Consider the following 288,358-nt stretch of genomic DNA (forward strand, 5'->3'; position numbering starts at 1 on the left):
TTCACTTGTCACTATTTTTTTTTTTTGGTTGATAATTGAGTTCATAATTTTGTATTCTCCTTCCCCAGAAACCTAATTCTGATCCACAGAAATCAGCTACAGTTTGGAAACACCTACAATTTGCAAACTGATATAAGCCAGCAGTCATCTTTGCTGAGAGGCCACCTTTCCCACATATCACTGTTTATTTAACTTGTATTTTCAGATGTTTTGGAAATGTATCTATTGGCTTATTATGCATGTTTCTGTGTATGCTTAACCTCTGCACCTTTCTTTCCTTTCCTTCAAGTATTAGTCTGCTAAGGCTGCTATAAGAAAATACCATAGGGGCGCCTGGGTGGCTCAGTCAGTTGAGCATCTGACTTTGGCTCAGGTCATGGTTCCAAAGTTGGAGCCCTGCACTGGGCTCTGTGCTGACAGCTCAGAGCCTGGAGCCTGCTTTGGATTCTGTGACTCCCCCTCTCTCTGTGTGTCTCTCCCCTCATCTCTCTCTCAAAAATAAACATTAAAAAAAATATTTATTTATTTTGAAAGGGACAGAGTGTGGGCAGGGGAAGAGCAGAGATAGAGGGAGACAGAGAATCCCAAGCAGGCTCTGTGAAGTCTGGGCATAGAGCCCCGACACAGGGCTCCAACTCATAAAACCCTGAGATCATGACCTGAGCCGAAATCAAGAGGTGGAAGCTTAAGCAACTGAGCCACTGAGGCACCCCGAATGCATTTGAAAAGCTAAGCTCTTATAAGGTTTCAAGCTGCATCACGTGAAAAATAGGATTTGGAATGCTTTTCAATAAAAGCTGTAGACACATTCTAAGAACAAATACAACTCAATTTTTCTTTATTGATCTAACTTAATGGCATTATTAACACTTCTACGCTTTAGGAAACACCTGGTCCAGTGCCTGGCATATAGTTTTTGAATAAAAAAAATGGGTGCATGTTTTGGTTCCCTTGAATAACAGGCAAGAAAGGACTATGACCATAACCGTTTCTCTACTTTCCCTGGACCGATGACTGTTTATCGAAACAGCAGTTTCCTTGGGTTCCTCAAATACTACAGAAGTAGGCCCTGTATTATAAATGAGTGCGAGCTTGAAACAAGTATAAACCGTTACCATTAATGGCGTCCTATCATAAAGCTGCCAGAAACACTGTCTGGAAGCTGCCGCCAGATTCTTGCTTTAAAGCTTTGTAACTAATTACTGACCAAAACAACAATTTTCCTTAAAAAGAGAACTCCCAAAAGAGAGTTTCATTTAACACCAAATCTCATTTAAATGACCTCTCCAAGGTCTAATAAAAATAGCAGAGAAAATGGCAATTTACATACATTAAGGTAAATGTTGCGGCCTGCAAAAATTGTCAATATGCTACTTGTTACCATTTCAAAAGCATTCATTCCCCATATCTCTTATCTGGATGATGCAGCTTCGAAAGGAATTTCAGGCTGCTGGTTCTAGAAACAAGATGTGGCAGAAAGAGACCCACAGGCTTCAACGTAATGAGACCAATGGACTTTTTCCTTCTTAAGAAAGTTGACTGACATTTTCAAGGAAAGAGAAGTGAATTCTTTTCTAACTTCTTAAAGAAAACGAACACTAGTCTAGCATTGAATGTTTACATTTAGGCTTGACACGTTAGGAAACTTGAGTTTAACGGGCAAAAACTTAGGAAACATTCCTCAGACAGCACTTAAGGGTTCAGTAAATATTTATTTCTTTAGCATCTAAGTTGAGCTAAATACAAATTGTACATAATAGTACAGGCAAATGATGCAGTGCATAGCGGCAAATCCATAGGATAGTCAAAGGGACACACTGTCCATGGTCTTTGCACCTTACCACTAGATGATAATAAGTCTCATGGCTTATAATCAGTGAAAGAAATAAGAAAGCACATGCTGTTATGGGCCCAGGCAAATAAAAGGAAGCCATATAGGCCAGAACACCCCAATACAGTACTCTAGCTATAAGCCACTTAAACACAAACAGAACACATTCAATTATAATGAGAGCCAAAATATTAACGCTACCTTTCCGAGAAAAAATAAACATACCAGCTTAAATAACACACTCCAATCAAAACAGTGTTCGTGGAAAATCTATTATTTATACCTGATTCAAATGCAACAGGTGTTGGCCTGAAAAATGAGCACTGCTTTCGAAAAAGCAACTTGATGTGATGATATTCTGCTGTAAGAGCAAGAACATGGACTCCTTATTGTCATCATAACTGCAAGCACTTTCTCCCGGGATCTCAAGTTTCCACACGAGGCTAAGCAGTTCTGTTAATGTCCCTGTCAGGCTAAAGACAACTCACTTTTAAGGTCAACAGCTGTTGTGTTTGTTTCATGCTTAACACCAACAGGCAGAACTATGTATCATAGTTTACAAATTGTACAAATGCTCATAATCGCTAGGAAGATTTACAAAGCCCTACACCCTATTGCAAATATTAAACACTCAATAAAAACATCCTAACTGTTCAGCTAATTTGGGGAAACACAAAAACTCCAAAATATATACAGAATTGCCGCTTACTAAACAGGCAAAGACTTTCTACTCCCTTTTATGTAGATTTCTTACTCGCGTTTATTTCTAGTTTAATCCCTGTTTCTCCAAGTTAATAGCTTTGCATTGAAATTTTCAGTGATAAACACATAGGAAAAAAATTAGCAATGTAGAATGTTAGACATGGAAGAGACCTCACAGATCACGAAGTGAACCCTCTTGGAGTTGTAATCCTACTTGCTAACAAATCTTCATCTCTGTATAGCTGACATAGAACTGAACGAGGAGGTGTGCATGGCTTGACCTCAAGGCTCATCCTATACACCGGGCCTCTCTGCTTACAGAGAATGTCCTAGCATTGGTCTGAAAAAGCAGGAGACCGATCCTGCATGGAGGTGCCTCTTTGAACCTAGGATGGGCAGTTACGATTCTTTCTCAGCTTAATGTTTGTTCCTAGAGGGCATGATTTCTCTTCACCAGGTCTCTGGGGAAAATACGGTGAGTCAGGGCCAACTCTTAATTCCCCCAAGTCTTGTAGGTAGCTAAATACATGCCCTTCCTGAGTTCAAGAAAAAGAGGATAAAGCTGATCAACACATTAGTGATTTTCTAAGCCTGGACATTTCTCAAAGGAGACCCTGAATTTGAATTCTGACGCCAGACCAAATAAAAGACTGGGAAGGCGTTCTGTGGTAGGTTTCAGATTCTCAAGGACAGCCACATAGGTTGTTGGTTTGTCTTTTGAGATGGCAATACAGCTTTATCTTAAAGTACATCGTGATGTGTTCCTGTGGTGCAATGCATCTGCACACGTTTGGGGGAAGAAATGGGGAGACAGAGTAAGAAAAGGGAAAAAAGTATATATGTATGGAAATTTAGTGCACTTACTCAATTGTGGACTTGAGTCGTCAACATTCTCTTATAAAGATGCTCTTAAATTAGCATTTTAAAAAGCTCCCTCTCCTTAATGGTCATCTCATATTCCTTGAACAGCTTCAAGGTATATTTAATTCTTAAGACTTATTATCAAAGTTATTTTCCTCAGTCTTATCTCTTCAGTTACGAAACATTTTAGCTCATAAAGGACATTACTGTTATCCTTGTTAACAACTGCTTATATGCGCTATTGGGATTAAAATGTCAACTAAGTAGGTGCTATATGCCTTACTTAAAAAAAAAACAAAAACAAAAACAAAAACAAAAACAAAAACAAAAACAAAAACACCTGAAGAGAAAATCCTGCTTTCCTTTTTCCTGTATTAATGGAAGAATATTTTCAATAAATCGTGCTTTACTGACTTATCTGTTCCCTTCAAGTATTTCAGACATAAACTTTGCTATGGACCCCTGTGATCTGTGGTTACGGTTCTACTTCTCCACACTGGGTGGGATTTTATTGAAATACACGCTGTTTTCAGTTAATACTGGTGGGCGGCAATGACCTCCGGTGGATTCTTGAGGAAACAGCAACTGGGTTTTTCAGAGGACGTTCTTTTTCAAAATATTTCTATCCTTCAGAGCTTTTGGAGCTTCATGGCTTAACAAACGAACTTCTTAGACTTTCTTAAAACACTTTTGTATTTGTTAATTTTCAAATGAAAGTATAAGCTATTCCAAGTTCTCCACACCTTAACTTTCTTAATTATATACTCTGTAAGCTAGCTTTGAAAGTTGAAATGAATATCTAAGTATTTAAATAAACATTCGTAATTGTTTTCACGTGTAATTCACTTATTTTTAATTTTTATTTAAATGAAAAATCTCAACAAAACTTCCTATATTAGAAAGGTAATCACTACATTAAAAGGGGAAGGACGGACTTGAAGAAATAAGCATTCTCAAAAACTTTGGATACTATTTATAAAAGTAAACGTGCTCTGGATATCTCGGTAGTTAAGTGACCCCGTGAAACAATTTTGTTATTTGTTAACATAAAATAGCGAGGAAAATTAGATATCTGAGCACAAATTGCTTTAATATTTTAAAGACAATAAACATGTTTCTGGAGTGTCCTTTATATTTGAGGGAAGATTATTTAGAAGGCGTAAAATTTAAGTTTCAATAGAGCTTCAGGGCTACAATATCTTCATTTTTGGCCTGTGAGGTAATAAATTATTCATAAACACATTATTTCCATCTTAAAGTATGACATAAGCAGTGAGACATTTTTAAGTTTTTTTTTTTCTTCTGAAAATGGACAGGATGTATTAACAGAAACTGCTTTCAAATCTTTACTAGACAATCTGTAAAAAGAGAAAAAAGAGAATATACTTTTTCTACCACAAGAGGGTAGCAAAAACTTTTTCAGTTAGATTTCTAACTGTAACTTCATCTGTTTTTGGCATATTTTGCTATCTTTCTGAGAAGTTATCTTAATGTCATTCTTTCTGCACTGGAGTGAAATTCAAAGGATGTGTTTTCATCATGAAATGTAACTGTAGAGAATGTGGCTTATTGAATGTTTTATGAAGGGCATGAGCCTCAAGGTGACCATAATTTTTCTTTCATGGTTTACAATAATTTCAACACACCTGGCTTCATAAAACTCATGGTTTAGATACTAATACAAGTTTTGTTTTGTTTTTTTTTCCCACTAATACAATTCTTAAAAAGTACAGACAGTTCACGTGAGAATGATAAAGTATTTGGTATTCTTTACCTTTTACATCGTGGTGGAAAGGTAGAATTCAGAAAGATTAAAATATATATTTAATTTTCACATGATTATTAACATCTCTAATTTTTCAATATTCCAATAACCATAAGTCTTCCAAGAGAAAATAATAATTGCCATGGAAAAGCAGCCAGGTACTCAAAACTACAGACAAGGTCACTTTTTGATAAATATTGTTTAGAAAAGTTAGTTAACTTTATGTGATTTTTAACCAGTCAAATGAGTACGTATAATAATTTATCATAATACCTTCACAGTCATTTCTGTATTACAGAAATCTGTTAAGCGATAAGAAGCTGGATGGTTTCTCATTTTGTTTGTTTTCGGTTCCAAACATAAATTCTTCAGAAGCCAGGAGGCGGTGTCACGCCGTCAGGAGTCCAGCGTGTGCCTGGGCAGGCGATAGTGCTCAGCTTTGGGACGAAGCTTCTTCTCCTGTGGGTTGGCGTACTTCCACTTGGAAGGTGACATTTTAAGCTTTTTCCTCTTCTTATCTGTGCACCAGACCTTTTCACAGTATTCTTCCACTCTCTGGAAGTTGCTATAACCAATCAGCTGTAAGAATTCCTTGTACCATGGTTTTGCCCCCTGTGGGATGATACTCTGGGCAGGACAAGGCATCTTGGGAGGCCCGTCCTCTTCCAAGTCTTTGTGAAACATCTCCTCTACTCTCTCCTCTTCTACTACCTCCAGGGTAATTTTGCGGACGGTATGGACAAAACCATGCTCTACTGTCTGGCAAAAATAGGTCCCAGCATCCATTTTTCGTACCCTAAGGAAGAGTAAGCCAAGGTCCATCTTGACCACTCTGTCATCTGTCTTCACCTGCAAGAACAAGAAAATAAATGGCAGTGGAGTATTATCTAGGAGAGAACACCAGCCTATAACCCTTTTACTATCATCAGATTTTTAATTTTTGTTATTACATGATGAAATCCTGAGAGTCATACATACATATGAGAGAGAGCAAGAGAGTGAGAGTGACTGAGAGAGGGGGAATGATTAATTAAATCAGGTGTGTGTGTTGAACTTACTTGAGATCACTTCATATAATGATTTTGACGTCATTTCACATCAATATTATTAAGAGGTGAGTGAAAGAGCTTTCTCCCTAATGATTTCAATTAATCATTAGAAAAAAATATCTACTTCAGTACAGCACTCAAAGTTAGACTAAAATGAAGATCTATCAAATTTATTTTTTTTCTTAGTAGACAGCACAAGTGCCATTTCTCCCATCAGTAGATCAAGGGTTCTTCCCTGATCATAAAGACCTGGGTCTTCCCCAGATCATAAAGACCAACATTTCCATAAGGATCTCTCTTAAGAGAGGTGAGAAACCTTCACTCTCTTTCTTTACCAAAAAAAAAAAAAAAAGAAAAAAAATCATCCATTAAATGAGCATGCTTATATTTCTACAAGGCTTTCTACTTAACAGAGACTTAAAATCAAGCCAGAAACATCCATATTCTTCTCGGAAGAATTTCACACTCTAATAATTTTAAGTTTGCATATAACTTCAGGACTCAAATACCTTATGTTTGTGAAATAATAGGTTATGCACATTATTTCTATAAATTATTACAATTCAAGGTAAGAAGAGCCCAATAAAGCTTTTGATAAACAGCTCATATCTTATTACCGATAGTTGTACTAGTGAGTATATGATTTCACATTAGACAAATCTAAATTGAAATTTTGGCACTAACTGTGTGATCTGGGGCATTTATGTATATTCTCTTAGTTTTCTTTGTAAAAGTGCAGATAATCCAAATGTCACTTGAATGTTGTGACATTTCCATAAAATAATGTATAAGTGAGAACACTTTGTACAGGGCTATCAACACCGACCTCTACCTTTCCTGTATACATTCTTCTAGCTAAAAACAAACTGGTTTTTGTTTTCAGATGACCCCAGATCATGCCATGATGGTATAAAGGTGACTCACACCTTACTGGCTGACTTTTCCCTTGAGAATACAAAACAAAAGCGATATTCTCCTTTGCCAGTATAAAAGGGGCATACGGACAACCAGAACCACTTTGGCAGCAAAGACCATTAAGACAAGCACACTTTTGCCCCAAGTGGCAGGTATTGGCAAGACCTGCTGGGCTCACCTTTCCTGAACCTTAATCAGTTCCGGCACGTCCAGAGTTGCAATGTAATTACTCATGTGGACTCATTTATATAATCTGTGAATAATGTGACAAAATGGCATTAGCAGTGTAGTAAGAGATGCATCTCAAATAGGAATGTTAAAGACAAATTATGAGACACTCAGAGGGTTTTTTTTTTTTCTTCAGCCACGTAGGTAAATACATTACTCAGGAGCTTTAGAGTGACACAGTTGGCTGAAGGGGCTCCATATATCCTTGATATAGGCTTCATTTAACTTGATAGGACTATGTCCAAGTAGGCAAAATGTTAGCTCCACTAACTCAGGAAGTTCTCCCGTGAGGGATCAGGAAGAGCTGTCATGCCATAAAACACACTACATACGTCACTACATAAAACAGTTGCTTACTTGGTGACAGGTTTTGCTGAGAAAGTATCCTTGGCAACTGCCACAGCCAATACCTCTCAAATGACTTGGAGTCACTGCTCACATTTACCCCTACTTAATCCATAAGTTCACCACCATGCCTTGGATGCTTCTGACTCTGAAACACAACCTCCATTGTTTTTAAACTTATGGCTGCATTTGGCATAGAGGGACCCGCCTTCTTAAACTTTTTTCTGTGTGGTACCTGCCATTTTACTATCTTGGCTCTCCTCTTGGTTCTTTCTTGGTCTCTTGGTGTAGATTTCTCATTCTCTCTAAGGCACAATCCTCTACCCTTCCCTGATCTCATGTTTTATTTGCATTCATTTGGTTAAGTCTTCTGTTTCCTCATTTCAACCAGCTTCCCTAAAACAGATCTCACACACAGATTATCCACTGTTTTGTATTTCCTGTTAATTACAAAACACTGACCGAAACTTACACCATCCTTCATTATTTACAATCCAGTGTCTCTCCACACAAACTGCACCTCCCCATTTACTAACTTCCCTATTCCTGACAATTACATTATTCTTCTTCTAGTTCCTCTGTCCTCATGTGTTGTCATACTTCTTACTCATTATTATGTGTTCATAGCCAACACATCACAAATTCCTATCAACATCTCTTCTGTGGTGATGGTGGGAAACATTCATTCCATTTCACCATTTTCCCACGTTAGACTTTCCCATGTTAGGCTCTTCTATTTTGTGACTGATTCTTTGACTTTATCTCACGGTAGATTCCTCCCAAATCTTCCTGCTTTCTGTGTCTGCTGCTATGCCCAGCTTGATTCTGTTTCGGGACCTATGCTGTTGTACCTGACTGTAGGGACTTCCCCACTGCTGGTTCCTTATTGGAAAAGACTGAATGAAAATGTCATCTCTTCAAACAGGCCTCCCTCACAGCACTGTAAGAGTGTACTCCTTCCCTTATTACCACCATGTCATCTGTTAACCTTTCTACAAGTGGGCATGCAAAATTACCTGCAAAAAAGAACAAGTCCTTCAAGTAAGTTTCTTTTGACTAATACCTTTCCCCTTTATTTCAACAAATGTGTATTATTTTACTCTGTTTCAAATTTCACTTCCTTTTATCATGCTCCTTATTCAGATTCTATTGCTTGCCCAAGCAAGTGAAAATTGTTCAGTTAACCAGATCTTGCTTTTTCTTTTTTTAGAGAGAGAGAGAGAGAGCAAGCAAAAGAAAGAGAAAGCAGGGCAGAGGTCCACAGGGAGAGAGAATCTTAAACAGGCTCCATGCTTAGCGTGGAACCTGACACAGGGCTCGATCCCATGACCCTGGGATCATGACATGAGCCGAAATCATGCGTTGGACACTCAACTGACTGAGCCACCAGGTGCTCCCAAATCCTGCCTTTCTAAATCCGTATTCCAAAACAGCTTACTGCAGTGTTTCTCATAGGTTTGGTGGAATAGGTACATTTCTGGTGATCAATCAGTTTTATACAAAGACTTCGACTATTGTGTTTAGTTTTCATGATAATGTAAATTAATAAACTGTATTTGGGATCGTGGGGAAGATCAACTTCGTTGTTAGTATTGGTGTTTATCATAGATTCTGAACTATTTTCAAAGCTTTAACAGTTTCCAGCTGCTGAGAACAAAGATGAATGTAGTATGTTAATGATACGTTCCAGCCAGATGAAAACCAAACAACATCCCGATGTAGTAACGTACATAAAAAGTTTTGAAGTCACTTGTATCAAGTGTTAGGGGGATTGAGTCATCACGCAGCAAAAGTGCTCCAGGCAGATGTTTTATACACTCATGGACACACACACATATATGGTTGTCTGTGTCCCATGTTATGTTCATGGAGATGCCTTATTTCAGTGAAAAAAAAAAAAACCAACACATTAGATAAAGATTAAAAACTGCAAGTATTTATCTTATTCGTAAATTTATTTTGTTTCTACATTTGAATACAAGTTACAAGCAAAAATATGCACTTGTTTTATTCTTGTGCATATTTAATAAACATTTTAATATAAATTGTGCCAGCAGCACAGGACGTTTTACATTCAACGGCACAAGGTGGGCACAACCTGTAGATACACCAGAGTCAAATCTTCCTCTTTGTAACTCCTGTACTCATTTCCTTGTAGTGCCCCTTTATCGCTTCCATGTCTTATTCTAGTCTTACCCTTGCTTTCTGATAGCGAACTCCCTTATACTGTCTACCAATCCACTTTTTAAAATTTCTTTCCAAGTTTACATTTTCATTTCTTAATGAATATTTTCTTTTCAGCCAGATAGGTCTCATTTCTTTTTGTAATTCACTAAGCATTCACATTTGTAGCACACAAGCTGGTATTTGCTCCTCTTCAAATAATTTTGTGATGCAAGTTTTTTCCTTTAACCATATGACAAGTTTCATAAGAACAAAAGTCTATCTCTCAATTATTCTAAATAGTCCATAATGAGTAGTGTGCTCAGAATACAGAGAAATGACAACATACTGATTAGTCCAGAGTGTGCAAGAATGCAAGACAATGGGATATCCCAGTAACGATATATCCAGAAGTTATTCACCAGTGGATTTACTCCAGAAGTAAATCCAATAAGGATTTAGACAGGAAGGAAGCAAAGATGATTTGAGGAGCAGCTAGTAACTATTGAAAGGGCTATGCTTTGGAGATATAAATAGGAAAACCACTTGTAGGACACTGTTTTCACCTGAAACGAATCTGCATACCAACACCCTCACTGAATACGATCCTTTATCTTCTCCCTACTCTATATCCTGTGCGAATGCAAATATGAAAACAGGAAAGTCATCTATCCTAGTTTCTGGCATATACCAACCAGTTTATGAAAGTGTTCTAAAATAAAACAAAAAGCAGAAGTGAAGATAAATACAAATCCTTGACCACTGGATTAGGAGTGCTTATTTTTTCAAGCATGTATTTCTTTCAAAATCAGAAACCCAACTTGAGAAACACCGCACTGTGTATATATAAAGTCCACACTGGTTCAAAGATGTGGAGGCATGACAATTACAATGGGAGCTGTCCTACATCATTTATTTGCACATTGGAGATAGTTCCTGTCTCAGAAGAGGTCTCCCCTCTTGGTTATGGTGTTAGAAATTGAGAAATAAAAGACATTTCAATTCTGAAATCTGGACGGCTGTATGCTATATGGACGTTAAATCGCCTTGAAAGTTAAATGTATCTTCCATAGCCTATGGATACCCAAAAATAAAAAAATGACTTAGAAATTTGTATTTGAAGTCCTTCCATGATTTAATCTTTCCACTTGAGTCCACATGGGCACCTTCGACAGCAAATCTTGATTACACAATTGTTTTCATCAGCTGTGCTTTCTCTATGTCTGAAGACCTGATTTCCTTGTTCAAGAAGATGATATATAATACATCCCTTTATCAAATATTCCTATAGGCAATCTACAAAAATAAAGCATTTCTTACTCAAAGTGGTTTTAATATTCTGAGTTATAAAGATTGATTCAGTATGTTTCGTAATGTCTAACAAAAAAAAAAAAAGGTAATTGAACAAAGAACTCTGCACATCTGGTAGCTGGTCAGGAAGAAGGAGTGATTTCCATGTGTATCAACCATATGGTTCTACACTTTTCATAGGAAAAGAACAGACACAGGCCTTGAATTGGTTTCTTTCGGAATATATTTAACAATGAAATTAGTTTTAGTCAAGAAATAAAGGCCAACAATTTATATAATTGTTTGCTTATCCAGCCTACCTTCAATACAAAAAAAATATTGGTTGACTTACAAAAAATATGTCATAATACAGCATAAAAATTAAGCAAAACTTCTTTTATAAAAGCACTTTCTAAATCTGCTTTATGATAGAGAGTATTACCCAACAGAAACAGAGTGAATTACTTGATGGCACATTTAGGGAAACCTATCACACTATATAAAGAAATAAAGTTGTAGGTATATACTTCAGATTAAAGACGCAAATGTGGAAAACCTATTTCTTTTAAGTTTATTCATTTATTTATTTAAAGAGAGAGCCTGAGTGAGAGAGAGAGAGAGAGAGAGAGAACGCATGCATACGTGTGAGTGGGGAAGGGGCAGAGAGAGGAGGCGAGAGAATCCCCATCAGGCTCCGTGCGGTCATGAACCATGAGATCATGACCTGAGCCAAAATCAAGAACCAGACTCTTAACCACCCAGGTGCCTCAATTAAAACGTATTTCTAGTACAAAAAGATGCTGAGAGGTCATAAATATGAACTCAAAACCATACTGTAAAAACAATGTTACACTGAAAAACATCAACTATATCAGAGAAAAGCTTGAACATTTATATTCAAGAACTAATTAATGTACAGAAGATTCAAAGGACTCTAACGAGAAAAATAGGGAAAAAATATATAAACAGGCAAATCAGAGAAAAAACAACCCAAATGTTTAATAAGTATGCAAGTTAATGTTCAATCTTACTAGTAATTTTAGAAATACGAATTTAAATAACACAGCCCCTTATCCCAATAAGAGAGGCACAAATTAGAAAATACCAAAATTGGTGAGAGTGTGGGAAAATGAGAATCCACATAAACTGCTTTGATGGTACAGATGATGCCAAACTTCCGGAAAGCAAGCTGACAAAACTGTAGAAATGAAGGCTGTCAGAAGGCAAGAATGCAGAGATTTGCACTCACATCTGTAGGAGGTTATGTGAAGAGATGATCCTTAAAGATGTCGTAGTGGGAATTAATTGGTCCACTCTTAGGGGTGTTGATCAACTAAGAGCAATGAATGAATGCTATGGGATATGGGATATTGAGTTGCAGTCAGAAACAATGAAATAAAGACACACACGGCAACAGTGATAAATTATAAAAACACAGTGTTGAGTTATAAAGAGAAACAGAGTAAGATCTCTAACTCAATAGCTTTATTTTTACAGTTCACGAATACTCAAAATGCTATATTCTTGTTCAATATAGTACAAATGATGTAGTATTGGACTTAATCCAATCATTACAATGCATGCATATGGCAAACCAAAGATGAAAGTGGAGAAGGGTGGTCCAGGAAAAATTAAGTCAAACAAGAAAGGAGATCTGTGTGAACCCATTACGACAATGTGCTATGAACTAAATAATATGACTATAGTGATTATCTTGGTTTGGCAACCAATAAACCAGGTCTATAAGATCTGTTCAAGCTATGGTATACTGTTCAAGCTATAGAAATCATATGATTTCAGAAATAATGCTAAAAAAATAAACAGCAGTGTAAGGGTAATGTTTTATTAAAAATTTCCAAAGATAAGAATAATCAGGACAATCAAGATGAAGGGAAAATAGGAGAGGATCAAAGAAAGATAATGTTTGGACACATAAATGCTTATCATAAGGCACTAAACAACTACCATATTTGGAGTAGAAAGTCAACACTAAATTACCTAGTGACCAAAGCAAAGGGGAGAGTATGATAAATTCTAAGACCCGAATGTCTCTAAAGTATATTTTTGAAGTTATTCTTTATCATAGGGAATATAGTCAATGATATTGTAATAGCCTTGTATAGGGACAGATGGCAGCAAGCATAGCACAGCATATACAGAAGTTGAATCACTATGCTGTACATCTGAAGATAATGCGACATTGTGTGTCAACTATACTCAAATAAAAAAATTATTATTAAAAAATAAAGGTACTCCTTACGTCAAGTACACCTTTCTCTGGCAATGAGGTCTGAGAAAAAAATCTCTTCTGTGTTTTCATAAAATGAGATATAGGTGTCCAAACAGCAGCACGACAGTAAACACAGTAAACGCAAGTACAGTTCAGTATAAGCTATTCTTTGGGACTAACACGATGTGGTACGGATACAAAGTTCTATGCTCTTGTATCTTCATGCAGATGTACCCTTTTTATTATCTAGAAGACTATGTGAACTATAACTTCCACTGGAACAAAAGAAATTAAAAAGAGAATTCCTATGTTTGCTCTTTTTTGAAGGTCTACCATGTGCTTGACACCGGCCTTGCTGCATTACCATGTTAGTGTAATCAGAAGCCTCGAGTCAGAGTAATCTTAGTGGGATAAAACATAGATCTGCATTTGATTCCAAAGATATGGGAATTTTAATTTTCAAAGATGTTAAGTATTCTCTTGGAAAATTAACCAGAGAGGGTTCTATCTAAACCACTAGATCAACTTCCATCCTTAAGACCACAAACTTGCTCTATGTTTTCCTTTTACAGGAACTGTGTCTTTACCACTGTGAAGGAAAAAATGAAACTAATGGGCTCTACTAATTATTTCAGAACTAAAATATGGAGCAAATGACATTATAAAAATATGCTTGTCAAGGCTGAAAATGTAAATTATGAATATCTACTTGTAAAGAATTGTTAGTTTAGAAAAGATGAACCGAGTTTTTTTTAAAGACTGAAATGGAAACACCAAAATGGCTAAGCAGATGTTTCAAATGAAGCAGAGTTCATGCACTTTATGTTATGACAACAAGAAAAACAAATAATATTCATGTAGAACAAACCTCATGCTTTCAGTACATGTATATAAAGACAAAATCGTAAACTTATGGCTGTCATTGATCCCCTAGGCTTCCTGTCATGGGTTACCATTGGGAAGGTCAAGAAAATATGGGTCATCTAGCAAACAAGATAGAATAAGTATGAAATTTCACATCATATCTCTCTCAGTTTTGATGACATAATAAATGTGCAACATCAAGAGATGTAACTTGTATACTCCATTTTTCTTTGTTCTGTTTTTACAAGAGAAGCTGTCTCCACAATGCGCTGAATCATCAATAAAATTATGTTTTACTTAAAGCTGTACAAATTCTGTGTGGATGCAGTGAACTCTGGAAGGGACTGCTGGCGGATAAGGTAACCATGCCTCTTAGATTTCTCAGCAGTAATTAGATGACTCTGATGAATTTATCCTACTCAGTAGGTGGTCTGAAAGCAGAGTTCAAAGTGACAACTTGTGCCATCCAGTTAACAAACAGAATTGAGAGAGTGGGGTGAAACTGAAGTCTTGGGGTTTTGATGTCAACTTACATTCTCTCTTGGATTTTTTATAATAAACATGAACATGCGCATTTGTGCATTATTTAAGCAGTCTGCACAATACATATAATCAGCTATTTTAAAGTGAGAGATTTTATTTTTAAGACACACAAGCACACACACAAAATATTTTCCCTTAAATAAAGAATCTACAATGGAAAGATCAATGAGGATTAAGGGGAAAATGAAACTTCCATGCTTACCAAAGAATAGATTGTGATGCTGATATTATGGGCCAGCAACTTTCTTGCCTGCCTTTTACCACTTTGGAGAATATTTTATATGTTTTGGGATTGCCCCCCCACCCCAGTTTCTTCACTTGGAATTTACGTACATTTATTCAGTTTCTTCGTGGAACTCTACCTTGTTTACAGTGTCTTTGGGATACACATTGGTTTTATCAGTAAAGGTCTAGTGAACAAAGTCTGAAACACACTCCAAGAAACTATTCATATGGTTTGGTTTTAACGAAAACTCATTCCAATGACATTATAGTGCTCAGCACAAAATGGTGGCTTAGTTATTCGTGAAAATATTTTTTTCTCCAAAATACAGAGATATTTTTCAGAATAATACTTATTTAATAAAGCTTCACTCTACCTCAAATCAGAGGCCAAAAAACTTCCTGTAAAGAGCTATACAGTAAAGGTTTTTGGGCTTTGTAGGTCATATGGTCTCTGTTATAAGTACTCAACTTTGTGGTTATAGGATGGAAACATCCATAGATTCTAGGTAAACACATGGGTGTGGCAGTTTTCAAATAAAATTTTATTTACAGAAGAGGTGGGAGACCAGATTTGGTCTCCAGACTGTAGTCTGCCAAACTTCTGCTTTAAATCGTCGTCAGGTTCAAAGACATACTCTATCTTCAGGTTAAAATCATATACTCCAAACTTACAACATTCAAAGTGAGTAACGTATTAAGGTAAAAAGTTATTTACTTATGTTACGAGTAGCTTGAACAAACTAAGGTTTTCTTTGTCATGATTACTGAGAAGTACACATACTGAATAAACATTTAAAACTAAGCAATAAATACATAAGTAAATTTTCCCTCATTTACTTAGTTTTAAAATGTAGTGTTTGTGCATTCTAGAGAAAGAGAAATGTACAGGGAAATACTTCAATTGTCCAACCAGTGTCGTAACAAGTATGAATTCCTTTCCTTTGGAATATTACTCATGATGAAATTTTTGCAATCATTTTGGGAGCTTATAAATTCAAGTATATGGAACTGAGAATCCATAAACTAGCATGTATTATTTCCAGTGCTTTAGTTATGTTTATAACAGTTTTGTCCTCTGAAATTACAAAAATATAATTTATATATCCTTATACATATAAAGAAGATTTGAACTGATATTCCAAACTTAAATAATTATGGAATGAATTTGGAACAACTAAACTTGGATTTTGTGGACAAAATTATCTTCCTTATCCACATACATAAAATCTTTATTTTCTTTTCTCCCCCTTCAGAAAATGAGTGGTTTTTCTCTTCCTTCTTGAAACTCACTCAACTTTTGTCTATATTGTCTCCCACAAGCTCTTTATCTTGCTTCATCAATTAGCTGCACATTTTCTTCTTTATGGCTTCTTCCCTTCAACCTATAAACATGACTAAGTCACATTTTTTCTTAAGTCAAAAACACCTGGAAGTTCTCTCTACTCTTGTCTCTCTCTGTTGACCTCTTTCTCACTGAAACCTTTAGGTAAAATACACGGCACTAGCTGTTTCTAATTCCCCACAGCCTCATTCATCAGCTAACCTATTGTTAGATGGCTCCTAGCTTAACCATTCCACTGAGCACATTCTCACTGGACACTAGGTACTTATGTTCTGAAAATTTCAAAGTTTTCACTTCGTCTTATAGAATTTGTCTTCTAATTTTTCCTGGGATGTGGGTTTTCGCTTTGCTTCTAGGCTTTGCTCAAAATCACTTCTTATTTAGTCATTCTCCAAGGTAACCTACACAGTTGGAGTTACCATGACATTGTGACTAAGGGTCTAGAATTGAAAATAGAGTATCTGGTCTGAAACTCAAACTCATTTCACAGGCTATGTAATACTGTGAAAGTAACTCAATCTCTTTGTGCTTCAGTTTCTTTATCTATTAATTGGGGACAACAATACCAGGTATTTCATAAGACTCTTGCAAGGATTAAAAGTATTAAAATATGTAAAATTCACAGAACAGTGCCAGGAACACCATAAGTGATATTGAAGAATGACTGCTGCTATATTATTCTTACTTTTATTACCTCCATGAATTTAATTACTACCTCTTTGCTGATGTCTCTCACATATCTCTTACCATTCCAAATCTTTCCTTTGAATTCTATATTCCTAAACATACATACACCACAGGAAAGCTCTACCTAAATGCTTTACTGAAGACCTCGGTTCAACATGGCCAAAAATGAATTCAACATCTTCTAAACTTTCTATTCCTCCCTGTGTTCTTTAAATCATTGTTATTGCACCATCTACTACCAAAACATCCAAAGAACATGTCAATCATTATGACTGCTTCTCTTGTATCTCACAAATTAAATAAATGCACAGTGTGTTCTCTCATAAAAATGAAAACCTTTTTTTTTTTTTTTTTTCCATTCCTACTACCATTGTTCAGTTCTGGTCAAAAGTCTTCCATGTGTCTACTGAAATACCTTCTTAAACAGTCTTCGTGACACCCACTTATCCTCAGAGCTTACAAACAAGATTCAAGAGTAATGTGTCTAAAAGGTTGTCTAAGGTGTTCTCATTGCCTTATAAATAAAGTGAAATGGTTCCTTGATCTGTGTACTCATTTGTGTATCCTCATTTCCAGCCACAGATCTACACATACCACATTGTTTCTCATCCCCATCACATATGCTCATCCTATTCTCTCTGGTAGTTAACTTCTACTCATCCATTAAGACCTAGCTCACATGTCACCTCTGCCTTGAATATTTTCCTGATTGTCTATCATGCAACCTCCATAGCCAACCTGTTGGTTGACAGTTTTTCTTTTCTCGTAGTTTCTTTTTTTTTAATGCTTATTTTATGATTTTGAGAGCGAGCGAGCGAGCAAGCAGGGGAGGAGCAGAGAGCAAAAGGGAGACACAGACTCTGAAACAGGCTCCAGGCTCTGGGCTATCAGCACAGAGCCCGATGTGGGTCTTGAAGTCACAAACTGTGAGATCATGACCTGAGCCAAAGTCAGACACTTAACCGACAGCCACCCAGGTACCCCATCTTTTCTCATCTTCCAACATAACTTTTATTATATTTATTATATATACAATATATTCAACAATATAATTATCAGTTTACATTCTTGTATTCACTTTAAGACTATAGGCTTCTAAAGGGCTAAGGCCTTTATTCATTACCAATTAAGGTATCCTCTGTGTATTTTTTATTTAAAATTGTTTTTCAGTGGTTTATTTTATTAATTTTTTTAACATCTATTTATTTTTGAGAGCCAGAGAGAGACAAAGCATGACTGGGGAGGAGCAGAGAGAGAGGGAGACACAGAATCTGAAGCAGGCTCCAGGCTCTGAGCTGTCAGCACAGAGCCTGATGTGGGCTCGAACCCACAAACTGTGAGATCACGACCTGAGCTGAAGTTGGACACTCAACCGACTAAGCCACCCAGGCACCCTTTCTCTGAGTATTTATTGAGCTCAAAACACTAATTGCAGACACTTTAAACAGAGAGGAGACCAGAAAGTTGAAAAAGTATTCATTCCACCTGAGAAGTTACATAGCCTTCAGGATTCTGAATAATAACAGAGGGCATGTGAAAATCCCATTGCTATTATGTGTATGAGGCAGCCACATGTACATTATTTGACCTTGAATATAAAGGCACACTGAGAATTAATGCTGCATCACATAATATGAAAGCTTATGACCCTAACACCTCAATGATTACCAGCTTCTGTCTTTCTCCCTACCTCCACATACTATATTCTTAATACAATAACTAAGACAATCATTTTAAAACCAAATTTTGATCATGTCATGGCTCCACTGAAAATGACCCAATGGCTATCTATTTAATTCAGAGCAAACACCACAGCCTTTAATAAGAGCCTAAAAGCCCTGCATGAGTGGGCCCTTTACCTTACTTTTTGACTCATAGTGTCTTATTCTCCCTACTGCTCATTTCTCTCTGGCGACACTGCCCTTCAGTCTGGTGTTCCTTGAATATATCAGGTGCACCACATCTCAAGGGCCTTTACACTTACTGTTCCTACTGTCTAGAAAGTTCTTCTCCAACACTGCCATATGGCCTACTACCTCAGTTCTTTCAAGTCCTTTTTCAAATGTCACTTAGTGAACTTCTTAGTAAGACTTTCTATGAACACCCTTTTAAAGTTGCAACCTCCCCCTGCAGGCAATCTCTCTTGTATTTGTCTTCTTATCATCATCTGATACATTAAATATGGTTCTTATTTAGTTGTATTACTATTATTTTCATGATTCTCATTATCTTCCTCTGTTCTTCAGAATACCCATTCTATGAAAACAAGACATATTGGGTGCTCTTTAGATAAATTGCAAAATAATTAATGAGGCATTATTTTAGTCAAAAACCTAAGAAAATGAAGTGGAATGCTCTAGGTTTTCTATCTACATTGCTCAAATGATTGAGGACTCTTATTTTGATATAGTCCTTCTTCTACCAACAGGCATAGAGTAGAAGCCTTGAAGGGCAATTGACGATGAAAATACACTGATGCATATATTGTATAATAAGGATTCTCAGTATCCTTAATATATATATATATATATAACATATATTATAAAAATATATTTATATTTAATATATTTTTATATTTATATATTTTGTTATATATTTTTATAAAATAAAACTTTTATAAATTTTTATATATTTATATTATATATTTTATATTTTATGAATACATTTTATATATTTTATATTTACATTTTATATTTATATTTAACAAGTTATATTTATAATATATATTATAAAAATATATATTTACATATATATGTATATATACATATCAAGCAGTATCAAGCAGTATAAGGGTCGTTTTTCAGGTGTCATATTCTAGAATCTCTGCTATATAAGGTTTTCCATGCGCTCCATGTCCCAGGGCATCTGAAACTGTATTTAGCATTCCAATTTCAGAAGGTTGTGTGGTTTAGTAGAAAGAACATAGACAGCTGGATTTGAGATGACTTTACTAGCAGTCAGTAACCAGGAAAGGTATTAAACATTCTGTGTTTCAATTATGTCACATGTAAATCATGTCAAATAAAACGGTACAATCTATAAAATGCACATAGCAAATCGCTCGGTACTTAGACAATGCTTAAATGTGAAGCATCTCAGCTATGGAGTCAGGAATATCTGAGTCCAAACCTTGGGTCTGTCACAGATTTTGTTTATGGCCTATACCTCTCTCACATTCCACATTTTTAATATCAGGTTGATTACTTCTAATGTTCATTTGTGAGATATAAAAACAAAAGGTAAGTCACCTACCCACTATTGCAGCTCCTGTGGTCAGTAGATGCACACAGAATGGACTTACCTATAAAGCCTCTTCTATTAAATCTTTTCCCTCAGGATATTATAGTAACGGATGCACATCTTAACTAACTAGGTAATTGAGTCTAGGGAAAATACTTCCTTATGAAGTACCTACACAACAGGCTTTCAATAAACATTTATGGAATTCATAAAATGTACAGAGATTGTGTTTCTTGCGTGGAATTTAAGAAAGCAGGAGACCATAAAGTGCATCTTTGAGAAAACAGCAGTAATCCAGTCTGGAACTAGGTAATTGGATTTCTAGATGCTTTCTAGAAATTCAGCTATGTAGCATTTCAAAAACTTCATTTGAGCAAGATTTTTATCTACCTCAATATGTGGTTTCCAGATAACTTGAGAGGGCTGAGTCTGAATTTGCAGACAGAAGTTCCAGACTCAAAAATTTTGGTTCCAGGAAAGGAATACACACACACACACACACACACACACACACACACACACACACAGTTTTTTACAATCCAAATTTTTTACAAAGCTTATGGTCTGACTGCAAAGCAATGACTTATGGATTGTAGTGTCTGTGATGGATCTTGATGGCTACTGTCAGGTGTAGTCTAAAAGCACTTCCATATGAGGAAAGAAATGGAGTGGATAAACTTAAATATATTATACAATGGTCAAGATTTGATAATAAAATAAGTATCTGTCCATAGTAACTACCATCTATACATAAATGGTCTTTAAAAAAATTCTAAAAGCTTCAAAAATAGACTCTAAAATTTAGGACTTTTAAAAAACCCTCAGAGGACACACAAAGTTATTCTGCTTTGTGTATTAAGCATACACATCCATCTTTTTAAGAAAGTAGCAATTTTGTGCTTTGTTCTAGATTGTGAATAAATCAATATATATTGCTATGTATACAGAAACCAAGTATTATATTATTATTACATCTAATGGAGAGTAAATTCAAAATTTCAAATATCACTAAATACATCAGTCATGGAAATTTGAAAAACAGGGACTAAAATCTGGGGAAAGGAGAAGCAGATTATATTAACAATATGAGAAAGAAGCTTATAATTGAACATTGATGGGTGCAGCATGTCAAAATGATTTGGAAAGGATTTCCAAATGAGGCAGATTATGGTGAGTTCCAAATTAGAAACAGAACATACTAAGGGAAGAAAACCACTGATGAAAGAATTACTTCTCTGTCTTCTGAAGCCATTCAACCAGAGGAGCTATAGAATATTCCCAGGTCCTCTCCTGCCAAGTGAGTTATGATGGAATTTAAAAATCAAGTTCACATCAGATTTGTGGAATGGAAAATATTTTAGTACCAAATCAACAATGTATTTTAGAGCAATAGGCTATAACATTTTTGGACAGATGTTTATTCTCATGACGTCATGAAAATTTAGGGGAATTTTCCTGTCTCTGAATGCCTTACTATATTATCTCTAAAAGCCTTTGTTGAGTGCCTTCCTCTGTAGTAACTATCCCAGGAAACTGGGATTTATAAATTTAATCATCTTCCAGAATGTATTATATAATTTTGGACCAAAAACATGTAATACTTTTAGTTTCACAGTAGACTAGAAAAAAAAAAGGTATCAAAAGTCAATGTGCTGTACATTTGGAATCTACAGTTGATGACTTCATTGATTCACTTTCTATCTACTATGCACGTATTAACTTCTCCCTGGGTCCAAAGACAGGTGTCTAACATTTATTTCCCTAATTCAATTTGCAACCTTCTTTTCACTATGGAACATTTTGCTAGAATTCACCAATATCTATTTCCTTTTAACCAAATTTCATTCTATTTTCATAATTCCACTTTTGTGAAAATTGAGTTCAAAGCCCACATTAGCATCAACAATGCTTTATCTGCCTTCACTAATTGCTTCATGCCGTTGACTGTGCCAACATACAAGCAGATTTCTAGACTTGCATAAAAAGATTAGCCAGTAACTGCCTCTACAGTATTCCTTATGTGTAATTTATTTTTTTTTTAATTTTTTTTTCAACGTTTATTTATTTATGGGACAGAGAGAGACAGAGCATGAACGGGGGAGGGGCAGAGAGAGAGGGAGACACAGAATCGGAAACAGGCTCCAGGCTCTGAGCCATCAGCCCAGAGCCTGACGCAGGGCTCGAACTCACAGACCGCGAGATCGTGACCTGGCTGAAGTCGGACGCTTAACCGACTGCGCCACCCAGGCGCCCCTACTTATGTGTAATTTAAATGCTAGGGTGCTGAGGTGGCTCAGTGGTTGGGCATCTGACTCTTGATTTCGGGTCAAGATCTCATGGTTCATGAGTTCGAGCCTCATATCAGGCTCTGTGCTGACAGTGAGGGGCCTGCTTGGAATTCTCTCTCTTCCTCTCTCTCTGCCCCTCCCCCATTCATGAGCATGCATGTTCTCTCAAAATAAACAAACTTAAAAAAAAAAAACAGATTTTAAATGCTTCCTATTCTTACATCTATAAAAGCAGCCCAACTGATTCCTCTCTCATTTAGATCATAATAAAAATATAATCTCTATCAGTCAATCCACCTAAAAGGACAAACAGATGCCTTTCTTTTATTTCCAGTGGGCAATAATGGGACCCCTATGTTGAATTTTCATATGTGATTCAACTGCTTTATCAAACAAATGTTGCTGGTGTTGTTTTAATTCTATTATCCATATGTCTAAGATATACATGTTAACGGTGTTTGAATTTGTTATTTTTCTAGAACATTACCTTGGGTGATACAATTTAAGACTATCATTTTGACATGATACTAAAACCATGAAATTATGAGTACCTCCTGAATAAAAATCCAATTTTCAGAATCCAAGTTTATTTTATACACACACACACACACACACATATACACACATATATACATATATGTAATTTATTTACATGTGTAGGCACTTTATATTTGATATATATACATATGTATATATATTTACATGCCTATTTATATACATTTGAAAATTTTAAATATACCTATAGGTTTTTATAGCATTTATAAATTGTATATACATAGAAATCAATGTGTGTATTTAAAAATTTTTATATGTATATAAATCACACACAATAAACAAATCCACTCTTTAAATAACACATGTATAGCATAATAGACTAATTCATTTTTAAATACCAATAAATCATCATCTATTTACTATCACACACCATATGCAAGACAGCATGGTGTGAATATGCAGCTATGAATTACCTCCTCTTTTCTTGTGTCACGTCCTTTCTGCACAAACCAGATAACTTTGGCTTGCAACGATCGTGGGGTACATTCCAGCAAAGTACTGTTGTTCTCTATGCCATAGGCCAGTCGCTCTTCAGTCTTATCCAAAGCGTCCCCTACAATATACATGTTAATATTAACCTTAAGACTTAAATTTTACCAGTAATATGTTTAAAAGATTATTTATATCTCTGCAGCAAAGTATCTTTCATTACTGCTAATTTCTATGCACAGTCACTTAAAGTAGTTATTTAGAGACAATGGCATACCAAAATCTAGGCTTTAAAAAGGTAGTGCAGGCTATGGAGAGGACCAGAAGGAAGTAACTGGGAGTGTGGGTCCAAAGGACAGGCAGTCAGTCAGAAAGTACGTTAGTGTTAAATGCATGGAGAATCAGTGACAATATCCACTGATAAAGCAGGCAAGAGAAGGGGAGCACCAAACATTCATGTAAGACACAGGATAAACAAAATTCATGGTAACAAACAAAAATAGAAGGCAGAAATCGAGGTGATACAGCATTACATAAACAGAAGCTTGAGTGAGATTTTGTCAAGGGATTGCACTTTATCTAGATATTGGGTTCCTGCATTAAGAAAACAGTACAAAACTGAACTACAGACTTCATGACCCACAGCTTCTTGATTATAATCTGTATCTTGGCCCAGAGAGGCTCTCACTGGACTTGAACTCTAATGTGCATATGGGCAAGTACACTTAACTGCAGTGGGGAATAAAACCAAGTGGACGTATTCACTGGTGTTTTAACCAGTATCAAATTTATTAACCACAACCTGGGATTTTTTCCCTTATGCCTGAGTCCTCCTCACTTTCAAACTGACCCCTAAGTCTTCCTAGATGGAGATCCTACCTTCCTCCAGCCAATGTTCTCAGAGGCTTACATTCTGAACCAAACCCTCAGTCAGTCTTGGGTCTAGCGAACTGAGGCTGTGTAACCTCTGCACTGTGCATAAGCACTGCTGGTCTCCCAGTCATGATTCTTCATCTCTCTGTCACCTCCTGGTAAAACTGGTGATGCAAATCACAGCCTGTTCCAACCACCAACACGGTGTGAGGAGTCAAGAGCGTAGTTTTCTGTGTTGTCTGACTTCCTTACATTTGCTGGAGTTGCAATTTCCTCTCATCCTTTACTCATCAGACCACCTATTACCTTCCCTCAGAAACTCACATTTGCACCATCAGCCTGAGCTCTAGGCTTCCTTACTCTAGTGGAAGAGTTAAAGCTTTTCATTTTGTTTTATCCCAAAGCTTAGTGGTGACTTGATATAAGTTGGATCACTCTTGAAAAGATTATTGTAGGTTATGTAACATGGTAAAGATATTCCCAGGGTTGAGATGGAGACAGAGGTCCTACAAATCACTGTGGCAGAATCTTTTCTAAGATTCCCCTGTTGTGAGGTCCAACAGCAAGGTTTCGTGGTGGCATACAGAACTTACTTTCCTAAGTAATTAAAAATTCTATGTCCACATATAGTTAAAAATTTTGTTTTAAAATTCCACTATGTGGAAGAAAAAAGGAATACTTGCAGTAACACTGTTCTAGTACATATCAATCACAAAGAAAGTAAAGACCCTTTTAAAGAGTTTCCAGTGTCTCTTCACTGTATACCCTGAGTAACCCATAGCAATTGATTTTCTATGGATTACCGACAAACTGCTGTCCAAAGCATTGCTGAGCTGCGTTGCCATGCCGAACATCTTGTCTGCGGAACCGCCTGGAAGAAAGTAAATGTGCTGAGGAGATGTTCAGATTTCAGTTTTTCAGACTTTAAAATACAGCCAACCACATAAAAGATTCAAGTAGTATTCTGCTACTGAAAAAAATTGATCAGTCATACAAAACAAGGGTAAAATTCAAGTTTCATAGTTTCCCATATTTTCATTGAATGTTATTCAATGGATAAGATCTACATTCAACTTCTCTTTAAGTGTCCATGTAAGTTTGAATTCTGGATCCTGAAACAATTATTATTTTTTTAAAGTTCGTTTCTTTTTTCAGAAAGAGAGAGCAGGGGAGAGGCAGAGAGAGAGAGAGAGAGAGAGGGAAAGAGAGAATCCCAAGCAGGCTCCATTGCTGTCAGCACAGAACCTGATGCAGGGTTCAAACTCATGAACCATGAGATCATGACCTGAGCTGGAAACAAGAGTCAGATGCTTAACCAATTGAGCCACCCAGGAACCCCCTCCAACAATAATTAAAGAAAGCTCTCTTTATGTTTTGTTAAAAATCTAGTGCAACAAGAATTCTTCTGTTTCAAATGGGTGTTTTGGGTGGTAGGGAAGGTATGCCAAAAAGACAATGGGATTTGAGGCAGACTATTTGAACAAAAAATCATAAAACTCCTTCATATAATGGAAATGCATACAAAAAAGGTAAGGGTATTTGAACCCAAATATTTTGTTCTATTCTCATCATAATCACATAGCAAAAATATACTTAATAAAAAGAGATACATTAATAATATATTCAACTTACTCTTTTATTTAGATATTATGTGTAGAGATTATTTGCCTCTATTCAATGTGATTGTGTGTTATACATATTTAATAGGCTGTCTTTCAAAACTGCCTATTAGATTTAGGATCACTTCTGGTGTATTGTCATATTTTATAGATTGCTTATAAATATAATAAAAAAATAACAACATTCTTTATCCCTGGAGAAAAAGTTTATAATACAGATCTTGTTTTAAATTTGCAAGCACCTTTCTGAGGGATTAAACAATAGAAATTATTATTAGTACTGAAATTCTAAACTCAAAATTCTCAGTATATTAATTTAGATTAGAGATAAAAATAGAAGTATTACATAAAGGCAGAAAATACCACTTGCTTTTCTAAATCATGGCATTTCTTCAAGATTGAGGGAAAAACAGAAGGCAAAGCAGAAGTTTTACCACAGAGGGAGATGGTGAGGCTTCCAAAGTGACAATGAGACGCTTTAACCATATGCAATGATGAAATTTGAAAAAGGAACCAGATTCAAATCCCAATGCCATCACTCACGTGTTGTTTGATCTTATGCATATCTTGTCTGTTTCTTGGTTCTTTCTGTCCCCTTTGTAAAATGAAATTTATCTAAATGACATCTAAAATCTAGTCCAGTCTCATTTTTTTTTTTTTTTCATTCTAGGCTCTCCTCACTGCTCCAAATGATGATAATGCAACATCATTTCAAGAGATGGAGTGCTTTCTCACATATAAGTTCAAATCTTAGTTAACTTAAATAATAATAATACTTAAAAAAAAAACTGGTTTAGGGGCATCTGAGTAGGTCAGTTGGTTAAGCGTCCAACTTTTGATTTTGGCTCAGGTCATGATTTCACAGTTTGTGGGATCTAGGTTCGAGCCCTGTTGGGCTCTGCGCTAACAATGGGAAGCCTGCTTGGGATTCTTTCTCCCTCCTCCTTCTGCTCCTCCCCTATGAGCACGTGCATGTGCTCTTTTAGAAAACAAAACAGAAAGACAATGGCTTAAGTATTTCCTTATATTATAAGCTAAAGCAGATGAATATTTCCAATCAATTTTTAGAATTATGACCTGTGTGCAAAAGCATGCTGTTTCAAAATCGAGATTGTAGATTAGAAGAATTTATCTTAAAAACATGGTATTTTATAAAGATTAAAACTGCTGTATGAATCATTCTATTGATTTAAATTGAAAAAACAACTTGACAAAAAAGGAGCTAAAATTAAAAGTTTTACGCTTCTTTATCGTGTTACACTAGCATGTACACAGCTATGTATAACTGAGAGCAGATCTGGGTAAGAATTATACCACTGTTGTTGATCTCTCACTCCATTAAGTATTGTTTTGGTCCTGGGAATGTAAAGTCTACTGAGCATTAAAGAATAATGGAGCAGGGGTAAATCTGTGAAATGGGAAATAGTTTCTACTTTGAAAAAATGTTGTATCAGGTTTATTACACAAATGATGTGAGAGTGAGGGGAGATGGAATCAGATAGTTCTAGATAAGAGATGTGGATAAGAAGAATGCAAAAGTTTTGTTTAAATTCACTGAAAAAGAATGCATTTTAAAAAAAGGTATCACATCCCCCAACAAGGTTTCAGTTCATTTTATGCTATCTGAATATAACTGTCTTTTATTTCAGGGTTTTAAAAAGACTATAAGTGTTCAGGACTTTTAGAAAGGTTAATCAAAGTGGTCTTTTATTCTCAAAGTCACATATTTTTCTTACATCTCTTGCCACTTAGAAACCTTTTAAGTGAACACCGGAAATAGACAAAATGCGAGAGCAAGGGGAAGTAAAAGATTTAGCTCTATAACTTATAGTGTATTTTGGAAGACTATTTTAAACAAGCGGTTTGGATTGTGAATTAATGTTTTTTCTCTGTTGACTCATTTTCACTCTGTGAACAGAAAAGTATTTATTTTAATGACTAGTTTTCGATTTCTGCTGCTCGTCAGGTCTGAAGCAAAAACGACCTGCTATAAAAGCAAACTATTTTCCCTTAGTGTGCTGGAGCCTATCCAAAATGTTCTCCTCCAGGGGTGGATGATGGTTCAAAAGAATCTGACACCATGGAAAGATCTCCATTACATGTCACTGAACTGAACTAATTCATTTATGAGCAAAGCTCCTGACTCAAACATTGTGCTCCTTCCTAAGATTTTGCCCCTTCATTTAACTTGTACTAAATAACTTTTTGTTCACCCTTTATAAATATATCATCAAGCTTGTGGATATCCACTCTAATAAGATGCACCATGTATCAAGAAATATTTAGCTTTGGAAACTGCTCAGTTAGAATTCATCACCCCTACTGCATGTTATTACAATAACAAAATACAATACTTGTAATTCATAAGTATTTGATTCAAGTCTTGCAAACATTGTTATTGTTGCTAATAACAATAAAATAATTAATTGTATTATTTTTGGTGAAATGACCTTTCCACCCTTCAAACCAGCTACTTTACTCCTAACCTATGGAAATACATGGTTTTCCCTGACCATTCTATGCCTTTTATATAAATTCCCTTTAACTAGACTTATATTTCTAACTACAAGACTGAGCTCAAAGGTTGAGTTATTTTGAAAATCAAATACTATATAATGGATATTGCACTTAGTTCAGTACCTTACACATGGTAAGTGCTCAGTAGTGACCTGCTATCACTCTTATTTCCAATTCCATTCTCCACTTTAGGTTCTGATTCTGCAGCCAAGGAGTACTGACCTCTTCTTCATACTCCTCGCACATAGTACAGTAGTTAGCATAATGGGTGAATAAATCATTGAACAGTATTTTTACATAGTAACATGGCTATATTCCTTAACAAGAGTTTTGTTTTTTTTAATTTTTTTTTCAACGTTTTTTATTTATTTTTGGGACAGAGAGAGACAGAGCATGAACGGGGGAGGGGCAGAGAGAGAGGGAGACACAGAATCGGAAACAGGCTCCAGGTTCCGAGCCATCAGCCCAGAGCCCGACGCGGAGCTCGAACTCACGGACCGCGAGATCGTGACCTGGCTGATGTCGGACGCTTAACCGACTGCGCCACCCAGGCGCCCCAAGAGTTTTTAAATATTAATAAGCATTTGTACAAGATCCAATAATTTGCTCACTGTTTTTTTTTTTTTTTTTTAACTTTTACCTATTTTTGAGAGACAGAGAGAGAGCATGAATGAGGGAGGAACAGAGACAGGGGAGACACAGAATCTGAAACGGGCTCCAGGCTCTGAGGTGTCAGCACAGAGCCTGACATGGGGCTCGAACCCACAACCATGAGATCATGACCTGAGCTGAAGTCAGACGCTTAACCAACTAAGCCACCCAGGTGCTCCTTGCTCAGTTCTTTAAAATGGTTGGTAAGTTTAGTTTACAAATGTCCCCTCAAAGTTTCTTTTCACTATCTGTTTATTACATACTTTCATTAAGTATATAATGATTTCATTAAGTATATAATATATAACATTGGAGTGAATGTTAATGTAACCAATGTCAAGTTAATAAAACTTCTGAATTAGGGCTACATTTATTAAAAATGAGATTCTACTATATATGTGAACTTATAAAAATAACAACTATATTAAGGTGAGTTAGATTTTTAAAAAGGTTTGAAGTAACCCACAGTGGAAGAATCAAAATTACTGAAATTAATAAAAATTAATTTTCTGTAAGGAAACTATACACAGTCCTATGTTTTTGCTTTATATTGTCTTCTGTCACTTGACTAGGAGAAAAAAAATTGCTTATTCTATAATAAATAAAAATATCTTCCTTTATGTTGTCCCCCAAAGAATGAACAATTTCATACGGCTCAAGTGAGGGAAGATCTCCAACCTTCAAAATACTTTCTGGACTTCAAGATTTCCTGTTCAAAGTATACCGGGATTTACCTTCTCTTACAAGTGGCAATGACCTCGCTGAATTGTAGACATTAGAGTTTGGAAGTCTTTAAGTACCTTTCATTTGTGTTGACTTAAATCACACATTTCATTAATTATACAGGTCATGCATTTGCCTGGGAGTTAAAATATTCACTTTCAAAATGAAATAAATGAAGACCAGCTGGTTGAGAGGACATGGGGCGAATGCAGGATGTATTGTAGAATTTATTTATTTATTTTTCTTTTAAGTCTTTGAATCCCTCATGTGTGGTGCCTTGCCATTTCCACATTTTAAGTTTATCCAAACTGGTTTCATGTCTTGCAGGAAAACCGTCAGGAGGGAGAAGAGTCGATTCAAACATGAGTAAAGAAGAAGGACTCAGCAGCATGCTCCACTCCAATCTCCACACAGTAATGGACAGGAGTTATTTTCAGGGAAAATTCAACTTTCAAAGCTTGTATTATGAACAAAACATTACTATGACGGATTTTTTAAACAAAAATAACATGGGTATTTTCATGGAACGTGTGCAGAAAGAAAAATATTTTAAGAAATATTATGGGTTTTCTAAACAAGGTAAATATCCCCTCGAGGACTCTCTCACCTTTTTGCATGAGTGCCCGTTGGGTAATACCGGGAACAGGATATGCCATCCCAGGCACAGTATGGGTCTCGAGCCAGGCAGCAATCAGCACAAGCACTTCCATACATGTCGCACTGATGGAATCTCACTTGGGCCACGGCAGAAGCAGATCCGATATACAGCTGTTGCTAGAGACATCAAAGAACAGAGAGGCCGCTAGTAGAAACGGACAGAACTCTCAGTGATCTTCACCTCTGTGAATATTCATTTAAATTACTGCAGTTACTGAGGATGGATAATGGAACACCGATACTTCCATTTTTTCTAAGATGGGAAATACTCCTATAGACCTGGAAGCTCGAGCAACAAAACTGCTTAACCGAGCTTGACAAAATCTTAGGAAGCTGACTCTTCTTTTGTTATCTAAATAGAAAGACTCATCAATTAACGCTGTAGGCCTTTTTAAAAGACCTGGGGGAACGTCCAATAACAGACTGGATAAGTAAATGCTCTTTTGTTGTTGCATCTTTTTTTAAAAAATTTTTCTTAATGTTTTTTTAAATTTATTTTTGAGAGAGAGACAGAGAGAGAGAGAGAGAGAGAGAGAGAGAGAGAGAGAGAGAGAATGAGTGTGGGAGGGGCAGAGAGAGACAGTGCGACACAGAATCTGAACCAGGCTCCAGTCTCTGAGCTGTCAGCAGAGAGCCAGATGTGGGGCTTGAACTCACAAACTGCGAGATCATGACCTGAGCCGAAGGCAGATGCTCAACCGACTGAGCCACCAGGCACCCCTGTTGTTTCATATTTTAAACTGAGATGTAATTAACAAATAACATTATATTAGTTTCAGTGTATACATAATGATTCCATATTTGCATATTGGGAAATGATGAACATAATAAGTCTGGTTAACACTCTTCAACACACAGGGAGAGTTGTTCTTGTGTGGTGAAAACTTTTCAAATAAGTATTAGGGTATTATTTAGTATAATCACCATGGCATTCATTACATCCCCAGGTCTTCCTTTGTAACTGGAAGTTTGTACCTTAGGATCACCTGCACATTTTGCCCACTTCCCATCCCCTGCCTCTGGGAGCTGCCAAACTGTCCTATTCATGAATTCATTTTCTGTTGTTGCTTTGTGTGTTTTAATTCCACATATCAGTAGGTTTGTATGGTTTTTGTATTTCTTCGACTTATTTCACTTAGCATAATGCCCTCAAGGTCCATTCACATTGTCACAAATGGAAGGATTTCCTTCTTTTTTGTGGCTGAATAATGTTCCAATATTCCACATATATACATCATTTTCTCTATCCATTCATCCATTGATGGCACTTAAGGTAGTTTCCATGTCTTGGCCATGGTAAATAATACTGCAATAAACATGGGTGCAGATGGCTTCCAGAGTGGGTACTTTGTTTCCTTTGGATAAATACCCAGAAATGACACTGCTTAATCATATGCTGGTTCTATTTTTAATAAATTGAGGAAACTCTGCACTGTTTTTCATATTGGCTGTAGCAATCTACACTCCAACCAATAGCGCACATTAACACTAAACATTTAAAAGAGTAACGAAGATACATACAGAGAGAATGATATGGAATCAACTGTAAGATCTGTTGTGAAGTAAATACAAGTAGCAGAGCAATGAACGTTGCATGTTCTTGTTCGCCTAAACATAAATGGTTATTTATAAATAAATTTGAGGGAATATATGTACCAACTACTTCTGGAAAAAGTTTCACCAGTAACTGGTTCTAGTAAAGCGGAGAGGCGTTTGTGTTTCACTGCACATTCTTTTGTGTTACCATCATTACCATTATTTTTGCCCTTAAAAATGTTAACAAAAAAATTACAGAATAACATCCTATCATGTCTACTCTCATGTACTTTCCTCCAATAAGGGAAAATAAAGAAACCTATTACATGTAAACCACTATGTATTTTTACTAGAATACAACTGTAACTTGTTTATGTATAAACACATGTACTTATGCTCTTCATTCTTGCCTTTACTCACACATAGAACACAAACACATACACACAACTTACTCTCTTTGAAGAAATCTCCATAGAAATAATAGGAACTGGATCCTGCAAGACATTTTTTAAAGTTGTTATTAAAGAAACATAGGAATATACCTTAATATGGTTGCAATCATCTGAACTCCTATTAGGTATGTGAGTGGTTCTATGCTAGTCCATAGCTTTCATTTTAGCAAATCAATAGGAAAACATAATTACATTAAAATATAGCTTTCTTAAAAAAAATCTTTTTAATGGAGTAGAACAGATATGTAAGATGAAAAAAGTAGTGGCTAATCTAAGTAGCTTACCATTTGTTTCTGAAATGTAATTTTTGTATTTGGGTTTGAATATTACTCTTGTTTGGGAAACCCAAATATCTCTAAATAAAATAATAAAGGCACAGCATTCTTTCTTACAATTTGAACCAGTAGAAGTGAAACAGTTATGTCTTTCAATTGGTGTTATTATTAGGAAACCATGTGATCTTTAATTGTTTTAATCCAAGTCTAATCAGAATACTTTTCTGTTGGGAGTTATTGTGGTCAAACACTACGAACCCAGGATGCTCTGAGAAAGATGAATAACTTCATTGCCTTAGAAGTGCACCAGAGGAAAGAAAATCTATCACAATGTTTTGAGAGCCTGTGTGTTATTTTAGGGTTGGTGATTAAAACTAGAGGGTCTCTAATGAGTACCACAACTCAGAAGGATTCTGCAAGCAGACAAGCAAGAGGCAGGTGAGATCTACACGATGGATGATTATCCTTCAAAGAATTATTTTTTGAAAGAGAAAATTTGATCCCGTGTCAATATTTTTTTCAATATTTTAAACTATAGAACACTTTATTCATGCATAATGCACTTATTTATTCATTCAAGTGATAATGTTTTTTTAGTGTTGATATAAACAAGATACTGTGGGGGAAGGCTCCTAATATAGTAGCTGTGGTCACTATTGTGAAATGAAATCTTACACAGAAATCCAATATGCAAGATAGACAAAAACATAGGTGCTCTGGTTGAGATAGGAACATGGTCAGCTTTGGGTGCAGCTATGGGGAATCTAATCTCCAGACAGCTAAGGTAAAATGAACTGTTTTTTATCAATAAAAATATTTTCATACATATTCATTACATACACATACAGTCAATCTTAATAATTTACAGACTGTTTTTTTTTTTTGCAAATTTTCTGAATTGCTTAAATTTATTTGTAATCCCTTCATTAATACTTATGGTGTCCTGTGGTCATTCATGGACATGTGCAGGCACACAGAAGCAATACATTTTAGTTGCCTTATAAGTATAAGGTCAATCATTGCAACACTCTGCCTTCTTGTTTCAGCTTTTGTATTTTAAACAAGTGTCCTTTCGATGGTCTATTTCGTGCTTTGTGTTGGCAATTTTGATGTTTAAAACAGCCTTTAAGCAAAGTGTTGAAGCACTGTATAGTGTTTCTAAGCTTCAAAAGGCTGTGATGTGCATTGTGGGAAAATACACGTGTTAAACAAGATTTGTTCAGGCATGAGTTATAGTGCTGTGGAACAAAGTTCAATGTTAGTTAATAAACTATATGTGAAATAAGGTGTCTTTAAATAAAAACACAAAAAGAACAATGCTGTATATTGATCAGTTGACAAAACTGTTGTGACTAGAGGCCCACAGGAAAGTAACCTTCTATTTCCCATAGGAGCATCAGTCAGTATTCACTAATTTAGTGTTCATGGTGATTCTAAAGACCATAACTGCCTTAAATATTGAGACTTGAGTCTGTGTGTGTGTGTGTGTGTGTGTGTGTGTATGCATGCATACAATTGCTTTTGTCATGTCTAATCCTTCCATTATCATTTTGCAGTTTTCTCTTTTTTAGTAAATTCTTTGTGTAATTGCTATGTTATAATAAAAGGCGATATGCTTATCATATCCCAACGTGCACAATATGAAACCTACTGCTTTGTCTGTGTTGACAGTACATTTGTAAAATGAGACTCTGCGATAATGATTCTGGAATTCGTATGTGGTACATATTATTTCTTTAAGTCACAGTTCATGCTAGCTAGGTTAATATTAGCATTTTCATTTGAATAGTCTACAATAATCAAACAGATGCATCAGGATTTTAAACCATTTCTCACTTCAGATTCACTCTGAATTCACAACATACCTGTTAGAAGAAAAAAAAAAGTGAGCCAGCATCTTTAATATTTGCAACTCATTGGCAATTGTTAATACATAAATGTTGGCTATTTCATTTCATTTTATTTTTTTACTAAAAATACCTTGAATATCTGAAGTTCTTCTAGAATTACTTCTTCCATTGATTCTGTTTCTTGGTTATAAATCGTGATTACTTTCAGTACAATTCCATTATCTGTAAGAAAGCAAAAGAAGAGATAAACCAGAAGCTTATCACAATCTGGTTTTCAAACAATTAAAAACCATGCAGCACCTATGAATTTGAATAAGATTTGAGATCTAGATGTATGAAAATTTTACTCATTGTTAGTTAAAACAATATGACCACTCATACATTCATATTTTAAAATGGCAAAAAAATAAAAATAAAAAGGGCAAAAAATAACTGTATGTCTGGCTAAGAAATAAGACCAAATAATATGTAATTATTTTTCAAATAATGTGATTCAGAAACTCAATTAAAGACTGAGAAATCAAAATATATTAATATATATACAATTATATCTGATACTATTATTACATATATATACACTTTTAATAAGAAAAATGTCAGTATATACTACTGAGAGAACAGCATAAGTCCTCCCGTACTAATCATTTAACTTCTGTAATTATCAATAATTTTATAAATTTAAATTCATAATTTAAAATTTCACCTAATTTTTATTACACTTGATATTCTGAGCTTCTTTCCAATAAAAATTTTAATAAGACACTAATTTGCTTGTAAGAATAATGTGGTGTAGTGCTAAAAATAGCTCAGGAAAAATAAGCACTTTGAAGGTGCTGGTCTAAGGGGCGCCTGGGTGGCGCAGTCGGTTAAGTGTTCGACTTCAGCCAGGTCACGATCTCGCGGTCCGGGAGTTCGAGCCCCGCGTCGGGCTCTGGGCTGATGGCTCGGAGCCTGGAGCCTGTTTCCGAGTCTGTGTCTCCCTCTCTCTCTGCCCCTCCCCCGTTCATGCTCTGTCTCTCTCTGTCCCAAAAATAAATAAAAACGTTGGAAAAAAAAAATTTAAAAAAAAGAAGGTGCTGGTCTAAGAATTTCTATGGTATGTAAGCAGTTTGTTTAAAAATTACCAAATCATGAGGGTGGGTTAATAAAATTTGATTAAAATGAGTAAAAATTACCTATATAATACATGAAAAGGAATCCAAACTATAATTTTTAAGCCAAGAATACATAGCACCTTAAAATTATTATATCAAGCAAAACACAAAGATGAAACTCAAATTATTAATTTGCAACTAGTGACTTGCAATAAAGACCCTTCCTATATACAGTATTTTATACACACCCACACAATATTAAAGCACAGGGAAAAATCATTATCATTTGTGAGATTTTCCAATGTACTCACCACACATTCATCAAATATCTTCTTTTGTGTTGAAAAGCTGTGGCTCAATATGATGGTATCTTTGAGTTAAAAATCATTTACATGATAGCATAAATATTTATCTGATATTTCTGGAATTCTCTCAAATAGCTTTGGTCAATCTAACAAGAAAGTATTTCTAAAAACAGTCTTGGACTGATATACTGTTTATGACCGGTACTTTTCCAGGTCATAAATATGTTAAAAATAACATACCTTTTCCCATGGTTAATTTTTATCAAATATTTTTCTTACTTATGACTCTTGAAAAGAAAAAGCTCTATTAATGTCACTATGAGTGAATTCATGGCCAAGTAATTTGAAGTCTGTTAAAGAAACATGACACTTTGTTAATCTTGAATCTGCAGTGCAGAGAATATCATGAACATTAACCTCCTAAAATAAGGATAAAATACAGCCTACACCAGAGATCAATTTCTGCAAATCAGATGAAGGTTTCCTTACTGAAATCTTTGCTTTTTAAAAAAGTGTGAGTGGAGAAGCCCAAGCACCAATATTAGTATCATATTCTGGTTCCTGATCTAAGTATATGCAATGTCTCTGTAGAATTATGTCTGTGATTGAAGTTACGTATGGTAGGATGCTTACTCTTCTAAATACCAACTGCTATAGCAATGATTATAATGTATATAAAAAAATGAAACGATAATTTAAAAGATTTTTTAAATGTCTATAGATTTTTAAAGTACTTGACAGAATTTTTATCTATTATCCAGATGCCAAAAGGTCCAAAGATTTCAAATTCTCTTCCACAAGCTATATGTATGGAATTGAAGTTATATATTTATTTGAAAATGTCCCTTTTCAGCATATTTCTTTGTTTTATTAATGCAGGATATTATAGCTTTGCTCTAAAAGTTTGCCTCCATTATGGGTAACAAATGGCCCATTTTGTACAAATGGATGATTCTGATGGGGCCTGATAAGCAGTGTTGTGATTATAGACTCAGTCGAAGTTACTGTCCCAAGCTGTTTAACAAATCTTGAGACCTTACTTAACAGCCAAAGGCGGGAAGGGATCTGGGGACTGAGTGCAGAACCATCCTTGCTATGGCAGCCTACTTCCTTTAGGAGAAGCTGTCTGGAACCAATGCTGTTTATGAAAATCAATTAATCCTAATCCATTTATTCAAGGATATTGACTGTGTATCAGGAATTATGGGCTGTAACCGCCTCAAATCCTCTCTTCCACTGCACAGAAAAAGCAGTGTGCAGGGGCACTCGGGTGGCTCAGTTGGTTAAGTGTCCGACCTCGGCTGAGGTCATGATCTTGTGGTTTGTGAGTCTGAGCCCCATGTTGGGCTCTGTGCTGACAGCTCAGAGCCTGGAGCCTGCTTTAGATTCTGTGTCTTTCTCTCTCTCTCAAAAATAAATAAAAACATTTTTAAAAAAAGCAGTGTACAAATGGGCTAATGGATTAATAGATTTGTTGATAGGTTTTAAAAATATTAATAATGTTAATGATTTTAAGATTCAGTACATGCGTCTCAGTACTTTGTAATCTCTTTACCTGTCCCAATAAACAAGACATCATATTGGCCATCCTCAGCTTCCACTCGATCCACTGCTATTTGTTTCAGGTTATATCTTCCATCTGTTTTTACCAGGATTGGTTTTTTATGGGCAGGTTTTATGGGCTGGTACATAAGTGGATGACTTCTTGCAAATCGGATGGCTTCATCAGGATAGTCTTTGGTGGTTCCGTACCTCCCACCATTAACTTTGCTGGCACACTGCAATACAAGTGGATAATATTTTTGTCTTACGCATAAAGAGCAAATTTGCAATCAATTATGAAAACAATCAGAAAACTGGATGTGTTCAATGAATTAACTGCAGTTAGAAATACTTAGTAACCACATATCCTTCATTAGAGAAATAAAATCTGCATTAACAATTGCAAATAAAGACTGAATCATCCCAAACATGCAGCACTAGAAAAATACAGAAAGCAGTGATATCTTGGGAAAGTGAAGTATATTTAATACTGTACAATTTGAAGGTGGTAAAAATGAATATCATCATAAATACTGTTATTATTTCCCATTTTCTGAAATTTTTTAATTTTTTCACATTGTAATTTAAGTTTTGAAGATAAACCATGTATTGTTTATAACAGAGCAAAAGCCTCTTTGTTGTGCTAAATCCTCCTCCCGAATTAAGGATCACAACTGCACAAAATAGTTTTCCCATTATTGAGACTAAGATAATATGATTGGTGATGGTTTCAGCAGACTCACTGACTATACAATCTTGGTGCTGTAACAAAGAAAACTATTTAAATTCTGTCAGTGTTAATTAAGAAAAAAAAAAACCCCTCTCCATTCTACTGTAATCTGCATGAATTTATATTATTTCTGTATGGATTCAACACAATAAACTGAGAAAGTGAGAAATATTTGCAAAAACATGCTTAAATTCTTAATTTATTGACTCTAAAAATAAATGTTCAACAGCACCTAAGTAACTTCTTGGAATACCTTTAAGTGTGTTGATTCATGCTTGTTATTAAGCACTCCCTTATTTCGTATATTTCCCTCCAGAATCAGCAGCAATTGCAATGATTATGTTGATAAAGAATTTTCCACTTTAGAGTATAAATACAGTAGTGTAGTAATCAGATTCTGCAAACAGGGCATTTTTAATGGTCTGTTTTAAAATTCAGGTCATATTTCTTAATTTGGCCTGAATTTTTCACTGGAGTGTACTTACATGATACATAATTGGAAACATTCTGGACCAGCCTGGAAGCAGTTCAGTAACCAGTCACTTCCTCCAAATCTCCTTTAATACCATGTGGTTTCAAGAAGCATTTCCAGCAAAGCCACAGGAGTGGGTTTTCTCCATTTAAATTGTAATTTCAATCAATAGAGTGAAATAAAGTATACTTTATGTCTTACTGGAAGTAATAATTTTAAGCTAGTGAGAATGATTGAAATGGTAAAGCTTTACACTTGTTAATGGAGGTAAGGTTTGTTTCCACTTTGAATTTTGGCTCTGCAAAAATGGTTTCTACTTGACTTGCAAGTACTTGTGGAATGAGCACAGCGATGGGTTTTCACCAGCTGCTCAAGAAAAAGTGTAGACTTTTGACTTGTATGACAAGTTAAATGTTTGTTCTCCGTGGTCTGTGAGCACATACAATGAGCTGACATTTTTCCAACATAGTTTTGCACAGGACACATGACACAAATTCATCATCATTGTCATCAGCATCATCGTTTTTAGATACACATGTAAGTAAAAGCACAAAAGCTTGGCTAATCAGGGAGAATGTCAGCAGCATGAGTTCACAGGTGAGTGGTGAAACTTCTGGAACTCTAGGAGCACTTTTGTATTGGCATTTTCCTTCTAAGAGCCAGGAAGGATGCTGAATGAGATGCTAAGTATACTGGTAAGGTAGAGAAAAAGCTTAATTCAGTGATGCTAAAGTGAGAAGAAAGGAGAAAGTGTGGCTGGGGGAACTTGGAGGCTGACTCAAATATTAGGATGTGAATACATGGTAACTTTCTCACGCTTGGAAATTCTATGTGGCACCAGTTCTTCTAAAGAAATGGAGGAATAGGATACTCTCTTTACTGGATGTTTCTGTGTTCACCAGTTATCTCAAAAATAAATTTTCTTTTGGGGCTACTTAGCCAAAATATCAATGACAATCTACAATTTATCAGGCTGCTTAGATGTTCTCACTGTAGATTTTTTTTTCCATTAAATAAAAAGCGTACAACCAGATACAAGAAGTGGTATTTCTTTACCATGCAAGTAATGAAGCACATTTTTAGATGTAGAATTTCTTAATTGTTTAATGCAAGTTTTGTAAAGCATCTGAAACACTGAATAAAATATTACTAAAAGAGCCTTTAAAACCTAAGAATACTTTGTTCAATGTCTAAACTTACAGAACCAGGTCTTGGGTAAGGGACTTTTCCTTCATAGAGTGACCAGTGGTATTCAGGTCCTTCCTTATGTGCATATGGTCCATTAAAGGCTGCCCGGATGCTAGACATATGATAGACACATATTGCATGCCCCCTAAATATGTTACTGGAAAAAAAAAAGATAATTACTATACTGGAGCTGACTAGCAGTCATCTAATCAAATCCTTCAGACTACAGAAATAAGGATAAAGTCTTTTGGATAAAACAGTTGCAACATCTTAAGTATAGGATATTCTACAAATATGAACTACTGCAATATTTCAAGTACTGGAACTCTAAAACTTACTGTTTCTTTACCTTATTACAAGAAACTGAAAATGGCACTGTTAGACTAAAAAAAGTGACACTTGTCACCTCACTTTATTTCTAAATCTTACATTGTGTCTTTATATTTTTTATTAAGGAAAATATCGCCTGAATATTTAAAAAGATTCATTCCCAAGTTGAATTACTCATTTTTTTAAAGTTTATTTATTTTGAGACAGGGAGAGAGCATGAGCAGGAGAGGGGCAGAGGGAGAGGGAGAGAGAGAATCCCAAGCAGGCTCCGTGTTGTCAGCACAGAGCCCCATGCAGGGCTCCATCTCAGGAACCGTGAGATCATGACCTGAGCCAAAATCAAAAGTCAGATGCTTACGTGACTGAACCACCCAGGTGCCCCTGAATTATTCATTTTAAGCTTTATTTCCTTGTATGCTGTTTCATATTCTGAGTAGACAGTGCTCACCTAATCACTACGCTGTTAGTATTGCTAATTCCGTTCAAATTTTATTTGATTTCTCAATGTATATGATTAAATAACAAGTTAAAGTCTCATGAAACTTTGGGACTTTGTTCCATTCTTTATGTTAGGTCATACAGGCATTAATAAGTTTGCTGTATGTTCCCTTCTCCTGTGACTTCCAGGTCACTGAAACTGCACTAGAGTGGAAAGATGACAGGATTACACTAGATTAATTTTGGGAAAATGACTTAAATTGTATAAAACTCAGAATATTTACCTCCAGAACTATCAGCAATTAGAATCATTTTTTTTAATAAAAAGTTCTACTTATAAAGGATAAAGACACCAGTTGACTACAATGAGTTTTACTGGGGACATTTGTGATAAATTTCTGCAAAAAGGACATTTTTAAATAATTTGTTTTAAAAATCTGGCCATATTTCTTAATTTGGTATTATCTGAACAAATTCAAACATTTCCCCAGCCTCCTCACTGTGAGAAGCAAAATAATTAATGTTTGTGAAAGTGCTTTCAACACATAGTTTCAACAACACATAGTTCTTTATAAACGTAAAAGTTCCTATACTCTGAGACACCTGTAGAGCAGCAGTTATGTTACTGTCTTAGGACATCAATTCACACATTTTATAACACACCTTGAAGCAATTGGAAATGCCTCCGATAGTGAGAAAACCAGAGATAGTCTCCCAACTAAAGTGGCAATAAACCTTTGATCACTATGCTACAAATATCAACCTTTAAGTCAGGTAACAGCTGGGACACCTTTTCCTCAGATTTATGTAAAAAATGAACAGTCAAAATTGAAATTATGGGAAAAAATAATGTGTTGTCTTTGAAATCTAGACAGTTCCATTATGCTATCATTTAGGAAAGTACCATACAAAGTGATCATACTAACCTGTGGAAAAACTATTCTGGTTATCCCATAGCTTTTATTTATTATAAAACCATGGGATTAGAATGCAACGTCTAAATTCCTTACAGGCATGAAAGTGAAGATGAAGTTAAAAAAAAAAAAAAGTGAGGACTGTGGACTGTGACAACTTCCAATCTACATTCACTAATTTTCTTTGCATCAAGGAAGAACTGATAGCAAAATTGTTTCCATATTTCTCTGCTGAAGAGAAGGTCTCCTTACAATTGCACAATATTTATCAAAAGAACTTTATTATTTTTTTTTCAAAGTGACCATAAGAAATCACCTGCTGAAAAAAACAAACAACTTTGTGGAGAGATCGAGAACAAACAAGGTAAAAATTACAATATAGCTGAAGACCAGTGCAGTGCAAAAGAGGAAGTGAGTTCTGGCATTCTATCCTTGTCTAGAGAATTGAGGGATATTCTTTACTTCTCATTTAGAATTGAGGGATATTCTTTACTTCTCATTCCAGTCATTTCGGCTCCAGTCTCTCCTATCTGGAAAGACACACTCAAGAAAGTATATGTGTAAACTTTCAACCAAAACTGATGCTAGTAATATTTTTTCATTCATGTACTGCCACACATGAAGTAGTATTTCATTTTTACCAACACTCCTCAATGGACATAAAATAAAACATGTTAAAGAGAAAAGTAATAGATTCTAGGCCCTAAACTTAAACACCTTATTTAAATTTAAAACATGGAAAGCAAATCATAAATACATGTTCTCTGTGAATCCACATAGGACTGGGACAGCCTGAGTAAGAGAGTGAGCATAAGAGAGAGTGCTCTATTTAAGAGTCTTGATTAAGGAATCAAGGAGTATTTCTTATAGATGGCAACTGACAAGTACTGGTGAACTGATATAAACCAGTGTTGGAAGACAGTCATTTAAAGCAAGAGAGGTGGGTAAATAAAATCATAGTGATGGGACCCATGGATTCTGTCAAGGTATAATCTAAAAAGCATAACATCAGAGAGCCAGAGGAAAAACTTCCAAAACTGAGTAACAGTTGACAAAGACGTTTGAAAACCTGACTCGGAAAACTATATGACAATTAAAGTAATTATTCTACCCTCTATAACCCAAAACTCAGATCTTATAAACTATATGAGAAGAAAATCATTCTGTTGTAGGTCAGAGAGGGAGGAAATTAGGATACTGAGCACAGAAGGATGCTGGGGTGCTTCAAACAGACACGCAGATCTGAATTGAGATCATGGCTTTAAAAATGAAAGAAAACTTGCAAACATGAGAACAAAGAAAAATTGGTGACATAAAAAGAGACAATGACAATGACAATGGGTCAACAGTATTTCCAACTTACAGACACCATGAAAGGGTAAGGCATATTTTGTTTCATAATGTTTTTATTGACCATATATGCATTTCTCACCTGGTAGTGTTAAAGAGTCCAAATATCACTGGGTTCTTAGGATCTCTGGTATGTAGCAAGAAAATATCCTCTGAAAATTAAAGTCCATTACATTAGTATTTGTAGTCCTCTTTGCATGTAAAGAAAAATATATTGACATAAAGTAGCTAAGAATCCATTACAGATATAAGATATCAATGTCTTTCCATACACGGTCATACGACCCTGACCAAATCACAAAAAAGTGAAATACTTGGCTATTCAGGATGACTCTGAGCTGGGCCTTAAGGAAGGAATGAGGTGCTGACTGTAAGCTACACAGAGGGATCTCCTGTTCCTGCAACTCCTTTGACCCCACCATGTGGACCTGGCCAAAATGAGAAGAACGGAAACTTGCACACTGCAGGAAGCAAGTCTCCATAAGTGAGATAGTGAGGGTTTATTGAGGAGAACAAACATCAAAGGGTAACATTTAATTCTTTCAATTCAGTAAGATTTACCTAATTCATCAAAATACGTGTCAATTCCATTCATTCCTGGTACTGAGCAAACAAGTCTTGCTTTGAGGAACGTGCTCCACTTATTGACCAGTATTCTCTGTCCTCCTACATCATTCTGTGACAAACAAAATCATGCAAATGAGTACCAAAAGAACTTTTTAACAACAAATTTTGCAATATTAAACAGGCAGATGGCAAGAGTTGTAGCTTTTTTATTTAATCTGGAAATTGGAGCCTAATTCTCAAATAATACCACAGATGCATTTCCCCATAAACATTCTTTGAGATTTCCACCTTCCACCTGGTTAGTATACTTTTACTCTGTCCATTAAATATACTTTCCAGGTGTTAAAGAATGCTAATAGACTGGTGTTTCTTATATAAAGCACTGGTAACGGTAACCTTCAATATTATTTTATTGATAAATACGGTATCATAATATGGTAACCTTCAATATTATTTTATTGATAAATAATCTGCTTATCTCAGAAAAAGCACCATTATTTTTTTCTTTTAGAAAAATCTTGAATTACATACACATACATATGCATACACCATACCTATATGTTTGCACACATATATACACACAAATGTACATCCATGGCTATACATACGTATTTATAACTTTCTTCTTAAATTTATTCTGAAATATCAAAGTAACTTAACAGCTGTAATATTATTAGCAATCTGTCAATATATATTGCTCCTTCAGTTGATTTTGAATGTCTCCCAACAGCCTATCTGTTGGTTAAGCATCCGAGTCTTGATTTCAGCTCAGGTCATGATCTCATGGTTTATGGGACTGAGCCCCACATCAGGCTCTGTGATGACAGTGCAGAACTTGCTTGGGATTCTCTCTCTCTCTCTCCCCCCACCCTCAAAAATAAATGAATGTAAAGAAAAAAAACAATATAAAACCTTCAGGAGATGTGAAGTATAATTATTAGACAGCAAATGCTGATTTTAGGCAGCCTACAGAATAGTATCAAGTATTTTATAGTAGAAAGCCTACTGGGACACCTGGGTGGCTCAGCCCATTAAACGTCTATCTCTGGATTTTGGCTCAAGTCATTATCTTGCAGTTCGTGAGTTCAAGTCCCGTGTCAAGCTCTGTGCTAACAGCGCAGAGCCTGCTTGGAATTCTCTCTCTCCCTCTCTCTGTGGCGCTCCCCTGCTCACGCTCTCTCTCTCTTGCTCTATCAAGTAAATCAACTTACAAAACTTAAAAAGAAACTTAAAAAATAAAAAAGAAAAAAAAAAACGAACAAATGACCAAGGCCTGACCATAAATTGTGAGCTAAGCACACGGATGAGAGAGAAAGGTGGTCCTCACCACACAGAGTCTCCCCACTCTGGTGTAAATTGCATGGGCACTGTTTTCTGCCTCTAGGGCCTTCTCGGTAAAAAAGAAATACACTTTGTTGTCATCTCGGTCTTCATTGTCAGGAATCATATATGAACCGACAAATTTTGGTTCTACAGGTATAAAAAAGTAGAAGAAAAGTAAAACAGCTATTACAAGAAAATGACAAGGTTATTCTAATATATTACATATCACACAAACACGTCAGCATAACTTTCAACATTTCATGAAGAAATAAAGTTATTTCCTTTAAATGTTGTATGCACATTAAAATCATGTAGATATCTCCATTCTCTTTGCAAACTAACATTTTGTTTGGAACTATTACAGGCAATTTTAATAGGAAAATAAGAGTCACGAAAGGAAAAATCAGTTTGAAACAGCATACCTTAAAATTCATTCAAAGAACAGATTAGGGGCATGAGGGTGATCATCTGCATAAATTTCCTCCCAAACATATAAAAAGTCAACATAAATACCTAATAGAGAAGTTTCAATAGAGAAGTTTATCAATTTTTTAAGTTCATAGATTATCTATCAGGGTAGCTCACGGAAGACCATTTTAAGGTAGCAAATGTATTTTAAGCCTTTCTGTTTGTAGTCTAAGGAATCTGAGTGAACCCCCTTGACTGATATGGTATGTCAAATATTTTAATGGTAACATGCTGCCAGTAATGACTAAAGGTTAATAAAAAGGCTAAAAATAACAAAAACACTATTAAATGATGCTTTAATCTCTGGATAGGTCAGGGTGCCCAAATATAAACATTATTCCTTATAAAGAATTCTATCAATGAATGGCTAGTGATTTTCCTAGGGTTTAATTTGTCTCTAAACACAATGTGATCTTATTAAAACAAGTAAAACAATGGAATCAATTCATCCAAAATTATACCAACTGACAAGAGAAAACAAAGCTACTTACTAGATGAAAGGATTTTTTTGCTTTTCATGTATTTAGTTGGTTTTCTCCATTTAAATTCTGATTTCTAAGTATTGTTATGGGGGTAACATAGTTTTATAATAATGTCAATCCATTTTGATACAAAATGTTATATATATATTGCAGATTTTCAAGAACACTACTAATAAAAAATCCTGAAATTTGTAAAACACTATCAATGGCATTTGTATTATTACTACAATCAAAACATGGCAAGTTTCTCATGAGTTCTAGACTTGTTTTCAGTTCTGATTTACATACTCTTTTCTCCTCAACCCCACCTTTTAACAGGCGCTCGTCGTCATGCTCAGTGCGAATATGAGCCAATCGACCCATGCTCCGGAAGATTGCAGCATCTCTGCCCCAGTAGTCACTGTAGAGGCCAGCAAACAATTCACTACCTACAGGGAAACGTCAGTTAAAAAGAAGTCAGTATTTGTTTCTGGATCTGACGGCCATATATAAGCCACAATTACAGTAAACATATCCAGGTTTACTGCACATATAACCTATGGAATTAATATAAGAGCATGGATGGTATATTCATATTGCCAGGCTTGGAATCCTGATTCGACCACTTACTAGCTGTGTGAAATTGGGCTAGGTGCTTAACCTACCTGTGTCTCAGTTTCCTCACATACAAATAGGAATAGCACTCAAAAGTATTATAAAGAGTAAAGCACTTCAAAGAATAGCTGACATATACTAAGACCTATATGAGTATTTGATAAGTAATGTGATTCATCTTATTTTATTAAACTTTTAGCCTTCATATGAAGGTATTATTATTATTATTGGTACTATGTGCAAGTCAGCTCACTCGAATCCTTGGAACAAGAAATTGCTTCCATTAACATAATTTTATTTTTCAAATTTTTTTTAATGTTTACTTATTTTTGAGAGACAGAGTGTGAGCAGGAGAGGGACAGAGATAGGGGGAGACGCAGAATCCAAAGCAGGCTCCAGGCTCAGAGCTGTCAGCACAGAGTCTACCCGGGGCTCGAACTCCTGAACTGTGAGATCATGACCTGAGCTGAAGTTGGACACCTAATTGACTGAGCCACCCAGGTGCCCCTCTGTTAACATGATTTTAGTGTAGGAACCACAAAGTCTGACAAAGTCACGTATAATATGATTAGTTATCATTTAATTTTAAGTTTGTGGCTTAGATAGGAATGGCATAAAGAATTTATAACTTAATCAGTCAGAATGAATGAAGTTGGCTCTAACATGCGGTGGAGGTCCCAGACTAAAATCAGACCAAGGAACCACAAACGTATGGTTCCTTGAAATGACAACGTGTCCTTGGTTTCAAGAAATGACAATGTGTCCTTGCAGACACCAGAAAGAAAGACATTAAAATAGCTTATGAGAAAGGAATAAAAATAACAAATAGAAAAATAACATAAAGATACAGGGAACTGAGGAAGACCAGCACGTATCAAGCATAGGGACTTGGAGTTCTCTTTTGTCAAAGGGACAACAAAAGATAATCAGTGTGCCCATGAGTGATGCCAGAAGGATTGTCCCGGGCCTATGCCTTGCAAATAGCTCTGAAAGGAAGCAAATGAGAGTAGCAGAGAGAAGCAGTAACCTCAATTTAGGGTGGTAAAATTCTTATAAAGAATATCATATAACTCTGGTAAGGTTTAAAAATATATAACTGATGACTATACTGAACTCAACATACTAATGTTTTTCTGTTAAATAAGGAATGTGTACAGATATGTGTACACATGGTATTTAAAGTGCTTTACATGTAAGAGAATTGAAATGAATTATATTTTTATTTAATGAATTTAATTGAATATTTAATTTTAGAATTAGAATTATTAAACTTACAGGTATAAAGATTTAACCAAGTATATAAACAGAATTTAAGAGAACTTGATATCATGTTTATACATTTTATTAATTCAATTTAAAAAATTATTTCAGCATTTATAAAGGGCTTTTTCTAAGTTAAGGCCTTTAAAAGTCTGAAAAATCTTGAGTAGACTATCTTTGTATGGTTGAAAATTTGAAAGAGCAATCAAATATGTTGTAAATAGGACACTTTACAAAGGAGTTTATTTTCAACTTGAGTTAACTGAGTTTTTAAAAAGTGAAAATAATGCTTTTGTTTTACCAGATTTAAAAAATAGAATAAGGAGATACAAATTGAATTTGAAGGCTTGAGAAAAATAAGTTTTCAGGTATGTTATAATTATAAATTAATTTTCATTTATACAGAGGCAAGGAAATAGTTTTTTGTTGTTTTTGTTGTTGTTGGTTCACAAAATCCACTATGAATACTTAAATATATATAGGAAATACATAAATAAAATCCAGGTTTCCCACAAATGAATTCACCTTTAAACTATACATAAATATAAAAAGAAAGAAGAGAGACAGAGGCAAATGTGGGAGAATATTAATAATTAATGAATCAAGGTAAATGGTATAAAGGTGTAAATTTTATTCCTCTTTCAATTTTTCTTTGTATTTGAAAATTTTCAAGATAACAAGTTTAAAGAAAGCTGTATTTACTGAGTTCATCTCATATACTCAAATGTATACTAAGTGAGAGGTGTGATAGAGAAAATAATAGAAACTGAAAAAACAAAGATGCTTTATATCTGGACTTAAAATATAATTGGATAGAGGAAAGTATTATCAGAACTCTTATTTAAACATAGTCTTTGGTAACAGGGAAAAAAAACGACACAATTTATATCAAAGTCAGTTAGTGTTATATTCAGCCAAAAGTTATATCTGTATGTAGAAAAGGCATATTTTGAGATAAAATGGTATCAATAGTTAGGAATAGAAACCACAGGTGGGATGCATTCTGCACTACTTGAGCATGGATAAAATGCTAAATTCATTAAAAGGCCTTGGGGAACATTATGGCCTAAATGAATGAGTTGATCCATAAAAGGGTTAATTGACTACTGAACCACCAGAGTGAGGATTTTTCTGAAATATTTTTGTTGTTAATTATTAAACTTCATGATATTCCCCATATAAAATATAAAGTCCATTTTATATAATTATTCTAAGCAAAACTTATTTTCCTAATATGGGCTTGGCTGAATGCTTTATGCATAATGGGTACAAAAAATAGAATTCTTAAAAATCATGATCGTTTTCTATTCCTTAAGCTTTTAATATTTGATTTAACTTAGTTTCTCAAGCTATTTCTAGAACTCTGATATTTGAAAACGCTATTATATGAATATAATCTTATTATTTCACATCAATTTCATTGCACTCACCCAGTCTGAAACACTGTGTCAAAATTTTACTTGTTTTAATCAGTTTTACCAACTTAACAAACACGTACCCCTTGGAGCCACTAGATGGCAACCTTAGGATAGCAAATACTACTATATCCAAGGCAGGTTATCTGCACAACGGAAAAGATGATAGATTACCAATTTTACCCAATTTCCCTTTTTGTATTCAGATAAAAGAAAACAGTTTGTGAGCAATTCAAATAACACAATATGAACTGTATGACTTGAACTTCAAAGAAACCAGACAGGTGCTAAAAAACTATGCTGTGTAAAACTGAACCAAATGTGTTTCTGTTGGAAATGTTAGGTTTTCCTCAGAAGGGAAAGATTCTCCTTTCATAGCTTATTATCATTGTAAAGAACAAAATAAATCCAGAGCAATAGATAGTAATTATGCTTGATAAAATACTTTCCAAAGGAAAACACTTTAATGAAAAACCATAAAGTAGAATAAGGCTTTAGGCACAAATATTACCTAATAGTAATTAAATGAGCCAAAATATTCAGCATCATTATAACTGATACTGTTTACAACAAATATGTAAACTACATATCACAATATTTTAATCGACAACTTTACTTTAAAATTATAACCATTTGACATAATTAAGATAAATTTGTGAATCAATAGTTTGGTATTTTACAGAGTACAAAAAATTTCTGGATAAATCATATTTTCATGGATTAAAAACAAACATGTCTATAGAGACATGATATTCAATAAACACATTAACTTAGCCAGAAATTTAACTAGTATCTTATCTCTTGTGATATACTGAATATAAATAACCAACTGCATTTTTATGCCATACATTACTTTTCATTTGTTATAGCACTGACTTATATTGGAAACTGATGTTATGTTAATTTTAGATGGTCATGTGTGGTTATAATTAGACAATAGAACATCTGCAGGGTATTTTGACAGGTGAATGAAACTTATTATTGTCATGCTCAATGTACTCTCTTTGTACAGATACAACAATAGTTCTGTCTGCACTGGAAATCTGTCATACTAAGTCTCCAGCTCGAAATCTGCTGTTTGGCTGTGGCCAAACTGTTCAATAGCTCATGGTCTTGGTTACCTGTAAAATCAGAGACCAACATGTAATTTCTTGAGCCTGCCAAGCTTTTATGTTCTCTCTGCCTGGGAATGTTTTGCCTGGAACTCTGCATCTCCTTTCCTGTTTTACCTCCCATACCCAGCGACTGCCCATTCCCTCCATGAAGCCTTCCTTGGCTAAACTTTTGTTAGTTGAGTGATTTCTAGTACCACCACAGGCCTGGTGCCTATTTCTATCATACTGCTCATCCTACTATATTTTAACTGCTTATATGTTTGGCATTATGTCTCACTAGAATGTAGGCTTCTTGATATGTCTTGTATATTCTCTTGCACAGCATCTGGGATACAGGAAATGCTCAATCAGCATTTGCTGAATCAGTGAAGAGCATAATGAATTAATAAGTGAGCATATTTAAAAATTATTTTAGGTGTTTAAATTAAGCTATGAAAATACAATAAGAACACTGAGGACAAAATCCTGATTTCTCACAAATCTTCAGGAGAAAAAAATGATTAGGCATTTATATGAAAAACAGAGTTCCTTGAATTTCTGTTCCTTAAAAAGCTATATTTAATCATTTTAATTCATGAACACAGGACTCTATTTTCTTCCAGTATTTGTCCCTTATAGTTTCAGCCCCCAAAACTGTGTCTACACTAAATTGCTTATATGAAAGAAAATAAGACAATCATTTGACTCTTCGCAGGATACAAAGTAAATCCAGTGTAAATAATTCCAAGTTACAATGCATCATTCAAATAGTTTTCTACCTAATTCCTTTTTTTACAATACAAACTCTAATTGAAGTTTCAGTTAAACATATTGCATTGTCTTAGTATTTTATGAAAGTTATCAACAGCTTTGCTCATTGGCTGTATACTTACTAATTGATTCAAGATTTTATTCACCATGTTTGAAATACAGATTTTAATTATTCGGTAAGAAAAAATACACAGTTTATCTTCTTAAGATTTACTCAAGCATTTCTCCTATTTATGCTGGAAATGTCTACACATCTAAATAATGTAAAGTATATTTTATATTTGCCTTATGGATAGCACATGGCTGAAGACTGATTTAACTGCCTCATTTTATAACTGAATTCTGTAATTCTTTTAGGAAATCATTCTGATATCAGATGCATCATTTTGCAGAATGACTAAAACAGGCATCACGGCAAACAGAAACCAAATGCACTTGAGGGGAGAGGAAGGATACGAATGATCCGTATGTTCCAACATCCACAACCCAGGTCCCACTCACTCTCTGCTTAGGATGCTAAAAGAAATCAGGCAAAAAGTATCCCCCTATTAGTTACAGTTGTTTGGACTTTTTTTTTTTCTTCTATCCTTATGATTTTTTTGTTTGTTTGTTTTGAGGAATCCATAAACAAAATATTCAAAGAGCCCCTTAGAAACTCGTAGTTACAGCCAGAAGCAACAGTAAGCAAGTGGATAATTGGCATTTTGCCAAATGTGAGAGAGCAACAGACTTGGATAAGAAATTATAGAAATTCTTGAGGTGCCTGGGTGGCTCAGTTCGTTGAGCGTCCAGCTTCGGCTTAGGTCACAATCTCATGGTTTGTGAGGTCGAGCCTCGCATTGGGCTCTGTGCTGACAGCTCAGAGCCTGGAGCCTGGTTCAGATTCTGTGTCTCCCTCTCTCTCTGCTCCTCTCCTGCTCATGCTCTGTCTCTGTCTCTCTCTCTCAAAAAAATAAATAAACATTTTAAAAAATTAAAAAAAAATTATATTCTTTAGGGACAGATGCTATATAAATGGAATGCCTTCAAGAAATAAGCCAATACACTTCACTTGTTATGTTTATAAAGGATGCAATTTTTTTTTTTAACGTTTATTTATTTTTGGGACAAAGAGAGACAGAGCATGAACGGGGGAGGGGCAGAGGGAGAGGGAGACACAGAATCGGAAACAGGCTCCAGGCTCTGAGCCATCAGCCCAGAGCCCGACACGGGGCTCGAACTCACGGACCGCGAGATCGTGACCTGGCTGAAGTCACACGCTTAACCGACTGCACCACCCAGGCGCCCCAGGACGCAATTTTAAAGACATACATTTTACCTTCATTTAGATGGTTTCATTTATTTTTCTAATATTTATGAAGTCATATTTTGTGCCAGAACCATTCATTCATAACTCTGTCCTGAATACAATTAATTTAAAAGGAACATTTATTTAAAAATTTTTTTCATGCTATTAAGAGCTTGAAATAATCACTTAAATTTCCCCATGCATATATTCCAACCTCCTTTCATTCAATCAGCACTGACCTCCAATTCACAGAATATACAATGAGGAAATATATTCACAAAGATCTCATTATTATGAATAAAAGTGCAGGAAGAAAATTTCAGTGGCTATAAACTTTTTAAATTTATTTGCTGAAAAAGGTAATATAGGACCAAAAAAAAAAAAGCACAGAAAGAAAATTTCAGTGAGTAAAATATCTTATTCATGGTTATTTGCTGAAATAAAATTTAGTCAGTCTTTAATTTCAGAAATATTCTAAAAATATCCTAACAACAAAGCGAACACTTTGAAAGCAAAGAAAAAGTACATGACAAATTAGAATGATACCCTCCAAATGCTAGTAACATGCATGTTAGCATACTTTAGTCGCATCAGGTATGGTAAATATTAAATGGCACCTGGGACTAGTGATACAAATCTGAATCAGAATGAAATGTTAAAAAAATGGCAACAGAACTGAGAGGGCAAAATATAAGGAAAATCCTGCAGTTGCTGAAGGTGTTATCAACTTATTAAGAGTATTGCAATATTACACCCAACACAGGTTATGAAAAAGAGTCAGCCAATATTTTCCTTCTGGGACAAAATAATATATGACATAAAGAAAAGATTTCTTGCATTTTTTGGGTTATTTATTTTGAGAGAGAGACAAAGAGAGCAGGGGAGGGGCAGAGAGAGAGGGAGAGACAGAGATTCCCAAGCAGGCTCCACAGTGTGAGAGCAGAGCTTGATGTGGGGATTGAACCCACGAAATGTGAGATCGTGACCTGAGCTGAAGTCAAAAGTCAGACGCTTAACTGAATGAGCCACCCAGGTGCCCCAAGAACCTTGACTTTTTATTTGGTAGCAAGGTAAGTACTAAGTATCTTTGGATGAAAGGGAGAGGCAAGTAATGTAGCAATTTATTTTACTAAATAATTCATTGTTTCAATAAAGTGTTTTTAAAATCAGGGTGTGATGTCTTATATTCTTCACACAGTTACTTAAGACCATTTAAAATACAATATTACTAATCACAGTGGGGGGGGTGGGAAATGTGGCTAAACATGTAGAAATTTTGCACCTGCAATATGAATTTATATGCTACCAAGATAACATATTAATACCAAGTGGCATTTGAAGAGCAACCTAATTAATATAAGATTTGATATCAAATGATTTCTAAACATAGAGAACATAGACTGCTTTACTCCTAAAAACCTGTTTCACGTGGAATCACTGCACAATACAGCATTTCATTTCTACATCAGATTATAAAACATGGTCATCAACTTATCTTTTACCTAGCAAATACTCTTTCTTTAGTTTTTCCATAAGATTTTACTTTATGTGATCTTCAGCTAACTGAATTTAAGTGACTGAAACGAAAACTGTATATAAAGTTGAGAAATTAAAGACGCTCTTTGATTTGCCACCACATTTATTTTTTTCCCTTTGGGGGCCTTGTTAGTTTTATGAGTATTGTTACAAATTTGAATTCCTTATCACGACAGCACATCTTAAGGTGAGCAGGCACTAAACAGGTAGCGCGACCTATAATTAACAAGGAAACGAAGAAGTATCATGGCCTAAAGATGGTCATCATTTTGCTGAAGTCTTGTCCTAACCCATCAACAGAGAACACGTGTGGCCATAAAATACCACATTAACGCATTCTTTCCCTGTCAGTAAGTTACATCAAGCTTGCCAAACTCCAACTCAGGTAGCTCCATTTTTCCAGCCCAAATTCTTGCTGTGTTTTCAATTGGGTGAATTACTTCTACTTCCTCTCTTTTAGAGTTGCTGGCTCACACAGGTTATCAGGTTTCTATCTCAGTGGCTGCTTCATATCTACAGTGAGTGAGTGATCTTTCAGAGGTACTTGGGGATGAAAGCTAGTGGATAAATGTCAAGAATTATATTTTTATTTCTTCTCTTTGGAGGGATTATTCCTCTAACTTTTGTGTTTGGTTTGGAGGGCTCTTAGGATTTGATTTCTCTTCTGAATAAGCGAAACAGCCACCCAGATGGCAAGCACTTCACATTTCGGCACAGTGTAATTTGATTTGGAAGTTCAATGAAACTCACTTGGAAATGTCCCTCCAGTAATATTTCCCCTCTTAAAAAATTCAGTTTTAAGTTCCTGGTTTCATGCATAAATAAGCTCCAGGGAGGCTTAGTGGTGAGTGGCAGGGTGACTGAATAAAGTATTTCAACCTTTTAAATGAAATGTTAAAAATAAATGGAGTTCTAACCTTCTTGGGATTTCTCTACAGATGTAGTGTTCACTCTGTAATTTTCAACTTTCAATATCATTTATAACATTCTTATGAATATTCCAAAATTTGTTTGTTTGTTGAAGGATATTGACTCTATTCAGTGAATATGTATAGAAGTCCCATTCTGTGCAAGATGTACAGAAAAAGGAATAAGAAAATCTATTCCAAACATATTCCAATTTTCAATCTATGAACTTGCCCCCCACAAAGCACTGAAAGCATTAGAAACAAAAACTGTTTAACAAATACATGTATTTTAATTCATACGCTGCCATTTCTAACATTTATCGATCTGGCATTCATCAAAAGTATCACCCCCCCCCAAATTTTGATTCTTACTAAAGTTTAAACTTACTTAGCAATCTTATTTTCATATTTAAATTCTCCTTTCCTCATATCTTGTTCATACACGCACACACACACAAATAGGTTAGCAGAGGAACACAGCTACCTTAAAATACTATTTTTCTTTAAAATTTTATATTCTTTAAGAATATTACATATCTTTATTCAACCTTCTGAAGAACTTCATTACTATGTGAAATCTCATCTCAGAACTGCACTGTATTTATTTTTAAAAAATCTGCATACACCTGGACCTGTTAAGTTCACACCTATGTTGTTCAAGGGTCAACTGTATGTATCAACAAAGCTCTGCTTGCTTGGACTTAAGTACCATGACTGGGCTGGGGAAGCACAGAGAGTGGGATTGGGATCCAAGGCCCAACAAAATCAACTGTCTGGAATAAGTTCAGGGACTATAAAGTTCTTAGAATACACAGGAATATCTTTATTAACACAAAATCAGTGATATGGTATTTTGATTATTTCTCAGTGGGGAGTTTTAAGTGTTAACCCTTTAGTTTGAATCTGATGTCCCTACATGTTATTTTACACTTTCCCATTTTCTGCAAACAGGATGACCTAATAACAGCATACAACTCTAAGCAGCGCACGTGTAATAATAGAAATTTGTACGTCTGTGCCATACCTATAACAGAACCTCACAACACTGTGGGGGGAAAAAAAACAGATTTCTAATGGCACCCAGTTAAATGTCAGGGATAGCTCTCTTCAATTTTACACTCGGAAACTCCTCCATCGTATCTTCACAGTGCTGGAGTACTTTGACAAGTGGGCTATTTAAAATTTTTTTTTAATGTTTATTTTTGAGACAGAGAGAGAGAGAGACAGCATGAGTGGGGGAGGGCAGAGAGAGAGGGAGACAAAGAATCTGACACAGGCTCCAGGCTTTGAACTGTCAGCACAGAGCCCAACACGGGGCTCTAACCCACAAACCATGAGATCATGATCTGAGCTGAAGCCGGACGCTTAACTGACTGAGCCACCCAGGCACCCAACAAGTGTGCCATTTTTAAACCCCAAGAATATAAGAGAAAAAGAAAAAGAAGAAAGAGACAAAGATAAAAAGAAAGAAAGAAAAATTTCACTGTCTCTTAAGTGAGGTATCCAGGTACCTCATCTAATTAAATGGAATCAAATGGAAATCTAGATCAGACATGCCAGCTTTTTTCTATTATTTCAATATGGACATTTAGTACAAGTTTAAACTGGTCAACCTCTGTAGTTTATATTCTAGATTAACAGGAGTTTAGATAAATAACATTAATTCTCAATTGAGATGACTTTCTACTGATACAGAGACACCAAGAAGAGAATCTAAGCTCCCCGGAAATCAGAGGGTAAAATATAAGTAACTAACCTATGTTAAAACAGTTCAGTTTCTCTAGCTGGCGATGTTTTTATAAAGTGTTACTATAACTGCATTTTTTGCACGATAAATGGCACACTGCAAGGTGTTTTATATCAGGTATTAAGTAGAAATTTGTGTTTTCAGAATGAGACACGCATACTTTATAGCAGCTGCACTTATTTTAGAGTTAAATTGGCTCAATTTAGCATGGTTTGAAATTTAACATTCTCGTTCTTAGAACCAATAAATAAATATGACAAGGCAACACATATTAAGAAATGCTAAAAGAATCAGACTGACGTTTCAAAATCAATATGATGACCAACTGATTGTGGTGACAATAATTACCGATTAAGGTAGAGATGAAGGATGAGCTGGGATCAAAAGGGCACCTGCCCCTTCCTCTTTCTGACCTGTGTGGTTCCAGATGAAACAGAGGATCCTAGAAAGAAAACCAGACAAGCCGTTATGTATTTGCCAACTTTAATAAGAATCTAACTGCTCAGAGAAAACATAAACATCTTGACCTTGTACAGAACTGCTATCGGAAACAGGGCACCAGAGAGTAACATCAAGTTATTTAGGAGCAAACTCGGTTTTGTAAATAAATAGATGGGTTTTCAGGCCCACATGGATTCTCTCCCTCCTTCCTAGTAGGTATACAGGTGATGAAATGAAAGAAGTTATTAGCAGTTTTTATCACTTGAGCGAAGAGTATTAATTACTTTGAGATGTGTCAGTTAAATACTCCAAAGAAATGAAAACTTGCAGAAGAAAGGTTACTAAAAGGGAGGTTCAGCGATAAATACAGAAATGGTCTTTTATTCCAGAAAGGCCACTATTGATTTTTTTTGAAGCGTCCGTAAAAGAAAAAGATGAAATTTTCTATCAATTTTGATTATTTATTTCCATTTTAATTCTTCATCACATATTCTTTGTATAGACACTTAACTTTAATAATTTAGAGAATGATGGCTGCATAAATAATTACTGGAATATAGACGCATAAATAAATGTCACATTACGAGCAATATGTCAGACTCATGTCACGTAAATGAAACTGGAAAATAAGTATTTCTGTGAAGAACCACTACTACATTGGTTCCTACTGCAAACCCATAACCACAGAATATCCTCTGAATATTCTCGGAATTCAAAACTCTCAGCACATTTTTGTAATTATTATTAAGTGTGCTATAAATGTTTTGGGTAAAAAAAAAAAGTACTTTGGAAAAGTGACAATAGGAATCAATATGTAAAATTTTGTAGGAAAAAAAAGCCCACTATTTTGCAATAGAATATTGTTGATACTGCCCATCGGTATCTATGAATAGCCCTGCGCATCTGTAAACTATGAACCTAAAAACAATCCTAATGTCCTGAATAACCTTTGAGAATTGCCAGCACTTTTTTCAAGCTTGATTTTGACTTTCTTAGCCACACTCCTTACTCCATGTTACCTGTTCTGTCCTTCTCTTGCATTGTTATTTGACACATTTTTCTTACTGTCTCTGATTTTCTAATATCACCATTCTGATCCTGTTGTTCTAAAACCTTTCCAGTAAACGCAGAGTTCACCTGACTTCTATAATCTTCCAGTCTTATCCTTGGAATTGACCTGTGGGAATTGACAGCCTATAGAGCAAATGTATGCTCCTGACCCAGAGGTGGCTAAAATCCATAAAAAATTTTTTAAGTCCAATTTTTTTCCCTACTCCTACATTTTACACAAATTAGCAGAGAGCAAGAATACCAATAAATAATTGGAGACATTTTTGTTTTTGCTCCTCAGAGGTGAGCAATTTGCAATGACATGAGAAAAAAAAAAGTTTGTTAAAATGAGACCGAATTCTTGGTCCTCCCACCTAACAGCTGTGCTGAACAGTTTTCATCTGTTTTTTTTTCATCTGTTATTTGCAAAACTGACCCACAGCACTATATGAAGGAGAAAGAGATCAAGTGTGTGAATGTAATACTCGTCTGACCTTTAGTCACACTGCCACTTTGTGGATTATTTGAGAAAAGTAGGTAGGACATACATTTTACATTTTTTCTAACACAGTCAAAAGTCCCAATATTTGGTTATAGAAAACCAGTAAAGAGACTGAAGTGCTTTCTTAAATCAAGACTTTCTATAACTTCAAAATTCTGAAACTCAACTTTTTATCACTAATGACAGGTAAAGGTGATTTACCTAATGGATAAAATTAGATACCTTCAGCACTAAAATTGAAGAGAAAAACAAATATGTTGCTTATTTATTCAAGTCAGCACAATATATTAAGTTTAAACTGTCAAGTAGATGAAACATAGAAAATGCAAACGAAGAATTCTAAGATTGAGAGAATCTCAAACTTCAAAGAAGGGTAGGCAGGTGATGGGGATGAAGTCACAGTTTCTTAGAGAGATCACAGGTTTCTTAAGTATAAATCATGACTAGGTTCCTGAGGCTGTTGCTGACTGCTGAATTTCAGCACATGTCTGAGGTATCAATTACCTGGCATATCAGTGTTTTCAGTTTTGAAGAGAAGTAGACTGAATTGACAGAAACCTACGTTCAAAAAGATGCCTACCACCCTAACATTTGGCAAACAACTAAGTGGAACCCAGGCTCATGTGGAATTTTTCATTCGATGTGAGTCTGTAAAAGGACATACTCTTTTACAAAACCTCAAATTTAAACCTGAGAACAAATGAGTGCCGGACACTCAAATATTTGTATGCCTTACGTCCAAACTTGGATGTACCTTGACAGATCGCTTCCTGTTTTATGCAGAAGATTTCAAATATGTATCTCATTTTATGATTAATGGCTAAGACTATCTCAACGTATAGTCATTGTAAAATAAGTTAAATTAAAACTTTTTTGCCTGCTTTTACATCACTATTAAAAATGCATATTTTTGAATAGTTTAAAGGACAGACGTATCATTTTAATTTAAAAAATGCATGTACTCTTTAGTTTCTAATTGTTTAGCCCATTAGTGAATAAAAAGAAAAAAAAAACGATATACTCCTGGAAGACCTTTGCTTTGGACAAACACCATTATCTTTATGTACAGAGAGAAGGAAGGTCCAAATCTTTAGAGGACATAGTCATTTCTTCCATACATAGCACTTGGTTAACAATACTCCAGGAGTCAAATAATGTAAAACTAAAAGACAATGACAAATTGGATTGTAGAGCACGATACTTCTTAAATTTTAAAACTACTGAAATGTGCGTTTTGAAGACTATAATATTTGTAACAAGCGAATGAAGAGTTGTTTTGAACACTTGAAGGTTCTGTAACTGCTCTCACAGTGTGGGTACCTGCCATTCTGAACTACTGGCAGGTTTCTGAATATCTCTTTCCCAGGTTCCTCAATGTGTTCTGGGTAATAATGCCCATATAATATTAAAAATTCAGCAGAGACTTTATGACCCCTGGGAATCCTGATCTGATCTCTTTGACTGCTGTCAAATCTCTTCCTTTTCCTTTTTGTGTCCCTGCAAGCATCATATGAATCCCTCTTTTATACCATGTATTTTTCTGTATTATAATTGTCTATGTGTTTAACTCTCCTTCCTACTGGTTTGCAGGGTTTTTTTGAGGAAATTGCTCATGTGATGTTAATCTCCAATCCTCTGTATCAAATAAATGAACAACTGTTCATGATGTTTGAAAAAATACCACTTTTCTAGAAACATTTTTTTGCCCATGCTTATTTTCTTTTATATCTAAAAGAACTCACAGAACTGCTGTATATAGGTATATTGATTCAAAACTAGATAATATGTACAAGTTATTATGCTGTCCTATATTGTATATGGTTTCTGAGGGCTACTCATATAGAAACATCATGGTCCTATTTTTTCACTGTATTTTGATTGCTATTGGTTTAGTAAAACTATTACATTGTTCAAAAAACTAAAGAAAAGATATATTCTTTATTTCCCCAGCTACTATTTAATGAAGATAATACACTAACATATATACCTTTATGATTTATGATGAATTCTTGCCAGTACTAATGTATTAAGGGTTAGGATAAATATAACATAATTGAATATTCCATTGCATTTATTAAAAGTAAAATCAAATACTTAAGAATAATGGTATTTGTTTTATTCCCAATGACCCTATTATTATTTTTTATAATGTTGGTTTATTTTTGAGAAAGAGAGAGAGAACGAGCATGAGTAGAGCAGGGAGTGGGTGGAGGGGAGACAGAGGATCAAAAGCGGGCTCTGTGCTGACAGCAGAGAGCCCGATGTGGGCTTTGAATTCAAGAAATGTGAGATCGTGACCTGAGCTGAACTGAGACCCTTAACCTACTGAGCCACTCAGGCACCCTCTCCACCATGACCTTATTAATGACAATATGTAATTTGAAGTAATAGGGAGGTGTGACATGAAGGTATAATCATTTTTTAGTTAAGGCTTCCCTGTCCCACATGACTGATTTATTTTTATTTTTATTTTTTACTGAATATCTTTTGATACTGCGGTGTGTGGTCATGAAACTGCAACACTGAGCTGGGAGTAAAGACTGAGTTCTGAATTCTTATCAAATAACTGACTTGACAGTAGTTTTTAATAATTTACCTGATATTTTGTTTCATGCTTTTAGAGCGGAGGCTTTCTTTACCTTGTTAAGCCACATATGACAGAACGATACATTGGTTCAATTCATCTTAGTTCCTCAGGACTCAATGTATTATTTTTGCAATTTCATACAACAGAGATGTTGAAATTGTTGAGAAGAGGTAAAAAGAAAAAAATTACCCTAGACTGGATAGTGCTGATGTTGTAACACAATGCAGGCAAATTCCAAACTTCTATAGCTTTGTTCTGCACAGATCAGCCTGACTTCAAATTAAGTAGTTCCTCCCATTACCTTGAGAGTTCACTATAATCTTAAATGCAGTGTTTAATTTAGTGCACAATCCAATAAAATACTAAAAAGTGAGTAATATCATTTTCTTCCATGAAGTGGAATTCAGCAACCAAACCAACCAGAAAACTTGAGGCACGGTGACACTGTCAATGACCCCAAAGCAACTGCGCTTATGGTTCAAGGAATACGTAACGTTGGTGTTTAACCTTATTGAGAATGTTGGCCAGTGCTTCCACTGGCTTTCCATTATCTGTGTTTTAACAGCTGGAATTTCTACGTGAGTAATGTGGCTTAAATTTACAAGACATCACTAGCATTAGAAGTGTGAGCTACACGTTTTGTTTCAGTGTGGCAGGAAGTTTTTCAATGGGTTCTCTTGTGCTCGAGAGAAAGCAGGGCCTATGGTTTGCAAATGCGTGAGCAGATGCACATGCTATTCAAAAAACATTTAAAGAATAAACAGTAAGTCTTTCCAGGACAGTTTTTCCCTTTAGGCCTTGCGGGGAGCGCTCAGGATCCAGCAAGCCTGCTGTAAGCTATTTTCAATATGTGAGTTACTGCACATATCACGTGTTAAATGTCATGCCCATTAAATGAAATGATTTTCCCATTAATAAGTCAGCTTGATGAACTATTTGTGCCCTTAGTGTCAATAGTATATTCTGAAAGATGTCAGAGAAAAAAAGAACATTACAAATACTCTAAAACAAATCAAATAATTCCCTATTTTATTAACTATTTCTAATGGTTAGAGAAAAAGTAGTAAAATACATACATGTACTCATCAACAATGAAAAATAAAAGATGCAGTTTGGATATGTAAATGTCTAGAATAACCATATCATGTAGTTTAATTCTTTACATAATAGCTATCTAATAATCTGCATCAAATTAACTTTAAATATGACTATATAATTTTTTCCTTTCTTCTGCCAATCAATAAAAACATGTATTAAAGTATATTGGAAACATTTCCCAAAGGCTCAATAAACTAGCAGAAAAAATATGAAAAGGGACTGAAATTTTAAGTAAATGTTTTGACACCAAGGCTAACAGCTTTGCATTTTAATTTTTTTTTTTACATTTTTATCTCTAAAAAAATAATGTCATATTTGTATAGTGCTTTAAAATTTAGGAACCATTTTTGCCTACATTATTTTGTTTCACCCTCAATATAAGTCTATGAAGTATAAAAGCGTCAATAATATTGTTCACAAATATTATTTTCCTTTTATAGATGAGAAATCAGAGGCAGGGTGGTGCTTTGCAAATCTAGAAGAGTATCTTCTAACTTCTAGTGCCATATTCATTCTACAGTATTATCTACCCTACCTACCACTGTAGATGGAGAAGGCATTACAGATGTGCTGCTGGCATGGCTGAGTATCTGTTACGAGGTAATTCATGCATAATCAAGGTTTGAATATGTATATGAAGAATTATTTAAAGAAAAAAATACTTACCGTAATTTAGTTATTAAATTACATATTTAAATGTTTTGTTTCCTTTAACATTATTGGAATAGCTTGCAAATGCGACCAAACATTTTTAAAAGGCATATAATACATCTAAGGTAAAATTCTAACTCACTTTTCTTATGCTGAATTTGTAAATAAACATTTGTTTAACCTGTATTTTTAAGAAAAATAATCTTTCCCCCCCTTCTGTGTTTCCTTTAATTGTTACTTCATGATTCCATTCTCCTCACCCTCATCTTATTCCAACAGTCTCTTAAATTCCACACTATTAGCACAGTCTACCAGAAATGTATGCCTGGTAGAGTAAGAGTACTAGAAATAAATACTCTTCCAACTTTGATTATGTTGTCCTGAAGCCTACTTTTATTAGAAAACAGCGTCAACCTCTTCTTTATCACCCTCTCCAATACAACCATGTTTCTCTCTTAGGTACCTCCTCACTGTTATAAAGTCTCATCTCCAGAACGGCAGTTCAGGATCTTCACGGCTTGATTTTAGGTTTTTTCTCCCTCTAGAAACCCACCCTCCAATCAAAACTCTAGCATCACAAGCTGACTGACTTTCTTTAAAGTTGTAGGTATGATAATATCCACAGCTCTTCTATTACATTTTCCCTTGGGGAAAAAAGGAATTCAATTCTTCCTTTTCTCTACAACACAAAAACCCTGTGTAATGAGGAAATACTGTTGAAAGATGCCTTCTTGCTGATATTCTCCAAGACTTCTCTAAGCAAACCTTCTTCCACAGACTGTGCTATATATCTCTTGTAACATTATTTCCAATGTATTGTGATTATGCATACAAATGGGTAATTCAACCAACATTTAAGAAGCCTATGACAGCTCAAGCATTCAGTCAATATTCAATTTAGGATACATGATGCATGCTACTCCTTTTAAACCCTATAAAATTAAGCAAAGCATCCTCTCTAATTGTAAATTTAACAAACAGAAACGCTAAAATGAACAGGTGACTACCACTAACATATTAGTTAATTTTTTATTAATATGTTAAATATAGTTCAATAACTAATAACTATATTTTAATACTTGAATCATATTAGGCAAGTATACCACTTCAATGGCAGAAATAAAGTCTCTAATGTTATCTTATAAACTACTAGGAAAAAGAAGAAGGAAGAGAATGAAAATAGGAATAGGAATAAGAAGTCAAATAAGAGTCAAAAAATGTTTTTCTAAAGAGAGCTAATCTAACATGGAGATAAAAAAGCCTCTGATTTGATCTATGGCTCAAGTCCCATAACCCCATTCAACCTCAATTTCAACACTTGTGAAAAAGAAGAAATAATATTTCCATGCTGCTGTCTCCTATGACTGTTGTGAGAATCAGAAGAAGGAATTTAATATAAAAGAAACTAAAAGAATCAGAAAATCTGAACGTGAAATAACTATATATGGGAAGAAAACTGAGCCCTTACTATATCCAAGGGTTTGCAACCAGATTTCATATCAAACCTGATGGTGCATAATGCTGATTTCATTCAGTATTATTTTATTTTTGTTTTCTGATGTTTTGCAGTTAACTTTAAAACCTTATTCTATCTTATGAGAAGCCATAAGTGTAAGAATGCACATTAATATGGATAGTATTTCAAAGCACTGTGGATAAATGATGGATTATTCGATAAATGGTGTTTGGACAACTGGAGTGCCATATGGAAAAAAATAAAGTTTGATTACTACCTCATGTCCTATAGCCCTATAGCCAAATTCCAGATTGATCAACAATTTAAACATAGGAAATAGGATTATACAAGGGAATAGAAAAAGACATAAAAATTTGGTATGTATCCTTCAGTGTGGTGTGGGAAAGGCCTTTTAAAACAAGACACAAAATCCAGGAGGCATAAAAGAAAGATGGATAAATAATGTAACTTAATGATTTTGGGGAAAAAAATCTTAAAATGGGAAAACCATAAACATTATTTCACTCAAATAAAAAAGGGTTTCTTCTTTCCTTATTATATAATGAACTCATACATATCAATAAAGACCACAAAATTAAAAAAAAAAGTCTGGTGCCATAAATGTACAAAGTGGCCTTAGAATATCTTTTTATTCTACAAAGCGAAGAAGCTAAGAAAACTATTAGAGTTATATCACAAGGCTTAGAAGAGGGATGTTGACTTGAAGAGGTATCTACTGGACAAAGATGAAACAATTTATTTATCAATAAGGAGAATAACAGCAATAGACTGAAATAAACCTAAGAAAATAAAGATCTGGATGCTGACTATTTGCTGGACATATAAGGTCACATTAGGAAATGTCATATTACAATTAAATATCTAGTTCTGAGCTTAAGAAATTTGGTATTTTAATTACGTGAAAAATAAGCAGAGCCAGTCTTGTAATAAGGACATTATTGGTTGTAATTTGTTTCATTTACCTCAAGATCATCTGTGTTTGCTTTTGGAAAAAGTCAAATTTAATGTGATAGAAAATCTATCACAGTATTTCTAGCCAATCCTTGCCTGGACCACCCAGTCAATCTGCTCCTAAATTTACCACTCATACTGAAACTGAAGCACCATTCTGTAATAAACTACTAAGTCACTCACTTGGAATCTCTTTACATCAACAAATTATACAATGTTCAAAGCAGGTCTACATATAAAAAGGCTGAAGGAAATAGAGTTTTGCGGTAATGGGCATCATGACCTACTAGATTTCTTAATCTCAGCTGCTTAATAAAATGCCAAGAATTCTAGGGAATGTGAGTACAATCAGCTATCTTTTAAGCAAGTAGGGACTTCTATCCTGTGTAGATATTTTAGGGCAAATTTAGTAGGAAAAAAATCGTGGTAGTAAATATTTGTTCAGCATAAACAGGGTTTAACTTCTGATACTCTCTATACACTGTATAAAATAATTGCTATACCATAAATGAGCAATTATAGTCTGTTTCTTAGAATACATGGTACATATATGATAATTTTTATATATGTTTATATAATAATCTACATATTTGACAATATAAGAATTTATATATTTTAACATGTAAAATATTAAGAGATATTAGTATTAAAATACTCCTTATTATAAACAACATTAATATTAATATCAACATGCAACAGAGAATGCTAGAAAAAATCATGAAGAAAACTTCATGTATACCTTAAAAAATTTAACTGAAGGATGGAGGTAATTATTTAGACATTTACACATAAAAAGAAAAGATCCATCTTAACTCCAGTTAGCTTTAAGATCTGGATTTCTTTTCGACACTATTTTTCCTGTCCACCTCTGGATTTGACTACTCTCACTGTTATTCTGACCACACACAATGAAGCAAAAAGCAAGATTCTTTTTTGAGGACAAAGATGCTTTTTATAAAACTATGAATATCTACTTTTCATGGGAAGGAAGTCATAGTCCCTTTTTAGCATACAGACAGCCTTTGGAGCAAGTCCTGATTTCTGAATCCCTGTTCCCTTTCCCTTGGACACATTTGAAAACTCCTCAATCTTATGAGTGTTCCTACTGCTGACTGAGTCATACATGATCACAAAGGATCACAGTCCTGTGTGGAGAAGAAAGAAAAGAATTGCTGGTAAAAGAAAAAATAAATTCACCATCTGCACAGTAAGAGCAGGACAGCTGCAAGGGAAGGGACACTTTCTTTAACAGCTGATTTGTCACTCAGTCCTGGCTGGACCCATACAGCTCTTGGAGTTAATGGTGTCATCAAAGGCAATTTTGGAAAATAGAGTGAATGGGTAAAGTCTTCCATGGTTAGGAGAGTCTAGGTTAAGGGATTCCTGGCTTTCTCTTGGGGAAAGAGGAAATCTACATATGAGGAATTGATTCTCTACTGTAGAAATCTTATACAGTTAGAGAAGAGTATTCCAAAATCATTTTCAAAGGTGATAATATTAAAACCCTTTCTGATTTGATGATTCCTGGGCCACGGCCTACTTTGCCATATACTTGAAGTGGGAAGGCCTGTTCCATGACTTTGAGAGTGAGGGTGTATGTTCCACCCTTCTTCTGGCATCTCATCCCTCCCTTTATCAAACCACAAACATCAGCTTATTACACAAACATAAAAGGGATGTGAGCATATTCTTAACATGTTTCTTGTTTTGAATGATTACTTTGGAGGTCCATGCCTGTAGATACAGATGAGACAGAGATATAATACAATTAAAAGAGACAACAAGCATGTTTCACTAAGATCACATCATCAGTGATAACGGAATGGAGAATAAACACGGTACCTAACATACACTAAGATATCTTTTCAATGTATATTTCATTCAATGTGCACTTCATAACTCTGCAAAGCACTGTGCAAGGTGCTACAAAAGTAATAAAAGTTCACTTCTGCAGAGCACTTAAAATACAAAACACTTTCACCTAACTATTCTCCTGTATTGCTTATTACAAATCTCTAAGATAGGTATTTAAATGTATAGTGATTCTCCAAAAAACATCACAGGACAGGAGCTACATCTTTCAGGCTCTATAGAGGGGGAATATAATTACTATAATGAGTGCTTCAGTGTGAAAAGTCCTAGAACAAGGTACTAACTATGATGAGAACAAGAACTTGGAACCTAATTTTAGTACTGGAGGTAGAGTGGTCTAAGCTGAGGGAAGGAGGGGTGATACCCTGAAATGTTTTTCTCAGCGAAACAAAAAACAAAACAAAAAAACTAAAGTTAGTGAAGATTTCTATTAGGAACTCTCTACATGTCAGTTATTTTAAGAACATAGCTTATTTGTGTATTTCATTGTTACTGCAACCTAATGAGACATATATATTAAGTTTTATTTTCATTATTTATTTTGAGAGAGAGAGAGAGAGAGAGCGAGCATGCGTGAGCTCAGGTACATGAGTTGGGGAGGGGTAGGGAGAGAGAAGGAGAGGGAGAATCCCATGCAAGAATCCATGCACTCTCACTATGGAGCTTGATATGGGGCTTGATCTCATGAACGCTGAGATTATGGCCTGAGCCAAAATCAAGAGTCAGACACTTAACAGACTGAGCCATCCAAGTGCCCATAATAACACTGCTTATTTGTTTATTCCACAGTTACTACAACCTGATAAGATAGATATCTGTCTCCTATTTTATAAATAAAGTTCCTGAGGCTCAGAGATATAAAGAAACTTACCCAGATTTATATAGCTATTAACAGGAAGATCTAATTCCCAACCTTCCTAATCATTCTTCTAAAGGAAGATATTCTGGAAAGAGAAACAAAACAAAACAAAACAAAAAACACTTCATGATGAAGGGATGGGTAAGAAAGGAGTAAGGAGTCCTGATTGATGGTAACCAAACTTGTACAGGGAAAGTTTAATGAGCAAAGGAGAGAAGATACAGTGTAGGTGAGAGATACAATGAAGAACACGGGCTGTCTGAGATAAGGCACTCAGACCTCCTTCACTCGATGTGCAATGGTAAATCATGAATGTTCTGAAAAGACTTATTGTTTAGTGAAGTTAATTTGACAGCAGAGATAAAGCCAGAGTGAAGAGCCAGTGAGACTGTAAGGAAACTCGTGGGAGCGGTTAGGGATAATAATAGTTCTGGCAGAAGGAACAGAAAGAGGAATGAATTGGAAAGGTACTTTAAAGATATAGCTATAAAAAAGCATTGCTCCTAATTCAACTTGGGGGAAAGCTAGGCTGACAACAAAACACTGAGGTTTTAAGCTTGAGTGAAAAAGAAAAGAGTAATATCTTACTCTTTTCAATTACTCTTTTCATAGTAGAAGAGAATGAAATAATTGATTTTTAAGGAAACATGGTAAATTTCATACTAGGAATGTGTCTGATTTACTGATTTTGATACTTTAAAAATGTTTATTTATTTTGAGATTTTGAGAGAGAGAGAACATGAGCAAGGGAGGAGCAGAGAGAGAGAGGGAGAGGGAGAGAGAAACTTAAGCAGGTTCCACGCTTAGTGCAGAGCCTGGCACGGGGCTCTATTTCATGACCCTGGGATCATGACCTAGCTGAAATCAAGAGTCAGACGCCCAACTGACTGAGCCACACAGGTGCCCCAGATTTGGAAACTTTATTTATTTATTTTTTTTAATTTTTTTTTCAATGTTTATTTATTTTTGGGACAGAGAGAGAGCATGAACGGGCGAGGGGCAGAGAGAGAGGGAGACACAGAATCAGAAACAGGCTCCAGGCTCTGAGCCATCAGCCCAGAGCCTGACGCGGGGCTCGAACTCACGGACCGCGAGATCGTGACCTGGCTGAAGTCGGACGCTTAACCGACTGCGCCACCCAGGCGCCCCCAGATTTGGAAACTTTAAATGACAGGAAGTCATTTATAAGATATCAGATATAAAATATCAAAAGCTATGTGAGAGCTGGGAATTCAAATTTGTGAACGAACATGTGATGGCAATGACTGACACCAACCATTGAAGAGCGTAAAGGAATGAGATGCTCTGGCTGGTGGTGACCATGAGAGTTCGTGATCCCTGGCATTCACTATTTGTCCAGCACTATTCTAGGTGCTTTACTTACATTACTCCAATCCTCACGATGAGTCTATACATGGAATACTATTATAAGCTCATTTTATGGAGGAGGACACTGAAGGACACTGACATTGCCTCGAGTTAGCCAAAAGGAGACTGGGATTTTAAGCCTACAGGTCTAGAATATAAACACATACACACACATTGAACCAGTATTATCAGTTTGGGTTGAGCACTTCCATAGAGAACATAAGAGGTGAGAGAGCCACAACCCAAATCAGGGGTGGTGGTTTCCTCTGGAGAAGGGAATGAGACTGAAGAGATGTTGAAAAACTGCTCTCAATTTGACTCAGTTCTTTAATTTCCTTAACAGGAGTGGGCAGTGACTTGTAGGACTATAAAGGACTGAAACAATATCATTAATATGAAATCAATTTATAATTATGGAGGAAAATATAGAATATTAATAAACAAAGGCTGAAAATAATGATTCTTCATAATGCTAACTAGAGAACCAATGCTGAAGCTGTGTTCTACTTGTGTCCAGTCTTTATAGCATCTTTGATATCTTATTTCCTAGAGCTCACGTTTGGCTGAGTTTACCTGGAGGTCAGACAAAAACTACATTCTATCTCCATTCCTTTAATAAATACTTTTCGATCTCCAGTTCTACAATATTTTAGGTTCATAACTTTTCTTTAAGCCCCGCGGTTCATGGATTCTTATGTACACATCACTGGAGTGAAAAGGTGTCTACCAGCCTGGTAGGGCTTGAAACGAGGTGAGCGATTTCTCCATTTAACTATCTCAGTGTCCTCCTTGACTCCTGTTACTTCTGTCCTCTCACATATTTAACTGGGGTATAAGTGTTGTATTATCTGATCAGTGATTCGGCCACCTGAGAGGAAGGGAATGTGAGTCTGGCGGGAAGTCCAGAAAGGGAGACAACCTGGGTGAAAGGTTCAATGACTTGTGTTTCTCCCTTCCTGCGTTTCCTACGGCTGTTAGCCTGCAGGCCAGTTGTGTGTGTTTGTGTTTTTGTTCTGTGTTATAGGCTTTCTGTATACAGCTTTATGTTTAGGCCAGTCTCTACTTCATGCAAGCAATGTGTTTCACCTATCCCCTCTCCAGATGTTCCTAGCAAGGTCTGCAGAGTTTGCCCGAAAATCTCTCTGCTTCCCATAAGGAAGCACTGCTCTGTCAAGTAGTACTACTTGACCCTTAGTGCCTTCCTCCAATCTGGTTCTGCATCATAGCTAATAAAATGTCCTTGGACTTTCTAGCATATGGTAGCACTCACTCCTCCTTAGGAGCATATGCTGATGCACGTTTTCTCCTTTGGTAAAATCCTTTCAGTAATTTCAATAGAAAATCAGCAAATATGTGGTTCCTAAGTGGTAGAAAAAGTAGGCCATTTTTTGTATCAGTCTGGATCCAATCAAGGACAAAAAAAAAAAAAAAAGATACAGTGAGTTAAACAGGAGATGTTTAATGTAAACAATGATTAAGTGATGACAAGAGAGCAAGTATGATGAAAGGAAGGCTAAGGAAGGAAAAACCTGGGAGGAGGCTCTCACACCTCACTAGAGAAGGTGTGGTTTCATGCCACTGGCGGGTGGAGTAGCTTGCACTATTGCCAGGGCTGACTGTCATTGTCCCCAGGCAAGAGCAACAACTCCCAGGCACACAGAGGAAGTCCTGCGTGCAAAGGCCATTAGGGGAACCTGGAGTTGGAGAGGCCTCCCTCTGCAGAACGTAGCATGCTGGTGTGGTGTGAACTGGGTGGCTCCCCAGATGGCCATCCCCATGGGCCCACAGTGTGTAAATGGTGGGGAAAGGGAGCAGGAGAAGCAGCAATCTGCATGTGCTCTTGGGCTCCCATGCTGCCTCTGCTGGAATTGAGAATTGAAGCCAGGTACTGTAAGAGATGTGTATCCAGTGGACAGTTCACACTTAGAAAATCACCTGGTCTGGGGAGGGGAATAAAAAGAGCACTCTCTAGAAACCTGGTGAAGGAGCCATACCAGAACAAAGAGGACAGCCTCCACCTTCTGGAATGTCTCTCAGTGCCATCTACTGACAATGTTTAGTAACTGCCAGCTTAAAGAAAAACTAATTAGGGACTAATTACACCAGCATACTCCCTTCTCCTTTTTAATACAATACACCCTGATCATGGGTGTGATATCACATCACCTTTGCTATATTCGATTGGGTAGAAGCAAGTTACAAGTCCCCCTCACTCAAGAGGAGGGGATTAGACAAGGCATGACTCCCTAGGCTTATCTTAGAATTTGACCTACCATAAGCTGCATTATTCATAATCACCCAAAACTGGAAATGACCTCATTGCCGCTCACTATGTAAATGGATAAACAAACCATGATACATCCATGCTATGGAATATGCCTCAGTAATGTAAAGGAACAAATTCCTGATATACACACTACTGGATACAATCTCAAATGCTTTACGCTAAGTGATAGAAGCCAATCTCAAAGTCTGACCACTGTATGATTCCACTTAAATCACATTCTCAAAATTATCAAACTACTGGGACAGATTACAGGTCAGTGGCTGCCAAGGGCTCAAGAGGGGCCAAAGAGTTCACCTCCAATCCTGTCAGTGGGGGTGACTTCTAGAATCTATGCATGTGTTCAAAATTCGTAAGACAAATTTAGAATAGATTTGTCAAAGAAAAGTGTGATTATACTGGATATAAAATTGACTCTTAATACTTTAAAAGAAACAAACAAAAAAAGCACGTATATTTTGTTGTTTGCACCAGAAAGAAGAGTTCCTGTTCCATGTTTTTAGTGAATGGTTTCAATGACTACTGCCAGGATTACGTTGGACCCTAAAGGAATAGACGTAGAAATGACAGTCTCTTCCCTAGACACACTCTGGCATTCATAGAGAAATCATAATTTATAATTAGGTTTGTCTTAAGTACAATGGAAATCCAAAAGAAAAGTAATTAACTTCACCAGGTGGAGGTCGAGATAAATATCACGGAGAAGGTGATGTATAAACTTAGACTTGAAAGAGGATTTAGGATTTTCAAAGGAGAGAAAAAAGATAAAAGTTGTTCAAGTAAAGAGATCAGCATGAACAAAGCCAGGAGCCAAGGGACTGAATGCACATGATGTTGTGATTGCCTCGTTGGTCTTTTAGGATAAGATGAGTCTTAAAGGTGGTGTAGGATCCACCTCCTCCCTCATCAGGGAGATTCTCCATCCTTTTCAAACTGAATTTTCAGAGTTTTAGTATTAAAACAACTCTTTCCTCGCAATGTCTCTAGGACATTATTTCATGGGCATCTAGCAGGCATAGGATATGCAGATTTAGAGTTCTGGACAGAGGTCAAGCTTGGGAAGTAATAATGAGAGCCAACAATAGATAATATAGCCATGTGAATTAATCAGGATGTCAAGGAAAGCCTGAAATATAGAAAAACACAGACCAAGGACAGAGCTCCTACAGTCACCCGCATTTAAAGGACTAGGAAGCTAGAATATTCAGAATTTCACAACTATGAAAAAAATTATGGCCCTCAAAACTACAAGAGGAAAGCTTTTATACAAAAATTACAAATGTTCTAGAATGCAATAGAGAAGAAGCATAAAACAAGGTATTAAAGAGATACTTATTTGACATCCAGAAGGTCATAAGTAACAGTAACAGAATCAGTTTTTAAAAAGTGATAAATGTAGCCTGGATTGAAGAACCAATGGAATTTGAGAAAGTAGAGATGGTAAATCCAGACTATAGGCAGTTTTTTCCCCCACATATCATCTCAGAAAATCCATACAATCTGTCAAGCAAGGTATTACAAGAGAGACTTATATTTACAGGTAAAGAAACCAAAGTTCAAACATGTTAAGTAGTGACCCAAAGTCATACAGGTAGCGAGGTGCAGAACCTAGATTTGAAATTTCATCTGTCTAGTCCAAAGTCAATATTCTTCTCGTGCTATCATTTTACCTCCATCTCACCTCCAGAACTGTAGAGACTGGACAATGCCAAGACAATTAAGGACTAACAATGACTGACTAGATGTACATGGGCTCATTTAAATAACAATGGTGATAACCAACATCCTCCAAAAGTCTCTAATGATATTCAGAAGTTTCGGAGTCCCAGTGGAGAAAACAAAAGGTTCAAAAGAACCAGGATTAATAAAGAACAAAGAAACAAAGAACAAAGTCATTTGTGGTCGTGTTTTGTCACTTCAGTGAGGTCTACAGAGTTATCAAGAAGGTAGTAAAACCTGGAGATAAAGGATGAGAGAAAATGGAAAATGTCTACAGAAAGCAGATATACAAGTCAAGAGTGTGGGAGAGCAGTGAGGAGCACAAATTCACACAGACGATGCCTGCTCACATACAATTATTACTACCATCACTGAACTCTTTATATGACACTTCATAGTTCACAAAATGCCTTCATGCAGTATGTCATGAAGGGAAGCAGCACAGCATAATGGCAAAAACTTGACCTTAGACCATGAAACCCAAGTTTGGCCACTTAACTGTGTCGTGTTAAGAAGCAACTTTACCCTCTTTTTACTTCTTTCCTCATTTGTTATTTGAGAGCAATAACTCCACCCTTGTGAGAAGTTATGAGTATCAAAGCAAATGAACTAAAACATCTGTCACAAGCATGTAATCAATACATGATGATTACATTTATTAAGATTCTTAGTGGGATAATTTGATTCTCACAATAAGACTGTGAGCTGCACAGTGTTATTTCACTGATATGCAAATTTTAGATAACAAGATACCTTCTTATCTTACAAATGAGAAAATGAGGAATTAGAGAAGAAAGCAAACTTTCTTGAGGATGTGGTATTAGGATGAAACTGTACCTTGTCAGTGTTGCTCCAGAATTTAATTCAGGAAATAAAACTGAATCTACGTGTTGATCAATCAATCTACAGAGATGACCATAATCTGACAAATGTTTCAGGCATGAGAATATTGATGGACACATAAAAGCATATTTAACATTTTAATATTGGTTGAGTCTGTTACTTTTTTCTTCATTCTCTTGTTGGAAAACGATGGTGGTAAGCAACACGTCAAGAATCCTGTATTCCTATTGAACTCCACTTTTTCTTACCTTTCTCTGCCTACCTGTTTCATCTATACCAACAAGTCTTCAAGAAAATATATCCACAACGTTAAAGAATTTTGAAAGTTAACACAATAAGGGGTGCCTGGGTAGCTCTCGGTTAAATGTCTGACTCTTGATTTCGTCTCAGGTCATGATCTCACAGTTTGTGGGATTGAGCCCTGCATTGGACTCTGTGCTGACAGTGCAGAACCTGCTCAGGATTCTCTCTCTCCCTCTTTCTCTGCCCCTCCTCTGCTCATGCATGTGCATTTTCACTCCCTCTCTCTCTCTCTCTCTCTCTCCCCCTCTCTCTCAAAAATAAAGATGAAAAAAAGTTAACACAATAAATGAGTAAAATTAGAGTTTACTTACTTTAAATGTATCTCCCTTTGAGAAGTAAAACCTGACAAAATTCAGTTTGCCAGACTGGAATAAGCAAGTCATTTTAATTAAGCCAGTATTTTAATGAGACTACCAAATTTAACTCTATGTACATCTGTTCTATATCATGTTCATGAATTAGCAATATAGAAAGTGATTGAATTTGTAACTAATTTAACTTGACTACACTAATAAAATTCAAGTTGGTTGTAAGGAGCCAACATATCACTTAATCACCTAATGTTACTCAAACGTCTTAGAGAAAACATTCTTGAAAACAAGAAAAACCCACCACGTTAGCATGTTTTCCTCCTTACAGTCACTAAATTTTGATGAATATCAAATGTACTTTTAGAGCGAGATTATTTTATTAATATCCTAAGGTATACATTTTCAAAATTTCTTCAGATACTTTTAGGAGAATATTTAAAAACTGAATCCATTTCACATCACTGCCAACCTAGAGCTACTACAGAACATCTACCATTATTCAGTTGTCCACACAGAAGCATGGAAAGAGATCATCCGTCACGGTATGAGAAATGTGAAAAGTGATAAACTACAATAACATTAAGTTTTTGGCATGAGGTACAAAAGTCCATATCTAGAAAGTCTCTTTTTCTGTGTAAAAGACTTAGATTGTGGACATGGTTCATTATGTTGTTAATGTCCCCTATATAAATAATTATGTCATAATTATATCTCAAAGCTCAAATATGGAAAATGTGATATAAAGTAGCTACTTTCTGTTGAGTACTTACTTCACTATTGGCTGTATTTTTTATTTATATGTGACTTTTATTATAATTTTATACTTAAAATGTTTTTATGTTTAATTTTTAATGTATTTATTTAATTCTCACTACTGATGCTGAAGACAGTATAATTGATAAGCCTGTAAAATATCTAGTTAAGTTACAGGGAAAAAATGAGAACTCAGGTATTCTTGATTCCAAAGCTCATGCCATTAATCTCTAGACTGTTCCTTGTCATGAGAACTATGTAACTCTTTTTTCAAAGACTTGTCTTGATTGAAAAAAAAGTCAGTATCATAATAAGGAAACAGAAGTTTTACCTCCCTCTCTGTTCCTTCTTTCTCATCTCTTTATATATAATCTAACTGTTATCTTTCACCAATTCCCCCCAATTTTGTTTCTAACCCTTATTTTAAACTTTCTATCAGTTTTGAAAAGCAAAGGAGTTATACTAGAAATCATCTATCAACAGTAGATAATTATTTTCCCCAAAACTGACCGGGATGCTTGATATTTGCTCCCTCACAAAATCCCCCAACAAACCTATGTGGCAAATGTCAAACACATCTTCAATGGACAACCAGAAACTTCAAGAGTGACTCAAAAATTCTAAGCCTCAATAAAAAGAAACATGCTCAACTTTATTAGTCATCAGGAAAACAAAAACTGAAACCACTATGTGATACCACTACATACCCACCAAAATGGCTACAAAAGAGACATACAAAGCTAAGTACTGTCCGTGGAGTGTGGAGTAATTGAAACACTCTCATCACTGGAGGGCATTCCAGTACAATGACTGGAAACCAGTTTGGTAGTATTTCCTCAAGTGAGGCAAATGCATCCTCCACAATACATGAATTCCACTCTCAGAAAATACTAAGCAAAAACATATGCATATGTTTACCAAAAGGCATGCACAAGACTGATCAGAGTAGCACAATAACAGCACAAAGCTATAAACAACTCAAACAGTCATTAAAAGGAGAATAGGTAAATAAATGGAGGTAAATGGAGGTATATCTATACAAAGAAATACTACCCAGCCATGAGAACACATGAACTACAACTACACGTGACACAGATTATCTTACAGCGTTTTAAGCGAAAAAAAAAAAAAAAATCTGGACACAACAAATACATGCTATGTGATTCTATCTACATAAAATTCTAAAATCGCCAACACTAATCTGTGGTGACAGAAGTCAGAATAGTGGTTATTTGCAGGGAATATATATTCACTGGAAAAGTACACAGCAGAGATTTTGGGGAGCTGGTGATGTTTTATTTCTTGACCTGGATACTGGTTAGGCAGATGGGTTCAATTTGTAAAAACAAATCATGGGTACATTTTGTTTTTCGATCTATACACTTTTCTGTATGCATTTTATAAGTTAACAAAAAAAAGTATACCTAAAGAATGTCTCTGCTGTGTATATCACGCTGGCTAATTTATATTCTTAGGACCAGAAAAGTAAAAACATATACCTGTTATTATCATTTCATCATCAAACCTTTTCAAGAGTGGACAAAATCTACATAATTAAAAGAAAAACAATGTGTCGGGGAGGGTACTCAAAAATTCTAACTTATAAAAACTTCCACTAATTTCTCAAATTGGACTTCATAGTACCTTAAACAAAGTTTTACATCAAAGTAGAAATGTAACAAAACCCATTCATTCATTAATTCACACTCATTCATTCACTCCAAAGTTATTTCAGTGACTACTAGATTCGAGCACTTGAGGATCTGGGGGAAATTCATAATTATTCTGGTGCTTGGGGAACAAAGGCAAATGCCTGTCAGCACTAGGTGGAGATGACAAACCAGAAAAGAGCCTGGGTGTAAGTGAGAGGGATGGGGACCGTGCAACACTGTTAATAACATGCCCCTATGTAAAGAGTCCAGCAGCAACTACTCAGCACCAACAGATTCTTTTCATGTCACTTCAATGGAAATCACAATGTACAATGTGAAACCAACCAGTTTTCAAATGTAGGCTCTTGAAAAGAGAACAAACAAGAAACACTGTGACAAAGCACATCTGTGAGCCCAATCCAGCATATGGCTGCCAGTTTGTAACATCTGATTAAACTCCAGAGACATGAATGCTTAACTGGTTGACAGCCGTGAGGGGCTCATTTGCACGTTAGGTGCCCAACCCCTCAAGCATCATGCTCATTCTCTGCTTCACTGTAGGCTTAGGATTGACAGTTTAAAAATAAAATGCTTCATTACATACATTATGATTCGTTCTCACAATGAAATACTATGCAGCCATTTAAATGAATGAGACAGAATTACTGTGTCCTAACATATAATGCATTTCCATGAAATATTTTTGAGTTAAAACCAATGAAATCAGGACTTCAAGTGGAGTTTCACATTTTTTATTTTTATACAGACACGCACCCATGTTTAGAAAACTAAACATCAAACTCTAATCAGAGGAGTGCCACGGAAGAGGTGGGCAGAAGTTTGGGTGGCAACAATTTCACTTTTTATTTTATTTTCATTTCACTTTTTATTATTTCATATTATCTTTTGACTGCTTCCATGTATTCATATGTTTTAGGTGAACAAAAGCCCTAGAGCAGAACTCCCAGTTCCCCGTGGATATGGCCTGCTACTTCTTTCATTAGTTCCAGTTCAGAACCAGTATCAGCCCCGCCTGATCCAGCCTCCAGGGGAAGTTGCTCTGCAACATGGCATCACCCAGTTTTTCTCGGTACCTTCCTCCTGCTCACAATACACAGAGCTGGAGAGAGGGGCTTCTTGTTAACTGCTTCACACTCAGCACGCAAAAGGGAGTCGTTAAGTCAAGTGTGTCAAACGGTTTCTATACGAAACCAAGAGGTTTCATATAGTCAGTCATTCTCAGACAAAGAATCCTGTTTTCCTGCTCACCAGATCACGTAACCTGCTTTCACTGTTAAAAGTGACAGAAGAGAGGACCTGAAGGAACAGTTCCTCTGTGGAGACATTTTAAAATAACCTTAGGGGTTTTAAAAACCACAAAAATAACAGACTGTGAGCTCCTGACTGAAAGCACCATACTCCCTTTTGATTTCCAGCAAAGAAGGCAGAAGAAACAATGCAGACAATGACTAAGGACCCAGTTGACAAACCATATAATTTCTTTTAAAATATTGGTTCTATTTAAATCTTCTAATGCTAATTTCTAAATCATAAGTCTTGATACAATGTAATATAAAATGTAAAAGAGCCTTGTTTACCTTTTCACAACATTTTTGTCTTCTTTTTTAAAAGAACTATCAACATATTCTCTTTGGTTGCTACTGTGTTAGTATAAATAACTTCTCCTTCCACATTTAATTTTCAATATCCATTTTAATACATATTTCCATTCTCCTTGCTTAAAAATAAAAAAAAAGTATTATTGTAAGGTAATGTCTATTTTCATTGCCCATAATTTCAATGACATTTTCAGTCAAAAATACATCAACACCTGGTCTACAGAATGAAAAATATATAGAGTGAGGCCAAAACGAAACCTAAACCTGATTTCATAGGGTGATACGTATTGCCTTTTAATCACTTATTTTAAGGAGGATATAAAAAATTGCCATGATTTTTAAATCAGTAAGACATTTCTATACCCCTTCACATAAATGGATCAGGAAATTACAACCAGGGTTGCCCTATAAAACATGTGACCAAAAAGATGGACATTTGTGTTAACTGAAGGCTAGTTTAATTTATTAAAATTATCTGAAAGTATGCATGTTCCCAAATACTTGATGCAACTCTTCATATATCTATTCAATTCAAATGGGTAATGCACACCCTTGACTGTTAGTTACAAAATTATTTTAAAATTATTACCCTTACATTTTTTCACCTACTGTTATGATCATTGCAGTTAACAAGTGGAAATAAACAAAGGCCTAACAGAAGCCCAGTGAAAGAACAAATTTAAAAATCTTTGTAATATTGTGGGTTTAGAAGCTGGGTGAGGCAAGAATGGGTATTAAACAAAATAATTTGTGAAATAAAAATATACAGATCTCTTTGTGAAAAGCACAAGGAATATTAAATGCATGGGTATACTGATCACAGCTGTGTAAAACAAAACACTAATATCAGTTACACAACTCTAATGGGTAACATTTTTAAGCCACAAGAAGCTGTTACTGGTTTTGTTGGCTATCCAATGGAATTTTACTCTGTACTTTAAACAGGAAAATTTAACTGACCAAGAAACCAATATTAATTAAGTACCTGTTAAAAACCATACTTCATTAAAAAATCCACATATTCATAACATGTATTTTGATCTCTTTTGAATATTTAAAAATTATTGCTTGAAATGATATTTTTAGTATTTACTGAAAATACAGAGTTCAAACTCTAAAGGGCCAATACGTAAAACATATGGCTCCAAAAGGCAAGAGTCCTGTTGTGTCTAAATTGTAACCTCTTACTGGCATATTATAAAATGTTTAACTACAGAATTAAAAATTTCCAGTCTATGAAATATAAACATGGGCTAATTGTTAGGATCATTACTTGAATACAGTTTCTGACACACTTTCAAAGAGATTTATACTAGATCGAAGGATATGCATAACTCTTATGATTCTGAAGCTGATAATATCCCAACTTAAATAGCTGAGCTGCATTAGAGGAAATGTGTCAAAACCATACACTGAAAATCAAAAAGTGCATTATTGATTGTATTTGGAGCCAAGCATAGTTGCATGACTAATTTAGTCTGCATACTTAAAAAGTGATATAAATAGGCTTAAAATAAAAATACACTGAGAAAATATACCCTACATTAATGAAATATGACAGCAATGTATATTCAAATGTTCATGCCTGCAAGAATAAACCTATTTTCCCATGTTTGGGAAGACAAATTTTGGAGACGGCCCACATATTCATCCCTTAATCCTATGGTTCTTGCAAAAAGGAATGCAGACTTCTTTTAAGAGGAGAGCCACAAAGTTTAGAAACAAATGACTCATTTCTCAGCCTTTATCCTATGCCTTTGCTTTGTTTCCCCCCAGAAAGAGCCTGTGAAAACATCTGTGCTAATACAACCTTTCTTTCATATGTAAGACATGGTAGGCAGAGTGTCAAGGGCACCCAAGATTCCGAGCCCCGCACAAAGATGTCCTGGCTAATCCTGCCCCTTCAGTGTGGCCAGAAAGCACAAATATGGTGGCAACCACTCTCTACTGTATAGCACTTTCTATGGTTATGGATGGTACAGCAATTCTTATGACTAGATTATATTGTATCACCCCCTCTTGGTAAACTAAACAGGAATATTCTCCTGCTGGCCTTGAAGAAGTATGCTGCCATGTTGTGATAGGGCCGTGTGGCAAGGAACTGCAGGTAGAATTCTGTGAGTTGAGAGCTGCCCCTGGGGGACAGACGCCAAGAAAATGGACACTTGAGTCCCACAGCTCAGCAAGAACTAAATTCTGTCAACAATCACAAGAACCTAGAATATGACCTTGCACTCCAGAAAGATATGTGAAGTCTTGAAGACACCTCCAGCAGTGAGGCCAGCTGAGTAGCACCCTGGACTCCTATCCCACAGAAAATGTGAGATAATAAATGTATGTTATTTTAAGCTGCCCAATTTTTGATTTTTTTTTTTGCATCATAGAAAACTAATACAAATAGTAACATGCTAATATGATTTGCTAAAGTCTTTGTGTTCTAAGAGAAACTTAGGTTGTGCAGTAACAAAAACACTTTTAATTTTGCGGCAGTTCAAGGCCTTTTCCAGTTCTCTAGAAATACATGTTTTATACCTGAACTGCTGGGTTTCTTTTTATCTGAACCTCTACATTTCAACACCTAACTTCCATTTTCTTTGGAAGGTGTGTAAAATTAGAAGTAAACACAAATGCATAGTATTTCATGTAGTACTCTATATTTGTAGAGCAGTGTGCTATTTAAAAGGTCCTGTGAGTTTCTGCAACGATACCAGCAGAGGCATATATTCTACCCTCTATAAATTCTCCCAGAAAAGACAGATGGATCAACTAGGGATGCAAAACCAAAAGCTCACTGACAACACTTAGAGCAAAACTGGCTGTTGAGACATCTCCATGAGTAACCAAGTGCAAGCTGGTGTGGATGAAACACCATGAGCTATAAACCTCACAGGGTATTCATATATTTCAGGAAGAAGCAGAGAGAAGCAACCAGGTTTTGATACACCACAGAAAAAAAGAACTCTCCAATTTCCAAGGGCTCACAGGGAGTGTAGCATTGCTTTATAACATCAGTTGAACCTGGTGGGAATTTTTGTGGATTTGATCTCTGAGTGACTGCAAGAAGTCTGTGGGAAAAATGAAGTTCTGTGAACCCTCAGAATTCACCAGTGCACCGCCCCCTTCCAAGAAGAAACTGCTGAAAGTAGAATATCATTTGTCCAAGAAAAAGATAAAGAAGGCCAAAGAAAAAGCAATATCCTGATAAAAGATGAAAAGATGATAGCCCCTAGAAGATGTGTATACATAGCTCTCCATACTTCTTTTAACACTTCAGTGAATAAAACAGAATGGTAAGTTCTAGAACGTGAAGGTACTAGACATCTATTCTGACCCACACTTCCCTTTTAAAAGCTTAGGAAGACTAATTCTATATAAAAATGAGCAACAGAGAAAGATCCAGCTAAATCTAGTACAATGTTCTTATAAGAAACAAGAATAAGGAACAGAATAATATTTACCACAAACCATTAAGGTCTGTCAAAAAAAAAAAGATAAGAAACAGATAAGAACCCAACCATAACTTAGTATTTCAATGGAATTTAGAATTAAGAAGAAGAAATAAACATAAATCATCAATAAAAATTAGAAAAACTAAAAAATGAGGTGACAGTATTAAGGGTTTTGAAATTAAAAAAAAAAACAATTTTAAGAATGAATACTAAACTAGAAGGAGCATACGAGCAAAAAATATCCCCAAAGTTTATGATATATGAGGGGGGAAAAAGGTGAAAATAAAAACAAAAAAATAAATCACTGAATCTAGGAAAATGATCTAGCCATTCATTTATATCCTGTATACTCCTTGTATTTTTATTACACTTCAGTAAAAAAAAAAAAAGAAAAGAAAAGAAAAAAAAAAGAAAATAGAGCACTGTGAAAAAGATAAAAGCGCTTCAAGATAAAGTTGGCCTTAATCTTTAATGCCAGAAGACTGTGATCTGCATCCACATTTTAATGAAACTCCTCTCATAAAAGCCTCCAAACACTTTCTAGGTCCAATGACAGTTTGACTCTTCAAAACTTTTAACCTCGACGATCACTCCTTTATTTCTGCGCTGTCTCACTCTCTGATTTCCCTTCTAAACTTCTTGGTCACTCACTTTTAATCTCTTTGTGGGTTTTTCTTCTTCCACAAGCCTTTCAAGAATTGGGATTTCCAGGCTCCATATTTGGCTATTTTCCCCTTTTACTCAAATTCTCTTCCTAGGCAATGATATCATGCCTAAAGATCTCAGCTTTCACACACACACACATACACACACGTACACATACACACACATGCTACTGATTCTCAAATCCGTATTTCTACCTTAGGTCTCTCTCTCCTGATATCCGCTTAAATCAAACTGCTGATGAGATCTATTAAATAGCTCACTGTTCCCCTCAGAAAACTTACTTCCCACCTGGCTCACCTTATCTGCAAGAAGTGGCCATTTCCTCTTACTGGATAACTGCTTTTTCTCTATCTGCTATCCTAAGAAAAAACTTCTTTCAACACTCCTATACTTCTTGTAGCTTTCCCTTATTTTTTTTTCATTAAGGAAAAATAAGGAATCTACTTCTGGATTAAATAGGCAATATTACTATCTTTACTTTGTCACTATTCAGTCACTTCTTAATCTCCTACATTCTAATTATTCATCCCTTTAGCAAACTGCCCTCTCTGTAGAATTGATGATGCTATCATTTTATAATAATTTTTATTATATTTATAATATACATATATATTATTTTACTTATAATAAAATAAATTATATTATGTATAATATAATTTAATTATATTATGTACAATATAATTTTATTATATTATGTACAATATAATTTTATTATATTATGTACAATATAATTTTATTATATTATGTATAATATAATTTTATTATATTATGTATAATTTTATTATATTATGTATAATATAATTTTATTTTATTATAAATAAATTATTTACAATAATTTTCCCTTTCAAGTGTGATTATAAATTCTTTACTACCTGATTTGCCTTATACTACTCTGTCTGCTCAGTCTCTGTTTACACTCATACTCCCTAGACATTCACTGTCACCTATATCATAGAATTTTCCAAGTACTTGGATAAAGTGAGAGGGAGAGAAGGCGTAAGATGGAGGGGTGGATGGAGGGAGGGAGGAAGAGAAGGAGAAAGAGAGAGGAGACACATTATGGAACAATTAACTACCTAGGCTTCAATAATTCAACTTATTCTGGTAACACCCTCTCCTAGTACACAGATCAATGTTTCAAATATCTATACACAGAAATGAAAAAGTTACAACTGAGAAATACTGAGCATTTTTAAATGTTTTCACAAAACCTACTCTGCTTTCTTAGCTCCCTCTTGTTTTTCTTCTGAATCATCAAGAAATAAATTTGCAATGGTTTCTAATTCCCTTTAATCAGCAACCTCCAATAAAATGTTGTTATATAACCTCTTGACCACTAAACAGCTTCTCACATTGGTTCCACACTTCCTTTCCTTTGCTATTGTGACCATACTGTTAAATATCTTCATGATCTTACAGACTCTTGTAATAGCCTTCTTTAATTTCTGTCTTTCATCTCTCTCTGCTTGAATCAATTCTAAATATTACTAATGTCATGTCATTCAATCTGCTCAATTCCTTTATGTTCTCTATGCTGTCTTTAGAAGTAACAACAAAATGCCACTGCCTGGCATTAAAAAATCCTGTGCCAATTTGCTCCCAATGTTATCTCCTGACATTCCACAACCTATTCTACTAATGTCTGCAAACCTATCTCATATGTGTGGGCCTCTGTGTTTTTTAAACAAAGTATTTTCCGGAGTGCCTGGGTGGCTCAGTCAGCTGGCCAGCCGACTTTGGCTCAGGCCATGATCTCACGGTCCATTACTCTGTGAGTTCGAGCCCTGCGTCGGGCTCTGTGCTGACAGCTCAGAGCCGGGAGCCTGCCTTGAATTCTGTGTCTCCCTCTCTCTCTGCACCTCCTCCACTTGCACTCTGTCTCTCTCTCTCTCAAAAATAAATAAACATTAAAAAAAAATAAAGTATTTTCCTTGCCTATAATAATTTGTAATTTCTCATTCTCTCATATAAAATGTTATCAAGCCTCCAAATGGAGTTTGGGGAATCAATTTCTCACTATTCTTATTATCATATCCCACAAGCTCCTCTTATGCAATGTACAGAATTTTTCAAAATGTGTTTTCAATCATATTGTTACTTAGAAAATTACACAAGAAAAAATGTTCACTACCATGTCTATGTAGGTGACTTATAATAGAGATCCATCTCTGCTAATGACAATCTGCTAGTCTGGACTCTCACACAGATAATAATGACAAACTAGTCATTTTTTTTTTTTTTTAATGATCTTAAGAAAATGGAGATAGTTAAGAGCAAAGACAAGAAAGTTTTTCACTCAAGGAAATCCCCTAATCTATGTGGTGAGGAATGGCTAGAACTCAAGCAGAAAGCTCCAGACTTAATAGCCTGGAGAGTAAAAAAAAAAAAAAAAAAAAAAAAAAAAAAAGAAATTGAAAGTACCAGGTCAGCTGAAATGCAAGAGGAGATATCCAAAAACTGAGGGAGGAGGCGCCCTGAAATCCATGTCTACATTCTTTCCCAAATTCTTGGCGGACACCTGACTACACGTGCAAGCAGAGCATAAAAAGCACCGTCTGGAAAGTTGAAAGAGATTTTTGGCTGCCATCCATCACAAGAGATTTGTGAGTTTGAGTCCAGACAAGTAAGCTGCCTACTAGAATAAAAATCAACTCTCTTTAAAAGATAATCAAACCTACAATCTTGAAAACATATGATGTATAATGTCTGGTACACAATAAAAATTACTAGACATGCAGAGAAACAAGAAAATATGACCTACAGGTAAGAGAAAAAAATCAATCAATGCAAACTTACCTTAAGTTGACCCAGATGTTAAAATTAGCACAGAGGGATTTTAAAACAGCTGTTAAAAATATGTTCAAGAGCTTAAAGAAAAAGATAGTCATGATGAATAAAAATATGGGGAAATGCTCATTAAAGAAATGAAATATAAACAAAATGGAAGTTTTAGAACTGCAAAGTACAATATCTGTATTGACCATTAACGGGGTTAGCTTAACAGCCCACTGGAGATGTCAGGAGAAAGGATTAGTAAACTTGAAAATAAATCAAGAGAATGTATCCAATTTGCAAAGCAGAGAAAACAGAAACAATAAAAATGGGCAGAATCTCAGTCATTTGTGGCACAATGCCCCCCCCCCCCCCGCCCCCCACGAAACCCTGAAGAAGAGGAGGGCATAAAGCAGTAATATTATTTGGAATTATAAGGGCCAAAAATGTGTGAAATTAGATGCAAAACATAAGCTTTTGTGTTAAAAAATGTCAATATTTCAAGAAATGTAAACACCAATCTCCCACCACCACCACACACAAAAAGGCACACTATGGAGAAACTGGTGAAAACCAAACAGGAAGAGAAAATCCTCAAATACAAAGCAACTGCAAACAGGGTAGTATCAGTATGAATGAAACAGGAATTTACATCAGAAAAAGATCAGAAGACATTTGAAGCATTTTGAAATGCTAAAAAAACAAACAAAACAAAACAAAACAAAACAAACCAACCCTGTGAACCCTAAATTCTATATCCAGGGAAAATTTCCTTCATAAATAAAAATGAAATCAAGGCATTTTCAGATAATGAAAACTGAGAGGATCTGTTGCCAATAGATCTGCACCACAAAATGTATATATTCTGGCTTTATATATATGCATACATGACTGTCAGTATACTTTTTTTAATGTTTATTTTTGAGGGAGGGAGAGAGAGACAGAGACAGAGAGAGCGAGAGAGCGAGAGAGCGAGAGAGAGAATGAGCAGGGGAGGGGCAGAGAGAGAGGGAGATAAAAGATCCAAAGCAAGCTCTACTCTGAAAGTCAGCGCTTAACATTGAGCCACCCAGGTGCCTCTGTCTGTATACTTTGTATACATGTAGATATTCTGATTCTGCACAGGGCAGATTTGCCTTATACATCTCCGTTTAAAGTTCTTCCAATAGATCAGCTGTCTTTTCTCTTTAAAATAATTCAGTGAATACACTTGATGTGTTTGTGTATGCTACTTAGCTTTAATCTACAAGGAGAGGTGGTTACCATTTAAAATAGACTAATCAAAAATCCCGCCTATAAGGACACTTACCAGCTGAAGTATCTCAAATCAGAGGCTCTCTCAAAAGGCAGCTAAAGTAAGCACTTCAGATATTGCTAATTATACGTGCACCTGAGTGTTAACTAGTATAAGGAATATCAGAAATAATTTTTCACTAGTGAAATGAATGTTATTCTTTATATGTGGTGACTGAAAATATTTTAGGGTTACTGCAGCCCTTTCATAAATACAGTATGAGAATCAAGAGACTATAGACTATCTACATGTATGTTTTACCTGCATCCTGTCTTCATGTAGGATCTGCCTTCTGACCTAAAAAAAGGGAGCAGATTCTGACGTCAGAATAGCGTTTAATATATTTCAGAGTGAAAGTGTGACGTAAGGTGCTTGAAAATGTGCCTTATAAAATAAGTGAGAGTTGAGAGTTCATCTGACTTGTCAAAACAGGTTATGTGACTGATCTTCAAGCCAACTTGTTGGTCAGTATTATATACGTGACAGAACTCACCTAAGATTTGTTTTCTTTCACCTAGTAGTGGTTCTGGGGCATACAGCTTTCACTCTTTAATACTTAGCTTCAGTTTGTAATCTCCCTTACCGCTCCCAACTCTACCTCCCTCACTTCACCTGCCTAAAAATAAGAGTAATTACAAAATCAACGTCTTTGCATACCCTTTATAAAATACTATATGTAGTAACTTTGTTTATATAAATTTATTTTTACATATATTCATGGTTGCATTCTAGTTTGGCAGTTTACATTAATAAAATTTACATAAGAACACAACAGAGAACACAGTTTGATATGAAGTAATATTTTTAAGTGTACAATTAAGTAAATGAATTTGTTCAGGGAATGAATACATAAAGAATTTATTGATTCACTGATTTTATAGCTGATGAGGATTTTAAAGGTCCAGAGAGATCCTTTCTCTGACTTAGGAAAATTTTACCAGTACATCACAAATGTTTTTGTTTTTCACCAAAGAAAATACCACAAACTTTTTTTTTTCTTTTATTTTTCATTCATTCATTCATTCATTCATCCATTCATTCAATCATTTATTTTTTAGAACATGAGCAGGGAAGAGGCAGAGAGAGAGAGAGAGAGAGAGAGAGACAATCCCAAGCAGGGTTCTATGCTCTCAGCGTGGAGCCTGACGCAGGCTTTCTCAGGAACCATTAGATCATGACCTGAGCCAAACCCACTCGGGTGCTTGGCTGACTAAGCCACCCAGGCACCCGACCCACTACTTTTCTTTTAAAATAAAGTTCTTTCAAGCATGACTTTTATTGATATGAGTGAACTTATCTTACCTCCAAATGGTATCCAACCCTGATGAAGGCACAAAGTGGGTCAAAAGCTCCAGTACCACAGGTCAGAAGATGTGTCCTATTATAGTGATGCAAAACTCGAACATAATTTGCACATTCACTCTATAGCAGGGAAAAAAAAAAAGGAAGATACTGGTTAATATAAAAAAAAAGTTTAGCCCTTTTTAATTTTTGTATTTCCTAACGTACAAATCTCATGTTTAAGCCTCCCATGGCTAGTGGGGGCATGTGGGACAGATGACAGAGGGCAAGGAACAGTGGAAGAACAGACTGAGGTGGCCAAAGCACACTGCAGTTAGCCACGCTGTGTGAATTACACTTATAATGGGATTCTGTCACTTTTCAGGTATTCTAGAAATGTATTCAATATAAAGATTTGCATGGCAATATGTTCCACTAGGTAATTAAGTTATTCCCAATGCTGTTATTTTTTTAAAGTACATGTAAACAGTGAGTAAGTACAAAGTCAGAAAACCAATAATTAGAGAAAGCTTCATTACTCTCAAGGAAACATATACAGACTTTAAGGCATTACTGAGTTTTTTAATGGTTAGGGAAAATAAGTCATATATTCATATTCATACATTCACATACAGCACTTTTATAGAGAACTTTCAAAGAAATATATAGAAAGCTAACCAAGAGAAATACTTATTTTATACCTATAAGACTGCTGTCCAGGAATCAGCAAAAAATTTCTTATAATGGACCAGGGAATAAATATATTTAGTTGAATGGTCTCTGTTCCAACTACTTACTGGTCTCTGTTCCAACTACTTACCTCTGTAGATAAGGCATGAAGGCATCCAGAGATAATACAGAAACGATTGTGTGCAACTGGCTTCCAATGAAACGTTATTTACAAAAATAGAAACTTTATTTACAAAAATAGAAACTTTATTTACAAAAAAATTTACAAAAATAAAAAACTTTAAAACTTTATTTACAAGTATATTTGGCCAAGAAGCTCTAGTCTGCCTATACTTGGATCCAAATCTAAGTTTTTTGAGGACATAGTATTTATTTTACACACCTTTTATTCCCTGCTTAATCAAACACAGTACCAAATATATTGTATATGCTTATGAAATTTTACTACATAAATCACTAGGTGAGTTTCATGACCAATAGGCTGAATGAAAAGAAGTCTAAAACTGCTCAAACCAACTTGTCTAAGTTAATTACAGCAAACACCTTCTTGGTAAATTAGGTACTGCTATTTCATTCAAAAATTTTTTTAATGTTAATTTGTGTTTGAGAGCGAGAGAGAGCAAGCGAGCAGGGGAGGGACAGAGAGAGAGAGGGGGAGACACAGAATCGGAAGCAGTCTCCAGGCTCTGAGCTGGCAGCACAGAGCCCAACACGGGGCTCGAACCCACGAACCATGAGATCATGATCTGAGCCGAAGTTGGACGCTCAACCAACTGAGCCACCCAGGCACCCCGGATACTGTTATTTCACTTAAAATAAGTTACAGGGGCGCCTGGGTGGCGCAGTCGGTTAAGCGTCCGACTTCAGCCAGGTCACGATCTCGCGGTCCGTGAGTTCGAGCCCCGCGTCGGGCTCTGGGCTGATGGCTCAGAGCCTGGAGCCTGTTTCCGATTCTGTGTCTCCCTCTCTCTCTGCCCCTCCCCCGTTCATGCTCTGTCTCTCTCTGTCCCAAAAATAAAAATAAACGTTGAAAAAAAAATTAAAAAAAAAAAAAGTTACAAAATACTATTTTAATGCTAAATATTACTTTAATATCAATACATGCAATAGTCAGGAAATATAACGTTTTATAAGGATGGTTTGTCCTTATAAAGTCTCTCATATAACAGTATCGAATGAAAAAGTCACCAGAACTATCTTACCATAAATGATCCATATTATGGCATTCCCTTGGTAAGAATGAGGAACATACTACTACCCTGATTATCCACAGCACGTAGATATATTTTTTTCAATTTCCAACTCATAGCATTTTATTATGAGAGTGACCCATATCACTGGAAAAATCTAATCATTCAGACATGGAGAAAATATTCTATCACTAGAAGCACCTGCTTTTCATGTCATCAGACGATGTCACACCTTGAATGAAACGAACAACATTTGGCTCTGCTGGGCTGACAATGACATAGCCTAAGAGTGTGTTCAATTAGTGTGCATCATGCTACGAACTAAGGCAGCAAGAATGTCTTGACTCACTCCTTGGCTGTGACCCAGTTGCTACAGAGACTCAGGAGTTGGTGTAACGTGTGTTAGCCTTTTACATGTTTTTGTTTTTGTTTTTCTCTCACTATAAAAAGAGGAAAAAAAAGGATAAGTTAACTTTCAAAAGGAGATGTGCATGCCTTCTTCCAAACACGTGTACTGTGTCATCAGCAGCTACTCCAGGCACAGGGAAGTCCCTTCGTACAGGTTTTAGTGTGCTCAGAACTGGGTCGGGGCCACTGCTCCTGCACAAGCTCACACGCTGCAGGGAAGTTATGGAGAGATGGAATGTTAATTCTTCCAGTAAGAGAGACCCTAAGCACATCGTGGAAGAGGTAAAGCATGCATACTGCCTTTGCCTTCTCCTTTCTTTTCATTTTCTCTCCTTTCGTTTCTTTAGTAGGTTCTAATGGACTCATCAAAGCAAAATGAAATCTCACAAAGAATGTACTTCGCTTTCCCTTGAATTAAAATTTGACCCGAAATTATTTTTTCCACAAATATGTAGGAAATAAGCATTAGTATAAGAAATTCATAAATCTGAGTGGATAAAAATATAATAAAACAAAAACCAAGACCCGCTTTACTCGCTTTACTCTAACCCTTCATTGAAATTAACTTGTAAATAACTATGTCTAAATGTATATGTATATATGGGTACATGTACATATAGTTTTTTTCTTCCTGAATCAACTGCATATATGCCTTTTGGGAGCAAATAAAAGGTTAGGGAGTCAATCCCTTGTGACTGACCAGGGATATAATTGATGATGTGTTTAATTTACAATGAGTAATACTTACTGCGTCTTTTCCTTTCATTATGCATTCTTCTATTTTTAGTGCTGTGCTAGGCCAGTGTATCTGAAATAAAAGACAATGCACTATTATGCAAATGCATACAAAAATAAACCATACTGAAAAACCATTTCATTTTTTCTGGAATTCCAATATGTGTTCATTTTTTTCTATTTCCTCAGAAGATAAATTAAGACTTTATCTTCTTTACATCATTATTCGTATAATGAAGGCACTTTCATTTGAGCTTTTATTACAGGCTAAAACTTAGTTAAAAAAAAGTCTTTCTTAAGGCTCCTTCAAGTCTCAGCCTTTCAGAAGCCACCCACAATTCAAGCAGCCCTGCTCTGTACTTAACCTGCCCTGAATTCTGCAGTCCAGTCTCTCCCCTGAACCTGACTGTCTGCTCCTCCTGGTCAGGCACCACCTTAGTTCCCTTTTCATTTTTACCACTGAGCCCAGAGCTTGGCGTATGGGGACTTGGTAGTGTTTGCTAAGTGACGGGATGAAAGGATGCATGACTCCTACATCCTGGATGGACACCCAGACTGCCTCCAAACCTCTAGCACAACAAACATGGTACATCTTTGTACATGTCCCTCTGAGATCTATAAAAGTGCATCATTGCTATCATATGGTACCAATGGAGCGGGATTGGTATACATGACTCAGAAGTAGAAATACTGGGTCTTAGGCAAACACAAATTTAATCTGTTAACATAGCGCCACACTGTTCTCTAGAATGGCAACATGTTCATACTCCACCAGCAATATCCCGTATCCTCACTGACACCTGCATTACCAGCTTTCTAATTTTTGTACTAAACACCTCAAATTCAGTATTTAATTTAATCCTTACTACAACTTTATCAAAGATATGGTATTACTTCAGGACCTCCTTTTTAAAACAATTTTTTTTTTTATGTTTACCTTTTGAGAGAGAGAGAGAGAGACAGACAGACAGACAGACACTGGGCGCAAGTCAAGGGGAGACAAAGAGGAAGGAGACACAGAATCCAAAGCAGGCTCCAGGCTCTGAGCTGTCAGCACTGAGGCCTGATGACGGGCTCAAACATAGGGACTGCGAGATCATGACCTGAGCCAAAGTCAGAGGCTCAACTGACTGAACCACCCAGGTGCCCGAGGGACCTCCTTTTAAAAACAAAAAAAATGTGTGTTTCTCTGTCTAGCTTCACAACACATTACATCTATGGTTTGGAACTCAAATGTGATCCATATAAGTGTAACAAGTGGTAAGTTTATCCCCACATCTGCTCAATCAATCACCCACCCCCTCCCAGACTGAAAAAGCTCAACTGAGCCCTTTTCTTGTGTCTCTCAGAATTCTGGGGAGCATCATCTCATGCTAATGTGTCATCTTCATGGTTTCTGCTGACCAAGTGATAGTAAATTCTGTTTTGGGAGATGCTGGCTCTCATGAGAATACTCTAATTGAATACTCTAATCTACTTGATTGCCTTCAAAGGTTTTCTCCTTAGATCCACAAGTACTGGGGTACAGGACTGCTAAGAAGTTCTACTTTTTCTACTTCCATGGCACTTTGAGCTAGGCTACATCAGTATTTCTTTGGTTCTCTTCTGTTTTAGGCAATCACTTTCTGTTCCCAAGTTAACATTCTGGTGAAGGAATGGAAACTTTCCAGTAGAGTAGCCTGGGGCTCTTAAGGTATTAATATTTCTACACATAACTTTCTCCTCCTCAGGGTGCTCATGAGTCCCCAGAGGAAGGGTTCAGGGATATCTTTCTACAACTCAGGGTCAATGTTTCCTGTCATTAGAGTATAGTTTAGGCCTGGGCCAGTCAGCCAGACTCTTTTCCTATCTATGGCAATTTGTCCCTTTAAGGTCCCTATTATCTCTCCCTGATTTCTCCCCTCCCTCCACCTACCACCATCCCATTCTGTGCTCTGCTAGCCTAAGAAAAAACTCTGGTTATCAAACTCAATATTCGATGTTGCTGATTGGAGGTATTTTTTTATTTAGTGAGCACACTGTTTAATTATTTTTTAATTAGTCGCCAATGTTTACAAATGAGAACTTTTGCATAAAAATCAAAACTTTCTGATTTGCTTCAGATTTTTCTTTTACCTAATTGACCCCTGCAGTCATTTGAGTTTTTGAAAACTGATTTTCTATATACGTATATATGTGTGTGTGTGTATATAACTGATTACATGTAACTGATTATAAAACATATATATATATATATATATTTGAATCCCACATATGGTCAAGATTTAATTTTTTTTAAAGCTATGTCCCATAAAAGTAATAAGTTAGGCATGTAGAAGAGGCTTATCACATACTATGTAGCCAAATCCAGTCTGATACATGAATAATATCAGGAATTTATAAAAGTAGGGTCAATGGCATTTTATTCTGATGCTTTTTACATAGCTACATGTATTATCATAGAAACAAGCATTCTATGGCTTGAATTACAGGTGTAACATCTTACTTTGATATTCTTATTAGTGTAACAGGTCCGACCAGGTTTCTTACTAACAGTACTCAACACCAGGTGTTCTTTTGCTTTCCTAATGCAGTATATAAACTTTAAAAAAAATCATGTATGTATATTTGTTTTACAACATAGCAAAATGACAAAGGAAAAAAGTAGGAGTGTGAAAGAAAACCAACTAAAAAGCCAAAGGCACAACATATAAAATCCTAGAATCGATGTGTATGATGGAAGCGGTGGATCCCGCAGTGAATCACACATGAGTCAGGAAGACATCACATAAACACATCAGTGTCAGGGACAGATGCACGCTTGCCTCAGCTTCAACAGAGTCACTAATACCATTACAGGGTAAACCTCCTAGAAGTGAAGTTGAATAAAAATTTTAGTGATCCATTATTTTGCAAAACATTTTTGCACCTGGGGTGAGATTTTTTTCAGATGATTTCTAAGACCCATTTTCACTTGAGATTCAATTTAGTTTTGGAATTAAGACTTTACTGTAGATGTGTAAACTATTCAAAAGGATATGCTAGAACATGTGCATATATATATATATATATATACACAAATATGTGGAATGTATACATAGCATATATTATATATACTGTATATTATATATACACAAGTATAAATACAAATTTATTTTAGGATCATCTATCACTGGGTATATTTTCATGACTAATTCAGTTATCAGCATCAATAAATCAGAAAATATATTTATAATGCTTTATATTCTTAACACACTTAGGAGAAGCAGGGCGATTCTTAAAATATTAGCATCCCTTATCACTTTTTCATCATGTAAAATGATGACTTATTTGCACTGTATTTACACAATTTCAAAGTATGAGATAACCAATTCTTTAGAAAAATATACCAAATTCAGCTTTTCAGTGTTGAAATAGTATCCAGAACAGTAAAACAACCTCAATGTATTACATCCTATATTCCCCTAAATGACTGCTTCATAATGATTATTTATTTCTAGGACTACTTAAATACACTGTTTAGGAAGCAATGTCCTACAAAATTTCTACTCATCTTTTGACACCTTTTGTTCTACATTATCTGCTCAAACAGGCTTAAAGATTGGGATACAACCTCCCTCCAGGGCAAATGAAAGACTAGTTTCCTAGTCTTCCTGACCAAGATAATAAAGATAATGTCTCCCTCTGGACAAAGGCTGAATACATTTGCTAACAGACACCTTAAGAGAGTTCATATTTCCTAAGCTTGAGGTTCATCGGGCATAACACATACTCCCTGTGTGTAGCATCTACCCGGGATGCTATGCATTACCCGCTGTGGGACTTAATGGGGACAAAGAAAATTACTGGAAACATGACGGCCATGCTGTATGCTATGCTGTGGCTAACAGAGTTCTTTGTCTCTGACCCATGCATCTCATAACTTCTGGCAGCATCTAGGAAACAGTGACAGGTTAACTTGTCTCACAAGTAAGATAAAATCTCAGACCCTTTACACTTGTGACACCAACAAAAGATACTGTATTTTGTGATAGTGAATACAATAAATGGCTTGCCTAAGGATGGTCAGAATATGTACTGTTTTTAGCAACAAATGTAATAATGTCAATTGCTCTAAGAACGAAACCTTTCCTGATATCTTTTTATATGGTATCTCTCCCTCCTTTGATCCTCTACAGTGTTCTTCTTACTTTCCCTACCTAAGATTATAACTGATTTATGCACGTAACTTTAGCTCCTTTATTACACTGTAAGTTATAGAGAACAAGGCATTATCTTATTTCAGTATCTTACCAATGCACAATCCCAACTAGGCACAATGCCTTCAATGCAGTCACTGCTTATTCAAGGTCTACTGATGGACTTGTATCAATCAGTACACCTTTATCACATTCTTTATAAAATCCATTCACTAAAAGAGTTAGTTTACAGTAAAATTTGAGTAACATAAGCTTGAATAACATAAAACTGCTGTAACCAGTGGCAAAGGAATGAGACAATTTTCACTTTAATCAGGAAGAAATTCTGTAGGATGTTAACACAAATCTAGGCTTTGAAAGACTTGTAGGATTTCTGAAGGAAATCACTCCGAGAGGATGGAAGGGAGAGATGCAGAAGACTGAATTATGAACACTTCCTAAAATAAAGTGATACGGAGAACTCTGCAACGGAACAATGTAATTATAGATTTACTCAAGTTTGTTGTTCTTTTTTTTTTTTTTTAATTTAATAGCCTTAGGATGGCACTCGAATGTTCGTTCATGTGACAAAAGATGACAGATCAAGACCCCACTGAAAATGGAGTTATTTTAAAGCCATCATGTACAAATATCCTATCAGGATAGTAAGGGAAATGACTGTCTTCATTTACTGTAGAAGTCTGGATGGCCTTTGGTTCTGTTCCAGAGTTTAGCATCAACAAAAACCCATACAATTAATCTGTTTTCCTGCACAAAACATTTTTTAAAGGCAGTTAAACTACAGGGTGTAATGCTATTTCCAACTTTTCTGTTCCAAAAAGAGGCATAAAAAGCAAAAGGTTAAAAATACATCATTTCATCACAATACTCCTATAATACAATTTAATTGTTCCAATACACATAATGGACTATTTACTATTCTTGCATATCTTAAAGGAGAAAAAAATAAAGTAAAAATTAAATTACAAGGCTATTTTTTCTGGACTCCCTACTGAGTCTCGTAATTATGCTACGATTAAGGATTTAACAGCTTACTGTTACAAGACGTTATGACACTCAGAGATTTAGAAAAGCAAAAACAAATGCACAAAGAGGGAATAATTTAACTGTCTAAAAAAAGACTTCCATTTTTATTTAAATAAATAAATAAGAAATAAAGTGATCCAGTAAATCTCTTTTCATGGGATATATTTAAATGGCTAAGTCACTATTATAATTTCATCTAATATTATTTTTCTAAATTTCATTTTTCTAAACACATTTCTATTTATATTTTGCCTATCTACATTTCACATCTATGCACAGTACCAGTGTCCATCGATGTATATTTTAACTATTTGTCCTATAAATAGCATGAAAAGAAAATAGATATAACACATTAAAAAAGTCCTAATGGTTTATAAATGATACTCTTTAACCTGACATATTACCGTTCTCAGTGTTTATGCTTCTATACTTAATCATAACGACTGTCATTATTCAAGTAGTTTATATGCCAAAATTATAATCTTTTGAACTATAAACAAGATTTGTATTTGAAATGTTTATACTCCAAAGCATTTGAACTAGAACAATATTATTACTACAGGAACATTATTGGCCTGCTTCATGCCCTTTTTAATGGATGAATTTACTCAAATGCTATCATTAATGTGAAATACCATGTGCCATTTATATGCAAATTATTTTTAATGCCTGTTCCACGCAGTAAAAAAATTAAATTCTAAAATACAAGAACTTCCTTTACTTTTGATGCGGTAAAGTCAAATAAATGGGAAAAGTATAAATACTTAGAAAAACCAAGTGTCTAAAAGAGTTCTCTGTACAAATATTCCAATTAACTAGTGTAATGTTAACTAAGAATAATAGTGGTGAGAATAATTTTAGAAAAAAACCCTTAAATTTAGAAACTTAGAGAAAAACTGCCGATGAATGTTTGTTAAATTTAAATACTAATATGGGATAGTCTATGAAGTCCCATAAAATATAGCTTACATAAATATATCTACTTTTGATTTCTTTGGGAAATGGAAAAGAAGAAAAGAAAATGTTGTACCTCAAACCAGTATTGCAATCTTCCAGAGAAAAGTTTTTCTTTGTTTTTCAGGAAATTTCAGTAATCCTCAAATGAGCACAGATTGCATGGGTCTATAAAGACTAAATACAGTCAAGCTAATCACTTACCATGGCTGAATACTGGAGCTGGCTTGGCTCTCAATCTCCGCCATAAGTAAACAGGTGGAGTAGAGTTCTTTCTTACACTTATCAGTGTTTTTTCTCCACTCCATTCCTGTCACCAACAACTAACTATTCCACTAGTTCTTCACCATTTCGAAGGTAAAATACAGTCATGCTAAGGAAGTAAGAACCAAGGGAAAACAAACACCACGTAACAAAAGGCAGGGCTCATGGTATACTGAAGACTGGTTTGGGGGACATGAAGTTCACACCAAAGCAGTAATTTGCTTCTCAGTGGTGTGTAACAGTGGGAAGAGCATAGGCTTCTCGGACAGACACACTTGGTTTTAAATTCTAACTACGACTTACTGGCTTCATGGCTTTATTTTCCTCTTCCTTCCATTCATCCAACATACTAATGCTCAAGTGATCACACATACTATAATAGCAGTTATGTTATGCACATCTTTAGAGACTCTCTCACTGGCTCATACGTTGAGTAGATTAGGTTTCAACAGCACAGTGGTCAATATTCTCCATGATCTTATCTCAACCACATTTCTATCTTTAACTCTCACTCCGTACCCTGTTCCCACCCACACCCCCCCACTTCACCTGTATGTGTTAGCCATGGTTATTAGTTATTATTTTAAACTACTCTAAAATTTCTGTTCTTTCCTCACTCTGTTCCCACTACCAATCTGTACAAATTAAAATTCCAAGTATCATTAAAAGTCCAATTTAAATTATATCCACTCCAGGAACCCCTACCTCCTAGATTTCGTATACTTTCTTAGCATTTTATTTAGACACTTATTATAGTTTCATTTAAACTGTGCTATATATGACAAATGTGTGTGTATGGACCTTCATTATATTACAAATATCTTATGGTAGGGATTGTTCTATTCATTTCTTCATTTTTCATATCCCTATGTGTCTTTCTAAAATGTAGTTGAGGGGTGTCTGGGTGGCTCAGTTGCTTGGGTGTTCAACTCTTGATTTTGGTGCAGGTCATAATCTCGTGGTCCATGGGATCAAGCCCTGCATTAGTCTCTACACTGACAGCACAGAGCCTGCTTGGGATTCTCTCTCCCTCTCTCTCTGCCCCTCCCCCCACTTGTGCTCTCTCACTCTCTTTCAACATAAATACATAAACATTAAAAAAAATTAGAATATAGTTGAATGGCCCTAAAATTATGTAGGACTCTTTCACCTTACTTAGAAATGGTAGCACATTAGAATCATGTTCTGATTCTATGTCTAGTTTACAAAATAAATTTTTCTCATGGAACATAGAAAACAGTATAAAAGTATTTTATTTTTATTATTTTTTTAAATGTATATTTATTTTTGAGAGAGAGACACACACAGAGTGCAAGGGGGTAAGGGCAGAGAAAGAGGGAAACACAGTAGCAAATACTTAGATGGCACTTAGTATGTTCTAGGCACTGCTTAGGCATTTAATAACTCAATGAATTGTCTCAAAAAGCTGTGAGATAAGTATTATGATTACCTCTCTGTCACGGATGTGGAATAAGTTGCCCTAGCTCACTCATCTTGTAAGTGGCAGACTGGATATGGGAGCCCACAGCAGTGTGAGTATGTACTCTGTGTTCTTGCTACCACATTCTAGTACTTTTCAAAAAGTGTAGTAATATCTGTGAGGGGCCCCTGGCTGGCATCTGACTTCAGTCAGGTCATGATCTCACGGTTTGTGGGTTTGAGCCCCACACTGGGCTCCATGCTGACAGCTCAGAGTCTGGAGCTTGGACCCTGGTTGGGATTTGCATTCTCCCCTCGCACTCTGCCCCTCCCCCGCTCACACTCTGTCTCTCAAAAATAAACGTTAAAAAAATCTTTTAAAAAAATCTGTGAGTTAAAACGGTTAAAAGGAAATAAAACGGAAAATTAATATGTTGGCTATTTTTGCTAACTTTCAAAAAATATTAACTGTTGGTTAGCTAAACCTTATTCTAGAAATAAAATACTGATCAGAAAAAATGAGGACAAACTTTCAACCAGTAAAGAAACACAAGAAAATATACCAGACCTAACACTTCTTTAATGGTAAGTTTAAATAAATGTGATAAACACAAATACGGAAATAAATTTTTCTCATGGAACATAGAAAATAGTATAAAAGTATTTTATTTTTATTATTTTTTTAAATGTATATTTATTTTTGAGAGAGAGACACACACAGAGTGCAAGACACTCAAGAGGTACAAACAAATTGAAGGTTGAACATGTGAGAAGAATCATACACATTTCTTTCCAAATGATCTACATTGGAAGTGCTTCCTCAATACAAAACTATAATTTTAAAACTAAGTACTAAATAAAAGAAAATTTAATGACGAATGTTTTATCAGATGAAAAAAAGGGGCAGAGAAAGAGGGAAACACAGAATCCAAAGTAGGCTCCAGGCTCTGAGCTGTCAGCACAGAGCCCGATGAGGGGCTTGAACCCACAAATTGCATGATCATGACCTGAGCAGAATCGGATGCTTAACTGACTGAGTCACCCAGGCACCGCCAAAATATTTTCAATAATTCTTAGATGCTATATGAAAAAATTTACCTTGTGTAATATCAAGAAGGATTTTTATTTTGATTATTACTAGTTTTAGGTTACTAATGAATTTTATCATCACTCATCATTTTGAAATGATATACATTATTAAAATGTTTTAAAGTCACATGAAAAGGTTTTTTTTAAACCTATTTTAAAGGATTGAATTACTACATAATTGTGCAAATACAGGGTTGATTCTTAAATGCTAAGAAGATACCAGCATAATTGTAGCTATTTCTTTTTTTTCCTTTCTTGAGCATATTTTTGATATATCTAACATATTGAGAGGTTTTTTTTTTTTCAAGTTGTTTAACTCTAAAAAAAACCTTAACTCATTAATCTTGCGTGTATCTATATAAATCTTCTTAGATTTAAGTCCAATTATATTGTATCACTGATTAAAGTTCAAAAAACTATGCGTTATGGAAAAGTAAAATTTAATTCTTCTGAGTGTCAAATTGCTCACCAGAGAATTTAATAATAACACAATAAACTATAATTCTCCCTGATGGCCACATCTCGACTTCTCAAGAGGTACAAACAAATTGAAGGTGGAACATGTGAGAAGAATCATACACATTTCTTTCCAAATGATCTACATTGGAAGTGCTTCCTCAATACAAAACTATAATTTTAAAACTAAGTACTAAATAAAAGAAAATTTAATGACGAATGTTTTATCAGATGAAAAACAAAAGCCAATTTAAACATGAATAGCCCTGGATTCCCATGGTTAGAATCCTATCCCAAGTTAGACACTGTGGTATTTCATCATAAATTGTTTTTAAAAGATCCAGGTTGCATCTACAGGAAATCACGTGAAAAGCATCTGCCAGGATGTTATGTCTTCCCCCTTCCACATTTTCTATTCATACTAATGTCCTGGTATTGTCACAATGTAATCAGAACGTCTCAAGATGCTTTAATTTTTCACTCATATAATGGTTTCCTCTAATTCATTCAAAACTTTTTAAACCAAAGGATTTCAGAAAAAGATAAAAGGAAAAAAAATTAATTTCATGCGAAGTTCTTGATGAAATCAGTTTCACCTAAGAAGTCTCACATTATCTGTAGATTTTATAGACCTTTGAAGAGAGCAATTGGCAGAAGCCACCCTTTTATGGCAGGTGTGAGGTTCTCATTAAATAAAATACAACATGAGATAAAACAAATGGAATTACAAAATTGAAATTTTCACAGGGCAGAGTATGATTTAACACGAGGAGCGACTTTTTTCAGTGTGAGTCATAGGGCTTTTATGAATGTAATACAAATACAACAGAACAGAATTTCATTGCAAAAGACTATTATTACAAAGTCTGGGAAACGCTATGAATGAAAGAAATCATAAAGCAAAACCAGTAACTAAAAAGACTATTAAAAACAGTAAGTCTAGGGGCGCCTGGGTGGCGCAGTCGGTTAAGCGTCCGACTTCAGCCAGGTCACGATCTCGCGGTCCGTGAGTTCGAGCCCCGCGTCGGGCTCTGGGCTGATGGCTCAGAGCCTGGAGCCTGTTTCAGATTCTGTGTCTCCCTCTCTCTCTGCCCCTCCCGCGTTCATGCTCTGTCTCTCTCTGTCTCCAAAATAAATAAAACGTTGAAAAAAAAAAATTAAAAAAAAAAAAACAGTAAGTCTATTAAATAGTAAGTTCTTATCTATTTCAAAACTGCATAGAAAAAATCATTCTTACATGCATATATACCCATATAAATTCTGATTATTATGTATAAAAAATTATTTATTTGCATCACATATAGGACCACTATTTCCTAGTGCTTACAGGAGCACATAATCCTTCAGCATTTCACAATCCTGGATGCACATACAATCACCTGAGAGAATTTTTAAAATCCTCACTTCAGCCAAGGGGGAGATGCATCACAGCATACATATTATTTACAAAGTCCTCAGGCATTATTAATGTGCAGCTGAAGTAAAAACTACTGTCACACTGTAAAACAGGATGCAACTTTGTTTGCCAGTGGGGAAGTGGGTAGGTGGTTGGTGGGGTTGGGGGTGGAGGCAGAAGGCAGACAAAATTAACCTTAAAGAAAGTAGAGAATAATTAGTTTTTTTTATGTGGTTCTGGCAACAAGTACAGTGGGATTTGCAAGAAGGCAGACAATGAAGAAAACGTATTTACTGGGTGATGTCAGGATTAACAAGAGATACATTTTTCATTCTTTTACTGTCTACATTCTTTGAGTTCCTGTAACTTCAAACCAGAATATAACATAATACTCACTCTAAAGAAGCTATCTTATAAAGTACACTGGCAAGTAAACAGTCAATTTTAATCAAATGTAAGAATCAAAATCAGACCAAGGTTTAAGAAAGGGTTGGGAGAATCTTCAAATCTAGTTTAGAAATGAAAGGAAATAGTTTTTTAAAAAGTGGATGTGTTGAAGGTTAGTCTGGGGAAGGAGAGTGTGTAAGGACAAGGAGTTATTAAAGGACAAAGAGAGGTGCTCAACATCAATAGTCATCATCAAACCACAATAAGGTATCACTTCGCAACCATTAAAATGGCTATTAAAAATAAAAAATAATGTGTTGGTGAAGATATGGAGTAAAGGAAACTCTTATGCAATGTTGGTTGAAATATCAACTGGTATAGCTACTGTGGAAAACAGCAGGGAAATTCCTCAAAAATTAAAACTAGAACGACCAAATGATCCAGCAATTCCACTTTTAGGTATATATCCAAAGGAAATAAAAAGAGAATCTCAAAGAGATATCTGCATTCCCATGTGGCCTTATTCACAGTAGCCAAGAAATGAAACCAAGTTAAGTGTCTGTCAAAGGACGAATGGATTAAGAAGATGTGGTGTCCATATACACAATGGAATATTATTCAGTCATGAGATAAAAGGAAATCCTGTCATTTACAACAACATGGATAGACCATAAGAGCGTTATGCTAAGTGAGATAAGTCAAAGACAAAATACTATGTGGTATCACTTAAATGTAGCGTCTCCAACAGTCAGACTCAGTAACAGAGAGTAGACCAGCAGTTGCCAGAAACGGGGAGTGGGGGGGTGGTGGTGGGCAGGGATGGACATGGGAAGATGTTAATCCAATTTCCAGTTATAAGATGAATATAAGATGAGTAAGTTCTGAGGACCTAATGTACATGATGTTGATAGTGATGAATACTGTATTATACACTTAAAAGTTGCTAACAGAGTAAATCATAAATGTTCTCACTACAAAACAGAAATGGTAACCATGTGACATGATGGAGGTGTTACCTAACGCTGTGGTGGTAAATCATTTTGCAACATATAAATTTATCACATCAACATGTTATTTAAACTTACATAATGTTATATGCCATTATAACTCAATAAAATTGGAAAAAGTGAAAACAGAAGTGATGAGTTAGCAATGTATTGGTGTGGACAAGTGGAGATTACACTAAAAAGGTAGGTAAGAGTAGATCATAAGAACCTATAACTGCTAAACTGAGAACTTGATGTTTATTTTTACTTAAAATTTTTAATGTTTTATAAGATAAAAGTTACGGAGCAAGAGCTGTTAACTATGGCCTGAGAAATCACGAAATGCATAGCCTTCAATGAGAAAAAAAACACATCATTATGTATTTGCATAATCTCCAGTGGAAATTTGACATTTCTATCATATAAATGCAGGAAATAAATCAAAGGAGTATTAATATGGAGCTTAATAACCAAGAGAAATAACAGATATTTAATATTACTTTAGAATTGTTATAAGTAGCTCATATTATTAATATTCATCAGTAATTTGGAATTACAGTACTGAAAAGACCAGCTGCTAGGTATTATTACTGTTGTTATTATGTTTTAAAGTTAATATTTACTTTTATTTATTTTTATTTTTTATTTTTTATTTTTTTTTAATTTTTTTAATGTTTATTTATTTTGGGGACAGAGAGAGACAGAGCATGAACGGGGGAGGGGCAGAGAGACAGGGAGACACAGAATCGGAAGCAGGCTCCAGGCTCTGAGCCATCAGCCCAGAGCCCGACGCAGGGCTCCAACTCACAGACCGTGAGATCATGACCTGAGCTGAAGTCGGACGCTTAACCGACTGAGCCACCCAGGCGCCCCTATTTATTTTTATTTTTTATTTTTTAGAGAGAGACAGAGCGAGAGCAGGAGAGGGGAGGGGGGCAGAGGGAGAAGGAGGAGAATCCTAAGCTGTCTCCAAGTTCAGTGCAGAACCCAATGTGGGGCTTGAACTCACGACCCTGGGATCATGACCTGAGCCAAAATCGAGAGGTGGATGCTCAACCAACTGAGCCACCCAAGAGCCCCTCTAGGTCTTTTTTTTTTTTTTTTTTTAACGTTTATTTATTTTTGAGACAGAGAGAGACAGAGCATGAACGGGGGGGAGGGCAGAGAGAGAGGGAGACAGAGAATCTGAAACGGGCTCCAGGCTCTGAGCTGTCAGCACAGAGCCCGACACAGGGCTCGAACTCACAGACCGTGAGATCATGACCTGAGCTGAAGTCGGACGCTTAACCGACTGAGCCACCCAGGTGCCCCTAGGTCTTTTTATTTAATATACAATTATGAAACTACATGTTTTCGTACTATAAAATGTTATTCTTTTTTTTTTTTAATTTTCTTTTTTAAAGTTTATTTATTTTTGACAGAGAGAGAAAATGTGAGCTAGGGAGGGGCAGACAGAGAGGGAGACACAGAATTCAAAGCGGGCTCCAGGCTCCGAGCCATCAGCACAGAGACTGACGGGGGCTCGAACTCACAGACCATGAGATCATGACCTGGGCCGAAGTCGGATGCTTAACAGAATGAGCCACCCAGGTGGCCCCAAAATGTTATTCTTGTAGTGTGGTAGCTGTATTTCAATATATTCATGATTTGATAACTCTTTTCAATATTTTATTTTGTAATCCCACATAATGATTTAATGCATTTAAGGGTCCACAGACTTCCCCAGACTGCCAAATGGATCAATGACACAAAAAAGGTTGAGAACCCCTATACAAAACTATTATTTGTTGCTGATGTTATAGAAAGAGAGGAAATGATATTGTAGAAAAGACAGAAAATAACCAATTCTTAAGAAAAGTCAACAGGGTGCACTACAGAGCGCGGGAAGAAAGAATGGCACTTCATGAAAGGAAAAAGAGCACCAACCCCCCCCCCCCCCCCGTAACAAGGAGGGAGGTATAAAAGTCACACAGAAGCAGCAAACTTGGTGATGGGACAGAGAGGATCCACCTGTTTGATGGTTAGTAAAAATGAAGGTTAGTAATCTTCCTGAAGAGATCATCAGGGCTAATCCATTGGAACATAACCCTAGATAGTGGCTTCAGGCCCCATGGGAAGTACTGACACCCCCCCAACCCCAACCCCACCCCAAGTGATCAACAATCAAGAGCTGGACTCATATCCCCACAAAATGCTCTGTGCAGCTCCCAATCTGACTCCACCCTTCCAAACCTTTCAAACACTTCAATTAAATCATCTCAAATGCCTGGTGTGTCTAGCAAAATCCACTGTAACTTCCACCTCTTTTTCCAGTGTCCTTTTACCTCCTTGCTTTAATTACACCCAGCATGTCCCTTGAAACTACTGTTTCTCAACCAGCCCTTTCTATTGGTAATGGCTTTGTCATTGTAAACCCACATGTTAAGGAAGATGATTTAATTGACCTTTCTTGTCTGTTAACTAATTAATCTTCACTCTCTCTAAATTCATCTACCCAACAGAAATTTAAAACTAAAGAGTAGGGGCACTTGAGTGGCTCAGTCAGTTAAGTATCTGACTCTGGCTCGGGTCATATTTCATAGATCGTGAGTTCGAGCCCCGCAATGGGCTCTGTACTGACAACGTGGAGCCTGCTTGGGATTCCCTATCTCTCTGCTCCTCCCCTGCTCGCTCTCTCTCTCTCTCCTCAAAATAAATTAATTAATTAAGAAAATAAAACAAAATAATAAATGTAAAACCCTTGCTATTTTGAAGCTCATGTGATCACAACAATACTTGCTATCTTTCCTTGTAGTCGTCCACCATCATTTTTTGTCACATGCTCATTAGTTGAAAGATTTTTTTTCACCTAGATTACTGTTTTTATCTTCATAAGGATAAATCGTTAGCTATTACCCATGCCAGCTGGTGCCCTATCCTCTGATCATTCAATGATCTGGCCCTTGGAATCAACCTCAGCCATACACTCTGATGTTACTTCTCTAGCCCTCCATAGCCCAATATGGGAGCCATTAGTCACAACTGGCTATTGAGCCTTGGAATATGGCTACAAGCCAGGTGGCTTATCAAGTATCACTTCCCTGGAAAATCTTTCCCTGACCACCCTATCTAATGTAGCAACCTTGTAACTCTTGTCTCCCTAACTCTCTTTATTTTTCTTCACAGCACTTATCACTATCTGATACTACAGTATGGTATTTTCTTTTTCCTTTTTTTTAATGTTTATTTATTTTTGAGAGAGAGACAGAGAGAGACAGAGAGAGAGAGAGAGAGAAAAGCAGGAAGGGGCAGACAGACAGGGAGATACAGAATCCCAAGCAGGCTCCAGGCTCTGAGCTGTCAGCACACAGTCACATGTGGGGCTCCAACTCATGAACTGCGAGATAATGACCTGAGCCAAAGTCGGATGCCCAACCAACCGAGCCACCCAGGCATCCCATTCTTTATTTTCTTTAATATAGTCTTTTATAATATATACATCCTGCTTCTGAAATAAAAATTGGGTTATGAAAATTATCATGAAAAAATAAAATCAAAAATAAATAAAAATGCTACTGTAGTTGCAAAGACAGTGAGGTATAAGGTGGGGGTAAACAAATGAATCAAGGGAAGACTAATGAAAAATACGTGGATGAAACAGATCAGTGGAAGGTCTGCAGAGTTTGTGGATCACTAGGAACTCAGACACTGCTAGAGGGAAGAGGCCTTTGTAAAACCACTTTCTACTTTGGAAAAATATTAGGCATTATCTTGTGCGGGTGAACATCAACAGTAATTAACCTATAACCAACCATTTCACTCCAGAATATACGCCCTGGGGATATTCCTGCAGGAATGTATATTAGGAGATGTTTACAACAGTGATCACAGAAACATCAGTAAAACAAAATACTGGGTACCACCCAACTATCCTTTGACAGGTAATGAGTAAATTGTGCTATATTCATATGATGTAATACGTTACATACAAGTCCAAGTGAATAACAAGAGCTTGTAACATAGTATCTAATGTGTGCCAAACATAGCTCTTGGTCCTTTACTTCCATTAACTCATTTTCATCGTCAGAGAAGACTAACACTTTTCCTTTTCCAAATGAGGAAACAGGCATAACAGGGTAAAGGAATTTACCAAATGTTATAAATGCAGAGCCAGGATATGAACCTAGAAATCTAATTTGTGTTCCTAATTCACTATTCTATTTCTACAACAAATGGACTACATCAACAAATATGATAACTGAATCTAAGAAATAATACTGAATAAAACAAAAACAAAATAATCCCACAAGACTGTAATATACTATTGTGTATCATTTTTACATAGCTCAAAATAAGTAACTCTAAACAGTATACTATACAGGAAAAAATTATTATGATAAAATGTTTTAAAATAAAAATAAAAACAAAAACAGCCATAAAATACAGGGTAGTAATTGCCTCTATGTAGCAGAGGCATGCGGAGGGAAAGATGGAGGAAGGTAAAGTAGCCTCTACAATGGGACTGGAGATAACTCTCATTCTTGACTTGGGTGGTGGGTTTACAGGTGTTAGCTTCAATATTATGCTTTATAACATGTTTATATTATTCATATGTTTTAAGTATAAAATATTGCATTTCAAAAGACATTAAAAGCTAAGAAATAAATACAAAGTGACAAAATAGAGAAAATGGGCTTTGGATATCCTCAAGGTGCTTGATCTCATGGGAAGAAGGAGGGATTTCATACTACATGGATACATATTTAAGGGTAGTTTTGTTTTTGTTTTTGTTTTTTTTTTTTTTTTCATGGTGGAGTCTGGATCCTGCTTATAGAATGATGGGCTAGACTTAGTGGTTTGACCCTCAGCAATTTTGCCTCTGAAGGGGGGTCTGGTAATGTCTGGAGACTTTTAGATTGTCATGACTATGGGGAGAGTTCTATTGGCATCTTGGAGGGAGGCCAGGGAGAGCTAAATAGTCTACAATCCACAGGATGCCCTCTTCCCCAACTTAAACTTGTTTATAGTATCAATAGTACTGAGGTTGAGAAACCCACAGATATATAAAGCAAAACAGAAAAGATTAAAAATATAGTACCAGGTAAATAATCGAGGGAGCAAGGTCCAGAAAAGATGAGAGGAAAGCTTGGCCCAGAGACTGACACACTACACCTTCAGAGCCTGGAAAGTACTGAAGCACCTTCATTCTCAAGTCCACTTCATTCAACAGAGGGTGCATGACATAGACCTAGCTCTAATTCTGCTATTACTGAAAACAAACACTCAAGTCCTAACTGAAGTTTCACCGCTAATCATTCTGTGGAAACAGGCGGGGAAGGTACAATATAACAAATGCAGCAGGGGTGAAGTTACCTCAGAGCTAATGAAACTTAAGCCTCAGGACTCCTTGCTGGTACTTGGCCCTTGTGGGACCCAGGGAAGGACCTTAGCAACTTTGAAACTTATGTTTGAATAAGTCTATTTCCTGAAGAGGTCTGCTAAACCATATACACTTCAGGCCCCACAAAATGAGGCTTTACCCTTGAATGTAAGAAAGTTATTGAATTTAATAATTTGTGTAGCTACTTTCCTTGACATCCTTGTGAGATGGCACCCTGAAGCTTCAATAGCCACGTACTAGTCTGTTTAGTTCCCTAAGACACAGTTTATAAAATCCTACCACTCTCCTGCCTAAGGGTACAGTTAGGCCAAAACAATAAAGGAGAATAAGTACATGATTCAATTTCCTCTGCTCTAAAAGGGGGATCACATTAATGTGGCAAGCTGATACCTCTTGATCTTAGTTCTAAGTAGGAAACAACAGCTGCTGAAAACCATTAGGAGATTCTATGTACATAGCAATCATTTAGAAAGCCTGCTTAAATATGGATTCCAGGGACCATCTCCATGAGGGTTACATGATCCTGACCCAAGGATAACAATTTAAGAACCAGAATGCAAAGATTCTTAATCTTCTGGGGTTAAGATCCCTTGAAGGATCTTTCCATATTTACATACTTAAAATGTTAATACAGGGGTTGTATTAGTTTATGATGGCTGTGGTATAACAAAACACCATGGATTGGGTGGCTGAAACAACAGAAATTTGTTTTATCTTAGTTCTAGAGGCTGGAAGTCCAAGATCAAGATGTTGGCAAGACTGGTTCCTTCAGAGGCCACTCTTCTTGGCCTATAGACACCTGCCTTCATGCTGTGACTCACATGGTATTTCCTTTCTAGGCATGCACCCCTAATGTTTCTTTGTGTGACCAAATTTCCTCATTTTATAAGGATAAAAATCATATTGCATCAGGGTCCATCCTAACGGCCTCATGTTAATTTAACCACATCTTTAAGACCTTATTTCCAAATACAGTCATATTTGAGGTACTGGGGGTTAGGGCTTAAATATATGAATTTTAGGGGACATTCAATCCACAACAGAGATTGTTCTATGGATCCCATACTTAGGATCCCTAGCTTAGATATTCCTTCACAGGAAATCAGAGCACGTAGATGATCTGAGAGAAAAAGAAGAGGGCCATATGGTGAACACCACAGTTAGTGGGGGAAAGACATCCAAGCAGAGAAAGAGAGAAAAACCACTGAATTTGACTGGAAAGAGGAGGTCATAGATAGTCTTAGAAACATTTGCGTGTGTGTGTGTGTGTGTGTGTGTGTGTGTGTGTGTAATGTAAATACGATACATATGTTACATATATAAAGAGATAGTATTTCTTTTAAGAACTACTGAGAAAATAAAATTAAAGATGATACTAAAAAGCAAAGAGTATGTGCTTCCACTCCCTCGTACAACTACTAAAATGACAGTAAAGGACACAGTCCAAAAAGGACAAACAGAACTTGAGTAGAGAAGCCAAAGAAATGTCAGCAACATTTTGGAAGTTCTACGACATATGGAAAAGTGTTGACTGGCTTTGCACACTAGAAAAGCTGAAATCTAAATGCTTGCAAGGTGAAGGGAGCCAATAAGCAAGCTGATTCATGAAAAAGAACTTTAGAAATGCTCAGGAATTCAAAGTCTACGGTCTCTCTGAGAATAGGCATGGTGGGTGTGGGTGAAATCAGGAGAAATGGTCCAAAGTTTGTACAATAAATAGGCCAGAAAACCGAGGGAAAGAGAATCAAGAGGAAAATAAAAAGAAGGAAAAACATTTAACAAATAATGAACATTTCCAGAGCTGAAGGCCATGAGGCCTCCTGTAGAAGGCCCAATGTGGATGAAAAAGATCAACTCTAAGAGAAATTTGAGAAAAATTTGAAACACAGAGGTGCTTGGGGTCAAAATTCAGGGTTAGGTTGCAGGAAACAGGTTACATACAAAACTTAGAAATTAAAAAGCCATCAACTTCTCAGAAGCTATACTGAAAATCTGAAAACAATGGAACGATATCCTCAAACTTCTAAAGCCAATGATTTTCATTGGAGAATTTTATACTCACCTATCAATTGTATGTGAAGTTTGAATAATATTATTTTGAAACATAAAAAACTCAACATTTTACTTTGACTCCTTATTCAAGAAGTTACCAGAAGGCACACTTCCCCAAAAGGTCGTAATAAACTCAGAAAGAAGACTCTACAAATGAGAGGGAGAGTGGATGCTCCAGGATAATGGTGAAGTTAAACCCTGGGATGCTAAAAGAACCAGAAAGGATGCGCCTAATTTAAAAACTGGTCGGGGGTGGGGCGCCTCGGTGGCTCAGTCGGTTAAGCGCCCAACTTAAGTGCTCAGGTCATGATCTCACAGTTCGTGGGTTCGAGCCCCGCATCGGGCTCTGTGCTGACAGCTCAGAGCCTGGAGCCTGTTTCAGATTCTGTGTCTCCCTCTCTCTCTGCCCCTCCCCTGCTCATGCTCTATCTCTCTGTCTCAAAATTAAATAAACATTGAAATAAAAAGAAACTGGTGGGGGGGATGGGCTAAACAGGTGATGGGCATTAAGGAGGGCACTTGCTGCGATGAGCACTGGGTGTTATATATAAGCGATGAATCACTAAATTCTACTCCTGAAATTTAAAAAAAATCTTGAAACTAATGAAAACTGAGAGACGGAGAACAAGTCTGGTAGAGAGTTTGGTGTTTGGTGAAAAATTAGTGAAAGTAATATAAAACTCTAAGTGAATAGAAAAGAAAGGGTGGGGATAATATTTAATCTCGGGATAAAAAAGAAGTGGGATCGATTTTCCTAATTATACTAATCTAAATGGTTATTATTTACTCAAAATTGTGCTATAGCTAAATGAGGGGACAGATAACTGGGGGATGTTGGTATAGTGCAGAGACATTTTAGCTACAGTACTGGAAGAAAAGAACACTAAAGCCTTCATCTTTCTTAAGAGAAAGTGAACAGATACTGTCTAAAAATCAATGGTGTCAAGTAAGAACAGTATTAGAAATGTTATTTAGAAAATGGAGGTTAAGAATGAGAAGAAACAACAAAAGAGTTTGAAATAATTTTCTCTAGGGTTTAGGAACTGGCAGAGATGAAGGGATGCTGTTTTTCATCATAAATTCTTTTAAGTGACTTTAACAACTACGGACATTGATCATTTTGACAAACATAAAAGTAAATGTGTATTATAAAGAAAATGTATTATGTAATATTTTTATGCCAAAAAATACTATTGTCTAAATATTTCTGCATGTTTTAAGATTGATTTGGGTCAGAAAAAAAATTCAGCTCAACTCAACTCTGTATAAACACAGACTCAAAGTGCTGTCTTTCTCATCACAGTTAACCTTTGCTTGAAAATGCTGGGCACTTGCCTATTTTAATACACTTCAATCCACCGAGTCTAAGGAGCATCCACCTGAATCAATGATATTACCAACAGAACATCAAGGGTTAGCTATATCAAGTTCACACAGCCATTCGTTAGGCTAGGGTTTTTGTAGTATAAATCCTAGATGGATTGCTGGTAAAAGCATGTTGGAACCAAATTCAGATCTCAGGACAGTGGGTGTGGTGACAAGGGCCATTATGCAAAGACTAATGTCAAACACACTAATCCAAAGTCTTCTGGGAATACAGAGATCAGTGATGTGCTAGAAAAGTTCATTATTGATAATTTATAAATTTCTCTCAAAATGATTTCATTTTCAACGAATACTTTATTTCTTTCAAAAAGTAATCACTCAGAATATTAAAATGGCTGACAATCAAAAAACTAATTCAAGTAACACCATGCAATAAGTTATCCCTCAACCCTTTCTCTCCCTCCTGATACAGTCTGATGTTTCCATACCTCTCGATAGCCATTGCTGATTTGTTCCAAACTGAGAGAATATACAAGATCCTTGCCTCCCACAAAGAGTCTCTCTTGATATTCATCCAGAAGCATTGCGTGGAGATCAAGAAACCCAAAAGGACTATGAAAAATTGATGTTCGATTTAGATCCAAGAGTTCTGAAAGGCAAAAGAAAATGTTCACTCAACAAGTCACAATACCAATACCTTTGTAACACTTTTATCACGGCTCTATTGTCATGCCTATTGGAACTATATAGTTAACATTCATTTTATGACAAATGTAAAGCCTTTAGAATTTATTAATCAAAGGATTAAAAATACGCAGTGCTTTACAATACCATATTGAACACTTGAAAGTTGCTAAGAGAATAGATCTTGAAAGTTCTTATCACAAGAAAAAAATTTGACGTGATGTTATGGATGTTAACTAAACTTGCTGCAGTAGTGTATCCATAATATGTACGTATATCAAATCACGTTGTGCACTTCAAATTTATACAATGCTACATATTAATATTTTCTTGATAAAACTAGAAAAACTAAAAAAAATTGTTCAACCAGTAAAAAAAGTGTAACTGGGAATAAATTTTAATGTGCACAAAGTAAAATCTTTTATAATTTTGTGACTCTAAAATAAGGTAAATAGTTTATGTTTTTACATAAAGAAAGAATTATCTTTCACAATCTTTATGTAAAGTGCTATGTGGAAGAATCATTCTATTGTGACTTTTATACTTACTTTTCTATGTGTAACAAAAATTCTAAATATACAAAAAATATTCTATTTTTTTTCACAAAAAAATCTTCTAAAAGTGTGTCCATTTAATTCCAGATGAACACCAACTCACAAAAAAATGTATCTACTTGAAACTAGTTTTGAAAGTCACATCCATAATCAATTAATTACTACTGACCTTTATTTTACTGATAAACTCAGGTGTCTAGAAATTAAATGATTACGCTATACCCCTATACATACATTATTACAACAAAAGATCACTCAAATTATATATATACACATACCATGAGGATTAAAGTACAACCGATGTGTATGTCATCACAGAAAGTCCTGTAGACTGAGAATCTGAAGAGCCACATTCAAGTCTTTGCTTTGCCATTAACTGCCTGAGTCACCTTGAACAATCACTTAGCCTCTTTATTGACTGATGGTGAGCCTGGCTTCTTCACATGTTAATCGCCCTTCTATATTCAAAATTATTAATTCTTTTACTAAATTGCATTTCTAGAGTGGAGGTCATAAAAATACTGTAAAAAAAAATAAACCCAACACCCAGATATTTTAGAGAGTCTTTCAAAGTGCAGTATAAAACCTGTATTTTTGGAAGTTTAACAAATTGAAGGAGTATAATCAATAAGTGTAAATATCAAATGTGCCATATTTAAGCTTACTTAAAGGGAAGTGGTTAAAATATTCATTTATGACTTTTCATATATTTTAATTATTATAGGGTCTAAGAATACTTTTTTTTTTAAGTTGTAAGGAATTTTGGATCTTATTTTGATTTATTTATATTGCCTCAGAGAAATTGCTGCCAAGATACATTTGGATACATTAAATTGAGTATCACACACATGATTTAGGCAAAAAGTCAAGAAATTTCATCACTTATGAAGACACTTCTAGAATAATTCCTCAAGTCACATTAAGTTTTTGAATTTAGAAGACCAAAAGAATAGACTATCATTTTCTTTAAACATTTTCACAAAATGAGAGAAGCGTCCTGAGTTGCTTCTTCAATTCTCCACTTTGACCATCACCATACAACACAATAGTGCCAAGGACTGATTCCTAAAATGTTCAAGCATGTCAGTAGATACATTATTTCAGAATCATGACACTGACCAAAACGTATCAATGCGACAATTTATATTTTTCTTATCAATTTCCACAGGCATAAATCCTTACTGTGATCCTCAATTTTTGCTAAGACACAAACTGCCCTTCTTAGCTGTCTGTGATTCTCTGACAATCTTGACTTTAAGTCAGAAAAGGTCACAAGTATCCATTATGAGTAAATATTTGCGTTTTAAACATATATCTACATATATCAGGAATAATGGACACAGAGGCATTCTACAATAGGAACTTTTTTTTAAAGGCTGTACATATTTTATGCTCTAAGATTAACTCTACTTTTCTACTCGTTTGATTATTTCACATGCCTCTTCCCAAAAGGATCTGAGATGACTTATACATTCAACTGAACCAACAAATTTAATGCTAGAGGTATCAAGATGGAGAAAATAAAATAAGACTGGAATTAATTAACTGAAAGTTTTTATTTAATATCCCTATACATTGTTAAAGAAAATAACAAAATGGAACCCAGACTTCCTAAACTTCAAAGTAAAAGTCACCATAAAACAATAGAAAAACTGTATCAGGTGCTTAGGAATGTTGCTTGGTGTGATGGTTAATCTTATGTATCAACTTGAGTGGATCAGGACTGCCCAAATACTTGGCTAAATGTTACCTCTGGGTGTATCTGTTAAGGTGTTTCTGGATGAGATTAGCATTTAATTGATGGACTAACTAAAGCAATATGGGAGGACATCATCCAATGTGTTGAGGGTATCAGAAGAACAAAAGGTAGAGGAAGGAAGAACCCACTCTTTTTTTGTTTGTTCTGTTTTTCTACCTGTCTGATTGAGCCAGAATATCAGTTCTCTCCTGTCTCAGACTGAGACTTATATCATCAACTCGCCTGGTGCTTAAGTCTTCAGACTCCAACTAAACCATCATCTTTCCTGTCTCTCTACCTTGTTGACAGAAGCCTGTGTGACTTCTCAGCTTCTGTAATTGCATAAGCCAGTTTCTCATTACATATAAATCAATCTCTCTCTCTCTCTCTCTCTCTCTCTCTCTCTCTCTCTCTCTCTCTCTCTCACTGGTTCTGTTTCTTTGGGGGAACCCTGGCTAATATGCCTGGTACTAAGGACTAAGAGAAAATTCTCCTGAGGTCCTCTAAATGAATGTGGTGGGAAACACTATGATGAACACCCAACATCACTGAAGAAAATAAGGTATCAAGAGCCATACCTGTGTTTATAATTACATGCTTCAATGCAAGTCAACTGAATTCATATCAAAGTGCAATCTACCAAAAGTGATTTTATGGCCATGATAGCCATGTTAGTAAGGATGTCAATGATTTCAATTAACAGAGATTAACTAAATCAGGCCAACACAGATTCAAGGACAGAAAGTTAAGCCTCATAGTACTGGAAAACCAACAGTAGCACAAAGAATTTGCTTCTTGAGAAATGGTATATCTTTGCTTCTTGCTTTTCTTAATGCCACTTCTTCACTGAACTGATTCTAAAGGGTTTATTCATTAGTTTGTTCATGCTAAATAGGTATGCATTAGCCCCCAAATGTAAAACCATCCAGCACTCACCCCACCCCAGCATGACAATAATTTTTGCATCTTTCAATTCAAGTTCCCAAGGAAAAGAATGTAATTGGCTTAGCCAGTGTTCACAATTCATAAATTTTTGGCTTCCTATAGACTGGCTGCTTTGGGATGATCAATTAACCATCCATGGTTAAATGTAGAAGACATGTGCGAAATAGTGTGTTCCCTATAATTATGGGGGGTCAGGACCATCACCATAGCTAAGCCTATCTAGTCTGTCTTTATTCATGAATAAATGTATAGTAACAAATTCATTACAAGCTATATTTCCTGTAGACTGAATAAGTTGAGCTGCAGTTTATATATGTTTGATATAATCTTACTAAATTTTGAAGAACATCTTCAAATATGAACATCTGGGTCTTCATTATCCAATCTGAATCCATCCTTCCTAATAATAACTGAATGTTAAAATTCTTCACTCAATTGGAGAACAAACCTCACGGTCTGCACAGAAAATACTACCTCCATTTTTGTTCTCTTTTGGGATAGGGAAACATTCATCTATCTAATCCAAATGAAATTTTTAGGAATTAAAGTATGATTTATAAAAAGAGCATTGTAAAAATTTTAAAAAATTAATAAAAGCAAAGCAGTACACTTGGATAAATTATGCAATTCAAAAATTTAAAAAAAACACAAAAATACTTATTAAGGAAAAAGTTAGGGAAATATATTTATCAGAGAATAGATATAAAAAACTTATTGGGGCACCTGGGTGGCTCAGTTGGTTAAGCGTCTGACTCTTGGTTTTGGCTCAGGTCATTATCTCACAGTTCATGAGTTCAAGCCCCGCATCAGGCTCCATATGTCAGTGAGGAGCCTGCTTGAAATTCTCTCTCTCTCTCTTTCTATGTGTCCCTCTGCCACTCTCTCTCTCAAAATAAATAAACTTTAAAAATTTTTAAAAACAAATTACTGATCTTTCAGCATGTTGAAAAAAATTTTAAATAAAGGAAAACATCTATTGTCAACTCTTTTTGTAAACAGACATGTCATAATGAGAGACTGACAAAAACAAATTCATACAAAAAAGAATTTACCTTCATTAAATATGCAAAGAAATAAATGTGAAAATATCATTTTAAATAGTATTCTAAAAAATTACAATAAGCAGTAAAAATGAGGCTCACAGTATTACTATTAGGACTCTTTTGGAGGCCAGTGTAACATTTCTATGATTTCCAAACTTTTCCCAGTGAACATGTATCACTTTATTAAAAACACAATTACATCCTTAAAAAAAAGGGTAACAAAAGGGAAAGGGATTTTCTCTTATATTCTGATAGTGTTCCTTTCAGCCCTGACTCTCAAGGTAGTAATGACAGTTAATATTCATTGAGTAGTTATATGTCACATATTGTCTAGGGACTTGGCATTTACTGTCTCATTTAATCATGTGGCACTTCCATAAAGGAGGACCTACAACTATTCCCATTTTCTAGATGTTGACAGAGGTCTGAAGAGATCTGGTGCACAGCTAGGGTTATATGGTTATTGTTAGTACCAAAATTTGTACAAGAGAAGTTGAATGAAGACCTTTGCCTTGAAAAATACATGTGAACTAGTGTGTCTATCACCACTATGAACTCACACAGCTTAGTCATCTCCCGTCCTGGTCCCCGAAGACAAAGGTCAAAAAGACTGACTTATTAAAAACTCGTTCCTTACTAACACCAATTCCAGAACCCATGATAAATAAAACTCTTCAAGAAACAACTGAGAAAAATCTAGTCATTAAGGAATTATAATATGTCCGAAATATAAAGCATTTTTACAGAGCCTGATATAAATAGATAAAATGGAAGGTTTTCCCAACACTGAAGAGTTGGTATTAATACAAAATAATTCAACAGTGGCAACATCAACATGAAAATTCACTTTCATATCAATTTTAGTTTTAATTTCCTTTAATATATGTTTTATAAACTCAAATAACTACAGAATTTTCCATGTTGCCTTGACTTGTAAATTTGTGACATTTTTGGCATCAGTCATCTTTTTTGAAAAAAGGATAATGTTTTTAATTTACCACAGAGTTTCAAAATGTATTGAAGTTTTAAGGTATGTATTAGCGAAAGAAATTCAGGCAAGAAGCTTCCCTCCCTCAGAACTTTTTCCTCTTTTTAGTTTTCAAGCCAGCACTTTGTCATATTAATGATTTTAGCTCCAAATTATAGTCTGTGGACTTGTCATATTTACCAAGCAATGGCTAACTTCTTTATCCATCTGCACTGTTTCAAGCTGCCTAGATGAAAGAATTAGAAAACATACAGGAAGAGGGGGGACAAAAGAAACTCTAATCTCAGGTAATCTCCAGACAACACAGTGCAAATAATGGACAGTGCTGACTCGGTTAAAAGGAGAGAGCTCATCTTGAGTTCTTCCTACTCTAAAAATAACATGAATTACTTGGGGGAGGGACTGGACAAAGAAACAAGACTAAACTGAGATGCACCAACTCAGAGTTCATCCGGAAATTTTCTCAAGAGGCAACTAATTATTACTGCTAAGCTGCATGCTAATTATCAGCTGTCAATGAAGATATACACAACGGATTTAGTCACTTCCTCTCACGGTCTTTCTTTTTTAACCTGTAAGGGAAATAGTTTTAAAAATCATTGACATCAGTATGTTACAGAAACGGTTCTCTACACTCTGTCAAAATATATTTAAATTCCACACACCCATGTGTAGTAAGAAGGGGGAGGAGGGAGGACACATTTTTCAGTTCTCAAACAAAAACAGATTCCCAAGGGAGGAGTGTTTTCTTCCTTTACTGTCACCTGCAAAGTAGCAACTTCCTGAGACCCAGAAATTTAAACTTGTCATTATTTTCTGAATCAATTATTTTATTCATTGCATGTCTTAAAGTTAATTTAACAATACTGAATTCCATACATAGTAAACACTGCTAACGAAAATGAAATATAGAAATGAAATAACTATTAGAAATTTTCTTAAACTTCTTAATGGTCCCAAAAGGAAAAGGTTTCTTACAAAATGATGATTTTGACAGTTCCAATCAGTGATAGCTAATGGCTGGTAAGAATGTTGAAACAAAGTGATAAAGAGATAAGCAATTAACTTTTTTAAAAACTTTTTTGAAGTTTATTTATTTTTGAGAGAGACAGGCAGAGAGAGAAACCCAAGCAGACTCCACACTGTCAATGAAGAGCCCAATGGGGAGTTTGAGATCACAAACCATGAGATCGTGACCTGAGCCTAAATCAAGAGTCACTTAACCGACTAAGCCACCCAGGTGCCCCTAGCTGGTTTTTGTTGTTGTTGTTGTTGTTTTTTAAGTGTAAACAGGGGATAGCTCAGTGGTTTGCTAATTCCTCTTTCTAGCAATGGAGTGGCTGGCCTTCATGCATTCTCTGAACTTTTAGATTCTATCTTACAAGGCAAAGGTTCACTACAGGCACTGTGGTGTCCCACGTTTTTAACTATTAACCACTTCCAACAAAAGCAAAAAGAGCTCAAATGCACATATAAATAGCCAGACATTAAAGAGATTTTTATTTCCTTGGTGAAGGAAAACAAAATAGTGTCAGAATTATAAGATTCCTTGTCTTCCTATCTTTTGTAAATTATTTAGTATTAAACATGCTGTTCTAGATTATTGGTGTCAGAACTCTACAAACACAAGGTCACAAAAGGGCAAGGTTACAAAGAATCATTGTCCATGAGCTATACATGTATTTGTATGCATGTATTTACTTATTTTCACTGAAGTTTATTTATTTATTTTGAGAGAGGGAGAGAGAAAGAGAGAGAGAATGCAAGCAGGGCAGGGGCAGAAAGGAGAGACAGAATCTCAAGTAGGCTTAGCACTGATAATGCGGAGCCCCATGTGGGGCTCGAACCCACTAACCATGAGATTGTGACCTGAGCCGAAACCAGGAGTTAGACACAGTTAGACACTTAACCCAGTGAGCCACCAGGCGCCCCTCCATGTATTTAAATTATTGAACAAAATCATAAAATACAAAGTGCTACTCTCTAAAAGTGAGTAACTAAACAATTTATTTTTGATTGCCTCCTGAAAGTTTAATTATGATTACATTTCATGGGAGGCCAAAAGAGCAAGTTCTTGGTGAATTAATTTCCTAAACTGAACCTGTGTGCCAGGGGTACTCTGGACTAGGATCCTAGTAGGTCATTCATTCCACATTCTTTTAAGGATGTTGTGAACTAGGGCATGCTATTCTAAGTGTAACAGGACGGCCATCAAAGGTTTGAAGAGCAATTATATGACCAGATTTACTTAAAAAATACAAATGGCTTTTAATGTGCATAATGAGAAGGGCGCACAAGTTAGATGAAAGGAGTTTTTTGTTTGTTTGTTTGTTTGTTTGTTTGTTTTAATCAGCAAGTGAGGAAATGGTAGTAGGAAAGCAAATTACCTTGTAAATGCAGAAACCTGAACAACTATGTGGAAGAAAGCTGGGCATCAAATTTTATACAACAAGGTAAAGTATTTTTCAAATGTGTATTTATTTTGAGAGAGAGAGAGAGAAAGCGTGAACAGGGAAGGGGCAGAGAAGGAGAGAGAATCATAAGGAGACTCCACACTGTCAGTGCAGAGCCCAATACGGGGCTTGGTCTCACAAAGTGTGAGATCACGACCTGAGGTGAAATCAAGAGTTGCATAGGACTAGGATAACACCATCACTCAATTTGTTGAAAAATTCACTACATATGGACCTCTAGGCACTATCTGGGGGATTTCAGAGAGATATTAAAGATCAACCTAATTCTGTAAAAATAACACAAGTCAGATTTTGGTATCCCTCATTCTATTTCTCTAAAATAATTTTAGATGTGAGGTCTTCCAAGGTTACGTACTTGATATAATTGGGCCCTTTTATTTTCTTTTATTCTATTCCATTTTATTTTTAAGGAAATGCACTTTATAGTTCAAAACCAGAAAGAATGCAGAAGGTTATGATGATAAACTCCCTCCTATCTGGACTTCCTCTTCCTCTGCAGTTCTTAGTCCTTTAACCTCAATGGCTTAACCATGTCTAGTTTCTTGGATATTCTTCCAGAGTTTCTAATACATATACAACAAATAAGGTAGACAGGTCTTTAATACCTTCCCAACTTTGTGCACAAAAAAATCATAATATAAACTCTGTTCTTTACTTTTTGTTCACTTAATACACCTTGGAAATTTTTCTGTTCAAAACTTAGAGAGGTTATAGTTGCATGGTATTCTATTTTAGGAATCACCTATTGGCATACATTTGAACTCTTTCAAATTTTTGCTATTAAGAACAGCACAATAATGTATATGCCTATGTCAACCAGCATATGTTAAAATGTATTTGTAAGATACATTTTTACAAGTGGAATTACCAGGTCAAAAAAAACCTCCATGAACTTGTAATTTTTTTTGCAGATACTGCCAATTTGTCTCAGTGATGATTTTATCAGTTTAAGATTCTACTGCTATATGTACACGTGACTGTTTCCTTGCAGCCTTGACAATACTGTATTATTAAAGTTCAGGATTTTTGCTGATCTGATTGGGAATTATTATGGGCAAAATAAGGCATCTTTTCACATAGAATACTGTGTCTTTATTTTTATCATTTTTCTCTTTAAGTCCATCCATAGCCTATTCTTCCACAAGATTAAAGGTGCTTTGTCAACATCTGAATTTAAGAACTTTTCAAACTTAAAGTTTTATGTGACATGAAGTTATGGTTAGGAGATGGAGGTTAAACCCTTAAACACACGTGTGCTTCAGCCACATTAGAAATATATTTTTAATGTGTTATGTTTTTGCTTTAGTAAATAGAGTTAATTTTTGACTGGGGTAATTAACCAGTTTGCCAATAACAGTACACACACACACAATGTCATGAATCAGAAGTGGCCAGAGAAAATGCTCAGTCTCCCAGAGGCTGAATTTGCATGTGAACAAACTCCTACACACAAATGTTCAGCTGGGGAGTTATGTACAAACAGGCAATGAGTGGCCTTGCCCACAGTGGAAGTGCTTTAGTCACCATGGTGACATTGGTTTTACAACCAGAGGCCTTGGTGAGATGCCTCCTTTCCTAGGACACTGCTAATGATCCAGACTTTTGGGTCCTCTCATTCATCCTCCCTGCCTTCAGGGCCATGTTTTCCATCTGGCCTCTTCAGATTCCAATTCCCTTAGACTTCTCTGGACTTTTCCTACAGCTCCATTTCTGAAGCTCCCTACTGAATCCATTTTGATACTCCGGGTTTTAACAATTATTTTTAATCATCCATGATTTTCCAAATCTACTACCCTTCCTTAGACAGATTAACTAGGAGTTCTATTAAGAGCAACAATCTAGTATTTTCTTAGTAACTTAATCACTCCAATGAAATACAGGAAATCTGCTCAATATATAATTTCCCAAGGCCAGTGCTGTGAAGGTCAATTTTTATTTATGGCCAAGCTTTTACTGAACAGTAACCAATGAGAAAGGCTCTTTCATATGGAGGAAAAAATGATTCACCCAAAACTGACCTTTAAGCCCTACTCTTAACTCTATAGAAATTTTGGGACACTTGTTTATAAGAAATTCAGAATTCCAAGTAACAAATATTTTAGAAAATATGTGAAATATTCAGTCAAAGCAGAAGCAAAGAAAGCCAAAAATATATGTGAAATACTGTAATGTTTTCTGTATGGTTAGTCACTGAAAATTTATGTTTGGAGTGGGATACATTTCTACAAGTCCTACAAAATGCTCTTGGTTTTCTAAGAGTACTACAGGTCTGATCACCATGAGAACATTTTCTTCGAAAATATTTTCATACAGTCTATGATACTGTCTCCAGCAACAAAGCTTTGATTTCATTCATTCATTCATGTGTTACCTATTTTTTAATGTTAGACATATATAAATGCATTCATTCACAGTAATATTTTAAAAGACAGTTTTTCTGGATTATGCCATTTCACTATGGCTCGGCTCTTGTTTAATATTTAAAACTTACAGCATAATAAAATACAATTGCTCTATAAATTTACATCACATTCTGTCAGAATTAGATTTAAAATAAATGAACGATAGCACTGTGTAATTCATTCCCTCTAACATATATTTAACAATCTTGACTTCTGAGGCTCAGTCTATATCTGCACCAAAAAAATACATTTTGTAAGATGTTTTCTGAATTTTGGAAGTTGGCTAATACATACACAGTTGTAATTAGCTTAACTAGCTATTAAACTATGAATATATTTCAATATTAACTCAGAAATGTTTTATGCTATAAAATTAATGTGTTTTCTATAATCTCTATGTTTAATTGAATTTAAGTCCTGCTAAGAAGGTAAAAAGGTCTATTTTTTCATGTTGTATTTGATCATTTTAGTGTTAGAGTAATATAACTGGTTAATACATAGTATAATTTTTTTCTTTTTTCAGTTTTACTGGGATATAACATTATATTACTTTAAGGTATACAACATAATGGTTTGGTGTACATGTATATTAAGAAGTGATTACCACAGTAAATTAATAGCAATCACTTCACATAATTACAATTTTTTTGTGGTAAGAACTTTTATAATCTACTCTTTTAGCAATTTTCAAATACACAATACATTATTGTTAACTACAGTCACCATGCTGTACATTACATCCTTAGGGTTTATTTATTTTATAACTGGAAGACTGTGCCTTTTGAACATCTTCATCCATTTCCATTACCAAACATTTTTATATTTTTGTTGAAATTATGTATCTTCCTCTAACAACAATTTTTATTGACCTTTGGCCTATCACATAAAATATTTTATCTAATAAATAACCATCACATAACAAAAAACAAATTAAAATCTGAATCGTGTTTTTACTTGATCATATACTGGTTCAAATATTTGATATCTGAAGTTCTTGAAAGAAACATGACTCTATTTTTAGGTCCTATATTGACCCCCAAATCCATACTTGTTTAGCTGGTGTCCACTTGCTATTTTCTTAGAGTCTAACAGTCGTCTCTGACTTAGCAAATGAAGAATAAACTCTTGATTTCCACCTATAAACAAACTCCTCTTCCAGTCTTCCACTCTCAGTAAATGGCACTTTGAGTCTTGTGAAGTACTTGTGATTTGTCCTGATTCTTGTGTCTCTGAATACCACATCATGTATCCTCAATATTTCTACTTCCACTCCATGGCTAGACCAGTGAAAGAACCTCCTATTTTCTACCCTCCTATGCTTCTACCCTCCCTTAGGTTCCCTCCTACTGTTTACCTTGAAGTAGCCAGTGACTCTCCCAAAATACTAACTTGAATCACGAAGTTCCTTCCTCTGAATGAAACCTGGCAACTGTTTCCCAATATCCTTAGATTAAAATCTTAGTTCAAAGTCTGTCACAACCTTATCTGTCAGGCATACAACTCAGGCCAGATGTGGCTCCCACTTCTCCTTTGCTAAGGGAGCTCCAGGACACAGGCTTTAGAGTTTTTCCCTGACTCTCCCCTCTGCCTAATGTGTGCCTCCTGTCTTCTGTGTAGTTAGCTGGTTCCTCACTCTGTGAAGTCTCCCCCATCTGAGGAGTTTCAAGTTCCCATCCAGGCACTTGGTGTGGCATCACTGTCTTGCAACATAATCCTACACTGTGTAAATGTTACTTGGTTTTGTTTTCTGTTTGTATTTTTCCTTACTTGTGTATCTTTTTCCTTCTCTGACAAGAAACAAGTTGCACCAGAGGAGAGACTTTTTCCACCATGGTCACTATGATGACCCCAGAGCCTAGTCCAGGGCTAGCCACTTGTTTAGTAGGCACTGGATAAAGATGTGTGAGACAAACAGAATCTCTCTGAATCTCAACTTTTCATGTATGAAATGGTGATAACGATAACTAATTAGTAGGGTTGCTGTAAGAATCATATAATTCATAATGGATGGCCAATATATACGGATTTCTTTCTCCTTTCTTTGATGTTGATAAATTATTGGGCACTGAATGAAAATTTCCCCTGAAGAAATAGGCCTTTCTTAATTATATTCTGCCAAGTGGACATAGTTGCTCTCTAGGCTTCTTGTATAGGCTTAGAGTGAAATAGGAAATTTTGCAAGTACATGATTACTATGATCAGTGTAAACAGCTAGTCTGTATTTTAAGTTAAAACCTTGCTTTGCTCCCAACAGTACTTTGGAATAATTTTCTATTCCTCCTTTTAGTCTACATTTACCTCAGCTGGCAAGAGAAAATTTATGTTTTTTTTTTTTTAAATCTGCTTCCTTTCTTCATCATTTATATGCTCAATCTATATTATACAAAACTATCTCTACCCTTGAAATTTAAAGTTTAAGTACCAAAAGAGCAGGTAAATAAATATTCTTTCATCACTTTTGCTATTACTATCAAAACTTGAATTTCTAGGAGTTTTCCAGCATTTAATTAGGTAGTTGTTTTTATTAAGAAGAGAGTTGTCAATTTCTAGACAGGTGCATGTTTGACTTTGTGTTAAAACATCACAGCGAAACAGCCTGCGCATTCTCATTTCTTGACCTCTAATAAAGAGCTTCAGTCTCATCTTTAGAAATAACAGAGCTTTCTCTAAAGCCATATAATTTAATACTATAAAACATTCTTTCTAAAAAAATGACTTCCAGACATACCATCTGACCATCTAACACACTGAACACTCGCACCTTTAAAAATATGTGGTTTGCAGACTCGTATCACCATAAAGTAATGACTACTGTGTATCTCTATTAACATCACATTTCCTCATGGCTTCAATTCTTACAGAATAATAACCGAATTTCAAATCCAAGCAGAATAAAAAGCAATTATATCATCTTTTGGTATCCCATTAATTAAATGGAAATTGAATCTACTCATTCACATTATAAGACAAAGAAAATAACACCAATAATACCGTTGGTAGATATACATCTGGATACAGAAATGAGGCTATGTGTTATCTGCCATCATTTGATAGGTTTGGGAAAGCTACACAACCACTAAAAGCTCATTTGCTCTTAAATTACATGCCTCAATTACTGTAGCTGCTGCCATGTGAACCGGATGCCTCTTAATAGGTAATAGGCCCCCTGGGTAGATGAGTTCTCTTCAGATGTGGCCGAGGAACGTGAAGAGAGGAGACAAACCACTGCTATGTGTACAATTCACTGATGACTTTCTTTCACAAAAACCTGCCTTAGTAACTAAGCTGCTAACAAATTCTTCTTCTGTTTTCCTTTTCTGGCAATCCTCAACAAGCATTGATTCAGTTCCCATAAACCCCTGTTGTTTATAACCTGTCACAAGGCAAACAGTACCTTAAAAGACCACCTGTGTTTTCTCTGAAAACTAGGAAGGGAACACACATTCACAGAAAGGCTCTTGTGTGGCAAGTCCTGCATGAAATATCCAATGTATATAACTTCATTTGCCCTTCATAGCACTCCAACAATGGATGCATAATGTTCCTCCTTTTACAGATCAAGAAACAGAAGCTCACAGAAAAACTTAAAACCTCCTAGGGTCATACACCAGTTGAATGTCAATACCTCTGGATTGCTTAGTTTGTTATTTGACCATAACAGAAGAATTTGCATAATTACATAGTTTCTTCACAAACAGATTAGTCACAGGTTTTCAGTATGGTAAATCTCTCAGGAATATGTTACAGGTTTTTTCCATATGTCATGTGTGTATCAAGTAATATTTACCCATAGTAAATGGCCATGGACACCTTTGGAGCGGCATTTCTTTTCAACCTGTACCTCAGCCTTTTCTCATAACGTGCCTCATGCATCCTAAAAGCTACTGCACGGCAGTCATACTGTTTACCCTGCATGATCCAATCAAAACAGAAGAAAATGGGATGCAGAGGACCAGACAATGCAGAGATCAGAAATAAATGAAATAAAAACCTATAACCTACTGACTTCAAATAAGAGGAGAAAGTGTTCTTAAAAGCAAAAATCTAAAAAAATAAGCACAGATATCTGTGATTGGTTCTCAACTCTGCCACTGAATATACCACTTACAGGAGATTTAAATTACCCATTTGCAGGATGAGAAGAATAGATGAAATCATCATTGAAGTTTGTTCACAAATCCTATCACATCATGAACTAGATCATCTCCAGTTAGGGAAAATATAGATCAGAAGCGTCCAAAAGATCCTCTCTAGAATTTTTAGATTTGTTAGTTTTTACCAACTATGAGAACTGCAGTATTAATTCTATTTATGTTAATTAGTATTAACATAAAGATAAGAATTAGTGCTAAAGGTGCCATTTTATATCAGCCGAGTTACTGTGTCATAAAGTATACCACTATCAGTATAAAAAGCAACAGTTTTATTGCTAGTGATCAGCCTTCCTGTAATTTTTGATAGGCTTTACATATTAAGGGGAGAATATAAATAAAATATTCTCTAACCTCATCATGGTATAACATATGTATTTAAAAAATGAGAAAATATGTATAGGTCATGCTACATTAGAACTAGAGACCTGACAATACTTTTATAAATTATAAGACAATCCCCTAAACCAAAACCTTAGTACTCAGGAAACAACTTGGCAAATGTGAATACCCTTCCACATGCCAAGAACAAGAGAATGGATGATAAGTAAGAAAAACCATGGAAAACCTGGAAGACATTTTTATAGGCAAATTAAAATGTCTTTTGTAGAACTCACTAGAGAAACTTCAAAGTATAAAATTAGCTATAGACAAGCAATTTATTAGTAGAGCAAGTTGAAAGATTGAAACCTAAATTTTGCCATGAAATTCAAGATCAGGTCCTTATTCCATAGTTTATGATGGGACTGTCAATCATCTCCTTTGAGATTCAACTGAATTTATGAAAATATCATTCCTGCCAGCTGGAGGCAAGAGTAAAATGCAGCTAAAAAGAGTAACATGTAGCTACCCTGTCCCCAGCCCCAGACTTTATCAGAACAGATGCCTGTACCCAGGTAACTGGCCATCCATCATCAAGTCAAATATGATTTTACATGTACTTGGATCCTTCTGGCAAGGTCACTGCCCCTATCGGAGAAAAAAATCCCATATAAAATTGGGAACAGGAGGTCAATTTTCTTTTCCTGCTATGACCAAGAAGAGATAGCCTCTGTCACTGGAAAGGGGCAAATGCATTAACCTTCATGACTAGCAGACACCTTTCATAGTGATAATGCAATTTTTTAGAATGCTTGTGGTTGGTAACTGCTAGGATTTATCACCTTCAGAGCTGTGTGTGTGTTTGAGAGAGAGAGAGAGAGAGAAAGAGAGAGAGAGAAAGAGAGACAAAGAGAGAGAGAAGACATTTAAAGAATGTTAATGTACTGGGGATGGCAAGCAGGTAGCATAAAAGTTTTCACTTCAACATTTCCACTCACTTTGCAGCAGGTGAAAAAAAAAGAAAAATGGTACCTAAAACTGATATAATAATATCAAGAAACAATCATTTGGGCTATAGTTCATATTGCTAAAAATAATGCAAATTAACAGACATGATTCTGAGGTGTTTAAAGCTATCAAGTCCCAGCCTGCTTTTGTAGAACTTCTCAATGCCAGACCACTTACAGCCTCCTGATGTCCTATATGAGGAATAAAAACATATATTACTGTACCTAACTTACTACACACTTTCAAATTTGCTAAAATGTTTAGAGGAACAACATTCAAGAACATGGAAAAATGAACGAAATGACTGGTGACATAATTTTCTTTGGCAAAGGCAAGATTACTAACAGAGGCTATTAATTCCTACAAAGTCAATTACTTTATTAAAAATTCTATAGTCACCTCATTCATGTCTTTAATGGTCACTGATAAAACACAGTATATATGACATCTTATAAGGTATTTATGATAAATTATCTAGAATAAGTTAAAATTTTCGAAGGCAAGTAATTTGGGTAAATAAAGTTTTTTCAGTGTATCAGTGGCAAATTACTGTGGTCAAAATAAGTGACTTTTAACGTAACTGACTACCCTACTTCTGTGACCAATAAGACACTATATTTGAGGGGGGAAAAAGACACCATATTGGGAACCAAAAAGACAAAAATTATTATTTTTTTTGATTAGGTAATGGTGAGTCCTCTGAACTTACTATGAACAGAAGCTTAATGTTTTCCAGAGGGACTAACCTAATGAGCAAGACTGCCTCTGTGGTATAATTTAAAGACAGGTAATGTAGAGAGGCCTCTGAGTCCAATTATTTAATCCCCCTCCTGGTTTCTCCAGTTATTAAAATTTTACAACTTTGATATTTCTGGCTTTCAAAAGACCCTATTAAAATTTTGGGACCTCTGGGAGGGATTATACCTTAAACCTTTATCAACTAATAACTTGGCCTTGTCTGAATACTTGAACTGGGTCTCCTGTAAATATAGCATTTGATGAGCCTAGAGGAGGGGTGTTTGTCAAGGGGAAAAAAAGGATAATATTAGGTTAGGAGTGTGTGGGGGCTTTGGGGGCACGTGGAGGTTGACACCAATACAGTGTTCATGATGTTGCCCGAACAGGCCAGGTTTCAGGTCCTGGCACACAGCTTTGCTATGTTGCCAAAATAGGGAGTCTAGAGCCAACTAAATTGTTCACTTTTGGCCTTGTTTTCTGGAGGCAATCAGACACTCTCCATGACACATGAGGGTATGTCTGAACGATGTCACAAAGTTGATGTAATCTGGCCAAGAATTTACTTTGGCACCCATCAACCTGACAGAAAAAAAAAACATTATTTTCATGGTAAATTCAGGGCTCAGTAAGGGAGATTTTCTTCATGCCGATTTGAATCTGTTTTTTCCTAGAACTTTGGTTGCATGTTGAAATCTCCTGGAAGCTCTAAAAAAGGCTGAAACCTGTTTCCCTCGCCAAGACATGTGGGTATATTTGGTCTGCAACTAGTATTTGTTTTTAAATATCCCCTGGTAATTTTAATATGACAGAAAAACAGAGAACCTCTGCTGTAGAATGATTCTGGTGAAGCTCAGCTATTAGACCAGATTCAACAACTATATGCACACGATCACAGGTGTGCAACTTATGGATCAGTTACAAAGAATTGCCAGAATACCAAATTTACCAAAATGTTCCAGTCATCATCCAATCCTGAGTGAACAAAAGCAGGAAAATCAACTGATCACTGCTTGACATTACAGACAGACCAAGAAGAGATGAGAAAAAAATCTTAGTTGACAATTCTATAGACATGATGTGGCTGCTCCAAGGTGTTTATGAACGTATTCCACGATGTGATTAATCAACACTTAGTGGAACATCCTTCATCTGCCCCAGAAGACACCTCTGAGGTGATGAATCTGTTTGGTACAATGTTCAAGAAGCTAATTATATTTAAGATATCACACATCTTGTATGATGGCTAACTCTTGAATATTTGAACTGTTAATAAAGTTTATTTTTAAAAGATGGCGCTTCAGCATTCTGATTAACGGCAAAAGAATAAACTCAAAACGAAATGTCTGTGTTGAGTTCTGAGAGTTTGATTTTGAGCAGCTTTCAACACTCCAGATTTCTTAATAAATTCTGTTTCCTGTCATCTGCAGGTTTTTAAGGAATTGAGGTAAAAAAAAAAAAGCTGGTTAGTCTAAAAAATGTTAGGCCACATCTAACTCATACACTGCAAAACTGTGGTGGAACAATGTACACAGTGCTTACCGATATTGGAAGTGAATCGTTTCTTTGGGTCAGGCTTAAATGTGTTTATTAAATAGTGAGAAATAAAACAGACATTTTAGGACACCAACAAACAGAGACTTGTCAAAGGGTTCTAATGTCAAGAATACGAAAACAACATTCATGATTATTCCGAATGATTACACTCCTTTGCTCGATAAATGAGCATCCTGTAAAGGTCTGAGCAGATCTAGTCCCTACCTACCAGCAGCTGGAATGCTTCTAAGCAGGGAAGAATTTGGACAAATGAGATCTCCATTCATCCAATGAGGTTAGAGTCAAGGGGAACGTCCCTCTCTCTTCTCTAATAGCAACAATTAAAATAGCAAGAGATCATTGTATGTTCTAGTTGCTGCAGTATATGAAAAGTATTTTCTGAGAAAAGAGCATACAATGTCATTGTTGCCTCTGTACAGGAGAGAAAGATCACAATTTGCTGATGTTATTTGTTTATCCCCTCAAAAATAGAAAAAAAAATTGATTAGAAGGTGAACAGTACAAACTGTTTATGCCCATAAAGGTAAACTCCAGAAATATCCTAGGGCTGACATTTTCATTCATTTGATTCCCATGGTTAATTTAACTGAAGTGGTCATCCAAGTGGCTGCTCTCCCAAGTCTGTCCTGGTACTGTTCCTTTAAAATTGTGTGCTTGAGGAAAGCAAACACCCTTGCCAGACAAAAAAGAAAAAAAAAAAAAATAAAGAAAAAGAAAAAGAAAAAGAAGAAGAGTCTTTGCAGAGGGAAATACAATTACCAGATAGGCTGGCAAGTCCAAAGAAACTGTGTGTACACTGTTAAATTACTTATGGCAGAAACTTTTGTTCTGTTTTCATTTCTAGGGCCTCCCAAATCACAGAACTCTTGAAATACAAGCTGTGGATCAGCTGTATTCATTTTATTGTGTCCATAGACATTGGATAAAACAAGGTAGAGGGATGGGCATTATATGTTATTCTGATGTTCTGTGACTTCCAAAAGAAGGAAACGGGGGGGGGGGAATTAATTAATTGTATTTTAGAGACAGTTGTAGTTAATATTAATTTTGAGCTTAACAAATAGAAACACAATATATGCCAGATTTCCTTATAAGTGCAAACTATTTTGCAATTACAAAAACTAGTCTTAAGAAATAGTATCTGAAATTAGTAATTTATCATCTGAGGTCTGAAACTACAAGGGAGTGTGCTGAAAAGGAACCGGAGCCACAACAAAAGCAATTATGTGAAATTAGGTAAATAAGTGTGTTATAAATATCCTAGCATGTGCTGCCTCTGTACTTTGAATATGACAACATAAATTGTACCTGCTTTTTAATTTTGGCTTAACACAGAAATAAAAATAGTAGGATATATTAATACTACAATTTTAAAAACTTTATTTAATAATCTATAAAACCAAAAATGCTCTGAAAATCAAAGCTTCGCCACGAATGCAACGCATTTTTCTCAGTGCCTCACTAAAGCCAGAATAGAGGCTAAACTTACTTGTATTCTTCAAAATGCATTTATACTTTTAAAATATCAAAGGAAGGGTACACATCAATTATAAAAGTCTCTGTCTGCGTATTTGTTTTAATGAACTGCCATTCATATTTGGTTGTTCTGGTTCTTTGTTTTTGGAGTTGTTAAGCCCCATGCTCACTCATTTCCAATTAGCTTGGTGTGTCCTCCCCGGTAATAGGTGGCTACTACATCACAGCTTTCTAGTTTTCAGACTCAATTAAAAAAGTGATAGTGAGTCTTGGCTCAAAATCAAGGCTGTGACCCCTGCACCCATCACATCTCCTTTAATCTCCAACAGTGCTGTTCCCTGACAAATTCCCTGGACAGCATAATTACCCCTTCCCATAACACTTCCAAATGCTCAGCTCAAAGTTCCCAGGGGAATCAGCACAGAGGTGCCATGAAACCTTTTAGATTAGAAGCAAAAAGTACACATTTTTCTCAAAACAAATTAATACAATGATTGTCTACTGTTGATCGCATAAATGTTAAAATTTTATAAATCTAATTACACCATTGATAGTTAAGGTTAACTTGCTACAAAGTGGAAAGTCTATGAGACCATATTTAGGTTATCTTTTACCATTAAAAGAAAGGTACTTGTGGGTCTCCTTTAAAAAATGCACCTATATATATATATATACCTTCATATTATAAGAGAAACCATTTGGCTGGGTGACTTCAGCACGTACATTTAGGAAAACAGTAACAACACTGTGTTCTTAGAACTCAGAAAACTAGGTTTTCAAGTGTCATTAACCAATTATATATGTTTCAAATAAATGCCACACTATTTGATCACGCTGTCAAAATCTCTTTAACGTTTTTGGTATAAATGTACCAAAGGTACAAATTCAAGATCTAACAAGCTTCCAGTAGATCTCTATAATTTGTTTTTCCTAAAGACTTTCTTGTTTTCTTAAAAATGACAGAAAATAAAAACTTTATTTATTGTCCAATATGACTGCATGCTAAACTTGACATTAAATATACATTTTATAAACTCTACTGGCTGATGGAATACCATGGTTAATGCGCAATCTAGGGTCTATTTCTCTCTTTAATTGGAAACTACTCAGCAGCATAGTGTAACATTCCTATTCTTAATCTAAGGAGGAAGAAAGACTAATGAAGTCAAGTTAGATTTTCACGGTCATTATTAACTAGACATTCGGTAACAAATTCTGAATAAATAAATAGGCTGCTTTCACCTGCATTTGTCAAGATAGTTTTTAAAAGAATCAGGAGACTTAGTAAGAGGGACAGGGAATAGGGGAATACCTGCATCTTAATTAGGTAATTATTAGTATCATATTTACTTAGATGCTTCACCTGCCTACAGGCATACTCTTCTTTCCTATAGGTGTATATACGTGGTAAGTAAAAAAATGAAAAAATTATTTTTCCCACGCATGATTCTCTCCTCCCCCTTGAAACAGCAACCACCTTCAGCAGCAGAAGCTTGACTAATTGAAGTGTGCTTTGTCCTTGCCAGGGCAAATAAGAGATTAAATTTAAACAAAGCAGGGGCCTTGGTCAGATGGGAGATGGGGAAACAATCAGTCCACCGGGGGCGTCCCCCACCCAAGGCCTCATCTCCTTTTCCTTCTAGCCACTCCAGGCAGGGGGCAGAGGCCTCCTGGCAACCTCCTGCCCTGCAGGTGTTTTACTTTGTGCAGAGCTTTTGAAACTCAAGAAAGGACTTTCTTATGAAAAGTAGAAATGTCTTCAATTCCTATTAAATGTTGTTACAAAGTACTTGGGGTCTTAAGCATGAATTGTTCTTTTATATTAAAGGTGATCTGATTTCTCAGCACAAATTATCAAGAAAACTAGCAGAAAATGACACTGATTTCTTTAACGTACTGTCTCCTTGTCAAGAAAGCACTGCTTGGAAGAGGGGAGAGTGTGAGATATTCCTCATGTGCATCACCTTCCCATCACAAAATACTGGAAAAGTCCAAGATGTACCTGTACTATGACTGTTTGTCCATCTCCTTAATCCTCAGAGTGTACTATGTAAATAATTATTACCAGGGATCTTTGATGAGAGACTGCTCACCTAGAAATGGTAGGACTTACAGAATGTAAGTAAAAATTGGATTTTATCTTTTTCACAAATACTGAGGTTTGTTTTTTTTTTAACATTTATTTATTTTTGAGACAGAGAGAGCATGAACAGGGGAGGGTCAGAGAAAGAGGGAGACACAGAATCTGAAACAGGCTCCAGGCTCTGAGCTGTCAGCACAGAGCCCGACGCGGGGCTCGAACCCACAGACTGTGAGATCATGACCTGAGCCGAAGTCGGACGCTTAACCGACTGAGCCACCCAGGCGCCCCCACAAATACTGAGTTTTTACATGAAACAACGAGCTGTCATTATGTTGATGTTTTTGTATAACATATCACAATCAACTATCAATTAATTTTCTTCCCTGGAAAGTTAGTTTTACTCACTAATTAAGTATTCTTAGGCACAATACTAATTGCCATGTATAGTAAAGTATAAAATAGTCATGAAGTCATGGCTTCACAGGTACCCTCCTCTAAATGAAATGTTTTTTCTATTCTTTTTTTTAATTTAAATATTTGAGAGGGAGAGAGAGAGACAGAGAGGCAGAAAGAGCGGGAGAGAGAGAATCCCAACCAGACTCAGTGCTGTCAGCACAGAGCCCTACATGGGACTTGATCCCATGAACCACAAGATCATGACCTCAGCCTAAGTCAAGAGTTGGAACCAACTGAGCCTCCCAGACACCCCTATCTTCTATTTTAAAGAGGAAATGTTTTCTTTCCAAATAGCCATTTAGACAGTTACATTAATTTTTAAGCATTGTTTGACAGATATACAAAAATCATGTAAAGATATTTTGGTCTACTTTTTTCAACACTGATTTTACTTAGAAAAAAATTCATGGTAAGGCTTATTTAAGGAAAAAAATATACAGTAAAACTGTGATTTGCAAGCATAATTCATTATGGAAACATGCTTGTAATCCAAAGCACTTGTATAACAAAGCGAATTTCAAGAACCATTAGCTCAGTTGTGATCTGTGACTTTCGGCATCACACATTACTCATGTTGCAAGACATTGCTTCTTTATCAAGTTAAAATTTATTAGAAATGTTTGCTCATCTTGAGGAGCACTCGCAGAACAAGTTATTCACAATCCAAGGTTTTACCATAATTCCATTATAAATAAAGATAATGCAAATCTGAAATCTTTTAGAATGCAAACAATACTCAGAAAATCTTAACATGAAAGGGCACCTGGGTGGCTCAGTCAGCTAAGTGTCTGACTTCAGCTCCGGTCATGATCTTGCAGTTTGTGTGTTCGAGCCCTGCACTGGACTCTTTACTGACAGCTCAGAGCCTGGAGATTGCTTTGGATTCTGTGTCTGCCTCTCTCTCTGTCCCTCCCCTACTTGTGCTCTGTCTCTCTCTGTCCCTCAAAAATAAATAAAATCATCAAAAAAAATTTTTTTAATATATAAAAAATAAAATCTTAACATGAAAATTATTTTCTATTACTTGATTCTGACACTGCTAAGAGATAATATTTGCTTGGATACCTAAATAGAATAAGTCAGCATTATGTCAACTCAATAATTACAAATAAATGTATATAAATGCTTATAACAGAATACATTTATAATCATCATTAAAGCCAATGTATTCTGATCTTTTCACAGAACCTAATTTTAATAGTTAACGTGAGTGGACACAACATGGTGTGTTTTAGTAGTAGGGAATTAAGAGTTTCTTCACCTGCTACATTGTTTTGAACTGTACCAGACATGCTTCAGAGAGTTTGGTTCTTAACAGTGCCTTCCAGTGAAACTACAGTAATAAATTTTAGTGAAAGTAAGGATGAACAATCAATCAAAGACATCATATATGCCCGTCAGGAGTATATATAGCATATAGTATATATAAAGAGAAGTTGCTACTATGAGAATCCTATATCCATTCAATGCAATGTTTTGCTTCTTGAAATACAATTTTAAACTCAATGTACTCTTGTGACCATCAAAATAAAAGAACCGCCACACATCTTTAGAGTTCCTGTGGCACATCGACCCTATTCCTTTCAGGGTCTACAAGCACATGCATTGAAGTTACACATCTGCCTTGACAAGGAAAGACTTCAGCCATGGCCTTGATGCTCCAAATCATGTGTTTTTGCAGCTGCCTTATGCTAGACAGAGCATGAAAGACTGCTCCATGGCCTTTCCACACTCTATTCTGTAAATAACAAGCTGGCTTTGTAGAGGCAGAGGAAGAGTAACGATGAAGCACTGACACTTGCAGAGCTCATTCTAAACACATGGACAACTTCGCAAGTTTTATTTATCCAAAAGTTTTGGGAAAGAAAAACTATTCCTATTTTGGAATTTAATTGCATTTATATTACTGGAAATGCTGCTTTTGCTAAACTCCAAGCTCACATAAGGAAAACATATTAAATAATCATTAAGAATTTGCAATGCACTGTCTACTAGCTTCCTCATTATCACCCACTCTCTTCTAAGGAGAGAGATTATTTTTCCTGAATATCTATTCCATTACCAAATCATGAAGAATGTCATGAGGATTAGGGAGAAAAACAGCAGAAGCCTGAAGAAGCAAAATTACCATTAAACACATGAGAGGAAAAAGGAAAGTAGGGGATGAGGAAAAGAGAACATGTAAGCAAAAATACCTTTGGTTCAGGTGCTAGCAAGATACTCCATATACTTACCATGTAATGGAAAATGAGATTTTTTAGCTTCCAACCACTATTGGGATCTGAAGCAAGAGCCATTTGAAAGAGAAGGGACAAAGGTAAAATTTTAGGGGTATCTGAGGTAAATAAGGACGTGTTTATACAGGCATAGTAAATGAGGACCATGATGAAGAATGGTTTGGGGATCCTGAGTGAGAAAAGTAATTAGTAGAGTTAATTCCATTGGGAGCTTGAAAATCCCAAAGCCACTGTTTGCCTTAGAAGCACATAAATGTGTGAGGGGTGTAAGAAGTGGACAGAAAGAATCTACAGAAGGAATAGAAATGTGAGCAAGTGTGCGAAATGGCCTTGGTTTTTCTCATGAAAGGAAAAAAAAATAGGACATCTTTTGAGGTGGAGATGGAGTTGTAATTGGTACATAAGAATTATAGTCTCAATTTGAAGGTATTTATGGGAACATGCACAGAATGGACCAGATACATGAGGAAAATTGTCTGGAGAACACTACAAGGATTCAGCTGAAGTTGAATGTGCATTAACAAGTTTGTGTTTTGCCAAATATGTTCATTTGTCCAGAAATAAGAGACAGCAGATGAGTGAACACTTAATAAACCATAGGTAAAGAAAGGAAAAGGTACAAGAAAATCTACAATGATGGTAATGCCAGTGGGTGAAACTGGAGTCTGGAAAAAGTTAAGAGAACATATAACTAGGAAAGAGGCTCACAGACTGGAAAAGCTGTGTAAAAATCAACTCTGGTTTCACCCTGAGTTTAAGCCTAAGCTTCTCTCAAGTATATCATTCTCACTCCCACATGTGCCAGACACAATCTGCACATCCACCTCACAGAGATATTTCTTCATTGCCATTTTATCGAAGCAAAAAACAAGGCACAGAGAGGTTAAATAACTTGCTTAAGATCACAAATCTTGAGGTTCAGAACTAAGACATGAGGTAGGTTGCTTGGTCTGTCCAATCCTCCTAGGCACCGCATTTGCCTCTCTCTCCCCAAACTTGCCACATAGTAGGTGCTCAATAAACATGTGAAGGATGAACAAACATATAAGGTATAGTTGAAGAAGGCTTATAATAAAAGCAATCCTGGTATTCATTTGTCATTGGCACTGCTAAGATGTGACCTTTCTTCAGGCAATTTTCTGATCTCTCATGGTAGAATAAGACCCAAACTGTTCTGATCTGGACAGCCTGCATTCATTTAAATATTTACTGAGTGCCATTCACAATTCTCCTTTCAAGTTCTGCCTAGGAGGGTAGCGTTAGTGAATTACATTCATTAGGGGACTGGGGAATCTCAGGAACGGGCTAGCCAGACAGCTGCTGCCGTCTCAGTTACCCAGCCCCTTCGACAACAAAAGGACCTTGGAGAGAAGGATTTGGCAACAGAATCAATGTTAGCTTTCTCCCTTATCCTCTTTTTTATCAACACCTCCCACCCCTACCATCCCTACAGCTCTACCAGTGGGGAATGGGGCTAACAGCGAATGTGGGCTCAGTGGAAGGAAGGCTGGTGAGGAGCAATGAGAACATGCTCAACACCAGCCATGCCACAGTAAGGGGGCCAAAGCCTCCTAAGGAATGAAATCCACCTCTCTCATCAGCACCAGAATGTTAACCTCTCTTTCATTTAAGAAAAACATGCAAATATAGCATTTCCAATTCAAATACTGTTTGGAGGACAGACAGGATGGAAGTTACCATTTAAAGACATAGCCACTCTGAGAGAATTTTTAGCCAAACTCAGCCTTGCTGATCACAGCAAATTGGCAAGTTCAAATTCTTTGTAACTGGCCTGTTATAAACACCCGCCCCAGAGAATAAGGTGGACCGCTGCCAGGTCTTGCTGGCTGACTCCCAAGAGCAACCTGCCTTTGCTCTGTTTGGGGCTCTTTGAGTACGGGACATTAGGTTGTAGGGTGAGTAAGATGTCAGCCACATGGCTAACTCCCACTTCTGCAGTCTGCCTGTAAATAGAATATTTTCATTGCAGTTAATAGATGCTTTGGTCCTGTTCTGGGAAGCACCTGGACTTTTTAAGATTTTTTTTAAGATCCTGCGTAGAGATGCACAAAATGCCAGTGGAAATTTTATAGGGACTTATGTAGCAGTTCATGCCAAGGCACATTTTGTTTTCAAATCACAGTCCCTCCCCATAGTGTCTTAGAGACCAGCCTCTGCCAGGATGTGGGTTCTGACTTTCTAAACAGAAAAAAAAAAAAACAAAAACAAAAAACCTTTACCAAGACAAATAGGCAACATTTAGGTCTAGCTGGAGAGGTCTGAGAGCAAATTTAGGCACCATTGTATTCCAATCTTGTACAATCTATAACAATGAATATATGAAAATTACTTAGTCGCTAAGCAACTGAATTATTTCTCATTAGTTAGGAAAAAGATGGTGCTAAAAGTAAAACGATTCTTTCTGGAATTTTGCTTTAAGTTGTATCTTTCCCTTAAGAAAATAAAACATGTCTAAAATGAGTACAGATATGCAGCACTGTATTAGTCTAGCTGTTACAACAAAATACCACAGACTGGGTGGCTTACACAACAGAAACTTCTTTCTCACAGTTCTGGAGGATGGGAGTACAAAATCAAAGTGTTAGAGAATTCGGTTCCTGATGATGACAGCTCTCTTTCTGGCTTGCAGACGGCTACCTTCCTGATCCATATTCAAGTGATAGAGAACAGAATAAAGGAGCCCTTGGGTATGTCTTGTAAGGACACCAATGACCTTTATGACCTCATTTAACCTTAATTACTTTCTTACTCCACATACAATGACATTAAGGGTTAGGGTTTCAACATACAAATTTGGGGGGGACAGAATTCGGTCTATGGCAGATAGCTTAACAAAAACTTAATCATTTGTTATCTAATTAATGCCACAAAGTCACTCAGAGAAGAGACAAGAAGTCACCAGATGCATTCCATGAAGGTGTTCTAAAGATGTTTATACAGGAGCACTACACAGAAATGTCATACAAATGTATCAGATAGGAGCATTATGGTTAATTTGTGAGAAATTAGAAATCAGCTTTCTCTTAAATTCTACCTTAAGCAAAAACTTCAGCCAAAGATAATTTTTAGTGCCTCATCTAGAACCCCTCAAATAATTTTGTTTTCCATTTTTTGTTTCTTTTTGTGTGCTTCTTTAAGTCGGTGGGTTTTTATTTCTAACATCCTGTATTCACAGCTGCTTTTAGATCACTGCCCTCAGCTACTGGAACTCTCCTGCCAAGAAGTGCCTGGCAATTTATTTATTCAGCCATCCACTGACCAATTATGTGACAGTTGCAACAATATAAAAACCTTTGTTTCAGTCAGGGCACCTCAAGGGGTTAATTTGCAACCTAAAGTCCCCCTATGAGATCAAGTTCAAGCTATTCTTGTCTTTCCCCTAATTCTTTGTCTTGAGCCCCACTCCAGGACCCTTACAAAGGTCCCCTGGGAGCACTACTTAAATAAATCATTTGCACACCAATACTCTTTTTTTTTTTTTTTTAATATTTTTGAGAGAGAGAGAGAGCATACCCACTTGAGAGCTGCGGAGGGGCAGAGAGAGAGGGAGACAGAGGATCTGAAGCAGGCTCTGCACTGAGAGCTGAGGGCCTGATGCAGGGCTCAAACTCACCAGCTGTGAGATCATGACCGGAGCCAAAGTCAGACACTTAACTGAGTAAGCCAGCCAGGCGCCCCTCACACCAATACACATCTTAGGATCTTCCACGGAATGCAATGTAAGACAGCACTTGAGATAACATCTATGACATTATCAAGAGATACGATGGCATAGACGAGATATGTTAAGCATTACTGTCTTTTAATATAACATCCTTCTAGTGGTCTTTCTGTTACTAATTCAAATTTAATCTGTCATTCGTTGGTTCACTGTCTCATCTAGAACTTTTATCCCCTTATGCCGTGTTCAACTTCCTTGAGACACTTAGCTTCGCCTGATTTCTCACCTTTTTCCTAACACTCCTGTTATCCTTAATGAACTACAGAGACAAGTTTCAAGATTGACGGAAATACAGTCAGGAAGGCAAAGAAAAACAAAAGTCATGTTCAGTCAACAACTCAAGCGACTTGAATGGCACAGGGTAACAAAAAAACACTAGCATAGAGAGTAGGTGAATCCAAGGAAACACACAGGAGGTTGGCAGACGGCAGTGGCAAAAGAGCTAGTGGGATGTGCCAGAGGAAATGAGCCTCAACGACACCTGTTCAGTGCTGCACACACTATGCACTCAGTTAGTGGTGGTTCTGTCTTTTCTTTATAATTCATGGTATTAGGTACTAAGAAGGCTAACTGCCATCTAGTTAACCTCAACTTTTCATGAGTTAGAAACTGAACAGTTTCGGCTTGTGATTTTCACAGAAAAGAGTGAGTCCAAGAGAAAAAGAGCTTTTGGTTAAGTCAAGAAGGAGAGAGATTATTCAGGAAAGATGCTAGAAAGTGGAGGTGGGATGGAATCAGAGGGTAGTGTTTAATGCATATCAATAGACAAATTTTACTCCAAGTGCTTCCACCTCACCAATCCATGTAAGTTTCATTTAAGAAAATAGTCAAACATCTCTGCCCCGTCAAATTTACTAACTTTGCTGTTATTATCTTTTTTCTCTCTCAGTGGCAGTTTCCCTCGTAGCCATTCTGCCATCTTGAACTCCATCTGTCCCTGGTTTTCCCGATACTTCCTGTTTGTTTTTTTCTCACTCTGGACCATCACTCTGTCTCCTTAATCTTAAGAAGGATTCCTCAGCTTTTCTTAACCATGGATATTATTCAGACATTTGCCAGTGTATAAATTTTCTTCTGGTGTTCCTACATTACATCTATGATTTCATATGAGTTTTACCAAATTATAAGGAATATTGATGTGTTTTTCTTTTTTAAGACTAAATACGCCATTATTAGGGCAAGATCATGCCTTGTCTTTGCAATTCCATTACCTGAAACCTAGATGATAACTAGTAACTGATTTTTAAATGAATAAAAAACAGACAATAAAAAAATTTTACACTCTTCTTTGGGAAAACACTTTAAAATCTCATTTAAAAATTCCATAAAAGAGGAAACTTATATTTGCCTAATCTTGAGTGAACTCTGAAACCATTTATTTCTGTATTAACTAAAACTAAGACTTCATAAACTATAACTGTCTAAGCAGAAATTACATTTTTTATTTGTACTTGGTCAAGGGTGCATTATAAAACTTGCAAGGATAGCTCTCCCTTCCCCTCAACAGAGAAGTCATATCGGTAGAGAAATTTACAACATCCTGAATGCATTAGTATTCTATGCATCTACCTGAAGTACCTTAGTGGACACGAGGTTCTCAAATCTTCTGCATCAGAATAAAATAAAAGGCCCAACTATCTCTAGGAAACCTGGACCCAATGTTCTCAAGCAAAGACACTTCTGATATCTCTTTGAGTACTTCATCAAAAGAAAAAGAAATTCCAAGTTGTTTCATTACTCACTAAGTTAGCACTTCCGGGAATGCAGAGAACACAATCTGGGCAGGGGCCAGGCCACATTCCTAGAAGCAGGTGGTGTGTTTTATCAATTTATTCAGTCACTGTACATAGCACAGAACTGTGGGTTCTTGAGCTAATACTGTCACTTTTTAAAAGCTTGTCTTTGCACAAAGTGATACATAATAGGAATATGCTTTCTCTCTTCCTGGTCTTCTTCTTAATCATCAGATTTAATATTCTATGGGGTTTTTTTCCCCCTTAGTTTTCTATATGTGTATCACAAATTCAACCCCAAGCTCTGCAGCAGTTGTCTAAATACCTTCTCGAAACTCCAGATGCATTTGGCAGTCCGTCAGCGTCACTGCCCTGGGGAACTCTCTCGGAGCCTCGGCCCAGCAGCAGAGTGGACTAGCTGCACTGTTGGGGCACACTCTCATTATAAAATGATCCATCACTTTTATCCTAGTGATTCATTTCGCTCTTTCCTCACCTGAATCCCTTCGTCCTGGATCTCTCTTTTGTTTTGCTCTCTTGTTTTGGCGGACACACCCTCCGACAGTTTCCTAAGAAATACTGCATCAAGGTTAACTGAGGACTTGCATGTCTGAAATGTATTCATTCAGCCCCCTAGGTTAATTGATATTTTGGCTAGAGAATTCTACATTGGAAATCATTTCTCTTTGAAATATGAAAGCATTTTTCTGTTGCCTCCTGGCTTTTAGAACTCAATCTATGAACAAAGCATTCTAATCCCTGCAAAGTGCATAACTTACTTATCTTCTCTGGAACTTCACAGAGCCTCCTACTATTCTCCATGTTCTAAAATGTTATAACCTGCTTTGGTATGAATTTGTTTTCATCCATTGTAATGGACTCTCTCAATCTGGAAATAAATTTAAGTACTAAGAAATTTTCTTCAATGACTTTATTGATGACTTCTCTCACACATTCCCTATTTTCTCTATATTCAACGCTTTATTTTTTGAACTTCTGAGTTGGTCCCAAATTTTCTTATTTTATCTTTTTTATATCCTTTTTTTTCCTCTACTTCTGGGATATTAGCACAAATTTAACTTCCAAAACTTCTCTTGTGATTTTTATTCCTCTTAAATTCATGGAGCTGTTTTATTTTCTGCTTTTTTTTTAAAAACAGCACCTAGTTGGAGGTGCCTGGCTAGCTTAGTCGGTAGAGCATAAAACTCTTGATCCTGGAGTCGTGGGTTCAAGTTCCACATTGGGTGCAGAGCTTACTTAAAAAAAAATGCACCCGATCTTGTTTCATGGATGAAACAAATTTTTCATGTAAAAATTATTATGAAGATCTTTTCTTTCTTCAACCATAGTTTTTGCTCTCTTCAAGTTCTTTTATTTTACTGGTCTCTACTTTTTATTTTATAGCTTTCCTCAGCTGCCCAGTGCTGTCGCATTGAATGCTCATATTTAAGACAGAGTTTAAGAATGGAAGCTCTAAGACATGAGTAGGCTTTGCCACTTGAGACCTTTGCTCTAGAGAGGGTTGGAAGACTCTTTGAGGAAGTCAGGCATCAGTTGTTTCTTAGATTGGTCATATTCCTCTATGAATATTTTAACTGTGTCCCCAGAGGGAAGCCAGCATTTTAAGGCCCTAAGAGAAAAGGACAGGCAGTTTTCAATCAGTAAAGTGATGGAGCTGATATGAACCCGATCATAAGAAATGAGTGTGTACATATTTTTCCAATTTTCAATTCAGGGACATCAAGTTAAAAGCTTGAAAATGGGTTAGTGGTGCTATCTACACCAGGGAAATCAGCTACAAAACAAGGTAGAGAACTAGCTGTTACACATACATGTGCACACTGCTGAGGCCAACATTTGTTATGTACGTATGTATTTATCCTTCTGCAGTTTCAAGTTTTTATTTAAATTCCAGTGGTTCAACATTCAGTGTATTTTACGTTTCAGGCGTAGACTTTAGTGATTCATCACTTTATATACAACACCCAGTGCTCATCACAAGTGCCCTCCTTAATACCCATCACCCATTCAACCTATCTCCACGCCCCCTCACTTACAGCAACACTCAGATTGTTTTCTACGGTTAAACGTCGGTTTTATCATTTGTCTCTTTTTTCCCCTCTATGTTCATTTGTTTTGCAAGAGTGAAATCCTATGGTATTTGTCTTTCTCTGACTTATTTCACTTAGCATAAAAGGCTCTAGACTTTTGTGGGTATACATGTGTATATAGATCACACATGTATCACACACACACACACACACCCCTCACAACTTCTTTATCCAACTTCTTTATCACACATATATATCACAACTTTTTTTACCCATTCATCAATTGATAGACATTTGGGCTCTTTCCCATAATTCGGCTGTTGTCGATAGTGCTGCTATAAACATTGGGGTGCATGTGGCCCTTCGAATCAGTTGTTTTTTATCCTTTGGGTAAATACCTAGTAGTGCAATTGCTGGGTCATAGGGTAGTTCTATTTTTAACTTTTTGGAGCACCTCCATACTGTTTTCCAGAATGGCTACAGGAGTTTGCATTCCCACCAACAGTGTTAGAGGGTTCCCCTTTCTCTGCATCCTCACCAACACCTGTTGTTTCTTGTGTTGTTGATTTTAGTCATTCTGATGGATGTGAGGTGGTACGTCATTGTAGTTTTGATTTGGATTTCCCTGACGATGAGTGACGCTGACCATCTTTTCATGTGTTGTGAGCCATCCAGATGTCTTCTCTGGAGAAATGTCTGTTCATGTCTTCTGCCCATGTTTTAAACTGGATTGTTTCTGGGCTGTGGAACTTGGTAAGTTCTTTATAAATTTTGGATACTAACCCTCTGTCAGAATGAAAGTCAGTATTTGTCATTTAGTCTTTCACCTGGTTCCACTATTTGCAGTCTAGTTCTTCCAGTGCAGAGATGATCTGTCTTACCAGTCCAAAGGAAAAACCTCCCATCTTTGCAGAGATGTGCGAGAAGTAGTAGCATAGTCTTGCTGGATGAGGTAGATGGTCTAGGGGCTATGAATAGTCTATTATTAAACAGATTTTCAATCAAAGTTCTGCATCCAACCTTCACCCTCACTTCCATAGGTATGCGATGTTTCTAATTCCTGAGGCTTTGGGGGGATTCTAAAGAACAGTCAGGTTGTTTCTTGATTTGTGACCCTTTGGGCTTAGGATTTGGCTCTCTTGGTTTTGCTACGTCAATTACACTCACTCATGTGCTATCCATTTCCCAAAAATAAGTTGCTATTTTCGGTCCCTTTCTTTTTGTGTAGTGATTTGTACATTTAAAGTCCCTTTACCGTCATTTTTAGAAGGACTGGGGAGAAAATGATTATGTAAATAAATGTACATATATGAAGCATTATCTTATCCAACTTTTTAATTAATTATTCATATTGAAAGTATGGTAGGGGTGCCTGGATAGCTCAGTCGGTTAAGCGTCCGACTTTGGCTTAGAACATGATCTCATGGTTCATCAGTTTGAGCCCTGTATCAGGCTCCGTGCCGACAGCTCAGAGCCTGGAGCCTGCTTCAGATTCTGTATCTCCATCTCTCTGCCCCCCTGCCCACTCACACTCTGTCTTGCTCTCTCAAAAATAAATAAGCATTATTATTTTTTTTTTAAATATGGCAGAATCCTGTGTTACCTCATGATATGGCTTCCAGGGGATCAGCTCTGGCCACTTCCATACCCACATTGTGACTCCCGAAAAGATGTGCCTAAGTCTCAACCATTAGTACCTGTGAATGTGACCTTGTGAGAAACTGAGGTTTTGTAAATGTAATCAAGGTAAGGTGAGGTCGTACTGGTAGGCTCTCATCCAATGACTAGTGTCCTTCTAGGGGATATATTTCTGTTGTTTAAAGCCACTCCATGTGTGGTACTTTGTTAAGGCAGCTCTAGAGAATTAATATAACCCCCAACAATCCACTTCCAAGGTCTGGGTTTTGCGCTTTCTTTGGAGTCAGGTGGGCCAAGAGGGAAAAAGGAAGGCTAAGCAGTCAGCATTCACGTAACTCTTTCATCACTAAGCCCTGATCCTGTGGAATACGTGATGTTTAGGTTCTTGCTCTGCCTACATATTCCCAACTCCCTTTGGTATTCAAGCAGCAATGTTGTAATGGCATTATAGTACAAAGGCCTCAGATATATAGGTTCAGATGTATTTGTACTTCAACACTGAAAAGCAACAAGTGACAGAGACAGAATAGCAACATTTTGGTTTAAATATTTCACTTCCCAAATTTAGAAAGTTCAATTTTAGTTGGTAGCAAGACCAGTAATTTCAATGATTTCCTGAACTAAGACAGTATTTTCATTGTAAGTTTCTCTGAAAATCAGATATATTATGAATTACAGAGCCCTTTTAATGAGTTCCTATTTTTTCTTACTTTTGGTCATTAGTGAAGGATGCAAAGCATATCATTTGCAGCAATTATTATAAAAACATCTGCACAGTGAGTACATCTAGAACCTAGTGTTTCTACTACAGAAATTGAGTGAAAAAAGATATGAGTGGTTAAAAATAGAATATAAATGAAAGAAAGTTGGCAGACACAATTCATAACCCCTGCTTATGCATATTATGATAATGAATCTCTATATTTATTACTGCGCTTATATAATTACATGCTTACAGTTTTGGTTATAATTTTTGCATAATGCCCTTTCTGGTGAAACATAAGTAATTGTCATCTCAGTTAGCATAAGTAAGGTTTGGAGTATAAACAAAGTATAAATAGTCTCCAAATAGTATTAGTGGTAAAAAATTAATCTTTAACAAGGGACCTATTAAGCATTTTTAACTTGGGGAATTAAAAAATTAAAATCTCGAAGAAATAATAGAAAGCTAAATATTAAAAATCCCAATTACAACATCCAATATTGTCATCTCTCTCTTTTGAAGTTAGAAGAGCAATGAAATATGATCAAGAACTGAATAGCAGCTTTGTTGGAACTGACAATATGGTTTGTTTAAAACTAGTTGAAATGCACGACAGATTGCCAGGAGGATGGCTGAAGTAATAAAGTGCTAACTAAAAACTTAGAAGATATTCTCATTAAGAGTACAAAGTGTGGCACAAATAAAAACAATATGGTCAAACTTCCTTCATAATCACTTCAACTCACTATTCATTTTTATATTAAATACTCCATTATCCATAGAGGCAAAAAAAGACTGAATGAATAAAATCCAAGATCTCATTCAAGAAGCTACTATCTAACCTTTATTCATTTTAACACTTTCACTTACTAACTCCGTTTGCGAAGTATGACCTGTAAAATAAAGTATCAACTTAACATGGCTACATTCTCAAGTTCTTCAAAAAAAATCTTTAGAACAAATACATTTTCACAAAGTATTACAAGAATAAAAAGATAGAATAAAATTTACATGACACTGTAGTGATTTCTTTCTTTTCTATCTTCAGAAAGTCTTTGAGAAATTTTTTTAATGAAATATACTGTAAAAGGCTTAAATATGTGAAAAATATGCTTAAGTGGACAAGTAAATACTTTTTAGATGATGAGAGTGCTGTATCTTTAGAAAAATCTTCCAGACAAGGTCTGAGATTAGAAGACCATTCAAGTTGCCTGCTCTACCCTCTAAGGATTATCTTTCAGGTAGAGTATTTTAAATCGTTCATGTAGTGATCCTTGGAATGTAACATAAGTGTTTTAAATAGTAACTAAAGAATTTTATGACTGCTTACAGAAGCAGCTCTTGAAATAACTAGAAAAATTATATTCTTGCTCAAAGAGGAAAAAGGCCATTTCTCTTCTTCCACATGGCATTGTAACTTGGCATATTCTTTACAGACAGCACCATGCCCTGAAACTACACCAGTAATTTCATCTATGTATTTGCCTTTGTTTTCCTGTGATTTTACTTTCTTGCTAAGGGGGATGGATTCAGAAAGACATTAACCAAGGTATAGAACAGTTAATAGCTATCTTTGTATACTCCAGATTATTGGTGGAAAACTGAGCTATCTCCATCAAAAGCCAGCAAATATGTCTTATAAAAACATGAGTAGGGGCGCCTGGGTGGCGCAGTCGGTTAAGCGTCCGACTTCAGCCAGGTCACGATCTCGCGGTCCGTGAGTTCGAGCCCCGCGTCGGGCTCTGGGCTGATGGCTCAGAGCCTGGAGCCTGTTTCCGATTCTGTGTCTCCCTCTCTCTCTGCCCCTCCCCCGTTCATGCTCTGTCTCTCTCTGTCCCAAAAATAAATAAACGTTGAAAAAAAAATTTTTTTTTAAAAAAATAAAAACATGAGTAGATGGTAAAGAGATTCAATTTCTCATGAAGAAACTAGACCTTGCCTTCAAAAAAAAAAAAAAATTCACAAACATTTTGTAAATGCAGGCAGTCTCTGCATACAAACATTTTTTAATCCTTGAATAGCTATGGTTAGGTAGGTGGTTGCTCAGGTGATCAGACCATCCACTAGTGACTCTAGCTAGGAGAGCTAGGATTTCCTATTACTTGAAAGGGTGTTGGTAAAAGGCTAAGCAGCAACATAGAAACCCCACCAACGTGTGTGGAATCCATGGAACAGAAACCTAGGCAGAAATACTTAAGCAGAAATCAAATATTAATATTTTCTCAGTGACAGAGACCCAACTTTCATCATACCAAGCATTTTTAAAAACGCATTCGTGTGACTGGTAAGTATACGAACATATTTCACAGAGTCAAAGAATTTGAGCTTCAGGGATTGAAATCAGGGTCTTGACACTAGTAATCTCTCCTCCCTTCACCACTTACTTACTCACTTTATTTATTTGTTTGTTTGTTTGTTTGGATTATATTTTCCTCCCTCCGTCTGTAGTCAGGTTCACTCAGTAGGTAAACAACCGCTTCCAGCAGGCCCAGGGCTTCAGTGTATCTGGACAGATCTCTTGCAACCCAGGGAAAACTACCCTTCTAGCACTACTTCAGAGAATTAAGGCTTGTTATTTTGATTATCCTGACATGCATCTCATGCCCAACCTTTGAACCTAGTTTTGTATTCAGGGATATAGAATAGTGTCAACGACCACTATGCCAAGAATAGGTGAGTGATTTCTGATATTTTGATTGCCGGCCTCCCTAAAGCTACATGGATTCAGGAGTAGATCCCTAAAGAAAAGGAATTACTCTTAGCCAAAAAGGGAAATGAGACAAAAACTACCACAGGCCAGCACGCTCAGACTATGCAATTAGATAAAGAGGATGGGCAAAGTGGACAGTCAGTTTGAGATTATCTAGGCTCTCTTTGGATTATTAGCAACCGCAATATGACAAAGGTAAATTTCACCTCTGGTTGGTGTAATAAATATCTTCAAATATCTTTTTCTCTCATGTTTGTATGACATTTATTTACTCATCTAAAATTTACTTTCCAATTTAGAACAGATACTAAGTATGAAAATGCATTCTTTTAAGGTGCCAAGATATTTTACTTAATATTTGACTCCATCTTTTATTGTAAAAATTATGGGGGAAATACTTGTTTATTTTCTCTTTGATCAATTCGAACCATCTTAAGACATAAGACAGACACCTATGAAAATAATTTCAATATAAATATTTGCATTCCATTGTTGCATGTGGCCACCCTCAGGAGATGGGACATTTGGCTTTTGGCTCTGAAACCAACACACGGTAAGTGTGACTTTTTAAAAATTAGCATGTGTTGCTGATTGTTATTTCTCCTGGGTAAAAACATGTACAAATTAAGGAAATATACAGTTTCAATGCAATTTCCGCAATTTCAATGCAAATTTTAAGACATTTAAAAAAACAAACCAGGGATTTGTTTTAGAATTCGAGGTTTCTTTATATCATCACACGTTTATTTTTCTTACTATATTCTTTGCCTTTTTTTTAAATTTAAAGACATAAACTGAAGCTAGGAAGCTTTATTCACATTCTAAAGAATAGGATTTAAAGAAGAGTGACAGACGGGCAAATGTAGGAAACCCATATTCAAGTATCTTTTCTCTCCAGAACTGAGTATTTTCAAAGTATCTCTCTCATTTTCAAGGAGTCTGACACACCGTATGGCTCAATGTCATCAGGCATGAGCTTCAAGAAGGCAGAGACACCAAGTCGGCCTCATTCTACTTTCAGAGACAGGCACTGAGTAGAGTGGCACATAACAAGAATTCAGTAAACAGTTTCTCAAAGTGTGAAATGCATGAATGGACTGCATAATAACCTATAGCAAGATGTAACCTTTTCTTTATGAACAGAAAGAAGTTTGCTGTGATGGAAACTATCTAACCAGGAATCTAGACACCTGGGATCTACGCTGTCTACGCTTACAATCTCTGACTTATTCTCAATACTATTCTCAATAGTAATAAAAAGGGGATGGATGACTGTGCATGATTCCAAACTCCTTTACAGTTTTTACATATAATCTAAGTGAGATTATTACCCAATTCAAAAAAAAAAAAAAGAAATGTAAATACAGTCTTGCTTTGCCTGTTTGTGTTAACTCATTAATAAGCACCACACGACCTGTAAGGTAAGGGATGCTCACCAGCGCTTCTGTTCTGTATTTTTAATACAGATGAATTAATTTTCACATGGTTTTCTCCTTCACTCCCTGCAAACCTCTAGGATTTCCCAATCTCCAAAAGAAGTATCTTAACTACACTATTCTAGAGTAACTTCCTTCTGTACCCTTCCCTCTTTTTCCTCCTCCCCCTTAATAGGACATTACCTGAATTTCCTTAGGTAACATATGGACTCCTAGAGTTTACAATCTAAAAGAAAACCTTTTAGAAAACCTTTTTCCTAAAAACCTAAAAGAAAACCTAAAAGAACACCTTTTTCACCTCCCTTTATGTGTGAGTCACACGTGGAAAGAAAAAAACAAGCAAGATCCTTTATCTGAGACAAAAGAGGGTGGTGAGGGGTTTCAAGACCCTCTTTTGCCTAATCAGGATTTTTCCACCCTAGAACAAACTACCTTCATCCAAAACTTCCTTCCCTTTTCATATTCTGCTTAACTGAGATTTCAATAACTAGAAAGGAAGAGGAAGAGTAGTGTGCTATTGGAAGTGTGGTCAGTAAGATGGCCTGGGCACCGTGGATGGGGAAGGTCCTCTGCTGCCTGCCTCCCCAGCTGTGTTGCAGGCCACTGTCCCAAAGAAGAGCTCACTCTCCTTGCTAATATCCACCACTGCATTTCTGCAAGGGCTTCTTGCCGCTGGAGTTCTCGTCTTCACCCAAAGTGCTTTCAACAATTCAAGTATCATTCCATGTAACCTATTTCAAAGGAAGTCAGTGTAGCTCCCATGTTAAGCCTATGCAGATTCTAGGTCATTTACCGCAGCTTTCTAAGTTTTTACACCATGCCCGCAGGTAGCGAATAGCTTTCACTTCACAGCCAGTACACGCATCGATGTAAAATATGCCATCTGAAAACAAAGTGTCACAAAACTGTATGTACTCGGGGCACCTGGGTGGCTCCGTTGGCTGAACGTGGGACTTTGGCTCAGGTCATGATCTCACCGTTCGTGAGTTCGAGCCCCGCATCGGGCTCGCTGTTGTCAGCACAGAACTTGCTTGGGATCCTCTGCCCACCGCTCCCCCCCCCCCCCCCGCCCCCCCTCCCCCCGCTTGCTCACTCTCTAACAAAAATAATAAATCGACTTTTGTAAAACCTAACAGTACATACTTTTACTACATGCATACATGTAATATATACACACTGATATTTTTCTGATTTTTTTTTAATCCCCGATCTAAAAATAAATAAATGAAACACCAATTAAATCACCATCGTTTTAGGGTGAGGAGCAGGCGTCAAGTTTTTTTTTTTTTTATGGCGTTCGCCAGGTGATTCCCATGTGTAACTTTGGGACTCTTTTCAGATGGTTCTTTTCGATTTTGGAGCAATTCCGTCTTATCACTTGTAAATAAGTTTTTATGTTTTCACTTACAGTTATATTTCTTCTTCTTCTTCTTTTTTTTTTTTTTTTAATGGTACTTCCCCAAAGTTTTAAAACTTCCTGGACTAGTAACCGAAGCAAGCATGGATTAGAAAAGAAAACCAAACAAAAACTGGCCTTTTCCAGCTGCGGAGCCGCAGGGAGAAGAGCTGTTGTCTGTGCCAGCAGCCACACGTCCCAAGGGCCTTGTGTCCTCTGCGCAGGTCATCAGACACCTCACAGCCGCCGCCGCCGCCCAACGCAAAAGCCACAAGGGCCTCATCAAAACAAACGCGTGACCCCTAAGCTAGCCGCACTCGCTCCAGTAGAACCTACTGCTTCTGCGCGAGGAGCTGCACATGCGTGGAACGCCACATCTGCGTGAAGGGGGAGGTCACGTGACCCGGATCTCCTCAATTGCCGGAGTGTCTCAGAAGCCCTAGTCGCCCATTATCAGAAACACGTGGATGAGGCTTCTGAGAAAGATTATCAAAGACATGCTCATCCAGCATGACCAGACCCTGCTGGTAGCTGATGCCTGTTGCCGCTAATCCAGAAAGTTCGGAGGCCCTGGTGCCCTTGCTTGCTACCAGAAATCATACAAATAAACCCATCATGAGGATCAGAGTTCACCTTTATAATAAACAGGGGTTGTGGAACTTAAGGTTATGCAAATAAATAAAAGATTAGCTGTGGCCTATAAATTGATTGCATATTCTATTAAACAGTCACAACTCCCAGTTTGTAAATCCATTGATTTGGAACTGGAGTCATCAAACTATGGCCCATGGGCCAAATGCAGTCTGCCACCTGTTTTTGTAAATGAAATGGTACTGGCACACAACCACACCGCTTTTTTGTGCATCATCTATGACTGCTTTCCTACCAGTGGGGTGGCAGAGTTGAGGAGCTGTGACAGAGATTATATGGCCCACAGAGTCTAACCTGTTTCTTACCTGGCCTTAGAGAAAGTTGGCCTATCCCCCTTGTTAAAGTAAGTATTTTGTCTTAGGGGGATAGAATTAGGATAAAATCAAAGAGGTTAGAAAATGAATTAGAATCCAAAATTTGAAAGGTCTTGTACTCAAAGCTAGGGATTGGATTTTATCTCAGGGGCAATAATGAACCATCCCCAGGTAGGAGTAAAACTCTTTTCTGATCAACAGTCTCCAGCTGGGTTCTAGACCATGAATATAAAGCACAATAGGTAGGGATGAAATTATATCTGGTTCCTTGGGTATATCTTCTGCCATAGAAAATGTTGCCTATGAATCCCCTATGCACAGCTATGTGCCTTGCTTTGAATGTGAAACTCTTGAATTTTAACTCCCTTCCTATTTTTAGATAAAGGTTTCTATCTGGGTCTCATAACTGAGTTTCATAACTTTAGACTATATTTAGTGAGCATTAAAGGCAGATTTCCCTTATTCTCTCAGGAGCAGTGGTGTTGGGGATCAACTATGCATCCTGCCTGAAGCTATTGTGGTTTTGATAGGACATAAAATAAGCAGCAAGCCCATTAAATTAAAGGTGGTCAAAAGAACAATAAAAAAAAAAAGCTTTTTTTTTTTTTCAAGCAGGTAATGCTTAATTAATTCATTAAGCTGACATGGTAAACGTTTACACTATTCATCTATCTATGAAATATATTTGCTTTTCAGTTATCACGGCAACCATAGAGCTCTTAAAAGCAACTTAGATTCTAGTCACACTTGGTTCAAAGATAGCATTAAAGACCTGTCATTGAACTTGAGAATCACTACTAAAGCCACATTGTTCTGGTGTTATAATCTAAAGCTGCCTTTATGTATCTTTTCATATTCTAAAAGGTATGGTAAGAAAATATGCAGGAGGCAAAAGGTCTCAATTAATTACTGTGTGTTTTCTTTGCCAGGTGGGTTTTATTAACAAAGGTTAGAAAAATAGATCTTCACAACATGCAATAGAGTAGATAAATATATTTAACTTACAAATAAAGGTCCTATAAATGGTTTATGAAAAGATTTCTAAAAGAAAACAAAATTCCAAACCTAAATTATGATTAAATCTGCATTATACATAAAGAAAATGACGGTGGTTTCCAAAGAGAATGGTTATGTGTCAAAGAGAGATGTGAAGAATGCAGAAAGATTAATAAAACCAAGCAGGATCTCATTAATCAAACATCCCCAAGTGGAACGAATGATTTGATTTGAATTTGCTTCTATATACACCAACGATAGAATCTGCTTTTTTTGTGAAGCAGCCAAAATGTCAGCTTGATAAATGGGGTAAGTTTTTCAAAAGTACCTACACTGTAGTTTCTTAATATGTTGATGAATGTAATAGTAAAACTAAGATAAATTGTTTGCTAAAAAAAAAAAATCTAAATAAAGCTTTGATCACTGACTAAAAAGATTTGATTTTTTTTTAATGACTAGACCAAATAAAACCTTTAAATTGCTGTTTAAAGGATTGAACATACCAGGAAACAACCACATCAAATGATTTCAGTTGGCCTGGAGAACATCGTAGATCAACTAAGACAAATATGTGTTACTAATATCATAGTTAGGGTTTTGAATAATTGATAACAATTTATAAAAATGGAGTAATTGCCTATATATTTCTAGTGTGATATGTACATGCTTGAGGATATTAGTTGTTTCTTTTCTTTTCTCCTGAATCACATGAAAAATGCGGTAAAAATGTATGTCCAAGTCTACCTAAAATAAAACAAGGAAGCAAAGAAGCAAAACAATCTTGCCTATAAAACAGCCCACTTGGGTTTTTTTTTTCAATAGACCGATATATTTTGATAGTTTTGAAAAACACTGCAAACTTTACAATAACAATTTGACACTATTGCTAAGTGAATATAACTATCCAAAACAAAATAACAACAGTAAGACACTATTCCTTGTCTTGTTAATAACATCCCCAGTGACAGTGACCTCACTGATAATCTAGGAAAGGAACAACTTTTGTGACTAATTTTATTATAGATTTTCTGTGAAAATATTCAGTATTTAGTTTCTATTTTATTCAATGGACATTGCTATGGGCCAAATTTTGTACCCCCAAATTCATATGTTGAACCCCTAACCCCCAATGTGTATTTGGAGATAGGGCTCTTGGGAGGTTATTAAGCTTAAATGAGCTCATAGGGGTGGGACCTAATCCAATAGGATTGGTGGCCTTGTAAGAGGAAGAGAGCAAGATCTTCCTTCCCATCCTCTTGCCATCTAAAGACTCAGCAGGAGGGGCGCCTGGGTGGCGCAGTCGGTTAAGCGTCCGACTTCAGCCAGGTCATGATCTCACGGTCCGTGAGTTCGAGCCCCGCGTCAGGCTCTGGGCTGATGGCTCGGAGCCTGGAGCCTGTTTCCGATTCTGTGTCTCCTTCTCTCTCTGCCCCTCCCCCGTTCATGCTCTGTCTCTCTCTGTCCCAAAAATAAATAAAAAACGTTGAAAAAAAAATTAAAAAAAAAAAATAAAAAATAAAGACTCAGCAGGAAAGCAGCCAACTAAAAGCCAGGAAGATAATGCTCCCTAGAAACTAAATCTTGATCTTGGACTCCCCAGCCTCCAGAACTGTGAAAAATAAACAAATTTCTGTTGCTTAATCAATTCTGTCTGTGGTATCTTGTTATAGCAGCCCAGGAGTAAACACACAAGTTCACACTTTATTTTATTTTATTTTTTTAGTTTTTTAAATTTTTTTTTTTTTTTATTCTTGGGGCAGAGAGAGACAGAGCATGAGCAGGAGAGGGGCAGAGAGAGAGGGAGACACAGAACCCGAAAGCAGGCTGGAGGCTCTGAGCTGACAGCAGAGTCCAATGTGGGGCTTGAACTCAGAAGCCATGAGACCGTGACCTGAGCCAAAGTTGGATGCTTAACCGACTGAGCCACCCAGGCGCCCCACACACTCACACTTTAAATAGTCAAGTACTTCTTCAATGTTTCTTATGAAAAATAGCCATGCCTCCACATTGCAGCTCTCCCCATGCTCCAATTCCCAATCACCAGACAGTGGTTCTTGACTAGGGAAAACCAACCTTCCCTCCACTGTCAACCCCCACACTGGGCCATTTGGCAATGTTCTGAGACATTTTGGTTATCACTAATGGAAGAAAGGAGAGAGAGTTGCTATTGACATCTGGTGGGTAGAAACCATGATGCTCTTTTTTTTTTTAATTTTTTAATGTTTATTTAGTTTTGAGAGAGAGAGAGAGATACAGAGTGCAAATGGGGAGGGGCAAAGAGAGAGGGAGACACAGAAGGTGAAACAGGCTCCAGGCTCTGAGCTGTCAGCACAGAGCCTGACGTGGGGCTCCAACCCACGGACCAAGATCATAACCTGAGCGAAGTCGGACACTGAACCGAATCACCCAGATGCCGCAAGGCCATGGCACACTTCTGCAATGTGCTCTGCACAACAGTGATCTGACCCCAAATGTCAGTAATGCCCACTTTGAGGAACATTGACTTATAGGCACTTTTTTTTTTTAAGATTTTATTTTTAAGTAATCTCTACACACAACATAAGGTTCAAACTCAATCTCGAGATCAAGAGTCTCATGCTTCACTGACTGAGCCTGCTAAGTGTCCCAATCTAGGCAATCTCTTTTAAGCTATAACTTTTTAATGTTTGTCTTCAAATCTGTAAATAAGATGGTTGTTTTCCTGTTTCCTAATTTTCCTTTTAAAAATAGCGTAATCATTAAGGGACAATTCACATACACAACTGTATATGTATATACATATGTATACTAAGGTATAATTAAATGGTTTTTAGTATATTCACAGAAAAGTACAACTATCACCATGGTCAATTTTCGAACATATTCATCACCTCAGAAAGAAACCCCTTACACTTTAGCTATCACTCTCTACCACTGCCCCTTCCTTTGTTGCCCCTCTGTCCAAGCCCTAAGCAACTACAAATCTACTATCTGGCTCTATCAATTTCCCAATTCTTATTTTTAAGTTTATTTTAAGAGAGAGAGAGAGAATCCTATGCAGGCTCTGCACCATCAGCACAGAGCCCAACGCAGGGCTCAAACTCATGAACCCCAAGATCACGACCTGAGCCAAAGTCAGACACTTAACAGAGGAAGCTCAATTTCCCAGTTCTCACGAATGGAATCGTGTAATATGTGGACTCCTGTGACTGGTTTTTTTGACCTAGCATGTTTTCAAGGTTTATCCAGGCAGCAACATGTTTCAATACTTCATTCCATTGTACAAATACGCCACATTTTGTTTATCCAATTCTTCCAGTGATGGACATTTCGGATGTTTTCATTTTTTGGCTATTATGGACAACGCTGCTATAAACATTTGTGTACAAGTTTCTGTGCAGACATATGCCTCCATTTCTCTTGGTTATATACCTAGAAGTACTGGGTCATATGGTAATCCTATGTTGAATCATTTGAGGAACTGTCAGCTGTTTTCCAGAGAACCTGCACCATTTTGCATTCCCACCAGTGTAGGTGAGAGTTCTGATTTCTCCACATCTTGGACAGCACTTATCTTTTTGATTCTGGCCATCCGAGTGGGAGTGAAGTATTATCTTATTGTAGTTTTAATTTGCATTTCCCTGATGACTAATGATGTTGAGCATCTATTCAAGTTCTTACTGGCCATTTGTGTATCTTTCTCGGAGAAATGCCTATTAAGATTTCTGTCTCTGGTCCTATCACAGCAATCCCCTTCAAGAACCTGCACACATAATGGAAGAGAATACAAACTGTACTCTTGTTAAATCAATGTTTTGTTGTTACATTATTAGATTATAACTATGTAAACATTTATGACAGCTGAATCATCTAGTATATTATAATGTCATAACTGACCCCATCCCCCAGAATCGTTAGCTTCTTGTTTTCTTCTCTGTACTTCTCAATACCACATCTCAGAACTCTTACTAAGTTGTTACTAATCTCAGGTCAATACATTAAAATCAATTTTGTCTTCTTGAATAAATCTCTCCTGGAGCCATCTGAAATACTATCTGGGAAACTCTGTTCACAATCACCTAGGATTTCCCTTCACTCTCTTATGTTGAAAACTGGTTTTTTGGGTCTCCTGACTTTGACTTCCTTGGCTTTCTCTCTTGCACTTGAAGAATGCAATCTCAGGACCTTCCTGAGCAAGTGTACATGGGAAACAAAACTGTTGAAAGTTTACTTCATTCTACCCTTCTATTTATTTGATAATTTGTCTGGGAAGAGACTTCAGGGTTGGAAATTATTTTGCCTCGGAGCTTGGAAGAAATGGGTTACTGCCTTCTAGTTTAGTACTGTTATTGCGTAGTTCTGTGCCATTCTGACACTTGTCCTTTGTATGAAACTATTCTTTTTTTCTGAAAGTGTTTGGGATCTTCTCTTGGTCCTGGTACTGTAAAATTTAATAATTTAGTTTGAAACTTTTCATCCTTTTCCCTAGTCTTTCAATTCTAGAAAATATTATTTAATTATTTTATTAATTTTTTCCTCTTCTTTGTTTTTTGCCTCCATCTGTTTGTCTTTTTGTTCTTTCACTGGAATTTACTTCATCCTATGTCCAACTCATCTAGTGATTTTTTTTTCTACATCACGTGTTTAACATAGACAACTCTTTTTCCTCTGATTTTTTTTTTAAAGTTGTTTCATGACTGCCGTGAATCCTCTTATCTCTGAGGATATCAGCGAGTTTGTTGGTTTGTTTATTTATTTATCTTCAAGTTTTAAAATTCTAGTTAGTTAACATATGTGGTAAAATTGGGTTCAGGTGTAGAATTCAGTGATTAATCGCTTACATATAACACCCAGTGCTAAATATTTATTTATTTATCCATCCATTTGTTGGTTTGGTGTCCTTGCTTCCATATAACCTCTGTTTTCTCTAAATTGCCTTTAATATGAAAATCTGGATTCTTCAATTTGAAATTTTTAAGTTTATTTATTTATTTTGAGAGAGAGAGAGAGCACACACACCTGTCTATGAGTGAGGGGACCAATACGAGAGGGAGAGAGAGAGAATTCCAAGCAGGCTCCACACTGTCGGCACAGAGCTGGACTCAGGGCTGGAACCCATGAACTGTGAGAACATGACCTGAGCCAAATTCAAGAGTCGCATGCTTTACCAGCTGAGCCACCCAGGCACCCCTGAATTCTTTATTAAAGTCTTTCCTCAAATACTTGGTGAGACTTACAACTGTCTTTTCATATGTGAGACTGGGACACTAAAAGTTGACTAGAAACTCTAACTGGGAGCGGCTTCTCAACGATGGCCCTGCAGGGTGGTTTTGTTTGGCAGCTTTCTAAGAAAGTATAGCATCTTTCCTTTGGGCTGCTCTCACTCATTGCAGGACTTCTAATCTTTTTGTTAGGTCTAGCCTAGTGCCAGCCTCTGCGAGTGCAGAGCGAAAGTGAGCTGGAATTTCAACCTGCTCTAGTAATATTTCTGTTCATCTCCAGATTTTTTAGAAGTTACCCTTCCTTTCAACTGTGCCTGATATGCCACAGTCAGAAAGCCTGTGTGTTATCCTCTACAAATAATACACTTTAACTGTTCTTATGATATAGAAAGTGGCAGACATCTAGTTGTAAAGAAGGGCAGGGAGTCTGCTGTTTACTTCTTAAATGGTCTTTCGACCAATCTTCCTGTATTAAATATATGTGTTTGTGTTTTTGTATAATAAACAATTTGATAGAATTTTGTAGTGTTTGAATAGTTGAATGGGCAAAATAAAATGCACAGAGAATAATCTGACCTTTTGAAAGCATCACTTGAAATAACATATAATAATTCACCCTAGAAAGGAGACAGAAGATACAGGATTTTTGTTCCTGTCACAGATTGTGTCCATAACTTTTCATTATAGTTATTTGATCTTATAATCAACTTAAATGCCTGTCTCTCTCACTTGACTATAAATTCCTAAAGAGCAAGGTTTAGGTGGTAATTTATGTTTTCATATGTATTTCTGCCTCTAAGCCACTATAACTGATCTATGGTGGATGTTCAAAAATTTTTGACCAAGTTACTAAATTATAAATTCATATTATAACCAGATAAATAATGGAGAAATTTAAACAATAGCCTTTTTGTGCTTTATAAGTCCAAAAATGAGCGATGCTTTATGTATGTACAAACAATAAAAAAGTTAACCAGTCCTGAGGCTTTGGGAAGGTTATTTCCCATGTTAATATGGGTCACAGTGTTTCCCAATTGTATCTACTTGTAGGACTGGTTGAAGAGACTATATATAAATTATTTTTGCATAGTCTGTGCTTAATAAGCAGTAGTTATTATTATTGATGGTCTTGCACTGATAAAACACATGGATGGAGTGACATTGGGTGTGCGGAAACTGAGACAAATAGATGTAAAGTGATCTGGACAAGTCAACCAAAAAGAAAAAAAAAAAAATTTCGTCTTATATGCCGTAGTTAATTCCCATGGATACTCCAACATACTGACCTTATTATTCCAAAAGCAATGATAAGATAAAGTTAAATAGGTTTTTCTTTGTGTCTTAGGAAAGATACAAAAGTCAAATCCATTAGTAGCTACAAGTACTAAAATACTTTGTGATTCTAAGGAGGCTGTGTATGTGTCTGGACTAATGTAAACTCAAGTTTGTATTTTTGGGTCACTCAGTTTGATAGAGTTCCAACTCCTATCAACCTCTTAACAAGCTCCTTTGTAAAGAGAAGTTTGTGATTTAATGGCTCTAGAAATTTAAGGTGATAGATATGTAAAAATGCTTGTGGGGAATCAACAAGCCAAGACCTTCTATTGTAACTTAATAGTAAAATGAATTCCAGGGCACCTGGGTGGCTTAGTCGGTTGGGCGTCAGACTTCGGCTCAGGTCATGATCTTGCGGTTTGTGAGTTTGAATCCCGCATCGGGCTCTGTGCTGACAGCTCGGAGCCTGGAGCCTGCTTTGGATTCTGTGTGTGTGTCTCTCTCTCTGCCCCTCCCCTGCTTGTGCTCTGTCTCTCAAAAATGAATAAATGTAAAAAAAATTTTTTTTTAAATAGTAAAATGAACTCCTTTTGGCAAAAGACGACAGAAATGGGAAGAGGTGGGGGAAATTGGTTAAGTAAGGCTCTTTCCCTAAGCATGTGAATAACTTTTTTTCCCTGGACTTGTCCTTTATGCCTATAAAATGGTGCACTAAACAATGTTGACTTCAGAATTGTAAATAACACCCCCATTTTTGCTAGGCTATCATAGAAATAAAAACACAAGCTGAAACTTCAGGATCAGGATATTTATACCACTCTTGTTTCAAACTTTTTGATCAGTTTCAACTTTCAACTTTAATTAGGTCAATAATTCTTTAGTCATTATATTTTCCATTTAGCCTTCCTTCTTAAAAATCTTTAAATTGTTGCTTTCTCTTTCCTCTTTCATTGAGTAGGTTCCTTTCAGAATAAAAACATTAATAAAAACAATCCTATAAAGTACCAATTAAATTATTTCCTAAGGCTTCATAAGACATTTTGGAAATAGGCACTGCATAATTGGCTTATAGAAGACACTAACACTTTAAGGGCCTTTAATGGCAGGCAGCTGGTTAAAGTATGTTTAAATGGACTCTACAAATACCTTATATTGTTTCCTTCCTTACCTCACCATTTATTTAAAACCCTAATTACAGATAACTGAGAACTATAGTGCTTAAACAAATCCAGTGTGTGTCCTATCAAATAATATTGTTCAGAAATGGTGTTACTTCTTCATTCGAGCACTGACATATATAAATAATAATCAGTTTTAAACCCCACAGTGATGACTATTTACTGGTATGATGTCTAAGATACTACAGAGGTGCATTTGGGAGGCATGAGAGGTTCCTCGATGAGAGAACGCATTCTGCTGTACTGAGTTCACAATTCACAGTTAACGTAATAAGTGCCAGATACCAAGCTCCTACATGTGTACTTTGTGCTAAGTGCTTTATGTGCATTACCTTATTTAACCATGACAACAATTCAATATGGTATATACTAATTATTTTTCTCCATTTTACTCACGGGAACACTGAGACTTAAGGTTTACTGCCTATACACAGGTAGAGCTGATGTTCTAAGACGAGGGCCTCTGAATCTAAGCCCTGAAGATGGTTTTCTTCAACTAAGCCAGTAGGGTCTCATGCTGTGGTTTCATACATGTACCACATGGCTACCATGTGGTTTCATGGCTCCTTAGAGTAGTTATGTGTTTTTCAATCCATGATTCAATAGTTTCCTTGACTTGGACCAAAGATGTTAACTGATCAAATCAAAAGCTTTACTTTTTTTCTAATTACGTGCAAAATTAGTCTACTAGATAAAATCATTTTCAAACTTAAATTGGTGCTAGCTAATAATACTACCAGTTGAAAAAATTTAATGAGCTTGTATCATAAATACACTAATAGGAAACTCAGGATCCACTGACTTTGCTAAATCCAACAACTTACTATGACTTGCTGCGCCAGAAATGAATATTTGAAGATGTGCTTTTATTACACATCATCTACCCAATTTAATGTTTGGAAATGGGATCCCCGACTGAGTAAAGTCTACAGGGGGCATGATCAAAATAGAATTACATTCATTTGCTAAAATGGCAAATGTTCATTTTTCTTAAAACTTTTGAAGTCAGGATAACCCCCCTGGGGCTATGGCTTCACCCAGTTTCCAGTCCTATCCAATTTGGGTCCATCCCCCCAGGCTGCAGAGATGTGTATCAGGCCCTCCATAATGACAGAAGTCTCCCTCCAACCTCCAAATGCCCATTGATTTTTCTTGAAAGCTTTTCAAGCCTCTATTAAACCTGTAGTTTTATTTCCAGTATGATACCCCTTCTTAGGCAAAAATTTTTGTTCAACCCTTCTGGGTCAAAACAGTTCAAGAAAAGCGGAAGCAAAAAATGGTAGAAAGAGGGACCATAGTGGAGAAAATAAACACACGGGCCAACAAGAGTCAAAGTGGGGCCAGTATAGAACAGTGCTGACTTCTAGGTATTAAGGACTTATGACACAGTTCCCTTCCTTCCCTTTAGTGCAGATAGGCTAGGAGAAAACTATGTTAAAAAACCATTTTCTAGTAATACACCAGATATATACATATAAGTATTTCTAAGATGGCCAGTGTTATATGTATCAACTTTGGACATTGGATGATACAGAACTACATGCTTATATTTTATGTTTTACGTTTTCATTTTAGAAACAAGAGTTCCAATGTCAGCCAATGGAATTAACTGTATTAGTATTTTATACTATTCCACAAAAGCACCAATATTTATGGGTGTCTGTCACCTGAACAATACAGGCTTACTGGATAATTTGATAACTTAGGTATATGAATACTAGGTATTTGATGGAATATGTTAAACATGCATTGCTGTATGTGCGTGTTGGGAGGGTGGAAGGAAGGAGAATGTAGTGACAGCAGAACTAGTGTAGGGTTAGTAGCAGAGTAGTGTGTGGGAAGAGGCAGGGAGGGTGTCTCCTAAAGAGACAGGTGTCAGTTTCTTGGCGGGAAGAGAGTAAGAACTGGCAAGACGAAGACCAAAACAAAAAAGACCAACGATTCCTGAGACAATTTTACTCACAACAAGTCTCAAACATGCATTTCTGTTTTCTCCATTTGCTCATTTAGATTCCACTTTAGTGTCAATATCCAGTATGTTACTTTGTATCAATATCGTTGTGCACTTTGAAATCACTCTTCATCAGTGTCCCTCAAGCTTTTCAATGTTGCTCTCTGAGGCCAGAGAAAGATCTCATTATCCTATATAGTGTCACATTCTGATGAAGAATAAACCAGTGATAAATTAATACAGTGCACATTCAAGTTATATGGGATGTATCTCCTTCCAACAAAGATATGGCAGGTGTGTGTTCAAAACACAAAACACATTAGTTAAGGTAAATGTTACTGAATCCTAAGTCAAAATTCTATTAATGGAGATGTTTATATCACTCAAAGTTGTTTGAACAAAAAGTGCATGACAAAATAAATTAAAAATGAAATTAGGGAAGCATAATGTCTGATTATGAAACAACAATGGCAGCAATTGAAAACTATAAGCAACCCAAAAAGAGGCTGAGAGCTGTCCTACCTAAAATTTTAACCACCTGCCCATGTGAGTATACCCTAAGAGTTTGTAAAAAAAAGTTTCAAATGTTAATTGGAGTCAAATGTTCTTCTTAGAATACTGAATTAGAGTCCTGAGTATATTCTAATAGATATTATAATTTTATTCATGAATAAATAATGTATACAAATATAGTTTTATTGTGAATAAATTTGTAATATTTATGACTTTTATTTATTTTATTCATGAATAATTTATATAGTTTACTTTTTTGTAAACTTCAACAAGTCATATTTTAAGTTATTTTTAATGTTTATTTATTTATTTTGAGAGACAGAGAGAGGAAGAGAGAGCATGTGTGTATGAGTGGGGAAGGGGCTGACAGAGAGAGCAAGAGAGAGAATTCCAAGCAGGCTCAGCGCTGTCAGCACGGAGCCTAACGTGGGGCTCCATTTCATGAAATGTGACATCATGACCTGAGCTGGAATCAAGAGTTGGACCCTGAAACGAATGAGTCACCCAGGTACCCTATATTTGAGTTTTTTTATTTGATTTATTTTTTAAATATTTCTTTTTGAGAGAGAGAGACAGAGAGAGCACAAGCAGAGGAGGGGAGGAGAGAGAGGGAGACACAGAATCCGAAGCAGGCTCCAGGCTCTGAGCTGTCAGCACAGTCGGATGCTTAACTGACTGAGCTACCCAGGTGTCCCAGAGGTTATTTTTAATTAACATTTTTTTTTAATTTTTTTTTCAACATTTATTTATTTTTGGACAGAGAGAGACAGAGCATGAACGGGGAGGGGCAGAGAGAGAGGGAGACACAGAATTGAAAACAGGCTCCAGGCTCTGAGCCATCAGCCCAGAGCCCGACGCGGGGCTCGAACTCACGGACCGCGAGATCGTGACCTGGCTGAAGTCGGACGCTTAACCGACTGCGCCACCCAGGCGCCCCTATTTTTAATTAACATTTAAACAAAGTCAAAAATCACAGTACATTATGTACCCACAGGTACCACATAAGGTTTGAGATGCTAAGACCAGTTCATCATCAGTGATCTATAACCTTCCCTAGTATTCTTCATTTGCAAAATGTTGCTAAAATTTTAGCAAAAAGCCTAGACTTCATGCAAAAATATCATCAATCCAATTTTTGTATGAATGTGACTTCTCATCAAAATGGAATCACCTATTCTGTTATTTTCACAGCCTAACTAAGGAAGGTGACTCATGGTAGTTTGGTTTGACTGGTCTACTGTGGTCAGACACACTTTGCTACAACCACCCCCAAAATGAAGAATGTATGGTATTATTATATTCTTATCAAATTATGTTTAAAGATTTATGTTTAACCTTAGAAAACTGGCTACTTGCCAAAATCTCTTGGTTGTTGCTAGAGGTGGTTATTAGGTTTGTCTAACACAGACGCAGGCCAAGGCAAATTTTCTTCCACCCACAAAGTTTCAGAGGGGTATATCCTGCCTTTTAGTTGCCAGGTGAGGCAAACTGCCAGACTCCAGTAGGCTTACTCAGGCAGACGTATGAAAAACTTCGCCCACTCTGATGCTAGAGTAATCATCAATCTTTCAACAGAAAATAAAACACGTAAGAAGGAGGAATTGGTAGCATTTCCCAGTCTGGACGAGGCTGCCAGATCCACATGGCTGAACTCTCCTCCCCTCGGTAGAGTATCTTCTTCCATTTCTGGCTCCAGTGAGTCCAAGATGGGCTCACAAACCAGAACTTTAGTTTCCTTTACTTCCTGTCTTTGTTCCAGGATTAATCTTTCTCTACTCCTCCTTTAACATATCATGTCTATTCCCCAGGCTTTTCCTTTCTCCATTTTCTTACCTATGTTTAAGAGCTTTTGGAGGAATGGAGAACTAGGATGGACTTGATACGTTCTCACACCCACACTGATGCTGTAAATCTGCAGGTAATTACAATCATTTAATTAATTTAAGTTTGCTACACCTTAGAGCCCTACTTTAAGTTCTTCATTGCTTGCTAGAAACAAGTCAATGTATAAAGGTTTGTGCTTTACTCCTTTCCAAGATTTTGTTTTTATTTTTATTTTTTAGAAATTATGAGTATTACAGTACTCTATTTAGGCACACAAAATCTCATTATTTATCTAACTAAAATTATATATGACTACACTTTCACTAAAAAGGAAGGAGGAGCTTCAGTTTAATGCACTACTGAGACTCCTTTCCTCTCTACAGAGTCTTGAGAGGATCCTTTCGGTCTTTCATATCCAGACACATTATTTAGTGGGCATAGTCTCTGGTCTTTGATCCACACTTATCGCTTCTAAAATAATTGTGGTTCCAGGCTTCAGAGTTCCTTAATAGGCTGTCCTTCCTTCTGGTGTTTCTGAAACTTGGGCATTAAAAATTCTTACTGAGGCTGAGAATTCTACTGCCTAGAACACTAAGCACTCTCCCTCTAAGTTAACCACACAGCCTATTTCTCTTACAACTGATCACCTCCCCAGAGACAGAAAAATGAGGCAAATATGTGTCCCCACTATTCCTAGGATGCCCTAACTCCCTGGACCTTCTGAGCTAAGGACTCTTCTCACTCATAAATTCAACCCCTACCTCTCCCAGTCTAGACATTAACCCTCAGTATTTTAGGTTTTGGAAAACACAAGCCAGGAAGAGGGCTGACCTTTGTCTGGTAACTTCCTTAATTCCTAAGACAAAGGAATATAAAAGTGTGGCTACCTTCTCGGAATTTAGAAATATAAAAATAGAACAAAACAGAAACTGTATCTCATTTTAAGCTGTATTTATTTTCTCACCAAATAATGGAAATTGTCAATAATGGAATTTACATTCTACCACATAAAGAATCAATTTTCCAGGCATGTGGAAGCATTGTAATCAATATCCACACCCCACCAACTTGTCTTTGTAAACTTCTTTCATTTATGATGTATTTTATCATGCTATCTTATTTAATCACTCAACGAACCAGTACTACCCTCATTATCTCTAAATATTCAGGTATTGTGGTTACATAGTCTACAGGATACAGCTAAGTATAAGACTATCAGATGTACCTGAGTTAGAACACTGATTCTACCACTTATTAGTCTGATAATCAAATCAAATTATTCTTTTCCAATTTTTGACATTTGTCACTATTTACTTTCCTTGACACACAGTCTAATACAACCTCTTTAATGATGTATTTTTATATTTTTATGTGTTTGATTTTTATCCCATTTCTATCAGTAAAAATTAATGCATATTGTGCTTTAACTATTTCATCAATTCCCGCTGAATCATAATGTCCCTGTTTGTATATCTAATCTATCTTATCTATCTTATCTTTCTTTAATCCCATATCCATAGAACATTTCCACCAATATCACTATCAAACATAAAACAATATTTAAAAATGAGTTAATCCACTTTTTCCCCATCTTCTGCTAGATCCCAGACAAACGTCTTACAAGTTCTAAGTTTCCCTTTAGTGTCAACAAAGTGAATGTTTTCTCATTTTCCTAGAATATGATCTTCATGAGGTCAAATTCAATTCTCTTCCCCCGTTTTGTTCTCTGCATTCCTTGCTTTACCAATTTCACCTCAGCAATGAATGGTAAATAATCAAATTTAGTAGGAGTTTGCATATTCAAAATCAATAAGTCTTTTTAGTTTAATCCGAACGAACTCAATCATCCACACTATTAATATTGACATGTCTGGACACCCTTCCCCTATTCTGCAGAGATTTACTCTAGCCCATTATCTTTGTAAAGCAAAGACCACAGTTTTATTTACACTATTTGAGGTTACACTTGAGTCAACCCATAGAAAATATGTTAAAGAAATATCCAGAGCCAAGAAAATCAACTGTCTGCATTTATCGAATCCCCCTTCAAAGTTAAACAAATGTGGTATTGAATATGAAGGTCACCGATCACTTAGAGAAGGGGCAACACCCACATTCACAGTTGTATAAGATAGATGATACTTTGATCACTGCTTTGAAGGACTGATCAAATTGTTAATATCTTCAAATGGTAATTCTATTCAATTCCCATAGGCTAACTTCTGAATCCCTGTGCATATGTGATATATATAATGTACACAAGCACGAACAGGCAACACTTCACTTTAGCATTTTATATTTATCCTTTCAAAATAGGGGGAAGTAGAGCGCTTTCTTCTCCTTTTGTTGATTCTTTATAAGTTGGGGTGAATCTTTTCCAAAAAGTAAATATAATAACATATTCTAAGGGTGAACAAGAAGTTACTATTGGACATTCCATTCATTCCGTTCATTTATTCAGGAAACATATGATCTTTTAAGTGATTTTTTTGGTTTGTTTTGTATTATAGAATAGCCACCAGCTTCAGTACCTCACACTCTCTATTATTACATTCTGAGAGATTCTAATGAGAAAATACTTAAAAGGGAAAAAATAAAATATCTCAAAATATAATTCCTTTACTTAACATTCCTTTATCATCTACCATCAGAGATTCATTTTTTAATCAGGTAGTTTGGAGGAGTTGACTAGGAGAAACTCCAACTATTTCTTAGGATCAATAATCCTCAACATTCCACAAAAGAACTGGAAAATATATACAAAGACAAATCGACAACAACAAAAAAATGTAAACAGCCCAAAAGAAAACCAGCGTAAAAGATGATTGGACTTTCACCAAAGAGGAAATAAAAGCATCAATACATAAGAAAAGTTTTCAGCCTTATTACTGATAAAAAATTATAACAATTCAGAGGTTCAATGAATCTTCATTTTAGACTCACCATATCGGAAAAAATAAAGATATAAGATAATGCTACTGTTGATGAATATGTGAATCAAAAGGAATGCTCTGGAACCAGCAAAGACCCTGAATAGCCAAAGTAATGTTTTGAAAAGCAAAGCAAAGTGAGACATATCACAATTTCGTCTGTATTACGAAGCTGTAATCATCAAGATAATGTGGTACTGGCACAAAAACAGACACAAAAACAATGGTACCGAATAGAGAACTCAGAAATGGACCCACACCTGTATGGTCAACTAATCTTCAACAAAGTTGGAAAGAATATCCAATAGAAAAAAAAAACAGTCTCTTCAAATGGTGTTGGGAAAACTGGACACTGACATGCAGAAAAATGAAACTGGACAGCTTTCTTACACCATGCACAAAAATAAATGCAAAATGGATGAAAGATCTAAATGTGAGATGTAAAACCCATCAAAATCCTAGAGGAGAACCCAGGTGGCAACCTCTTTGACCTTGATTGTAGCAACTTCTTACTAGACACAGCTCTAGAGGCAAGGGAAACAAAAGCGAAAATGAACTCTTGGGACTTTTTTTGTTTTTGTTTTTGCTTTTTTTTATCAAGATAAAAAGCTTCTGCACAGCAAAGGAAACAATCAACAAAACTAAAAGGCAACTGACAGAATGGGAGAAGATGTTTGCAAATGACATATTGGATAAAGGGCTGGTGTCAGAAATCTCTAAAGAACTTATCAAACTCAACACCCAAAACACAAAAATCCAATGAAGAAATGAGCAGAAGACATGAACAGACATTTCTCCAAAGAAGACATACAAATGGCTAACAGACACATGAAAAAATGTTCACCCTCACTCATCATCAGGGAAATACAAATCAAAACCACAATGAGATACCACTTCACACCTGTCAGAAGAGCTAAAATTTAACAACTCAGGAAACAACAGATGTCAAGGATGTGGAGAAAGGGGAACTCTCTTACACTGTTTGTGGGAATACAAACTGGTGCAGCCACTCTGGAAAACAGTATGGAGGTTCCTCAAAAAGTTAAAAATAGAACTAACCTATGAACCAGCAATTACACTACTTGGTATTTATCCAAAGGATACAAAAATACTGATTCAAAGGGGCACATGTACCCCAATGTTTACAGCAGCACCTTCGACAACAGCCAAGTTATAGAAAGAGCCGAAATGTCTATCAACTGATGGATGGATAAAGAAGATGTGGTAAATATTTATACAATGGAATATTATTCAACCATCAAAAAAGAATGAAATTTTACCATTAGCAATGATGCGGATAGAACTAGATTATATTACACTAGGTGAAATAAGTCAGAGAAAGAAAAATACCATATGATTCCACTCATATGTGGAATTTAAGAAACAAAACAGATGAACTTAGGGGAAAGGAAGGAAAAATAAAATAAGATAAAACAAAGTGGGAGGCATAAGAGACTCTTAACCATAGAGAACAAACTGAGGGTTGCTGGAGGGGAGGCAGGTGGAGGGATGGGCTAAATGGGTGATGGGAATTAAGAAGGGCACTTGTTGTGATGAACGCAGGGTAGTCTATGTAAGTGATTAATCACTAAATTCTATTCCTGCAACCAATACTACACTATATGTAAACTAACTTGAATTTAAATAAAAATTTGGAAGAAATTTAAAAAAAAAGTTTGTGGCTAAGTGTGTTCCTTTTTCCTTTTTTACCCCCCAGTCACTTAAATGGGTTTGAAAGAACAAACTACCTGATAAAAGTCACAGCATCTTTTCCCCACTATAGAGATAAATGTATGTGTTTTATCAGCTAAAATGATCTATAACTGAATTATATCTATCTTCTTTGCTATTTACTACCCATTTCTCTCACCAGAGGCAGATAGGTTCCCCATATAAGAAGCTGAGGTTCTCCATATAAGAATACTGAGCTCACAACAGTACAGTCATGAGTTGCCCAGGTTGCAGTGCAAATCCATGAAAGAATCAGCTCATATGACTTTTACAGATGCGAAGACCCCTAGAGATACCTAGGCTTACCCGTTTTACACATGAGGAGACTGGATCTCCTTCTTGCATCCTTATGATGCGTTCTCATTTTTTTTTTTCTGGGATATACTAACTTCTCCTACCATGTGTTAGCAAATTCTATTTGATTTTCATTACTAAATTTATGTAACAATCATATTTATGATTCTTCAATTATACGTATTTGAATTAAAATGAATCTTACCTAATTTTCACTGGGCAAGTAAAGTAATTTTTGTTAATCTATAATTAAGACATAAAATCAAAACAATCACTACTATACATTTTAATAGAAGTATTAATAGTTTATATTAATATAGCTCAATCAATTAGCAGAGCACATTAAAATAGGATTGTATTATAATAAACGTTCTTATTATGGGAAAACAATTTAATTTAATTTATTATTATTTTTTTTAACGTTAGGGGAACCTGGATGGCTCAGTCAGTTAAAGGTCCAACTTCAGCTCAGGTCATGAAGTCTCGGTTTGTGAGTTCGAGCCCCACATTGGGCACTGTGCTGACAGCTCAGAGCCTGGAGCCTGCTTTGGATTCTGTGTCTCTCTCTCTGCCCCTCCCCCATTCACACTCTGTCTTTCTTGCCAGCCAGGGAGGGTCGGAGAGAGAGGTAGACAGAATCCAACGCAGGGTCCAGGCTCTGAGCTGTCAGCACATAGCCAGACATGGGGTTGGAACTCGCGAACCATGAGATTATGACCTGAGCCAAAGTCGGACGCTAAACAGACTGAGCCACCCAGACGCCCCTAAGAAAATGATTTAAAATAAATACTAATTCACTATATAATTTCAATGCTCATTATTACTTCCAATTCAAAAATATTAAACAGTGTTCAATAATTATCATGAATGTCAATTAATAAAGAACTCCCAAGGGATACAATTATTTTAAACAAACATTAGCTAATATTTGACAGATTATTCAAGAAAGTTATTTCACAAGTTTCTATAAAATAAGTTAAGTTCTATACTTTATGTCAGTAAGATGCTAACAGTTGTACAATGGGAAAAATATATTTCTATTTCCTCCTATTCTTCTGAAAAATAAATTACTATGGCTGGTCGCTGGCTGTCTCTTTAGAATAAAGTTTAGCTGATTAAATGTACACTCTTCTATTCTCTGCCTTCCTCAACTAAAAACTATTCTGGAAGGGAGCTGTGAGGCAAACTCTAGCTTAATTCTAGGGAACAAAGCATTATCACTTCATTCAAAATGTATAAAGTAGTATTCAAAAATAATTAGTTTATTTTTACATCTACATAAAGTTGTTAAACTCAGTAAGATGGCTTTTCTATACCAACATCATTTAGAGGGATAACCTTTTTTTTTCTGTGAACCCAAGTTATACGAAAAATTGAGGTTCTTGTCCAAATAAGCCCTCCATTTAAGTAGTTAAGTAAGGTATATTTCTATTAACTTTCATAATATTTGTAATTTAACAATCTGGGAAGGTAGATGTATTGTAAACAATGTTAATAAATGGTGGGGGGGGGGAGCCTTGAGGTAAATTAAGCCATTGAAAAAGAAAAAGACAAACATTTGAAGATATTATCAGTGATGGTTAATTCTGTGTGTCAGCTTGACTGGGCCATGGGATGGGCAGACATTTGGTCAAACATTATCCTGCCTCTGTCTATGAGGGTATTTCTGGATGAGATTAACATTTGAATCGGTAGACCCAGTAAAGCAGATTGTTCTCCTTAATGAGAGTGGGCCTCATCCAATCAATTAAAAACCAGAATAGAACAAAGATGCTGAGTAAGAGAGACTCCACCGATCTCACGAGTTGAGCTGAGATATGATCTGACTCTACGTATGTTTTTTGCCTTTGGACTTGAACTGAAAAATTGGCGCTTCTTGAGTCTCAAGCCTACTGATTTTCAGACTGAAATTATATCATCTCTCTCCTGGGTCTCCAGCTTGCCAACTGCAGATCTTGAGACTTCTCAGCCTCCATAATTACATGAGCCAATTCCTTATAATAACTCTCTGTCTCTCCCTCTATCCATCCAATTGGATCTGTTTCTCTGGAGAACCCTAACCAATATATCACCAAAGGTGCCCTCTTATACCATAAGTAATAACTCAGGTAGTAAAGTTGAAAAAATACCAGCCTTGATTTTTCAAAACAACATATTTTCCACATTGTTTTAATTTATAAGACTAGCACCAAGATTTTACTGAATAACTTTTTTGTGGTCTTCTGTGCTACTGGTATATGGTTTCAAAAGACGCATATAGGACTATTTAAAGAGCATTTCTTTAGCAGTTTCCCTTTAAAATATAAAATGTGGCATTTGGGGAGGGAAAGATAGTTATAAAAATATACATTTATCCACTTTTCAAAAATTGCAGTTGTCAAATTATAAAGCAGGAAAACAATAATAGAACCACACTAATATTAGAAGAGATGTATTCCAGATGGGTTTCTTAAATTATGACTATATTTCAGAACTGAACTCACAATTTTAATACATTTTAAATAAAATTATAGTTGAGAATCAATGCTATCATGATAAGCCACAATAAAATGAAGTAATAATCCTTCTATTTTAGCATTCTACAAATGGAAGATTAAAACTCTTACCTTTAGTATTATTGCTAATGACTAATAATGTGTCATGTCTACCTTATTTTGGCTTACAGGTTTCAAATAAAGTGTAAATTTAGCCAGCTACATGGTTAGTTGATGATTGAAGCCCGTTTTGGTTTAATAATCACAAGTAAGCATCAATAAGTATTGCTGTTCTTTGTATCAATTTTGATGTAGCAAAACAGTATTAGACTTGGAACCAGAGAACCTTGGAACAAGACAACCAAATCTTCACTGGAACAGTTGATGGCTATGATACTACAGAAAGGTCATACTTTTGAGTCTTAGTTTCCTCTTCTATATGATGATTCTTCTCTCTGATGGTATTTGATAGAATTATAAGACAAACTGTATATATTTTACATATTTATACATATACATTTATAATATATACAAATACATATACATATATTCAATTTACATATACACCTATATGCATACATATATTTGGATATAAAAGACTCTAGTATTGTGCCAAGATAAAAAGCAATCATTAATGGAAACTCAGTCTTAATGCTTTAATCCATATTTGCTTTAACATTATAAAAATTATTACTTTTAGAAAATAGCATTTTCAAAGTAGGAAAAACTGTGGTGTCCTGCTTAGCTCACCTAATTGTCTTTCATGTAAAAAAACTGATAATAATAAAAATGAATCTTGTCCGTAGAAATGCAATTTCATTGTGAGAGTTGGTATGCAATTGATTATTGCCTTAAGGAGAGATGCTTTGCATGTAATCCTAAATTCATGTCAAAGTTCCTTATTGTCCATACATGTATGGTTCTTAGAATTTCCTTTTGAACTAGTAAGATAATATCTTATTAGATCTCTCTTAAAAAATGAGTTGAATTAATCTTTGATACATATTGATTTAATACTTACATGAGAGAGACTATGTTAAAAAAATGTTCTTTAAAACTGCTCTGCATTTTAAAGAAATTATATTATCTATATACCAATGAAATTTGCACTGTAGAAAATAATTTTTCAGAAGTCTATTTTGAGCATAAAATTTTGTTCCTATTATATCTTTTTAACTCTCACATTTGATCTTTTCTGAAGTGTGTAATAGAGTGTCAAACATATGGACTGGGGTAAACTAATATTGTCAATTGCATAATACTGCTTCCAAAGCATAGTTTTCTAAAAATGATGTAAAGACACATGATAAACTATGATTTAATTTACTAGAAATTACTAATCTAAAAATCCTAAAGAAAGTATTATATATTATATATGATATGGAAATTTTCATGTCCTTTAATTGTATCCATTAATTGTTCTAAGGAAGTAGAAATATTCTCATAGAAGTAACAAAACCAACAATGAATGTGTATTTGCCAAACTGTACAAAATGGACAGTGTGAAAATACAGGATAAATTGAGAGTTAACCATACTTTTTCTTTTTTTTTTTTTTTTAATTTTTTTTTCAACGTTTATTTATTTTTGGGACAGAGAGAGACAGAGCATGAACGGGGGAGGGGCAGAGAGAGAGGGAGACACAGAATCGGAAACAGGCTCCAGGCTCTGAGCCATCAGCCCAGAGCCCGACGCGGGGCTCGAACTCACGGACCGCGAGATCGTGACCTGGCTGAAGTCGGACGCTTAACCGACTGCGCCACCCAGGCGCCCCTAACCATACTTTTTCAACATGACAGGTGTGAGAACTCACCTTGATCTTCAAAATAACAATCCATTTTAAATGGGTTTTAATATTCCACAAATTAAACGAGAAGGTTTACTCACAGGAAACATCATTCATTCCTTTATTGTGCCTTTATGATAAAAACATTGTTTTCTGATTCCCTTGGGATTTTGACTGCCTACCTCTCTGTTGAGCTTCTAAAATAATTTCACAGTAGAATTTTCAGGTTTTTGCAAACGCTTCAATTTTCTCTTTCCTGTTTTTCAACCTTGCCTGCCTCCTAATCCCTGATCATATTCTTCCCTCTGGCAGGCAACTTCCTTCTTAACACCCTGTCCCTCAAGGAATCAATTGACGCTTTGAATTAAGCTGCTTTTTTTAAGCATATGCCCTTTGCGAGAGCACCCTATTACAATCTCATGAGCTCTCACAATAACGAGATGATAGCGTTTTCAATTCACTCTGGAAATTGTGTGTCAATCTTACCTGCAGCTGCATAATGACAAACTGATTTTAAAAGTTCAGCTATTCGTTTGGGGAAAGTATTCCATCAGTACACTAACAAATGATATTTTGAGATATCCTACTGCTTGTGTGCATAGCATCACTGATTTTATAGTAAAAAAAAATTTAAAAATGGATATTTTAGCTTAGATAAGTGGAGAAGCATACTAATTAGAATCTAAGGATTGAATTTTCCACCAGGTTTCAGCCAAAAAACCCCTCTTGGGAGAAAACTATAGACAAAGTCCCCACTAAGGTCACTATTAACATGGAGTCCTGGTGGGGAGGGGGCATGTGGTCCATGGCTTCTATCAGACTCCTACGTACACATTAGGAAAATGCAGTGCCACAGGATAACCAAGCATATGATGCATAATTCATCAGTCTGATATTCAGCATTTTAGTTAGAATTGAATATGCACATTTGAAATGAAAGCCTTTCAGAGGAAATAGTTGAAAAAGAACATTTTCAAAAGAATAATCTAAAACCACAGAGTTTTCTTAACCTTAAAGTTGAAAACAATCTTGGAGGATGATTTCTGGTTACATTTGGTAACATTTTTGCTGATTTTTTTTTTTTGGTTGAACATTCTAAATGGAAAAGGGCCTGATTTTTCCAAACATGGACTCTAAACTGCATTTCTACAATGTGTGAAATGATTGTGTAAACATATTTGCCAACAGGGCTCTGGCTTTTGCCCAGAACCATTCTGAATCCCAGGTACGCAGCCAGGGCGGCAGGTAGTACTAGGCAGAGTGGACTTTCTAAAATCTCCTTTTCCTGTCAATGTATAAAATGACCACTACAGCAGGAGCAGTATCTTAGAAAGGCATATTCTATCCAAACTATTCCTTGAGACTGGCAGACATTGACTGTTAAAACGGGATACCTTATTCCAGAGGACCCTTCTTATAGAACACAGCTTGTCTGTAGCAAAGGGCATTTGGTTTCAGGTGACAAAAGGGCCTTCTTCAACTTTTAGGAAAGCCTATTATTTGCAACTGACTGCATGGAAATACGTCCTTAGGTTCTAGTGTGGGTTTTTGGTAGCATGAAGCAAAGACATAACCCATCTCTCTCCAAAAAATAGAGGGGAAAGTTATTCAATAGATCCTGGAAAATCTTAGAATAATCCCAGAAGAGGAAGTAATGTAGAGCTAATTTCACGGACACAGGAAAGTCATCTGAAACAGAGGAGCTGCTCTCAAGGATGGTATTACACATCTTCTGAGCTCTCCTCTCTACCTACTGACTTGCTTGTTTACTCGTGGTTTCCACTTCCTTGTGATTTTGGTGGAATCAGTTCCCTTCAGAGCTCCAGTGTTCACTGCGGACAAGCATCCTTCTATGCCTCAGTTCAGATTCCTGAGAATCAGAATCTGGTCCTTAGACAGCTTGTGAATTGAGTAAACTTGCAATCAGGGACAGTGTTACAGATACAGTGATGAACAAGACAAAGTCCTTCATGTGAACCGCATGGAGCTTACAGTGTTATGATTATCACTTGTAATGGGACATAGTCTTTTAAAGGTCATAGGACTGTGGAAAGGACAACTTTTCCATGAATGGGCTATAGACAAACAAGCAATGAAATAAATCCCTAGTAGAAGTTGCCTGCAGCTATTTCTCTTGCCATTGGTTTACCTCTGCCACTACTGTTTTTGCTTGTATTGTTGTGTTGACTTTTTTACTCAAAGCCTCTTACTCATAACCAGGTACACTCAACGCCAGTGTGGTTTCCAGACCAGCAGCTGCAGTAGCAGCTAGGAATTTATTAAAAATGCAAATTTTAGGGTCCTAGCCCAGACCCACCTAATTAAAAAACTCAAGAGTGGGGCCCAGCACTCTGGGTTTTAACAATGTTCTGATGTGTGCCAAAATTGAGAACCAGTGCTTTATGCTTTCAATCCAAATATGTCAACCTACTCTTATTTTACCTATTTCTCCTCAATACTGGAGCCAGGTGAAAACACGCATACATAACTGTATGATTCTCCTATCCCCATTTAGCCTTCCTTTCTCTAAGTTAAACAAAACCTTTTCACATTATTCTTCCTCTTGCCCACAGGAGTCAAAGCTGTTAATCAACTCCTATTTGGTATCTGTCTGGAATACTGCCTAAAATTCAACTCACCAAAAAAGAAATATAATCAATCAATTTTAAATTTACGATGACAACAATTCAACCACACTGACTAGGTCTCCATTCATTTTTCAACCAGTTCAACCTATCATGTATGAAAACACTGGCAAATAGGAGCTGTCAAACTTCCTAAAATTCTATATGGAAGCCAATTTTAGAAATATAATAAAATACAGAATTAAAATATTATCTCTTAGTGGGTAGTAAGCTCACTTTCTCTAAAAAGTCACTGCATTATATAGCCTTTCAAAACATATTTTGCAAATAAAGCCATTTAAAAAAAATGAACCATAATTTGGGAAAGCTATATTGCAAGGAATTAAAGAAAAAGAGCTTTAAGTATTACACACACACACACACACACACACACACACACAAAATTAAATTACATTCCTGGAATGTCAAGTCCTGGTCTTTCAGGGTCAATGTTCTCCACACACATTCTTACTAATATGTTTTAAAGAGTTTTCAATCAATATATCACTTTCATCTTTGCTAAAATATTCTTACTAAATTATATTGTTCTTCAGGCACTATTATTGTTTAACAATTATTAATCATTTTTCCATAATCTTTCCTCCAATTAACTGTCAGTTCTATGAGGAGAGAAAATTGTCTTTGTAATGGTTAGAACTTCAGCACTTGACTCAGTCCCTGGTTCATTTTTGCTGTTCAATATATGTTTGCAGGGATGATGTAATAGAAAGATGGCAGTTATGTGGTTGGCAAAAAAGAATAAAAATATTTTAAAAAGAGAAAATAATGATTAGCTTAGAAATTCTTATGAGCTGAAAATGTTTCCTGGGAATAGACAGCAAATGCAATGAAGATTTCATGTGTTCTGTGATTTATCAATTTTTATATGGGTATCCAGGATATATATTTGATGTCTAAATTTTAATATTATAAGAGCTTTTCTGCTCCACTTTAAAGAAACTAGGACTACAGATTATCTAAACAGAAAAAAAAGGCTGTCCATGTTTTTCTCTCTTTACAGAGGTGGAAATTTTATGACCTTTAGAATTCTTGCATTTTATCATACTGACAATGAAAAAGTATCCCCTCTGCCGCCATAAGACAGCTTCTTCATACCAATTGCCTCTTCTGAAGAGTCCTTCTCAGAGGTTTTTAAATCTTACCATTGTTCAGTTTTTTAAATACATTTTAAAGTGATTTATATACTTCCTTTAATGTTTTCACTCTTTTGTGCTAAAAACACCTAACTCATTTATCTTCTCTCATAGGCTATATTTGCAACCTTACTCAATGATCGAATCTTCTTCGAACTTCTCTTGTATTCCTCAAATTCTATTTCACGTGTGTGATTACAATTTCAGCGTACTCCATACATATTAACTCTTGGCTTCATCCTCTTACACAAGTTCTAATATGACCTAATGTGGTATCAGCTTTTTCTTACTTCAAGAGCAGCCTGTAGGTCCAAGGCAATCTTACTCCATTATACCTTAATGGCTGTCCCCCAGTCTAGGCCAGTAGTGTTGACTATTTGTCCCAACATACTTACCTTTTCTAAATTCTAACATGTGTTGAAGAACTACTTCTTTCCCTTGCCTATTCTGTCTACACCATTTTATACATTATCTTTGTTATCTGGAATATTGACACCTATATACGTGTAATCATTGCCTAAAAATTTTCTTACAGTAATCTTATTTCTCCATCCAAGAAATAATTAGAGAAAAAATGTGGCACAGTAACTTTGAACTCTTCTAATTTTGGACTTAGTAGCTATTTGATATTGGACAAGTTAATTTCTCCCTATCAACCTCATTGTAAAGGAATGTGGGCAATATTGTCACAACTATGGAGGACATATCCTGAGCACATAAATAGTCAATATATACTAGTTATTTTATTTGTAGAATTGTTTAAAAATTATAGAGACTTCAAAATTGGTTTCTAAAGGACACTTATATTGAAGAAAGTCATCAATTTTTATTCAGTCTTTGAGCATCATTTTTTTAAAAATTTTTTTAACATTTATTTATTTTTAAGACAGAGAGAGACAGAGCATGAACAGGGGAGGGTCAAAGAGAGGGAGACACAGAATCTGAAACAGGCTCCAGGCTCTGAGCTGTCAGCACAGAGCCCGACACGGGGCTCGAACTCACGGACCATGAGATCATGACCTGAGCCGAAGTCGGCCGCTTAACCGACTGAGCCACCCAGGCGCCCCTGAGCATCGTTTTTTAAACTAACCTAAAAGTAATCAAATTTACACTATCATATTTAGTAAAAATAAAATTCATACCACGTGTGTCAGTGTAGGGACATATACACAAATGTTTAGTTTGTCTTAAGATAAAATTTTTCATAGGAAAAACTGATATTTTCTGGCAAAAGTTGACATTCTGGGAATGGAAGGGAATATCTAGTTTGTTATGATCACTATTCTGAAATTGGTCAGTTTTAAAAATAACAGGAGGATAGAGACATTTTGATTTACACATAAATAATGACCATATGCTTATAATTTTCTATGATCATTGCAATTAAAGATAACCTTCAAAATTAGTGAGTTAAGTTACTTAATATCAATTATTTTAGCTTCCTTACCTTACCTTTTTAAGGTAAGTAATTCATCATAGAGAAATGTATATTTTCATTTTAACCTTTTTAATTTTGGAGATAAAAAAGCTGTTTTACTGTATATCAGATACTCCACTCTTAGGTTCTTATTTATCTTATATAATACTGTTTTCTTTATCATTTTATAGAATGTAATAATTTTAAAAGTAACTATAAGCAGTCTTGTTACTATCTCCTGGAAGCCTGTTTAAAACAAAAAAAAAAAAAAGGAATTTTAAAGTTTTGAGTAAGGCTTTAAATGGATTAAGACTGTAAATTTTAGAGTTATAAGCTCTCTTTCCCTTGATCAATGCTCAATGTTTTATATGTAAATACTAGGACTGCAGCTTAATCTTCAAATATTAACCTTGACTTCTCCTCCCAGTTCTTTACTAAATAGAAACGCAAACCAAATCCTCAGTGACTTTGTGCAGAATTTTTATTGCTCAGGTCTCCTTCTGCCTGAAGGACATCTCAAGTTTGTTCCCATGACTATTTACAGTTTAAAAACAAATGGAAATAGTTCTGTTTTTTCTAGTAAAAAACCTTTAGTAGAAGTGGGAAATAAAATTAATTTTTAATTTGATGCTTATTTATGTTTGAGAGAGAGAGAGGGACAGAGTGTGAGCGGGGGAGGGACAGAGAGGAGACATAGAATCTGAAGCAGGCTCCAGTCTTTGAGCTGTTCACACTGAGCCCAACGAGGGGCTCGAACTCACAGACCGGCAGATCATGACCAGAGCTGAAGTCGGATGCTCAACCGACAGAGCCACCCAGGCACCCCTAATATTAATTTTTAAAGAGCAAAAAGAAAATGGAAAGGCATGGAGTCATGGAAGAGAAGACTTTGTCATGGAAAAGTGATTCCAAAACCTTAACACGTACATTGACAAAGAGGCCATATTCTTAGTATGAGGGAAGAAAAAGAAAGAACCAGAAGGTTTTTTTTTCTTTTTAAAGAGAGAGAGATGAGAGTGAATCAGATTGCTAGCAATAATAACTCCCTTCCCTGTGTCAGCATCTTTGGGTAATCCTCACCCACATAAACTATGTTAAACTATGTGATTCTCTGGCCAATGAGATGAGAGCAAACGTTATACAAGTGGGACTTTAACAGTGTTCACCTACTGAGCTTTTTTCTCTCTTGCTATACTTGTAACCTGTAGACCACTAAGTGAGCAAGCCTGTACTAACCTGCTGGAGAATGACGGCTCATGCGAGAAGTGAAGAGCCTTAGCCAATATCCACTAGCTGACCCTCTGCCAACAGCCAGACATTCTGGAGACCATTCTAGACCATTCAGTAGCCAGCCAAACTGGCAGCTGACCAGACACACCAGCGAGCCTAGCGGAGACCAGCCAACCAATCACAGACCAGAAGCACTGCCCATTCCAACCACAGAATCATGAACTAAAGAAACTGGTGTGTTTTAAACCAGTTTGGGGGTTGTTTGATACACAGCAAAAGCTAACTGATATAAGGAACAATAAATAGAAGTGGGAGCAGTAGATTTTCCTGAGGAGTAAAATAAACTCTCCACGGGGTGGTTCATTTTAGTTGTTGGCTTTGAAACAGATTATTATGTCACTTCCCTTTGAAATGTGCATTTGTTTGATAAGTCTGATTCATCATAATATGGGGTGCCTGAGTGGCTCAGTCTGTTAAGCGTCCAACTCTTGGTTTCAGCTCGGGTCATGAACTCATAGTCTGTGACTTCGAGCTCCACGTCGAGCTCTGCACTGACAGCGTGAGCCTGCTTGGGATTCTCTGTCTGCCTCTCTCTCTCTCAAAATAAATAATAAACATTTAAAAATAAGTCTGATTCATCATAATTTAAGTTTTTTTTTTTTGCTGAAAAAGTGAAAAATAACAGCATACTACTATTTCCCTATTTCTAGATGGAGAAGAGTGGCAGGAGACATGGAATATATTAAAATTGTTCTTTGGATAGACAGAGGCAGATCACAGTATTATCACCTGATTCCAAGACAGAATCAAACCAAAGATCGGATCTGGGTTATATTCCAAGGACTATGATATCTTTAACACAATATCATTTAGAGACAAGTAAAAAGCGCTAATTTTTTAATAGTAAGACTTGATAATACAAATATTATTGATTAATTTCATTAACACATACTATTGGATGAGAGTTTTATTTGGTTCCACCATAAATTCAACCGGTATTTATGAAAAGTTACTTTCAATGTGTCTGACATTCTACTCATATTTATGCTTTCTACTCTTTTTGAGATTTAAGAAAGCAAACTTTCATGCAAAAGGGTTTGGTTTCTTTTATTTTTTATGCCAGCCCTTGGGCTTATAATTATCTGGAACAGCTGCAACGCAGTCTGCTCTCGGTGATAATTAAATGTTATTGTAAGCTGTGGGTCATTTTCTTTCTGAACATCAAAGATCTACCAAAGATACACCATCTCCTTTCTTTGATTTTTCTAATCTTTGAATAATTGAAAGAGGAAAAATTGTTTAACATTTTTTCCTTGCATTTGGGGGGAAAAGTGCCAATTTACAAATCTTTAATAGGACAAGACTACATGCTATGACCTTCACAGTATAATTTCATCAAACCCACAAACAACTAGATAGATTCATCTATTTACAACACCATGAAGAAAGTTTTACTCACATAGTTAAGCATGTGGGTGGTTAAATATTTATTTAGTTGTATAGCTTCAAGCCTTGAACAGTGCACTCATTTATATTAGTTTACAAAGAAAGGAAAATTTCAAGTGAATGGTGTCACATTACTATCAAAGAATATGTACTGGAATATATATTAGAATATAAATCTATTGGAGAGATATGTATAAAAGTAAATTTCACTGTAAGAATATTATATAAATTTTAATGAACTAAAAGTATGTTTCTCATAACAAGCATCTTATTAAAATAATTTAAATTTTCATTTGCATATGCTAATGTATTGGTCATTCATTTTTCAATTTACCTGAGCACTCTTTAGAAGCTTATCTATCTACTGAATTATGATGGTTAATATTTTCCAACTTTTATTGGAAAATTTCGGATATATGCAAATGTTAGGTAAATAGTATATAAACTGTAAGGAACGATGGGAAATGTAAAGTTTAAAATTCAAGCCCAGCTGAAAATTGGTGTTCTGTTTTGAAAGAGGGAAAGGAAAATGCCACAGCTTAGACAACCATAAAATGGCTAATGCTTACCAAGGAGTTTCTAATGAATGTTCTTTTTATGTAAGTAAATTTGCTATACAAATGTGTGTTTTTTAGTATCCCACATGAATGTGTAAAATGTCTTACACTGAAAGAACATGACAAAACTGTAGTTCGTGATCTTCATTGTAGCTAAAATTCCAAACAATTTTCATGATAGTTATGTTTGTTTTATATGATTTCAAAATCTGTAAGCTGGATTTAACATTCTCTCACTTATGTGATACATTTTATACTCACTTCAACTAAATGTATTATCCATTTAATAACTATTCAAAGCACCAAAGAGTTAGGCCTAAACTTAAAAATAGTTACATTAAAATTTATGTATAAATGGGTAGATATCACATAATGATGGATATATATGGATGAGTTTAGATAGGTAGAGAGAGAGAAAGAGAGAGAAATACATTGATTGGATAGCACTACTTAGTCTCTAACAAGAGAGTTGGGACATATTTTATGTAAAACTCAAGAAATCCAAAAGCGAAAGAATAAATTAGTGGACACGGGAAGAATATACAGCTCCTTTTGTCCCATGGGACCAAAACTTGGCACAAAGTGTTAAAAACTGTAAATTGTATCCTAGCCCTTTGTTGCATAGTTTGTATTTTCCATACTCATTACTATTTTACCTTAAGTTAGAATTTGAACAATAGGATGTTCAAGATTCAAAATGTTACTCTAATAATTTAGGGGATAATGCAGTATCTAAGACACACTCTAGTAGTTAAAGAAATCACAGAGATTTTGCAAGCAGCCACTTGATTAGTACTGTTATTTATTTTACAGATAGTACTGCATTTATTTTACACTTTAAGGTAATATATGGATATGTAATGCTTTGCCTAAATAAGTCTCTAAGAATGCAAACTAGACAAAACTGAAACACATTTTGAAAAGTGTTTTAAGATATCCACTCATTTTAATTCTAGATGAAACGTGATAGATGGCAGAGGGTTTAGAGCAAAGAATAGAGGAATATTGGCTCTACAAGAGAGAATGTAGGATAATTTGTTTAGATTATAAAAAGGTCAAAATAAATATATCTCAATTCAGAGGCTTGGAAATAATGTAATGTTTTGTTATTCCATCATCTTTGTTATAAGTGGAATAATCTTTCAGCATTTATATTTTAACAAATCATAAGGGAAGAGTAAAAATGTCATCCTATAAAATTTTATCTCAATTTGACACTGTTCTTTTTTATTTTGAAATAAACTAACCTGAAATACATTAATTTGAGGAATCTGTGTAATCTAAGTGCTGCCAGATTTTGAAAAATATCTAAGTATTAACTTGTAATATTGGCACATGTAAGAAAAGGGATGTCTCATCATTTCTACATTTCTAAGGTTTTTGTGAAAGAACAGTTTGCATCCAGTTATGATTGTGACAACTTTCTCATAAGAAAATACTGCAATAAAACAACAACAAGCGTTTCACATATTCCCCAAGAACATTTCTTTGGTTTCACATATTCCCCAAGAAACATAATTTGGTTTCGTGGCTATATGGTTTAACATTGCTCTGTCAATTACCTTTTCTACTGTTGTAGCCATTAAAAGATAGAACCCAGAACTTGGGCTGTTAAAAGACATCATCCACTCCAGAAAAATGTTTTAAGCATTCCTTGCAATTCATAAAACAAATGAAAGATTAATTATTAAAATGAAGACAGAGAATATGTCTTTTCTTCCACAACTATTCCAAAGCAAATTCCCTCTTACAGTAGAATCACTTGTAACTAAGAAGAGAACACCTAGAAATGTAGGACTCACTATAATAAAAAGCAGATGACTTCAGAATAAAAATGCATTATGCCTAAATTTGATTAAATGTAGACATAACAAAAGACAGCTTATTCAAATATCGGCCCTTTAGACCTGTAGAGCTTTGTTAAGTCCTTGAATAATAAAAGACACAGAAGTTATGGAATCAGTTAGTACCAATATTTGAATTAAACAGAATGTGTAGAAATTCAATTAATGACTACTCATATTGTAGTATTGAAGAGTTAAGTTTGGTCACATTTTATTGAGACAGATTCTAAAAGATATAATACAACTTTTCCCATTATAAAATTTAAGTATTACGGATATACACTGAATTTAAGTTTTGTTAGACTTTTCATAGTTGAACGACATATTTAATTATCCTTAACTTTACTAGGACAGAGATTAAAAAAACAACTAATAGGGGAGCCTGGGTAGCTCAGACGGTTGAGAGTCCAACTTTGGCTCAGGTCACTATCTAATGGTTCATGAGTTTGAGCCCCGCGTCGGGCTCTGTGCTGACAACTCGGAGCCTGGAGCCTGCTTCAGATTCTGTGTCTCCCTCTCTCTCTGCTCCTTCCCTGCTCACACGCTGTCTCTCTCTCAAAAATAAAGATTAAAAAAAAAAAAACAACTAATAGCTGTTGGTTATTTATTATGCATAAACCGTATATTGTGTAACAAATTATATAAATGCAATCCACTTGTATGGTTTCATTGCTTTAGTGTGGTAACCTCGGTTTGAATAAGCAAAACAATACTGAATATTCTTTTTAACTATTACAACCAATTTTTAAATTCAAATTTAAAAATTGAAATTAAAAAATCTTTAAAAAAACTTTTTTAAATCAATTTATCATTTGTAACATACACAAAGAAATCGAATTTAGAGTTGTGTAGCTGTCTAATATATTTTGAGTTGGATTAGAGTAAATCAAATTATGACTAAAACTGGCCCACTACATTGGCAGATATTTCTACATAACACTCTAACAATACGACCATTAGTATATGCTAAGAAAAATGGTAAAAAGAAAACATGGTTAATAGGAATACTGGTTCAATGCAAAATGTTTTGTATAATTTTCCAGTCAATAAATACAATGTAGATTTGAATAAAAACTCTAGGAACAAGTTTGTCAACTTCCACAATTAATTATTTTCCTTTCTTAAATTCGTATTTACCATAGTCAATTTAAGATTGTCTAATTAGAAAAGGAGCTGACACTAGTCCATAAACCTAGCTTGTTAAATTTGATTTTGAAAGATTAGCAGGGAATGAACTCACTGAAGAGTAAGTCATTCTTAGAAATATGATGAAGATTTTTGCTTTTACCAAGTTTAGTTAAATAAAGCACACTCCACTCTGTGCCTAAACAACCAGTCAATTCAGTTTTATGAATCAATTGCATTAGAAAAAAAAAAAATACATGCATTGGGTGCCTGGGTGACTCAGTCAGTTAAGGATCTGACTCTTGATTTTGGCTCAGCTCATGATCTCATGGTTCCTGGGAACCATGTTGAGCTTTGTGCTGACAGCATGGAGCCTGCTAGGAATTTTCTCTCCCTTTCTCTCTCTGCCCCTCCCCCACTCACATGTGTCTGAGCTCTCTCTCTCTCTCTTTCTCTGATATAACTTTTAAAAAATGCACAACAATCTAGACTTTAGTAAGAGGATGAACTTCATATCATCTTAAATGTCTACAACATTCTTGCTAAAACTCACAGGAATAATCACAAATAGACAAAATATACTAATCTATTTCTTATTTTAAAATAGGAAATTTCTTGACTGCTCAAGAAATTCTACAATTTATTGATACTTTACAGTCATCATTTCTACTACAAACTAAGTAATGTGGTCAAAAGTAAATTCAGCCTTACCACCACCTTCATTTTAGTTAAAATCACTGACTCAAGTGATTTCCTTTCATGCTTCCTTTCAATCAACTCCTGCATTTTCATTTTCTCATGAAATCCTATATATTCTCTCCATCTACTATCATGTGTATCCCTTTCTCTTTACCTTCACTGGCCCTTACTCCATTTAGACTTTGATCATTTCTTTATTGTAGCTTACTAATTGAATAATTTTCCACTTATCTGGAGTGCACTTCCCCACCTCTCCATATACCTAATTCCCACTCTTCCAACAAATATACTTCATGAATTATCCCTAGGAGGCCTTCTTTAACTTGGCAATCTGATAAATTTCATTTCTGTGCTTCCTTAACCCTCTCTATCTTAGTAATTTTGTTAGTGAACTATAATTGTCAATTTATATAACCCTCTACTCTTTGCTTTGATGGCAAAGCCTGTATTATTTTAATTTTTAAACTCCTATTCCAAGCAAATATCAGGTGCTAAATGCTGTGAATATTTGTTCATTGAATATAGGTGCCAAAACTATTAATACATTGAATTCCATGTCAAAATGGTAATATCAAATCTTCATTACTGTATAGTTTATTATATTCCCTATGCTGGGGCGCCTGGGTGGCTCAGTTGGTTAAGCGTCTGACTTTGGCTCAGGTCACATCTCACGGTTCACGAGTTCAAGCCCCACATTAGGCTCTGTGCTAACGGCTCAGAGCCTGGAGCCTGCTTCAGATTCTGTGTCTCCCTCTCTCTGCCCCTCCCCCACTCCCACTGTCTCTCTCTCAAAAATAAATAAACGTTAAAAGCATTATATTCCCTAGGTGACGAATTTGGGTTTTAAGAACAAAATTAAATTAATTTTAACTAGTTTAAATGTTTCATAATTTAAGACTTGTACATGTCTACTCTGAAACTTTATTATCCTAGTCTTTCAAAAGTAGTATCAGAATGCTAAAGTCATTCTATATGGTAACTGGAGTTAAGACTTAAAATTTAATAAGATTCAGCATTGTTCAAGGATCCATATCATGGCTGAAGTTCTTAACTTCTCACATATCTTTAAAAATACAATTCAACACATATTTTCTTTTTTTTTCTTTTTTTTTAATGTTTATTTATTTTTGAGAGAGAGAGACAGAGCATGAACAGGGGAGGGGCAGAGAGAGAGGGAGACACAGAATCTGAAGCAGGCTCCAGGTTCTGAGCTGTCAGCACAGAGTCCGACGCGGGGCTCAAACTCACGGACCGTGAGATCATGACCTGAGCCGAAGTCGGACGCTCAACCGACCAAGCCACCCAGGCGCCCCACAACACATATTTTCTAAGTCCTTACCATTGTGTATTATTTTACCATTAAAGATTCAAAACTGTTTTTTAAGATGTTCCATATATAGTCTATGCAATATGTTGCTGCACTGCTAATAGTAATATTTACAGGCTGGACCTGAAATTATTTTTCTTGTAACTTAAACTCCCATGTTGCAACAAAAGGAAAAAAAAAGTGAATTCTATCAATTTTCCTATCTGGAAGACCTGTCCTAATGAATAATAATACCACTGGGTTTTAAACTACAAATACTGTTTTATTTTGTTTATTTTTTAGGGTATGTTTATTTGTTCAAACTATATAGAATTTTAAAAACTAAAATTTCAAACTACTCTTTTTAAAGTTTTCAACTTAATAAATTAAAACTTTCACTATGAAAAAGAAATTTTTCACATGTTAGAGTAAATCTAAAGACAAATGTGGCATAAAATGACATATAACTTCATCAGTACAAGTGATAATTAAATTTGGAATTTGATGAAAGCTATTAACTAAACAGTTAATCATTAAACTGCAACCAAAGTCAGAGTATTAGAAAATTGATTCAAACTCCATGTGAAACACTCTGTCAGAGTATGTAGGTAGCGATGTATTGGAAATGTTTTTATTTCATTCACAAGAAGTTTTGTCCACATTGCCCATCAAGGGTAGTGGTTCGGGGACTTTTCTTAACAATAGGAAATCCTGTCACTGTTTTTACTATTGGAAAGTAATTAAATTAACTGCAAAATACCAACATTATTCCTCTCCACATAATGTGAGAAGAAATAGAATTATACATCTTAAGAATTCTAAAGTTGTTTAAAGCAAGCCTAATAAGGGGCCATGACTACACTACCCCTTTACTTCTGAGTCATGGAGAGAAATCTGGTTTCTACTGCAGTCAAAAATGGAAGTATTTTTCCCATGTATACAAGGAAGAAAGAATATAATCTCAGTTTTAAAACATAATGATTAGCTGTTTGGACTCATAATTAAAAACATAATTGGAAACTAACTGCAATAGAGTTTTCCTGAGACATATATTACAATTCCATTTTTAGACTGGTTCAGGTCCAAATACATGAAAGTGTAGACAATACACAATATACTTCCATTTTCCATCGGTTGAATGAAATTCAAAAGTGAAATCTCTGGGAGCAATCACTGGTGAGAACAAAGTTGTACAGAAGCACAGACCAGGTAAATAATGATCACGATTTATCAATAATAGACTAATTTCTATTTGGGCAGCCAGATGCTGGCAAGATGGGATTGCCATCTCATCACTTGCTTGAGAGACATTATTTTGAGATCAATATTCTCCTTTACGTTAACAATGAAATAAATATGTCTACCCTACAATACATATAATAATATAGATAATAGGGGCACCTGGGTGGTTCAGTCAGTTAAGCATCCCACTTTAGCTCAGGTCATGATCTCATGGTCAGTGAGTTTGTGCCCTGCATCAGGCTCTGTGCTGACAGCTCAGAGCCTGGAGCCTGCTTCGGATCCTGTGTCTCCCTCTCTCTCTGCCCCTCTCCTGTTTGTGCTCTCTCTCTCTCTCTCTCTCAAAAATAAATGAATTAAAAAAAATATAGATAATATATTCCACATTTATGGAGTACAAGAATTGGTACTAGGTAACTGATATATATATATATCAATATATATATATATCAATACAATGCCAAGTGTTGACTGTATATATAAACTATTTTTTAAAAGTAGAGTGTACTCTTCATATACTCCAGACACAGACCATCTTTTAAGTAAACTCTGAATAGTGACAGATAATTTTTAAGTTCTCAAAGTCCCTTCACTGGTCCCTCTTCCTACACTCTTGCCACACTCCAATCCATGCTCCATGGAACAACAAAAGCAATCTTCCCAAAAGGAACTCAGTTACATCATTTCCCTACTTAAGCCCAGAGGTGTTTTCCCAGGACACCCAGGGAATATCTTCACTCCTTGCCTTGCCTTGGGCAAGAGTCTTCATCCTCTGGCCCCTGCCTGTTTCACCGTGTGTGATATTCCCACACTAATCATTGTTTCCAGTTCTCTGAAGATGCTAAGCATTCTCTGGTGCTTTGCACCGGCTGTTCCCTGAGTCTGCAATGCTCTTCCACTGCTCTTCTCATGGGTAAATCTTTCTCTATGCTTACACTTCAACAGCAATGCCCCATTCACAGAGAGGCCTCCCCTGACCACCTCACCTAAACTAGGATCCCTTCCATTGTTCTCTAATAGAGCCTCTCACTGCTTTCATAGCACTCACTAAAGATAGCGATCAGTTTATATATTTGCCTTCTCTTTTCTTTTCTGTTTATCTCTTTCACTAGTATATACATGGTGACAGGGAGACTTATCCTTTTTTTTTTTTTTAAACCATTATATCTTGAATATTTAACACAATTCTCTGGCAATCCATAAATGCTGAAGAAGTGAATGACTGAATGCCAATTAAGACAGAGTTGATTTGGAATATAAGTATTAAAGTAATGAGATAGAATGTCACAGAAGCCATTTATAATCAGCCTTATTGTATTAGGGTACTAAGATAGCATAAATTGATAAACGGCTGGGTAAATCCGCTCCTTCTGAACACGCTTAACAATTTATACCTATTTCTCTTCACTATATGTGTCTTCTATTCTGTATCTCAGCTTATTTGTGTTCATACAGTTTCTATTTTATTAAATAACAAATTCCAAGAGGACCTTAAAAACTTTGTTTTTTTTTTACTTTGGGCAACTCATTGAGCTATCCTTATTAAGCCGTGAGCAGTGAGGATATAAGCCAATCAAGAACTCCACCACTGACTAAACTATGTGAAGTCTGGAAAGATATTTAACTTCTGTAGGTCCTAAGTTCCTCATCTGTGTCACCTACTTTGTAGAATTTTGGTACTATCAAAAGAAATAGCATATTCGATGCCATATACCTAACAAATGATTAATAATGGTAACTATAATGGGTTGAATGGTAGCCTGTCGACATCCCAGAACATGTGGATATAATCTTATTAGGAAATAAGGCTTCCTTATTTGGAAAAGAGTCTTTTGTGGATATAATTAAGGATCTCAAAATGAAATCATTTTGGTGGACATTGAATCCAATGACAAATATCCTCATATAAGTAACACAAGGACGGAAGAGAAGGAAGCCATGTTAAAATGGAGGTAAAGATTGGGGTCACTTAAGTTCAACTTACGTATATTACAAAAAGCTAAAATATCACTGTACATGTATATGCAAGTAGAGATACATACATATCCCCATGTATCATCTTCATCTTATCAAGTCATTTTTATTTTCTATGAAACAATGGCATTGGGCCAGAGTAGAAGTTGTGAATCTGATATTAGGGGATCTTGTGGGGTACCTCAGGAGTCATGAACCCCTGCCAATCAAGCAAATGTTGCAGTTACAGTCAAACATATCTTTGTCCTAAGTAGAACATGTATAGTTTTCATCAGAACTCAGATGGGTTTGGGACCATCAAAAGAGTAATAATCTCAAATTTGGAGAATCTTGAAGATCCTTTCTAGCTGTTACATCGATATAATGTTTCAGTTTTATATCACTTTAAAGCAGCCAAAGAGGTTTGGCAGGCTATTTTAATCAGTAAGAACCTATCTTTGAAGACCAAGAACAAGCCAAAGAAGAGACTATAATAGAGGCTGTTTTAAGTAAACTTATCTTCTTCCAAACATTATAATAAAACTCTACAGGTTTCCGTTTCCTCATGTGCAGTCTGTCATTACCCACCATTCTCCAGCAAGGAAATAATCTCTTATAGTCAACAATATAAATACAGACTCCAAGTTTCCTTGAGCTCTGAAATTGCTATATTCAAGTTAAAGGGTCATAGTACCCTTTAAAAGACAGAGAAGAGAAAGTAAATGAAACATACAGAGTTTCCTTATTTCTTCCTGTGCAGGAAACTTCAAGGTCATTCTGACTGGACAGGCATATTTCTGCATTTTGTACATGGAAGGTTATGAAATAAAGGTTAGTGTGAACAAGTATCTGAGAAGAAGTGGATACTATGAAGTTCTTAAAATACACTGTTTTTCTTTTATTCCTCTCTGAAGTTTACCAAACAGAAACTGAAGAATTTTCTACAGAATATCATCACATGAAAAAATTTCAGAAGTATAAACATAAAAAATCTTATGTCAAGCAATTTCTTGTAAAGAAATTATGTGTCCCACTTCTTTCAAGTTAACAGAATTCCAAATCAGTTGAAGCTTGCAAGGAATATATTATGGATTATGAGACAATGTCTCTTGATAATTAAAGCAAACTTAGTTTTCAATTCATTCACTGTGTATTTATATAAAGAATATGGGAATACAAATGAAATATTAGATTATAACAAGGTGTTGTAGATCTGGCATAACAGCTCCTTTTATATGGTATAGGCAGAATAAGTGTCCCTTTATTATTTGAAAAGCACAGAAGTAATTAGGTGGGTAAAAGTCTTCCAGGTAAAAGTCATCAAATTGGTTTTAAAAGTTATGCTTTTGAAGAGTGATCGATTTCCCCTAAAACTGAACTTTCATGTGGCTTTGAAAAATAGCCTGGATGAACCGCTGGGTGAGACAATGGTAAACATTGGTTAAGAGTGCAAGCTCTTTCACCAGATTTCCTGCATTCTAGGTTGTTTCCACCACTTAAGAGTTGGGTGACCTTGGCAATTGTTTAACTTATGCACATCTCAGTTTTCTTTTCTCTAAAATGCAGGTAATAATAGTAATTAACTTAGAGTTGTTTGAGAATCAAATGAGTTAATACTATAAATTCACGGAATAAGTGTCCAGTGTTAGCTATAATTTTATTTAAAGTTTTATTTAAAAAAAGCTTTTTTGGGGGCGCCTGGGTGGCGCAGTCGGTTAAGCGTCTGACTTCAGCCAGGTCACGATCTCACGGTCCGTGGGTTCGAGCCCCGCGTCGGGCTCTGGGCTGATGGCCCAGAGCCTGGAGCCTGTTTCCGATTCTGTGTCTCCCTCTCTCTCTGCCCCTCCCCCGTTCATGCTCTGTCTCGCTCTGTCCCAAAAATAAATAAAAAACGTTTAAAAAAAAAAAAGCTTTTTTTTTAAATTAATGAATACTTTCATGAGTTTAAGGCTCATAGGTTATTCTATATATCAATATCACAGTACTGTAGTTGTTAATAGGCATGTTCATCATTCATTCTTGTATTTAACTTTCATATATTTGGAGTATGCAATTAAAAAAATACACAGCATATACTACTAATTCCATTTTGCATTTAATAATTCTTAAAGGAGTTAATCGGAGTGAGACCAGAAATGCAATCATGTGTCTGTTATCTATTGAGTTAAAATGTTAGTATTTAATTGTGTCTGTAGAAAACAGTTAACGCTTTATCATTTAATGACACCTGTTTCCCATTAGTACATTCCAATACAGTTTTTATCTCTCTTCAGATGCATCTATCTTGCACCTTAAGATCTAAAAGACCTAAAAGATTCACCTTTTGGGGGCCCTTGGGTGGCTCAGTCCGTTAAGCATCCAACTCTTGGTTTTGGTTCTGGTCATGATCTCACGGTCTTGTGACATGGTAAGTGAGTTCAAGACCCACGTCAGGCTCCGTGTCAGAGCTGACAGTGTGGAGCCTGCTAGGGATTCTCTCTCTCTCTCCCTCTCTCTTTGCCTGTCCCTTGCTTGCATTCCCTCTTTCAAAATAAATAAATAAAATTTAAAAGACTCACCTTTTTTGCAATTCAGTTTTCATCATATGTCCTATTTCTTTCATGTTGAAATATTTTGAGAAATCATTACTCTCAACTGACATTCCTCAGCCTCGTATTTATTTTAGGTCTTCTTGAACAACTATGTAATGTATTTGTATTTCTCTTTCCAATACTTCTTTTTTTAAGATTTTATTTTTTAAGTAACCTTTACACCCAACACAGGACTCAAACCCACAACCCCTGAGATCAAGAGTCACCTGCTCCGTGGACTGAGCCAGCCCCACTTCCAATACTTTGTATCTCTATCCTTACTATTTCGTTCATTCCAGTTGTTTCCTTCAACTTTCTACACATAACAGTACCCTTTATATGGCTTGCTAAATGTTTTTTTGTCACACTAAATCTATTATTTTAAATGTTTATTTATTTTTGAGAGAGACAGAGAGAGAGAGCAGGGAAGGGTCAGAGAAAGAGGAAGACAGAGGATCTGAAGCAGGCTCCAGAGTGATAGTAGAAAGCCCAATGTGGGGGTTGAACCCACAAACCATGAGATCATGACCTGAGCCAAAGTCATACAGCCAAACAACTGAATGCATGTATACTAAATCTATGTTTTCAAATTATTCTTTAATCATTTTAATTTTATAATTGAAAATCGTAACAAGTTTACTACAATATTTACTAAGGTGTTTTTCTTTTTTTTAATGGCAAAAGGAGATGCCATTCATAATGTAAGCAAAAACCCCTCCTTGTTGTTTCATTCACACAGAAACTGCCCACAAAAATCTGTTTTTTCTCCCAATGTCCAAAAACTTTTCTCCTTTCCTTCCTTTACAAATATATTACTTTTCTCTTCCAGAAATAAAGCTGTCCTTTCCAATTCAATCTATCATTTCTGGCATCTACTTTTTTCCTACCCATTCCCCTGATTAAGCTTAGCAAAGGACCAGGAGCCAAGCCGGCAGACTCAGAATTTTTTTTAGCAGGCAAGAAGGTTAAGAACTGTGGATATACATATGCTACTTCTTTTTTGGGGGGGGGGGGGGCGGGCGCTGCAGAGTTCTAAAATGTGTTTTCAGATATTAATCATAGGGAATTAAAAAGAGTTCATTATAATTCTCAGTAGATTTGTTGAGTTCAGTCCTCTGCAAAAGGAATACAGAGCACTTAAATAAATTTTATATATATAAATAATATAAGATTATTTTGCCACTAAAATGCTTCTAAAATTTGCCACTAAAATGCTAATTCATCCAAGCAAAGTATCTGCACATATGTCCGGTATTTGCTGTCATTCTGCCATAGTCACTTAGAGTTTCAGGATACAATTTTATTTTAATACCGATCACAACCTATAGTCCATAATATCTATTGGGTGTTTGTTGTGTTTTCCCCCCTCAATCAGAAATACTGCTTTATCACAACTATATATTCAGTTCAGAAATCCCCTTTTATACAATCCTTAATTCAGTAAAATTTATCCTCACATCACTAACATAAATGGGAAGCTGTCAACTGTTCACCACACAACATATTGTTTGACCTTTGGGTATGTTTCTTATGTTTTCTAGATATGTTTTCTTCATATGTAAACGAACATGGTGATTCTAAGTCAACCTCTCGCAGATATACTGCTTTTTTTTTTTTTTTTAATAACCTCTGTGCCCATTGTGGGCCTTGAGCTCACGACCCTGAAATCAAGAGTCCCATACCCTACCAACTAAGCCAGGCAGACACCCCAAGAATCTCAGATATACTGTTGATTGAAAATCAAATTCCCCAATGTTCTATTTTTATATGGTATGAGTTCATTTATGTAGAAGCTAAAAACCATACATACATATATAAAAACATGCCTATATGGTCATGTAAATATATATTATGTACACAAATATACGTACACAAAAAATAAATAGCACATTTATAAATACATGAGCTTATACAGAAAAATGTTTAAAAGTATACTGCAAAGCTTTTAAAGATAATGATTATATAAAAGGAGTGGAAATAAATATGGGTTGTAAAATTTGCATCTGTGTTACATTTTTTTAACTCAAACATGTATTTGAGAATTTCTTATGTAATAAAAATATTTAAATGCTGCTGTAAGCAGTAGCTTCTCTATTTTTATAACCTTTTATACTTCAGCTATCAGTATATTAATTTGATTTTCATCTATACGATTTAATTAGATTTGATTGGTATAAAACTGATAATATACTAATAGCTCTTTCGTAGCTTTTTTTTAATGTTAAAAGTCTCTCAGTTATAATGCTGTGTACAACGTATTCTCATATGTTCAAAGAAGCTGAAGAGTTGTTTATTTAAAGAATAAAAAGAATCACGAAAACCTCTGTCGATGAATGCAGGCGCAGATGCACATTTAAAAGCGGTGAGGTATTTCTCTGGGTAAGGAGAGAAAGGGTATGCCCAGCTAATGTGAAGAGTCTCTAGTAATTAAGTTGAATATTAAATCAATGTCACCTATTTGTACTACCAGCCAGTGAAGCAGATGACAAAAGTCACACATTATTATAGATGCATTTGCTAATAGCTCTAAGCTTAAAAGTGTTAGACCTTTTTTCCTCTATCGTAATGGTCTTTAAATGCCCTAATCTTGTTTCTGAATGTTCTAAATTGTAGTCCGTATTTGCCTTAGAGCATGTTAGCATTTAAAGTAAACAAAGGTCATAATAATAATAATAATAATAATAGTAATAAAAACAGTGAAATATGTCATTTTAGCCACAGCTCCACTAGTGTAATCTCTGGAAATCTTGTCCACAAATCCCTATGGCTACTTTCTAAAGCTCCTGGGGGATTTTTCAGTTTCAGCATCTTGCACCTCACTTACTTCCCAGCAGACACTGACAAGCCCATGTCTCTGTGGTGACATCCTCTGGACTTCCAAAGGTCACTTCCCATCTTTAATGGTTCACTCCCTGTTCTCTATCATGTTCAATTCCATTATCAAGTTAGAATCAAATATATTCTCAGCTCTCAGTGAGTTGAGTTATGGTTTCAAAGTGCCATAACATACTTCATTGACTCAGTCAACTATCATTTTCTTAAATTGTAATTTTACTCAGTCTTCATTCTGATGAGGCCAGAAGGTAACCTGATTAACAAGATTTTCTATTACTCTCAACACTATTCTTATCCTCTGACTTTTAAAAAATAATCATTCCTTATTAGGTTGATACTCTTCTCTTGTTTCTTCAGAGCAAGCTTCTTTCCCGTCCAAGATCACTATTTATCTAGATTTGCCTATTACATACATCTAGATTTTTTCTTTGAGAGAGAGACAAAGAAAGAGAGACAGAATTTTAGGCAGGCTCCATGCCCTGTGTGGAGCTCAACCTGGGGCTTGATTCCACGACCCTGGGATCATGACCTGAGCTGAAATCAAGAGTCCGATGCTCAACCAACTGAGCCACCCAGGTGCCCCTATACATCTAGATTATAACTTACGATGAGATTCAACAGTGCTCTTGTTCCTGAAAGATTTAAAGATTTGAGTTGCGTAAGTTTAAAGGTTGAGTTTCATAAAGTGGCTGGGCTTTCATGGAGGCTGCTTAGCTCTCACACAACTGAAATCTAACTAGCCCTCTTCAAAAGACATCTAGACAGTGCTGTGCAATAGAAGTACAATACAAGCCACAAATGTGAGTCACATAGGTATCTTTTAGGAGATATGGTTTTAGAAATATAACTAAGAATACAATGAAAATAAGTTTAATGGTTTTATTAGCCTACTATATTCAAAATGTAATTTGAATATATAATCAATATAAAACGTATTGAGATATTTTATACTTATTGAAACTGAGTATGTATTTTACACTTAGAGCACATCTCATTTTGGACTAGCAATGCTTCAAGTGCTCAATAACTACATGTGGTTAGTGGCTATTTCATTGGAAGCTAGAGATCTGGATAGTTCTGAAATGCCAGGTTGCAAAGTGCCATAACAGTTTAAACTTGGTCTAACAACATGTTTCACATTAATACCTTCCTTAAATACCAAACTTTGGTATACGTCCAATGATGGGCTCCTCACAGCTTGAAAAATGGTTTCCTCAGATCAATACGTAATAGTATGCTACCTGGATGCATATACTCCATTCTGCCTTTTCAAATATTTCCTTTAATACAATCATTTTTGTAATTTACTGCCTAAGCTAGGAAGCCCTATTTTCTGGTTTTCAATTAAAGGATTGTGCTCGCTTCAGCAGCACATATACTAAAGGATTAACAATATATCCTCACTATAAAAAATCTAACACCATAGAAACATAAATTAAAAAGTAAGTGGTCTCTTCTCATATTCCCTATTTCATTCCATTGAGTTACTTGAGGTTTACTGTGTATCATTCTAGACATCTTTCTGTATCAAAGGGAATTTTAAAACGAGGTATTAAATACCCAAATTTGTTTCCAACATTTTATATAGATTTTCTTCCCCTAAAGGAGGACGAATCATTCATTAGCAAGGTCTAATGCACAAACATGTTTGGTGACTACTGGAAGTGTTATGTTGCCTAACAACAATGAAGAAAAGCATTGCACTGTTTCTTGCTGTCTGAGCCCCTATTTTGTCTGAGGGCTCACTGTCACCTTTACCATGTGTTCAGAGAAGCGCTAAAAACTGGGATATTGATCAGTGTTATGTCCATTAGGTAATTCCCTTCTCCTAGCCAATGACTGACTTTGCCAGAGGTGTGTGATGTAATTTGGTCCAAGGAACAAGGAAGGGAATTTCTTGTTCATGAAAACATGAAGGTGCACGAAAAGGAACAGTCGTCTTTTTTCTACTGGACCTTACTGCCTACCTGTCATGCCTGTGATGACGGGAGCCGTGCAGGGGCTCTGAAGGGAATCACCTTAAGGGCAGAAGTCAAAATATCAAGAAGCAGCAGATGAAATGATAAACAAGATCCTTGATATCAATGCAGAACTGGTGTCTTCCTGGGACGGGACAGAATAACCTTCTTAATGCCAACCACTGTCAGTTGTGTTTTCTGTTACATGCAACTTAAAGCATCTGAATTTATGCAAACATCAAAAACATGTTTATAGACTTTAGTCAAAATGAGATAGAATCTGTTTTCGTTAGTTAAATGAGAATTTAAGCCACCAGCTCTTGATGAGGAAGTTATTCACTTTGTTAATTTATTTCCATATGGCATCCACACATTATAACTTTATCTTAGATTTACTTGCAAAGAGTAATCTTCCAAAGAATAGATAAATAAATGTTTAGTTTTACTGCCAGGAGAAATAAAATTGACACAATTTAGATAAGCAAAATGTAAACACACCATCAGAACTGCTTATTTTAGAAATTTTTTATATGTGTGAAAATCTTTATTGGATTATGATATCATGGGACATACTGTCAGTAGCAAGCTATAATTGTTATTTTACAGTGTGGTGGTTTTCTTCCTACAGAGGAAGAGGTAATTACTACAGTCTGCAGATCATTTAAGGAGTGTGTCTCGTGTTCCATACATCTTGAAGGAGGGGCTAAATATAAAAGTATGCATTATATTTGTGAATCCATACACATTTATCACATATAACATTAACAAAAATAGTTTTAGCGGCCATTTGGTAAAGCTGAAATCAAATATCCCTTCAACATTTCTATTTAATGTACAGGTTTTAAACAGAAATAAAGCAAATAGTTCGGGTAGATTTTTAAAAATATTTATTTATTAATTTTGAGAGAAAGGGTGAGTGCAAGCGGAGTGGGGGAGGGGCAAAGAGAGAGGGAGAGAGAGAATCCCAAGCAGGCTCGGCACTGTCTTGAACTCACAAACCATGAGATCATGACCTGAGCCAAAATCAAAAGTCAGACACTTAATCGACTGAGCCACCCAGGCTCCCCAATTTGGGTAGATTCAATGGGATGGGATCAAACCATACAAGGAATCAAACAGTGGCAACTTAACATCATTTGAACTAAAATAAACAGCTAAAACTTTTTCAGAAAATACAAAAACCTGGTTTGTTTTGTATTTCAAAGTTGGTTTTCTTTTTATAATGAGCACCCAAGTGCAGAATGCTTAACTCACTTAAAGAATCCAGAACTAGAGTTCTCCTTGATGTAACAACTATAATATTGCAAATGGGACAAGGATCAAAAGAAGATTTTATTTTTGTTGATGTACATCAATTCACCCTATGTAATTCTAAATCTAACATTTTTGAACCACTTATAACATTAAATCCATCTTGCAAATTCAGTCATACAAAAAAAAATGCAACCACAACACTGCTTTGTAAGTATAATGCTCTGTTCTAATAGTGAGAATAAAACTATTTATAAGTACTTGTATGTTAACATACCCTGGTACTCATACGTTAGTGAGTATTTTTAACAGTTTATAGAAAACATAATGAAAAAAATCTTTGCCATAAACCTTAAAAATACTGTATATGGTAATACTTCTATTTTTAAAATATTGTATACATGTAAAAGGATGGAATTGGAACTTACAAATTTTTCTACAGCTCTGAGGATCACTATTTGATATCAGACTTATGCTTTGTGCTAAGTGTAGAGCGAAGCTAAATAAAATGAATAAATATATACTTAGGGTTAGGCTAATGGATATGTTGGGGGTAATATTTTGCTTGCTATATTTACAAAGCATTAATTATTTCTAGGATTTAAAGTTTAATTGAATCTATCTTGTATTTGTTTATTTTTTTAATTTTTAATGTTTATTTATTTTTGAGAGACAGAAAGAGACAGAGCATGAGTGGGGGAGGGGCAGAGAGATGGGGAAACACAGAATCCAAAGTAGGCTCCAGGCTCTGAGCTGTCAGCACAGAACCTGATGCAGGGTTCGAACTCACGAGCCATGAGATCATGACACGAGCCAAGTCAGACACTTAACCGACTGAGCCACCCAGGCACCCCAGGGGCTATCTTGTATTTTTAGCATTTTCTCTGGTTCATATAATTTTAAAATAACAGATCCAGATTTACATCTTTTTTCTATCTACCCCACCCTCCCACCACCAATGGCCATTATCCAGATTAAGCCCAAAGGCTTGGAGCTTCCCTAACATCACAGTAATATTTAGAAGTAAAATTATCAATACCTAATGATTGAATATACAGGGACATACTGAAAGTGGAGAGGAAAGTAATAGGTTCAATTTGTTCTCCAGGAGGATATATAAAGTAGTAGGCAATTGATATGCAGTTTTCAGAGTCAGGAAAGCATCTCAACAGAAGGTGCTAAACTTGGGTGTTACCGCCACAGAGGTGCTAGTTAAAATAAAGGGAGTGGGTCAAACAACTGAAGAAAACCCCGTCACAGAGTGCAATGAACTGAATGTTATGTCTCTTCCAAATTTATATGTTGGAAACCTAATACCCCAGGTAATGGTCTTGGGAGGGGGGGTGGTCTTTGGGAAGTACTTAGGTCATAACGGTGGAGTCCTTGTGAAAAGGATTCACACTCTTATAATTGTGACTCCAGAGAACTTTCTTGCCCTCTCTAAGCCATGTAAAGATACAACAAGAATTCAGCAGTCTGCAACACCAAAGAGGGTCCTCACCAGAATCTGGTCAAACTGGCACCATGATCTCAGACTTCCAGCCTCCAGAACTGTGGGAAACAAATTTCTATTGTTTATAAGCACCCCATCTATGGTACTTTGATACAGTAACCCAAACTAAGACAAGGAGGGAAGAGAAACAGGAGAGAAAGTTGTCTTGAAGGATGAGAGAAACAAGGATATTTTAAAAGGAGGACATGAATAAAGTCAATTAGGTTGACACCCAAGAAGGGTTCACTGAAGTAGACTGCTAAGGTAGTGTGTGGCCAAATTACGGACAGCCTTGTTTAAAAAACCTTAATTACCGGATAGCCACCAAATATTTTGAAGCAGGGAGTGACAAGATCATGAAATCAAATCCATGTGGAAATATTTATCTCTGAAGGCTGTGTGAGAGTATGTCTATTTGTGTGTGTTGGGGGAGGGGAAGCTGATGGGACAGGGAGAGAATTTGGGGCCAGGTAGAAAATAGATCCTCTGTTGTAACAAGATGGTCATTGTGGGAATAGAAAGGAAAGCAAAGATCTAAAAAACACTTAGGTATAAAATCAAGAGCACTTAGAAACTCCACGTGGAGGCTAAAAAGCAGCTAGGAGGAATTGGAGACGGCAATGGGAGTTGAACACGAAGCTCACCAGGGGGCTCTCAGCTCCCAAGGGCTCTCGACTCTAAGCAGACATGCGTGGAGGAGGACAGGTTCAGGATGTCGTCGAATGGATTCCCTCTTGAACAGACTGAGCAGTCAAGGTTTATCAACATTGAGAGAGCCATCAAGCAATGAGATACCTGGGTCTAGAGATAAAAAAGAGCTCAGATCTACAGATGTGGATCCAATTGATCCTCAGTGTAAGGGCATTTTATCCCCATATTTTTTAATGTATTTAAATACATTAAAGAAATATGTAAGAAAATGTGCACTGCATAAACTCGTTTCCACTGATGGCATTTGCAAAAGTATAGTTACGTGTAAATAGGTAATAATTTGTAAAACTGTAACTGAAAGCTAAAAAGTGGAAAATACTTGATTTCACATTTGTTAAAAGTTACGCGTATGTCTGGAGGTCCACAAACACGTTGTGTCCTGTCTTTACAATACACTCACTACTGTCACTGTGGCTGAGGTTTTTCCATAGAGTGAACAGGGCCAACACAGAGAACTTTGCCAGCTTACTCCAATTAAAGATTGTTTCTCTCTAGAGAGCAGGGAATATTTTTACCTTCTCCGTCAGAAGACACTCTTTTGTTTTGCTTCTCACATAACATTTTGTGTGTAAGAAGGTGAGGAGCTTCTGTGAGAACAATTTAAATTTGTTCAGCCAGCAGGAAGCTTACGTAATGCTTTGTTCCTTAATGAGGGCACCTGAATCTTCAAATAAAATTACCCATTTTTCCAGGTGCAGGTGATCAAATTAGGGATGGGAAATTCGCCAAACGTACATAAACAAAGGAACCATTTCCAAGATGCTGACTGAAACAAGTGGAAACGGATCAGACTAAGCAGTGATGGAATGTAAAGGACTAATAAGTGAACCTACTGGCTCTCACCAGATTGCTGAAATAATTATAGCACGGCTATAGAGAGGACGGGTGCAGACTTTCCCAGTTTTTCTAGAAGGGTGTAAATTGCACATATTCTTTCTATTGTTTCCATATTAGAATATTGACGTATTAGTACCAAATCAAGCATACAACTTTTACTTTGAAAAATTCATTATATCAGACAGTTTCTTTCCTTCCTAATAATCATTTCTCCTTCCTAAGAACTTGAGTTTTGTTCACCTACTTAAACAGCTCCAAGCAGCTCAACACCCCATCCTCAGCTCCAGGGCAGGCAGAGTAGGTGAAATCCCCCCGGCCAGTGACTGCTTTTAGAAACCAGGCCCACGACAAATGGTCTGAATGATTTCCTTTGCACCTGCCGTTGGATTAGTAATGAGCATCCAATCCAATTTATTCCAGTTAGGTCTTTGGAGGATGAAGTTTCCTGGGAACTTCTAGGAAAGCAGTCCCTTAGTTACTTTTTTAAGAAAGTCACTGCAATTGGCAGACCTCTTGCTCTGGACACCAGCTCTCAGCCTTGAACTGCTGCAGCTCTCTCGTTACCAGGGTAAGGATAAAGTGGCTTGTGAAGGAAAACTAAAGAGTATCTAAATTAAAAGCCAGAGTCCTGACTGAACATCTTGATCCAGCACCCTTTTATTCCATGATTTGTCCAGTTAAATAAGCAACTGGTTAAGACAATTAACTTGGTTTCTCTGTTACTTGCAACCAAAAGCTTTCAAATAGCAGTGTGCTTAAATAACAGTGTTTCACAATTCCAAGACATATAAAATGGTTGCTGTTTTCCTTATGAGTCTTAGATTTCCTTTTACTTGATTTTGAGACGATTGTGCATTCACAGAAGAGTTGTGAAAACAGCACAGAGTTTTTATTCATCACACTTTTCACTCGCTTTCCCTAATGTTAAAAACGGACTGTGGTACAATTATCAAAACTAAGAAATTAACATCGGTACAGTGCTATTAACTAAATTATAGACTTCCTTCAGATTTCACCAGTTTTCCCACTAATGCTGTTTTTTTTTGTCTCAGGATCCAATTCAGGATCCCAGATTGCAAGTACTTGTCACTTCCTCTTGGTCTCTCTCTTCTATTCTGTGGTATTTGTTCATTCATTTCTGGTCTTTGGTGACCCTGACACATTTAAAAATTACTAGTCAGTTGTTTTGCACGATGTCATTAGATTTGGGTTTGTCTGATGTTTTCCCCAAAAAAGATTGAAGTTATGTGTTACTAGGAAGGACACCACAGAGGCGTATCACATCTACACGCATCACACAGAGGGTCATGATCCAGTAAGTCTGGCGCTGTTTACCCTGATCCCTTGGTTAAGATGGTTGCTACGTTTCTCCACTGTGAAGTTATTATGTTTTTTTTTCTTTGTAATTAATGTACTTTAGGAAGGGATATTTTGTGACTATGCAAATATCCTGTTTCTCCTTAAACTTCTGTCCACTAATCTCAGCATCTATCATTGTGTCTTGTCCACAGCAGTTATCACTATTGTGTCCTAATGATTTTCTATTTCCTTCATTTCTTCTGCATTTTTAAATTAGAATCCTCTATAAGGGACAGTTGCCCCTTCTCCCATTTACTTACTTAACAAGTTATTTATGTTAGTATGGACTCGTAGATATGTCTGTTGTTCTTTTGGTTACAATACACTACGTCATAATTCATTTGTTATTCAAACTGTTCCAGCATTGACCATTGTGAGCTCTTTCAGGTTGGCTTCTGTGTCCTTTTAATATTCAACCGTTCTTTTCTTTTCCTTCTATCCTTCCTTCCTTCTCTCTCTCCTCTCCTCTCCTCTCCTCTTCCTTTTCTTTATAACTCACGCGTGATCCTGGTTCACCTTGTATTTCCCTGCTCTGCTCTAACCACTTCTCCAAGGAACCCTGGTTCCTTTTAATGGAGAATGCCGTGTGCTGGATATGCTCATTGCTGCCTGAGTGTCACCGGTTCCAGGTTCTCTCGGTGGATAAAGACAAGAGATATATGTGTGTATATTAACAGATGCATGTGCACTATTGTAGTTTAACTGTATAATAAATATATAATTAAATAAACATGGAAGAGTTTACTTCCATATCTATTTGTATATATATCTTAACAACCCATGAGAATAGTCTGTTAATCTTTCCTTTCCAGACTGCTACCTTCATCTGCTTTTCTACTCCCTGGGAAGAAGATGTTGTTCACCAGCTCTAGGTACCATTTCCCATTCTTATTTGCTGTTCTACCTGACATGGGATCTTGTGCCATGGGTGTCCCCATATCCTTCCCATGCCTTTCCTGTGCCCTCTGATCTCTTGATGGCATCTGGGGCATTTCTATATTTATAGGAACTTGTGTGAATCTTTTGGCTGCTCCCTAAAATTTTCCTAGGTACAGAGAAACAATATTAATAATATTAACTATTAATTGTTGGGGTCAAATAATCTAATTGAAAATGAGAACTTCTTAAGTCAGGGATTTAGAAAGCTCTCTTACCTGACAGTTCCATTAAAGGTCCTTTGATTTACATCAATTACTGCTTGCCCATTTAAACCTTAAAACGATGACCATGCTAGTCTCAATAAATCTGCAGAATGATGGTTACACCAACAGGCCAGGTGATTGCCTAACACTTCTAGAAAGAACACTGATACTCAGCCTATAGAACCATCAGTGCAATCACCTATGGATAGCACCTACATACTTTATACTCCTGGCAAGGCACAGACCTATAGAAGTATCTCTTCTGACACAAACACTGTGATTCACGAAGTCTAGGCAGACTAGACAAGCACCAGAAAAACAAACCAAAACACTTGAAATCATGATCTAGGCCTACCAAAACCTTGGTCATAGAAGTATCTGGTCACTGTAAGCCTCGGGCCTTATTAAAAAACAAAAAAACAAAAAAACAAAAACCCTTGATATTATTATTTTTTAATATGAAATTTAGTGTCAAATTGGTTTCCATACAACCCCCAGTGCTCATCCCAACAGGTGCCCTCCTCAATACCCATCACCCACCCTTCCCTCCCTCCCACCCCCCATCAACCCTTGATATTATTTCATGGTAGGTATTTTTGCTAACTGAAATGTGTCACTGCCCAAAAGAGTCTTTAGTGATTTTCATTGTCTTAGCACTCAGTTCTTTGTGTTTATCCATTTTACTATCTTGTCTGCTTGCTCTACACATGTTCCTGTACGGTAGCTTTCACTCATTAGCTATGGTTTCTGTGAGCTGTCCTACCTATTAGAAAGTGTCCTATGAACATGTTCATTACATCGTCATAATTTAGCAAGCTCTCTAATTCTCTTGCCCATTTCCAATCAGTAAGTGATGCTACATTTCACTGTACCATGTTCAACAATTTTGTCCAAACATAGCTTAAATGTATATAAGACAATAACACACATCTGTACTTTTTCTTGGTGATTATTGCGGTAAATAGTATGAATTCATGAAATATTCACTCTGTAGATAATATAGGGTCAAGTTGCTGCCAACTCAATTCTAATGCCCCACCTCTCTGGTGTTCTGATAGAATGAATAGACCATACTTTGATATAACAAAAGAACTTAATTATCCTAATGAAAAAAATATTTATGTGTGTGTGTATATGTACATGTACATATAGTTACAGAGGAATACAAGAGACAAGGAATTAGATACAATAAAGATTTTAAAAATGGTCAAGTACATTTTGGTATTGCATTCCTGTAAATTGAGAGGAAAATAAATTTTTGGAAGACATTGAAACCAACTTTGTACTGTTATTATACTCATATTAATGTATCACTTGTGGTTCCAAAAGGCTCTCACATATACTATATTATCTCACAAATATGGAGATTAATGGCAGTTGGCTCCAAAGAAACTGAGAACGCCAGAGCAGAGGTGAGTTAGACCCACCTGTGGCAGCAGGATGGATCACCCAGGTCCCAGGTGGTACAAGGACTGTGACAGAACTTAAATGCAGTAAGATCTTGGATCCAGCCATTTTTTTCAGTATCTTTCTGTGTACTTCAAGTTTTCACAATATCAAATGTAATTGTTTTAGAAAGCCTTTAAAAGACTATAAGAATGACACCCATGATAAATGAGGTCATTATATTCTATTGGTCAACTTTAGTAAATGAGTTAGTGAGGCAACACGCTGAAATAATTAAATAATATATATTGAATACTAGTGGCTTTTATAAATTGATCTTGGGTTTTATTTATCCATTCTTTGTTTGCCCTTATAGATAACCAAGTCAGTGTTTATATATAAAAATCAATGGTGAGTCGATGCTATTATACAGGCCAGAGTCTCCCTTTGGAAATACACTGCATTGATAATGCTTGCAGTTTGCTGTTGTGTGCATTTGCAGAGCTCAAGCTGGGAGAATTCCAATCTTCTCTTAAAGGGACCGAATCCTCATAATCAACAAGGGCTCCTAAGACTTAGCCATAATATAAATTACCTCCAGAAAACCTGTTGTGACACTCTTGGTGCTCCTGGAGCATCTCTACATGTCTTTATCAGCATTTATCCCATTACATGCTACACACTTAACTCCATATCTGTTTTCTCCTTGGAACAAAATCTATCTGGTATGCATTTTTATATCTCTAAGACTCCCTATGTCTAAAAGACTATATGTCTAAATATGTGGCACTTGGTATAATTAACTAAGCGAATAAGCAGTAAACATTAGGACATTTTTCTTTATAAACACAGACACTAGGACATTTTTTTGTAGGAAAAGCAGTTCTAAGTGAAATCGACTTAAATATTTGTATTTATCATTTATCACCCCTTAGAAAATTAATGTCAAATATAAAAGTTATAAGAACTCTAGTTTTTAAAAGGAAAAAATAAAATTAGATAAAGCTCTATGGTTTTGAAAGCCTTAGTGAAGCATTAAGGACACATTTTAATTAAATACAGAATGATGTCATTGTAAGCCACAAGTGTCTAATATTTTCCAGTTCTAGCCCTTTCGAAAATAGTAAATCTAGAGGAAACATTAAGTTACACATAACACAATGTCCCTTTCATTAAAAAGCTATGGGATTATTTTTTTTCCCTTCTAGAGGGTAAAGTATTTTGTGGTTAAGCAAAAGTACAAAACTTCCTATGTGAATATGAGACACAGGAGAGAAGCAATTTAATCATTTTAATCTAATGGGTGCCAAAATCGTTCATTTATACTGCGAGCTTACATTCAATAACCCACTTTTCCTCCAGAGCTGATTTATAGCTATTAAATACTTTCATAGTTGGTCCTTAATGACTGTAAAATTAAGTTGGCTTTTGTTAACATAAACATGAACAGTTTTACCCAAGATGAACACAATAGAAATAAGTATTATATATATATATGTGTGTATATATCTATCTATCTATATATATATACACATATATACCTAACAAGTATGTGTATGTATGTATGTATGTATGTGTATGTATATATATATATATATATATATATATATATATATATCACTCTGTATATCTACCTATCTATAAATCTATCTATCTATCTAGGTACTTACTACCTAATGGCTATATATTAGACCAATTCCCATATTCAGGAAACCATTCAATACCATTAAAAACCATTAGAACTGCAGAATGAGATAAGTAGAATAAACAAAAGTAGATGTCTATAGTGTCCCAGTCCTGTTGTACAGCCAGCATTGCATGAGGTCTTGCTACAGTGTTGGTGTATTTATGCATGGGGTGTGTGTGTGTGTGTGTGTGTGTACCTGTTTCTAAATAATAAATAATATAATTGTTCTTGAAAGACCTTTTTGGAATTTTAAATGTAGACCCCATGTATATGTAAATAATGGAAAGCTTTTTAAAATTTGGGCATTCTCCACACAATAAACACATTTTAAAATTAATGGATTTGTAAAAAAACTTAATTTTGAGGTAACAATCGTTTGTCCATCAATCATATTACATAATATATTAATTTAAAAGCTTCCAAAATACAGCTCCCAATCCACGTTCCCTGTCTCAATCTTCCATCAAACATTCCCTACAAACTAAACAGACTATTTCTTGTGGCTATACCATGTATATCTTCATCTGGGCCTTTGTTCATTAAAATCCTTCCCTTTGCTCCCATATCTGGGAAATGCCCTTCCTTCATTTTCATCTCTGTCAACATTAAAACTTTGCATCACATTCCACCCCATAAATGGATGGATTACATTAGAAATTAAGGATCTAGAAATTACCAAGACCAAGAAATATTCACTATTGCAAGCATGGAAGAATCTCAAGCAATATAAAGATGAAACAAATAAAAAGAGTACTTTTTACGCCAAACAGAGTCAGAAACTTAGAGAAATATAAAAACTAGAAATGCATGGAAAATGAGATTGTAAAAAGATTAAAGGATAGATTCCAATGGCAGCACTAAATAGGAATGGACTAGATTCTAGAAAGTTGTGGTAGGCTCTAGATAGTTGTGGTAGGTGGAATAATGGACTCCCCAAAGATGTTCACACCCTAATTCCTGGAACTTGTGAATATGGTACCTTACATGGCAAAAGAGGATACAGCAATGCAAAGAAGTTCAGGATTATGAGATGAAGAGATGATCCTGGATTATCTGGGTGGATCCAATGCAATCACAAGGGTCCTCCTAAGAAGGAGGTAGGAGGGTCAGAGTGAGAGAAAAAAAACAAGATGAGGCGAGCAGGGGTTGGGAGGGGGAAAGGAAGGGGCCCCTCCAAATTATAAAAGGTAAAGAAATGGATTCCTCCTAAGGTATCTAGAGGAAGAAGGCACCCTCCAACATATTTAAGTCATCTGCCCTCTTGAAATGTTAAGATAATAAATTTGTGTAGTTTAAAGAAACTATGTTTATAATCATTTATTATAGTATCAGTAGGAAACCGATACAAAAGTCAACACAATTCAATGAAAGCTATTTGGGCTTTAAATTCACAATCTGTTCTGAAATCCCATTTTGCCATTTATTTCCTATGTGAACCTGGGTAAACTACTTACCCTCTTTGATTTATCCTCACACTAGGGAATGCACACAAGATCCCTTTTTCTTCTCCTGTCTATATTCCAAGTAAACCTGACTCTCCAGCTAAAGGTTTTTGGATCAGTTTGGGATAGTTAGGAAAGCCTTTTTTTTTTTTTTTCCCCTGAGAATTTGGACTTGGTCTTGAGAGATAGTCGTTAATGTCAGCTGGTCTTCTGAAATTGTTGCATGACCACCTTTCTCTTGTCCTGTGTACCCATAGAGAAAATCAAGCTAGAGATATAGATCAAACCAAACGTAAAAAACTGAGATCTTCCTTCCTGCACTCTTAATATATTTTTAGATCTTGATTTTTCTTTCTTGAAGCCTGTTTACATACGGTGCTCTGGTTCATGAACTGTCCCTTATCTTCTAAAGAAATCTGCTCTGTTTGTTTAATCTCATACATGTTATTTTCTTTTACTAGAAAAAAAATCTGACATAAAATATACCTTGAAGTGGAGATGTAAGGACAAATGATAACGTAACTAATGTTTTAGCATAATTTTTGACACATACTAAGAGTTCAGAAGATGGTGACTATGCTTATTTCTATACTACCATTACTGCTGGCACCACTACGAGAAGGAAGGGGAGGTGGAAGAGGGCGAGAAGGAGAGAGAAGAGGGAGAAAGAAGGAGAATGTTTTTTTATGAACTCTCTACTATTGAGTAGAGAGGATTCCAATACGCTCCCAGTTACATTGGGGATGGGGTGGGTGGGAATTTTGTCTCTTTAATTCTGTTTCAGGGTAGGAGCAATGCAGGGTTTGTTTCCATCCCTACTTAATCATGAGGCGACACAACAAAGCCAATAACACCAATAAGGTAAAGTAGAGAATGTGAGAAAAACAACAATATTATGTGAAGTTTTGAGGTAGTCACACATCACGAGTCACTGTTACCATATTAACTACCACTGCCTTCATACAACCTTTCTTGATATTTTATCAAAAGATCCTTTTTCAGGATACCTGGGTGGCTCAGAGTCAGTTAAGTCTCCCACTGTTGGTTTGGGCTCAGGTCCTGATCTGTGGTTTTGTGGGCTTGTGCCCTTTGTTGGGCTCTGCGCTGGCAATGCAAAGCCTGCTTGGGATTCTCTCTCTTCCTCTCTCTCTGCACCTCCCTGACTTGTGCTATCCCTGTCTCTCTCAAAATAAATAAATCAAAATTTAAAAATGGTAAAAAATAAAATAAATAAAAATGTTTTTCACATAGGCAATGTTCAATTAATTCCGATAAGCATGTCCCTCTCCATGGCCCCTCCCCCTCCCAAAAATGATGTGCCCTCATGTTCCTTTCAGAGGTCAAAGGCACCTGACACCTAGGAGTATGCTTTTTTTTTCTAGATGAGTCCTTAAGTTTGACAGATTCTAATCTTATGACATAATTGAAAGGGTGCCAGGACTAATATCTTTTTGTGTGTGCATCCAGGAGCCAACTAAAGCATTTGAAGCAAAGAAAAATGCTTTTAACTCTATCAACTTTAACCCTCAAATGTAAAACTATTAAAATTGCTTGTCCCAACTTACCATACACTTTAAGCGCTCTTAAAAATTGGTTTCATTTTTCCTGCTCTGATTCCTCCCACCTTTTGTCTGTAATGTCCGTCTGCTGCTCTATTTTGCCCATGCTATTCATATTTGTTTAACACGGATGACTATTCCTGTTGTATTATAATTCCCTCAATAGCTGAAAGTACACTTGATCCTTTAGAGCACAAAACTTGTATATAGTAGGTCTTCAATAGATATTTGCTAAGTGAAATTGAAATGTAGCCCACCAAAATTGTGTAATTTTATATTGCTTTATGCGTAGGCCCAAGAAAAAGTAGTTATATAACACTTCTTCAATAAGCTTTTAACCGAATGCCGTATTTCTCCAAGAAATACTATTAACCCACTGCTCAAAGCCCTCTACTTCTGGGAATAATAAAAAATTTAGAAGTGGTAGGAATGTATACATCATTAGCTCCTACCCCCAAAACATCCCCAACATTCATGTGTTAATATGAGGGCTATTTCAGTTCTTGCTGACTGTGTTAAGGAGGTGAAACATAAAAGAGAAAAGGGAGTAAAAACATGAAATATTGTGGCTGATCCTCTCTTGCTTTAAGTGCGAACAGGGATATCTCTAAGTTACTACCGGAGAGAAGGAGTGGAGTTTTATACTCTTATGACTTACATTCTAACACTATTTCAGTAACTTAGAACTACTCAATATAGAAAAATGGAGTATCATTTCAGAATAAAACTAAATGTGGCTGAGGCATTTTATTAAGGAGATCAGAAGCTACTCTACCACTAACATTGGTTTAAAGGTAGTGGTTTAACAAATTAATTCTAATGCCAGCAGTGAGGTGGGTACAATTCTATTTAAAGTGTCAAGAAAAAGACCAAAAGCTTAAAGATTTTCTCACAAAGCAAACGTCTTCTCATCTTTTAAGCCACATTCTTCTTCTTCTTCTATTTTTTTTTTTTTCTGCCTGCTATAGACCTTTGCATTCTTTTAAAAAGATATGTATAAAATCCTATTCATTTAATCTTTGGAGCTGCCTATGCAACACAACAATACTTATAACAAGTATTTATATAAACACTTGCATACGCCTTTATTTAGATTTGGCCACTCCTTTTGCACATGAAAGTATTTTTTAAAGGCTGTAAGAAGGAAATTAAGGTGCTAAGAAACTGAATAGGAAGTTAAATACGCATAGAGTTTATCTCTTCTTTTAATGTTTATTTATTTATTTTTACGAGAGACAAAGTGTGAGCCGGGGAGGGGCAGAGAGAGAGGGAGACACAAAATCCGAAGCAGGCTCCCCAGGCTCCCAGCTGTCAGCACAGAGCCCGACATTGGGCTTGAACCCACAAACCATGAGATCATGACCTGAGCCAAAGTCGGACACTTAACCAACTGAGCCGCCCAGGTGCCTGGTGTGTAGAGTTTATCTTGCCAGATCATCCTCTGTCAGAAATGTCTTCAGATCAGAGAGTAGAGATTCATATCCCTAATTGAATGGTTCACCTAATGGGCCTGAGGATAACCACATTTCTGGAAAGCAAAACCTGTTCCAACAACTCATAAAGAGCTTCTTCGCTGGAATAAACTGTATTAGTGCATTTGCAAAGCAAACAGATTAAAAGAGGACAGAGGAATTTCATCCTTCCCCCCAAAAAAGTGAAGCGGAATTAGTTTAATAAGGAATAAGTGTATATAAAGGCAACTCCTCTCTTCGGATACTTTGTTCCATTTAAGTCTTATGTGTATACTCTGAATCAAGCTGTCTACAGTTTATGAAAAACTGCCTGGCTGTTAGGGCTTTTAGACCAAATTCGAGCAGAAGTGATACAATTTTTTGGATTTGGTTTTAAACCTAAGTGGTTTTCTCTTTAGATATGCATAGAAATCTGGGGCGCCTGGGTGGCGCAGTCGGTTAAGCGTCCGACTTCAGCCAGGTCACGATCTCGCGATCCCTGAGTTCGAGCCCCGCGTCGGGCTCTGGGCTGATGGCTCAGAGCCTGGAGCCTGTTTCCGATTCTGTGTCTCCCTCTCTCTCTGCCCCTCCCACGTTCATGCTCTGTCTCTCTCTGTCCCAAAAATAAATAAATGTTGAAAAAAAAATTTAGATATGCATAGAAATCTGTTATTATATGAACCCTTAAATTTGTAACGAGATACAATTTTGAAATGAAAAACATCTGAAACAAATAATAAAATTTTGACATCTGAAGTATTCTATCAAACATTTTGAGACCCAGAGTTCTAACTGCCCTTTGGAGAACAGGAATCATTACGTATCTGGTTGTCATTCAGCAGCCTCAGGTAACTATTCGTGATGCGAAAATTGAAAACTTGCAAAATTGCTGCCTTTTTGCATCTCAAGCTGAAGAATCTTTGAAAGGCTTGATTTACAGAACGAGGAGACAAAATGGTCAGTGGTTTTTCCTGTCAGTGTGATCTACAAAAGACCAGCAGGTTGATGATTTGGTAGCCTTAATTTATTAGCAGTTCATCCATTTGCTGGGCAATCTCGTGAGATTTTTTAAAAAATCAGGTTAGATATTACTGTTTTAAGCAAATACACACATTTTTTCTATTTGCATATTATATTGTGACCAATATTAGATTACAGAATAAGATCTAGTGAAGTGAAACTTCCAAGAAATATTTGAAGTTAAAGCTAAAAATAGTATAATTTCAGAATGTTTGTGTTGCATTTAGGCTACTTACTCAGGATATGATATAGACTCCCATTCCTAAAATGTTACATCCACAGGAATATTATGTCAAGCTGTACCAACAACTTTCTGATTAGTGCAACTAGAAATAGTTCAGAAAGACTAAACTTCTAAATGAGCACTCAAAAGTGTTATTCCAACCACTGAGATGATGCTGAGATTAGCTCCCACTGAGCTAATTTGCCTTTCCTTTTGAAACCACCAGGATGAAATGCCCTAAGGCAGTAGTCACATAACTTTAGAAAAGGACAGATTCCAACAGTCAGCTTTTGAATCCACTTGACAACAAATAACATGTTCAACTCTTTTTTTCAACTTAACTGACTTTTCTCTGAATGTATGAAAATCACTGGCTATTTTGCGATTGGGTTATCAGCCTGATTCTCAAGAAAAAAACTATAAATGTTGTCAATATCTTCTGTACACAAGAAGTACATTCTTTCCCCTTATAATTTCACTACTGTAGTATCTTGGAGAGAACTTGCCTTACATATATATTAACCTTAAGGGAAACAGGCTGCCATATTGATTAGTCAGACAATTACAGGGTTTCACCCTCAGTTTTATCTATCTTGAAAAAACTCCCGTTTTCAAATATTTTTAATATTTCATAAAAATATGAACTGGTTTGTGAGTTAAATTTTCATTTATTCTATTTTTAAAAAGCTACAGAATAAAAAATCAGAACGTCGTTAAGTGTGACTGATGCAGTGCTCCACTCCAGTTGGAGAATCAATAGGACCTTTCCTGAAGAAGTGATATTGGAGCTGAAATCCAAAGGATGAGTAAGGTTTGGGAGAGGGGAAGCAGGAGGACAAGGGAGTGAATGTGTAAAGTCACGTGTAGAGGCAGAGAGGCAAAGAGGGTGGGCTAGTCCTGGGAAAGGCTGGCGTACTGGGAAAAATGGTTGGAAGATGGGCACAGACCGCTTCATGAAAAGGAGCCTTAGAAACCATTTTCATTATTTATACCCTAAGAACAATTAGAAGCCATTGAGGAGTTTTAATTAGAGTGTGGTATCACCACATTGGAATTTTTAAAAGATTATTTTAGCTTTACCCAAGAGAATAAAAAGGAAAGAAGAATGGATATTCAGTGAACGCTTAAGGGATGACTGCATTTGTTCAGGTCCTGCTATTTGTTTTCAAGGTGCCTCATATTACTATATTATGTTTAATACAAACCAATGTAGCATTAAAAGGAATATTTAAAAAGAAGGAAATACTGATCTGTAATCTCATTACCCTTACAAAACTACTTTCATTTTACATGAGTTTCAAAAATTTTTATCCAGAGCATGCACATTTTCTCCCATTGTAATCATAGTACATACATAAGTTTGTGTTTTGCTTTTTTCATACTTTTTCATAAACACTCCCTCTGTTCTCTGAATATATTATATTCCATCAACATGGTAAGTCACAGTTGGTACAACCAGGCTTTCACTGTGAGTCTGAAAGCATTGTAATATGAAGCCCATGGAAACCATGGGTTTGTCTTATGGGAATCCATGAGCTATTTGACATACATATTTAAAATTTTTTTTTTAATTTTCATTTATTTTTGTGAGAGACAGAGAGACAGAGTATTGGCCGGGGAGGGACAGAGATAGAGGGAGACACAGAATTTGAAGCAGACTCCAGGCTCTGAGCTGTCAACACAGAATCTGATGCAGGGTGTGAACTCACGGACTGTGTGAAATCATGACCTGAGCCGAAGTCGATCAATTAACTGACTGTTCCCCTCCATGAGTTGTTTCAATTTCTATACAACATTCAGAATGCACATGCAAAGTTTTGTATTTTTCCAGAGAATCCACAGTATTCTTCAGGTTTCAAATGGCATGTAATCCAAAATGAGCACATTTAAGCTGTCATAGTTGGTAAAATCCCAACTCTCATTGTTTGAGAGAGCTAAGTGAAAGAAAAGCAGACTGTGGTAAATTTGTAGCATAAAGTTCATTCATTTTAAGGATTCAAAGGTTGACTATCAAGAATTAAAAGAAAAGTCATTTGACAAAGTACTAAGTATTGAGAAAGAGAGAGAAATATCTGGCAAATAACTATGTGTTGAGAAGGGTAATTTAAACACTATGCTCTACATCATTTATTGTTACACATACATTGTATCTCTCTTTAAAATTTTTTTGAATAATACTTTAACCACTGCTGTATATTTGATCACATAGCATAACCATGCAAGTTCAAAAAGGCTCCATCAATAATACAAAAAAAAAAATATATGTTGAGATCATGTTAGTCTCCTACTTAAATAATGTGCTATATTTTTTTTCTAATTTTCCAGTGTATTTTAAATATTGCAATAATAAAATTAAATACTGCACATTGATTATGGAGAGTACATTTTTAAAAATTCAAAGAGACTCCCCTTTAACTGGATAGAAAATATAACTATATGCTACAATGAACTATAGAAAGAAATCAAAATAGTTATAGAACATAGTAAAACTTGAGGGGCTCCTGGATGGCTCAGTTGGTTAAGCATCTGACTCTTCATTTCAGCTCACGTCATGATCTCACAGTTCCTGAGTTCAGGCCCTGTGTCAGGCTCTACTCTGATAGTGCATAGCCTGCTTGGGATCCTCTCTCTCCCTCTCTCTGCCTCTCCCCAGCACAGACCCACACCTGCACTCTCTCATAGATAGATAGCTAGATAGATAAATAAATAATCTAAGAAACTAGAAATTATCAAGAGAGAAATTCCAAGGTCTCCCACCCACTATCAGTTTTGTTGACCACCTGTGTCAGTCCTCCTATACTCGGTCGTCCCTCTGCATTTCTGTGGCAGCCCGGCCTCTGTTCTGCTTCAGTCAATCCTAGAGGACTTCAGTCCCACTTTTGCATCATCAATTGTCTCTTCTCGCCAGATCATTCCATCACCAGGCAATCATAGTGTGGATCATCCACTGATAACCATCATTCTCCTTGACCTCGGCCTCCATCCAGCGGTCCACATAATTTCTCTGCATTGCCGCAGTTGCCTCTCCTGCAACCTTCCCCATGGAAGTGGTTACTATACTGTTCCAGTTGTTCAGGACAAACCCCTTGGAATCATCCTTGGCTTCTCTGTACCCTTATAACCTGATACCATCTATCAGCAAATTATATAGCTCTACCTTTAATATTCATAATATCTTTCCTTTCTGCCTCCATCAACACCACGCTCACCCATGCTACCAAATTCTCTTACCTGAACTACCAAAATAGCCTCTGAATTGGTTTTTCTGTTTCAAACCTAAAATCTATCATTGCTTAACCAGCAGTTGGTGTGACCTCTTCAACGTGAAAGTCAGACCAAACCACTTTTAATTCATAACTCCCCAATGGTTTCTCATTCATACAGCCTAAATCCACTCTTTAGTATGGCAGACAAGGCCAACAGATCAGTTCTCCACGGTACCTCACTGATTTCATCTCTCACTATTTCTCTTGCTCCCTTCACTGTTAGAATGGACAGATGATGCTTCAGCTTCAATGCTTCTGTATTTGTCAATATCTCTGTCCATAATGTTTCCTTCCAGGTTCCCATATTCCTTTAGGTCTCTAATATCACCTGATCAGAGACACTCTCTCTGGCCACCCTCTGTAAAAAGGAACCCCTACTACATTCTATCCTTAACCTGTTTCATCTGCTTTATTTAGTTATATTCAGATTATTACTCACTGCTAACGGATACACACACACACACACACACACACACACACACACACACGCATTTTCCCCAGAGCTAAAGCACAGTGATGACACAATTCCTTTCTTCATGTGTTTTCTCATGTTTTCAGTAAATACTTATAATTTCAAGGTCTTACTATGACAGGCACTGTGATCTAAAGTTTAAATATAATATTCAAATGAATGCAGAAAGTAATCCTCAGCAGGAGATGGGTATATTTTACAAACGGAGAAGTGAATCTTAGCCAGCAAAATACCCAAGGTCATGCAGCCCAAATATGACTGTGTTTTCAACTGATGAGAAAAACTGTTTTCAGTTTTCAGTTTTCAACTGATGAGAAAAATAAGCAACCAAAGTAACTGCCCAGTCCCCAGTGCCTTCCTAATGCTGAGAGTATATTTTGATAATTGTATGTGTGCAGTGTAAGCCTACCTTGCCTAATTTTACCTCTGGACTCAGAGTGTTCCACTGTCACTAGGGATGAGGAAAAACACATAAATGTCTATTTCTGGGAAGAACAAGCCCTTTGGAATCCATGTTATTAGAGTTTATAGAGTAAAGCTTCAACAAGATAGGTCCAACTTACAACATAAGTATTATAAAAGTTAATATTCCATGTAGAAAAATACAATGAAGACTAATCTATGTACCATTGGGAAAGACAGTTTGATATCCTAAGCGGAAAGAGTCTTTCAAAACTATACCCATAACTCAGCCTGTTCTATCAGAAAAAACAGACAGACACTGGTTTGAACCCAGTTTTGTCACTTAACAGCTACATAGATTTACGTGGACAAGGCATTTAAATAATTGAGCCTCTTTTAGCTTATGCATGAAATATGAATAATAATATAAAAATAATTGAAAGATGGTGCATCTACATCATCAAGCACATAGTAGATACTTAAAAACAGTAACTTGGGGCACCTGGGTGGCTCAGGAGGTTGAGCGCCCAACTTTGACTGGGGTCATGATCTCAAGGCTCGTGAGTTCGAGCCCTGCGTCAGGCTCTGTGCTAACAGCTCAGATCCTGGAGCCTGTTTCAGATTCTGTGTCTCCCTCTCTCTCTGACCTTCCCCTGTTCATGCTCTGTCTCTCTCTGTCTCAAAAATAAACGTTAAAAAAATTTAAAAAAAAACAGTAACTTTTATTCACATTGGAAGAAACACCCTAACATCATAACTACCCTACAACCTGAAAGTAAAGGAAACTGCCTTTTAGTGTCTCAATAAATCCATTTAACCTATCCCGCCCCTCTCACCATCCTCCCATCAATAGGTAAATAACAAACAGAATTAAATCTAAGAGACACAGAAATAAAAAACATGGGAAGGAATTATCAATTCTCCTTTGTGAATCAGGCTGTATGACTGTTTAAAGTAAGCCTCACAATATCATGCTGTTTTTAACAGAGAGCTGTAAACCACAAAACAATATGAAATGACTACTGTTTTCAGAAAATACTCTGTCTTTACTCATTTCATCTAAAATTGAACTAACAAGGAGCTCTATTTATCATTTACATAGAAAAACAGGCTTACTCTGAGCACAAGAAGTCAGGCCTAAGAATATCTCATGTTAATATAATTAACAAAGCTGTTGAATTAAGATTATTGGGGTTTTTTCCTGCATTTGATATTCTTTTGTATTTTACAATCCACATTTCCATTTTTGTCATAATTTAAAAAATTTTTAAATACGAAGATGGTAAACTAATGTGAAAAATTAAGGATAAACTCAAGAATGGTATTCTCAAGGGTGGTACAAACAAAATTTAAAAGGCAGTTCTTTCCAAACAACATTTTTTTCACATATCTCTTAGTTCCCACTATAACTACACATTTCACCTTAATTTCTTACTCCTTCCCCCTAGAGAATAAGCAATGTAATTTTCTTCATAATCATTTACTGAAAAAAGTACACCCAAAATGACATCTAAAGATGAAATATCTTTTAAAGCATTTAACATAAAAAATAAAATTCACATATAAAAGCAGACAGAGAAGAATTCCAGAAATCTTGTTGAATCTCTCAGTGAAGAACCAAATATGTGGGGTAGGAGAATGGAAAGGATTACTTTCTTCACCTTTGCATCTTTCTTGTTATTACTAAGAGTTGCTCTGTTGGCACGGATAATCCCAAATGCTGTACCTGTCGCAAGTCACTGCATTCTATACTTTGCCTTGTAAAGATGGGAGGCTAAAGAGGGTCAGATACAATGACACAGGTAAGTCAAGCTCCTCACATTGCGCCAAAGTGCTAAAAATTTGGGAGATAAACAGCCACCAGATCTTACTTCCAATTCAGCACTGTGGACAGCCAGCCAGAAGCAGTTTTCCCGTTCAAATACAACAGCTGCTGTGTTTCTTCCTTGTAAGGAAAGAATTTCACCACATTTAGTGTCGAGAAAGTTGGCCTGGCACAATCAGTTATGCGGAGTGACACCTGAAGGTAATTTATGTGCGTGTGGAGAAAATAGTTTGCTTAGTCATGTCTAGGAGCAAAAATGTTTTCTTCACAAATAAATGTGTTGCCAATTGTCAGTCAAGAAAGGGCAGGCTGTTCCGCAATAAAAAAAAAACAAAAAACAAAAAAACAAAAAAACAAAAAAAAATGCTGGAAATCTCAAACTCAGTTTACACATCCAAGGCAAGTTTTCAAGTGGGACCCGGCTTAGCAAATAAGTCTGAGACCCAGGTAACAGAGGCCCCATCTTGGCAAGTGCATTTGTGACTGCTGAGGCAAGCAAAGGAAATGTGATAAATCACACTCTCGGTCTCACAGATTGCAGTTTCTGCACAGCACTGGCAATTGTCAATTCTGACCTCATTTAATTGGCCAGAGCGAGTCACAAAGCCATGCTAATTTCCAAGGGGAGGGAGGGATGGATGTGCAATTCTATCTTGTACCTAATGGAGAATTAAAAGATTAATAAACAGTTAAAATAGGACTTCACAACAACTTAAAGTCTTAAATAGCTTCCTACCTATTGTTCTTCAAGAATAGAACTAATTGAATATATGTAGGCATATATGTATTGAACCGATCAGTGAACAGAACAAAGCACTATATTCCCTGCAGAAGAGAAAAGCGAATAAGATACAGATCCTGCTGTGATGTATTTAGACACTACCATCACTGCCACTTTCACCCTAGCTAATAATAGCAGCTAATTTTAAGTGAGCACTTTCTCTGTGCCCAGCACTTTTGGAAGAGTTTCTGTGGCACCTGTCTACTTTTTATCTACTGAAATTACCATCACTGTTATCCTTAGTTTGAGATTTGATTCCTCTAAACTGTTCTAAAATGTTTGTACACTTTATGTTCTACATAGCATTCAATTTGCATGAGGTTGTTTTTATACACCCTACTTAACAGATAGTGTGGCACTGAGGGACCTGGAGACAGAATAAAATAACGATGATAAGAAAAATGTAGCAAAAATTTAAGAGCTTGGATTATGGCCCAGAGGTTAAAAAAAAAAAAAAAAAAAAAAGGGCTCAGATGGGTTGTACCACAGTGTAGGCAACCATGAATGAATGGAGGGGCTTCTAGAAGCTGGCAGGGTGAGAGTATTTGTATCTTTAAGAAAAGGCAATTTATAGGTTAAAACTACATAACACTTCTAAGGTCATAAGAAGACTAACACTAATAATACCATACTTTATACATCTCCATCATTGTTTTTACCACTAGAAGAGAGAGGTTTACACACATACACCCACACCTTCCCACTAGAAGGCAGATTATAGTAACTATAAAGCAATTTTACTGTTTTAAGTGAACCATACAACACTAGACAGAATGGTCTTAAATGGAAGACGCATGGGTGAGCTACCTTAGATATAATAAAGAATTTTTCAGTAAGCTATCTGAGCACTAAGCTTTGCTAAATACTAAGAGCTGTTGTGCAATCTCTCTCCTGAAAGCTTTGTTTATTAAATGGAATTTTTTCATCAGGAAAGGTTTTAAACAATCCTGCCTAGCTAGAGTAAAATGGCTTAGGTTGATTAAGAAAGGAAAAGAAAAACACGTCTTAAGTAAGTACTTGTGTTGTGGCAGGTTCCATCTATGCCCTTGAAGAGATTAGACCATGAGTGAATGAGATAACCTATCAGGGTCCCTTCCAAATCTGTTTTTGTGATTTCAATAATGACATTCAGTTGGGGGTAAATAGCTGCTGTGAATTACATGTGAGTCTATTGTCTTAATCTTTTGACAAGTGTAATATACAGACTGCAAATAAAGAAAATAGTATTTTGAACAATGGCATCATGATAAGCAAAAGAGAAATGTCTGGATTATTAGAAAGCATGATCTAGGTAGTTAGGGAAATTATCGGTCATGTTATGACGACTTTTACAAAAAACAGATCTTTTCTTTTGCATTTTTCTACTTTTTTTGTCCAAGTACATTCTAGAGCAAATAGAATTTCATGGTCTCTCTCATTTTGGAGATAACTAGTTCTGAGATGGGCTATTTTGCAGAATAGGAAAAGGAATTACATTTGAATGTTTACTTTTACAAAAATCATAATTTGCCATACTTTAGTAACTTTTAATAAAAAGAACATACCTAGCGGGGCGCCTGGGTGGCGCAGTCGGTTAAGCGTCCGACATCAGCCAGGTCACGATCTCACGGTCCGTGAGTTCGAGCCCCGCGTCAGGCTCTGGGCTGATGGCTCAGAGCCTGGAGCCTGTTTCCGATTCTGTGTCTCCCTCTCTCTCTGCCCCTCCCCCGTTCATGCTGTGTCTCTCTCTGTCCCAAAAATAAATAAACGTTGAAAAAAAAAAAAATTAAAAAAAAAAAAAAAAAAAAAGAACATACCTAGCAAACTGGCCCCAATATACTTACTCAATGTCATTTCCTGCTCTTTTGTTGAAAGTTTGGCTTTCTCCTAAATTTCACTACAACCTCCATCAGTCTTGCCTTTTTGCATCAGCCTGCAATGCCCGTGTTTTTGTTCTCCCTTTAATGAACTCCTACCCATCCTTCAAGTCCCACATAAGATCCCACATCTGCCAGGAAACATTCTTCAAATATTCCAATTCATACTCTTTCTTCATTTGACAATTAAGTGAGTTAAAATTCTAAAATATATGTTAAGAATTATTATTTTATTTTGTTAATTTTAGTTAGTTAACATATAGCATAATATTGGTTTCAGGAGTAGGATTTAGTAATTCATCACTTACATATAAAGAATTCTTACTTTAAATAGCATAGACAAAGTCTAAAAAAATCTTAGCGTCATTTTTAGTAGTTTTGTGGGCAACTAATTCCTTTCCAGCATTAACTTTTATTTTTAATGTTTTATGTTCCTATACAATCCTCATTTTGCAGTAGTATTTTTATATAATCCTCCTTTGAGAATGACCAATTTCCATTTTCACATATGAGGGCTAATAAATGCCTTACAAAGGTTAAGTATAAAGGAATGAAAGTAACCCCACCAAATATTTTTCCATAACTGTGTCACAGAGTATAAAGAAATTCCACTTCCTTTACTAGAATTTATAATTTGGATACATTGGTAACTAAGTGATTTTATGAAGGAGGAAATTGTAAATCACTGTTTGATGGGCTTTTTAAAAGGCTGTTTCATATACTAGATGTTACCAAAGATGCTGATCTGGAATTTATACAAAGCGGGGTAGTGCTTAAAAAGTATTCTTTCACAACACTGAAGAAATAATATCAACCTAAAAATGATGAATTTTATGGGTAACATATTTACGAATAATTTTGGAATTATCTGTGAACAGGCTATTTATGGCTCTCCTAAGTTAAAGAAAGATTCTTTTGTGCCACTGAAATGTAGCTTTTCCCATGTGTTTCTTGTACAGAATGAACACCCAGAAAAGACCAGTTGGCCATAGCACAACACATTCATCCATATATTTACTGATTTCCTACTCTTTGCTAGGTATGAAGATATATAGTTGTGATACAGTATTCAGTAAAATACGATCTCTATTCCCAACTAGTTTATCCTATAGAGCTTAATATACAAATAGACAATGTAAATCACTTATGAACTATGTATGGAGTGCTCCGGAGGCTAAGGGAAGACTGGCAAAGGCATATCATGCCTAAATCGAGTCCTAAAAATGAGCAGTCGTTAAGAGTAAGCAGACGAGGAAGGGACGTTGGAGACAAAGGAGAAAGCCATTCATGGAAGCAGAAGCAATGTACAAAGACTTGGAGGCAAGAAAAGGCTTGACAGGTGTCCAGAATGACATGGAGTTCAGAATCACTGGAGATCGAAACTCAAAAAAGATCTATCACGAGAAAGAAAAGTAAACAGGGCTCAATCACGAAAAGCCTAGTGTACCACGTCAAGAAGGGTGCATTCTTTCTTAAAAGCCATGCATATTCTTCCATTAAAGATTTATTTGGGGGAATGAATGAGTAAGATTTGCATTTTTAATGATCACTCTGCTTATAGTATGACAAGTAGATTGGATTGACAGTAACATATTAGGAGGCTATTGTAATAAAGCAGATGGACCATAAATACATTAGTGGGACCAGAAAGATATAAATTGATTTAAGAAACAATGAATATGTAGTGTTCTTTGGACTTGGTGACCACCTGACTCAATACTATTCTCAGACTCATTCTTCCTCTACATTCAAAATTCCAAAAACGTGTGAGTAGCTCATAAACTAGTAATATAGGAAAAGGACATGCGATGAAGTTAATCCTATAACAAGAACAGAACAGACACCACAAATAAGTTTGATTAAAAAAATAGATTTTTAAAAATTTCATTTTAATGACACATACTTTTTAAAATATAAAATCTCCAGTGAAATAATTTTTCTAGAGCTTACTATTGACTTACAAGGAGTTAATGAAAAAATTATTCTGAAAAATCATATGCCTCTTTTTTTTTTAATTGCAGTACTTTCTACAAATACCCAGAGAGACTGGCAAATCTACAAAATGACAGCAAATTAAAGTTACAAAATTAAGCAATCACAGCTATGGTGGTATTTTAATTCTGCCATTCTGCCGTGGTGACCATTCCAGATTCTTTTTAAATAAAAATTGTTAAGACATTTAAAAAGTCTCCTATTTTAGCTGTGAAGAAAGGTTGTACTTTATTTCTCCATATTAAAGAATTTCAAGTTAATCTTTCCCTTACTATAGTTATATAAATTATCTTAACAATGTTTATGAAGAAAACCAGCAATAACATCTATTAGTCGGCATCTTCCCTGAAAGCCAAAAGCATATTAGTTTATATATGCTATAATTTAAAAATTGTCTCAAATGTGGGGTACCTGGATGGCTCAGTCTCTTGAGCTTCTGACTTCGGCTGAGGTCACGATCTCACAGTTCATGGGTTCGGGCCCCGCGTCGAGCTCTGTGCTGACAGCTCAGAGGCTGGACCCTGCTTCGGATTCTGTGTCTCCTTTCTCTGCCCCTCCCCTGCTTACACTCTGTCTCTGTCCCTCAAAAGTGAATGAACGTTAAAAAAAAATTGTCTTAAATGTGTGTTAAACTTCTTCCAAACACTGACATTGTAGAGAAATCCACACAATGTGTATTTTAAATTTTTAAAAATACTTTAAAAGAAATTTCTATACTGAATATAAGTGTTATCATTTCTAACTAGCTAAATTTCCTACAGATAATAAATGTGGAAACTGAGGTTAAGAAAAATTAAACACAAGTGAAAACGGTCTTTGAATGTGGGCACGTCTCACTCCAGAGCTCATGTCCTTCTCCAGGACACCACATGCTGTTATTGTGCTTATGATTCACATTCGACATTAGAGAGAGTGGGAGAGAGTTTTCCTTAACGTCGACAAACAAACCACGCATGCAAAATAAAGGAAAGCACTGGCTTAGAGCCTATGCGAAAAACCTGACAGCAATCTTACCATAAACCCACAGGTTGGCCTATGTGCCAAATGAGCTACTGTCACTCAGGTGGCTTTTAATAAATAAAAGTCGCCAGTTAGCATAACCACTATTCTGTGAACAAGGGAGGCGTCTCTTGAGTATTGATTGTGGTGCTCCGTTTTGAGGGGGACATTAACAAAGAGGAGGATGATCGGAACCCTGACAGTGCAGTCAGGATAACCATGGCATGAGAAATGTTCACCCCACACCACAAAAGTGCATGATAACTCTCTTTAAACATTTGGAGGTCTGCCATGACCTAGAATCTTACGGCAGGAGAGGAAAGAACTACAACAAAAAGTGAAAAATACAGGGGTTCCTGGGTGGCTCAGTTGGTTAAGCGTCTGACTCCTGATTTCGGCCCAGGTCATGATCTCATAGTTGTGAGTTGCAGCCCTGCATCAGGCTCCTGGTGACACCTGCTTGGGATTCTCTCTCTCCGCCCCTCCCCTGCTCATGCACTCTATAACTTAAAAAAAAAGTGGAAAATGCAGTAATATAGATTTGGATTGGGTATGCAAATGCTTTCTCCTCATCAGAATATTCAAAAGTGCAATGGACTTGTGCCTGGCTGGCTCAGTTGGATCTCGTGAGTTTGAGCCCCATGTTGGATGTAGAGATTATTTAAAATAAAAATAAAAATTAAAAAAAAAATGGAATGGACTTCCTTACCAGGTAGCGAATTCCCTTTCCATGAAAATGTACAAATTCAAAATAACAAACTCATCTGACTACCTGTCTGGATGTCACGGCAGAGAAAATACTCTGATGTGGGTAAAATTCCACAAGCATTTTTAAACTCCAGTCTTCTTCTAATCATTTATTTTTATTTTGGTTGGAATAGGTATATGAAATTCTATGCATGTCACATGGGTCTTAACTGCATAAGCGTAATTATTGATTTTTCATATTCCACCGGTAAATTCTCCCTCCTCTCCTCCCTTTCTCCTCATCTTCTCTCCATTTTCTCTCTCCTCTCTCTTGCTCCACTCTTGCTTTCCAGGGCTCTCTACTGTTCTTTCCCTCTCCCTCTCTCCCTCTACTTTCCATCAAACATTTAGCATTGACTATGCATCGGGCACTATTCTAAATGAATTCCAAAGGTCCTTCATTTAATCCTTATTGCAATCAGTGACATAGGTGCTATTTATTTTCCATCGATTTGAGTCAGAGAAGGGCTATGTGGCCGGTATCACATTAATAAATTTGTTTCTGTTACGTTTGTTTTCCAAACGGTGTTTCAGAGTGGAAAAAATAACAGTGTGCATTTCAACCAATCTGTCTGGAGCAGCCGGGTCTCAGAGTCACAGCCAGATGAAGGCAACGTTTTGGAAAAACATCGTTTACCTATTTTTTTTTAATTGCCGCAGCAGGAAAGATTATAAAATTAAATGAAATAATAAAGTTAGGAATGGACCCACCCCAAATTATTTAGATGCCAAAGTAAGCCAATCCCAGCTGTTATTCCTTACCCTGGCTGCCATCCTCAGCAAGAGCAGTATGGGGGAGTGTGGGCAACCGGCTGCAGCAGCAGCTGGGTCTATTTGTTAGGAGGAAAAAAATAGTCAGTGAAGACAAAGGGAAATTTCAGGGGCTAGCAGTGTGAATGGAAACTTGGAGCCTGGCTGGGGGAACCTTAGAAGTGAAACGCCATGCTGGAGGCAACAACATTGCAATATTCCACAAGCATTTACAGGCACAGCACTGCCTCCAGCAAGCGCCTTGGCTGGCAAGAGTTTTATTCCACAACAGCAAAACTTCCCAATGATACATTGTGGGTAAATGTCCTCCTATTACAGCATTTTGGACACTGGAAAACAAAGCAACATCAAGATCTGTTCCAACCAGGCAGTGGGTATTTATGAGCAGACTAATAGGACAAATGGCATTCTAATCTAAACAAAATCTATTCCTAATTATTATATGTTCATTTATATAGGCATGCAAATGCCTAGTGAGCATAAGTACATATTCCAAAATGCAACTGCCTACAACAAAATCCTAGTATTCTATTTATTTGACCTCCCTTGAGACCAATATGCTAAAAGGCATCTAATGTGTTTCTGAGTGATTACTGCCTTATTTGTGTGTAGCCTTTTTCATTGTTATTAATTTCCTAATCTTTCATTTCTATTCTTGTCTAATTTTATTGATTTTAAGCCTTAGAGACTTCTCTTTTTTTTTCCCCCTCCAGATATGAAAATTTTTTTCTACAATCTTAAAATACATCAGACTTCAGTTTGGGCATACATATTTTGGAGCAAGTAAAAAACATTTGGCAAAAAAATCTGTCAAAAGCAGTGCCCAGTACATAACTTTTATCTTATTTCTGAGAAATATAATGACAAAGATATAATTATATTCTTTTAATTATAAGCATAATTAACTTAACTGTAATATTTTTCTTCTTGCTACGGTTATCTAAATATTACAAGGGAATTCTGCTTTGGGAAATTACTAGAAAATCAACGCATATTAGTGTGTTGAAGTTTAAACATTAACTTCTCATAATTGTAACAATGTAGTAACAAAATTGATTTTTTGGGTGGCTTGTAATACCATTCCAGTATTTTATAGTCCTAGCTTCTTCTTTCTTCATTCTAGACAGATTAAAAAGAACTATTAACTTGTCCCTTATGAACAAGAAGATGCAATTATATGGATAATTGAGTACACCAACTAAAATGATAACATTTGACTTTGGAAAAAAGGTTTTTTTTCTGTTTAATTTAAATTTTAAACATGGGTGGGATGGCTATTCTAAGAATACACCATATGGTTAACTCAAGTTTAAGCAGACCCTTAAATTGTCAGCAAGCTCAATATTCTAGTACTCATTCCAAGCAATTGTAAAGTTATCTGTCACATAATCACTCATCTGACCGGAAATATGTGTAGCATTTATGCATCATGATAATGTTGAACTTGAAGTTTCTTTTTCCCTTCCTTTTTTTTTTTGTTTCTGTTTTTGCTTTTGCTTTTGATAAGGAAGAATAGCTATATCAGTTTCATCAATAATGACAGAGCTATTTCAAAAGGAATCACTTTTATTTTCTGTATTTTACACATTTTACTTTAAAAGTATATTACTTTTACCTTGCTCAAAGTGATCAAAATGATCCTATTTTCTATATATTTATTTGACAACTTGACTTTGGCTTCTAAAAATAAGATAATCAGGTGCTTCCTGTTTCCATATTTATTTACTCCTTATAGTAGAAAGGGACAGTGACAAAATGTGTGCTTTCTCCTGAATTAACTTCACTTTTAACCTTTCTGTTTATGTCCATTAATTTCTGCTTTCACATTAGATGTATTATATTGGAGTAATTAGTATGGTGTTAAAAAAAACAACTCAAGTATACAATGATTTCAAAACATATTGTCAATTTTTGTAAGATAAAATCTTAAGGCAAATTTTTCATTGGTTCTTTCTCAATTAACTTGGGCTGGGAAATAAATTGAAAATAACTTGCATAAGCTAATTTAATTACAAAACTTGTACACAGTGCTTATTCTTCTCACTACATTATTGCCTATAGCCATGCTTTTAGAGCAATAAATGCACGAAACAAAAGCAACATAGTCAAATTATTCATAAATCAACCTTTCCACAGAGATGAACTGATAAAAACAAAAAACTATTCTTGCTTTTGTTCATTTAGAATATTCTTCGGAAACAAAGGTGTTGAATAAGTTACTACCCTTTTATAGCCTTGCCTTTTTCTGCTTTGTGGCTGATTTCATGCCTTAGTTCTTTGTCTCTCTTCATAGTTCATCACTCTAGAAATGAATCCGCTGCTACACTGGACACTGGAGATCATGACTGAAGCAAACGGAAAGGTGCTTGAAATGTGACATCTATCATGTAATGGCCCAGATGAATTCAAACCACCTCTGCCAAAGCCTTAAACTGTACCTTCCAATAATATACAGATATTTCCTGAATAATTTAAAAGCAGTTCTGGATTTCTCTTCAAAGCTTTCGTAACAGAAGACCTGAAGCCAAAGCGGGACCTAACATTTTGGAGCAGGGATAGAAGAGAATTATTCTCATCGTTTTTCCTGACTTCTCGAATGCTCCTCCTGAGAGGCCTATCATCTCATTTTGTGCCACCTGTATTAGGAACCTATTTAGATGTGGCATCCAGCTGAAGAATTCAGATTGGTAACATTAAAGTGAATAAATCTAACACTTACGTTCATACATTAAATGCAACAGACGTAATAAATTTATCAAGTACATAAACCACATTAGCTTCTAAGGATCCGAACAATAAAACAATAAACCTGCCTTCAAAAATTTCAAAATTTACCTGTGAATCTGTATTAATCATATTACTCAAACAAGAAAAGTGAGAATGACTTAAAGTTATATCGAAATGGGGGCGATTTGATTGACCACGAACACAGAGCATTTGTCATACTATTGTGTGTAGGAAAGCTATGAACGCAGTGGGATTCAGTTACTTAGATATCCAAGGGCAGCCGTGTTTGTAGTAGGACGCAGGGCATTACCTGCAGTAGGATGGCAGTCGGAGGGAGGCAGGAATGGTGGCAAGATGGGATGAGACCTGGATGATTCGCTCCATGATTCGCTCCATGCTTCTTTTTTTTTTTTTTTAATTATTTTTTTTTTAATTTTTTTTTTTCCCAACGTTTTTTTATTTTTGGGACAGAGAGAGACAGAGCATGAACGGGGGAGGGGCAGAGAGAGAGGGAGACACAGAATCGGAAACAGGCTCCAGGCTCCGAGCCATCAGCCCAGAGCCTGATGCGGGGCTCGAACTCACGGACCGCGAGATCGTGACCTGGCTGAAGTCGGACGCTTAACCGACTGCGCCACCCAGGCGCCCCTGCTCCATGCTTCTTGCCTAGACTTCTCATCCCCAAGACTGTGCTCTGGTTCTTCTTTCCAACTCCATGCTTCCACAAGCTCTTTGTGTTAACTTCAAGTATAGAAAAAAATCCTGCTTTATCACGACTTGTCTCTTCTTACAACTAGACCTTACGGCTTCGCAGGAATACTGTTTGAGTAGAGGTGCTGTGTGTGTGTGTGTGTGTGTGTGTTTAATAAACTTCTTACTTTAGAATAGTTTTAGAGTTACAGGAAAGTTGTAAAGATAGTGAAGGGAGTCCTCATAAAGCGACACCCAATTTCCCTATTATTAACACCTTACATTAGTATGGTACTTGATCACAGTTAATAAGCCAATACGGATCCATTATTATTAACTAAAATAAGTTTTACTTTTAATGTTCCCAGGATCCCATCCAGGAAATGCATCGCACTTACAAAACTGTGTTTTTTTTTAATTATTCTTTGTATTTTTAATTATTTTAATGTTATTTTTTTAGAGAGAGAGAGACAGACAGACAGATAGAGCACAAGCCAGGGAGGGGCAGAGAGAGAAGGAGACGCACAATCCAAAGCAGACTTCAGGCTGTGAGCTGTCAGCACAGAGCCCGACACAGGGCTCGAACTCCTGGGATTATGACCTGAGCCAAAGTCGGACACTTAACTGAGCGACCCAGGCGCCCTGTGTGTTTTTTATTCTTAAATCCCTAGCATGATGATCAGTCTCCAAAGATGGAAGAAGCTCACCAACTAGTCATGGAATAAGTGAATGACTGAATAAACAAATATTTCTTAAGAAGATACAGAAGCTTCTGAGTCCCTGAAGGAAAAGATCAGGATGTATAACAAAAAAAAAAAAAAAAAAAAAAAAAAAGAAGTGGACCTAATTTCATTAGTCCGAGAAAATATTTCACTGAGAGACGAAGGAGTTCTGGAATCTCATAAACTGCTTTTCCATAATCCACCAATATTCGAGGTTTTCTCATCTGAACTCAGTGATAGCATGACGTGTCCTAATTTACACCATCAATAATCATTAAAAACAGATTTCATTTACATGTTAAATTATTACCTATATGTCATCTAGTAAAAAAAAAATAATAGGTAGAAAATGGTATAGTATGTAGTAGATACTCAGGAATTTAAGTATATTTATTAGGATCAAGGGTGTGGTTTGGAAATTTGAATAAACGACACCCTGAACGTAGGCAATGGACCTAAAGGGGAAAAAATGAAACGGGTGACATAAAAGTGAGGCTCCCCTGGAGCATCATCCCGAACACTTAGCCCAGCGTTTCTCATGCTCCAGTGTGCATGAAGTCACCTGCAGGACTTAAAACACAGCTTCCTAAGCGCCAGAATCACTGATGAAGAAGCTCCCAGGAGAGCTGGTGCTGCCAGTCTCTGACACTTTTCATAGCACCCCAGTGTCTATCTCCTCCGGATCCTAGCTTGGAAGAGGAACAGAAGAAAATCCCAAGCAGCTTCATCTCCTCTGCAATGAAATTCAACTAAGCCTTCTGTCACGCAAATTTTTTAGCAGTAGCTCTATCTCTTCAAAAAAATTAAAGAAGCCTTTATGGTTTTGCCATTTTGACCGTAACATGGAAGCCAACGACAATAATAAAAAGTTTTGTTTTGTTTTTATCCCCTAGATGGTCAACACCCAGCCTGTAATTACTGGCTTTAGGAATGATCTGGTAAGTCATTTTATTCTATTCACAAGAGTCCTATCAAAAATATTTTTAAAAATTAAAAAAAATTAAATGTTCCTTGCCCTCAAAAATCATAAAATGTTTAAAGACAATTCAATAGACAATATTTTAAGGCACAACAACAAAGTGTACGTTTCCATGATACACGTACGTATTCTACAATATTGTATGAGATAGATAGTGTTCATCGGTCCCTTTATACTTGTGAGGAAGCTAACCCTTCGAAGTTCAATGATTTAGCAAGAATAACACAGCGTCAAATAGGATATACGTACTAAACATTCAGACTCAGGATTTTAAAATTGTGAGTCCTTACTTATTCTTTCCACCAGAACATAGTGTTTCCTAATAGGAATTTTTAAAGTATTTTGGAGAAGTTCTACACACTGGGAGGTCTAGTAAGGGAAGGAAAAGAGTCCTAGAATTTTAGAATTGGAAAGGATCTCAGGAATCACATGATGCATAATAAACTTTTGGAGTCGGGCTTAGGAAAAAAGCCATCAGGAGGCATGAATAGCTATGTGCAATGCTGTCAGCACATTTCCTCTTTGATTTTAGTTCTATAGCGCATCTTGAGCTTTGAATTTAAAGCCCTCTTCATTTCCCATCATTTCCGGGAAGGGAACTGGTCAGAGGGGAAAAGGTCAGCGTCCCTAGCTGCCCTCTACTTTCTGCCTCTTTTATTCCCATTTTCTTTGCTGCTTTGCTGCTTTGCTTCTGGTTCTGGAATTAGTTTGGCTACCTAAACCCACCACTGAGACTTATTCTTAGGGACGCTGCTCCCCTTGCCCTATCTTGTGAATAAAACCCTCTTTTTATTCTGGTTCCAATGAATTAAAACTTAAAACTCAGAGAAAATGAACTGAAATGGTCTAGAAATAGATGGGCTTACATGAAGAATATCCTAACTTACACTTAACCCAAGCCCAGCCAAGGTGTAGAGGCGGGGCATGGTCCCTCCTTCTAGGTACCCTAATTCCTTCCTGCTCCAGTCCCCACAGCCTTTACACACCTGGCAGCATGAGCTGTCCATTAGAAACACAGGTGAGACTCAGGGAGCCTGGGTCGCTCTGTCGGCTAAGCGTCCGACTTCGGCTCAGGTCATGATATCAAGGTCTGTGAGTTCGAGCCCCGCGTCCGGCTCTGTGCCGACAGCTCAGAGTCTGGAGCCTGCTTCAGATTCTGTGACTTCCTCTCTCTCTGCCCCTCCCCCACTCACACTCTGTCTCTGTCTCTCTAAAAAATAAATAAAAAACGTTAAGAAGAAAAAAAAAAGAAACACAGGCGAGACAAAGAGGGTGAGTCGTCCAGGTGGCTAGTAAGTAACTTATTTCCTAAGTCATGAATTTCACCAACTTTTGAATGCCTAATGAGTATAATTAAACTTTGTTGTTTAATTCAAAGGTCCTGTCTTCTGTTGATTAAATTAGAGAATAAAAATGAAACAAATATTGAAGATAAACTGAGGCCAATAAATATACACCATTCACCAGAAATATGTTTTCATTCTACTTTTGGGCTAAGATGAGGGTGAAATAAAAATATCTACCTGGAACAAAAGCAGAGGAGGAGGAAAAAAGGGAGAGAGGGGTGGTGATAGCAACACAGGGGGTAATCAAAGAATGAAGTGGTAAGAGAAAAAAGGGAGGTGCCTGGTGATCACCCAGGAAAGACAAATGCAGCAAAAAGTAAAGAAGAAGACGTGGGAGAAGGGGGAGGAAGAAGAGGATGAGGAAGAAGAGGAGGAAAAGGAGAAGGAGAAGGAGGAGAAGCAGAAGCAGAAGCAGAAACAGAAGCAGGAGCTGCTGCTTGGTTATAAATGAGCAAATATGGCTAACATGTCTGGAGGCCCTGGTTGCTTCACTACAATGCAGCCCCGAGAGGCCTGGGGGTGACTGGAGAGAGAAAGCCCTAGCCTTGCTCCTAATGCATGCCTCACCGAAGGAGCCATAAACAGTTCTTCAGGATTTCTTTGTTTCCTTGGCGTTCCTCATGCTAACCTCCATCAGACTCTCCTTTACAAAACACGACTCTAAATCGTTTTGTTTCATTTATATACCCACTCAATGCTCACTATTGAACACCTACTAAGAGGTCAGGAGCGGTGCCCCAGCCCAGTTATCTTACCTGTTTGTCCAAGGGAAGATAGAATGGAAAGCTTTCTTTCACTTTCAAAGCAAACAATACATGCTAGGCTGTTAGCTGCTTATAAGACCCTGTTTTGTTTAACTTTTGACTGTGTGGTTCGGTCCTGGTAATATTAGTTCTATGTGCTTTACAAAGCTGGGTCTACAATAACCTTTGTTAGTAACTTTTGTTTATGCTGTGGCTTTGGTCTGCTATCTCCAAGGTACCAATCAGAAAAGTTGCAACTTTCCTTTTCCTTGAAGTTCCAACTTCCTAATTAAGGATAAGTTAATTCCTTATACTATCAAAAAATAAATACATCTACAGTGACTTACAAACACGAGAGACCCCAAAATCCCTTGTTCCTTCTAGTCATCTACTCCTATAAGAGCTGGATTTCATGAAATAAAATCTTGGCTTGCAAGTAAAAAACTCTAGTGATTAAGGATCCTCCCTTATTTTAAGTTATAAGTTAATAATTAACTCATGATTGCTTTTAGAATTAAAAAAAAAAAAAGGAACCAGGGTAGGCTAATTCTCACTGAACCTCTGATTCATTGAATAACCTCTGAAAAGCTTCCTACAGTAAAGTATTTGCTGCGCTAATTTGCATGATCTCATGTAATTCTTTCAGGATATTGCAAGTTACACATTACCCCATTTTACAGATGAGGAAATTCATAGTCAGAAAAGAAAGTAACTTGGGATCATACAGCCAGAAGCAAGATTCCTATTAGATATGCCTCCTTCAAAGTCTACAGAGATTTTAGGCCACTGAAGATACAATGTGAGACAGTTTTGCAATACCTGGGCCTAAACCACTCTTCTGTGTGTACTGTGCCAAGGCCATAAGCTGAGTCCTCAAACAGAGAGCAACAATGGCTGAGAGTTTGCTTACCAGGAACAGAAGCAGAAATACATTTCTAAGCCCCAGATATCAAGCAAATCATGGATTTCTCCTTTTCATTTCCACACTAGCTGTGGAGGCAAGATTACCAGGGCAATGGGGCCATTTGGTGGGCATGCCATGAACCAGGCATTAGAACTAAAGAAGGCTGAAAATTTCTTGAGTAATCAGTTGCCTTGGCCAACCCTAGGGCCATATGAAGTCAAGTTATTAATTCTTCAGACTTTCTGTCCTTGAAATCAGCACATTCTTTGACAGAAAGTGTTCTCTCAATATCAGAGACTAAAACACTTTGTTCAAATGTGGTATTCACATATCTTTTCATTCATAGTCTAGAAAATCCAACCTATAAAATACCCAGTCTTGTCACTGTCATCCATATCATGAGTACAAAGAAAAATGCTTGCTTAAGTCCAAGAAATAACTCATGACATTGATAGTTTCTCTTATGCTTCAAATGTTATTTAAAACCATGCTGTGAAAAAATCATTATTAAAATAACCATAATCCTTTGTATAATTTATATAATATTCTTAAGTGTCAGATGTTGGGCTAAAGACTATTACCAACATTTAGCCCTGCATATTGAAACTAAGAAAATAATCTAAATCTTCACTGTGCACTTTTTGGAAAGTGTTTTAATGGTATAATTTTACTTTTGTTTTGTTTTAAATTCTCCGAGACTGAACTTAGAAGACCACTTTAACACTGCAGTGGCTATGTATAAAGGGGCATGCATGCATGCAAAGTGCCATTTCTGGATTCCTGCAGACTAAATTCCTCTACTAAGCCACAGAAGAGTTTTACACACAAAGATAAAGGAGTAAATCTTTGCGCGCTCTCCCACTAAGAACTTCCAATGATGATTCCAGTAGATATCTTTGATGAAATAAAACTGACTCTGCAGATTGCTAACAATAATAATTTTCACCAGCAATGACCAACTTGATGTTTGGTTCTTTATTATGTTGTCATAATAGAACTGAGGCCATCAAGTTGATCTCATCCCAGAGAGACCCTCTCTATGAAATAGTCTGAGGCTACAGGACAACTCTGACATAGACAGCAAAGTGACAATATGGCAACAGATTTTTGAAAGAATATTCCATTGGGACCACATGCCCACTGCATATATTTAAGAGTCAATAACAAGTATCAGTTGTATATTACGTATAGGACACTCTCTTTATAAAGACTTGAGAAACGATTTTACTCAGCTATGTTATTTTTCAGTCCAAAATTGGCCCAGTTCATTTACAAATTCCATTTACTGCTCATGCTAACTCTGACCTCCCTTCGCCCTATCTCCATATTAAAGCACAACGGCTTTACCAATGTAACACCCAATATCCAGGTAAGAAGTAAATAATTCATATTCATTCAGGGACTTCAATATATCCACATGCATTTCTGTGATATGTGAGCAGTATCTGTCCATCACAAATATCAAAACTACAAAGGGTAGCACCATCTAAAATCCTTACACAGACTTCACCTACAGAAAATATATTCTGGGTAAACCAAACTCAACAAAACATACTGTCATTCCTTTCATCTTACCCAGTACTTTTAATTTCACATAAACTATTTCTTCAACGTTTATTTATTTTTGGGACAGAGAGAGACAGAGCAGGAACGGGGGAGGGGCAGAGAGAGAGGGAGACACAGAATCGGAAACAGGCTCCAGGCTCTGAGCCATCAGCCCAGAGCCCGACGCGGGGCTCGAACTCACGGACCGCAAGATCGTGACCTGGCTGAAGTCGGACACTTAACCGACTGCGCCACCCAGGCGCCCCTCACATAAACTATTTCTTAATAAATCTACCACTTAATTCTCACCGACTCTCCCTGCGGGAGAACTGGCACGAGGTTTGTATTTACTCCTGGGTCCTATTTAGCAACTTTCTTCATGAATCATGCCTTATGACCACTTTTTATTTATTAACCACACAGGGATATGTGACTAATGTCACTATTGATAATACTTTGTTACTGGCTGAAAAACCAAAGCTATGAGCTGGGTCAGGAAAAACTGGCTCAGCCACTGCCTCTTTTTTGTATTTGCTCTGGATATGAAATGAATACAGCCTCCAGGATGATCATTTAAAACATTTCATTTTTGTTATGCTCTTCTACAATTCTATCTCAATTTTCTTTCACATAAGCTAGAAAAAGAATCAGAAAGGTGTGGTGTAAGGTGAATATGTGTAATAAATAGATATACTACATACACGCCAATAGCAAAACTATTGGCCATGAATCTTGTAAAAATGCACAGATGTGACCATTTTCTAAATTATTATAACTAGAGATCAAAGGTATGGAAGACGGGATTTGGAGTGAATGCAACCTATCATGATAAACCGTATATTTTATGCTAATTAAGACCAACTTCTTCTTTCTTCTGTGTTAACATCATCCTAGCATTTATTGATATCCAAACTCATGCCATTCCCCAAGATTTTTCTCCTTAGGACATGTTTCCATCTAACCTTCATTTATATCAGTCTTCACAAAACATTGATAAAATAATTTTTAGGTTATAAGGTACTTTCACAGTTTCGTCGTTCCATTTGATTCTCTCAAAAACCCAGTAAGATATACAGCGAAAGCACCATTACCATCCCTATTTTCAAATTAAGGAGACTGAGGCACAGAAAGTTACCATTAGTATAAGTGGAAGGAGAGACCTCTGACTCTACATCTGAAGCTATGACAACTCTGTATTTAATTGGTTATAATATCGAAATACAGATAGACTAACACTCTTTATCCCACTTTTTTTTATATGGATAGATATATATTCAATGCTCAAATCTACATTTATAACATCAACATCTGCTAGGAACGATCTTTGGCCATATTTATGCCTTCACTTCTGTATCTCCTCACCAAACATCCTCTGATTACACAGTCATTCTCCTTGGCTTCTGTGACTGTGTCACTCTTTATTGGGTCTTTGAATACCTACCCCATCTGCCAAGCTCCCTTGACTGAATTTCTGGGGTTTTCCATGTACGTTGGGATTTCTTCTTTGACGTGAGGCTTTGCTCATTTGTTTTTTCTTCTTTGAGCTCCATGAGCAAGAAGGTTATTTTTGCCTTCCCTGTAACCCCATTAATGCGGATGGTGAGAGATAAGGAGACAACAGACATCAACAGAGGGCAGAGGCTGCATCTAGCAGGACTCTTCTCCCTTTATTCTCTTTCCTTCACTTCTGTCATGAGAATCAGAGCTTTTTTTCAAGGAAATCCTTGGGTAGAATATTATAAACTTGCAATAATCACACCAATATTATCCTCTTTAGAGTACTGGCTATAAAGTTGGCCATGATTTTTAACTATTCATAAACACTTAAACACTTGCCTGGTACCGTTAATCTCAACTCAAATCTTGACTGAAAAGTCTTACAAAGCAGAACAGCAACTTGCTATAATTTTATTTGTTAACACAATTTATCTTACACCTGTAGAACACATTAAAGATACAGGCATTGCCTCAACAAGAGTAAATGTGTCATCACTTAATCCACTAAGCTTGCTTCTCAGGGAGAAATTCAATATTTTCCCACTGCAGGTGGAGCGCAGTGGGAAATCAGCAAGAAGATGCTCTATATCTGATACCAATTTTCTACCTTGTCTCACTCCCTCTCTGCCTTTTCCCCCTTTTAGCTCTAATGATCTCTCCTCCTCTTAAACACTGTTTAAGGACATGCCACATCCAAAGATAGAGAAGGATAGGGGAAAAGGGAAAGTCATTGGCATTTTATGTAATTCAGCTCAAACTTTTTATATGATGCTGCAACTTCTACCTCTTTTTGGGGAAGAGACATTAGACTTGTGGTCTCAGGTGCCACCTTGGTAACGAAGGAGGTAAGAAAAATATTTGTCTTTCTCCCATAGAACATAAACCACCGCTATGAAATGAATCCCTGGAATAATCCAGTAGGTCACCTCTAGAGAGCCCTCGAGATTTATCTGCTGGGGGTCAGGCGGCAGTTCAGAGGTGTTACAGTATTTATATACAGCACTGTTTATATTTTGAAGGACCATGTACTCACTTACAGTATCAATCAACTAATTGATCCATTAGTAAAATTGTAGCACTTCTGGTATCATTTAAGGTAGCAAAAGATTATACTCTGAAATACCCCACCCTTAGTTTTTGGATACCTCTAAGACAGTCCACTGAATTTCAGAGTGTAAAGAGTAAACGGGCTGTTTAGAGTGTGAAGAGTAGATGGGGCTAAATATTCCTGCTCCAGCAGTCCTTCCCTTACACTGAGTCACCTGCAGTGCCTACATTTGCTGCTTCTGGTTGCATCTCCGTGGTGGCCTCTCAGCTGATTTTGCTGGCTAACATGCACAAGTGAGAACAGTCTATTTTCAGGTGACTGTATATCGTCTTTGTAGAAAAGCACAACATTGTGCATTTCAGCTAGTGCCATCACATCAAAAGGTTAAGAAAAACCAAAGGGAAATTTTGTGGTACTTTTCAGTCTAGAGTCCACATAGATAGAAGTTCTATTCCCACATCATCTAACACAACCCAAAAAATCAATTCCAGATTCCTCTGATTAAGAGAGGTAGTGGGGGGGAAAAAAGATGTAGTCAAGGTGAGTCTGAAAACAATAATATGCATAGCATTTAGTTGCATTAGAGAGTTTGGGTATGCTTTGACCAGATTACAAACTCTCTAATGAAATATTAATATGATATAGCTTCAAAAATATACTGATAGTGAACTACTGAAAACAAGTACCTAATAATGAGGTATAAAAGGTTGATACCAGGTGTAGTTAGAAGAGTGGCTCACCAAAACTGGCAGCTTATCCACTTGGCTACACAAGAAAAACAACCCATTTATTACATTCTTCTCCTGACATCCTTCTTTGTCCATAATTCATCACATCAAATTTTTTACATTTTGATACATTCGATCAAGCTTCTTAGAAATATGCATTTTGATACACACCATGATACATCTTCCCAATTCAAATAATTTGTGCTAATGTTAGGTACTGTATTTTAAATCCTTTACAGATACACTGTCCATGTGTCTCTTAAACTCATGTTATCTACCGGGGAGTACAGTAGGAAAACTATTTAAACGAAGAAAGTATTCATAGTTTGTTAACTAGTCTAAAAATGAGAAATTTCTATGGTCCAAATCAGCGGATGACTGTCCAATAAAAATAAACAAACAAAAAAAAAGGTCAATCATGACATCTAAATTTGAGGCTTCCCTTTGTGTTTCTCCCTCTGGTAAAGATTACACCTATACTTTAAAAATATAGGTTTCTGTAACCGGGACAATTTAAAATCTTACACAATGGAAAAGTGGTTCTTATGTAATTGTTGTTACTACAACTGTTATCTGTCTTAGTGACTAATGACAGATAATAAATACTTCGTTGCAGAAAATTTATTCCAAATTACATTTGGGTCAGCAGTCACTTTCTCAATGTGTGGGTTTTGTTTGCTGTTTGTTTGTTTGTTTGTTTACAGAAGAATCACCAAACCTATTCATGACTGGCTTTTACTGGTCCTGATGCAAAAGCTATCTTCTGATCATTTATTTATGACCAAATGCTGCTTTACAAGACATAGCTCAGAATAAAATATTTAAGCACTTTCTCCTAGATCTTCAGTTAAGCAATATGAATTTACACAAAAAGAATCAATGCTAGTGAATAGTATCCTGATACTTGAATCGATATAAATTAGTTTACAAGGATTGTTAATAAACGCTGAACATTTTTTTTTGCCAGACATAAAAGAAATTCTAATAATCAGTTCAACTAAAAAGCTAATTTATATCAGTCGTTAGTCATTTTAATTACACGGTGATGACTTTGTCATCATGGGCAAGAAATCATTTCGCTTCTCAGGAATTTCATTTTCCCCTCCTCCTCTCATCCCCATTGTGGACAACACCAAACCTATACTGCACCTCTCTCTGAAGCCCTTCTCCAACATCCGTGTTTCCCATCATGCATAAATTGGTATTCAAATACCTACTGCTAACTTGGATTCAGCCCCTCCAGGCTATTTACAACCTGCTTCCTGTCCTCTTCTGTTGTGTCTGCTAGTGAGTGAACTTCTCATTAATAAAACCCAATATTTACAAGACAAAAATAACATCTCCAAGTTGGCATGCAATTTTGCACTATTCTCAGATGCGGTGAGTATGACATGCTAATCAGAGGCACTTAGAGTCTTAGGTCAGTTTGGCAATAATGTTTTTCAGCTGCGTTTTAAGGGTCTGTGAAGACCAAAGATCTAGGTTAAAGGACTTTAATTTTTTTCTCTCTCTTTTTAACAAAAGGATCTAAAAAGGTGACCTACCTTTATGTGACAGACGTAGGCGGGGGTGAGGGGTATCTGCCGTGTGCCCTCCCGTCCAAAGCTCCAGTAAGTAACCCCACAGGAGCCAGGTGACCAGGTTCGCGGCCGATGCCATGCTGCCTGCTCACCGGGCAAGCCCTCCGATCCGCACTTGAAGGCGGGTCTGAGTTTTACTTAGGACTCCCCTCCAGGGGCAGCGCGTGAGAGGCTTTGTCACAAATCGAACGCGTTGTCATCAGAAAGCACGGTCCCAAAGTGCCATTTGCCAGGCTGTATTTGGCTATGTAAGACCTTTCTTCCCCGAGGACAGTTGTTTATAAGCCGGGAGCAGGAGGACATTCCAAGGAGTGAGTCTTTCGAGCCATGTCCTGTCCAGAGCTCTCTTCAGTAACTGTGCGGGTAGACTCGGGAGGAAACTGTGGGGTTTTTTTTTAGTCACTTCTGCAAGCGGTTCATTGAGAAAAAAAAAAAAAAAAAAAAAGCCCTGAGCACACGCACTGCCTTCCCCCCGTGGAGCTCTTCTCTTCTGGCTCCTTGAAGCCTCTCCGAAGTCAGCCTCTTGCACTGACTTGCCAAACAGCTAGTTTTAATTCACCTTTCACCTTGCTAATTAAAAACAAGAAGTGCCATTCCCTCCAGGAGTTGCAGGATCCACCCAGCAGGGATGCGTTCTGTCAGCGAGCTGTGTTTACAGGGAAAGTTCAGGCAGGGTTGAGCTGTTTCTAGGAAGTGTTTCTGGTCCACGTGCCCCGCTCCCACCCGCCCTCCCAGTATTACTGGCCCCACGTCACTCAGCGCAGGAGACAAGTCCGCGCTTTGATGGGGAGCGGGGATCAGGAGGGAGAACGGGATATAATAGGCTGATTATTGAAGTACATACAACAGAAGAGGATGGAGCCTCAGGAAGGGCTTTTAAATGCTCCCTCACCAAGATTAACCCTTGAACACACGCAGATTCAGTTTAAATAATGGACGTGTCACCATCCAGCACCCATATTGATTTTTCTTCAGTTTCTGCTGAAATTGTATTTTTTTCACATTTATTGCTTTTTTTAATTGATTACATCTTACTAATGTATTTTCAACTCTCGTATGTTTCTTGTATGTTTCAAGAGCCTGAAAAACGTGTCATCTGTGATTGTTTCATCTGTTAATGTGTTACTACTAACAAATTATTTTACCTAGGCGAATTCTTCAAACCTATTAAAAGCAAAACCTTTTTTTTTTTTTAAAGCAAACCATAAATTTCAGCCCAAGTTTAAGAATACATTTTGAAGTAATTTTCTCCTAGATATGGTAACTATGGAAAAGTTGAGGTTTTCTATAGGACACATCCCAGTAAAGCAGGTATTAGAAAGCACAGGGTGTGAAACACGTTAGGATTCCACTGCTATGCACTTTCCAAGTTTATTTTCCAAGAACTATGTTTGTGTAAATAAGCTTAACACAATAGGTCAACTTTACAATCTACTTTCAATCAATCTCAAAAACTAAACCAAACACTCTGCAGCGGTTGGCATGGAAATGAATGTTCCTATTTGAAGATACCAATAAACTTGAATAGGTATTTCATTTGATACTTGAGAGTTAAATGGTAAACAAATGATTTCAGCTATGATAACTTTTCTTAATTCTGTTTTTAAATGGTACTGTTAAGGGCACTTCTTGAGAATTATGTTCTTAAAATCATGTAATTATAACAAATAGATAACGCAGGTTACCCTGATACTTTGCGATGCAGGCAAATGTAGAACCAGGCGTTATCTACCCATTTTCCTAAGCATGACATGTACTATTACAAGCAGAGTATATTTGGTAAAATGTAAATGTCACTGGATATTATAAATAATTAGATTTCCAAGGGCTACAAAAGATAACAAACTCTAAACATTATTTAACAGTAGAGCAACATGAAGTATTTAGAGACTTTTAACCTGGGGTGGTCTCTGTAGGCACATGCATATTTTAAAAGCCAGTCTGATGAGCCACAGACCTAAAGGTAACTCTAAGGGTGATATAATGTACCTCTGGAATCCTCTTTTACTCTCTTCCAGAATTGAAGTAACTAGGAAGTAAATAGCAGCTTTTATATGTGTTATCTAATGGTGGGATTCCAGGAAAAGTAAAAGTAGTGTGTATAACTTTTATTACAAATACATGGTTAGTCTTATACAACTGATTTTCCACACAAGATTGTGCAGTGCCTGTTCTAACTCTATGATGGAGCTGAGGCAAGGTAAGGCATTATAACAATTTCATTAGGGTATGAAATTCATACCATTAATGTCCTTGAGACAATAAATGTTATGAATGTAAATTACATAAGTACAAGCTACATGCAAAGATTCATCTTCAGTGTTACCATCCTTCAGATTACGTTAGGGCATTTTGAAGCACGTGCCAGAATAACGAACTCCTGTGGATTTCTCAAAATGTGCTCTGGTTTATCCTTCGGTTATCAATGAATGCCATTGCTTATTCCCTTTAACTCCTCTGTGTGTCCTTCTACCTTTCTTTCTAGTCTATAATCTAAAGATGATGCCAAAATTAAAAAAAAAAAAGACTACTAAAAATACTAAACATCCAGAACTAACCATTGCCTTGGCTGCTCCCATGTGGTTTTATCAATGGAATGAAGAGTCTTTGAGAACAAATCCATCATTTGCCTCATAAAATAAAACAGGAAGAACCCTCCAGGGCAGAGTAACCTTATTATTTATCATCCAAATAAGAAATGTTTTAAGGGTGAAAGAGTCTTCTGTTAATAATCACATATGAACCCAGACCATTATATTCAAATCAGGACATCATGGTAAGTCAGCCTTCATGGGAGAGATTTCTAGGTACCCTTGGGAAACACGGAAATAGAAAAAAAAATTAAAATACAAAACTGATTTGCCACCAATGGTGAGTGAATAGCTTCAGTGAGCCGAAGAGCTCTGGGACTAGCAACAGTATCTGCTGGTATTATTGTATTTGATGAGAAGAGCTAGGCTGCCGGTTTGAAGAGCCTTAGACAACATGGAAGACCAGGTAAGAAGGGAAATGGCAATTCTGCAGGTATTGCCTGCCAGGCCAAATGTCTCTTTCCAAAAGAAAGAGACATCTTAACCCTTTGTTGCTAGGGTCACACAATGAGATAGTGAGGGAGAAAGGGGGTGGGGGGGGGATTGAGTACTCATCAGGAGTTCCATAGTGGATTCTCTCACTGGTTCTCCACTTAATAGTCAAAGACCAACTGGCCTCTGAAATAAGCTTTCCCAGTCTGTGGTCCCAGACAATCTGTGGCTGAATCACACAGGGTATGTGAGAAAAGAACACATTCCTACATCCCACCTGATATTCCCAGTTTGTCTAAAGTTGTACCTACTAAAATTTGAGTTTTACAGTGATTCCTCTTAGGTCAGTGCTATTAAAACATTAGACATCTGTTTGCTACTTTCACCATTTTTATCCTAAGAGCATAGTATTTGCAGATCTTATATGAACATGAACTAAACATAGGTTATGTTACTCTACTTGGTTTGTTACCGTTGCATAACATAGCCTCTCCTAACTAAATGCACACTTTACTTACTGTGCTTTGGGAAACATCCTCTTGGGTGAACACAGAGCATCAATAAGTCACTGATACTGCATTCTTTCCTATCTGTCACTAAGACTTACTTCAGAACTTACTTATGTATAGCCAGGAAGAGATGTGCATACTGAGGACTAAGATACAAAGTGAGTCCCATGTCACTTTTAGAATAAAGTGGGATATGCCCTGAGCTTCTCCCGTTGAACTCTGTACACATAAATGATGCCATAAACAGTATTTATAGGTGAACAAATAGCACATCTCAAGAACATTATGATTAAAATCATTAATACATCAACATATCACAATAGAGAGGATGATGAGTCTTTTAGGAACTAAAGATAAACTTTCCTGATGGTGGTCAGGGCACTTGAGGTTTCCTAATCCTCCTACTCTGGCTAACGCTGCTATCTGGAGCGTCTCAAATGTCCCACCAATGTGACCTGCTGCTGCTGAAGCTGCCGCCATCACAATTACTGGGTTTTACAGGCCAAGATCCCTGATACATTCACTGGTTAGTCAGTCCAGATACCCTATATCACACACTCTGTGAGAGTTCCAGAAGTCTGGATTGACTGTTTCCCACATTCAGTGATTCAAGAAGATTGGAAAAAATTGACAAGTACATTATCTTGTACGTCGTCAAGAGTAGTCCAAAGAATGACATCCCATCAATGAGTCCCATCCAGGATCCATTCCAGTCGCTTGCCTGCAAGAGGTTTGGTTGATGCCATTTCTTACATCGTCATTTAGATAGCTAACAATTCAATACACTGGCTTTTTATCTTTCTATGTTGATCAGCTATTCAAAAAAAAAACCCTCAAAATTTGAACAAAAATTATATTTTATAAAATTTTGAATTCTTTGTTTCTGACTTACACTAGGTTTATTCTAATTTTGTTTTAGGTCTTTGATAGTGAAGAAAAGCAGGATAAGCATTGTGAGTTGAGTATCAGCTTTTAAGTGATTTTAATCAAAGAGTAGCAATGTTCCTCATGCCCTCTTTATGACAAAATAAAATTGTGTTTGCCATTAACTCTGAAATCCTTTATTTTTTTTATTTTCATTTTTATTTATTTTGAGAAAGAGAGAGAGCATGAGTGGGGGAGGGACAAAGAGAGAGGAAGAGAGGGAGAATCCCAAGCAAGCTCTGCGATCGGTCAGTGAGCAGACCCCGACTCGGAGCTCAAATTCACGAACCCTGAGACCATGACCTGCACAAAACCAAGAGTTATATGCTTAACTAACTGAGCCACCCAGGTGCCCTGAAAACCCTTTAATGTGTTGGTCCTGAGAGGTTTTCGTATATTCTTCCTTATGAGTTACAGAGAATTATTTAAAAAGGTTGAGCTCCAATCAGGTGCTTTAAAAAAATGTAACAGAAACTTCTCGAATATATCATAATTTATTGGTTTATGTCTGTTGTAACATACATTGGTGAGTAACTAGTGGCACCAATGAGGAATTGTTAGTAATATGTGACTGGTATCTGCACCATCTAGCACAATACTTCAAACTGATTCCATTAATGGAATAAAATTAGCAATATAATTTAATAATGTTAATTTGTTGTGTTCTATGTATGCTAGGCATCTTGTAAGGCACATTCATATATAATCCAATTTAATCCAGACAACAGCCCCATGCCATAGAAACCATCTTTACTGTCGTTTATGCATAAGAATCTGGGATACGGAGGTCGAGTAATTTGCCTGAAGTGAAAGATGGTAAGTGACAGACCCACCATTTCAAACCCAGACTCTAGGACCTGTGCTCCAACCATTATATTTGTCTTCTTGGAAAATATTATTTAGATAAGACTGCATAGTGACTCTTCCAAATCATTACACTAAAAGGAAATTACCTTTAATAAGTTGATAATGACCTAGGTAGACTATTAGAGGATAAAGTCAAGGCAGTTGGTGCTTCAGTTGACACCAGCCTCTGTGACCGAACTCACCGGATGAAACTCTCCCCCTGAGGTTGTCGCAGATGGCACAGCGCACTCTGTTCCTTCTGCTTCCAGTGTCCAGCTGCACAAATGTACTCAGTTTTTAGTTGTCTAGATCTAACTCTTGTAGGCTGTTAGCTTTGTCTTCTTACCTTGGTAATTAGGCACACCCTGGAGCTAAATAATATAGCAGGCAGAATTGTTGAAGACTAAATCTGCAAGGGAACTAAGCAAATAGCTTTTATTCCTAATAATATTCTTTATTCTCTCTTGAAAAGTATAATAATTGTGTAATAAATAGGTATTTTAAAAAATTGTCAGGTAATAATAGTTATTCTTATTTCTGGAAATATGTATGCATATATGTGCACACACACATATTTTTAGTTACAATTCCAGGAGAACGACATTTCCAACAAAGTATTTAAGGGTAATAAATCACTTACAAATAGTTACTGATGTTTATATGATTTCGTCCAAAAGAGTCCAACATTTTCAAACGACATTACCACTGATGTACCTAAAACAAAGGCAACACTTTATACTCAGTCCTGTTAATAAATGGACTCAGTATGAAACCAATAATAAGTGTCATAAACTACAGTAAAGAAGTTACCCCTCCACTGGCATCTGTAATTTCATTCTAGAATTTAAGACCATTTTATATTTTTAAGACCATTTATTTGTCTTCCAGGCAAGAAGTGATCAAATTTTTTCAAGGTCAGTTCCTGGATTATTTACCTTTTTTAAAAAAGGAGGAAAGGAAAGAAAGAAGGGAAGAAAGTGATAATAACAGTAATTCAATGGAATTGAATTGATAATTCAGTATAATTTTAAAACATATTTTCTTAGTTTCAATTCTTAAGTCCTCTTTCGTTTTCTCTGTGCTCTGTATTGTTTTTTAACTACCACTGCTAAAGCCAGATCCAAACCAGTTGGCATGAAATAATTTACTCAATAAATATTTAAATGGGTGAAATAAATGATAAAAGGCATGTTACATGGCTTAATATAGAGACCCAAAATCAGTTTCTTTCTGTTAATTATTTGAATAATTTCTTTAATTGTCCACTTTCTCTTGACTGAATGACCGATATGTAAGCCTGAGTGAAGAAAACAGTTGGGTCCCATTATGAAAGAAGAATAGGAAGGAATTAGATAAAGCCAGTGCAATTATGCCTTAGTCAGCTGGCAAGAACCTGAACAAAAAGGCCAAATGTTTTATAATATTTTATAGTATCTTCAATTGTCATACAGTTGGCAAATGGATAAAAAACTTTATGCCATCAACTCAATGTATATACCTGTTTCACATTAAAATAAATGGAAACAAAACACTAACTTTAAAGTTGTGAAGAATCTGACAGAAAATCAAAATATTCAAAATAAATCAGATTTTGGCTATGAAAGTGACTTTTAGAGTTCAAAGGAATCACAATGACGAAAGAGAAAAAACCTGGCAGAAATCCTACAAAATCTCTTTTCCAAGGATCTCCTTTCCTTAACACCATTCCAAGTAGCCATCTACGGAAGAGAGAAAACAATACATAGATAAAAAGAAAAAGTGATGTTGAGCCCATTCGTGAGATCCCCGAAGATGAAACAAGAATCTCTAAACTCATCATTTCATGTCATTTTTATTTAGCTTCACTATAATTTCCACAAGTGACTTGGCAAAATTATTATTGTGCACAAGCCAGCTTTTACATAAGGCAAAAATTTCAGGTATAGCGCCTTTTTATTTGAATCAGTTGTTTCATTACTGTGATTAGTTTTGATGGGCAGTAGGAGTGGTTATTTTGCATTACCAGGTAGTTTGGGCCGAGATCTCCCAGGACATAACACCAGCACCATGTGGAGGCCAAGACTGGTACTACATGTTTTCATTTGTAAATGAAACTACTTTACAAACCTGCTCCTGCTCGCAATTGGTTCCCTCTTACAAAATAAAAGAATGTGCTTTATCCAGTGATAATGTGACATTTTATATTCTGAGCATAGCCACTTTTCATGACTGATAAAAATGGGTCTTGCCAGTTAAGGGAAAATAATCTAAGTTTTCTTGGAGAACATTTAAGAAACATTAAGACTTCTGTTCAGAAAATATTTACGAAAAGGCTTTGAATTTTGAAGAGATGACCATATATGTGTCAGAAAAAAGGTAATAAATAGGAAAATATGTCTTGTGAAGACATATCGGTTAGAATTTAGCAAACTCAGCAGAAAATTTCATAGTTTGTAGAACTCTAAATTTAATCATTCCTGATTTTATGACTATGGTGCCTCATACCTAAAGCATCTCTAACATTACAATTACTATGGGATAATATTATAATTGCATATAACTATCTTTTCTTTATATACTCTCATGTGTGTAATAGGTAATAAATTATGCAAAAATATGAACAGAAAATATCAATGGCTCTACACTCCAACCTCACTCTGCTTGCTGACCAAAACAAGCAAACCCGCCTTCCCCCAGAGATCTAAACAGAAAGAGTATTTCAAGCTAGGATTTCACTTTGTATTAGATAAGACTAAGAAATTAGCATTTTTCCAAGGATAAATTAGTGTATGTGCATAGAGCTATGCTTAAAATCAATTACAGGGGAATTTTAATAAGTTGCCTAATGATGACGATGGATCACTTACCATTGTAAGGAAAAGTATAAAAGTGCAATTTTAATAAAAACTGTACACTTTGAATAAAATTTTATTTATTTTACTTTCTTATTGTTTATTTTTGAGAGAAAGAGGGGCAGAGAGAGAGGGGGACAGAAGATCCAAAGCGGGCACTCTGCCGACAGCAGCAAGCCCAACAAGGGTCTCAAACTCACGAACTGCGAGATGACGACCTGAGCCGAAGTCAGATGCTTAACCAATTGAGCCACCCAGGCATCCTTGAATGAAATTTTAATAGCTAAACATTAAAGCTAATTGGTGCAACGTATTCTTACAGTAAGTCTGATAAACTGTACCTTGGACTAAAATAAAAGAAACAACAATGTGTGTTAAAAATAAAGGTGAAAATTGAATTAGAGATTCACTGAGTGATGTAAGTTTTCAAATCAAAAGTCTGCCTTACCAATAATTTTCAATGAAGTAATTTTTACAGCATTAAGAACATGACATACCAACTATTTCTTTCTTATTACCTGATTAGGGTGCCTGGGTGGCTCAGTTGGTTAAGTGCCCAACTTCGGGTCAGGTCATGATCTCGTGGTTCATGAGTTGTGAGCCCTGCATTGGGCTCTGTGCTGACAGCTCAGAGCCTGAAACCTGCTTTGGATTCTGTGTCTCCTTCTCTCTCTGCCCCTCCCTCGCTCGTGCTCAGTCTCTCTCTCTTTCTCTCTCTCTAAAAAATAAAAACATTAAAAAATTTTTAAAAATTATGCGAATTTGCTTCAATTCCCAGAATATTGTCTTTAACTACAGCAATATTAGTATCTGTATGAGAATAATGCAAATATAATTTCCCTAGTCTTGATAAGCAATCAAGTAAACTAAATGTTTTTCCTAGAATTTTCTGTTATTTCTATTATTCAGTTCATAATTCCTTGCATCAATTTAATTATTTTCTATAGGATCAAATAATTTATCTCTATTGCATAATCCCCAACCTCATAAAAAATGTAGTAACATTTCCCACCATAAAAATAAATCTGCCCCTACCCTTACATATCCTCCAGCTGGAGATCCATTGCTGAGTTCGAAGTTATAAATTCTGTCAAAATAGTATCTATACTTTGTCTTTATTTGTTCACCTCTCATTTTCTCTTGAATGTATCCTATGAGTTTGAATTAGGTTTTGTTGCAGGCAGCAGAAAAAAACCCAAATGACAGTGGTTTAAATATGACAAATCTGACTTCTCTTTTAAACACAGTCCAGGGGTATGTCTAGGGCTGGTGTTTCAGAACAATGAACATGATCTTATTATCCATCTCAGAGTCTAAGATCTGGAACTCACACCTCTTTGCAGCCAAAACTAAGTAGGAATTAATGAAGGACATGCCCTTTGCATTTAAAGGTACTTCCTGGAAACTCTCATATTCCTGACCTCTAAATTTTTAAGACCTATAGGATTTAGACCTACCACCTCATCTCTTCTGTACCTATATTCACCTTGTGTGGCGCATTTGCCACATGTGGATTTGGCTAAGCTGAACTACCTCTCCCAGAATTCCCTTTTTGTCTATTTCCAGTTAGGCTGGGCCATGCAGGAAACTCTTGGGAAATTTGCAGGGTGGAAAAAACAAACAAAAAAAAAACCAAAACAACAACAAAAAACAACCAACCAAACAAACAAAAAAACCAGCAATCATTTTGTAACACACATATTGTCTTTTATTTGCAACTACTCCACCTTCTCAAGAAACCCCTTCAGGTTTTCTGTCTCCAAGGTCAAGGGTGTATCTTTATCACCATAACTAAGAGGCTTGGCTTCTTCCAGACACCCACATCATGAAGGTCAGAAGCAACAAGTGTGGACACTGAGTTCAGCCCATCTTCGCTGGATTCAAGTTCTTATTTGGTTCCAGCTTGTTATTTACCTCTACTTCTCTTCTGCCTGCCCACTGTACTTCAAATTCTAGCCTCAGCTATGAAGACACCAGCCTTACAAAGACCTATTAACAAGCTTCAGCAAACGTGTAGGGTTAAATCCCTGTAACAAATCCATACATACCTCCTAAAAGGTCCTACTTCTTCCACTGAACACTTACTGGTACATCCTCTAGTAATCTCATCCAAGACCATGGCTTTTCACAAAATCTGTTCACTGAGGATGCTAAATTCACATAAAAACAAAAACAAAAACAAAAACAAAACAAAAACCCTGAACCCCTTCAGTATACTCAAATACATTTGTATATCTAATTGCCTTCTAGATATTTCCACTTGGATGTTTAATAAACATGCTCAAAGCAGAATTCTTGGTTTCTGACTTGCTCTTTGCCCTTTCAGTCTGCAAACCTACTACCCCCATCTCAGTAACTGGAAATGTCTAGGTATCTTCCCACCAATGTTTTTCCAATCCATATCAACAAGAGTAAAAGTCAAATCCTTATAAGTGGTCTGTGAGGTTCTTCTGGGTCTGGCCCCTGCTATGTCTTCTACCTTATCTATCATTCCTCTCTCTCACCCCCCTGCAATCACACTGACCTTTTTTTTTGACAGTTCTCAGCCTGGCTAAGCACACTCCATCTCATAGCCTTTGTACTTGCAATTTCCTCTGTGTATAAAGCTTTTCCCTCAAAAATCCAAGTCATTTACCATACTAACTCTACATTTGTATTACAAGCCAAAAAGTTAAAAAGTTGTAATTACTAAGAAATAAATGCTAAGCATAATTATGATTTATAATGTTAAACAACTAATTTCTTATATTTCAACCGTCTATAAATATCTAGCGTGATATGACAGAAGAATTTTTTTCTGACCAGTATTTAGGGTAAAAAGGCATATTTTGAACCCTGCTTTAATCCTGTGTGGCTGGCTGCCCTTATTACCTTTTACTGAGCATTATTTTCTAGGATCTGTAATAGAGACAAACAAAATGAATAAGTGTTTTGAAACCGATATAATTATATTTAAAGCTTTAACACAAAAAAATGCTATAATTTTCGATATTGTTTTTGTATTAACATTAGCACCTTAAAATATTTAAATAAGTTCCATTTCAATTTTGGGGGTATGAAAAGATCTGCATAAAGGTCTATAAATATGTTTGGTTTTTTTTTTTACATTATTGCTAGCATTTGAACAATGGGTTAAAATATATTTTTTTTATTAAGAACTATCTCTTATTAGGTACTTCTGGAAATAACATTACAAAAAAGATGATTGATTTTTCAAGATTTAAATAACTTGGCTCTGGTGTCATTTCTAATGTTCTATATATTCAGAGGCACTACTGTAGATATGGAATGCCTCCTGTGTATTGTTGAAGAGATGTAGGTATGAGGCAACCCAATACCTCTCCATTCCCATTAATGAAATGAATGACCTTTGCAGAAAGACAATCTAGTCTCTCAGAATAAAAAGGAGCTCAAATCCTACAATCAATATTGGAATAGTCGTCTTTAACACATTTTCAACAAGGTCAGAATCTAAAGGAGTATAAAATGCTTTTGAAAACTATGCTGAATAATTAAATCTTCAGAGCAAAATATTGTATAAAATCTGCACCATAGAGTAATTTGAGGGATTTGTTTCTTTATAAAAAATAAAGGAGATTTTTTATTTAAAAAAATTTTTTTTAAATGTTTATTTAATTTTGAAAGAGATAGGGGCAGAGGGTAAGCAGGGGAGGGGCAGAGAGAGGGAGACACAGATCCAAAGCAGGCTCCAGGCTCTGAGTTGTCAGCACACAGCCCGACGTGGGTCTGCAACTCACAAACCATGAGATCATGACCTGAGTCAAAGTCAGACACTTAACTGACTGAGCCACCCAGGCACCCATGGAGATTTTTAAAAAAATATATATTACTTTCACTTTGGGAAAATGGAATATTTGTTTTTGATAATATGTATATTCTTAGATTATCTGGCATTATATAAGCCATTAGGTATACACCATATTATATATACCATTAGAAGCCTGGGCATAAAAACTCATCTCAATGTATTCATGTCAATTTACTCATTACTGAAGAGTGAAAGAACAAATGAATGAAATATACCGTATACTTTAAAATTGGGTAAAGTTTTTTTTAATTTTTTTTAACATTTATTTATTTTTGAAGGGGAGGGCAGAGAGAGGAATACAGAGGATTGGGAACAAGCTCCTCACTGTGAGCACAGAACCCCATGCGAGGCTCGAACTCACAAAACAAACCATGAGATCATGACCTGAGCTGAAATCAAGAGTCGGCCACTTAACCAACTGAGCCACCCAAGCCCAGGCACATCATAGGGAAAGTTTTATTATTCGCAGAAATAGATGATTAGACATAAAGACTTTTGGGGGCAATGAATATATTCACTATCTTGATTTATAGTGATAGTTTCATGACTATATGTGTCCATGTGTCAAAACTTATCAAACTGGACATATTAAATATGTGTATTTTATTGCCTGTCAATTATACCTTCATATAACAGTTTAACCATTGATAATTAAAACATTTGTATAAATTTTTGACTTATAATTTTTTTAGAATATACTCATTGAAGATAACCCTAATAATACAGAAGAAATTTTGAAAAGACAAACATCTTAAATCATCATGCTGTATTCTGGATATAAAGTGAAACGGTCATTTAAAACTATTTTTGCCACGAACATGCACTCCTCATATAAAGAATATTTTGTCTAAAAATAAACTTTTGTACCTTTCAGCACTGAGTGACCAAGACCTTGCTTTGTTGAGAACAGGGCTTTAAAGTTCACCTCTGCCTCCCTACAACAGGACAATGAGGGTTTCCCACCGCTCTGGTCTACAGTCTCAGAGTACATCATGTTCAATACCCATCCTTCTCAAAGGCAAGTACTCACTCACCTTTGAAAGAACTCTGTAATTTTGGAGCTTATTCTTTTTTTGAACTAACCACTCTCTGCCTGCCACCTCCTAATACCTCCAATCTTTCAACAATGACTATGACACCTAGCTCATGCATCCTAAATGATTTCAGTATTTAAATAATAGACTTGTCCAAAAACACTTTAAATCCCTTGACCTTCTAATCACCAATGATTAGCCTCTCTCTAGGTTTCAGTCTCATGGTTACAATCTGGACATTTGTACTATAAAATTGCTCTGTTTCCAAAAGCATTAATTCTATAACCATCCCCTGGACAAAACTCTGCCACAATTTTAGTTTCTCAGTCCTTTGATTTCTAATCCTTCTAATCCTGCATTTTCTATCTCAGGAACCAGACAGCAAGTATTTCAGGTTTTGTATGCACAGGCTCTTTGTCACAACCACTCAACCCTGCCATTGTAAGTGCAAAATCAGCCGCAGACAATATGTAAACAAATGGGTAATGGCAGTGTTCACAACAAAAAGCTTTTTTTATAGACACTGCAGCTTGAGTTTCTTACAATTTTTACATGTCTTAAAATATTACACACCTTTGATATCTTTTCAACTATTTAAAAATGGAAACATTTTTTAGCTGCAGGCTGTACAAAGACAGGAGGTCTACATCCCCTGCTATCTATCTCAAGAGGACTTTTAGATTACACCTCTTTTTTATTCTTCAGCCATTTGGCAAAACCCCAACTTTAGGTTAACCCGATTACCTGTTTTCTCCATGACCAAACTCAAAGTAGCTAGGCACTACTACAGAAAGTTATGGCAGGGAGGAAAGATGTTACATTGAAGATGCAAACACTGGGGACCTGGGTGACTCAGTCAGTTAAGTGTCCAACTCTTGATATCAGCACAGGTCATGATCTCACGGTTTGTGAGTTCGAGCGTCCTGTAGGGCTCTGCACTGACTGCGTGGGGTCTGCTTGGGATTCTCTGTATCCCTCTCTCTCTGTCCCTCCCCTGCTCTCTCGCTCTCTCTCTTTCAAAAGTATATAAATAAACAAAAAAAGACGCAAACACTAACTCAGCTGGACTTTTCATACTCCCTGGAGATCTCAGCAAGTTTTACTAGTAAACTCATGGTTCCACTCTTCTCAGCACTTTTTTGCAAAGATTTTCTTCTCAAATGTGTAATCCATCCCACCCTCCTCCCATCTCCCTCAGTCATAGCAGATATCTGGATGACTATTTCATAGAAAAAACTAGAAACTTGCCTCATATACTTTATCTTTCTTCTGTCTGGTTAAATTACATGTGGTGTCCTTCACCTGCCATTAGCATCTCCAGCTGTACATTGGACTCTCTTTCCTTCAGCCTTTTATGAGCTTTACCTGTCCATCATTTCTCTTTCTCTTTCAATTGCTCTGAAAGTAAATGTTTAAATATCCTCAATTCTCTCCATCTTAAAACAGCAACAACAACAACAACAACCATCTTCCTTCTAAAACCACATCCCCAGTACTATCTCCACATTATCCTCTTTCCTATGGTAACACTTTTCTTTAATCCCCTTTCATCTTTTTTATTCTTCATCTTTCTTTTCAATTTGCCTATAGTCAGGCCACCCCTCCTACCATATCACCAAAATAGGTGAGTAATGTTCTCCATGTCACTAAATCCCTACTCCTTTTGCAGTTCTTATTTAAAAAATAAATAAATAAATAAATAAATAAATAAATAAATAAATAAGAAAGAAAGAATAAAAATGAAGAAACCAAGAACATATAACTCTTACATCAAGATTCAACATGTTCTATAACCATTTCCTTCTGTCCATTTAAAGACCTACTTTTTGGGGGTGCCTGGGTGGCTCAGTTGGTTAAGCCTTTGACTCTTGCTTTCAGCTCAGGCCATGATCTCATGGTTTGTGGGGTTGAGTCCTGCATAGGGCTCTGGGCCAATAGCACAGAGTCTGTTTGGGGTTCTCTCTCTCCCACTCTCTCTCTTTGCCCCTCCCCATCTCAAAATAAGTACATAAACTTAAAAAAGAGACTTACTTCTTTTCAACTGCCTAATTTACAAACATTTAATTCTCAATAAAAGAATGCTTTGAGCATATATTTAAAAAAATCATTATCAATATTCTTTTCACAACAACCTTAGAAATAATGATACATTAACCATTTTTTTTCCAGATAAGTATATTATCTATTGCTGAGGAATAATATCACAAACTCAAGGTTCGAGAACACATTTGTTATCTCATAGTTTCTGTGGGAGGAGTCAGGCATGGCTTACCTGTTTTCTCCACTTAAATTCTCCCAAAGTTGCCATCCTAGTTTCTGTCAGAGCTGAGGTCTCATCCTAGACTAAGGGAAGGATTGACTTCCAAATTAACTCAGGTTGTTGGTAGAATTCAGCTTCTTTTGACATTGGAATAAGGGCTTCAGTCTCTTACAGGTTGTCCCTGAAGGCTGTCCTCAAGTCCTATAAATTGTCATCATGTGGGATTCTTCAACATCATCACTAGCATCCTCAAAGTGAGTGAAGGAGAAAGACACTCCAACAAATGGCCAGTACAATCTCATATAAGATAGTCACACAATCAATACGTATAGACATGTACGTCCCTTCACCTTCGCCACACTCTATTGCCATATTCCACAGTAACATCACATATAAGATAGAAATGCACCCTGAGTCAAGAGAGGCACATTGTACTTAAAGGGAAATTATAAATGTCCATTTCATATTATGGGAGTTGTCTCACAACTCATATAGACATGTACGTCCCTTCACCTTCGCCACACTCTATTGCCATATTCCACAGTTACATCACATATAAGATAGAAATGCACCCTGAGTCAAGAGAGGCACATTGTACTTAAAGGGAAATTATAAATGTCCATTTCAAATTATGTGAGTTATCTCTTATTTGACATTCATCCTATTCTTCAAGCAGCTGTTTTGCAATAATTTATCATTTGAGAGGCACTTTCCATTTTAAAGGGCTTCCAATCAGTTATCAGTAATCTTTTGGAAAAAAGAGGTATAATAAAAAGGTAATTTTAAGATCTATACATGCAAAAAAAATAGTTTGGTCATATTCACTTTGGCTATTTTTATAATTTTTTTGAGACTGCCTCTATTCAAGACTGTCTGCATTTCAGGGAGGGTGGTTTGCTGTTGTCTTCTGTTAGCAGACTCCAATCAAGTTGTGACCAAAGTTACATCTGACATAACAATGTACTGTTTTCATAAATACAATGACACTTTGAGGCCACTTTTTTATAAAAGTATTCATAATTGTACCTTAAGCATGATTGTAGAGTGTCAGCTTACCCAGTGTTTACATAAGGCAATTCTCACAGAATACCAAGAATAGCTTTACGTTAAGTAGCAAATGATATTACACATATGTATGCACACAAACACGCTCTCTCAATAAATTTGGGAAATTTAAAACAAGCTTTGGAGAAATGCTTATGCCTAGTTAGATGAAAACAAATGTTTACAATTTGTTAATCCTATAAAAATTACATTTTTGGAATTTAAAATTTTTAAATAATTACATTTTAACTAAGATTCTATTCTGGTCTTTTTCATCTCTATATTGGAAGACAATAAGTTACTTTTCTAATAATAAGAAATGTTGGTATGATATGTTTTTACTCCTAACAATAAGTAGGGGACAGTCGCAATTGTAGATGGTACGATTTTCCTGCAAGAGGCCAACACAACTACAGAATTCATTTCAATGTTTTTGTATTTGACATACGATCTTTGTTATAACATGGCTGTAAAGTTTTTTGTTATTTTCAAGCAGGAGGAACCATCGTATTCACTGTATCTATCTATCTATCTATCTATCTATCTATCTATCATCTATCCATCCATCCATCCATCCATCCATCCATCCATGTAGGCAACGTACAACGAGTATATTAACCACAGTTCAGGAAATCCTCATCATCTTAAATTATAATTACAGCAGTTTTGAACATGCTCTCTTTTGTCTAGGTATGTAGAACCTCCATTTCTTTTTCAGGAATGTATCCAGAAGAATTAACACTTTTCAAACAACTTATGGTTATTTTTTTAAAAATACTTTTCTAAATAATCATTAACTTTACGATGCAAAATACACCCAGGTGTCTCCCCTTCGTATATAAAAGTACCCGCCCTCTCCCTTGAGGTGCTTCTTCAGATGATGCCCTTAGTCATCTTCTGAAATCTATAATTAGGTATGCCTGCAGCCACTCTTTTTTTAGGTTTAACGTGTTAAACTGAGTAATCATTATTCATTCTCTGAACTTTCACTTATCCTTTCTTTTTTTTTTTCCCACTGCTCTGTCAAAGTAACGAGGTCTAATAAAATGTGACACAGCTTTATGTTAGAATTTTAGGTAGATGTTTAAAATCCTGTTTTTGGAAGCCTGTTTAATAACACGTACAAAAAAATAACACAAAGGAAAGTTTATGAAATAACACTGGGTGAGAAATTAGAATGTAACATTGTATATACAGTAATATTTGTACATGTGCAAAAATATCTTGCTAAATAGAGTTTAACAGTGTCTCTCTCTGAAAGAAATCATCTCCATAATTTTAAATTTCTCCTTTTCAATTTTCAATATATTCTACTAGTATGTCTTACATGCATAATAAAGGACATTTCCTTCTCTTTTCATGATGGTCTTATTTTATTGTCTTGTATTATTGTCTTCACTGTGATTTCCAGGTGTTTGAGACCAGATCCATTCTGTTTGCAATTCTACATTTCACTTCTGAAATCTTCTATTACTCCTGCATTAAAACACACACACACACACACACACACACACACACACACACACACACACACCTTATAGAAGATTACTGTGCTGTAGAATAGAGGTCATGAAATTATAGCCCACAGGCTAAAGCAGCCTGTGCTTTTTAAAATAGTTTAAAATAGCTCTAGAGAATTATTGTAAGTATTGGCCATATACCATAGGAGTAGCTCTAAGCCTCTCTTTCTCAGTATTGATAGAGGGACAAAGTGGACCATTGTGCTGGAAGAGCATTTCCAGGGAAGAACTAAGGGGTTACAAGCTCTGGGGTGTGGAGTGCTCTCTGTTTGGATTCTCCTCTCTTTCTAAATTGCTTCCTTTTCCCTTAGGCTGGTATGGGGAGGATGAGTTTGCGATTACTTCTTCTTGGGAGGTCCCTTTGTCCTTTTAGGTTTAACAAAACCACAGAAAGGTTGCCTGGGGTGGCCGCTTTACAGCAGCTTTTCTATAAACCTTAGGGAGAAAAGTTCTTTAACTCAGGTCAATATTCCTCACCTCCTAACAGGGAAGGAGGCTCTCAGGAACAGAATTAGGAAGAAGGCCACTAGGACTAATTCCAGTCTAGACCTTGACTAAAAAGATGGTGAAATTCCCAGCGTATTTTGGTATTATAGCCCTGGTAATAAATGCAAATAAATAAACAAACAAACTGAAACCTCCATTTACACTGCAGTTGTATTCCTAGAAAATCTAGTATATTTAAAAACATGCCCCCAATACTTTTGTCTTTACTTATAAACAACAGTGGGATTCTAGGTTCCGATAATTATAAATAGGCATTTCAATTCTATGAATGTGAAGTAGCTATTTCAAAGTTATGAGAAATTCATCTTTGTGCCAAATGGTTCTTGTATTGCAGTATGGCTATCACCCTTGGCTGTCAGCTGCCAAATGCTGGTAGTGTCCCTCAATCACTGTGAAAATCACTGTCCGTGTCCCCTGGTGGTACAAAATTTAAGAACCTACGCTATAGAGCAAAGAAACAGTAATAGTAGCAACAAAACAGGTTTCCAGGGTACATCACCTTAATTCTTCTAGCAATGAGTTCATCTCTATGTATCTTTTACAGAAAACTTCAAAGCACAAGAACGTAAATTCCTGTACATCCAAGCGCCTCCAGATGGCTTTTGGTGCGATGGTGGCAGACAGCGACCCCGCACTCCCTCAGACTATTCTGGAAATATCCGAAGAAGCAGAAGCCGACAAGGAGATGTCACAGGAGCCGAAAAGCCCTGAGCGAACCCCACCTTCAGAGGAAACACTGGGCCCAGGCCAAACGCCTCGAAACCGAAGGAAGAAATGAGCAGATGAAAACAGAAAACTTGAAGCTGCTGGCACCTCTGTGAGCGCGGCGCTGTGCTCTGCAGACAAGCACAACGCGGCCCCTGCTTACTGCAAGAGGGCCGTGCAAGAAAGTCGAAGACAGCGAAGGAGGCTGAGACAGGTGCCGAACCCCCGGGAGGTGTCGGCAGCTTGGATTTCGCGGCGTGCTACGCAACCCGAGCTCAATGAGCAAGGCATCAAACCTCATGAGCAATCTCCAAGTTCAACAGTTCGTGTCCGAGATGGCTTCCGGTGGCCCTAACCCCTCGCGGACTCGCAGAAGGACCTGGCCAGTCTCATCCAGACCAGCCAGCAGTTACTTACCTCACTGGATGAAGCAGCAGGATCCGGAGCTGAAAGAATAGCGCCAAAGACGGATACACAGTGGTGCCCTATGCCTGTCACGACTGGCAGGAATGACTGCCACCTATTCCAGCTCCGTCGCGCCCTACTCCAGCTGGAGGCCTTCCTGCCTCTTGTGGTTTTCTCCCATTGGACTCCCAAAGAGAGAAAAAGGAAAATAAATTGGACCTGGATGTCAAGAAAGAAAGAAAGGAAAAGAAAGGAAGGAAGAGAAAGAAAGGAAAGAAAGAAAGAAAGAAAGAAAGAAAGAAAGAAAGAAAGAAAGAAAGAAAGAAAGAAAGAAAGAAAGAAAGAAAGAAAGAAATTTTTAAAAATGTATAAATCATTTGACTATCCTTAACAAGGGCCTAACTGCACGTTCGATTCATTTCAGGCATTTTTCTTAGTTCTCAATATTCTCTGCCTACCTCATTATCAGCTTGGTTTACAGCCGATGTTCTTCATTCATTCTTTTAACATCTACCAAGCACAAGTCAGCGCCTAGCACAGTGATTAGCATTTTCTTAATCTGGTGTAGCCTTTAAATCAGAACAGGATTATCTAATTATGTTATCTATGAGAGTGAAATTGAAACCTTTTTTCCTTTAATAAGTATGTACTAATTTTGTAAATTTATCAATCTTGTGTTACTATATACGATATTTCTACTAATTCTTTGCAAGTTATAAATTTCATGCATCTAAAGTTCTTATACATACAGAGAAAAACCATTCACCTACTATTGGTATCTGGTCTTATTCCTTTACATTTTAAGTAGGTTTCTCTTTGAAGATCTGGTTTAAATTTCAGTTCAATGGGAGACACCTGAATGAGTAGCATAAGAAACTGATTATGACGCTTTCCTTTATAGAATATTGTATTTTCTGGGAAATAAGCCAGAATCTGATCTAACTCATCTCTAGCACTTTTAACTTTAAATACTTTACCACATACTACCTTGCAAAGTCTTCTGCAAACAGTAATAAAATGTCTTTCCAAAATAAATTTATTTCCATGTATTTACTAACAATCTTAAACAACTTGTTAGACGAGTTTTAGCTCCTTTTCCTCCTAAAGTCATAAATTGTAGCCAATGACTATTTTGAAGTTGCCATTCTTATAATGTTTAATATTTTTCCTCTTTTCTTTTTCCTCCATGTTAAAATGTGCTGTTAAATCAAAAGAGTCCCATTGCAAGAGTGGTTTCTAAATGAAGAGTTGGAGTAACTTTTTCCTTTTTATAATTTAGGATTGGGCTCCCAGGTTGGTGCACAGTCTAACAATAGGGCAGAATTTATTTTTTGCCTTCTAAAGCAGAAGTCACTTCAATAGTTTTAAAAGCACTGCAAATGACTGCCTTTGACAACCTGGAGGCCAAGGAAGGTCTCTCAGCTCTGAAAATGGAAACAGCTGGACTCGTTATGTGGTAGTGATTCAGCCTGAGCCACAGGCCCACACCCAGGTGGAAAAGGCAAACCCTGGGAGCTTTAGGGATCCCTAGAGCCTGGAACATCCTATAGGACTTGTCCTTGTATCTGGATTGACGGGAGTTTCAGAGACTATTTCTTGTTCTTTTTCATTTTTCTTATGGTTCCCCCTATCTTTTCATCATTACGTATAGGATTCTTTATTTACATTTCTGATAAGTACTGGTGAGTATGAGTCATTGCAGAATTAAGGTATGCCTAGTATATATACACCTGACATGAGGCAACTCCAGAGAAAACACTAACACCCCCATAGCTTCCTTTAGTTTGAAGTCTGGAGGAGTCCAGATATTTCTGGAATTCCGGAGGCAATAGCGCTTCATGTCTAACACAATAGCAAACAGATTTAATGAGATACAGCATACAGGAAATAGAGTAGTACTTAACCTGCCCACCTAACCTATTTTAATAAAAGCATTGGATAACAGTGACCAGTATTTATTCCGGGCAGGAACTCTGCAAAAACACTGATCTCCATTAATATATTCCAACTACTCTGTGAAGTGGATATTGTTATTATCTCTGTGGTCATGCAGCTGGTAATAAGTGAAGCCAAAAAGGAGACACAAGATTCCAGAGCCTAAACCCTTTACTAATTATGATGGTTAAAAACTATTTTTTTCTGAATAAATAACTTAAATTTTAAGAAGAAGCATAATCACTATAGAAGAGTAATCATCTACGTTACAGGCGTATTTTAAGCAAAACCTACATTTAAGCACTGTTCTAGTTACCAAAAAAATCAACAGTGAATAAAATGGACAAATGACCTAAAGGAGCTTTCCGAGAGGAAAAAGATAATAAATAGAATAAAAAAATAAACAGATTGCATTGTGGTAGACAGTAAATGCAATAGAGGGAAAAAAATTTAAAAAGGACAGTAGGTTATGGAGATGTTAAAATGTAAATCCTGTGGTCACTAGTGATCTCCAGAGAAGGTGATAATTAAAGATAATTAAAGACCTGAAGGAGGCGAAGAAACAAGCCCTTCTCCATCCTCAGTTCAATCCAATCTCCACGGCAAATAGCATTCTAGCCCCAAAGGACGGAGTTCAAAGGCCCTGAGGCACTGGGGAACGTTGCTAGGACGATCTGGGAACAGCAAGGAAGGAGACAGGGACCAGGAGGAGGTCGGCTCTGGTGGAGCATGGGAGCACACAGAAGGGGAGATGGGACCTGAGAGATAATGAGGCAAGGAAGGGAAAGCTACTCCAAGAATAAGAAGAGAAGCTATAGTGTGTGAAGCAGGAGAGGGACATAATCCACATTATGTTTTTAAAAGGATTACTCTGGCTTTTGTATAGAGAATTGACTGGGGGCATGAGATGGAGGAGTGATCAACTTGAAATTGCTGTTAGGAGATCCCAGGAATAAGACGAATTGTCTTGGCCCAGAGAAACAGTATTGAAGGTGTGGGGAAATGATTTGCATTCTGGACATATTTTGTAGGTGGAACTGACAGGATTTGCTTATTAAGTGAATATGGTATTGTAAGTAAATAAGCTGTGTCAGACTTGAACATCTGGAAGAGTTGAGATTTATCAGCCAAGATATAGAAAGTGGTGGATATTGCAGGGTTAGGTGTATTTCTAAGCAAATATGATGAAGAAAGACAATCAAGTTGAAAGAGCAGGCAGAATGGCCAGGATGATTGACCACAGGATATAATTAGGCTAAGGAAGATAAAACAAAGGTGGGCTGGGAGGGACAGTGTGGAGATGACAGGGTCAAGGACTGGAGACCCTTCCGAGGCTGTAGGGTGTGGCATCCATATTGGAGACTAATGGATTCATTCAACATAAGCTATGACTCCCTCGAGTCGAAAATTGGTTAGAACATGCCCTAGCCACAGTCCCAACTGGAGGCCAGTTCCTGGGACTCCCATATATTCTATTCCCATATTAGCCTAAATTCCTTGGAATGATTTAGGACTGAATGGTTTTCCAAATATCTAAAAATTAAAGTTTCTAACAATTAACACTTGAGGGCTTGTAAGATAAGATTTGGCTATTTGAGGTATACTTGAGAATTCCTGGACTAAAATAGATTGTCCCACGTTAGCAGTCAAAGCACGTATTACAGAACAGAAGTTAATGCCTGATAAAAGAATTAAAAATGAAATAAAATGTGTTAGTATAGAGACTTAAAGTCTCATTATTAATTCCTCTCATTACTTTTGAAATGGATGGAACACACCTTCAAATTTTAAAATCTTAATGTTAATCTAATTATTGGCAAACTCTTATGAAACCATTTTACAAATTCCTAAACCATAGATTATGATAAAAGTTACATTTTCTTAATGAATTTTATTAAAATAGAAGAATATCATTGGTTACAGTTTTGGTCATACAAATAATTATATTATGTTTAAGAAAATGGGGCATTGCTAATGCACATAAAAACTCTATGTGATAGATTACCCACATTTTGAGATTTTCCATGATTGCTTGGAAAGTTGAGAAAATACATGGTCCTGCCATCCTCCAGGAAAATGACTTCATTTTCTGTAAACATCTGCTTGTTCCATTCCCAAGCTCTTTAAAAAATATAAGTAGGCTTTCATTACAAAAAGTGTGGGTGACCCCAAAAACGTTTTTTTTACAATGTTAATTAATCATAAAACAATTTGTATGACCAGGAGGCATTTTTTTAAAATCTTCATTTATTTTTGAGAGAGAGACAAAGAGAGAGAGAGAGAGAGAGAGCAGAAGAGGGGCAGAGAGAGAGAGACACACACACACAGATTTCGAAGCAGACTCCAGGCTCCAAGCTGTCAGCACAGAGCCCGAAGCGAGGCTCAAACTCAACAAACAGTGAGATCTTGACCTGAGCAGAAGTCAGACGCTTAACCGACTGAGTCACCCAGGCGCCCGACCAGGAGGCATTTAGAGACAATCACTGATATTTATTATTGGCTAATATTTTACTCCTTTATTATTCTTTTACTTTCCAAATTATTTCATTTCTCATTACCCTACCACATTAACAATGATGGAAGCATGCTTGGATAATAGTATGTATTCTCTATGTTGTGGCCATCTATCTGATTACATAGTTTCTAGAAATATTTCTCTATAAAATTAGAGGTTACTCATAAATTAGTTGTAGTACTTTAAATTTTTTTTTAGTAAGATGTGGAAGAATTTAAATCTTTTTTTTTATTATTATAAAGAAAAACACAGCATTTTGTGTTAACAGAAGTAATGTCATATTGGGGGAATGAGGGAGTTGGATTGCCACCTCTAGATATATTCACATTTGAAATGCCTTTCCAAATATGACCTTCCAACCCATTGGAATATTTGCCATTATGTCGTTTCTGTGTTCAAAAACCTGCACCTTAAAACCTATATGTTACTTTTGAGGTTTAATATACTGATTCAGAAGTTATTTGACATTGTCATCATCTAATCAAAATGAGAAAAGTCATGGAGAGAATAAGCATTGATCAAGTATGCATGCTGAACAATATGGGAAGGAAAAGATCTTGAGGAAAGGGATTGGCCTAAGGGAGACAGGTCCAGGTTAGGTGACAAAGGGACAAAGGGACAACGTCCTGGCACTTTGTCTCTATTAGTTGAAATACTCATTTAGAGAAAGAAAAGCAAGACACTTTTTCCACTTTAACAATTATCCATGCACTGACACTTGGTAGTATGCTTTTGATGAAAATGCAGCAGATATCCTTTTCATTATGTAATTAAGATTTTGTTTTTGATTTTTGATTTTTTGAGAAAAGCTGAATAATTATATAAAAGCTACAACTGGAAAAATGTAAGTAGAGATCCAATGATTTGTATTTCTGGGACAACATAAATGCTTTTTTTTCTTTAAGGAAAAAAAATACTTTTCTTAGCAGGAAGAACAACATACAGGTTTAATTTTATGAATCAGGAATGCAGTGTAAAGGCCAAGAAACTTGATATTAAGTATCAAAATGTTATTTCAGAGTTGTTATTATATTATCTTCAAAAATAAAGTGATTTAAGATGGGCAAGAAAATACATATTTTAAATGGGAGGATTTCCTTGTGCCTAAATAAGATATTTGGAACATATAATATATTTATCTGTATTATTGTATTATTTTCCAAAACTATTATACTGCCATTCTTTAGAAGACATCCTAACTTAATAAGTGAAAAATTTATATCTGGATTTCAAACAAATGCACTATATCTCCATTAGGGTCAACTGTTCAGGCAAAGACTTATTTATTGCATACAGGCAACCTTGCATACTTACACAGACACATTTACTATGTACATCAACTCTTAATAATAACAGTAATAATGATGACAGACTACCAAATGTTCTAAGCAGTTTCCACGTGTTTACACATTACACAAACGTTGAGATAGATTACATTATTATACTCACTTTACAGATAAGAAATATAAGACAGAGAGATCCCAAATAACTTGCTGAAGATTGCATCATGAGTGAGAAACTAACACATGTGCAACACAGATACACTGGGAAGGTGACAACACGGTCAGAGCCTCAGAGAGTCCATTTTCAAAAAGTCTCAAAATTACTGACTGGCTTTTCCTACTAGCTTCAGAGGAATGGAATAGTCACATTGAGATCTCGGTAGGCATGAACTGAAAGTGAAGGCATTTATTTTAATAAGGTAGTAGTAAATGGTCAATTTTATTGATTGCTAAGCCTATCAATCCCTGCTGGGAAAGAAGTGGGCAATGCATCAAAAGTTGCCAAAAGGAAGTATGACCTTTCTTGAACTTAAAAGACAAGTAGGAGCTTTCTAAAAGATGAAAGGCTGGGGGCAGGGACAAAGAAATGGGATGAGCAAAGAAGGCAGGCAAGGGGTTCAGAGTCAAAGGGGATATGGGGAGGGATGGGGCCGGGGATCTAGGAAAAGGTAAGATTAGGGAAGCGTCGGACAAACTGCCAAAAAGCTTTAACTTTATCCATTATGTAATAGGAGGCTTTTCCTGAGTTGAAGCAGAGATACAACATGTTTGTATTTACGTTTTATATCAATTTTTTTAATGTTTATTTATTTTTGAGACAGAGAGAGCATGAATGGGGGAGAGGCAGAGAGAGAGGGAGACACAGAATCTGAAGCAGGCTCCAAGCTCTGAGCTATCGGCACAGAGCCAGATGCGGGGCTCGAACTCAGACTATGAGATCATGACCTGAGCCGAAGTCGGACGCTCAACCGACTGAGCCACCCAGGCGCCCCTAATTTTTTTTTAATCTTTATTTATTTCTGAGAGAGAGAAATAGAGCATGAGCGGAGTAGGGGCAGAGGGAGAGAGAAACACAGAATCCGAAGCAGGCTCCAGGCTCTGAGCTGTCAGCACAGAGCCCGAAGCTGGGCTCAAACTCACAAAGGGTGAGATCATGACCTGAGCCAAAGCTGGATGCTTAACCCTCTGAGCCACTCAACCACCCCTATTTACGTTTCATACAAATCACTTTGACAGCTTTGAGGAGGATGTACTTGAGAGGAGAAATTTAGTACTAGAAATGTTGCTGCAATGATACAGGGAAAAGAATATATGATTTTAAGGAGAGTGGCTACAGTGATTGGGAAAAGGAAGCATGTGTATAAACATGTAAGAGGTAAAATGAGCAGGTATTGTCATTATTTGGAGATTACTAAACAAGGAGGAGTCATCTCCTGGTTTTCTTGCCTTGATGGCGGGCTGCTTGTTGTAGCCAAAACGTAAGATAGAAAACACAACAGTAAATACAAAATGTTGCATTAAATTCTGGACAAGTTGAATATGAAGTTCCTATAGAAGATACCATGGGGACATAAGGCAGAAAATGGGAAGAAAGGTCAGGAAGTTATGGTCTAACGGGTGTCATTTGGCAGTAACCAGACTATGGATTCCAGTTAAAACCTCAGATTGGAGCTGTGAGAATGGATGTGAATATGCGGCAAGAGAAAATTCAAGAACAGAAGTTGGCTGAGGAAAAAACTCAAGAGAACAATAACATTTAACTGTCTGACGGTGGGAAAAAGCAACCAGAAGGAATCAAGAAACTATAAACTAAAGGTAAAGCACGTAAGATCCAAGGGAGGAGAGAGAATTTCAAGAAGGGAGTCCTGTCTCCCTTTAAATACAAATTGTAAGTACAACTAGACCCTTTGGTTTGGCAATCAGGGGAGTCATTGGTTTGCTTCCTGGTGCAGTCACTCTCAGTGGACACAGAAGCCAGATCATGGCTGCTGTGACGAGGGAGTAAAGAGCTGAGCCTCCCATGAACTCCACATTTCCCCTAATGAGTCTCACCTTGATCTTACTCTGTTGTAGAGGGCTCTCTGGTTTCTGCGTTGGGAGGCTCATGACCCCTCTCCTCTCACTGTTCTTCTTCTTCTTTTTTTTAATGTTTATTTATTTTTGAGAGAGAGGCACTGTGTGAGCAGGGGAGGGGCAGAGACAGAGAATCTGAAGTGGGATCTGCATTGACATCAGAGAGCCCCGATGTGGGGCTCGAACTTACAAACTGTGAGATCATATTCCCAACAGTTTCACAGCCAAAGCTCTTGAACTTAATATGCAAACTAATGTCTTTTTCTTTCTCTTTCTTTCTTTCTTTCTTTCTTTCTTTCTTTCTTTCTTTCTTTCTTTTTCCTTCTCTCTCCCTCTCTCCTTCTGTCCCTCCCTTCTTCCTCCCTTCCTTCTCTCCTCCCTTACTCTCTTTCTCTTTCTTTCTAGAGAGGACATGAGAGAAAGAGCCTGCTGAGAGTCTGCTGAGCACAGAGCCTGATGTAAGGCTTGATCCCATGACCCTGGAGCCAAACTCCAGAGTCAGACCCTCAACCAACTGAGCCACCCAGGGGCACTTGTAAACTAACTTTAGGTTGTATATGTAATATGGTGATTCCTTATCACTTTGAAGTAAACTACAACATTCTCAGGAGTAGCATTTAATAGAATGTTATGGGGGCACCTGGGTGGCTCACTCAGTTAAGCACCAGACTTCAGCTCAGGTCATGATCTCATGGTTAGTGGGTTTGGGCCCCATGACGGGCTCAGTGCTGACAGCTCAGAGCCTGGAGCCTGCTTTGGATTCTGTGTCTCCCGCTCTCTCTGCCCCTTCTTCACTCTCTCTCTCTCTCTCTCTCTGAAAAATAAACATTAAAAAAAAATAAAAAAAAAAAAGAAAGTTATGTATAGAACCACCCTCTGTAATTTCCACCACTAGGAGAGAAAAATATTAGTGTATGTTCTTAATTGTTAGTTTGGTTGTTAATATGCAATATATATATATATATATATATATATATATATATACACACACACACACATACACACACAGAGATTACAAAATAATCTCCACATTTATTTATGACAGGCAGGCTTGTGACTTTGTTTCTACTCCTTTAAAATTATGATTATGTCAGGTTCTACAATTTTTATTATCTTAGAAATATCAAGTCTGTGCAGTTCCCATTACTTCACTCAATAATTGTACAACTTTATTTTATAATCTGAGGATGTGATTATTATTTACACACTGAATAACACCTAAAACACAGAAACCAAAATCTTTCAAACATGATTAATCTTTATGGTTCCTATTAGGAAAACATCCATCTTGAAATTCAGCCTTCTTGGGTCCTTAAACCAGCAGTGGAGACTGAGAGAAGGCCCAAGAGTATGCAAGTCTTGGAACTTGTTACTCAGTAAGAACTATGCATTATGTATCATTAATTTCCTCTTTAAGGCTCTCAAGAACATACAGCTCCTATCATCATTTTTAATAATTTGCAAACCCAAGACAAGTACATATATCTTCAAGGAAAAGGGAAAAATATAACACCAAGGTGGTTATTTTAGCCCAGATTTCTTTAAAAACATTGTTTTTAATGTTTATTCATTTTGAGAGGGGAAGGTGCAGAGAGAGAAGAAGACACAGAATCTGAAGCAGGCTCTAGGTTCTGAGCTATTAGCACAGAGCCCAATGCTGGGCTTGAACCCACAAACTGGGAGATCATGACCTGAGCCAAAGTCAGACACCTAACCAAATGAGCCACCCAGATGCCCCTAACCCAGATTTCGTCATAGTGGGTAGAAGATTTAGAAACTATACATAATTATTTCACAGCTATTTTATACTTTTACAAACATCTTTGGGTCGTCGTTAAGAACAGTGGCCTACTTACTTACACTATCCATCTCTGTGTGCCCAAACCCTATTCTGTTAATGTAAAATTATTTAATATTACAATAACATAAGTCATTGAACTAAAGAAACATATTTCTTCAAAAAAGGTTTCTATTTTTTTTCATAGAAAGTGGAATGTTGTGATGTACTCATCTGTGCATTTTAAATAGATTTGGTGGGAATATTTGCCTGTTTGTATACCTTCTCAAGGAAAAATTAAATTGACCTTAGCTACCAGATTATTTACAATTCTATCTGTTTCCATCATAGTGTGTGTCAGGGGCTGTATTTATCAAATCTCAAGGAATTCTTTAAGAGTTACAGGAAATCGCATTTTTTTTTTTTTTTTTTTTTGGCACAATACTGACTCTTTTGCTATTTGCTGGATTTCAAGTTTCTGGAAGTTGGACACCACTGAAATAATGAGAAATGGGGTGGAGAGTAATGGTTTGCTTAAGTAACTGTGAGAGATAAGGTCACAAAGTACCCAGAGTTTCCATCTGATTCACAGAAGGGAAGGAAGCTGGGAGGAGCAGGTGTGGAGGTGGGATCCTGGGGTGGAATCCTGGTGGAGGTTTCTGGACTGATAAGGTCCAGGACTGTGGGAACCTTCTCCCTGGTTTCAGCAGCTGTGCTCTGTAAAGAAGGCTTGACAAGCTCCCTCCTTGGGAGGAATGGATGGAATGTGGATGCCCCACTTTACCTTGGGCTCTGAAACCACAGGGAGCTCTAGACCATTCTGAAGCCACAGCCAGCAGAAGGCATTCAGGCTCCGGAGTGAGGGTCCAGGGTTTCCCCATAAATCAAAGACTGCACTATTGCAACCTCAGTGATCACATGATCTTGGCATTATTTCAACGTAGTTTTAAAAATAAAACCAAATAAACGACAAATTAAGGAGTAGGGGAGGAGGTAAACGAACGCACTATCTAAAAGCCTATTACAGTTTTGGCCAGATCTTTGACTCAGAACATGGTGTTGCACAAAATTGTGGTGTAATCTTAAATGCCATAAACAGTTAAGCATGTGTAACGTCTACCTAATTGTTTGGAATGAAGAAAACAAACAAAAGCATTACAGAAACACAGGATTGGCACACACAGGGTACTTGACAATAATATGCTGCGTAACTTGGGAGGTAATTTTACCTCCCTGGGTTTCAGTTTCTTTAGCTAAAAAATAAAGAATTTGGACTAGGTATTTAAAATCCTATTATCTCAAGTTTTTGATTTTTTTAAAAATTATAACTGTTGGTCTCTTTTAAATATTATAAGGATCGTATGATTTACAAGTAGTCATTTTATTTTGGCTTTTATTTACCAAGTATAAAGTCATGTATGCTCAATGCAAAAAACAAAAACAAAAACAAAACAAAACAAAAAACAGAGAACTACTGAAAACTTAAGAAAGCCTATAAACTCATTATCCTGAGATATCTACAATAAACTTGTTTGTGTTAGTAAGTACAAACTTCATATATATAGATGGTATAGATATATAGCAAGTTAGGATTATACTACTTATGCTGTTTCATTATCCACTTTTTATCTTAAAATACAGTGTGTATATTTTTAATGGCTGTATTTATTAGCTTTCCTTATTTTTAACGGCTGTGAATTTTACTGCAGGTATACTGGGTGTATTTGTATTGTCATTTAAGAAATCATCTTGATGCTGATCAGCTTTATATGTTAACAATTTCAACAACATATTCTGTTGAACATTTAAATTGCTTCTTTCCGCTATTGCTTACAATGTTTCAGTAGACATATCTGTACACTTCTCTGAATATTCCCCAAAGATAAATTCCAGGAAGTAGAATTGTTAGATCAGAGGCAATGTGAGTGAATGTTTTAATCTGACAGATATTTTTTAGTCAAAAATACTGTAAACATTTTGTTCAATGTATAAAAATCACGATTCATCCTAATTTCAGCAAACATTTTATTGAACTTTCATTGAGTGATATTTTTTTCTATGAATATTGCCTTTAACAGTGCTGAGATTAAATACATTTGCAAGAATATATTCTGAAAGTAACAATGTTTCCCACTCTATAGATGGGTTTTGAGAATGAAGTAAGTGCTAAAACCTAAATGGTAATTCCTGGGCCCTGGGCTTGCTTCTCACAGGACAATTAGCCGGGAGGCAGGCACTGAGCAGGCCCCATACTCTGGAAACAGGCAGGGTGACAGCGAAGGGTCATGGGTTACTGTCCTTCTGAGCCCATATGAATTTGGTTCTCCCTCTTTTTCACATGGTGTGAGTGAATGACCCTGGCGAATTTTAATACTCTAAAGCTATATGGGGCGCTTGGGCGGCTCAGTCTGTTAAGCATCTGACTCTTGGTTTTGGCTCAGGTCATGATCTCACGGTTCGTGAGTTAAAAACCACAGTGGGCTCTGAGCTGGCAGCACAGAGCCTGCTTGGGATCCTCTCTCTCCCTCTCTCTCTCTTCCCCTTCCCTGCTCATTCACTCTCTGTCTCTCTCAAAATAGATAAATAAACTTAAAAAAAAATAAAGCTATAGAATCAATCTAATTATTTTACAATTTTAACTGGCATCAACTTGAAAATGTCTACTTAGCTACAAATGAGTACAAACTACTACAGTTGATCCTTGACACTCGGTGAGTCAGGGTGCCTACCCACCTTGCAGTCGAAAATCTGCGTATAACTTTTGACTACTAGAAACTTAACTACTAAGAGCCTACTGTTGACTGTTACTGATCACGTAAACAGTCATTTAACACATATTTTGTATATGTATCGTATGATGGATTATATACTATATTATTTACCATATACTCTATTGACTGGAAAAAATCCATATGGAAGTGGGCCCACACAGTTCAAACCGATGTTGTTCAAGAGTCAACCACATTTTAAAGTGACCTCATATGAGACACCATGCTTTGTGCCTTAAATGCATTTCCATTCATCCACAAGAAGAAAGAAAACGCGACATAGCAACTTAGGTTCTATGATGCCTATGTAAAGATGAAGAAAATGAAGGGTACGATCAAGGCACCCACGGTAAAAAAGCTAGCAAATCGAGGACAAAAATCAGGTCTGAGGGAGTTCTGTTCATTTGTACACTAGTTCTCTTAAATCACTGTGCGTTAGCAAGTTTACAGAGCATGGTAAATTCATCGCAATACAAAGATCAGGGAAGCTCCCCACTGCATAGAGCATGAGTGAAGATGGTTACATTCTCATACTTCTCCTAATACTTGTCCATCCTCAAAACAGAAGGTTTGGGGTAAATTCTGTTCCTTACCTTCTCTCCTACAAAACCTGGGATGGGGGAGTTGCTCTAACTTGCTACTTTTTTCTCCCATTCCAGCTCACTGGTTTCTTAAATAAAGTAACACTTCGTATCCCACTCATTTATTCTCATAAGTGGGAGGGTTGGTTTGTTTGTTTGTGTTAATAATTGTTTAACAGATGAGCCGTTTCCCCTAAGAGCCCAAAGCATATATCAGGATTACGGACGATCGGTAAGATACAGTTTTGTTTTTTGTTTTTTCTTAAATTTGATGGGAGATTTAAGGGATTGCTAAATAAGTATCCTGTGCTTTTTGAAAGTCTGCATTACACCATTTTGTTTTCAGGAAAGACCTACATTAGTACCTGTTTTCATTAGCTGAAAGAAATGTGAAGAGGATTTGCAGTTTTACGAAAAAAGAAGAAAAGCAAAAACAGTGTGTTTGTTTTGCGACCACATTGGAGAGGTAGCTCGCTCCCCAAACAGTGAGAGTGGCGCCGCCAAGCGCCTTTCTCGGGAACAACACTCAGCATCTCAGCGTCAAGCTACTATGGCTTTGAACAGGGTATGTGAGCATTTGAACTTTATTTCTATATATTTATTTCTATATATTCTGTGCATCCATTAGCAAGATGTGTCCTGAGGTATCAGAAAATCCTAAGAGAGGTTATTTTTGGGGTCTAGGAATACGAAAAGAAATCCTATTTAAATTAAAGGTAATAGCTTCTTTGCTCTATGCCATTTCAGCTTACAAAAGATTTCATAGAAGCCTTCTACTTTTGGATAGCGAGGGAAACCTGTACTTTTGTTTTATAAAAGATGCACATATATTAAATTTCTTCTATCATGTAAATCTTAACATTTTATAGAGCCAGTATATTCTCTCTGAGACACATAGGTTATTTTTCCCTCTTTAAATAGTTGAAAAAAATGGAATCACAGAAGTATATTATGTGACCTCCCCAAGGTTATTTAGCAGACCAACTGCAGAAATGCAGAGTTTAGTTAAAACCAGCTAAAAGTAAAACAAGGGAGTACTTTTCAAATATAAAACTATAGAGGCTTTAGGATAATCAGCAGAGTAGACTAAAACTACTTGGTATATGCTAAACAATCAAAGAGGTTGTTTTATTTTTAATCAAAGGCAGATATTCTAAAAGCACATAGAGTTTTTAATCAGAAAATATCCTCAGATAAATAAGATTCACACAGGGATTAAATCTATTCAGTCTGGTTCAAAGTTATAGAGCAAGCATAATAGAGAAAGGCTTTTAGAAATCTACTTGAGTAAGCCATTTTGATCTTTTTATCTTGATTGCTCTTTATCTCCTGATAGTTTACTTCTCAGCTTTAGTGTTGGGTTAAAAAAAAAAAAAAAAAAAAAAAGTTGGTCAGCCTTTACTTTGTGCTTGCCTGCTTATTGTATTAAGGATTCTATGTCTATAATATTCATTCCAAAGTGGATTGTGCATACTCTTTGTTTAAATGGTTAGTTCCAGAAATATTTAAGAAGCTTTCTCTACCTAAAATAAACATTTTGAAGAACCATTCAGGAGTGTGAGAGATGATGAGTGGAATGTTTTATGTTACGCGTAACTGTGGCTCAAAGGATGAAATCTTTGCTATGTTGTAAAAATAGTCTCAATTCCTCTTCATTAAAGCAAATAATTTGGTTGCCTGAAAGTCTAAGTTACCCATATCATCCAAACAGAAATCCAAGGGCTGAAATATGTGTGGCATTTGTTATTTGAATTCCTCCACCTTTCCATGCTATAGTGCTAACTAGATGGTAAATTGTGAAATGCAATCAAATGCAAAGCTTACAATAAAATCAGGTCATCAGCTGAAATATTTACAAGTTCATATGATATTAACAAAATCTTACTGAAATTTTTATAACATTTATTTAGTGTAGAAGAAAAATCAATCTTACTATGAATACCTAACTCATGGAATGGATTCTTCTGTAAGAACCTGATCCCTTAATATGATACCTTAATATTGGAAGTCTTTGAGTAAAGAAAAAAAGAAATAAATAGAAATATGCTTTATATTAAAATACTTGAGATCAAGAATGAATTAATCTAAATCATGCTTAAAAAAAGAAAACACCTCTCTCTCTCTCTCTCTGTTGATATAATTGTCTTAAATAAGTACTAATTCATTTCAGAGCAATCTAGCCTAAAACTCAAATTTTCTTTACTCTTACTCTGTGGCATTTTTACTATGGAATTTTGGAAACATAAATAACTTATTGAAAGCCTGTAAATGGACTTTCTCAAGAAAACTGGTAAATTCTATGCCTCTAGAGATATCCAAATTTAAATAATATATATTTACATGTGTGTGTATAGTGTGTTCTAAAGAGAACTCAGTTGTACATTTGGTTTATTTATGAATACTTCCAGAGTTCATGATTGGATTTGGTAACTTTAGGGTCCATTTAATCTAAAAGAAAATCTGCTTAGAAAAAAAAAAAAAGAAAAAATGCATAGTATGTAGAATGGATATGGCACTGACATTAAATAAAATTGTAAATATGGGGGAGCCTAGGTGGCTTAGTTGGTTAATACCCGACTTCGGCTCAGGTCATGATCTCAGGATTCGTGGGTTCAAGCCCCACAACAGGCTTTCTGCTCTCAGAGCCCTCTGCAGTCAGCACGGAGCCTGCTTTGGATTCTCTGTCTCCCTCTCTCTCTGCCCCTCCCCTCTTGTGCATGCTCTTTCTCTCAAATAAGTAAGCATTAAAAACTTTTTAAAATTGGGGCGCCTGGGTGGCTCAGTCGGTTGAGCGGCCGACTTCACTCAGGTCATGATCTCGCGGTCCGTGAGTTCGAGCCCCGTGTCAGGCTCTGTGCTGACAGCTCAGAGCCTGGAGCCTGTTTCAGATTCTGTGTCTCCCTCTCTCTGACCCTCCCCCGTTCATGCTCTGTCTGTCTCTCTCTGTCTCAAAAATAAATAAACATTAAAAAAAAAGTGTTTAAATAAACTTTTTAAAATTATAAATATGTAGTTAGGATCATAACACATTAAATTGAAAATCAATGTTATGCTTTATTAAAGTCAGGTAAAAGGAGGTTGTACTTTATATTACTATTATTTACTAAAGCAACAACCTTTAACATATTCTTTTCCAAAGGAAATAAAGACAAATATCTGATTACTATGAAAAAGTAACTGTAGGTAGTATAAAAAGAATAATTCTATTATTCTACAAAAATTCCTAAACTCATTAACTGTAAGCTAAAATTACATATGGCAAAAAATCACATAGCTGGCAATAACAGCATAATTTCCAACTACCGCATAAAATTACCAATTTCCAGGGAGCTGCAAAATTTCACACCATCACAGGTTATAGACATATATTTTTTTCAAGTGAGCATAATGATTTGGGTACTTATTGTCACACTTCTGACAGCATTAAGGTAGAAATGTATCCGAAATTCTTAAAGCCCAGATTCTTGACTCAGAAAATAAATGTAAATAAAAATTACTCCTCAAATTATCTTCATGTCAAAGAAAGATAAATTATGTATCAGGTCTGATTTTTTTCTTAGGAGATCAAATCGTTTCTTGAAAATTTATATTATCTTGATTATAGAAAGAAAGTCAATTTAATTCTCTCATGAGTTTAGTAATATAGTCATCAAACATTTTTAGACATCTATTAATTGTAATCCTCTACAGAAATGAATGCTACTAAGCATCAGAAGGTATGGGACTCAGTCTCAGTTCTGCCACTAAGTTACTGTGCTGTTTTTTTCCTACTTCACTGACCTCATTTGTGAAAACCATGGTTTAGAGTAAATAATCTCTGAAGTCCCTACCATCTTTAAACTTCTCAATGTATAACTGAGATGTGGTTCCTGCTCTCAGAGAGTTTACAGTGTTTTAGGAGAGAATAGTAGAGAATGTTACAAGAGTTGTAATTGTAAGGGAGGAAAAATAATTTTTCTGCTACCCTTCCTGGTTCTTGGCTGAGACACCCCAGCCCTGCAGTAAAAAGACAGATTAACCAGAGAAAAATAAACAAGTTAAATAGCATGTATCCCTCCTGCATATGGAGACACCCAGGAAAATTGAGTAATTCCCTGAGACAGCCCAAGTCACCACTTTAAAGACCTTTTCCACCTAAAGACAAAAGAGAAATGTTGGGGGTCAGGGGAGGCCAGTTATAGGAGACTGCTAGAAAAAGCACAGTAAACAAACGTAAGGTTGTTGTGCAGATTTAAGACTGTACCTTCTCCACTGATAAGAGTTTCTATAGATTTAGTCATTTTCCTCTTCCTGGTACAGAGAGGAAGACAAGGGCACAAATGATGTTTCTTTTATAAATGTAAGTGTCTGTTACAAAAGGGTAACCTACTTACTTTTCAGAGCTTCTCCTGTGTCCTGTTTCCTAAAAATAGGTAGCCTAAAATAATTTTATGTCAAAGAGGAACATTCTGGGGTGGCACATTCTGCTCCCCTTCAAAATAGACCAAAAACATTCAGACGATGGTGGCAGGGAGGTCAGTAGGTATAAAGGAAGTCCTCCTAGAGGAGGTAGCCTTTGAAATTGAATATGAAAATTAATACAGAATAATTTTTCAAATAAAAGTGGGGGGATAAATTATTTTAGATGAAATGAAAGCAGTGAGAGAAGGTATGGAATTTGGAAAGCTTATAGAACTTTTCGGTTCATGACACTTAGTATCTCAGTATTTTTTTTCACATTGACAAAAACAAAAACACAAAAGCAAAAACAAAAAACTTGACAGCGTGAAAATAAAGGAAACCTCATTTAAAATGGAGTCGGGGGGGGGGGCTCCTGGGTGGCTCAGTTGGTTAAGCAACTGACTTTGGCTCAAGTTGTGATCTCACAGTTTGTGAATTCCAGCCCCATGTTGGGCTCTGTGCTGATGGCTCGGAGCCTGGAGCCTGCTTCGGATTCTGTGTCTCCTTTTCTCTCTGCCCCTCCCCCACTTGTGCTCTGTCTCTCTCTGTCTCTCAAAAATAAATAAATGTAAATAAATAAAATAAAATAAAATAATATAAAATGGAGTCAGAAGTCCCTGAAGGGCAAGGTCTGATGAACCACTCAATGCAGCCTGCACAACCAGCAGAAAGAAAGAAGGTAAGAATTACCTTGAAAATGGAAGACATTTTTCACACAGGAATTTCATTCCCTGCTTTTAAGAAAAAGAAGGAAGATCCTTCCCTGGCCCAGCAACAACACACCACGCACCGCTCACAGTCAATGAGAAACCATCACAACCTCAAACCCTTGTTCCTCTCCAATAAACTTTTGTTCAAAACAACCCTCCCGAATTTCCTCCTTTCCTGTATAAAAGAAGACCCTCTCCTTTGTTATTCATGTTTGCCTAGTGTTCACTCAGAGTTTGCTTGCCCCAAATTGCAATTCCTCTGCCATTTGGTAGTAAAATAACTGGCTATTTTGTTTTTAATACTGACAACAGATACATTTATTAAGTAGTTTAAATCCAAACAAATTATAGTAGTAGTTCATCTATATGGTATGCAACAAATACCAATGTATTTTTCTTGCATATTTAAAAGACCTGACAGTGCCTCTAAGTGTTTATTGCCGTGCCTCATGGTTCAAAGTTTGGGAACCAAGACTATAGTATATTTGGTTATAGTGTATTCCAGAAATGGCAAAGAACTTTTCTTACATTGTGAGCTACATGCAAGACTAAAATTTTAATAAAAGCAGAGCTTACATCGTCCAGCCTGTCTATGGGCTAGCGTGGGAATGTGGGAAAAAAATCCAGAAATAAGAGGAAATAAAAAATTTTTGGATATCTAATTCAAAATCCTAAACAAAGATGAAGAGATTCAGTTCATTACATAGAGCTTCTGTACTCCCCATCCCCTCTTTTTTCTCTTAATCTTTCATGGTAAATCTTCCCCACTCTCTCTGAACTCCAGTCTGCCTCCAACACTCTCCACATTCTGAACTGCAGAAAATCCTGGAGTTGGTTGCAAAGCCATAGAAGAGAGAAGAGGTATAGCAGAATAATTATAAATAAAAATTATAGTCTTTTTTTTTTTAATTTTTTTTTCAACGTTTATTTTATTTTTTGGGACAGAGAGAGACAGAGCATGAACGGGGGAGGGGCAGAGAGAGAGGGAGACACAGAATCGGAAACAGGCTCCAGGCTCTGAGCCATCAGCCCAGAGCCCGACGCGGGGCTCGAACTCATGGACCGCGAGATCGTGACCTGGCTGAAGTCGGACGCTTAACCGACTGCGCCACCCAGGCGCCCCAAAAATTATAGTCTTTTACTGCAGAAGTGGATAAAATAGGATTATTGTGTACATGTTAATAAATTTTGTCTCAGTCACACAGCCCCCATCTCATGAGTTCCATTTTTAATGACCCCATCTGGACATTCTATATATGGTCTAATCCCATCCCTTTTTTCCATACTTAATGGGGTGCTTCTGGAGGTTCTTACTTGCTCTAAAATATTTCCTTATTACAAATCTAATTGCAGAGGAATGTGGGAGGAAGGGGAGCAGAATTTAACACCCCAAAATATGACTCTTTGGTATAAGGATTATTTTAGGTTCACTGTTTCTTTCTTAAATTAAAAAAAATATATATATTTGAGAGAGAGAGAGAGCATGCATGTAAGTGGGGGGAGGGGGCACAGGGACGAAGAGAGAGAGAGGGGGCAGGGGGAGAAAGAGAGAATCCAAAGCAAGCTCCACAGTCAGTGTAGAGCCTGAGATGGGGCTCAGTTCCATGGCTGTGAGATCATGACCTGAGCAAAAATCAACAGTCAGAGGATCAACCAACTGAGCCATCCAGGTGCACCTTAGGCTTGTTATTATTATTTTTTAAAGTTTATTTATTTATTTTGAGGGAGGGTGGGGGCGCATGGAGGAGGAGAAGAGAGAGATGAAGAGAGATTTCCAAGCAGACTCTGTCCTATGAGTGGCGAGCCTGACTTGGGCCTCAAACTCATGACCCATGAGAACCACCTGAGCTGAAACCAAGACTCAGCCACTTAACCAACTGGGGCTGCCCTAGAACCCCTAGGCTCATTATTTTTACAAAACCATAGACAGGAGAAGCTCTGAAAATCCTGAAATACCAATTAAGAAGAGTAAAAGTTACCCTTTTGCTAAAGACATTTACATTTATAAGGGAAATTTCCATTTCTAAGAGTGTCTCCCACACTTTATACGGAAGAGAAGGATGATCAAATCTGTAGAAACTCTTATCAATGCAGAAGGCACAGTCTTAAATCTACATAAGAACCGTACCCGTATTTATTGTGCTTTTCCTAGTAATCTCCTTTAACTGGCCTCTGCCTACTCCCAATGACTTTCTTCTATCTTCAGCTAGAGATGGTATTTAAGATCATGGCTTGGACCATTTTAGGGAGTTACTTAATTGTGTATACAGGAATATACATGTTATTAAACTTGTTTGTTTTTCTCTGGTTAATCTGTGTTTTACTATGGCTGGTGGGGGGGGGGGTGGATCTCAGCCAAGAACCTAGAAGGGTAGAGGTAAAATTATTCTTCTTCCCTCTAGGGGCATTCTGAAAGACATATTCCTCAATGTTAGAGTTCAAAAGCATTTTCTCTACTGTCTATCTTCTTAGCTGAGTGAGAAGAATTGTGTATGTTCTGAGTTCTTTTCCTCATAAGGGCAGATTTCCATAAGATACTCCTTGAGGTCACAAGTAAGGAAATGCTAAGTCCTCTTAAAGTTTTCAGCTATCTAGGGAAACACATTGGATTTGCCAACGCTAGCAATTGTTTTTTAAGGACCAGAACACAAGAGCACAATGGTTAAGAGGAGCCCATTACCCCTCTTTGTCACACTGGAACCAAATGAGTGAGAAAAGCCTCTTACTTTAGCTCTTGATTTGCTTGGGAAGGGTGGGAAAAGGGAGGAGGGGAGTTCTCTTGAACGGTAAGGGAAAATATACTTAATCCTAGTCACCAGGACTTTTCTTGTTGGACTATAATTGAAACATATATTGTCACTTTCAACTACCCAAACTATCAGTGAGGTGAACCTCAGCTCCAATATTTACCTTGTTCATGGAACAGCATCATGATAGTCATTCTCTATTCTTTTGTCCTTTTTTTTTTTTCTTTCTTTTGTCCTTTTTAACTTCAACAATGGCAGGAATTCAGAGTTCACTGAGGGTATATAGTAATGCCAAGGCTGACACTAAGTCACTCATGAACTAGTCTGGTTCAGTTATTTTTATTAGCTAAACCATGCTTCTTTATCTCTGGGAGGGAAATATACTGCTGTAGAGGTCATTTTTCATTTTTTATCACAGATATGTCAATTACATGGTTATTATTTAAACATAATAACTTCATCTCCTGAGCAATTGTCATATGCTTTTGGTAGGGCAGTGAAACACTCCTCCAAAGAAAGAATTATCTTACTGGAGTCAAAGCAGATTTTCTCACATGCCTAGTCTCTGTAACTCTCTTACAAAAACCTATTCATTGTCTCCTCACCCTATAAAAGCGACCTCTGGCCCACCAGTGGTAAGAATCTCCCACTATTTTTCTAGTACAATTCTTCAAAATTTGAATCACGAAAGATCCCAAAAGCCAATGGCAAAGACGAACCCCCCAGAAGGCAATGGGAAGTTGAAAAACAGGGAGTTCAAATTCTTTTTAGGTGTGAAGGTGAGGAAGGAGAATGGGAATGTTCTGTAACTCACAATGGGAAGTAAAGCTCATATGCTACTCAGGCTGGTGGCTGGAAGGAAGACCTTGGATACTAGGCCCAAGAGCTTTCTGCAAATAATAACACATTAATTATCATTACTCTTTTCGAGTTTGAGAAAACAAATGAATCAGACGGAGATTTGCTTCAGGATGAAATGTCGAAGATGGAACAAAACATTTGTCAGGCTTGAGTTAAAGTCAACAACTAGGGTAATAATACACGGCCAGGCCTAGAGTGATAAAGGCTTGAACTTGGCTGGTGGCAGTGAGAATTAAAACAAAAGGGGAAATTCAAAATAATAAAAGTCTGTACAGAGATAAACTCAAGAGAACATGGTGACTTGGATATAGCAACTGGAAAGTTGGAGAAAAGAGTTAATTCAGTTTTAAGATTTTATGTATCCATGGCCAACAATATATATCTTACTAAAATATAGAGGGGAATCTGGAAGATAGACTAATCCTCGCCTGAAGACATTGCTTCCCCTAATGCTCACAAGTACTACTCATATTGCTGGGCCCTTATTGATTGATCCTAATTGATCTTTATTGTCACTTCCAGACCATATCACCTCCCTCCTTCCTACAGTCCTCAGCTTTGAATCTCAAGTCAGCACACCGTGTCACCTACGTCTTCTCCTTGTTACGGAGAAGAAATTTATGAAGATGTTATCTTTTGGTTTACCAGGGCTCTCTCTAACATTCCTCATGCCATAATTCCAGATGACTTTCATAGATTTAATGGCATTTAACACTGATACAAAGTTTATTACTATATGCCAGGCAATGTTTTATGTGCTCTACGTATATTAACTCATTTAAATCTTAACAACAACCCCATAAAGTAGATAACTACAATCATCACCTCGATTATACAGACAGGAAACTGAGGCACAGGAAAATTAAGTAAATTATACAGGTAGAAGTCTAGTTGATTTGAGTTCCGGCATTAAAGCTCTGAAGTTCATGCTCTTTTTTACTCTGATGTATTAGCGGGTAGATGATTTGTCAGATCTTGACCTTCTCTCCTCCAACAATCTACTTTTGACCCAACTACAACTGTTCACTACTCTGGTCACAACTTAGACACTCTCCATAATTTTAAATATCCTTAATTTCATTTTCAAATATTTCACTCCAACTGTCACCTCCCAACATGCTAGCTCCAAATTAGAACAAAATAAAACAATTCTTTGACCCGGCTCTGACATAGCATTCATTAATCCTATCAGCTTTTTATTATTCCTTACTCCATCATGTCTTACTTTTCTCATTTTACAGCTTAAGATTTAGACTCAATCCTTAATCCGTCTTTCACATGCATACTCAATTCTTTTGACCCTTGTATTTGTTCAGCCAAACTATAGTTCTGGTTTAATTCAACCCTCAATCTAAACATCTAAGTTTATTTTATTTATTTTGAGGGATAGAGAGAGCACAGGCAGGGTTGAAGCAGAGAGAGAGGGAAGGAGACAGAATCCCAAGCAGGCTCTGCACTGTCAGTGCAGAGCCCAATGCAGGGCTCGAACATGCAAACCGTGAGATCATGACCTGAGCTGAAATCGAGAGTAGTATGCTTAACCTACTGAGCCACTCGGGTGCTCCAACCGTTAATATAATCCTAGCCAACATCCACATGGTTGGAACAAGGCTAAGAAAAGAACATACAACCAGACTCCCAGTTTTCATGTTAAACTCATGCCAAGAACCTGAATGTTGCTTGACGGCCATGTTATATCTTCCCAGAACATTTGCTCCGCTAGCCTCCCAAACCAGTGGCTTGCAAAGTTTGGTCCACAGTCTCCTATAAATCCCCATGATCCTTTCAGGGGGCGTCTGTGAAATCAAAGCTATTTTCATAATAGCACTTACATGTCATTTGCCTATTTCACTGTGTTGACATTAGCTCCAAAGGTACAAAAGCAACAGAGGGTAAAATTTGTTGGTGTCTTAGCACAGTCAAGGTACTGGCACAGACCTACAGTAGAAGCCACAAACTAGCACTTGAGGTTAAAAAAATGTCAGTTTCATTTAAGAATGTCCTAGAGGAAGCAGTAAAAATATTAATATCAAATTTCAACCCCTCCATGTATGTCTTTTTAATGACACATAAGGAATTTCTGCTGCCTACTAATGTACAAAAGTTGTTTCTAGAAAAACTACTTGTGCTTTTTTTCTTGAAATACCATTTTTATTTGAAAGAAAAACTGACAGACAGATTATTGCAATGCCTAACTGGGTATCTGGCAGACAGTTTCCTACAAATGAAGAAAGGGAGTCATTTCAAGGAAAACAACTAACCCAACTTGTTGCCAGTGATCAATTTTGGGCTTTCAAATGAAAATTTTGATTATGGACACTTTGTGTTTGCCACTTTGTGCTTTCTAATACTTAAGTATTATTGTTGTTTTTTAATTAAATGAGCATGGTATAAATGAAAATATTTAAAAATATTGTACAATAAAATATGTGAACATGTGGAATATTTACATAACTCAGTGAGCCAATATTTTCCAAATGACCAAAACATGATGCTATAAAATAATGCATGAATAAAAAACCCAAACAAAGCTCAAGACAGACCAATGAATTTCACTGCAACAGTGCAGAATGTTTATTGATATGGCTTATTGCAGCTAACCTTTAAAAGACTGCAGTTCATTGAGCTATATAGTGACAAAGCTATATACAGTTTGTTGTGGTAGAGTGACAAAGAAGATCTATTATCATCTAAAAAGTGATTTCTCCCTTTCCCAATCACATATCTGTGGGAGGCCAAACAAATACAACTGCTTATGACCCCTTCATCTCTGTGACATACTGAGAGTTCAGCAAATCGTACTCTACCATTGTTTTTTGCAGGGAGTTCTCTCCCCCCTCCCCAATCTATTTTATGTTCCCACTGGGTTGTTTGTTTGTTTGTTTGTTTGTTTGTTTGTTTTTTAAAGTTTGTACTTGCTGGTGCAGATGTCTCTTCTCCCTTTACATAGTCATAGTCTCCCTGCTTTCTCTTCTTAGTCTCAACAGAGGGACTAGAGTGATCTTGTAAAATACACAAATCAGATTATGTCATGCTTCCACTTTAATCTTTCAGTGTTTCCCAACTCATTTGTTCTAAAAGTTCTAGTCTTTAGCATGACCTAGATGTCACAAACACAGAGTCTGATTCCCTGTTAACTTTCTGACTTCTGATTTCCCCTTTGTTCACCAGACAGCAGGTGCACTGACGTCCTTATTTATTTATTTATTTATTTATTTATTTATTTATTAACACATTAGGCAGGCTTCAGGATTTTGCATTTGCTCGACCCTCTGCCTTCAGTGCTCCTCCTCCATATTTCCACATGGCTGCTTATCTCACACTTTCAGGACTTTACTCAGATACAACCTCAGCAAGGAAGGACATAACTACCCCTTCTGAAATTGTAACTCCATCTATCCTATTGTTTAGTATTCTCATTCACAGATCTATTTCTTTTCTATAACATTTACTAACATCTAGTGTACTATAGAGCCTCTATTTTTACTTTCTATTATAACTTTCACTATTCTAGAATGCAAACCCTGTGAAGGTAGAGATTTTTCATTATTTTGTACACTGCTCTAACCCATTACCTAGAACAGAGCCTGGCAATGAATGGGACTCAATAACTTTGTATTAATTGGATGAACTGAATAAATGAGTGTCTATAGTATAAAGGCACTGTGCCAGACTCTAGAGACCAAAGGATGAACAAGACATAAGTTCTAACTAAAGAGTTTAAACAGAGTGAGGAAAGAGAGCGTATGGAGCATGTAGTAGGGAAATAATCAGATAATATTGGTTTCCTCCATGTAACTTTATTTGTTGATGTTTCCCTTTAACACCTCAAATGGTTAATGCCCACCTAAATAAAATCCAGTTCAACATAATGTTGGGTTTTTTTTGTTTTGTTTTCATTTTTGTTTTTTGTTTTGTTTTGTTTTGTTTTGTTTTGTTTTGTTTTAGGGGGCAGTGAATTTTAAGCAGGCTCCATGCTCAGTGTGGAGCCCAGTATGGGTTCAATCCCATGACCCTGGGATCATGACCTGAGCCGAAATCAAGAACTGGACACTCAACCATCTAAGCCACCCAAGTGTTCCTCAACATAACGCTTTTATGGTAAAGAACTCCATAACTATATTACCAAGAACACTTTAATCACGTCTGATATATAGAATCATGTTGCTATAGAGAATATAGAAATTATTTTCAATAGAGTTATTTAAAGGGGAGTGAACTGACATTAGCATTATTTCAAGTAGACCTATAATGATATAAATCAGCTATTTGAGGCAGAAAATGAAGAACAAAACCTTCAGTATCCACCAGCCTGGCCCAAATCAATGAAATGTTCCTATTTGGAAACATAACTTGGTTGACACATTTAATCTTTCTAACACATTACTCAAAATTATGTGTGAATTATATATGTAAAGCATAAATGATTTGGCTTAAGAATTTAAAATGCCATCCTC

The 288,358-nt window shown here is 36.3% G+C and overlaps 1 protein-coding gene across 1 annotated transcript; it reads right to left on the bottom strand.

The window, feature by feature from the left end:
* Window positions 1-5,555: 5,555 nt before the first annotated feature.
* Window positions 5,556-242,853, bottom strand: SEMA3E (semaphorin 3E). The gene is made up of 17 exons (XM_047097093.1): window positions 242,739-242,853; window positions 112,748-112,908; window positions 91,360-91,419; window positions 88,345-88,464; window positions 56,870-56,963; window positions 46,217-46,336; window positions 44,963-45,105; window positions 43,630-43,744; window positions 43,151-43,220; window positions 40,049-40,193; window positions 37,660-37,882; window positions 34,836-34,927; window positions 32,581-32,622; window positions 30,543-30,709; window positions 25,229-25,296; window positions 23,537-23,676; window positions 5,556-6,008 (listed from the first exon to the last, which is right to left on the bottom strand). Exons 1-17 carry the CDS (start codon window positions 242,851-242,853, stop codon window positions 5,556-5,558), a joined length of 2,328 nt encoding a protein of 775 aa, XP_046953049.1.
* Between the last annotated feature and the right edge of the window lie 45,505 nt (window positions 242,854-288,358).

This window comes from Lynx rufus, unplaced genomic scaffold, assembly GCF_022079265.1.
Source record: "Lynx rufus isolate CCGP_SWC_20201006 ecotype Redwood Valley unplaced genomic scaffold, mLynRuf1.p SCAF_4, whole genome shotgun sequence".
Classification (NCBI taxonomy): domain Eukaryota; kingdom Metazoa; phylum Chordata; class Mammalia; order Carnivora; family Felidae; genus Lynx; species Lynx rufus.

What these genes read in the sequence shown, in the direction of transcription:
- SEMA3E (XM_047097093.1), bottom strand. Translation starts at nt 242,853, where the DNA reads ATGGCATCGGCCGCGAACCTGGTCACCTGGCTCCTGTGGGGTTACTTA. An exon ending in AAGAACTTCAGATATTCAAG is followed by an intron (nt 32,623 to 34,835) that starts GTATTTTTAGTA and finishes AATGTCTTGCAG; the next exon opens with GATCCAGTTCCTATTATTTC. An exon ending in ACGGGCACTCATGCAAAAAG is followed by an intron (nt 25,297 to 30,542) that starts GTGAGAGAGTCC and finishes ACTTTCTTCCAG; the next exon opens with GCGGTTCCGCAGACAAGATG.